The 272,121-nt window shown below is 43.8% G+C and overlaps 6 protein-coding genes and 1 non-coding gene across 12 annotated transcripts; 3 read left to right on the forward strand and 4 right to left on the reverse strand.

The window, feature by feature from the left end:
- Positions 1-5,231: 5,231 nt before the first annotated feature.
- On the reverse strand, positions 5,232-149,450 carry ralgps2 (Ral GEF with PH domain and SH3 binding motif 2). 5 transcript variants are annotated; one of them, XR_006832051.1, is made up of 20 exons: positions 149,348-149,450; positions 115,221-115,332; positions 114,778-114,882; positions 109,636-109,686; positions 86,594-86,677; positions 83,030-83,119; positions 82,788-82,880; positions 81,389-81,515; positions 29,106-29,243; positions 28,942-29,032; positions 28,593-28,796; positions 28,269-28,420; positions 22,448-22,502; positions 21,930-22,007; positions 20,799-20,904; positions 17,961-18,053; positions 8,187-8,292; positions 6,832-6,923; positions 6,653-6,750; positions 5,232-6,437 (listed from the first exon to the last, which is right to left on the reverse strand). XR_006832051.1 is itself a non-coding variant. In XM_046300691.1 (19 exons), exons 2-19 carry the CDS (start codon positions 115,266-115,268, stop codon positions 6,721-6,723), a joined length of 1,740 nt encoding a protein of 579 aa, XP_046156647.1. In that variant the 5' UTR covers positions 115,269-115,332; positions 149,348-149,450; the 3' UTR covers positions 5,232-6,720. The 5 variants fall into 5 exon arrangements, 4 of the variants coding, with proteins under 4 accessions (XP_046156647.1, XP_046156645.1, XP_046156646.1 ...); XM_046300691.1 differs by having other exon boundaries at positions 5,232-6,750; positions 114,778-114,879; XM_046300689.1 differs by having other exon boundaries at positions 5,232-6,750.
- On the forward strand, positions 32,860-76,602 carry angptl1a (angiopoietin-like 1a). The gene is made up of 7 exons (XM_046300693.1): positions 32,860-33,058; positions 51,085-51,344; positions 51,425-51,753; positions 52,011-52,302; positions 74,479-74,672; positions 75,417-75,687; positions 75,899-76,602. The coding sequence occupies exons 2-7, from the start codon at positions 51,137-51,139 to the stop codon at positions 76,084-76,086; spliced, it is 1,482 nt and encodes a 493-aa protein (XP_046156649.1). The 5' UTR covers positions 32,860-33,058; positions 51,085-51,136; the 3' UTR covers positions 76,087-76,602.
- A 7,058-nt stretch (positions 149,451-156,508) lies between the features above and the next one.
- LOC123996887 (cytochrome c oxidase assembly factor 7) lies at positions 156,509-159,042 on the reverse strand. The gene is made up of 3 exons (XM_046300696.1): positions 157,928-159,042; positions 157,582-157,722; positions 156,509-157,312 (listed from the first exon to the last, which is right to left on the reverse strand). Exons 1-3 carry the CDS (start codon positions 158,031-158,033, stop codon positions 156,870-156,872), a joined length of 690 nt encoding a protein of 229 aa, XP_046156652.1. The 5' UTR covers positions 158,034-159,042; the 3' UTR covers positions 156,509-156,869.
- LOC123996886 (protein zyg-11 homolog) lies at positions 158,360-168,681 on the forward strand. Its single transcript, XM_046300695.1, has 18 exons — positions 158,360-158,804; positions 160,287-160,452; positions 160,645-160,856; positions 162,198-162,515; positions 162,723-162,836; positions 162,936-163,052; positions 163,144-163,284; positions 163,412-163,588; positions 163,745-163,809; positions 163,938-164,037; positions 164,141-164,191; positions 164,354-164,515; positions 164,711-164,758; positions 164,950-165,147; positions 165,228-165,280; positions 165,374-165,471; positions 165,583-165,762; positions 165,849-168,681. The coding sequence occupies exons 1-18, from the start codon at positions 158,769-158,771 to the stop codon at positions 165,863-165,865; spliced, it is 2,253 nt and encodes a 750-aa protein (XP_046156651.1). The 5' UTR covers positions 158,360-158,768; the 3' UTR covers positions 165,866-168,681.
- A 16,443-nt stretch (positions 168,682-185,124) lies between these two features.
- On the reverse strand, positions 185,125-203,125 carry LOC123997132. 2 transcript variants are annotated; one of them, XM_046301211.1, is made up of 5 exons: positions 202,912-203,125; positions 201,714-201,904; positions 198,863-199,095; positions 198,633-198,765; positions 185,125-186,277 (listed from the first exon to the last, which is right to left on the reverse strand). In XM_046301211.1, exons 2-5 carry the CDS (start codon positions 201,779-201,781, stop codon positions 186,058-186,060), a joined length of 654 nt encoding a protein of 217 aa, XP_046157167.1. In that variant the 5' UTR covers positions 201,782-201,904; positions 202,912-203,125; the 3' UTR covers positions 185,125-186,057. The 2 variants fall into 2 exon arrangements, with proteins under 2 accessions (XP_046157167.1, XP_046157168.1); XM_046301212.1 differs by lacking the exon at positions 201,714-201,904.
- A 21,612-nt stretch (positions 203,126-224,737) lies between these two features.
- LOC123997229 (leucine-rich repeat-containing protein 52-like) lies at positions 224,738-253,560 on the reverse strand. The gene is made up of 2 exons (XM_046301391.1): positions 252,258-253,560; positions 224,738-225,066 (listed from the first exon to the last, which is right to left on the reverse strand). Exons 1-2 carry the CDS (start codon positions 252,904-252,906, stop codon positions 224,738-224,740), a joined length of 978 nt encoding a protein of 325 aa, XP_046157347.1. The 5' UTR covers positions 252,907-253,560.
- A 10,019-nt stretch (positions 253,561-263,579) lies between these two features.
- LOC123998385 lies at positions 263,580-263,695 on the forward strand. Its single transcript, XR_006832281.1, has one exon. It is a non-coding gene; the product is annotated as a U5 spliceosomal RNA (small nuclear RNA).
- Positions 263,696-272,121: the final 8,426 nt, after the last annotated feature.

Consider the following 272,121-nt stretch of genomic DNA (forward strand, 5'->3'; position numbering starts at 1 on the left):
CTGAAGACAAAGGAATTCTCCGGTTGGAATATTATTGAAGTTTAATGTTAAAAACATCCTAAAGATTGATTCTATACATCGTTTGACATGTTTCTACGGACTGTAGCGGAACTTTTTGACTTTTCGTCTGCAACTAGTGACGCGCTTCGTGAGACAGGCCTTCTATGCCATCAAAAGGAACAAAACTCAACATCCCAATTAGGATCTGGCAAAAAAAAGGACATAAATCAGTTATCAAACCCATTGCCCTCCATGGTTGTGAGGTCGGGGGTCCACTCACCAACCAATAATTCACAAAAATAGGCCAAACACCCAATTGGGACTTTCTGCAAAAATATACTTTGTGTACAACGCAAAACCCCAAACAATGCACGCAGAGCAGAATTAGGATTATACCGCTAGTTATCAAAATCAAGAAAAGAGCCGTTCCATTTCTACAACCACTTAAAAGGAAGTCATGCACACACATTCCACCACAAAGCCCTCACCTAGGGAGATGAACCTAGAGAAGAGTCCCCTCGGCCAGCTGGTTCTGGGGCTCTGTTCACAAACAGACCACCAGGACAGAAACACATTTAGGGGCCTCCCGAGTGGCGCAGCGGTCTAAGGCAATGCGTCGGGATGTCCTTGTCCCATCGCGCTCCAGCTACACCTGTGGCGAGCCGGGCGCATGCGCGCTGACACGGTCACCAGGTGTACGGTGTTTCCTCCGGCACATTGGTACGGTGTTTCCTCTGGCACATTGGTACGGTGTTTCCTCTGGCACATTGGTACGGCGTTTCCTCCGGCACATTGGTACAGCGTTTCCTCCGGCACATTGGTACGGCTGGCTTCTGGGTTAAGCAAGCAGTGTGTCAAGAAGCAGTACGGCTTTAGGGTCGTGTTTCAGAGGACGCATGGCTCGAGACCTTCACCTCTCCTGAGTCTGTACGGAAGTTGCAGCGAAGGGACAAGACTAACTACCAATTGAATATCATGAAATAGGGGAGAAAAAGGGCTACAAAAAAATACACATTTTAATCCAAAAACAAAACATTTCTACCCAGCCAAATGATGAGAAAGCAAAAAGATAACTGGAAAGAATCAACCAAAAAAACAGAGCAAATTGGAACACTATCTGGCCCTTAATTAAGGGATTAGACCCTTTCCCCCCCAAATTTTGCCTAAAATGACATACCCAAATCTAACTGCCTGTAGTTTAGGCCCTGAAGAAAGGATATGCATATTATTGGTACCATTTGAAAGGAAACACTTTGAAGTTTATGTAAATGTGAAAGGAATGTAGTAGAATATAACACAGTAGATCTGGTAAAAGATAAAACAAAGAAAAAACAAACTTTTCTTTTCTATTTTTTGTGCCATCTTTGAAATGTAAGAGAAAGGCCATAATGTATTATTCCAGCCAATGTGCAATTTAGATTTTGGCCACTAGATGGCATCAGTGAACGTGCAAAGGTTTAGACTGATCCAATGAACCATTGTATTTCTGTTCAAATTTTGTATCAAGACTTCCCAAATGTGTCTATGTTCAAAATTGTGCACTCTCCTCAAACAATAGCATGGTATTCTTTTACTGTAACAACTACTGTAAATCGAACAGTGGAGTTAGATTAAATTCATCTTAATCTTTCTGTCAATATCAGATATGTCTATGTCCTGGGAAATTTTCTTGTTACTTACAACCTCATGCTAATCGCATTAGCCTACATTAGCTCAACAGTCCCGTGGAGGGGACACCGATCCCGAATAAATTTAACAGATTACACAGCGGCAGAGCACCCGAAATTAAGAAAATCCTTGACTATGTCAACTCCGTGAGCATGGCCTTGCTATTGAGAGGCCGCCATAGGCCTGGCACTCGAGAAGACCGGCTATGTGCCCACTGCCCACAAAATGGGGTGGAAACTGAGCTGCACTTCCTAACCGCCTGCCAAATGTATGACCACACTAGAGACATATTTCCCACAGACCCACAAAGAATTTGAAAACAAATCAAACACTGATAAACTCCCATATCCATATACCACAATGTGCAATCACAGCAGCAAGATTTGTGGCCTGCTGCCATGAGAAAAGGGCAACCAGTGGAGCACAAACATTGTAAATACAACCTATTTTTATCTGTTTATTTCCCTTTCATACTTCAACTACTTTCACATTGTTACAACACTTTACGTAGTCAATAATATATCGTATGAAATTGCTTTTCTTTTAAAACTTTTGTGAGTGTAATGTTCACTTATCTTTCTCTTGTTTATTTCCCTTTTGTTTGTCTATTCCATTTGCTTTGGCAATGTAAACATGTTTCCCATGCCAATAAAGCCATTTTAATTGAATTGAGAGAAATTGAGATCAAGTCAATTGAAAAACTCTAACACTAGTTCAACAATTCAAGTAGGTTTATTTCAGTAGGAAGGATTGTAGGTCAATCAGGACCTAAAATGTATTAACACCAGCTTAGACACACAAGTTTTTTTTTAACCACAAGCACTGTCCAGGACATTTAACAGTTCACGTGGTTTAACAGTTCATGTGGTAGGTCAAAATTCCTGGCCTTACACACACATTCATACACCACATTTAGCTGAAACCATGTTTAAATAAATAAAAGCAAACCAAAGGGACAGAGTATAAAAAGGGCAGAGTGTTTATTGGTTGTCTGGATGAGGCTCGGGTCACATCTCTCAGTTCAGAGGTCATAGTGCAAACCTGGGCCACATGACATGGGTGGGTCCTCACCAGGGTCAGAAAACAGGTGGTACAGGGATGGCACATGGACACACCCCACAGTTCATGGGGCATGGACAGAGCTAAGTGACGTCTTCAACACATCATAAACATCACTCTCCAACTGAGCCATATGGAGTAGAGTAGGTAGATGACGCTCTAGACAATGATCCAAGGTCAGTTATACATTTTCCCTATGGTTAAAATTAGGATTTGGAGGGAATATGCTTAACTATGGCTACAGGGAACTTCTCCATTCCTACAGCGCACACACAACACCCCTCTCCTGTGTAAACCAGTCACCTCAGCTGAACTGTAAAGGAAAATAAAAAATGAGACCTGCAGACAAATCCAAAAAGCAACTTCACTCAGACAGTACACGATTGTGCATTTGTACATTGACACAGAAACCTTGTAAATTTTGGTTAAAATGTGGAAACCTCACAAACCTTTTTGACATTCAGAAAGTTCTCAGAAACAAAAAGCCCACCCTAACAGATTGTAAAAGCTCAAGGGCACTCCTAACCCTTTACCTATAATAGTAAGTTAGTTATGACACTGGTATACATGCAAACATCACTCACGCCCTGTTTCACACTACACTAACATGGGAAAATGCCTTTCTTGCATTTCATCTCTCACCCTTTTCCTCTTGCATTGAAGCCCTCTATGTCCAGAGGAGAAAGAGAAGGTGAAGGGGAGTAGTGATGTGAGAGGAAACAAGAGATGGGAGTGGAAAAGAGGACAACAGAGGGGAAACAGACTGCTTTTGCCTCTGCTGGTCTTCTGTGGGCAGCTTCTATCCGATTGCTTCACTGTCCAGCTCCTGCACCCCACCATCTGTACTAGATTCATTCAACTCTCTGTTCATACTTACTCCACATAGAATATGCCATACCACTTCCCACAGAGCTCTACACACTGCTCAACAGTGAGGAAATGACAGCCTAGAGGCTCTGTCTATCTAATCTTAATAAGGTATAAAAAAAATAAAAAAAATAAAAAGTTCTACACACTCATACTATTACTTTCCTCTCATCCCTTTGTACCACGAACACTACCCCTCTCATTCCTCTCTTTCTCTGGCTTCCTGTGTATGACAGAGCCCTGCTGGAGCGTAGCTGTTAATGGAGCTGATGGTGTAGATGTGTGTGTGTGTGTGGGGTCATGCTGGGATAACTACCAGGAGCTGAGGAGTTGACCATCTGAAATGAGCCTCTGTAGGTCATTGAAATGGAGTATGTAGAAGTTGCCCTTAGCCTCAGATCTAGGATCAGATTACACCAAGCCATTAGGGGGTGAATAAAAGTCTGGCCCTATATATCAGTGGTTAGGGATAAGTTCTACCTACCTACTCCCATTAGCTCAGCCTCTAGAGGACCTAAGAGACAACAGCTGCCACACAAGGAGATGGAGTCTCTTGCTGCTAGAGTACAGTGTCAGTTTGAGGTGTGAGGAATATTATGCGAACTTGCTGGACCTCCGGTTGTAAGTAGACAATTGACATGCTAACTAAAATAGACATAAACATAGCTGTAGGAACAGATGGGAGATGTAAATCATTGTTACAAGTCAGGACCTAACCTGACTATCAAGTTGAGACAGAGACAGGAGAGAATTAAGCAATACGGCCCGAGGGGGTGTGGTATATGGCCAATATACCACAGCAAAGGACTGTTATATATTGGCCATATATCACAAACCCCTAATGTGCCTTATTGCTATTATAAACTGGTTACCAACGTAATTAGAGCAGTACAAATACATGTTTTGTCATACCCATGGTACAGTATACGGTCTGATATACCGCGGCTTTAGCCAAATAAGCATTCATCGCTCGAACCACCCAGTTTATAATGTAGGATAAATCACTATTAAAGCTATAAGTCCTTTCTGAGATGACTAGTATCAGAATATATGTTACTACACCATCCTTATTCCTTTCCCCAAAAACATTCATTTAATTTGTTCTAATTGTAACACTTGCTCCCAAATCTGAAATAAAATGTGTTTGGTATATTGGCACACCCCTGTGAAGATGCCAGGAGTATGGACCAGGGGAAAGGTCTAGAGGCTGCCAGGGAACTCTGCCTTAGCGTGTAGTAGGTCTGTACCGTACTCCTATGTGAAAAACTCATAGCTGAGAAAACATTAAACTACAACAATAAAATCAAAAACAAGTAAATTTAAAAAAGGTATAGAATTGTCAGAAAAAGTGAAGAAACCAAAAATAAAATGTAACAGAAATGTAACAGACAATTAAAACAAGCTAGACATTTGCATGTCATCTACAGGGTAATACTGCCAATACATCCAGCACACCAAGGAAACTAAAACACTAAACAAAATCGTTAAAATTAATTCTGAATGGCTCCAGATAGCTTCATGTGTGTGTGTGTGTGTGTGTGTGTGTGTGTGTGTGTGTGTGTGTGTGTGTGTGTGTGTGTGTGTGTGTGTGTGTGTGTGTGTGTGTGTGTGTGTGTGTGTGTGTGTGTGTGTGTGTGTGTGTGTGTGTGTGTGTGTGTGCGTGTGTAGCAGTCTGTGTGTATAAAACACACACAAGAGTTGTGAAGCAGGTTAGCTCAGGACCTGAATCTCCCACTCATGTTAAAGCAACAACAAAACAACAAGTTGAGAACATCATTTGTGTTGAAGGGAAACTTGGGGATTTTGGCAATGAGGCCCTTTTATCCACTTCCCCAGAGTCCGATGAAGTCATGGAAACCATTTGTATGTCTCTGTCTATGGGTATCTGTTAGCATGCTAGTAGATACCAATAGACTTCCAGCCGTTGCGCTAACACTAGTTAGCATTGTCTCGCAAAACTACCTCCAACTTCCTTCATACTGGACACAGAGACATACAAATGGTTTCCATGACTTCATCGGACTCTGGGGAAGTGGATAAAAGGGCCTCATTGCCAAAATCCCCAAGTTTCCCTTCAACACTCCCCCATCTTTCAATCTGCTCTATCGTTCACCTTTTCACAGCTTTCAAGTCTTTAGTGTTAATGTGTGTGTGTGTTCTGGGGAATCTAGAGCCTTAACAAGTGGACAGAGCACAGACGGCTGTCCAGAGAGTAACCCAAAAGCCTATTTCTAAAAGAGATATAACTGGGTCCATAACAGTGGAATAGAGGAAAGCTTAGACACTGGGTTTATGGTATCGGTGATGTGACCTAGCATACGCGCTCACATACATAGACCCGAGAAGGGGAGGCTCTGGAATAGAAAACAGTTGGAGACATTCAGGATGTGTGTGTGGGAGTAGATTCTGCTGGAATAGATTGAGAATCAGAGCCCTTCATGTTCACAATGCTGCAATCACACGCTCACTCCCCCTTGTCCGAGTGTGTGTGCTTGTGTGTACATTTGTGCATATGTGAATGAGCGAAAAGTGTCAGTTTTGTGAGCCCAACTCATGTCAAGTGTGTGAAGACACCATTGGGGTCTTGTGTGTGTGAGTCAAAGAGTGAAAGAAAAGTGTTTAAAATCCCATTCCATTGGCTTAGTCCAGTGTTGTTTGTGAGTGTGTTGTTGTGTAAGTCCTGCCCTACAAAGTGCAGATTGTCTTCCACCAGACCACGGTGTGTCAAGAAGAAGGGGAGTGATGAAAAACAAGGATAAAGGATAAATAATGTCCATCCATCCCAAGAAAGAGGAGAGGAGACATCACATAGTTCCACGAGGTTGATAGTCCACTGGAAAAAACTACGGAGACAATAAGAAAGGAGAAGTGGTGTAGTTCCCCATTCAGTAATCTACTCAGCCAAATTAACCACTGCTTCAACACACTCATACACACACACGGCTCCTTAAGTTAAGGCAGTGGTGGCAGTGGGGGGGGGGGGTTGCCGTGGGGCTGGGGTCAGGGTGTATAGGTCAGGGGTCATGGCAGTGAAAGCTCCTGCTGCTAAGTCACTAACCCTCCTTCTCATCTCCTCCCCTATTCCTTTCTTTTCTCTCTCTATCATTCTGTCCTCTTCAGCAGCAATCATTCAAAGGACATCAAATTGGCTGGGACCTGGAGAGAGAGAGAGAAAAGTATGAGGGCTGGTTGGTGTGGGTATATGTGTGGGTGAGTGTGTGTATGTGTGTCTGTTACCTGTTGTCTGTTGCTCTGGCAGGCAGCACTGAGGTGTTTGAACCACAGCAGGGCGTTCATTTTGTTCCCGGCCTGGTACTTATAGGTGTTACCTAGGAAACACAGAAACACACGGTCACAAGATGTCACTGTTGCAGAGAACTGGGATTCAGTCTCCCATCTCCATCTGTGTACAGCAGGAGCCATGAAGCTGCCGCAATACAGAACATATGAGAACAGAGACTTTGTATGTATGTATGTATGTGTGTGTGTGTGTGTGTGTGTGTGTGTGTGTGTGTGTGTGTGTGTGTGTGTGTGTGTGTGTGTGTGTGTGTGTGTGTGTGTGTGTGTGTGTGTGTGTGTGTGTGTGTGTGTGTGTGTGTGTGTGTGTGTGTGTGTGTGTGTGTGTGTGTGTGTGTGTGTGTGTGTGTGTGTGTGTGTGTGTGTGTGTGTGTGTGTGTGTGTGTGTGTGTGTGTGTGTGTGTGTGTGTGTGTGTGTGTGTGTGTGTGTGTGTGTGTGTGTGTGTGTGTGTGTGTGTGTGTGTGTGTGTGTGTGTGTGTGTGTGTGTGTGTGTGTATGTGTGTGTATGTATGTATGTATGTATGTATGTATGTATGTATGTATGTATGTATGTATGTATGTATGTATGTATGTATGTATGTATGTATGTATGTATGTATGTATGTATGTATGTATGTATGTATGTATGTATGTATGTATGTATTTGTATGTATGTATGTATGTATGTGTATGTGTGTGTGTGTGTGTGTGTGTGTATGTGTGTGTATGTATGTATGTATGTGTGTGTATGTATGTGTATGTGTATGTATGTATGTATGTATGTGTGTGTATGTATGTATGTATGTATGTGTATGTGTGTGTGTGTGTATGTGTGTGTGTGTGTGTGTGTGTGTGTGTGTATGTATGTATGTATGTATGTATGTATGTATGTATGTATGTATGTATGTATGTATGTATGTATGTATGTATGTATGTATGTATACACACACACACACATATATATATATATGTATATATATATACATACGTGTGTGTGTGTGTAGGGAGAAAAAGACAGACTGTCAGATATGACAGGCATGCAGTACACATAGCAGACAGGGATACTGCTGGGTCAGACAGACAGGAACCTGTGTGTGTTTGTGTGTGTCGGTACACATGTGTTTATGCATGTGATTACATTTGCATACAATATGGGTGTATAGTGCATGTGAGAGAGAGTATGTATGGGGTGTGTTGAGGATTTACACCAAGGACATCTAGATCATCTGAGGAATGGAGATAAGTAGTTTGGCTGAACATTCATGTCTGTATGTGATTGGCTGAATAACTGTCAATCAAACAGTCACAGTCTCACCATGTTCAGAGTCTGTGAGCAGGAAGATGTCGGGATGTTCAGGGTCGTCTGCCATGATGGCCATTAACCCCACGACACACACACTCTTACTGCTAGATGACTTGAACTGATGAGAAGAGGAGAGAGGGAAGAGAAGAGGAGAGAGGGAGGAGAAGAGGGAGAAGACAAGAAGAGAAGCGAGGGGAGGAGAAGAGAAGGGAGAGGGAGAAGAAGAGAGAAGGGAGAGGGAGAAGAAGAGAAGAGAATATGAGGGAGGGGAAGAGAAGGGAGAGGGAGGAGAGAAGAGGGAGAAGAAGAGAAGAGAGAAGAAGGGAGGGGAGGAGAAGAGAAGAGAGAAGGGAGGGGAGGAGAAGAGAAGGGAGAAGAGGAGAAGAGAAGGGAGAAGAGGAGAGAAGGGAGGGGGAGAGAAGAGAGGAGTAGGGAAGAGAAGGGAGAGGGAAAAGAAGGGAGAGGGAAAAGAAGAGAAGAGACGAGAAGGAGAAGGGAGAGGGAAAAGAAGAGAAGAGAGTGAGAAGAAGATAAGAAAAGGGAGAGTGAGAAGAAGATAAGAAAAGGGAGAGTGAGAAGAAGATAAGAAAAGGGAGAGTGAGAAGAAGATAAGAAAAGGGAGAGGGAGAAGAAGATAAGAAAAGGGAGAGGGAGAAGAAGATAAGAAAAGGGAGGGAGAAGGGAGAGGGAAAAGAAGATAAGGGGTGGAAGGGAGGGGGAGAGAAGGGGAGGGGGAGAGAAGAGAGGGGGAGAAGAAGAGAAGAGAGGGAGAAGAAAAGAAGGAGAGATGAGAGGGAGAAGAAGAGAAGGGAGAGGGAAGAGAAGGGGAGGGAAAAGAAGGGAGAGGGAGAAGAAGAGAAGGAGAAAGGAGAGGGAAAAATAAGAGAGGAGGGAAGAGAAGGGAAGAGAAGGGAGAGGGAAAAGAAGGGAGAGGGAAAAGAAGAGAAGATCGGGAGAAGAAGATAAGAAAAGGGAGAGGGAGAAGAAGAGAAGGAGAAGGGAGAGGGAAAAGAAGAGAGGATAAGATAGGGAGAAGAAAAGAGAGAGAAGAAAAGGAGAGAAGAGAGCATTCTGATATTATTGCTGATTCTTATAGTCCTATACAAGTATTCTTTCTGAAACCTAAGACACTACAGAAAAAAATAACATTTGTGAGAGTTTGAAAACAGTTGTCTGCAGACTGCACTCAGTTTGTAGATGGCGCTGTATGTGTGTGTTTCCCTGCCACGAGGTTCCCATTACCCTGCGAGTGACACAGAGGACGAGGATTATATCCTTGGTCTCATTATCCAATGAGTGCTACCAGATGCTGCTCCACTCTTAAAATGCCTCCATCCCCTCCCACTGGGCTAGCCCCAAGCACCATGACAACATCCCCACCCTTTGCGCTAGCCCCTAGACAACATCCCTCCATCCCCTCCCACTGTGCTAGCCCCTAGACCCATGACAACATCCCTCCATCCCCTCCCACTGCGCTAGCCCCTAGACCCATGACAACATCCCCACCCACTGCGCTAGCACCTAGAACCATGACAACATCCTCACCCACTGCTCTAGCCCCTAGACCCATGACAACATCCCCACCCACTGCGCTAGACCCTAGACAACATCCCCACCCACTGCGCTAGCACCTAGAACCATGACAACATCCCCACCCACTGTGCTAGACCCTAGACCCATGACAACATCCCCACCCACTGCGCTAGCACCTAGAACCATGACAACATCCCCACCCACTGTGCTAGACCCTAGACCCATGACAACATCCCCACCCACTGCGCTAGCACCTAGAACCATGACAACATCCCCACCCACTGTGCTAGCCCCTAGACCCATAACAACATCCTCACCCACTGCGCTAGCCCCTAGACAACATCCCCACCCACTGCTCTAGCTCCTATACCCATGACAACATCCCCACCCAGCCCCTGACCCATAGACAACATCCTCAGCTGCCTAGCCCCTAGACAACATCCCCACCCACTGCTCTAGCTCCTATACCCATGACAACATCCCCACCCACTAGCTCCTAGCCCCTAGCCCCTAGACCCATGACAACATCCCCACCCACTGCGCTAGCCCCTAGACCCATAACAACATCCCCCTCACTGCCTAGCCCCTAGACCCTAGCAACCCTCAGAGCCCCAGACAACATCCCCACCCACTGCTCTAGCTCCTATACCCATGACAACATCCCCACCCACTGCTCTAGCTCCTAGCCCCTAGACAACATCCCCACCCACTGCTCTAGCTCCTATACCCATGACAAAATCCCCACCCACTGCTCTAGCCCCTAGACCCATGACAACATCCCCTCCCACGCCTCTAGCCCCTAGACCCATGACAACATCCCCACCCACTGCGCTAGCACCTAGAACCATGACAACATCCCCACCCACTGTGCTAGCCCCTAGACCCATAACAACATCCTCACCCACTGCGCTAGCCCCTAGACAACATACCCACCCACTGCTCTAGCTCCTATACCCATGACAACATCCCCACCCACTGCGCTAGCCCCTAGACCCATAACAACATCCTCACCCACTGCGCTAGCCCCTAGACAACATCCCCACCCACTGCTCTAGCTCCTATACCCATGACAACATCCCCACCCACTGCTCTAGCTCCTAGCCCCTAGACAACATCCCCACCCACTGCTCTAGCTCCTATACCCATGACAACATCCCCACCCACTGCGCTAGCCCCTAGACCCATGACAACATCCCCACCCACTGCGCTAGCCCCTAGACCCATAACAACATCCTCACCCACTGCGCTAGCCCCTAGACAACATCCCCACCCACTGCTCTAGCTCCTATACCCATGACAACATCCCCACCCACTGCTCTAGCTCCTAGCCCCTAGACAACATCCCCACCCACTGCTCTAGCTCCTATACCCATGACAAAATCCCCACCCACTGCTCTAGCCCCTAGACCCATGACAACATCCCCTCCCACGCCTCTAGCCCCTAGACCCATGACAACATCCCCACCCACTGCGCTAGCCCCTAGACCCATGACAACATCCCCACCCACTGCGCTAGCCCCTAGACAACATCCCCTCCCACTGCTCTAGCCCCTAGACCCATGACAACATCCCCACCCACTGCGCTAGCCCCTAGACCCATGACAACATCCTCACCCACTGCTCTAGCCCCTAGACCCATGACAACATCCCCACCCACTGCGCTAGCCCCTAGACCCATGACAACATCCCCACCCACTGCGCTAGCACCTAGAACCATGACAACATCCCCACCCACTGTGCTAGCCCCTAGACCCATGACAACATCCTCACCCCCACTACCCACCCACTGCTCTAGCTCCTAGCCCCTAGACAACATCCCCACCCACTGCTCTAGCTCCTATACCCATGACAACATCCCCACCCACTGCGCTAGCCCTAGACCCATGACAACATCCCACCCACTGCTAGCCCCTAGACCCATGACAACATCCCCCACTGCGCTAGCTACCTAGACCCATGACAACATCCCCACCCCTAGACCCATGACAACAACATCCCCACCCACTGCGCTAGCCCCTAGACAACATCCCCACCCACTGCTCTAGCTCCTATACCCATGACAACCCCTAGACCCATGACAACATCCCTCCATCCCCTCCCACTGCTCTAGCCCCTAGACCCATGACAACATCCCCACCCACTGCGCTAGCCCCTAGACCCATGACAACATCCCCACCCACTGCGCTAGCCCCTAGACCCATGACAACATCCCCACCCACTGAGCTAGCCCCAAGACCCATGACAACATCCCACTCCCACTGCTCTAGCCTCTAGACCCATGACAACATCCCCACCCCCCTCCCACTCCTCTAGCCCCTAGACCCATGACAACATCCCCACCCACTGCGCTAGCCCCTAGACCCATGACAACATCCCCACCCACTGCGCTAGCCCCTAGACCCATGACAACATCCCCACCCACTGAGCTAGCCCCAAGACCCATGACAACATCCCCTCCCACTGCTCTAGCCCCTAGACCAATGACAACATCCCCACCCACTGAGCTAGCCCCAAGACCCATGACAACATCCCTCCCACTGCTCTAGCCTCTAGACCCATGACAACATCCCCCACCCCTCCCACCCTCCCTCTAGCCCCTAGACCCATGACAACATCCCCACCCACTGCGCTAGCCCCTAGACCCATGACAACATCCCCACCCACTGCGCTAGCCCCTAGACCCATGACAACATCCCCACCCACTGAGCTAGCCCCAAGACCCATGACAACATCCCCTCCCACTGCTCTAGCCCCTAGACCAATGACAACATCCCCCACCCATGACAACATCCCCTAGACCCCACTGCGCTAGCCCCTAGACCCATGACAACATCCCCACCCACTGCGCTAGCCCCTAGACAACATCCCCTCCCACTGCTCTAGCCCCTAGACCCATGACAACATCCCCACCCACTGCGCTAGCCCCTAGACCCATGACAACATCCCCACCCACTGCGCCAGCCCCTAGACCCATGACAACATCCCACCCACTGCTCTAGCCCCTAGACCCATGACAACATCCCCACCCACTGCGCTAGCCCCTAGACCCATGACAACATCCCCACCCACCACTGCGCTAGCAGCCCCTAGAACCATGACAACATCCCCACCCACTGTGCTAGCCCCTAGACCCATGACAACATCCCCACCCACTGCGCTAGCCCCTAGACAACATCCCCACCCACCCTGACAACATCCCCACCCACTGCTAGCCCCTAGACCCATGACAACATCCCCACCCACTGCGCTAGCCCCTAGACCCATGACAACATCCCACCCAGCCCCACTGCGCTAGCCCCCCCCATGACAACATCCCCCCCCCACTGCGCTAGCCCCTAGACCCATGACAACCCATCCCTCCAACCCCTCCCACTGCTCTAGCCCCTAGACCCATGACAACATCCCCACCCACTGCGCTAGCCCCTAGACCCATGACAACATCCCCACCCACTGCGCTAGCCCCTAGACCCATGACAACATCCCCACCCACTGAGCTAGCCCCAAGACCCATGACAACATCCCACCCCCACTGCTCTACTGCTCTAGCCTCTAGACCCATGACAACATCCCCCACCCCTCCCACTGCTCTAGCCCCTAGACCCATGACAACATCCCCACCCACTGCGCTAGCCCCTAGACCCATGACAACATCCCCACCCACTGCCCCTGCTAGCCCCTAGACCCATGACAACATCCCCAGCCCCACTGACGCATCCCCTAGCTCCCCTAGACCCATGACAACATCCCCACCCTCCCACTGCTCTAGCCCTAGACCCATGACAACATCCCCAGCCCCTAGACCCATGACAACATCCCCACCCACGCTAGCCCCTAGACCCATGACAACATCCCCACCCACTGCGCTAGACCCCTAGACAACATCCCCACCCACCTCTAGACCCATGACAACATCCCCCCCCCCACTGCGCTAGCCCCTAGACCCATGACAACATCCCCACCCACTGCCTAGCCCCTAGACCCATGACAACATCCCCCACCCACTGCTCTAGCCCCTAGACCCATGACAACATCCCCACCCACTGCTCTAGCCCCTAGACCCATGACAACATCCCCACCCACTGCGCTAGCCCCTAGACCCATGACAACATCCCCATGACAACATCCCCACCCACTGAGCTAGCCCCTAGACCCATGACAACATCCCCACCCACTCTAGCTAGACCCCCAAGACCCTGACAGCATCCCCTCCCACTAGCCCCTAGACCCATGACAACATCCCCCACCCCTCCCACTCCTCTAGCCCCTAGACCCATGACAACATCCCCACCCACTGCGCTAGCCCCTAGACCCATGACAACATCCCCACCCACTGCGCTAGCCCCTAGACCCATGACAACATCCCCACCCACTGAGCTAGCCCCAAGACCCATGACAACATCCCCTCCCACTGCTCTAGCCCCTAGACCAATGACAACATCCCCACCCACTGAGCTAGCCCCAAGACCCATGACAACATCCCCTCCCACTGCTCTAGCCTCTAGACCCATGACAACATCCCCCACCCCTCCCACTCCTCTAGCCCCTAGACCCATGACAACATCCCCACCCACTGCGCTAGCCCCTAGACCCATGACAACATCCCCACCCACTGCGCTAGCCCCTAGACCCATGACAACATCCCCACCCACTGAGCTAGCCCCAAGACCCATGACAACATCCCCTCCCACTGCTCTAGCCCCTAGACCAATGACAACATCCCCCACCCCACCCACTGCGCTAGCCCCTAGACCCATGACAACATCCCCACCCACTGCGCTAGCCCCTAGACAACATCCCCTCCCACTGCTCTAGCCCCTAGACCCATGACAACATCCCCACCCACTGCGCTAGCCCCTAGACCCATGACAACATCCCCACCCACTGCGCCAGCCCCTAGACCCATGACAACATCCTCACCCACTGCTCTAGCCCCTAGACCCATGACAACATCCCCACCCACTGCGCTAGCCCCTAGACCCATGACAACATCCCCACCCACTGCGCTAGCACCTAGAACCATGACAACATCCCCACCCACTGTGCTAGCCCCTAGACCCATGACAACATCCTCACCCACTGCGCTAGCCCCTAGACAACATCCCCACCCACTGTTCTAGCTCCTATACCCATGACAACATCCCCACCCACTGCGCTAGCCCCTAGACCCATGACAACATACCCACCCACTGCGCTAGCCCCTAGACAACATCCCCTCCCACTGCGCTAGCCCCTAGACCCATGACAACATCCCTCCATCCCCTCCCACTGCTCTAGCCCCTAGACCCATGACAACATCTCCACCCACTGCGCTAGCCCCTAGACCCATGACAACATCCCCACCCACTGCGCTAGCCCCTAGACCCATGACAACATCCCCACCCACTGAGCTAGCCCCAAGACCCATGACAACATCCCCTCCCACTGCTCTAGCCTCTAGACCCATGACAACATCCCCCACCCCTCCCACTGCTCTAGCCCCTAGACCCATGACAACATCCCCACCCACTGCGCTAGCCCCTAGACCCATGACAACATCCCCACCCACTGAGCTAGCCCCAAGACCCATGACAACATCCCCTCCCACTGCTCTAGCCCCTAGACCAATGACAACATCCCCCCACCCCTCCCACTGCGCTAGCCCCTAGACCCATGACAACATCCCCACGCACTGAGCTAGCCTCTAGACCCATGACAACATCCCCTCCCACTGCTCTAGCCCCTAGACCCATGACAACATCCCCACCCACTGCACTAGCCCCTAGACCCATGACAACATCCCCACCCACTGAGCTAGCCCCTAGACCCATGACAACATCCCCTCCCACTGCTCTAGCCCCTAGAACCATGACAAAATCCCCCCACCCCTCCCACTGCTCTAGCCCCTAGACCCATGACAACATCCCCCACCCCTCCCACTGCTCTAGCCACTAGACCCATGACAACATCCCCACCCACTGCTCTAGCCCCTAGACCCATGACAACATCCCCTCCCACTGCTCTAGCCCCTAGACCCATGACAACATCCCCTCCCACGCCTCTAGCCCCTAGACCCATGACAACATCCCCCCCAACCCTCCCACTGCTCTAGCCACTAGACCCATGACAAAATCCCCACCCACTGCTTTAGCCCCTAGACCCATGACAACATCCCCTCCCACTGCTCTAGCCCCTAGACCCATGACAACATCCCCTCCCACTGCTCTAGCCCCTAGACCCATGACAACATCCCCTCCCACTGCTCTAGCCCCTAGACCCATGACAACATCCCCACCCACTGCACTAGCCCCTAGACAACATCCCCTCCCACTGCTCTAGCCCCTAGACCCATGACAACATCCCCCACCCCTCCCACTGCTCTAGCCCCTAGACCCATGACAACATCCCCCACCCCTCCCACTGCTCTAGCCACTAGACCCATGACAAAATCCCCACCCACTGCTCTAGCCCTTAGACCCATGACAACACCCCCTTCCACTGCTCTAGCCCCTAGACCCATGACATCCCCCCCACCCACTTCTCTAGCTCCCTAGATACATGACAACATCCCCACCTACTGCGCTAGCCCCTAGACCCATGACAACATCCCCACCCACTGCGCTAGCCCCTAGACAACATCCCCACCCACTGCTCTAGCTCCTATACCCATGACAACATCCCCACCCACTGCGCTAGCCCCTAGACCCATGACAACATCCCAACCCACTGCGCTAGCCCCTAGACAACATCCCCACCCACTGCACTAGCCCCTAGACCCATGACAACATCCCTCCATCCACTCCCACTGCTCTAGCCCTTAGACCCATGACAACATCCCCTCCCACTGCTCTAGCCCTTAGACCCATGACAACATCCCCACTCACTGCGCTAGCCCCCAGACAACATCCCCTCCCTCTGCTCTAGCCCCTAGACCCATGACAACATCCCCACCCACTGCCCTAGCCCCTAGACCCATGACAACATCCCTCCATCCCCTCCCACTGCTCTAGCCCCTAGACCCATGACAACATCCCCACCCACTGCGCTAGCCCCTAGACAACATCCCCTCCCACTGCTCTAGCCCCTAGACCCATGACAACATCCCCACCCACTGCGCTAGCCCCTAGACCCATGACAACATCCCCCCCACCCCTCCCACTGCTCTAGCCCCTAGACCCATGACAAAATCCCCACCCACTGCTCTAGCCCCTAGACCCATGACAACATCCCCTCCCACTGCTCTAGCCCCTAGACCCATGACACCATCCCCTCCCACTGCGCTAGCCCCTAGACCCATGACAACATCCCTCCATCCCCTCCCACTGCTCTAGCCCCTAGACCCATGACAACATTCCCACCCACTGCTCTAGCCCCTAGACCCATGACAACATCCCCACCCACTGCTCTAGCCCCTAGACCCATGACAACATCCCCACCCACTGCTCTAGCCCCTAGAACCATGACAACATCCCTACCCACTGCGCTAGCCCCTAGACCCATGACAACATCCGCACCCACTGCGCTAGCCCCTAGACAACATCCCCACCCACTGCTCTAGCTCCTATACCCACGACAACATCCCCACCCACTGCGCTAGCCCCTAGACCCATGACAACATCCCAACCCACTGCGCTAGCCCCTAGACAACATCCCCACCCACTGCTCTAGCCCCTAGACCCATGACAACATCCCCTCCCATTGCGCTAGCCCCTAGACCCATGACAACATCCCTCCATCCCCTCCCACTGCTCTAGCCCCTAGACCCATGACAACATCCCTCCATCCCCTCCCACTGCTCTAGCCCCTAGACCCATGACAACATCCCCTCCCACTGCGCTAGCCCCAAGACCCATGACAACATCCCCTCCCACTGCGCTAGCCCCAAGACCCATGACAACATCCCCACCCACTGCGCTAGCCCCAAGACCCATGACAACATTCCCACCTACTGCGCTAGCCCCAAGACTAATGACAACATCCCTCCATCAGGCGCTCCACTAGTTTTTCATTCCTCTCGCTCTCTCCTTCCTCTGAGCTCCTGTGCAGTTTCAAATCTGCTGTGCGAGTACTGTTCCCCTGTCAAACTGATACTGTCCACACACACCTTCTCACTCCCTCCCGCTTTCCCTTTGCTGGCTGGATTTATCACACTGGAACAATGAGGCAGCAACAGCCAGGTCTGGAGACCCAGAGTGTGTGGAAGGGGATGGTATGAGGGAGAGAGACTGGATGATGGAGGGAGGGAGGTGTAGAGTGGGAAGGCTGAGAGAGACTCACATGCTTTCTCTCTGTGGCCTTTAGGGACTTGGCAGGGTAGAAGTAGAGCTGAGTTCCACACAGAGCAACCCAGAACTTCGTCCACGACGCTACCTATACACACAGTCAGAGGTCAGGGTTTATAGGTCATACGCAATAGTGAATTACACCAGTCTATCAATACAATACAACTTTAAAGATACTCCTAATACATACAACTAGTTTCAGGGCAACATACAGTACACATAAATCAATAGGATATGCTTATAACAGTAGTCCATTATTGAAGACCGAGTTTAGGCTACTACATAGACCAGTACAGACGCACATATAAATAGATGTTATAGTGGGAATCTGTGAGTTATGTTGACTACAGATATAATTCTGTTGCCGCTTGTTTGCTTCAGCAGAGAGACAGGGACAAAGAAGTAAACATGGAGCGAGTGAGATGTAGAGCAACACAGAGACAGCGGGACAGAGAGAGTATGAGCTTTTTCCAGGCCTGGTTGGTTGGAGAATAAAATGTCTGCTCTAAACAAGACCTGCTGAGAGGAAACACAGGCTCACAGAGTAATAAAAGACTAATGGAGTGTGGCTCTGACTGTGCGTGTGTTGCGTGCATATGCAAAAGAAAGACAGAAAGAGGGAATCATACAGGCCGAGAAGTTGTTATATCAAAGAAAGCAGGTCTTATGTCACCTACTGTAAACCTTATGCTACCCTTACGTAGCCTTATGTCAGCTCTGCCAGCCTCAAACATATAACCATGTCCAGATGAGTTTCCATCCCAGAGCGACAGCAGAGAGAAGCTCATTAAATACAAATAACAGTCAGGATGACAGCAATAGATGAGACAGCTGAGATACAGCAGGGAGAGAGGGAAGCGAAAGAGAGCAGGAGGAATGCAGCGAAAGAGCACGGAGAACAGGGGTACCACAGTGAAAGGGCAGAGAAACAGAAGAGAGGGAGAGAGAGAGAAAGAGAAAAGGGAGCTGGTGGTTTGAATGTATTTATTAGTCTCTGAGGTGTACTGTTTTGCTTAGTCTTGAGAGTGTTTCTACAGCACTGTTGGTGGCTCTCACCATCAACACACAGCTACAGGGACAACCTTGACAAAACAGATGGCTGGCTGTGTGTGCATGTACAGTGCCTTGCGAAAGTATTCGGCCCCCTTGAACTTTGAGACCTTTTGCCACATTTCAGGCTTCAAACATAAAGATATAAAACTGTATTTTTTTGTGAAGAATCAACAACAAGTGGGACACAATCATGAAGTGGAACGACATTTATTGGATATTTCAAACTTTTTTAACAAATCAAAAACTGAAAAATTGGGCGTGCAAAATGATTCAGCCCCCTTAAGTTAATACTTTGTAGCGCCACCTTTTGCTGCGATTACAGCTGTAAGTCGCTTGGGGTATGTCTCTATCAGTTTTGCACATCGAGAGACTGAAATGTTTTCCCATTCCTCCTTGCAAAACAGCTCGAGCTCAGTGAGGTTGGATGGAGAGCATTTGTGAACAGCAGTTTTCAGTTCTTTCCACAGATTCTCGATTGGATTCAGGTCTGGACTTTGACTTGGCCATTCTAACACCTGGATATGTTTATTTTTGAACCATTCCATTGTAGATTTTGCTTTATGTTTTGGATCATTGTCTTGTTGGAAGACAAATCTCCGTCCCAGTCTCAGGTCTTTTGCAGACTCCATCAGGTTTTCTTCCAGAATGGTCCTGTATTTGGCTCCATCCATCTTCCCATCAATTTAACCATCTTCCCTGTCCCTGCTGAAGAAAAGCAGGCCCAAACCATGATGCTGCCACCACCATGTTTGACAGTGGGGATGGTGGGTTCAGGGTGATGAGCTGTGTTGCTTTTACGCCAAACATAACGTTTTGCATTGTTGCCAAAAAGTTCAATTTTGGTTTCATCTGACCAGAGCACCTTCTTCCACATGTTTGGTGTGTCTCCCAGGTGGCTTGTGGCAAACTTTAAACGACACTTTATGGATATCTTTAAGAAATTGCTTTCTTCTTGCCACTCTTCCATAAAGACCAGATTTGTGCAATATACGACTGATTGTTGTCCTATGGACAGAGTCTCCCACCTCAGCTGTAGATCTCTGCAGTTCATCCAGAGTGATCATGGGCCTCTTGGCTGCATCTCTGATCAGTCTTCTCCTTGTATGAGCTGAAAGTTTTGAGGGATGGCCAGGTCTTGGTAGATTTGCAGTGGTCTGATACTCCTTCCATTTCAATATTATCACATGCACAGTGCTCCTTGGGATGTTTAAAGCTTGGGAAATCTTTTTGTATCCAAATCCGGCTTTAAACTTCTTCACAACGGTATCTCGGACCTGCCTGGTGTGTTCCTTGTTCTTCATGATGCTCTCTGCGCTTTTAACGGACCTCTGAGACTATCACAGTGCAGGTGCATTTATACGGAGACTTGATTACACACAGGTGGATTGTATTTATCATCATTAGTCATTTAGGTCAACATTGGATCATTCAGAGATCCTCACTGAACTTCTGGAGAGAGTTTGCTGCACTGAAAGTAAAGGGGCTAAATAATTTTGCACGCCCAATTTTTCAGTTTTTGATTTGTTAAAGTTTGAAATATCCAATAAATGTCGTTCCACTTCATGATTGTGTCCCACTTGTTGTTGATTCTTCACAAAAAAATACTGTTTTATATCTTTATGTTTGAAGCCTGAAATGTGGCAAAAGGTCGCAAAGTTCAAGGGGGCCGAATACTTTCGCAAGGCACTGTATATGTCCTTCTCTGTCTGTACAGTACACGTTTTGGTGTTCCTTCTGTAAATACAATATGTTCTGTGTGTGTGGTAGTGTATGTTCTCACCGTGGGTTTCTTGCCCTCCTTGAGGACAGTCTTGCGTCGTAGGACTCCCTGTACGGTGACGGCTCCAGGGTACAGGTGCACCGCTAACTCCTCAGACTCTGCCGAGCTACAGCAGAACACAGCAGGGTTACAACACACACAGAAACACAAACAGACACACACTCCGTGACAAGGACATAAACAGACATGCACTCACAGAAATACGAAAAGCACTTTGTCTGAAGTATGGCCAGTCGGAATCTGTAGGGAAGTTTCCTCATTAATCAATATCTGAACTGACCTATCTGCAAATTCAATCAACTGTGTAGCAGCAGTATTTGGTTTGCTTTGAATCAATTCCACAGATGCATTTTCCTTTCAATATATTCCTGGAAGGTTCCAGTGCAGAGTCTGTCTGGCTGTGATCACAGAGAGTAAGAAGAGGGCAGCCAGTGGGAGCAAGAAGGAAACCAGTGAAGCATTAGAGAGAAGAGAACACAATCCATCATAACTGTATGGAGCTAGAATAGAAGTGTATAGCAGGTCATCCCTGACTGACAGAGCTCCCAGCAGTATGACACTGGGAACTTACTGGAACATTCTGAATCTGTCACTTCTAGCGAAACCTGCAGGGTCCACATAATGATTCATTGACGACCCCATATCAATGTTTGAACAGTAAACAAGTCATTAAAATGTATGTGAGATATGCCATACAGGGAGAGCAAGAGTGTTGTTAAAATAGTCTGGTTTAACGGAGAATCACCCAGAGGCCCACCACCTGATTATACCACACACACACACACACACGTTACAAACTTCTATCCTCGTGGGAACCTAAAATTAATTCCCAATCAAAATCCTATTTTCCCTAACCCCGAACATAACCCTAATCCATAAGCCTAAAATAGTGTTTGTCCTCATGGGGACGTGATAAATGTCCCCACAGGGGAGAATTTCCCTTGTTTTACTATACTTGTTGGGACTTAGAAGATAGAAGAACCCCCCCCACAAGCACACTGGCCCCAGGCAGAGATAGGAGCTGCGGGATATGGGGGCAGCAGATGGCAGGGTGGAGAGATGGTTGAGAGGGGTGTATAGGAGGAGTAGGGGCACAGAGGAGGAGTAGGGGCGCAATGTGTGTGTGTGTACCTGCTGGGCCTCAGGCCTCCTCTGTAGGGGATTCTGGCCACGCGGGTCACAGGCCCCAGAGAGTGATAGAACCGAGTCCTGTTCAGGGTGGGACAGGCACAGGGTGGAGGCACGGAACACTGTTAAGGTTGGGTTCTCTCAGCTTGGCTCATTGTAAAGGTTCAGATTAGTGTTAAGGTTGTAAAGGTTAAGGTTGTTGTCGTTTTGGCAAAGCGTCAGGGTTGGGTTCAGGACGGTTGTTCAGGTTCTTTCAGGACGGTTGTTCTGGTACAGATCAACGGACGGTGGGACATAAGGGCTTCTGTGACCTGTTACTGTGTTTGAACCTCAATACGTCAAGACTGTGTTCGCCCACTGAGCTGAAGCCTAGGCATTACCAAAAAACTTCTGTCACACTAGCATGGAGCCGGTGAGAGAGACTAGGAGAGAGCGGCTCAGAAGGCAGCAAGTGCTGCTTGCCTGTAGGCTAAGCTTTGGTCAAAGACCTCAAAGACCTGTGTGTCTGTACAGATTGTTACCTCTCAAAGGCTGGCCAGGACATCTCCTCGCTGAGCTCTGAACCTTCACTGCTCCCTGCAGACAGACAGAGACGTGTTACTGTCAATGTCAACAGACAGGAATGATGTTAAAGGTAATTATGATGCAACTATGGTGGTGATATGATAGGAGTTATAATGATCATCCTGAATATTACGGCTATACGCACTACATGTTACGCACTACATGTTACACACATAGACACGCAACCATGCAAATTGTCTGGGTTATTATTTATTTGGACATCACACATTATAGTCTTACTATTATTAAGACATAATACACACTCACTAAAATCACATCCAATATCATACACAACCTACTCAGATTTAGCACACACAAATATCTTGACTCAATTTTCTAACATCTGTGGCATTGGCTCACAGGCAAGGGAATGAAACAAATATTGCTAGAACCCGTTTCTTGAATTGTAAATATCAAACATTTGAAATCTTTAATTTTGATTGTCATAATACCTCATGGCAGTAACTTTACAAGCGCTAATTATGGCCGATTTAGACTGAGAATAGTATCTAGTTATAGTAAGGAGGGAATAAGCATAGCCAGTTATAATTGTACCAGTTTAGCAGATTATAAAAAAGATTATCAGTTTTTATGTGGCTAAAAGAAAAGGAATATAACATACTGTTTACAGGAAACTCACTCTACATCCTTAGATGAAATTGTTTGGAAAAAGGAATGGGGGTGGTGAAATTTTTTTCTGTCATCTACAAAGGAACTCAAAAGTTGCGACGATATTAATTAACAAAAATGTTATACCAATTTATTGAATTTACAGGCAACAAATGATCAAATCATTATGATGGGAGACTATAACAGTGGTAGCTCAGTTGGTAGAGCATGGCGCTTGTAACGCCAGGGTAGTGGGTTCGATTCCCGGGACCACCCATACGTAGAATGTATGCACACATGACTGTAAGTCGCTTTGGATAAAAGCGTCTGCTAAATGGCATATATTATTATTATTATTATTAAGTAATGGACCGTGAAGGAAGTCACCACCGTGCCTGTTAAAAGCTTCTTCAGGACAGGAGTCCCATTAACGGGACAGTTGTAAATCATGCAGTGCGTTATGTCAAAATCGCAGGTTTTAGAGAAACAACAAATGTCGGTACATATAAATGTCTTATATCGGCTGAAAGCTTAAATTCTTGTTAATATAACTGCACTGTCCAATTTACAGTAGCTAGTACTGCGAAAAAATGCCATGCTATTGTTTGAGGAGAGCTCCTAACAACAAAACAGTTTTTTCACCGCAATGTTTGATAAATTCACCTCTGTGAAATGTGTACTTAGATTCTGAAATTTTGCTCTGATTTATCATCCAAAAGGGTGACAGATATGAAGTGCCGTTTTGTTAGATAAAATCCTTTTTCATATCCTAAAAAGGTCCATATAGCATGCACAATCGATTTTGTATTTCCACAGTTTGCAAAGAAAGGAATCTTTGAAAATCTCACCCTAAACGTTGTTTCAACGAGTCAAATCACGTTCATATCTATTCCTCAGAGATCCTAGAAGGTAACAAGACTTCAATATTTTATTAGGGGTGTAGTATATCCTATAGGACACCATATTTGGTCAGAGGGCGACGCCTTCATGGCACTCCGATCACTTGAACGACTATCTTTATCAAATAAGCACCAATCAGGGTTAAACAAAGCTAGCTAGATGGCCAATGAGCTGGGCTTTACGGGAGTAACCAGAAACCATGTATATGTCGTAAAATGTAGCAACTAACCTTGTACGACAGCATGCCTTTTCATTTTGGACAAAAATAAGAATATTCAGAGTTATGAAGTTATGAAAACTGGTTGTTTTGCAAATGTTGATCTTATAATATGGCTACTAATACTTGTATACAGATTTGACGATATTCTTGCAGAAAAATGGAATATGAACTAAAATGTCTCCTTCACGATTTGCCCAAATGTACCTTGGGGACTTCACATTAAAACTCTCGAGTCATACTTCAAGTTATCTGAAACTTTGTACATAAACTGCTGCCATCTTGTGGACACTATCGGAATTACAACCAGAGTAATGGCTATAACTGTGACCTTTCCCTTGCATTTCAAAGATGGTGGTAAAAAACACTGGTTGTTTTTTTCTTTGTATTTTCTTCTACCAGATCTATTGTGTTATATTCTCCTACATTCAATTCACATTTCCACAAACTTCAAAGTGTTTCCTTTCAAATGGTACCAAGAATATGCATATCTTTGTTTCAGGGCCTGTGCTATAGGCAGTTAGATTTGGGTATGTCATTTAGGCGAAAATTGGAAAAAAGGGGGCTATCCCTAAGGAAATCACAAATATTATAAACACATTAGAACGAGTGGATATTTGGAGACTAAAAAAAAAAAAACTTATGAGATATTCATGGAGGAGACTAAATTACCCTGGTCATCTTGACTACTTTGTCTCGTTCTCTCTTGCATCAAAGGTTAAAAACATTAATAGGAGACAGAATGCGATTGGATCACCATCTAATTGGCCTTCACATAAGTTCCACATGGACATGGATGTTTAATCTAAGTTTACTGGAGGACAATTAATTTTTTAACTAAGACAGAATCATTTAGAACTGAATTTTTCCAGTTCAATATAGGTTCAGAATATCCCCTTATTGTTTGGAATACCTTTACCTTCAGAGGTCATTCAATTCAATAATCATCAATAATAAAAAAGCAGTTTCCGGCTAAAGAAACAAGACTAACAAGGGAAATCCATGAACTAATCGTACAGGTAGATAGCAATAAAAATGATACTACAGAGATACAAAATAAGTTAGAGGAAAAACAAAAAGAAATGGAGGAACTTATTCAAGAACGATCTAATGTAATCTATTACAAAAATAAAGCAAAATGGAAGGAATATGGAGAAAAATGCACCCAAATTCTTCCTGAATCTCCAACACAAATAATTTGCATAAACTCGTTACCGAAGACAGAGTCATCTATGATTCTCCGAATGATATTTTAAGGCAGTGGTGGCTGCCGTGGGGCTGGGGTCAGGGTGTATAGGTCAGGGGTCATGGCAGTGAAAGCTCCTGCTGCTAAGTCACTAACCCTCCTTTCTTCTCATCTCCTCCCCTATTCTTTTTCAACAAGCATTGCAGAGCTGGCTACAATTTGAATTTCATCCCCCTGAAAAGATAGAACAAATATTACGGCTGAACTCAAATGTGCTGGTTGATAAAATACAGGTATTTATGGAAAGATTTTTGAAAAGTGTATTTTGTTTTAAAATTATATTCTAAATTGGAATGGTAGAGTTATGTCTTTCATGGAGTAATCAGAATTATATGGGAAGGTCTGCTCAATCCAAGATCACAACTAATTGTACCCCCAAACTGGAGGCGGCAGGTGGCAGCGGAAGAAGGTAGGGAACTGGTATTTCTGCCCAACATAAAGGATCAAAACTGGCAGAGGAATACAAATAGCATATATAGGAATGTATGCCAGTGTCATTTGAGGATCAGGATGTTGACAACTGTGCTATACAGGTTGCAAAATAGTTGGGAAGAGATTTTTGATGTACCGATTGCATGGTACAGGGTGCACGAGTTGATATATAAAACAACGCAAGATTCAAGACTTCGTGCTTTTCAGCTAAAATTATTATATAGAATTCTTGCCAACAACAAAACGTTGAATATTTGGGGCATACAATCAACGAAGCTCTTCAGATTTGGTTGTGATACAGAATCAATAGACCATATATTTTGGTATTGCCCGCAGGTAGCCTGTTTTTGGTCTCAGATTCAGGAATGGCTGAAAATGCATAACATTGATCTAAAATTGACCCAAAAATAGTACCGTTACATGCTGACCAGACCAGACACATCGCGTGCGCGAGCGTCGCAAAATAAATGTAGTAATCCATGTTATTCAATTATTGCACCCACACCGCTTGCGAGCGTCTGTGTTGCCAATGGCTAAAATAGAATTCCTTTCTATTTCTGATGCAGATCACGCTGAAAGTCCCATCTCCTCATTGGTTTATAGAAGCAGGTACCCACATGTCATCTCCTCTTTGGTTATACCCACGTGGGTGATTGAAAGACTAAATGTTTTGCCGGTTGTCGTGGTAAAAGTGTAGATGCCAATCACCATATAAGTTCAAAGATGAAAAAGCCTGGAGGGAGGAGAGATGACTAGAAACGATTCGGTTGGCCGTTTTATGTGTGGATTAATTGTCGGAGTAGAAGACCTTGTGCATTTAAGGTCAAATAACAACTCAATGTTTATATTCCAGGACAAATTAGCTAGCAAGTGCAAGTTAACTAGATACATTTCCATACATGTTTAATGCTTTTCGACCTGTCCCCAAATTAATGTAATTGGTTCAGAATTTGTTTTGATATTTTAACCTGCGTGTCGTGATCGCATTTGGTGTAGTGGGACAAAAATACATTTATGCACGATGGCGCACGCGCGCAGCCGGTCTGGGTTCCGTGTTAGGAGATCTGGAGACACCAGGCCAGTCAATTACTAATATATTAATTCTCATTGTAAAAGTATTTATCTTCAACTCACAATCTGTGGATTCTATTCAATTAGACAGATTGAAATTCTGTTCAAATTCACAGCATATTTGAAAGATATATGGTGCATAGAATTGTAAAGAGGGTGGTCAGCAGAGATGGGTGGGAGGGGCTGAGGGAAGCTGAGGGTTGGGATGTGGGATTGGAGACAAGTGGGAGTGGAGTTGAGGGTCAAAATCTAAGTTTAAAAAGATTACGTCAAAATAAAACAAAAAGTATGGTTGAATGACACTGAGGGGCAGTGTTGTTTAAATTAATTCCGTTTTGCCTGAGGCTGATGCTGTGCAGGTGTTTGTACACATGCAATATACACACACCCTCCTTCAAATGCACACACACAGACACATGGACGGACATACACGTAAATAGCGCCATATAGTGGCGCAAAAAAGTATTTAGTCAGCCACCAATTGTGCAAGTTCTCCCACTTAAAAAGATGAGGCCTGTAATTTTCATCATAGGTACACTTCAACTATGACAGACAAAATCAGAAGAAAAAAAATCCAGAAAAATCACATTGTAGGATTTTTTATGAATTTATTTGCAAATTATGGTGGAAAATAAGTATTTGGTCACCTACAAACAAGCAAGATTTCTGGCTCTCACAGACCTGTAACAACTTATTTAAGAGGCTCCTCTGTCCTCCACTCATTACCTGTATTAATGGCTTAGTTGAAGTGTACCTATGATGAAAATTACAGGCCTCTCTCTTTAAGTGGGAGAACTTGCACAATTGGTGGCTGACTAAATACTTTTTTGCCCCATTGTGCATGCACTCATACATATTCAGTTGGGCTTGCTGTTATGATTTTGGTTGTCCTTGATTTGATGTCTTTTGTTTTTTGCATTGTTGTTTCCCTCGTCTTTTGTTCATTTTGTTGGTTGTTGGTTGTTGGTGCATTGGGGTGGTGGGGTGGTCTTGGGAATGGAATTATTGTATTTATTTGTTAATTTTTCTCAGTGGGGGGCAAATGTGAGGGCGGGTCTTGGATGGTTGAGGGGCAGATCTTGTGGAACTGAAGGGGGGGATCTTGGAGGGCTGGTGGGAGATCTATTGACGTGCCCGTGAGCAGGGTTTTGACCCTGGTTGCTTCGGTGTGTCGCTCTGGATGAGAGGCTGTTAAGATGACTAATGTGATGTAGTTGTTTAGTTGCTTCACTCAAGTATATTGTACGTTTCACATATTCAATAAAACAACAGACAGGAATCAAAACACAGTTGTGTGTCTAACCCAGTGAGATGCCACTGGAGAGCGTTGAGCTCTCAGCTTGTCCTCTTGCAGGGGTGTGGCTCTCCATGACGCTGTCGTCCAATAGATGACGAGAACCAGCGTTGGGGAACGTAGCGCTCTTAAACTCCACTGTATTCATCTTATGGATAAAACTACAGATAAACAAAATAACTATTAAAAACATGATAATGAACCAATGCAGTAAAATGTGCAAAACCCCTAAAAAAAGCTCATAGGGGTGATTATGGCATACAATTCAGACAATGATGGGGTAATGGATATTATAATGAGCTAAAGTGAGTCCGCAGTGTTGAGGTGACTCACTTGTAGCCCAGGCTGTGACACTTTCTGTGTCCGTAGGGGAGGAGGTTCCTAGGGGAGGGGGGCGTGGGAGGGATTTTGGTTCCGTCTGCAATGAGGCCCTTATGGCCACAGAGAGGAGACGTAGAAGCGTCAGGACCTACAAGGTCCTCTCTAGAGGCAGTAGAGCGAGGGGTGCTGGTGGCTGGCTCAATCTTCAACGACAACCTGAACACAACCCATGAGGACCACATGCCACACACCTGAAGCAGACACTAAACACACCTGAAGCAGACACTAAACACGCCTGATTATGACCTCCAATAAATGTCACCTTATCAAACTCCATTAATGTAACAGAGCCACTACTCACTTGTAGTTGTCATCCTCCACAAACTTCTGTAGCTCCTCAATGTACCTGACTGAGTTGAGATACTTCTGGACATGAGGCAACACTGGTATATCTACAGAGACAGAGAAATGAGTCTTAGGTTATGGAGCAGGGAGTGGTGTGTGCGTGTGTGTGCGCGCATGTACCATAGGTGCAGGAGCGTTGCAGGTCAGATATTATCCTCAGGATGTTGTTCATGAGGTTGGATCTCTGTTCATTCTCCAGGATGCTGCCAGTAGAGGGATACGCTGAGTCTATATATGTCAGGTCAGACAGATACATCCCTACAGAGAGTGAGAGAGGGAGAAACAGTCTGACTTGTAGACAGTCATGGGTAAACACTATTAAACACAAGAGATGCTAGGCTAAGTAGAATCCTGGAACACCAACACGTACTAGAGTAACAAATGCAATGGCGAAGGTGCATAAAGATGGAGGAATCAGATATGACATCATAGTTTAAGAACTCTGTGGGTAGTGCTAAACAAAGGCATGCAACATGGTTCAATGTGCCAGTAAAACAGCACAATCTAGTTGTTTAAAAAAATATATATATTTTTATTTTACCTTTATTTAACCAGGCAAATCAGTTAAGAACATATTCTTATTTTCAATGACGGCCTGGGAACAGTGGGTTAACTGCCTGTTCAGGGGCAGAACGACAGATTTGTACCTTGTCAGCTCGGGGGTTTGAACTCACAACCTTCCGGTTACAAGTCCAACGCTCTAACCACTAGGCTACGCTGCCGCCATCTTGGAGCTAGAATTGAGATCATGTGTAGTGAGCTAACGCCTTTACAAAAAAAGTGTAACGAGAGCCATGTACAATATGGCGAACTTAGCAAACAAGGCATTTGTGGTAAGTACATGGGGGCTGACATCTTTATGTACCATTGCCATTGTCATGGGAACTAACATCACTTCAACATTAACTTTCTTACAAAAACACACACAAACATGAACGTAAACAGAAAACAGAAACTGCTGACTCAGTGAAAAACTTTTGCCCTGCAGACCAACCAATCTTTCCTTCTCTCCCTGCCGCTCCATTTCTCAGACCTCTGTTGTTCCAGCCAACTGAAGACACGGCCCATCTGACCGAGGTATGATTCAAAACAACACCAGGGAGCAGAGGTCATTCCAGACCACATACTGACTAAGCCCTACTCCTTAGTCAACACACACATTTTAGTCATTCATATATACACAAACATCAGTGTTGAGCGATGGTCTTAACTATACTGTATACAGTGCCTTCAGAAAGTATTCACATACCTTGGTTTTCTCCACATTGTTGTACAAATTGGGATTAAAATTGATTTAATTTGATTTTTTTTGTCAACGATCTACACAAAATACTCTAAAAGTGGAAGATTTTTTTCTATTTTTTAAATCACATTTTTATTTTGATTACCTTGTCAATACATGTTAGAATCACTTTTAGTAGATATTACAGCTAGGAGTCTTTCTGGGTAAGTCGAAGAGCTTTGCACAGCTGGATTGTACAATATTTGCACATTATTATTTTGCAAACTCTTCAAGCTCTGTCAAGTTGGTTGTGGATCATGGTTGTGTAAGCCTTGCCATAGATTTTCATGCCGGTTTAAGTCATAATTGTAAGTCATCTTGGTAAGCAACTCAAGGGGGTTATTGTCCTCAACAGGTTTTTGTCCTGTTGACAGGTGCATGTCTCCCAGTGTGTTGGATAGCAGACTAAACCAGGTTTTCCTTGAAGATTTTGGCTGTGCTTAGCTCTATTCTGTTCATTTTTATCCTTGCCAATAACAAGCATACTCATAACATGATGCAGCCACCACCATGCTTGACAATATGAATAGTGGTACTCAGTGATGTGTTGTATTTGCCCCAAACATAATGCTTTGTATTCAGTTAATTTCACTGCCAAAGTTTTACTTTAGTGCCTTATTGCAAACAGGATGCATGTTTTGGAAATATATATATATATATTTTGGTACAGGCTTCCTTCTTTTCACTATCATTTAGGTTCATACTGTGGAGTAACTAGAATGTTGTTGATCCATCCTCAGTTTCTCCAATCACAGCCATTAAACTCCAGAACTGTTTTAAAGTCACCATTGGCCTCATGGTGAACTCCCTGAGCGGGTTCCTTCTTCTCTGGCAACTGAATTAGGAAGGTTGCAAGTATCTTTGCAGTGACTGGGTGTATTGATACACCATCCAAAGTGTAATTATTAACTTCACCATGCGCTAAGGAATACTCATGTATTTTCTTTCCATCTACCAATAGGTGCCTTCATTGCGAGGCATTGGGAAAAACCTCCCTGGTCTGTGATTGAAAATGTATTGCCAGCAGAACACCACCCTGCATCCCACTGCTGGCTTGCTTCTGAAGCTAAGCAGGGTTGGTCCTGGTTGATGCCTGGATGGGAGACCAGATGTGGTGGCCAGTAGGAGACACTCTTACCTCTGGTCTAAAAAATATTCCAATGCCCCAGGGCAGTGATTGGGGACATTGCTGTGTAGGGTGCCGTCTTTCGGATGGGACGTTAAATGGGTGTCCTGACTCTCTGAGGTCATTAAAGATCCCATGGCACTTATTGTAGGGGTGTAAACTCCAGTGTCCTGGCTAAATTCCCAATCTGTCCCTCAAACCATCATGGGCACCTAATTATTCCCAGCTTACAATTGGCTCATTCATCCCCTGTAACTATTCCCCAGGTTGTTGCTGAGAATGTGTTCAGTCAACTTACCTGGTAAAATAAATACATGTGTTTGAAATTCCCTGCTCGTCTGAGGACTGTACAGATAAATGTGTAGGGTACAGAGATGAGGTAGTCATTCAAAAATCATGTTAAACACTATTATTGCACACAGAGTCCATGCCATTTAGGATTTCCATAACAAAGGGGTCGAATACTTATTGACTAGTAAACATTTCTAAAAACATAATTCCACTTGGACATTATGGTGTGAATACTTTCTGTAGGCACTGTGTAATGACATGCTCTTCACTCCTCTTCTTAGCCCAGCCAACTCCCTCTCTTTCTTGATGTCTCCATCTCCCTGACAGTACTACAGCTCTAAGCTTCGCAATCTCTCATTACATAAATATTATCATTAGGAGACAAAGGCAGTAGCTGGTTTCCATCTCTGAAAATTGAGATTAATTTACAGCACCATTTAACTGCCTGTCGCTTTCTCCCATCACGCTGTATTCCTACATCCCCCCCTCTCCATATATCTGTCATTCTATTCTCCTCTCTACTGCTTTCCATCGCCGTTCCATTTATCTCCCGCCCAGCACCACTGAACATAGAGCCTGTCATATGTCTCTTATGTCATATGTCTTCCTGTGAGGAAGAGGGTCTCTCCATACACCTGGAGCCTCCTTTGCATCTCTCTACAAAGTAGTGTGACCAACAAACACCCACTCGTGCACAGCTGTCTGTATTACATAGTGTCTAAAGGAAGCTCCTGTAAACCCTGAGACAACGACATCAGAATTACTGTGTCACAGCATGAACCCTATCACTACAGGCTGGGTTAGGAAGGGATGGACGGAGTCTCTGAATCACACAGAAGGGTATAAGCACAGAGGAGTAAGCCAGACAGAGGCTGGTGAGTTTAGAGTAGTAGTGGGATGTGGGTTACTGAGAAGACCTGGACCTGTGTGTGTGTCTGCCCCAAACAAAGAAAGTCAAACTGATTTCTTGAACTCTGAAGTTTCTCCAACAACCTACATCTTTCCTTAAAAAATAACTTTTAGGGGGAGCTTCTTCTGATATCTCCTCTCTTTTTCTCAGACCAGTGACATCAGAGGTGGGCTGGGGCATACCAAAAGAAACAGGGAGAAAAGGAGGTGGAAAAACAGCCTCCCTCCTCCAAACCCTCCTCTCTCCCTCCCTTCCCTCTCCAGCCAATCATTTGTGAAAACCTTGAGGAACCAGAGCTCAGTAAGTAGAAGTAACCGGTAGTTTAGTCATGGACAGAGAGCTCCAGCTCTAAACCCTAACGCCAGCCTCACTGAGCCCACAGTGAAGGGACTTTGCTGGGCAGCAGGCTTCCAACAGCAAGCTTCTGGATTCTGAAGCTCCGGAGATCTAACCACATGACAGAGGTGAGCACCTGTGTAAGAAGGGAGAAGTGTAGATGAGCAGAGCCTGAGGAGGGGACTGAACTGGAGCACCGAGGCTCACTGGGGATTGCTTTCTCACTCCATGCATTGTGTTGTGTAGCTATGTGAGCAGCTGGGAGAGCTCTGCTCTGCAGGAGAGGTTAGAACGTTCTGTTAGCAGTTATTTTCTGGGTGCAGAAGAATCAGGGGAGTTTAGCAACGCTATTTCTCCAGGGGACTGGTATCTAGATAAGCCTCAAGGTAAAGCTAGACCTATGTACAGCGAGACTCTGTACAGTGAGTGAGAAGGACTCCTTAGACAGAGAGCCTGAGACAGACGGGCTGTATGTGGATGTCAAGGGAACTAGCTACACACAGGAGCTCAGCAACAGGTAACCTGCTACACTGTAAATGTCCATTCACTGCTGCTGGGCCTTTATTGGGATATAGAAACTTTACCTTTCAAGTATCCTGAGTGGTGCAGTGGTCTAAGGCACTGCATCACAGTGCTAGAGGCATCACTAGAGACCAGGGTTTGATTCCGGTCTGTATCACAACAGGCCAACGGGAGTCCCATAGGGCGTCGTCTGGGTTAGGGGAGGGTTTGGCCTTCATTTTAAATAAAAATGTGTTCTTAACTGACTAGCCTAGATCAATAAAAAGCATATAGGGAGCAGCAATGAGTCAGTAGACATTTACTGTATTTCACTGGAGTAACTTCCTTCTCTCGGTCGAGCTGTAGTTTTTCCATAATTCTATTGTCAGAGATGTGGTGTGTGTGTGTGTGTGTGTGTGTGTGTGTGTGTGTGTGTGTGTGTGTGTGTGTGTGTGTGTGTGTGTGTGTGTGTGTGTGTGTGTGTGTGTGTGTGTGTGTGTGTGTGTGTGTGTGTGTGTGTGTGTGTGTGTGTGTGTGTGTGTGTGGACCCTTGCTCCTGTTAAGCTTTGGTTTCCTAATATCCTCTCTGCCTGAGAATGAGAAATGGTTGTTAAATTAACCAGGATAGATTAGGGTTAAATAAATAAGTCAACATAATGAGGTGGTGATACACTACAGTGTGTGGCTGAATGTGACTATCACACGCACGCATTTTGTGACAATCGATAGTGAATGGAGTTGTTTCTGAACGAATAGAAGGTTCCATTCATGGTGTCGTTTGAAGAAAAACAACACTGATAATACAATATAATTCTACTCTGACCACATCATCCTACAACGCAACCCTCCATCCAGGCATCAGATAGAAACCACTAAACCTCACACTGACACTCGGGGCTTGGAACGTTTATAATATCGGTCTGTTAGCGTTGATATCGCCACTCACAATTAGATTCAACTGTCTTCACTTATACATGCTCTGCTGTCAAGTGAGATCAATGGAAAACTCTCCGCTCACTCTGGATACACATCTGTTAATGCTGTATGACTGGGGATAGGGACGTAAGAGCACAGCAACACAGTTCACATAAGACTGCCTATGTGAACTGGCCAAACAGCTAAAGCAGATTTTAAAAACAAAATGAGGGCAGACCTAGAGGTTCTGAAAACGTTTTGTGAGGCGGAGGGTTTTTCAACGATCGATAAATCAGAGTAAATCACAGCACTAACTCATCTGACTGACACACAGAGACAGCGGGAGCGATAGAGATATGGGAGAGAGAGAGGGATACAGAGGGGGTAGAAGTGCTTGGCTCCCAGTTCACCTGGAACACATGTTGAGGGACTTAAACTGGGTCAGCACTCTGGCTACAACAACCCTAACCCATACTTATCAACAATTTTAGGTTATGTGGCTTGTGAAGGTCCTGTAGTTAAACTACAGACAGACAGCTAGTGGAGCTGGCTGGCCATAACAGCAGGCATGGGGCCAACCAAAACTATACCTCACAGTGGGGTGCTCCCTGTGCTGCACACCACAGGGGCCACACACGGCCCCAACGAGACCACTTCTGTCTTCCAAACATTACTCTTCCCTACCTCAGTAATAGATACACACAAGCTCATGATTCCCAGCACAAACGAGACTTGACATCCAAGTGTTGGAGACGATTCAAACTTAGACTTTTGAGGAATAGGTGTATTCATATGTGAATCTGAACAACTTAAATACACTGCGGTCAGCCCACAAACACAACAGGTATTCAGTTTGCGGCTCTCGCTCTGACCACAAGCGGTTTACCCAGCCACAACACACACTCGTATAACTGAACTTGTGGGGACACACAATTCAGTCCCATTCAAAATCCTATTTTCCCTAACCTTACCCCTAGGCCCTAACCCTAAAGGAGCTATAAAAAAAATAGCATTTGAACTTGTGGGGACTAACAAAATGTCCCCAGTTGGTAAATGTTTGTTTACTATTCTTATGGGGACTTCTGGTCCCCACAAGTATAGGTACACACACACACACAGCTTTGTCCTCTGAGCCTGGAATCCATCACCTATGAAGCAACATGAAATCTTAAAATCTGTTAATCCCCCCTGGAAACATTTTTTGGGGGGGACAAGCAAGCACTTCGATGTGGCCATTTTCAAATTCCTAGAATGTTTAGAATTCCATATAGTAAGGCATGTGAAAACTCTATGGCAATAGCCAAATCAGAACTACAGTAGGACATTATGCAAATAGGCCACTTGCCACAGGCCTGCCATCATTCACTTTTAACTGGACTGTGTTTACAGGCATAGCAACAGCGCGACTTTAGAGCATTAGAACACATTCGTCAAAAGCCACAAAATACACCTGAATAGAGTTCTGTAAATACCTCAGGTGTCCTCCTACATTTAGAAACTTTACAGTCCTATTGGTCAAACAACCTCAGTTGCTTATACACATCAACAAGATCAACTACTAACACTAGCCAGACCAGAGCGAGATGAGCTAAAATCTAACAAGGGAACCATACATAAACCCTCCCGCACTTGTTCAGCTAGTTGTCCGTCAAAATTGCACTGATAAACGGAAGGGAATAGTAGCCGCTTGTCCTTCTGCAGCTTGCCTTCCATGCATGCTTGTCCCAACCTACGTTTTGAAAACTGAATGGGAACTTGCAAACCCGCCAATTTGATCGATGCCAAATACATCTGATTGACAACTAAGAGATATGCTAACTGTGGATAACAGTTGTTCAAGTTCAGCATTAGCAAGCAAAGGGATTCACATGTCTTGCTTGCTAACAAAAATGACAACTGAATCTCTAGCTGTAGCCACCTACAAAACGGCAAGGGGAAAAAGTTGGTCACTCACCCACTCCTCCAATGACATCTCCCCCAGCAGCTAGCTAGCTGGTGGGGGGGATGTCTAGCAAGCATTAGTTGATCTTGCCGATGTGCATAAGCAACTGAGGGCAAGATAACCTACCTTTTCATGGCTGTTTGATCAATAGGACTGTTAGCTATTTAGCTATCTAAAAACGTGGAGTCAATCAGCAGACGGACCATATTGAAAAAAACTAAGCGTTTGCGTGCCAGACATAGCCAAAACAAAACATGCAAGTAAGACCCAAACTGGCAATTGTTTTATTAGAAAAAAGATGTCCCTTTATAATGTCCTCTACTGTATATAGCATTAACATATTAAAACAAAAAAGATAAATAAAATGTGTCCACGCTTGCTGCGATGCTAGCCAAACAGGATTTATTACAAATAACAAAAACCTAGCTATAGGTTGTAGTAACATTTAAACTTATTTTACATTTTTTTGCGCTGCATGGCTCACCGGTGTGGTTGAATGCAGCATCGCTGTATGTTGCACTCAAAAGGTATTGTAGTTAGCCTAAACTACTGCTCAAATGTTGCTGTGATAGGACTACATTTTCTCCTTTGCATGGTGTTTTGTTGCAGGTTTTGTTTTTTGGTTATTCGTCAAGCTTTAAAAACCGAAGCCAGACTTCAACATTTTGGTAGCCTTGCAAGACTGGCATGTTTCTGTACACTTTCCCTCTCTTGCAGGCAGCAAATGGTACACGAAAGCAGCGCAATTGAAGTTTAATTCACCTATGCTAGTGCATCAGGTTGTAATTTCTTTAAGTCGAAGCCTCAACTGTTGAGTAATTTGTGCCGGCAGGCCCGGTGTTCGACACGTGCGCTAGCCTATTAGCCCCGTTATGACTGATTTGTGATCATTGCTCTTTCTAGTTATATCGTATTGACATTCCCAGCTTTAGTTACAGGTGTCCGTTTTTGTTTCAAAATATTGAGTCAACGGAACAGTTCATCCTGAATGTTTGCAGGCAGCAAACAATGTACCAGGCCAGCTGTGATTTACAGCCTGATAGTAATATTTTTTGACTACCAAGAAATAAATTATATTAATCCTGCACTGAACTGCATCCATCTATTCTGCCAAAAATGCTTCACTGTACGTCAAGGCATTTTCGGTCAAATAGAACTTAAATTTAAACAATATAATTATAAACTGGGAATTTTATATTTTTGACTGATATGATGATTGTTTCATATCTGCAAAGTAGTTCTGCAATGCAGTCAGCTACACTTTAAAACACTATTAACTACAATAAATCACTCCATAACTATCAGTTACCTGCACCAGTGGAAAGAACATATGCTTGAGGAGAGGAAGGTGATATACTGTAGCAGACAAAAAGAGCTCATTCAAAGATCTGTTAAATGTTAAGGGAGAATCAAACAGGGGAGTTGAGTGTGTGGAGTCAAAACTACTCTCGTAGGAAAGCAGAGAGAAGGAACAAAGGAGTTAGAGGGGTGAGAGAAAAGACAGTGGGAGACGCAAGACACAGGCACACACAAACCAAGAGTCAGAGGACACTGTGTGTGTGTGGGATGGAGAGAGTAAGGGAAGCCTTGTGGGATTCGCCATGTTTGTGTCTACGAGGGAACTTTGTGTGTGTGAGACTTCCTTGGGCTTATGACACACAAAGAGTGATTTTTGATTGTGGGCAGAACTGGAAAAGCGTGTGTGAGGTGAAGGCAGAGTGGGGCCACACCCCACTATGCTGAGACTCCCACATTTGAAACTGAAACTCAACTAGGGTTCCAGTCCTCACACACACACACCAATTCCTCCTTTGGCTGCCTTTCCTTCCAGTTCTCTGCTGCCAATGACTCCACCTGGCACAGCCAGAAGAGGACTGGCCACCCCACATATGCTCTCTCTAATTCTCTCTTTCTTTCTCTCTCTCGGAGGACCTGAGCCCTAGGACCGTGCCCCAGGACTACCTGACATGATGGCTCCTTGCTGTCCCCAGTCCATCTGACTGTGCTGCTGCTCCAGTTTCAACTGTTCTGCCTTATTATTATTTGACCATGCTGGTCATTTATGAACATTTGAACATCTTGGTCATGTTCTGTTATAATCTCTACCCGGCACAGCCAGAAGAGGACTGGCCACCCCACATAGCCCGGTTCCTCTCTAGGTTTCTTCCTAGGTTTTGGCCTTTCTAGGGAGTTTTTCCTAGCCACCGTGCTTTTACACCTGCATTGTTTGCTGTTTGGGGTTTTAGGCTGGGTTTCTGTACAGCACTTTGAGATATCAGCTGATGTACGAAGGGCTATATAAATAATTTGATTTGATTTGATTTGGAACGAACTGCAAAAATCACTGAAGCTGGAGACCCATATCTCCCTCACTAGCTTTAAGCACCAGCTGTCAGAGCAGCTCACAGATCACTGCACATAGCCCATCTGTAAACAGCTCATCCAACTACCTCATCCCCATACTGCATTTATTTTGCTCCTTTGCACCCCAGTATCTCTACTTGCACATTCATCTTCTGCACATCTACCATTCCCGTGTCTAATTGCTATATTGTAAATACCTTGCCACCATGGCCTATTTATTGCCTTACCTCCCTAATCCTACCTCATTTGCACTCACTGTATATAGATGTTTTATTTTTTATGCTGTATTATTGACGGAATGTTTGTTTATTCCATGTGTAACTCTGTGTTGTTTGTGTCGAACTGCTGTGCTTTATCTTGGCCAGGTCGCAGTTGTAAATGAGAACTTGTTCTCAACTAGCCTACCTGGTTAAATAAAGGTGAAATAAAAACACACACACACACACACACACTAGAAGAACCAAAACATTGACTCCAGTCTCTTAAGATATTCTGGGTTTGGGAGATCCAACCAGAGACCCAAAACCATATTGTTAAAACGCCTTCCTCTCCTTCCCTCGGTTTTACTTTTCATCCTACAGGACCAATTACAGTTGTGGTTTAGATGGACTTCCACGCCATAAACCCTTTGGTCTCGCTCTCTCATCATTTCCTCCAGCACTAGTTTACACCATGACTTAAATCACCCTACTCAGAAAGAGGTGACCACTAAAACCCCACTTTCCCTAAATCCTGCCCTCTCTCCCTTCCTCCACATCTTCCATCTCTGGCTCTATCAGTTAGTTGTAAGTATGACATGGTGTCTAGCGTGTGGAGGTTGCCTGGAATGTTGATCCTTTGCTCTCTCCTCTGACTGTTCCAAGTAATTGCTAACACGTTGAGGGTGCGTGTGAGAGACAGAGCAAATGGTGCATTTGTGTGTGTGTGTGTCTGAAGAGGGAGCAATCACGAGCAATCGCGAGAACTGCTTTTTTGTGGGGAGGGGGGGACCAAGTGTGTGTGTGAACAGTAGGGTTCTGACAGGGCCATGTTTGTAGTAAACCTTTTACAACTGTGCTAAAGCATCCTCTCCCTGATCCCTCTATTCTCTCCTCCCCTCTGTTCTTTCAGGAGATGGATGTGTTGTGTGTTTGGGGGTTTTGGAAGCAGATTGGGAAAGTCTGAAGGCCAGATGGGACATTGGAAGCTGGAAATGTCAGGCTGGGAAATGCATAGTCTATAAAAAAATATTAATAAAATAGCTTCCAAATATGGCCTCTCTTCCTGGTGCTGCTATCCATCAGACAGAACACTGACATATAGATAGAACCTGCTCCATCAATCATAGCTGGGCATAACAGGTACACAAATCTGATGACTTAAATCAAAATGCAGGTGAAAGACAGAGGCCATACAGCCATATATATATATATATATATATATACACAGTACTAGTCAAAAGTTTGGACACACCCCATTTTTATTTTTTTACTATTGTCTATACTGTAGAATAATAGTGAAGATATCAAAACTATGAAATAAAACATGGAATCATGTAGTAACCAAAAAGTGTTAAACAAATCAAGATACTTCGAAGTAGACACCCTTTGCCTTGATGACAGCTTTGCACACTCTTAGGTCTGTTAGGATCACCACTTTATTTTAAAGAATGTGAAATGTCAGAATAATAGTTTAGAGAAAGATTTATTTCAGCTTTTATTTATTTCTTCACATTCCCAGTGGGTCAGAAGTTTACATACACTCAATTAGTATTTGGTAGCATTGCCTTTAACTTGGGTCAAACGTGTTGGGTAGACTTCCACAAGCTTACCACAATTAGTTGGGTGAATTTTGGCCCATTCCATCAGACAGAGCTGGAGTAATAACTAAGTCAGGTTTGAAGGCATCCTTGCTCACACACGCTTTTCCAGTTCTGCCCACAAATTGTCTATGGGATTGAGGTCAGGGATTTGTGATGACCACTCCAATACCTTGACTTTGTTGTCCTTAAGCCATTTTGTCACAACTTTGGAAGTATGCTTGGGGTCATTGTCCATTTGGAAGACACATTTGAGACCAAGCTTTAAACTGATGTCTTGAAATGTTGCTTCAATATGTCCACATAATTTACCTCCTCATGATGCCATCCATTTTGTGAATAGCACCAGTCCCTCCTGCAGCAAAGCACCCCCACAACATGATGTTGCCACCCCTGGTGCTTCACGGTTGGGATGGTGTTCTTCAGATTGCAAGCCTCCCCCTTTTTCCTCCAAACATAACAATGGTCATTATGGCCAAACAGTTCTATTTTTATTTCATCAGACCAGAGGACATTTCTCTAAAAAGTACAATCTTTGTCCCCATGTGCAGTTGCAAACCGTAGTCTGGCTATTTTATGGCGGTTTTGGAGCAGTGGATTCTTCCTTGCTGAGCGACCTTTCAGGTTATGTCGATATAAGACTCATTTTACTGTGGATATAAATACTTTGTACCCGTTTCCTCCAGCATCTTCACAAGGTCCTTTGCTGTTGTTCTGGGATTGATTTGCACTTTTCACGCCAAAGTACGTTCATCTTTAGGAAACAGAACATGTCTCCTTCCTGAGCGGTATGACGGCTGCATGGTCCCAGAGGTGTTTATACTTGCGTACCATTGTTTGCACAGATTAATGTGGTACCTTCAGGCATTTAGAAATTACTCCAAAGGATGAACCAGACTTGTGGAGGTCTACAATTGTTTTCTGAGGTCTTGGCTGATTTCTTTTGATTTCCCCATGATGTCAAGCAAATAGGCACTGAGTTTGAAGGTAGGCCTTGAAATACATCCACAGGTACTCCTCCAATTGACTTAAATTATGTCAATTAGCCTAATCAGAAGCTTCTAAAGCCATGACATAATTTTCTGGAATTTTCCAAGATGTTTAAAGGCAGTCAACTTAGTGTATGTAAACGTCTGACCAACTGGAATTGTGATAGTGAATTATAAGTGAAATAATCTGTCTGTAAACAATTGTTGGAAAAATTACTTGTGCACAAAGTAGATGTCCTAACCGACTTGCCAAAACTATAGCTTGTTAACAAGAAATTTGGGGAGTGGTTGAAAATGAGTTAATGACTTCAACCTAAGTGCATGTGAACTTCCGACTTCAACTCTGTTATATCCCTATATATGACTTAGCAATGTATATATATATTTTTTTTTTAATCTCACTATTCAAATAGTATTATTCATTTTTGCCAAATACGTGTGGTTATTAAATAGTGAGTTTTTAATAACCTGAGCACTGATGTGCGAGGGAGACGCTGGCGCTCTATTGCTGCAGCCGGAAGTTATATAGAGCAGTGTGTGTAGCGAGCAGATGGAGAGAGAGACCTCCAAGGCAACTTTGCTACATCCAAGACAAGCTAACTTGTAGCAGCCAGTGTTCTTTATCATCCCATATAACAAAAGATGTGTATAACTAACCCAACATAAACGACAGGCTGTGGTATCCAATGGGAGCAAATTCAATCAGTTTGCAGAACAAGCAAGGAGGTGGGCAGAGCAACGCATGAGGTAGCGAGATCCTATTGGCGTATTGAATTCGCCCTTGCACACCTAAACAACGCAATATTCTGAAACTTTGACAAAGGGTAAAGTCTACAAAACCTAGTCCAGTCTGTTCGTAACAGATTGTAGTTCATAAAGCTAGCTAGGCTTTTGAGGTCACATGCTGCGCATTCTCCCCAACCACATTCAATTAAACAGCCTACCAGTTGGTTGCTCGTTGTAGCCTACTCCTTCCGCTAACTTTTAATTGCGTAATTTTATTCCGTCTTGTATTTATTTCATTAGTGAACTATCACTCCACTTAATTTTGAAAAATACTTTCCAGTGTTAAAAAGCAGGTTCAAATAGGCCTCTATACTTTTTTGCTCTTGCTAAATGAACACACAAGTATTCAAATACGAACATCAGTTTGGATATTTGACTAACCGTGCACATCCCTAATACGTCTATACCACTTTAACATTTAGTTAACTTTAACCCTGGTTGATAGCAGCAGCGATAACACAATCCTTCGCATTCATGATTGTCATACAGTAGCCAGAACACACCAGTAAACCCCCCCCCCCAAAAAAAACTTGTTTCTCACAAGTGTAGCATGGGTTGCGAGTTCCGCAAACAGACATGACTTTAACCAAACAAACGTTAGAGATGATAAATTATGGGCATTACCGGTAATGGGGAATTGAGACAGCAAACAATGCACACATTGTTTCATAACTTCAATGAATATGCACAAAATGGCAAGCGAGCACATTCTGGAGCCACACTCTCCTTATTCTTGGACCATTAGACATGAGTCTCATGTCCCATAAAAAAATATTTGCGCCTGCTGGACTAAAAGAATCTTGGTTGACCAACAGCCTATCGACCAAACAATTGACCAGTCGACTAAATGGGGACAGCCCTAATACAGTAATACCCTAACAGAGAGAAAGGGTGAGATGTTGAGTGTCTCTTGTCCCGTTACTTCTCCATTAACAGCTCATGTGTGTGTAAGTGAGCGGGAGTATATGGCTGAGAGAGAAGCAGAGGTTTGTGGCCAAAGTCAGGTCAGCTGCCTATTAATAATCATTAGCAAGGTGAGCAGCCAGAGAGACTGATGGAGGTCACTGTTTCCATCATGTAAGGCTGGGAGAGGGAGACAGGCCAGGGCAGTTCCAGAACATACTGGCACAGTTACAACACACACCACTAAGCTAGTTTTCCTTTGTCTGGGGTTGGACATTGCGACATCTGTTAGGGGATACACGAACCATCCGCTGTGGTGCCTGAGCCAATAATACTTCTCTCTTTATTAAATTTAGTTAAGAAGGGGGAGAAAGGGAAATAAAGGGTTGAAATTTCTAACTGGCTGTGTTTTCTGCTTTCCCAAGTCTGTCCATCTTCCCTCACCTCTGTCACTACCCATTATCTACTACAGCCTCAATACTGACCCAGAAAGAGTGAGGAGAGGACAGAAAAGGGACACGGAGAGAGCAAGTCAGAAGAGAGGTACAACAGTGTTACATCCATACTATACTGTAGGTGATTGTTGGGGCGGAGTGTTCTGGAGACAGCCAGGAAGAAGAGTAGTGCACGTCCCACTTCTTCCAGATCCAACTCCCCATCTAACAGTCAGTCTGTATTTACCTCCCTCGTCAGCTATGTGGCTCTGGGTGTGTTGTGCAGGTCTGAGTTGATTTGGTTTAATCGGCCCTGGTTGGACTGAGATTTAATCTGACCTGGATGTCTTACTGAAAGAGACACTTCTCTTCAGCTTTTCAGAAACATTTTGTTAAGTTACAGTCGTGTTCTAAAATTGATTAAATAAATGTTTTTCCTCATCAACCTACACACAATACCTCATAATGACAAAGTGAAACCGGCTATCATTTTTTTCAAATTGATAAAAAAACAAAAACAGAAATACCTTATTTACATAAGTATTCAGACCCTTTGCTATGAGACTTGAAATTGAGCTCAGGTGCATCCTGTTTCCATTGATCATCCTTGAGGTGGTTCTACAACTTGATTGGAGTGAGTCCATCTGTGGTAAATGCAATTGATTGGACATGATTTGGAAAGGCACACACCTGTCTATATAAGGTCCCACAGTTGACAGTGCTTGCCTGAGAAAAAACCAAGCCATGAGGTCGAAGGAATTGTCCGTAGATCTCCGAGACAGGATTGTGTCGAGGCACAGATCTTGGGAAGGGTACTAAAATATTTCTGCAGCATTGAAGGTCCCAAAGAACACAGTGGCCTCAATCATTCTTAAATGGAAAAAGTTTGGAACCACCAAGACTCTTCCTAGAGCTGGCCTCTCTGCCAAACTGAGCAATCAGAGGGGGGAAGGGCCTTTTACTGAGGAATGTCTTCCATGACAGCCCCCTTGAAATTTGGCAAAATGCACCTAAAGGACTCTCAGACCATTAGAAACAAGATTATCTGATGAAACCAGAGATCCTTGATGAAAACCTGCTCCAGAGCAATCAGGACCTCAGACTGGGGTCAAGGTTCACCTTCCAATAGGACAATGACACTAAGCACACAGCCAAGACAGCATAGGAGTGGCTTCGGGACAAGTCTCTGAATGTCTTAGTTGCCCAGCCGGAGCCCGGACTTGAATCCGATCAAACAACTTCGGAGAGACCTTAAAATAGCTCTGCGGCAATGCTCCCCATCCAACCTGACAGAGCTTCAGGGGATCTGTAGAGAAGAATGGGAGAATTTTCATTATGAGCTATTGTGTGTAGATTGATGGAAAAGAAGAAGAAAAAAACTACCATACATTTTAAAATAAGGATGGAACAAAATTTGAGGTCTGAATACTTTCCAAATGCACTATAGTGCACTTCTTTTGACAAGAGCCCTTGTTGACAGTAGGACACTAAATAGGCAATAAGGTGCCATTTGGGAGGTAGTCTGCAGCTGACTCAGTAGAGAGCTGGTTCTGTTTACATTCTGCCCCTTGCTACAGACAGGCACTTCCTGTAGGCCTTCACTAGGTGTTAGGGCACAGAGTACAGACCACTGACAGGTCTGGTCTGGATGATCTACTGTTGTGTTGTGCTTTACTTAGTGTACAGACAGAAAGTGGGAGAGACAGAATGTAATGACAGTGGACAATGACAGGTAGTGTATTGGTTTGTATGGAGTTAAAAAGGTACAGTAAAACTCATCTCTCTCACAACCTGGAATGTCTTTCCTCTGGTGTTCTAGTTCTAAGAACCACCACAGAGGGGGAAAAATGACCCTAAAGCAGAGGGGGAGAGACAGATGAAGAGAGTAAAAAACCAGTGACACTCAGGGGAGAGAGCAAGAGTGCAAGCATGATGGATGAGAGAGAGAGAGAACAGAAGATCGAGATGAGGATTGCGAGTGAGTCCGTCCTATAATACTACCTGTCACATTCCAGACACCTCTGCCCCTGCAGTGTCTCTCAGAGGGAGCCTGATAATGGCGCAATATGGGCATGGATGAAGGAGCTGCAAAACTACACGGAACAAAAATATAAAACGCAACATGCAACAATTTCAAAGATTTTATTGAGTTATATTTCACACCACGAAATTAGTCAAATGAAACACAGGACCAACACTTCACGTGTTGCGTTTATATTTTTGATCAATATAGCTGCCTTGAGAGAGATGTGTGTGTGTGTGTATGCTTTTCATGCAACCTTTTTATCTGAGTAAAGTACATGTCGGATAAAGAAAAGTCACAGGCCTGAAGAAAACTTTCCAAATGTAGACAAAACATACTAGAGAAGGTGGGATCGTTTTGTGTCTGTAAAATGAATCATGCGAGAAATGTCAGTGTAAACATTTTTATGCGCAAATAGATATAATCATAATCATATTGAAGTAAACTTGAAGTCACACGATGACGTGTGGTCCTCCCACTACGACTAGTCGAGAAAGCATGCAGTTTAACAGGCTACAGATATGAATGATGCACTTTCACCACCCTGTGACATTCAAGGTGATGAGCTTGATGCTCCTTTCAATAAATATCAAGGATATTTTTCTGTTGACATGATAATCAATGCTTGGCTGCAGTTTGACAATTAAAAATAATCTCACTATTTTGTCTATAATAATAATAATAATAATAATAATATTATTCAAAACATGTAGGCCAGGGGTACTCAACAGTTCCAGAGCCTGCTGGTTTTCTGTTCCAGCTCATAATTAATTGAACCCGCCTGGTGTGCCAGGTCCAAATCAGTCCCTGATTAGAGGGGAACAATGAAAACAAGCAGTGGAACTGACTTCGAGGTCCAGAGTTGAGTTTGAGGGATGTAAGCTACACGTGCGCTCTAGCCAACAGCACGCAGATAGGAGTTGAAAATGCGATTGAAACCCATTTAACTTGTATTTTTTATTCAGTACCTGGGAATTTAATCTGAAAAGGGTATTATGTGCACTACTGTACGTCATCATATACAGCCATTCATCTGCAACAAGTTAATTTGATGGAAACATCTCTGCTGGGAATACGCAATCTCTGCTGGGAATAATTGTCTTTATGCGGATTTTAGAATAAAACACTACCGTTCAAAAGTTTGGGGTCACTTAATTTCTTTGTTTTTGAAAGAAGCGCACATCTTTTTGTCCATTAAAATAACTTAACTTTTATCAGAAATACAGTGTAGACATGGTTGATGTTGTGAATAGCTGGAAACGGCAGATTTTGTTATGGAATGTCTACATAGGCGTACAGAGGCCCATTATCAGTAACCATCACTCCTGTGTTCCAATGGCACGTTGTATTAGCCAATTCAAGTTTATAATTTTAAAAGGCTAATTGATCATTGGAAAACACTTTTGCAATTATGTTAGCACAGCTGAAAACTGTTGTCCTGATTAAAGAAGCTGTAAAACTGGCCTTCTTTAGACTAGTTGAGTATCCGGAGCGTCAGCATTTCTGGGTTTAATTACAGGGTCAAAATAGCCAGAAACAACAAACTTTCTTCTGAAACTCGTCAGTCTATTCATGTTCTGGGAAATGAAGGCTATTCCATGCTAGAAATTGCCAAGAAACTGAAGATCTCGTACAACGCTGTGTACTACTCCCTTCATAGAACAGCGCAAACTGGCTCAGAATAGAAAGAGTAGTGGGAGGCCCGGGTGCACAACGGAGCAAGAGGACAAGTACATTAGAATGTCTAGTTTGAGAAAACGACGCCTCACAAGTCCTCAACTGGCAGCTTCATTAAATATAACCCTTTGCAACTCTGCCTAGAAGGCCAGCATGCCTGAGTCGCCTCTTCACTGTTGACGTTGAGGCTAGTGTTTTGCGGGTACTATTTAATGGTGCTGCCAGTTGAGGACTTGAGGCGTTTCTAAGTGAACCCAAACTTTTGAACGGTAGTGTGTGTGTATGTATAAAATGTCACCAATTGGATGGAAACCTAGCTAATGAAGAAAATTTGTAATTCTATATTTTTCAAAATCTCTGAATTTCCTGGAATTTCATTGGAACTGACCCCAACCCTGGTGTGCTACCTTCAGCAATAATTAAGCTTTTTTTGAAAGAGTTCCATTGTCCTTCACATTTTGCTGACCCTCCTCTTTCCTTCAGTTTGCTCCTTAAATTTTTGCACCTTGGTTGGAAAGTGCGGTAATGGCAGTGATCCCTTCCTTTTGTGTGTGTGTGTGTGTGTGTGGAGAGCTTGAAGATGCTAAAGCCATTAACAGGGAGTGAGTATACAGGATACAGAACCTGGTTACGCTGTCAGGGGAATCTGCTGTTGGACAAACACACAGCCAGTGAAATAAAGAAAAGCACTCTACGCAGACACTTCTCACACAGTACTGGCTCAGCTCCCTAACATACACTGACACAAACAGGCTCCCTTTCAGTATCCACACTAGAGGTCGAACGATTATGGTTTTTCAATGCTGATACCGATTATTGGAGGACCAAAAAAGGCGATGCCTTAATAATAATAATAATAATGTAATAATGACAATTACAACCATCCTGAATGAACACTTATTTTAACTTAATATAATAAATCAATAAAAATAAATAACGAAACATGTTCAATTTGGTTTAAATAATGCAAAAACAAAGTGTTGGAGAAGAAAGTAAAAGTGCAATATGTGTCATGTAAGAAAGCTAACGTTTAAGTTCCTTGCTCAGAACATGAGAACAGATGAAAGCTGGTGGTTCCTTTTAACATGAGTCTTCAATATTCCCAGGTAAGAGGTTTTAGGTTGTAGTTATAGTATTTATAGGACTATTTCTCTCTATACCATTTGTATTTCATATACCTTTGCCAATTGGATGTTCTAATAGGTACTTTAGTATTGCCAGTGTAACAGTATAGCTTCCGTCCCTCTCCTCGCCTCTACCTGGGCTCGAACCAGGAACACATAGATAACAGCCACCCTCGAAGCATCGTTACCCATCGCTCCACAAAAGCTGCGGCCCTTGTAGAGCAAGTGGAACAACTACTCCAAGTCTCAGAGCGAGTGACGATTGAAACGCTATTAGCGCGCACCCCGCTAACTTGCTAGCCATTTCACATCGGTTACACCAGCCCAATCTCGGGAGATGATAGGCTTGAAGTCATAAACAGCGCAATGCTTGAAGCACAGGGAAGAGCTGCTGGCAAAACGCACTAAAGTGCGGTTTGAATGAATGCTTATGAGCCTGCTGATGACTACCATCGCTCAGTCAGACTGCTCTATCAAATATCAAATCATAGACTTAATTATAACATAACACAGAAATACGAGCCTTTGGTCATTAATATGGTTGAATCCGGAAACTAACATTTAGAAAACAAAACGTTTAATCTTTCAGTGAAATACAGAACCGTTCCGTATTTTATCTAACGGATGGCATCCATAAGTCTAAATATTGCTGTTACATTGCACAACCATCAATGTTATGTCATAATTATGTACAATTCTGGCAAATTAGTTCACAATGAGCCAGGCTGCCCAAACTGTTGTGTATATGCAATGAACGCAAGAGAAGTGACACAATTTCACCTGTTTAATATTGCCTGCTAACCTGGATTTATTTTAGCTAAATATGCAGGTTTAAAAATATATACTTCTCTGTATTGAGTTTAAGAAAGGAATTTGTGTTTATGGTCAGGTTTATGGTTACAGTCGTGCAACGATTGTGCTTTTTTCGCAAATGCGCTTTTGTTAAATCATCACCCTGCGTTGCATTGATTATATGCAACGCAGGACACGCTAGTTAAACTAGTAATATCATCAACCATGTATAATTAACTAGTGATTATGATCGTTTTTATACGATAAGTTTAATGCTAGCTAGAAACTTACCTTGGCTTCTTACTGCATTCGCGTAACAGGCAGGCTCCTCGTGGAGTGCAATGAGAGGCAGGTGGTTAGAGCGTTGGAGTAGTTAACTGTAAGGTTGCAAGACTGAATCCCGGAGCTGACAAGGTAAAAATGTGTCATTCTGCCCCTGAACAGGCAGTTAACCCACTGTTCCTAGGCCGTCATTGAAAGTAAGAATGTGTTCTTAACTGACTTGCCTAGTTAAATAAAGGTTTAAAAAAAAAATCTGCCAAATCGGTGACCAAAAATACAGATTTCCGATTGTTATGAAAAATTTAAATCGGCCCTAATTAAAATCGGCCATTTCAATGAATCGGTCGACCTCTATTCCACACTACTGATCTAAGTGACAGATTTGACTCCAGGTCTGACGATCCACAACAGCATCATACTGGAGCCACACAGAGCCCCAGTTTCAGGGTGGGGGTGTTGGGTAGTGTTGTGTGGACTTACATAGGCCAAACTCAGAGTGTAAAATGGAGCTGTGTGTTTGAGAGGTGTTGATGAGAATCAAACACCAGCAGAGAGACAGAAACCACAATGGGGGTCAGAGAGAGGATATAGGATTCTGAGCAGGGCCAGGGAACTAGGGCAGAGTGGTGGGCAGGGCTGGGGGCATCAGACACCAGAGGTAAATTACATTTTCTACTTAACATACCTGTAAGCTTTGGTGTCTGGAGCCTTGTGGTGCCACGGTCTGTGTGTGCGAGTGTGTCTGGGTGTTTTGTGTGTGTGTGTGTTCGTGTCTGGAGCCTCGTGGTGCGTGTTTACAAAACCTGTCTGGCAGGAGGAGCCAGATCAGGCTTAGGATGTACAGCCAGGGGTTAAGAGGGGGAAGGTGGGGCGGGGTGGAGAGTTGGGGTCAGTCCGGGAGGGAGAAGCCAGCCAGAGCTCTTCTTGCTCAAAGAACTATCCTGTTAACACAGCCCCATCTGCAGGGAGAGGAAGTATGTCTCAGAGCCCTGCAGCACCAGGGAAGGCCAGGGGACTCAGCAGTCTGGGTGTTTAGGAAACAGCTCTGACAGAGAACAGACATCCAGACCTCTTGCAGAATGACTGAACAGCAATTTGTTCCCCAGCTCCCTGCGAGACCAGCTAGCCCTCCTACTGCTCGGTTTTAGATCATTACACAAACCCTGTTTGTCCGAGTATTGTTCTGGATGAAATTTCTGGCTTTAGTGCTAAAACATCGTATTGGGAATCATTCTGCCGCATGACTAATCGACTGCCTTAGGGATCATTGACCATTTCCGCCAGGGCATTCACATAACGTCTACCTCAACCTGGTGTTTAAGTTGTATACTGTAAATGTCCACCATTGGCAAGCCTGACTATTACTTCTGACTGAGGGAATGTCTGCTAGTAATTAGCTGTAAACATTTGTTGAATTCCAACCCTGTGTGTGCAAGCTACGTGTAGTCTTCACATCCTGCTTTGTTGTTATGAATGATTCTGCTGCCAAACTATTTTGCCTTTTTAGGGATAAAATATACATGACCAGCACTCCTGGTACTTTGTTGTCAACAATCTAATTGTTCATTGTTGGAAACAGTAAGCCATTACTTCACACCAATTCCTGTTCCTTCATCAATTGCAGAGAAGCCCAGAGGAAGTCCAGGAGTCATCCAGCCAGCCAGTAGAAGTACACTATGCCGGGTGTGGTGGGGGTGAGGCAGGGAGTGTCGTGGAGCCTGTGTGCCCTGCTCTGCCTCTCTTTCTTGGAGCAGAGCCAGTGCAGGGGCTCCAGACAGGCTAGAGAAACCAAGGAATATCCCCTGCTCAGGGCCAAACGAACTCCCACAGAAGACGTCAAGAAGTGCTCCTACACCTTTCTGATTCCCCAGCAGAAGATCACAGGTCAGTGTATAGTCTTCTGTGAAGACGTCTATTTTACATCTTGTCACGTGACTTCGAATTAATCTAATGCCCATCATCAGGCCCCATCTGTGCCAGTGCAACGGGCCCCGAGCCGGACAAGGAGCGTGTGACACGGATGGACATAGCTGACGTAAGAGAGGTGCTGTTCAAGCAGAGACGGGAGATGGAGACCCTGCAGCTGGTGGTGGACGTGGACGGCAACATGGTGAACGAGATGAAGCTGCTCAGGAAGGAGAGCAGGAACATGAACTCCAGGGTGACCCAGCTCTACATGCAGCTGCTTCACGAGATCATCAGGAAGAGAGACAACTCTCTGGAGCTGGCCCAGCTGGAGAATCGGGTTCTCAACGTCACCTCAGAGATGCTGAGGTTAGCCTCGCGCTACAAGGTTAGAACGCCAAGGTGGAACTGAAACGCAACGTGGTTAATGTTACTTTCATGTAGAGGTGAAATCGAATGAAGGAGTGTGCTAGAAGCAGAACAACACTGCTATAATATGGAACTTTAGAAGGCCAGCACTCACTTAATTTAGCTGGGGACAATATTTAGATGTGCCTATAGCACCTGTAATGTTGCTAAAATATCTGTTAGAAATATATCAAGACACTTCTGGTCTTTATGTTAACTTCTCTCTCCTGCCACAAGGAGCTGGAAGGGCGTTTTGCAGCGATGGCGGGGGTGGTGAACAACCAATCTGTGCTGATTGCTGCGTTGGAGGAGCAGTGTCTGCGGACCCTGGGGCGCAGTGAGATGCAGGTGGTCCCCCCGCTGGTCCAGGTGGTCCCAGAGAACATCCCCGTCAACAGCCGCTTCACCAACGAGATACAGAGGGATCACAACAACCGGGCATTCCCACGGGGGTCACGCATGGACTCCCCCACCGCCTCTCCATTTGGACTCAACCCGCCGCCACCGCAGGGCACGCTCACCTCAGACGGTACGTACCAAATAACCCCGGGAGGGGTGGTTAGAGTTAATGAGACAAAGACTGAATAATTGTGTCCATTTACCAGAGCATGTCGAGTTGGTTGGAAGCCGTGCTGGTATGGCAATTTCTGAATTCGGCAGAAGCTAAACTCACAATAGGCCGGGCAGACATTTCACATGTCTAATTGTCAGAGACGCTAAATTAGAATTGTGGCGGCCAATGGTGCATGTAATTTGATGAACGCCTGGTGAAAGGGGAAACGGTCTGGACAATGGGCCGGCTGTGGTCTAGTGGGTTCATCCCTGGCAGGACAGACAGCGCAGTGAGATCACGCATTCCTCTCAGTGCCTCTGGGACAGCTGGACTGGCTATAACCTACTGCTGGTGTGTGTGTGCGTGCGCGCGCATGCTTGTGCGTGTCTATATGGAGTGAGTTCTAGAGAATTACACTGGGACCTGAGAGTATCTGTTAATCTGCGCTCTGGGAGTAAATATGTATTTCTGGGCGTATGGCCGGACTAAACTCAGTGCTGGCTTAAATGGGCCTTTGTGAGGATTGGCAGATAGACAAACTGAGAAAGAATTGTAGTGTAACACTGAGCAGGCACTCAGTGGCAAACACGCAACACATTCACACAGCTGGCTGGTCAGAGCCAGGCTATAACCTGACCTCTGGCTGGATGATGCAAGCATATTCTGGCATATGGGCCAGTTTAAGGAAGTCTTTTCTGAGACCAGGCAGACATACAGTGGGGATAAAGACAGCTCTACCTACATCACTGACCAGACACCCACACCACTGAAAACAGAACATAAAAAGGCCAATAAATGAATATATACACACATACATATATATATACACACATACATATATATATACACACATACATATATATATACACACATACATATATATATACACACATACATATATATATACACACATACATATATATATACACACATACATATATATATACACAGTCGCTAGTAAAAGTCCACACACTCCTTGCATAGTCTTTTCATTTATGTTTAAAATGTCATCTAAAACAGGATTTAAAAAAAGTTGCATCTTGATCTACACAACCTACATTTTCAAAGCGAAAGCAAAATGACAGAACATTTTCCAAAATACTAAGAAATACAAATGAAGCATGTATTGTTTGCATATACGTCTTCACACTCCGGTGTTAATACTTGGTGGAAGCATCTTAACCAGTATTTTCATTTTTGGGGGAAAAAAACGTTCCCATTTTAAACCGGGATATTTTGTCAGGACAAGATGCTAGAATATGCATATAATTGACAGCTTTGGATAGAAAACACTAACGTTTCCAAAACTGTAAAGATATTGTCTGTGAGTATAACAGAACTGATGTTGCAGGCGAAAGCCTGAGAAAAATCCAATCCGGAAGTGCCCCATATTTTGAAAGCACTCCGTTCCAATGAGTCCCTATTGAGCTGTGAATGTCCTATCAATGAGCTTACACTTTCTACGTATCCCCCAATGTGTCTATAACATTGTGACGTAGTTTTACACATTTATGTTGAAGAATAGCCGTAGGCGGCTACATTGCGTAAGTGGTCACATGATGGCTCCCAGGGCGACTCTCGCGTAAAATACAGAGGTAGCCATTACTCCAATAGGTCTTACTGAAAAACGAATTGTCCCGACGGATATATTATCGAATAGATATTAGAAAAACACCTTGAGGATGGATTCTAAACAACGTTTGCCATGTTTCTGTCGATATTATGGAGCTAATTTGGAATATTTTTTTGCCATTTTCGTGACTGCAATTTCCAGGCGATTTCTCAGCCAAACGTGAAGAACAAATGGAGCAATTTCGCCTATAAAAATCATATGAGATTTTTTTTTACTTTGGCTATCTACCTGGGAGTCTCGTGAGTGAAAACATCCGAAGCTCAAAGGTAAACGATTTCATTTGATTGCTTTTTTGATTTGTGACACGGTTGCCTGCTGCTAGCAAGGCATAATGCTATGCTAGGCTATCAATAAACTTACAAATGCTTGTCTAGCTTTGGCTGTAAAGCCCAAAATCTGAGATGACAGGGTGATTAACAAAAGGCTAAGCTGTGTCTCAATATATTTCATTTGTGATTTTCATGAATAGGAATATTTTCTAGGGATATTTATGTCTGTTGCGTTATGCTAATTAGTGTCAGGCGATGATTACACTCCCTGATCAGGGATGGGGAGTCACATTAAGCAGACATTACTACTCTGAATAAGATTCTACCAACCTTTCACAACTCCTACGGCAACATATATCCACTTCGCGGCTGCTCCAAGACGTTTCCACTTCACAATAACAGCACTTACAGTTGACCGTGGCAGCTCTGGCAGGGCAGACATTTTGCGAATTGACTTGTTGGAATGATGGCATCCCATGGCAGTGCCACGTTGAAAGTCACTGAGCTCTTCAGTAAGGCCATTCTATTTGTCTATGGAGACTGAATGGGCGTGTGCTCGATTCTATACACCTGTCAGCAACAGGTGTGGCTGAAAAGTTGAATCTACATACTTTTGTATATATAGTGTATGTTCCGAGATTCATCCGACGGCATTGAGTTTACCACATCAGTCACCAGCTTCAATAATAAGTGCATTGACGATGACGTCTCCACAGTGACCGTACATATCCCAACCAGAAGCCAGGGATTACAGACAACATCCGCATTGAGCTAAAGGCTAGAGCTGCCGCTTTCAAGGAGCAGGACACTGATCTGGACGCTTCTAAGAAAATCCTGCGTCTGTGAAATCACGCTCTTCGTAGCCAATATTAATTAGTAAGACCTTTAAAGAGGTCAACATTCACAAGGCCACAGGGCCGGATGGGTTACCAGGATGCGTACTCCGAGCATGCGCTGACCAGCTGGCAAGTGTCTTACCTGACATTCTCAACCCCTCTCTGACCCTCTCTGTAATACCTACAATGTTTCAAGCAGACCACCCTATGTCCAAGAACACAAGGTAACCTGCCTAAATGACATTTGCCCCGTAGCTCTCATCTGTAGCCATGAAATGCTTTGGAAGGCTGGTCATGGCTCACATTAACACCATTATCCCAGAAACCCTGGACACACTCAAATTCACATATCACCCCAAAAGATGATGCAATCTCTATTGCACTCCACACTGCCCTTTCCCGCCTGGACAAAAGGAACACGTGAGAAGGCTGTTCATTGACTACAGCTCAGCGTTCAACACCATAGTGCACTCCAAGTTCCTCACTAAACTAAGGACCCTGGGATTAAACACCTCCCTCCAACTGGATTTTGGACTTCCTGATTGGCCTCCCCCAGGTGGTGAGGGTAAGGAACACATCCACCACGCTGACCCTCAAGATAGGGGCCCCTCAGGGGAGTATGCTTAGTCCCCTCCTGTGCTCCCTGTTCACCCACGACTGCGCATGACTCCAACATCATAAAGTTTGCAGACAACATGATGGTGGTAGGCCTGATCACCGATTAGAGCCTATTAGGGAGGTCAGAGACCTGGCAGTGGTGCAGGACAACCACCTCTCCCTCAACATCAGCAAGACAAAAGAGCTGATCGTAGACTACAGGAAAAGGAGAGCTGAGCACTCCCCCATTCACATAGATGGGGCTGTAGTGGAGCGGGTCGATAGATTAAAGTTCCTCGGTGTCCACATCACTAAGGACCTATCATTGTCCAAACACACCACCACAGTTGTGAAGAGGGCAAAACAATGACTCTTCCCCCTCAGATGGCTGAAAAGATATGCCATTGGCCCTAAGAATCTCCTAAAGTTCTACAGCAGCATCGAGAGCATCTTGACTGGCTAGATCACCGCTTGGTATGGCAACTGCTTGGCATCTGACTGCAAGGTGCTACAGAGGGCAGTGCGTGTGGCCCAGTACATCACTGGGGCCGAGCTCCCTGCCACCCAGGACCTCTATACCAGCCAGTATCAGAGGAAGGACCAAGAAATTGTAAAAAGACTCCAGTCACCCACGTCATAGACTGTTCTCTCTGCTACCGCACGGCAAGCGTTACATGAGTGCCGAGTCTTGGACCAAAAGGCTCCTTAACAGCTTCTATCATAAGACTGCTGAACTATTAATCAAATGGCCACCCAACAATTTACATTGACACCCACCCATTTGTTTTTACACTGCTGCTACTCACTGTTTATTATCTATGCATAGTCACTTTTACCCCTACCTACATGTACCAATGACCATGACAAACCGGTACCCCCTGTATATAGCCTCGTTATTGTGTTACTTATTTTTAGTTTTTTTTTACTGTAGTTTATTTAGTAAATATTTTCTTAACCAACAATGCAGTTCAATAAATAAAGTTAAGGGCTTGTAAGTAAACATGTCACGGTAAGGTGTACTACACCTGTTGTATTTGGTGCATGTGACGAATAAAGTTTGATATGATTTGATTCACTTTTTGGCCTAAATTAAAAACCAATACAACACAGAGTGAAACCCTCAGAATTTAAGTATTGTGGTGGCAGCATCATGTTATGGGTATGCTCGTCATTGGCAGGGACTGGGGAGTTTGTAAAAATCAATATGGAAGGAGTAAAGCACATGTAAAAAGGAAAAGCCCTCAGACTTCTGAAAACCTAACCCTGGGAGTTTTATTTTTCTTCGAAACAATTACACACATTTGAATGCCAGAATGGCTTTCCAAGAGGTGCTGAATGTTCCTGAGTGGTCTCTTCTCAAATCAGAGCCAAGGTTTGAATATTACTGTCCATCAATGATTCCCAACCAAATTTACTGAGCTTGAGCAATTTGAACAAAAACAAAATGGACATCATACTAAGAGTTGTGAAAACTTGGAATATTATTATTCAAAAAGATTCACAGCTCTAAAAGCCTGCCAAAGGTACTTCTACTAAAAATGAACTCTGGGTGTAAGACATAAGCAATTAAGAAATATATTAATGTTTTTACAGTGGTGTAAAGTAAAAATACTTTAAAGTACTACTTAAGATGTTTTTTCAGGGGTATTTGTACTTTTTAGATATTTTACTCCACTACATTCCTAATGAAAATAATGTACTTTTTACTCCATACATTTTCCCTCAATCAAAAGTATGTTACATTTAGAAAGCTTAGGACAGGAAAATGGTCAAATACACGCACTAATCAAGAGAACGTCCCTATTCATCCCTACTCCCTCTGATCTGGCAGACTCACTAAACAAACACCTTGTTTGTAAATGATGTCAGTGTTGGTGTGCCCCTGCCTATCCATAACATTTTTAAACAAGAAAATCATGCCATCTGCTTTGCTTAATATAAGGAATGTGAAATACTTTGACTTTTACTCAAGTACTATTTTACTGGGTGACTCACTTTTATTCGAGTGATTTTCTATTAAGGTATCTTTACTTTTAATCAAGTAGGACAATTGGGTACTTTTCCACAATTGTTTTGTTTTTTGGAACAAATTTCCTCTAACTTTCTTTTACTTTGAAAATGCTGAGTAGGTTGGGTAGAGGAAAAATGCAATGTAATCCCTTTTTAGAAATAATTTTAAGGAAGCAAAATGTGAAGACTGGGCAAAGGGTTGGGACTATGCACTGTACACTATACCTATTCAAATCCTAGATTACAGTCAGAAGCCGTAATCAGCTGCAGAAAGCTGAGAGACCCGACTCAACTAACTCTCTCCTGACTAGTGCCCACAAAAACACATCTCCCATGTGAGCAAGATCATTTTCAGCATGAAACCAATTAGCAGGGTGATAATACTTCCTGGAAATACCTCTGAAAGATAGGGAAAGAGCATTTTATTATGACTGGAGATTTGAAGACCGCAGAGCGGGTTTAAACAAACAGATGGCTGACAATGAATTTACTGCAACTGTCACTCACTAGAATAATGAGCTAGGGCTATGTCTATGTCCTGGGGAAATAGTGAGGTGAAACTGAGAAGACAGATGGAGCATTTGATTACGGAGGAAAGAATAATATCTGGTCGGTCTTTGGGTAAAGTGTAATGGTGAGGAAAGTCAGACTAATCTCGAGGTCAAACTGCCACTACCCGTCTCTAAATCGGCCACTCTCAGGCCTGCTGTGGGCCAGCTGGAGTCTGCCTTATATAAACCCTTCAGCTGGGAGTACTGTAGGGCCACAACTACTGTGCCAGGTCAATAGGTAGGGCTGTGAACATTAAAGCGTTAAAATGTTTCAACAAAGTTGGGATACTTAACATTAAGAAAAAACCCTAAACGAAAAACGTTGTTTCATACCCCCACCCTTAAAATCACAGTGCATTTATTGCAAAACATTTTCTGTGTTATAGTCGATAGGCTATAAAATGGACATTTGTGTAATTCAAATAAAACCAGAGAGGAAGAGGTGAACTTCAGGCAACTTCAGTTAATTTGCAAGGCAAGAAATTGTGAGATGCAGATCACCCCAACCTCTCTCTCCCCAGTGGGCAGGCCTGCCTGCTCCGTCTCTTCGCTAATGATGCAAGTGTGTGTTCAGTCTTTGGTCTGTTGCATGCAGAATATTCTATCCTATTCATGGCACTGATGTCACCGGGATACAGAGGTATCTTCGGGACAGTCTTGCGAGTACCAGGTAGCCTACTAATTTTTGCCTCATAATATGAAATTACAGTAGGCTATCTATCAGTAGCCTTTATTGATTACCCTTTTCAGACATAATGGAATGTGGCCCCCTGAAAGTGCCTCACCTACACCATGTTTATTTGTCCGTCAGGGTAGTTGTTGGAAGGCTACACTATGGATTTTTAAACACCGACAAAACCTTCTTTGTAATATTTCAGTTTTGGAGAATCTCTTACACAATGCGTTAGTTATTTATAGTAATCCTAGGTGTAAAATGGTAAATAATGGATATTTCTCAGGAAGTATTAAAATTGTCAAGGAGTAGTAAAACAAAATTGTCCACTATCAACATGTTCAAAAGTTTGGTGTCACTTAGAAATGTCCTTATTTTTTAAAGTAAAGCAAAAAAAAAAATAGTCCATTAAAATAACATCAAATTGATCAGAACTACAGTGTAGACACAATTAACTTTGTAAATGACTATCGTAGCTGGAAACGGCTGATTGTTAATGGAATATCTACATAGGCTTACAGAGGCCCATTATCAGCAACGTTCACTCCTGTGATCCAATGGCATGTTGTGTTAGCTAATCCAAATTTATCATTTTAAAAAGGCTAATTGATCATTAAATCCTTTTGCACAGCTGAAAACTGTTGTTCTGATTAAAAGGCAATAAAGCCTTCTTTAGACGAGTTGAGTATCTGGAGCATCAGCATTTGTGGGTTTAATTACAGGCTCAAAATGGCCAGAAACAAAGACTTTCTTCTGAAACTCGTCAGTCTATTCTTGTTCTGAGAACTGAAGGATATTCCATGCGAGGAATTGCCAAGAAACTGAAAATCTCGTACAATGCTGTGTACTACTCCCTTCACAGAACAGCGCAAACTGGCTCTAACCAGAATAGAAAGAGTGGGAGGCCCCGGTGCACAACTGAGCAAGAGGACAAGTACATTAGAATGTCTAGTTTGAGAAAGAGATGCCTCAAGTCCTCAACTGGCAGCTACATTAAATAGTTCCCGCAAAACACCAGTCTCAACATCAACAGTGAAGAGGCGACTCCAGCATGCTGTCCTTCTAGGCAGAGTACCAAAGAAAAAGCCATCTCTCAGACTGGCCAAGAAAAAGAAAATATGGGCAAGAGAACAGACACTGGACAGAGGCAATATTAACTAGGGAAATTGTGTCAACTCTCCTGCGTCCATTGCACACAGAGTCAGGGTATTTGCAACAGTTTGAGCCGCCTGGCTTGTAGCAAACTAATTTCCCAGCATTTTACATAATTATGACATAAGGTTGTGCAATGTAACAGCAATATTTAGACTTCGGGTTGCTACCCGTTCAATAAAATACGTAACGGTTCCGTATTTCACTGAAAGAATAAACGTTTTGTTTTCTAAATTAGTTTCCGCATTTGACCATATTAAATGACCAAAGGCTCATATTTCTGTGTTTATTATATTATAATTAAGTCTATGATTTGATATTTGACAGAGCGGTGGAAGACAGCATCAGGCTAGTAAGCGTTCATTCAAACTTACCTGCGTTTGCCAGCAGCTCAAAGCAATGATTGAAGCACAGCGCTGTTGATGACTTCAAGCCTATCAACTCCTGAGATTAGGCTGGCAATACTAAAGTGCCTATTAGAACATCCAATAGTCAAAGGTATATGAAATACAAATGGTAGAGAGAGAAATAGTCCTGTGTCATAATTCCAATCTAAAACTTCTTAACTGGGAATATTGAATAAAATCGGAATATTGAACAACCAGCTTTCATATGTTCTCAGCCAGGAACTTAAACATTAGCTTTTTACATGGCACAGATTGCTGGGCATCTTTCTTTTGGTATTTTTCCAGAGTCAGTAGAAAATCCTCTTTAGTGTTCTAAGTTTTCATAACTGTGACCTTAATTGCCTACTGTCTGTAAGCTGTTAGTTTCTTAATGACCGTTCCACCATTCCATGTTAATTGTTTATTGAACAAGCACGGGAAACAGTGTTTAAACCCTATACAATGAAGATGTGAAATTATTTGGATTTTTACAAATTATCTTTGAAAGACAGGGTCCTGAAAAAGAGAAGTTACTTTTTTTGCTGATATATATACACACACATGCATATATACACACACACACTCCCGAGTGGCGCAGTGGTCTGAGGCACTGCATCTCCGTGCAAGAAGCGTCACTACAGTCCCTGGCCCAAATCTGGCTCTAACACATCCGGCCATGAATGGGAGTCCCATAAGGCGGCGCACAATTGGCCCAGTGTAGTCTGGGTTTGGCTGGGGTAGGCAGTCATTAAAAATAAGAATTTGTCCATAACCTTTGTGATAGAGGGCAGCATTTTCACTTTTGGATGAATAACGTGGTCCAGAGTGAACTGCCTCCTACTCTGTCCCAGATGTGAATATATGCATATTATTATTAGTATTGGATATAAAAAACTCAGAAGTTTCTAAAATGTTTGAATGATGTCTGTGAGTATAACAGAACTCATATGGCAGGCAAAAACCTGAGGAGAAATCCAACCAGGAAGTGGGACATTGAGGTTTGTAGTTGTTCAAAGTTTTGCCTACCGAATACACATTGAGATATGGATAAAGTTGCACTTCCTGTGGCTTCCACTAGATGTCAACAGTCTTTAGAAACTTGAATGAGGATTCTACTATAAAGGAGGGGTCTGGTAGAGTGCCTTGGTCTCACGACGCGCGCTACCGACAGATTTACCTCGCGTTCCAGTGCTTTTCTACAGACAAAGGAATTCTCCAGTTGGAACATCGATGTTTTATGTTAAAAACATCCTAAAGACTGATTCCATACATCGTTTGACATGTTTCTAAAGGACTGTAACGGAACTTTTCGAGTTTGTCTGGACGAAGTGCCTGCGCCTCATGAAGATGGATTACTGGGCTGAACACGCTAACAAGTGGCTATTTGGACATAAATTATGGACTTTATGGAACAAATCAGTCATTTATTGTAAAACTGGGATGCCTTCTGATGAAGATCAAAGGTAAGTGAATGTTTATAGTTTTATTTCTAACTTTGTTGACTCCAAAATGGCGGATATTCCTCTGGCTGTTTTGTCCATCTTTAATTCTGTGAATAAAAAATGTATCTTTTATCAATGTTTATTATGAACATTTCTGCAAAATCTCCGGATGTTTTGGAATCAAAACATTACTGCACATAACGAGCCAATGTAAACAGATTCTATAATGAAAGCGCCATGTTCCATAGCCTGCCTTCGCTCCATTTAAAGGGATATCAACCAGATCCTTTTCCTATCGCTTCCTCAAGGTGTCAGTCTTTAGACATAGTTTCAGACTTTTATTTTGAAAAATTAGCATGAAGGATCACAAAGCGTAAGTGAATAGGTGCGGGCTCTCAGAGTCAGTTTTTGCGCAACTGAGAAAGCTGCCATTGTTCCTCTCGCTGTTATTGAAAAACCTACACACTCAGTTGATATATTATCGAATATATACACTGCTCAAAAAAATAAAGGGAACACTTAAACAACACAATGTAACCAAGTCAAACCCCCTGGTTCTGCAGGTGGGGACCACAGACCTCTTCTCAGTTCCTATGCTTCCTGGCTGATGTTTTGGTCACTTTTGAATGCTGGCGGTGCTTTCACTCTGGTGGTAGCATGAGATGGAGTCTACAACCCACACAAGTGGCTCAGGTAGTGCAGCTCATCCAGGATGGCACATCAATGCGAGATGTGGCAAGGTGGTTTGCTGTGTCTGTCAGCGTAGTGTCCAGAGCATGGAGGCGCTACCAGGAGACAGGCCAGTACATCAGGAGACATGGAGGAGGCCGTAGGAGGGCAACAACCTAGCAGCAGGACCGCTACCTCCGCGTTTGTGCAAGGAGGAGGAGGAGCACTGCCAGAGCCCTGCAAAATGACCTCCAGCAGGCCACAAATGTGCATGTGTCTGCTCAAACGGTCAGAAACAGACTCCATGAGGGTGGTATGAGGGCCCGACGTCCACAGGTGGGGGTTGTGCTTACAGCTCAACACCGTGCAGGACATTTGGCATTTGCCAGAGAACACCAAGATAGGCAAATTCGCCACTGGCGCCCTGTGCTCTTCACAGATGAAAGCAGGTTCACACTGAGCACATGTGACAGACGTGACCGTCTGGAGACGCCGTGGAGAACGTTCTGCTACCTGCAACATCCTCCAGCATGACCGGTTTGGCGGTGGGGTCAGTCATGGTGTGGGGTGGCATTTCTTTGTGGGGCCGCACAGCCCTCCATGTGCTCGCCAGAGGTAGCCTGACTGCCATTAGGTACCAAGATGAGATCCTCAGACCCCTTGTGAGACCATATGCTGGAGCGGTTGGCCCTGGGTTCCTCCCAATGCAAGACAATGCTAGACCTCATGTGGCCGGAGTGTGTCAGCAGTTCCTGCAAGAGGAAGGCATTGATGCTATGGACTGGCCCGCCCGTTCCCCAGACCTGAATCCAATTGAGCACATCTGGGACATCATGTCTCGCTCCATCCACCAACACCACGTTGTACCACAGACTGTCCAGGAGTTGGCGGATGCTTTAGTCCAGGTCTGGGATGAGATCCCTCAGGAGACCATCCGCCACCTCATCAGGAGCATGCCCAGGCGTTGTAGGGAGGTCATACAGGCACGTGGAGGCCACACACACTACTGAGCCTCATTTTGACTTGTTTTAAGGACATTACATCAAAGTTGGATCAGCCTGAAGTGTGGTTTCCCACTTTGATTTTGTTGTCAGCACATTCAACTATGTAAAGAAAAAAGTATTTAATAAGAATATTTCATTCATTCAGATCTAGGATGTGTTATTTTAGTGTTCCCTTTTATTTTTTTGAGCAGTGTATTTTAAAAAGACATGGAAATTATGGATATTATTTGGAATATACGTCTGCGTTGTCGTGACCGCTCTTTCCTGTGGATTTCTGAACATAACGTGACAAACAAACATCAGTATTTTGAGTATAAAAATAATCTTTATGGAGCAAAAGGAACATTTGTGTAACTGGGAGTCTCGTGACTGAAAACATCCGAAGATCAAAGGTAAACGATTAATTTGATTGCTTTTCTGATTTCGTGACCAGGCTTCCTGATGCTAATCTACATGATGTTATGCTATCGATAAACTTACACAAACGCTTGGATTGCTTTCGCTGTAAAGCATAATTTCAAAATCTGAGACGACAGGTGGATTAACAAAAGGCTAAACTGTGTTTTACAATATTGCACTTGTGATTTCATGAATATGAATATTTTTTTGTAATATTATTTGACTGTTGCGCTATGCTATTCAGCGTTTGCTGATAAATGATCCCGCTAACGGGATGGGTAGCGCCAAGAAGAGGTTAACAAACTATAGTTTTGGCAAGTTGTTTACGACATCCACTTTGTGGATGACACAAGTCATTGTTCCAACAACTGTTTATAGATTATTTCACTTATAGGCCTCCCGGGTGGCGCAGTGGTTAAGAGCGCTGTACTGCAGAGTCTCTGAGTTCGCGCCAAGCCAAGGCTCTGTCGCAACCGGCCGCGACCGGGAGGTCCGTTGTGCGACGCATAATTGGCCTAGAGTCGTCCGGGTTAGGTAGGGATGTCCTTGCCTCATCGCGCACCGGCGGGCCGGGCGCATTGCGCGCTAACCAAGGTTGCCAGGTGCACGGTATTTCCTCCGACACATTGGTGCGGCTGGCTTTCGGGTTGGATGCGAGCTGTGTTAAGAAGCAGTGCGGCTTGGTTGGGTTGTGTATCGGAGGACGCATGACTTTCAAACTTGGTCTCTCCCGAGCCCGTACGGGAGTTGACAAGATAGTAGCAACTAAAAACAATTGGTTACCACGAAAATTGGGGAGAAAAAGGGGTATAATTCAACAAAAAAAATTATATTATTTTACTTATTATTGAGAGCCTCATTGACAGCATCCTGTCGGCTTGCATCACTGCCTGGTACGGCAATTGCACCACCCACAACCGCAGGGCTTTACACGGTGGTGGTGCGGTCAGCCCAATGCATCGTCGGGGGCACACTGCTTGCCCTCCAAGACATCTACAGCACCAGCTGTCACAGGAAGGCCAAGAAGATCATAAAGGACCTCAGCCACCCGACCAAAGCCTGTTCACCCCCCTACAATCTAGAAGAAGGAGACCGTACAGGTGCAACAAAGTTGGGACCGAGAGACTGATAAACAGCTTCCATCTCCAAGCCATTACACAGTTAAAACACCCTCCGCCCAATACCCTGCCTTGAACAGAGACTGCTTTGCCCTACGTACATAGTCATTGAACACTGGTCACTATAATTATGTTCACATACCGTTTTTCCCACATTATATGTACAATTGAAGTCAGAAGTTTACATAAACAAGTTTTAATGACTCCAACCTAAGTGTTTCAACAGCTCCACAAATTTATTGTAACAAACTGTAGTTTTGGCAAGTCAGTTAGGACATCTACTTTGTGCATGACAAGTAATATTTCCAACAATTGTTTACAGACAGATTATTTGACTTGTAATCACAATTCCAGTGGGTCAGAAGTTAACATACACTAAGTTGACTGTGCCTTTAAACAGGTTGTAAAATTCCAGAAAATTATGTCATGGCTTTAGAAGCTTCTAAAGTGCTAATTGACATCATTTGTGTCAATTGGAGGTTTACCTGTAGATGTATTTCAAGGCCTACCTTCAAACTCAGTGCTTTTCTTGACATCATGGGAAAATCCAAAGAAATCAGCCAAGACCTAAAAAAAAATAAAGAATTGTAGACCTCCACATGTCTGGTTCATCCTTGGGAGCAATTTCCAAATACCTGACGGTACCACGTTCATCTGTACAAACAATAGTACGCAAGGAAAACACCATGGGACAAAGCAGCCGTCATACCGCTCAGGAAGGAGACTCGTTGTCTCCTAGAGATTAACGTACTTTGGTGCGAAAATGCAAATCAATCCCAGAACAACAGCAAAGGACCTTGTTAAGATGCTGGAGGAAACAGGTACAAAAGTATCTATATCCACAGTAAATTGAGTCCTATATCGACAACCTGAAAGGCAGCTCAGCAAGGAAGAAGCCACTGCTCCGAAACCGCCAGAAAAAAAAGGCAGACTACGGTTTGCAACTGCACAAAGATCGTACATTCTGGAGAAATGTCCTCTGGTCCAATTAAACAAAAATAGAACTGTTTGGCCATCATTACGTTTGGAGGAAAAGGGGGAGGCTTGCAAGCCGAAGAACACCATCCCAACTGTGAAGCACTGTGGTGGCAGCAACATGTTGTGGGGGTGCTTTTCTGCAGGAGGGACTGGTGCACTTCACAAAATAGATGGCATCATGAGGAGGGGAATATGTGGATACATTGAAGCAACATCTCAAGACATCAGTCAGGAAGTTAAAGCTTGGTCGCAAATAGGTCTTCTAAATGGACAATGGCCCCAAGCATACTTCCAAATATGTGGCAAAATGGCTTAAGTCAATGTGTTGGAGTGGCCATCACAAAGCCCTGACCTTTCTGAAAATGTGTGGGCAGAACTGAAAAAGCATGTGTGAGCAAGGAGGCCTACAAACCTGACTCATTTACACCAGCTCTGTCAGGAGGAATGGGCCAAAATTCACCCAACTTATTGTGGGAAGCTTGTGGAAGGCTACCCGACATGTTTGACCCAAGTTATACAACTTAAAGGCAACGCTACCAAATACTAACTGAATGTATGTAAACTTCTGACCCACTGGAAATGTGATGAAAGAAATAAAAGCTGAAATAAATCACTCTACTATTATTCTGACATTTCATATTCTTAAAATAAAATGGTGATCCTAACTGACCTAAGACAGGGGTTTTATATATGATAAAACCATCCCAGCTCTGCAGATTTTGCTGCGATGAAAACCACAAGATTATTTGATCTGGTAGCTTGTTTTTGGTCACAGGTTCAGGAATGGCTGTAGAATTGCAACATTTACCTGGAGCCAACTGTGCAAATAGTACTGCTCTGTGATTTCAAAAGTCATAGTCAAATCGAACAATAATATAATCTTAGCAAAAACATGTATCTTTCATTTACAATCTTTAGAAATTATGAGAATAGAAAGGTTCATAACTGTTGCGAAACACCACAAGCACAGTTGAAAAATATTTGGCAAATAGAAACTGGATGATGTTCGGAGATAGATGGGAGGGGTTGAGTGAGCTGAAGTGTGGGACTAAAAATAACACGATAACTAATGTATAATATACTGTGTTCGTAAAATGTATATAGTATGTATAAGCTGGAAGTAGAAGCCTAAGAGTTGTTTTTCATTAGTTCACTCTAATTAGGGGAGGGGTGCTAGGGTTAGAGGATAATATACAATGCTAAGTTTGTGCAAAGCTGTCATCAAGGCAAAGGGTGAATCTAAAATATATTTTACTTGTTTAATACTTTTTTGGTTACTACATGATTCCATATGTGTTATTTCATAGTTAGCCTACACTATTATTCTGCAATGTAGAAAATAGTAAAATGTAAGAAATCTCCTGAATGATTAGGTGTGTCCAAACTGTACTGGTACTCTAAATGGGGGATAGGAAATTATGCAGACAATTACGTTGACGGATGCCACAATCTGCAATATTAAAGCTTATCACCCCCCCCCCAATATAAAGACAGCAGCTAATCAAATCAGCGACATTTGTTGTTACGGAAAACAAAATAATGAACATTATGCCAGAGCAGAATTGTCACATTTTGTTATTGTCTGAAAAGTTACCAATTGTAGCTATCAACATGTTACTGTAGCTGCGTTCTATGGCCGGAAAGGGTTGCGGTAGATAGAGCTTCATTAACAAGCCCTAGTGGTCATACATACGTAATAGGACCATTATTCTACATTGTACATTGCCATGGAATTTTATGACCTTTTCAAAACGTTTTAACGCAGTTTAAACATTAGGCAAAATGTTACAAGACGCCTGACTGCTACGCCATCTTGGACTTAAGTTGCAATGTACTCGCTCTGTGTGCAATAATAGTGTTTAACATGATTTTATGACGACTACCTCATCTCTGTACCCCACACATGCAGGTAATTAATGTAAGGTCCCTCAGTCGAGCACTGAATTTCAAAAAGATTCAACCACAAAGACCAGGGAGATTTTCCAATGCTTTGCAAAGGCCGGTTATTGGTAGATGGGTAAAAAAAAGCAGACATTGAATATCCCTTCGAGCATGGTATTACTTATACTTTGGATGGTGTCAATACACCCAGTAACTACAAAGATACAGGCATCCTTCCTAACTCAGTTGCTGGAGAGGACGGAAACCGCTCAGGGATTTCACCATGAGGCCAATGGTGACTTTAAAAAACAGTTAGAGTTTAATGGCTGTGACAGGGGAATGGAACAACTACATTGCAGTTACTCCACAATACTAAGCTAATCGACAGAGTAAAAAGGATGCCTGTACAAAATACAAATAATCCAAAACATGCATCCTGTTTAAAACAAGGCCCTAAATTAATACTGCAAAAAATGTGGCAAAGCAATTTACTTTTTGTCTTGAATGCAAATCCAATCCAACACATTACGGAGTACTGTGCATCATGTTTTGGGAATGCTTGTAAATCGTTACAGACTATGGAGTTTTTCAAGAAAAAAAAGAAAAGAAAAAATAGTGGTCAACAGAGATGTCCTGTTCTTTCAACCAATCGATTGGTCAAAATGTTTAAACTCATTTTTCCATATACAGTGCTTTCAGAAAGTATTCAGACCCCTTGCCTTATCCACATTTTGCTACGTTACAGCATTATTCTAAAATTGATTAAATAAACGAAAATCATCAGCAATCTACACACAATAGCCCATAATGATAAAGTGAAAACAGGCTTTTAGAATTTTCTGCCAATGTATTAAAAAGGAAAAACAGAAATATCTTATTTACATATGCATTCAGAGTCTTTGCTCGAAAATGAGGTCAGGTGCATCCTGTTTCCATTGATCATCCTTGAGATGTTTCTACAACTTGATTGGTGTCCAACTGTTGTAAATTCAATTGATTGGACACAATTTGGAAAGGCACACACCTGTCTAAAAAAAAAAAAGGTCCCACAGTTGACAGTGCATGTCAAAGCAAAAACCAAGCAATAAGGTCGAAGGAATAGCCTGTAGAGCGCCGAGACAGGATTGTGTCGAGGCACAGATCTGGGGAATGGTACCAAAACATTTCTGCTGCATTGAAGGTCCCCAAGAACACAGTGGCCTGAATGCCAAGCGTCACGTCTGAAGGAAACCTGGCACCATAACCAACTAAAATAGCCCCCAGCGTAAAGTCTAAGTGTGTGTGTGTGTGTGTGTGTGTGTGTGTGTGTGTGTGTGTGTGTGTGTGTGTGTGTGTGTGTGTGTGTGTGTGTGTGTGTGTGTGTGTGTGTGTGTGTGTGTGTGTGTCACACGAGTGAGTCTAAAGTTCCTTCAGGCAGAGCAGCATTTTCCTAATCTAATAATGCTGGGACTATTGGCAGTTGAAAGGACTGAAGAGGAAAGAGTCCAGAGAGAAAGGCCTGATGGCAGGGAAAAATGTAGAGGGCCGAGGGGAGGGAGGGGGGAGAGGGCCGAAGGAGCCAAAGGGGAGAGGGGGCCAAGGGGGGGAGAGCGAGGGAGAAGGGGAGAGCGAGGAAAAGGGCCAAGGACACAAGGGGAGAGGGACAAGGGGACAGGGAAAAGAGAAAGTGGAGGGAGAGGGACAAGGGGACAGGGGAAGGAGAAAGTAGAGGGAGGGACAAGGGGACAGGGGAAGGAGAAAGTGGAGGGAGAGGGACATGGGGACAGGGGAAGGAGAAAGTGGAGGGAGGGACAAGGGGAAAGAGAAGGGACATGGGGACAGGGGAAGGAGAAAGTGGAGGGACAAGGGGACAGGGGAAAGAGAAAGTGGAGGGAGAGCGACAAGGGGACAGGGGAAGGAAAAAGTGGAGGGAAAGGGGGAGGGACAGGTCCAAGGGGGGTAGGCCAAGGAGAGGGCCAAGAGGGAGGGAGAGGGCAAATGGGGGTAGGCAAAGGAGAGGGACAAGAGGGCAGGGACAAGGGGAGGGAGAGGGACAAGGGAGGGCAACCAGTATGTCCATCTCCTCTGTATCATGTTTCTTGTAAGATGACAATGTCTGTATTTCAATGTCTTTGATGAAGTCCAGGTTCCTACTCTTTAGGCCAAAGGCAGACGACCTCAGACCTTGGATATTCCAGGATGAGATAGTGAAGGCTTTGTGTTCCATAAAATGTCCAATGTTGTTGGTCGTGTGTTTGAGAATCTGGTACATGCCATTGGCTTGGGCTAGTGTAAGAGTGGGGGTTTGGCCTGTTTGCCTGCTCATGGCCTGAGCGTATGTGTGTGACTTCCATGATGAGGCCCTCTTGTGAGGGTGTGTGCATGGGGTTGGCAGGAGGGCCATAGATCTGATCTGAGGGGGCCTAAATGGAATGTGGGCATGGTTGACTTGGGGGGTAGGGGGTTATGTGGTCGATGTAGGCCCTCTTAGCGTGGTCCTCTATGCATAGGTCCGGCACTGCTGCCTTGTATAGGTAGACCTGGTCATAAAGGCTGTTCAAGTCCAGAGTGGAGTGGTGGGCCAGGTAAACATTTTGTTTTGAGGCACAGTCACGGGAAATACTTGTTTAACAGCTGTATAGTAGCAGGATATTTATGGTAGCAGGGTGGATATAAGCACTTGTGCATCGGGGAAAGTAGAAGAAGCTTTTTCAATCACTCCCTTTCCTGCTCTCAAGTCGTTTGTGCCTGTGTGTATTATTATGTGGCCGGGTGAACCTAGTTGGTTCTCAGGCAGAAGGTCTCGGGCGCGCTGGGAGTTTGGACACCAGAGTTTAGACACACTGTTTGGAAAAATGTTGTTTTTCTTGTATACATTTCCCATTTGAGTCCATAAGGAGTACATTACATTACATTTAAGTCATTTAGCAGACAATCTGTTTCTTGTGTAGTCGTGGCCAAAAGTTTTGAGAATGACACAAATATACATTTTCAAGGAATCTCCCCAGACCTTAATCCCATTGAGAACTTGTGGTCAAACCTCAAGAGGCGGGTGGACAAACAAAAATCCACAAATTCTGACAAAATCCAAGCAATGATTATGCAAGAATGGGCTGCCATCAGTCAGGATATGGCCCAGAAGTTAATTGACAGCATGCCAGGGCAGATTGCAGAGGTCTTGAAAAAGAAGGGTCAACACTGCACATATTGACTCTTTGCATCAACGTCACGTAATTGCCAATAAAAGCCGTTGACACTTATGAAATGCTTGTAATTATACTTCAGTGTTCCATAGTAACATCTGACAAAAATATCTAAAGACACTGAGGCAGCAAACTTTGTGGAAATTAATATTTGTGTCATTCTCAAAATTTTGGCCATGACTATGTCCTCAGTGGGTGCATGTGTGTGTGTGTGGGGGGGGGGGCTCACAGGGGGTTAGATTCTCTGGGCTTGAGGTTCTTCATTTCTTTGTCTCACTGTGATGTCGACATGGTCAGGATCCAGGGTGGACTGTTCTGCTGTGGTGTTGAGACTTTTGTCAGGAGCTGAGGTGGGCGGTTCTGCAGACTTCTCTGCGGGGGTGGCCACCTCTCTAATGGGTTGTTCTGTCACACGCCATCCCCCTCACTCTCTCCTCCAGCAGTCTGTTCCTCTGTTTTTCTCCTGCTCCTTCTCCTGTTGAAGTTGTCTCACCACAGTCCAGAGTAGAGGTTGACCGATTAATTAGGGCCGATTTCAAGTTTTCATAACAATCGGTAACCTGTATTTTTGGACACCGATCATGGCCGATTACATTGCACTCCACGAGGAGACTGCGTGGCAGGCTGACTACCTATTATGCGAGTGCAGCAAGGAGCCACGGTAAGGTGCTAGCTAGCATTAAACGTATCTTGTGAAAAACATTCAATCTTCACATAATCACTAGTTAACTACACATGGTTGATGATATTACTAGTTTATCTAGCTTGTCCTGCATAATCGATGCGGTGCCTGTTACATTATCATTGAATCACAGCCAAACGGGTGATTTAACAAGCGCATTCGCGGAAAAAGCACTGTCGTTGCACCAATGTGTACCTAACCATAAACATCAACGCCTTTCTTAAAATCAATACACAAGTATATATTTTTAAACCTGCATATATAGTTAATATTGCCTACTAACATGAATTTCTTTTAAATAGGAAATTGTGTCACTTCTCTTGCATTGTGTGCAACAGAGTCAGGGTATATGCAGCAGTTTGGGCCGCCTGGCTTGTTGCGAACTATGTGAAGACCATTTCTTCCTAACAAAGACAGCCAACGTCGCCAAACGGGGGATGATTTAACAAAAGCGCATTTGTGAAAAAAAGCACAATCGTTACACGAATGTACCTAAACATAAACATCAATGCCTTTCTTAAAATCAATACACAGAAGTATATATTTTTTTTAACTTGCATATTTAGTTGAAAAAAAATTATGTTAGCAGGCAATTTTAAACTAGGGAAATTGTGTCACTTCTCTTGCGTTCATTGCACACAGAGTCAGGGTATATGCAAAAGTTTGGGCCGCCTGGCTCATTGCGAACTGACTTGCCCGAATTTTACGTAATTATGACATAACATTGAAGGTTGTGCAATGCAACAGCAATATTTATACTTATGGATACCACCTGTTAGATAAAATACGGAACGGTTCCGCATTTCACTGAAAGGCCTAAGGCTCTTATTTCTGTGTGTTGTTATATTATAATTAAGTCTATGATTTGATAGAGCAGTGACTGAGCAGTGGTAGGCAGCAGCAGGCTCGTAAGCATTCATTCAAACAGCACTTTACTGCGTTCACCAGAAGCTCTTCGCAATGCTTCAAGCATTGCGCTGTTTATGACTTCAAGCCTATCAACTCCCGAGATTAGGCTGGCAATACTAAAGTACCTATTAGAACATCAAATGGTCAAAGGTATATGAAATACCAATGGTAGAGAGAGAAATAGTCCTATAAATACTATAACTACAACCTAAAACTTCTTACCTGGGAATATTGAAGACTCATGTTAAAAGGAATCACCAGCTTTCATATGTTCTCATGTTCCGAGCAAGGAACTTAAACGTTAGCTTTCTTACATGGCACATATTGCACTTTTACTTTCTTCTCCAACACTTTGTTATTGCATTATTTAAACCAAATTGAACAGGTTTCATTATTTGAGAATAAATTGATTTTATTGATGTATTATATTAAATTAAATAAAAAAGGTATTCATTCAGTATTGTTGTAATTGTCATTATTACAAATATAGATTTTGTTTTTAAAGGTTTATAAAAAAAATATTTAAAAAAACATTTCTAAAAAAAATCAATTAAATTTTTTTTTTTTTTTAAATATTCGGCCGATTAATTGCTATAGTCTTTTTTTGGTCCTCCAATAATCAATATCGGAGTTGAAAAATCATAAATCGGTCGACCTCTAGTCCAGAGTACAGATATGTCTCTCTCCACCTCCAGCTCTCCGGGTCTGATTAAGGGGGTGTTGTTGTGCTGGACTGTTGTCTGGGTCTGTGCTGAGTGTAGTGTAATCACCTGCGTCCACCTGCCTTACCACCAGTTGGGTAAATGTAGTACTCTGTGCTGGGAGGTTGACTTTCTGCTGTTGGGCTATATCAAGAAGAGGTCTGGGCTGACCTTGCTCGGGGTTTCCATTTTTATAATGGTCAGCACAAAGTGTCTTGATATTCCATAAGGAGCTTCATTTTGTACTCTTTTCGTGTCTTATCATTCTTTACATACACAGGGCATTGTATTTTAATTACCTCTGAACAGTGGGAGGCAGCTTCTAAGGCTTCTCCTTTTGGTTGGAGTAGACCGTGCGACTCTAGCCCAACAATGGAAAGGGCTTTGACACCTCTCACTTCACACGTCAGTGCTAATTGAAGTTGTATCAAGCTTGGCAGCCTTAATTTAGCATTCAGTCCTTATAAAGTAAAGTATGTATTTTTCTTCTTGGCTTTTGGAAATAAAATATAGCTTTAGACTAAACATTACTAACTCAGTTCCAGGTTGGATGGTGTTTTCAGGTTTCTGTTGTTTTCCAGAGCATTTGCTGTATAGTTTTGGAATAATAATATTTGGTAGTTGTAAACCTTTCAGGTGATTCCGTAATTCTGTCCAAAATCAGGTTGTAGGTTTTGATTTGGAGTGAAGGTAGTTTTGTACAGGGTAGCATCCTGTATATGTCCCTGACAAAAAAATGTAAGTTTATCTAAATCTTTAAAAAAAAAAATAACATGCTGAAAAATGCAGGAGCTCATCTGCTTATGACCTCTCCTCTCTCTAGCACCATCTTTGGTGCCCTCTCTCCTGCCCCCGCCTCTCCTCCCCCCTGCCTCTCTCCTCAGCGAATGCTACATAATGTATTTTGTGTCTGTGATGAAAGAAGACATCTTATTCACCTGAGGCAGGATATGGTTTGGTGATTAGTGAAGAGAATGTTATGTCATAGAAGCAGCACTGAAGGACAAACAGAGTAGAGACATTGGCTATGACAACGCAGGCACTGACCCATTCCTCCCTCCCCCCTCTCCTTTCTCTCAGGTCCGTTTAAGGACTGCTACCAGGTGCGCCAGGCGGGCCACAGCACCAGTGGGATGTACCTGCTGAAGGCAGAGAGTAATGAACAGCTGATCCAGGCCTGGTGTGAACACAGCTTAGACAACGGAGGCTGGACCGTGTTACAGAGAAGGAAGGATGGATCGGTCAACTTCTTCAGGAACTGGGAGAACTACAAGGTGGTGTAGCGCAGACGATCACACATTGACACACACCGAGAGAACAAAAGTATCTGCATCCATCTGTCTATTGTTAACCAGTGAGCCATTGGAGCTAACCCATGGCCTGTAAAGTCCAGCCCTCTCCCTCAAACCTCCAATCAGCTGTGACCCCAGCAGGGACAGGCAGGGGCTGATGTAGGAAGCTCCACGTCCCCCTAATCTCCCCTCCTTTGTTACATAACCAACACCATTCCGCCAACACACTAGGCTGCTAACACACTCCATCACTCTGGAGAAAGCCCTGGCCCTGCCAATGTGTGCGTCTGTGTGTGTGGTATCTGTGCAGCCCCCATAGTCTTTCTCCCCAGCCACAGCCAGTTAATTCACCTTGACTGGGAAAGCAGAGGCAGAACTTTGACACATTATCGTCTCCAACTGAGTTTCAACATGTTCCATTGATTCTGAAGGTTTGGCTTCCTTTAACGTGTGGCGAGAAATCACATTTAGTGGAGTCTCCCGACTGACTAACCATTTTTGTCCTCTGAGCGTGACTGTATCTACTGTCTGCAGATAGAGGTGTGGTTCCTGACTAGAAAAACTGCTGCCGTTTAGGCTAGTTGGTGGATGACCGGAACATTCTAAATGCTTTAGGTGTGAAACTACACAACCACACACAACTCACAAACCTTTAACCATTTACTAGAAACCCTTGTAACCTGGAAAGCATATATAATATAACCTGCTGTGTCTCTACCCCTACAGAAAGGCTTTGGGAACATAGATGGTGAATACTGGCTGGGTCTGGAGAACATCTTTAACCTGGCAAAGCAGGGGGACTACAGGCTGCTGGTAGAGCTGGAGGACTGGGTGGGGAAGAAGGTGTATGCTGAGTACAGCAGCTTCCGCCTGGAGCCTGAGAGTGAGGGCTACCGCCTGAGACTGGGCACCTACCAGGGAAACGCTGGAGACTCCCTCAGCAGCCACAATGGGAAAATGTTCACCACACTGGACAGGGACAAGGATGCTTTCTCAGGTAAAACAAGGGAAAAACAGTGTACGCTAGAATACGGGTACAATACTGTACTAGTACACCAACACACTGCTATGCTACAGTTTCCCAAGCACACTGTTGCTCAAGCTACTCTGTACTGTGGTCCATCTCTGTAACATCTCTGCTCAAGTGACAACTACCACTAGAATATTCTGTACCACTAAGCCTTTCTCTCCTCCTCTCCCATCGCTAGGTAACTGTGCCCACTTCCATAAGGGAGGTTGGTGGTACAACGCCTGTGGTCAGACCAACCTGAATGGAGTGTGGTACAGCGGAGGGGTTTACCGCAGTAAGTTCCAGGATGGAATCTTCTGGGCTGAGTACGGAGGCGGATCGTACTCCCTCAAGTCTGTCCGTATAATGATACGACCTATCGACTGAGCCTGGAACAGTCTCCACCCCACTATCTATGCCATGACCTTTGACCCATCCTAATCCCAACCCTCCCACCCCGTGACGTCTCAACTTCTCCACCAAGCTACCCATCATCTTCCCATTCTTTTCCTTTCTTACATTTTTAAGCAGAGCATAGAAGCTGTTTAACTGTCGAGACCCAAATCCCATATCAAACTGCTTCATGGAAACCCTGGTTCTTCTTCAGAATCTCTGAAGGAAAGATGACACAGCGTTCTGCTATTGTTTCAGCTGTGCTTCTATTGAGTCCTCTCTAACATGGCCAGACAGCCATATGATAGTGCTGTGAAAGACAGCAGTGGACAGACAAAGTATGAACTCTAACACAGAGCTAGCTGCCACAGCCTTCTACAACAGTCACTATGTTATACTCTGTATGGTCCTCCACAATGTCAAACTTCAATACGCTATGAAGGTGGTTACATTAGGAATTTCAGATGCTTATTTCACACATGTTGACTGGAAAATAAATGGTTAATTTTGCCGTTTTATTTTGCTCGTCTCTAGCTGAGTCTGTTGCTAGTGAATGCCTTTCTTCACAGCGTACTAAAGATTGAATAAGTTCCATATGATGTCATCAGTTAAAAACGTTCCACAGTCAAAGGGTTGAGAGGCATGCCCCCCTTACTGACAAGACTTGGTACAGTCTTCATGTACATTTAACTCACCCCCTCTCTCTCTTGCTTTGTTTGTGCTTGTTGTTTCGGGGTTCCCACAGAGAGGAAACGGATTGTAACAATGTGCTTTGTGATGTGAGAACAGCCCAGCTCGCTTTGGTATGTAAATATATTTGGTTTTATTTGCGAGAGTTAATTTAAGACGTATGATTCTGCTGAAGCCAAATGTTTCCTCCATGGTCTCTCCCTTCTGTTATTTATCAACGTATTTATAATGAGTAGTCAGTCACGCCCTGCTCAAGTTAACCCTGGTATGGCCTTTCTGTTTATTCCAGTAAAAAAAAAATACAAAAATTCGAAACACCCATCAGTACAAACAAACATCAAGTTGACAGAGGTAAATACCTGCCATCACTTTCCATGTAGTTAAATACTAAATAAAACGGTTTCTAAATACCCTCTGTCCTCACCATGCCTCACTCACCTGGTCTGTCTCTCCTTCAACCACGCCATGGCAAACAGACAATAACATCCAGGACATTGAGTGAACATGGTGTACAGTCAGTCAAACTAGTACGCCTGCTCGGTCACAGCTGACATTTACATTATACGTTTGATTACAGCGCTGTATGAATGAGCTGTAAGGAACAGAGAAGTAGCGAAAATGGAGGATGAGTCTATGGAGAAGTTCATAATGAAAGAATGCAGCCGTGGAGAGTAGAGGAGGTGAAGTGAGGGGCAGAGAGAAGGAGGACAGGAACACTTTTCTAAAGACAAGGAGAGGAGGAACAATGAGAACCACATTTCTGTAGTTCTACATCTGCATTGCTTGCTGTTTGGGGGTTTTGGATGGTCTCTGTATAGCACTCTGACATCTGCTGATGTAAAAAATGGCTTTAAATACATTTGATTGATTGTAGTTCAGAGAGCGAGCAAAAGAGAGCTGGTAGTCTGGGCTACAAAGATGTAAAAATGGAGGGAGAGAAAGAAAATAGGGAAAGATGATACTGAAGTAGAGGGGAAACGAAAGATTAACAGACAGATCAACATAGCGAGGGCATCAACATAGCGGCTAGATGGAAGACAAAAAGGACAAGGACACAGAAGAGAAAAGGGTAAGGGGGGGGTGAAAAAAGACAGGAGGAAGGAGGGGGACATTCGTTCCATGTAAAATACGAGATTTCCAGTTTTACAAAGACATACAGTTGAAGAAGCCGGAAGTTTACATACACACAGGTTGGAGTCATTAAAACTCGTTTTTCAACAACTCCACAACTTTCTTGTTAACAAACTAGTTTTGGCAAGTCGGTTAGGACATCTACTTTGTGCATGACACAAGTCATTTTTCCAACAATCTTTTACAAGCAGATTATTTCACTTATAATTCACTGTCTCACAATTCCAATGGGTCAGACATTTGCATACACTAAATTGACTGCCTTTAAACAGCCTGGAAAATTCCAGAAAATGATGCCATGGCTTTAGAAGCTTCTGATAGGCAAATTTACATAATGAGTCAATTGGATGTGTACCTGTGAATGTATTTCAAGGCCTTACCTTCAAACTCAGTGCCTCTATGCTTGACATCATGAAAATCAAGAGATATCAGCCAAGACTTCAGAAAAAAAATTGTAGACCTCCACAAGTTTGGTTCATCCTTGGGAGTAGTTTCTAAAAACTCCTGAAGGTACCACATTAATCTGTACAAACAATAGTACGCAAGTATAAACACCATGGGACCACGCAGCCGTCATAACGCTCAGGAAGGAGACATGTTCTGTCTCCTAGAGATGAACGTACTTCGGTGCGAAAAGTACAAATCAATCCCAGAACAGCAGCAAAGGACCTTGTGAAGATGCTGGAGGAAAGAGATACTAAAGTTTTTTAATTGACTGGAGGAGTTTTGTAAGGAACAGCAGCTACCTCAAATGAGAACAACCTCTTGTTAACAGAGCAAGCTTGTTAGCCTGTTTGTACTATAAGTATTACACATCTCTGATTTGCACACACTCAGATGAACAAACCTCTACTTTACTGCCTGTTTATGAGACAATCACAGGTGGACAAAGAGCTCTCATAGGATCAGGGTTCCACTGAAGACAAAGAAACAGAACACGCACACAAACACACACTTCACTAATCTGTCTTTTGACCATTCAGATCAGCTCTGAAAAAGAGCTGATTTGAAAATATCTGATAGGTAAAAAAATAAAGTGGAAATAGATCAGAATTGTGCTGCCCATGTGAACACAGCCTATGAAAACAATCAGAGGGAAGTCAATAAATCACTACACACACACACACACACACACACACACACACACACACACACACACACACACACACACACACACACACACACACACACACACACACACACACACACACACACACACACACACACACACACACACACACACACACACACACACACACACACACACACACTTCAGGTTATGGCTGCTTCTATGCCAGCACTGTGCCTCCCTCGCTCTCTCATCCTCTCCCTCAGTTTCTTTCTTTGTTCAGCCTAGCACCCTACACAACTTAAACACAAAACCTAAAACATAGATCTGCACTCTGAAACACATGTGCCTGTGCACACACACTGTTTTAGCTCTCTGTTTTATTACTTTCCTCACTTCTCTTCTATAAAGCCTCTGACAGGGATGCTGGCCAGGCTATAAAGAGAAACGTAATGCAATGTGCTCAGAAATGACACCAGCATGACTGGATCTCTACACAAACACACACACAGTGTGAAGACACATGCAAATATATAATGCTGTGAAACAGCATGCACCAATCTGACTTCTTGTCTTTACAGAGCTGAGAAACCCCTAACACCTGCGTGTGTGTGTGTGTGTGTGTGTGTGTGTGTGTGTGTGTGTGTGTGTGTGTGTGTGTGTGTGTGTGTGTGTGTGTGTGTGTGTGTGTGTGTGTGTGTGTGTGTGTGTGTGTGTGTGTGTGTGTGTGTGTGTGTGTGTGTGTGTGTGTGTGGTGGGAGAGATTCCTGCTTTACACATTCATCCTGTATGAACCACAACAGGAACCAAAAACATGAGTGAAGTCTGGTTTTAGCTTTAATAAAACAGGAAACCTTCAATCTAGCCCTCAAAGAACACAGGTAGAAAAAAACAGACCTACAATAAAAATCCAGGAAAACAACCACACAGACAGAGACAGAGTGAGAGAAGGACCGAGAGAGAGAGAGAGAGAGAGAGAGAGAGAGAGAGATAGAGAGCGAGAAAGATTGATGGTGCTGTAGTTCATAGGGGATTTCTGGGCTTTGTTAGTGCTCAGACAGGCTGGCTGCCAGCTTCCAGAGAGGAAAGGATGGAGCAGAGGAAATATACATAAAAGGGATGGAGCAGAGGAAAAATAAACACATAAAAAGGATGGAGCAGAGGAAATATACATAAAAGGGATGGAGCAGAAGAAAAATAAACACAAAAAGGCTGGAGCAGAGGAAATATAAACATAAAAAGAATAGAGCAGAGAAAATAAACACATAAAAAGAATAGAGCAGAGAAAATCCTTCTGTAGCTCAGTTGGTAGAGCATGGCGCTTGTAACGCCAGGGTAGTGGGTTCGATCCCCGGGACCACCCATACGTAGAATGTATGCACACATGACTGTAAGTCGCTTTGGATAAAAGCGTCTGCTAAATGGCATATATTATTATTTATTATTAAAATAAACACATAAAAAGAATAGAGCAGAGAAAATAAAACAAAAAGAATAGAGCAGAGAAAATAAACACATAAAAAGAATAGAGCAGAGAAAATAAACAAAAAGAATAGAGCAGAGAAAATAAACACAAAAAGAATAGAGCAGAGAAAATAAACACATAAAAAGGGTAGAGCAGAGAAAATAAACACATAAAAAGGTAGAGCAGAGGAAAAATAAACACATAAAAAGGGTAGAGCAGAGGAAAAATAAACACATAAAAAGGATGGAGCAGAGGAAATATACATAAAAGGGATGGAGCAGAGGAAATATAAACATAAAAAGAATAGAGCAGAGAATATTATTATATTAGAAAATAAACACATAAAAAGAATAGAGCAGAGAAAATAAACACATAAAAAGAATAGAGCAGAGAAAATGAACAAAAAGAATAGAGCAGAGAAAATGAACAAAAAGAATAGAGCAGAGAAAATAAACAAAAAGAATAGAGCAGAGAAAATAAACAAAAATAATAGAGCAGAGAAAATAAACAAAAATAATAGAGCAGAGAAAATAAACACAAAAAGAATGGAGCAGAGAAAATAAACACAAAAAGAATGGAGCAGAGGAAAAATAAACACAAAAAGAATGGAGCAGAGGAAAAATACACATAAAAAGGGTGGAGCAGAGGAAAAATACATAAAAAGGGTAGAGCAGAGGAAAAATACATAAAAAGGGTAGAGCAGAGGAAATATACATAAAAATGGTAGAGCAGAGGAAATATACATAAAAATGGTAGAGCAGAGGAAATATACATAAAAAAGGTGGAGTGACAAATATACAGCGGAGTGGCGGTATACTGTAAATTGTGATGTCTTTTACCAGTGGGTGCAGCTGATTGTGGTTATCGGTGATTGCTGGGGACATAATATGGGGGACTCGTGAAAACGTCACTTTAAAATATGAAGTGTGTGTGTGTCTTACCAAGGTATGGTATGCAGGAGTTCATGCTCTGGCTGCGTATGTAGTCTCGGAGACGTTTGTAGTTGTCTTCTTTGGCCATGAGATACTCCAACCGCTCAAACATTGTTTTGTCCTTCCGACTCAACAACTAGAGAGACAGACGGAGAAATGTTTGAGTTGAGTTATTGTAAACATACTAGGGCCGTGACAACACCAGTATCGCAATATTTTTACCATGGCAAAACTGAAAACACGAAGCAGACCTAACTTAATGGTTCTTTAAAATATTATGTGCTATAGCTTGAACAATAAATTGATGCGACTCTGGATAACAACAAAGATGTTTACTTCCAACATTAGGGCTGTTTTCCTATAGAAGTTAAATTAGCTTTGGATTTTGTTACTTTGCCATGATACTAGCAAGTATCTACAAGTTCAATCATATTGAAATCAATTTCATGTTCAATCGAGTTATATTTTGCAACAAGACTACTGTCTAATTTTTGCCTCAATGTGTTTCATGAGGGACAACATGAACACAATAACATGCACAATCTGATTTAGTGCATTATTATCGGGTAAGCACGATAAGCCGCCTCAATAGCCTATTTGCAGTCATAGGTGGTAATAGCGCTCCAGGGGCTGATTTGTCATCAGTATTGTGGAAAAACTCCAATGTTAAGGTAAGATTTGAATGGCAAAAGCTGATTCGAGAGCAGCACTGCTTTTCTTTCGCACTTGGCAAACTTTCTCTCTACGTGCTTGTTTGGAAAACACTTACAAACGTGGCTGGTAAATAGCGATGCATCTGGTATGATCATCGTAATGCTTAAGTCACATTGCAACAGTTGTCATAACAGCTCAGCAGGATCTCAGGAGACTTCATGATAACACTACTGATGATATCCACAGGAGCTCTGGGTGAGGGATAAGTTCTGCTCTGGCCACGGCCTAAAGTTATCCACAGTGTGTTTGAGAGAGTGTGTGTGTGTTGACTAGGAGCAGGTGTGCGGTCTCTCTGGCCAGGCAGGTCTAGTGGTCCAGATGATTTTCTGGCTGTCTGTACTGCTGACTACTGGGGTTTATATCACTCACATTAATATTACATTTCCACCATGACATCACCGCATCAGTATGTCATTATGTCAGCCCTAATCTCCAAGGCTCTGTCCGTCTGTGGATGGATCAGAATCAGACAGCTTCCTCTTGCAAATTTTTCTGATCTGAGGTTTCTGCACAGATGCTTCCAATACACAAGACCATTACATATTCCAGCAATGTATTGACAGTGTAATAACTGGTGAAATAGAGAAGGACCATTTACATATGCGACTGCTCTTCACACCGTCAACACATCTCAGTTGGTTGTAGAGAGCTGTTAGAGATCATTGTTTTGAGCTGCAGGGACACAGTAACTCACCGCCCATGTCTTGGAGAGTCTATAGATGGGAGCGCTTTGTAGGCCTGACACCACAGCCATCACTGCATGCAGGTTGTTTATGTCACACAGTTTCTGTTGGGAACAGAGAACACGGATGAATACACACACTTTCACATTACAATATATTTATTGTCCACTCGTGAATATGAATCAAGAATCTGTGGTTCTTGCTTCACAAAGTACTACTGTAGAGCATAAGCAGTAGAGTACAGTGTGTGTACCTTGGCAGTTCTGATGTAGAGACTGAGTACCTCAGCTCTGATCTTCAGGGTCTGAGCATGCAGGATCTCTCTCACCACCCAGAAAGTCGTCTGGAGACACAAAACAATCAACCAACGGCAATAAATGCATAGCACAAAGTGCTGAACAAAAAGCAGACCGATGGTTAAGGAGCACTTCCCAACAAAGACACACACACACTCAAATGTGATTGCTGGCTGAGATCTAACCATAATAGCCATTTAACATCAGGTACCGTACAATGTTCCTGCCTTGGTTCCTGACACGTTGTGCGTGAATGAGGTCCGTCTGTCTGTGTGTGTTAACCCCCAGACAGAACAAAGTGATCGGACCGAGTCATCAATGGCCATTGGCCAAGAGCTCTCTCTCACGCATGCACGGATCTCCTCTCATAGCAAAGCAAATAAGGTCAATAAATCAGTCAGCATCTGGTCCAACAGCCCTCATGAGAGAGGAAAGAAAGATGAGAAGTAATGGGGAAAGAATAAGCTGATATCAGGCCTCCTGAGTCTTTTATAGTCTACAGCTGTCTGTACACTGTTCGAGAGAGAGAGATCAGGGCAGATCCAAGATGAGAGATCTAGAGCGCTGATGTCACCTAACCACAGGACAAAGGAAATAGGTCCAGCCTGTCTGTGTAGTAGACCAAGACATCAATGTCATCAACTATACACAATACCGATGGTCCCTGAAGTCTTCACCTCTGCAACCATAGCTCCCCTTATCTAACTCTCCGTCACTCGCTTACACTGCCTACTCTCCCACTCACTGGCTTTATCTCCATCTCCAGGAGTCACACTCTTCCTTCCACTCACTTTCTCTCTTCCCATCTCCAAACCTTTAGAGAGGTTGTGTGTGTGTGTGTGTGAGAGACTATGGTTCTACTGTACGGTGCAGAGTTGTGCTGAAGATGGGAAGGGGGAGAGATGAGTTGCTCTGGTTAACAAAACTGCCCCCCCCCCCACACACACACACACACACACACCGAGGGACAGTGTGAGATATTAGCTAACTGCAGGTGGCTCTGTATAGAAACCCACTGGGTCACAGTCACGTAAGATATTAGAGTGGTTGAAGTGTTGCAGGGTAGGAAAATCACTTTTTCTCCAACAGCCTAGACTCTAAATCCTAGCATGCTATGAACTACACCAAAAGGGTCCTACAATTGGTGCGACAGTCACACCACTACACCACCCTCTGGCTCAGGAGATGTCCATGCACCTTGACTCAAAATTTCAAGTTATTCACTGGCCTGCATCTGGTTTGAGTGCCTCTTCTCAGAAAAGTCAGTGTTTTTGCTCCATGGAAGTCAAGACGAAGGGAATAGTAAACAGGAGGCACAGGCTAGAATCTAAAACACTTCAGTAAATAACAGAAAGAGAGAGAAAAGAAAGACCAGCAGACAGAGAGAGAGAGGAGAGAATGGAGATCCACTAATAAAACGAATCCCATAATACAGCGAGGCAGTACTGTTCACCTGAACAAGCTATTCCCTCTAGCACAGACACACCTGCCCTCAGTCACAGGTGCAGTGCAGACACAGCGGTCAGTGATGATATTATAAGCCACTAAAGTCTCATATAATATCCAACTAAAGCTGCAACAGCCTTGTAATACTACTCCCAGCAGAGAAGGTTTATAGGCCTGTCCAATATGGCCACTACACTGTCCTCATGTCACTGTAAATCAACCCGTTGCTTCTGGCAGCTGTTACAACACAGGTGCTCTGTCTCTCTCTGCGTGTGTCGATGTGTGTGCACTCTACAGGCCAGAGGAAAAAGCAGAGGCTCTTAGTTGTCTTTCCTGTAGTGTTTATGGTCTTATAAAGCTCTGCTGTTTCATCATAAATAGTATGGAACAGAAACACCAGCTAATAGCTGTGGATTAGCTCTGTAATATGGCTGAGTCCCTTAAAAGCAGTTTACGATAGCTCCCTCTCTCACTGCCTGGGTAAGGAGTGCTGAAGAGGCTACAGCTGGGCCTGGCTCGGGTTAGGTTAGTGGCTGATGCCTTCAACGTTTGTATAGGTCTAGACTAGATACCTAAACATCACCAACTCAACCTTGTCTGGTGAGTGTTTGTTAGAGATGACACTAATTCTAAACGTCCTGGTAGGCTACACGAGAGAACATTCCCGAAACTCACTCCCCCCCCCTTCAAACGTAATGTTAATATAAGACAAATGTCACCTTTAATAACATTCACAGCGATATAATAAAATTTAAAAAATCTATAGAACAGAAACTACTTCTAGTGACTCACTAAACAAACTGAAGTGTAATTCAAACCATGACCCGGTCTAAAGTAGCCACCCGGTAGTACTGGCTGTGACCCACCTAAAGAGTCTGATCCTACCTTATGGGAAACTGGACTAGGTTTAGGAAACAGCCTCCTCTCAGGCACCATCCACCCAGAACCTTCTCTACCCCTCTTCAACCTTCAACCCTAACACCCCCCCTTCCCTTTTCACCCCTCTCCATCCCTGTACCCAACTCCCCACTACATTCCACTCAACAGCTACCCCTCTCCAGTCATACCAACCTATACACTCAATCCAAAACCTTTATCAGAGTGCAAGGAAGAACAATTACCTTACTGCTTCCATTAATCCAGGGTTTTCAGATAAACATGAAGTCATACCTAAGCAGTATGGAGCTAGCTACGGGTTGATTTAGACTTGAGCAGTATTAGACTGAAAGAACGCAGACTTCCCCTTGTCGTCCAAATACTGCAACCAATAACAGAGTTAAAGGAAGAGTACAAAGACTGGAGCATCTCTGGGACTGCCTCTTCTCCCTGTCCAAGCCCCATTATTCACAAGGCTCACTTTCCTTCGCTGATGCCCGTCTGCCTGCTGCTTGTCGGCCAGCCCTGTGGTGTACAGTGAACTAACATCTGTAACGGCTGTAGCCTAGAAATGGGGAAGTTTACACAGAAACACATTCCTCTAACATCTCATACGGAGACCACAATGTCTTAAAGACACTTAAATGGGCAGGGAGAGACTGGGGAGGTTGGAGAGAGGGAAGGGGCAGAAAGAGCAGGATGAAAGGTGAAGGCCGCCTGTGCGTCATGAGAGGGCTTCCTGTGGATGACTTCACAGGGCGCCGAGAGTGCGGGCCACACACACACACAAAAAAATAAAACATGCACAAACACATTCTCAGACCACAAAGAAATGTGTCCAAACAGTTGAACACCAGAGAGAGTGAGGGAAGGAGTCTAAGGTCTCTTCTGAGCCTTCATTAGCCATATCAGTCTGATGAGGCTAAACAATGAGACAGACGGGGTTTGAGTGTGTGTTCCCTATAGGAGATGAGTCAACAAGTCAGCAGGAGGTACGTTTTGTTACCATGACATCCTCCAAGCTCCAAAACAAAGGATTAGGGAAGAGGGGATGATTTGGGATGTGGTGAAGAGAGGATGTAAATCGCTCCATTACCTGCTAGCCAAGACTGAAGCTCATTACTCAGCTCTAGTGGTACATTACGCCCCCTGTCCACCCCCCGCTTTTCTGCCTGCCTCTCTCTGTGTGCGTGTGTTACCTGGTTGAATCTGCGGGTGAAGGCCACAGCATTGGGAGCAGAGCTGTGCTTCTCCTTCTTGTTCCAGCCACAACTCGACAGCTCCTAAACACACAAACACCCAGTTAAGTGATAGTGTGTGTCTGTCAGATTGACATGACACACCCAAAACACACAACAGATCCTAAAGCAGTCACACACAGATTTAAACAACTTTCACAGTTGGTCTTGAATGTAGTAAAGAGTTAATGTTTTCCACAAAAGACAAACCCAGTTTGTTCTTAACAGTTCAGAGAGAGGTGTACAGGGCATAGCTGAACAGCATACTGCTTTTAACTACCGAATAAATTACAATCAAATCTATCAAACTCTGCACCACCTTGTGCTTCCTCAGAGCAGAGGGTGAACAATCATCCCAGTAATCAGATACTAGTGCCCTTGGACAGACCCTGTACCAGCCCTGAGGGCCGAGACCACACACACATACCGCAGGGGAAGAGAGACTTCTCTGGGCACAGCAGACTGGATCAGGGGCCAGGGATATTATCAGGGACAAATTGATTGAAGAGTAGGAAAATGTGGTGTAATCACATTGTGGTGTAATCTCTATCTCTATCAGCTGAACTACTCTCCTGATGACCTCCTCTAACACTGGCTGTCTGGAGGCAACCTCCTCCACCACCCCTCCCCAGGCCAGTGAGCCGTCACAAAGAAACATACGCAATGTCCCTATGTGTGTTTGAAGGGGAACAAGTAGAAGTTGGCGGGTCGGAGTGGAGAGAGAGAGCGAGGTGGTGAGGAGTCCAGAGCCTCCTGACAGCAGCTTTCAGCAGGCCTCAGTAAACTGTTACACTGCTGCCCTGACAGACTCCACACCACTAAGAGAGAACCGTGTGTGTGTGTGTGTGTGTGTGTGTGTGTGTGTGTGTGTGTGTGTGTGTGTGTGTGTGTGTGTGTGTGTGTGTGTGTGTGTGTGTGTGTGTGTGTGTGTGTGTGTGTGTGTGTGTGTGTGTGTGTGTGTGTGTGTGTGTGTGTGTGTGTGAGCCCAGTAGTTAAGTCGCTTACGACTCATTCAGTTAACCTACACTCCTCTTTAAACATGCTCTCACCTCTACCTGTCTCTCAACCCCTCTATCCCGCTCTTGTTATTCCTTGTTATTCACGCCTCCAGTGTTCCCCTTCCCCATCTCCTAATAGTTTGTGCATATATGATGACATTGTGATGTTTTTATTAGTTTTGGGCTTCGTTATGGTTTTATTCCGGTTGTTTGGGCAGACAACCTTTTTGGCTGCCCGAACAAGTCCACGCCCTTTCGTCTGTGATTGTTCAACATCAACAGTGGTGGGCCGTCTCTGCTGGCCTAAACATCAACAGAATATATATTTTGTTTAAATATATTTTCCCCACAAATATGTATTAAATTATTCCCCAGAGTAAGAATTATACTCTTCATTTCATAGCTTGCCTCTTGGTTGCACTGCTTCCAGCCCCAGGTTGAGATTTGGAGGGCTGGTCTTTATGTTAGATCTTTTATCCAATCATATTCAGCCATCATGTGTTGCCAGGGGTCTAAAATCTGCCCTCAGGCCTTCAGAATCAACAGTGCGGGCGCTTGTAGCTTAAAGTGACTGGAAATACAAATTTTGTGTCAACCAATCAGCTTTAGAGTTGACTATTGTATGCCTGCTGGCTGGCTCCAGTGTTACAGGAGCCAGCTAGCAGGCGTAGTAGTGCGTGCTAGTCTTTTGATTAGATTACCAATATTGAGAGGCAAGTCCTATGGGCAGGTCTATGCAGAACCTCAGAACTAGGAAACTGAATTTGATAAACAAATTAATTTGCTTACTACTAAGCTGTTTTTTGAACCCACAATGGTGGAAGGAGGAGAAGATATCGATTTGGTCGAGGATATAATTATAACGTCATTCTCAAGACGAACTTTTCAAGAAAAGTTAGACATTGTAAGGAGAGGACGCCGACGCTACAAAGCCTGTCAAAGGCGGGAAAGGGGTTCGTTCGCCACTTTCAAAGTTCCAACTACGAGCGCTATCAATGGCTCACAGGCTCCGAGAAGCACTGCAAACTGTACTGCTGGGAAGGCCTATTATTACAATTGAGCAGGAGAGGCGCGGGTTCAGTCAAATCTACGATGACACAGCGCATCTCAAGTTCACCCAGCGCACGCAGAGACCCTTACACATACTACCAACAACTCCACAGCAATATTCTAGACAACATTGCCAGATACGAAACAGATTTCAAGACCACGAAAAATTAATGTTTCTCTCCCTCCTGGACCCCCAGTACTTTCAGACCTACCGGAAAAAATCCCGCAAACAGCCTTCTCCAGCATAACAGAGTCACAGAACAATGTTCGACCTATCAAAGTAAAAAAACAGAACTGACTGTAATGTATGCTATGACTGATTTTGAAGGGAAGCGTCCCTCTGATCTCCTTGATTTCCTTAAGCAGAAAAATGTGAATGAGGACATGGGGCAACTTTACACATTGGCATGTGTGACAGTGACTATCCCTGTGTCCACGGCTTCTGCCGAGCAGTCATTCTCGGCCTTAAAGCGAATCAAAACGTATTCCAGAAATGCTACTGGACAGACTCGGCTTTCAGCATTAGCCTCCATGTCGATAGAAAATTACTTATTGGTGGAACTAAAACGCACAGATAAGACTGTAGTGAGTCATTGAAGTCTTCTTGAGGAAAGAAAGGAGGATGGATTTTGGTGAGTAGGCATACAATGCATTTTATTTTTTATTAAATGTGTATGTATGTTTCGCATTTTATTTCATTAATATTAAATAGCCTATATATTAACAAAATAAAATGGCAAATAGCTTATGTTGCAAATGATTTGTTTTCTTTCTTTTATTTTCAGTGAATAGTTATGTGTCTTTATCATCACGGTGAAACTGCTTTGGGTGCGACGCAACGCCTGGTTATACTGCGTTTCTGTCTAAATGTATACCACCCAGAGCCATAGAATCATAATGATGGTAATAAGAGGTGGATTAATTCGGATGGGACTGTGTAGGACCTCACTGAAGGCCCAGGCCCCAGACCCACGGCACGCCACTGAACATCAGGGATTCTTCAGTAATTACGAGATTACTCGTTTTAATGCAATTGTTTTCATTGAGAAATACTGCACCAAATAGTTAGACGTAACATTGTGCGACTAAGATCTACTTTGTAAAAACCTTCTTAGATGGGTTTCGCTAGTTTCCACATTCTCAAGGCCTAGAGATCAAAGTACCAGAATCAATCAGTCAGAATCAATCAATGATATTAACCTACCACATAGCTGTTGCGTTACTTACAATTGTCACGTGGTCATGTCTGTGCCATAAATAACATTGTTGAATTGGTGCCAATGACTGAGAGTAAAGCAGAAAAATAGCTTTTTACAACAAATTCTGAATCATTACTTGAAAGGCACTGGTTGCCTTGGCAGTTGGTTGGTCCCAGCCCTACCCTCACCTCAAAGCTTTCCATCGCTACATCAGACATACAGTAAAGTGCACAGCTCTGGCTAACACACGGATGAGTCCACATACACACACACAGCTAAATTAACTCTTGCCAAATCACTAACAGAGCTGAACTCATGTGAGATACCACCGCCACTTCTCTGCTCTGGGCCTTGTTTCAGTCAACACAGTAAAAACCTGGAGCGCCACACACCCTGTGGACCTAAAGAGCATCAGCTACAGCTGAGAAGAGTGGGATGAGGGAGAGAGAGGGGTTAGAGAGTGTGAGGGGGGCATTAGCTACAGCTGAGAAGAGTGGGATGAGGGAGAGAGAGGGGGTTAGAGAGTGTGAGGGGGCATTAGCTACAGCTGAGAAGAGTGGGATGAGGGGAGAGAGAGGGGTTAGAGAGTGTGAGGGGGCATTAGCTACAGCTGAGAAGAGTGGGATGAGGGGAGAGAGAGGGGTTAGAGAGAGTGAGGGGGCATTAGCTACAGCTGAGAAGAGTGGGTGAGAGAGAGTGAGGGGGCATTAGCTACAGCTGAGAAGAGTGGGATGAGGGAGAGAGGGGGTTAGAGAGAGTGAGGGGGCATTAGCTACAGCTGAGAAGAGTGGGTGAGAGAGTGAGGGGGCATTAGCTACAGCTGAGAAGAGTGGGATGAGGGAGAGAGGGGTTAGAGAGAGTGAGGGGGCATTAGCTACAGCTGAGAAGAGTGGGTGAGAGAGTGAGGGGGCATTAGCTACAGCTGAGAAGAGTGGGATGAGGGAGAGGGGTTAGAGAGAGTGAGGGGGCATTAGCTACAGCTGAGAAGAGTGGGATGAGGGAGAGAGAGAGGGGTTAGAGAGAGTGAGGGGGCATTAGCTACAGCTGAGAAGAGTGGGATGAGGGAGAGAGGGGTTAGAGAGAGTGATGGGGGCATTAGCTACAGCTGAGAAGAGTGGGATGAGGGAGAGAGAGGGGATAGAGAGTGAGGGGGCATTAGCTACAGCTGAGAAGAGTGGAATGAGGGAGAGAGGGGTTAGAGAGAGTGAAGGGGCATTAGCTGCAGCTGAGAAGAGTGGGATGAGGGAGAGAGGGGGTTAGAGAGAGTGAGGGGGCATTAGCTACAGCTGAGAAGAGTGGGATGAGGAGAGAGAGGGGTTAGAGAGAGTGAGGGGGCATTAGCTACAGCTGAGAAGAGTGGGTTAGAGAGAGTGAGGGGGCATTAGCTACAGCTGAGAAGAGTGGGATGAGGGAGAGAGAGGGGGTTAGAGAAAGTGAGGGGGCATTAGCTACAGCTGAGAAGAGTGGGATGAGGGAGAGAGAGGGGTTAGAGAGAGTGAGGGGGCATTAGCTACAGCTGAGAAGCGTGGGTGAGAGAGAGGGGGCATTAGCTACAGCTGAGAAGAGTGGGTGACAGAGAGGGGGCATTAACTACAGCTGAGAAGAGTGGGTGAGAGAGAGTGAGGGGGCATTAGCTACAGCTGAGAAGAGTGGGATGAGGGAGAGAGGGGTTAGAGAGAGTGAGGGGGCATTAGCTACAGCTGAGAAGAGTGGGATGAGGGAGAGAGGGGGTTAGAGAGAGTGAAGGGGGCATTAGCTACAGCTGAGAAGAGTGGGATGAGGGAGAGAGAGGGGGTTAGAGAGAGTGAGGGGGCATTAGCTACAGCTGAGAAGAGTGGGATGAGGGAGAGAGGGGTTAGAGAGAGTGAAGGGGGCATTAGCTACAGCTGAGAAGAGTGGGATGAAGGAGAGAGAGGGGTTAGAGAGAGTGAGGGGGCATTAGCTACAGCTGAGAAGAGTGGGATGAGGGAGAGAGAGGGGTTAGAGAGAGTGGGGGGCATTAGCTACAGCTGAGAAGAGTGGGATGAGGGAGAGAAGGGGGGTTAGAGAGAGTGAGGGGGCATTAGCTACAGCTGAGAAGAGAGGGTGAGAGAGTGAGGGGGCATTAACTACAACTGAGAAGAGTGGGATGAGGGAGAGAGAGGGGGTTAGAGAGAGTGAGGGGGGCATTAGCTACAGCTGAGAAGAGTGGGATGAGGGAGAGAGGGGTTACAGAGAGTGAGGGGGCATCAGCTACAGCTGAGAAGAGTGGGATGAGGGAGAGAGAGGGGGTTAGAGAGAGTGAGGGGGGGGGGCATTAGCTACAGCTGAGAAGCCCTACATTCCAGCCCCCTATTGGCTAGTCTTATGGTGGTTAGCTCATATCCTGCGAATATGTATGTATCCCTACATACCTAGTTTTATGTGATGTGTAGGAGATGAGTTTCCCAGAGACACTGCGTCCATAATGCCTATAGTGCATGTTTTACTACTGTCCTGGGCCGGTTTCCCAAAAGCATCTTCAGGCTAAGTTATATATATATATATATATGCCATTTAGCAGACGCTTTTATCCAAAGCGACTTACAGTCATGTGTGCATACATTCTACGTATGGGTGGTCCCGGGGATCGAACCCACTACCCTGGCGTTACAAGCGCCATGCTCTACCAACTGAGCTACAGAAGGACCATAAGTTCATCGCTATATCCTTCGTAGGAGCATTGTTAAATCACCACCGTTAATCAAACCATCGTTAATGTTGCACTTGAAAACGCTCGTAATGTAACGGCTGCTTCACACCACTCAACTCAACGTCAACTCACCATCATTACAACCAGGAATATGACTTTCCCGAAGCGGATCCTGTGTTTTGCCATCCATCCAGGACAATGGATCGGATCCCAGCCAGCGAACCTAAACAACGTCGATGTAAAAGGGATAAACGAAGCGGTCTTCTGGTCAGGCTCTGGAGACGGGCACATTGCGCACCACTCCCTACCATACTACTCGCCAATGTCCAGTCTCTTGACAACAAGGTTGATGAAATCCGAGCAAGGGTTGCCTTCCAGAGAGACATCAGAGACTAACGTTCTTTGCTTCACGGAAACATGGCTCACTGGAGAGACGCTATTGGAGTCGGTGCAGCAAGCTGGTATCTTCATGCATCGCGCCAACAGAAACAAGCATCTTTCTGGTAAGAAGAGGGGCGGGTGGGTATGCCTTATGATTAACGAGACGTGATCATAACAACATACAGGAACTCTAGTCCATCTGTTCACCAGACTTAGAATGCCTCACAATCAAATGTCGACCGTATTATCTACCAAGGGAATTCTCTTCGATTATAATCACAGCCGTATATATTCCCCCCCAAGCAGACACATCGATGGCCCTGGACAAACTTTATTTGACTCATTGTAAACTGGAAACCACTGTCATGACGTTAGCCTGGGTCATGACGTTGGCCTGACCGTCATAAATACCTCTTCCTCTCTACCCTACTGAGGTTACATTTGCAAAACCCTTGGTTAACAGAGATTCTGGAAATGTCAGAATGTGGGGGGAAATGAATTATATTCTGGTAATCTGAACAATTGAACATATGCGGTGGTACTTAAGGAATACTATGTCAGATTGTCATCTGAGACATTCTCATCAATGATAAGATGACAAACTCTACAGTGGAAAGTCTACACATCCGAGTTATTTGATTGACATGGAATTGTTGTTCAATTTAAATGTTTGAATATGAAATCATTTGTGATGGGATGAAATGTGATTTTAGCTTCTAAAATGTGAGATCTGGGTTTTCATAAGTTAGGGCTGCTCACTCAGTGGCCCACCCACGTGAAGAGACAGAGGTTGTAAACTGTCACACACCCCTTTTCTCCCTTCCTATATAAAGCCTTGACGACAAAATAACTTCCTGTTCCGGGGATGACGGTCCTATGTCAGAATGGTTCAGATAATAACTACAGAACGAAGCCAACATCAGCATGAGCTTTGGTTGCGAATGGTATGAACCTTGAAACTCTTATTCACGACAGAAGTGATACCTCCTAGCCGTTGAGTTAGCGACCGCAGCTGCAAACGCAGGTAAGGAAAGAACAGAGAGTATTCCATCTACCACACAACGATGTTACTACAACTTATCCAAGTGACAACCAGAGATTCTTCAAAGGACAGAGGACTCGGTTTGGCAACACGATCTTCCATCTACCCCAACATACTGAGGCGCAGCTCAGAGTAAATATTTATTGCATTTTACTTTTCCAAAAGGGCGGTAATTTAGAATGCATAAGATACTGTATTTACGATAGCACAGCTTTTCCCTTTGTTCCTCAGTCTCCCGCTCTTTCACTCAATCCATCCCCTTTTCCTTTGTGTAACAAGCCGTCATATCTGTTCCGCCCGCTAGGGACGTTTTCCTTTAAGATGTCATTTGTAATGACGTTATGATTAATTGTGTGTACGTGAATTCTGTGTGATTAGTTAGGTATTTATTAAATAAATAAACCCAATTTTGTATTGCTGATTCAAAATTGTTAGACAGGGTTCTTGCAGATAACCAAGAATTTACAACTTTCAGATTATGAGACTGAAGTAAGATTAATGTTGACTGCTATTGATGTCAAATATTACTAGGTCTAAGAGTTTATTCGGAAGATAACAGCTCTATAAATATTATTTTGTGGTGCCCGACTCTTTGGTTAATTACATTTACATGATTAGCTCAATCAGGTGTTATTAATTACGGAGAAATTATTTTATAGCATGTCATATCACTTAATCCGGCATAGCCAAAGACACAACAACACATATCCTGAGGCTGCATTCAGTGTAGCTGGGGATCTTAACAAGGCTAATCTGAAAACAAGACTCCCTAAATTCTATCAGCATATCGATTGCGAAACCAGGGCTGGTAAAACCCTGGATCATTGTTATTTTAACTTCCGCGACGCATACAAGGCCCTCCCCCACCCTCCTTTCAGAGAAGCTGACCACGACTCCATTTTGTTGCTTCCAGCCTACAGACAGAAACTAAAATAAGAAGCTCTCGCGCTCAGGTCTGTTCAACGCTGGTCCAACCAATCTGATTCCACACTTCATGACTACTTCGATCACGTGGATTGGGTTATGTTCCGCATTGCGACAAACAACAACATTGACAAATATGCTGATTCGGTGAGAGAGTTCAAAAGAAAGTTCATCGGCGATGTCGTACCCACAGCAACTATTAAAACATTCCCAAACCAGAAACCGTGGATTGATGGCAGCATTCGCGCGATACTGAAAGTGCAAACCACTGCTTTTAACCAGGGCAAGGTGACTGGAAACACGACCGAATACAAACAGTGTAGCTATTCCCTCCGCAAGGCAATCAAACAAGCTAAGCGTCAGTAAAGAGACAAAGTAGAGTTGCAATTCAATGGCTTAGACACAAGAGGTATGTGGCAGGGTCTACAGTCAATCATGGATTACAAAAAGAAAACCAGCCCCGTCGCAGACCAGGAAGTTTTGCTCCCAGACAGACTAAATAACTTCTTTGCTCGCTCTGAGGACAATACAGTGCGCCACTGACACGGCCCGCTACCATAACCTGCGGACTCTCCTTCACTGCAGCCGACGTGAGTAAAACATTTAAACGTGTTAACCCTCGCAAGGCTGCAGGCCCAGAAGGTATCCCCAGCCGCGTTCTCATACCAGCCAGACCAGCTGGCTGGTGTGTTTACGGACATATTCAATCAATCCCAAGAAAGCTAAGTAACGGAGCTAAGCGACTACCGCCCCATAGCACTCACTTCAGTCATCATGAAGTGCTGAGAGAGAGACTACTCCACCCTACCTGACACCCTAGACCCACTCCAATTTTCTTACCGCCCCAATAGGTCCACAGACAACGCAATCGCAACCACACTGCCCTAACCCATCTGGACAAGAGGAATACCTATGTGAGAATGATGTTCATCGACTACAGCTCAGCATTTAACACCATAGTACCCTCCAAACTCGTCATCAAGCTCGAGACCCTGGGTCTCGCACAGGGTGGGGTCAGCTGGGTACTGGACCGCCCCCCGGATGGTGAGGGAAGGTAACAACATCTCCACCCCGCTGATCCACAACACTGGGGCACCACAAGGGTGCATTCTGAGCCCTCTCCTGTACTCCCTGTTCACCCACGACTGCGTGGCCATGCACGCCTCCAACTCAATCATCAAGTTTGCGGACGACACTACAGTGGTAGGCTTGATTACCAACAACGACGAGACAGCCTACATGGAGGTGGTGAGGGCCCTCTGAGTGTGGTGACAGGAAAGTAACCTCACACTCAACAAAAAAGGAGATGATTGTGGACTTCAGGAAACAGCAGAGGGAGAGTAGTGGAGAGGCTAGTAAGATGGTTTTAAGTTCCTCTGCGTACACATCACGGACAAACTGAATTGGTCCACCCACAGACAGCGTTGTGAAGAAGGAGGCTGAAGAAATTCAGCTCGTCACCAAAAGCACTCAAACTTCTACAGATGCACAATCAAAAGCATCCTGTCGGGCTGTATCGCCGCCTGGTATGGCAACTGCTGCGCCCACAACCGCAAGGCTCTCCAGAGGGTAGTGAGGTCTGCACAACGAATCACCGGGGGCAAACTACCTGCCCTCCAGGACACCTACACCACCCGATGTCACAGGAAGGTCTTAAAGATCATCAAGGACAACAACCACCCGAGCCACTGCCTGTTCACCCCGCTATCATCCAGAAGGCGATGTCAGTACAGGTGCATCAAAGCAGGGGCCGAGAGACTGAAAAACTGCTTCTATCTCAAGGCCATCAGACTGTTAAACAGCCACCACTAGCATTGAGTGGCTGCTGACAACATATTGACTCAACTCCAGCTCACTTTAATAATGGAAATGTATGTAAAAAAATGTATCACTAGCCACTTTAAACAATGACACTTAATGTTTACATACCCTACATTACTCATCTCATATGTATATACACTGTACTCGATACCATCTACTGCATCTTGCCTATGCCATTCTGTACCATCACTCATTCATATCTTTATTATATATTCTGTATCCCTTTACACTTCTGTGTATAAGGTAGTAGTTGTGGAATTGTTAGGTTAGATTACTTGTTGGTTATTACTGCATTGGTCGGAACTAGAAGCACAAGCATTTCGCTACACTCGTATTAACATCTGCTAACCATGTGTATGTGACAAATCAAATTTGATTTTAATGTTTTGTACACTCAGTTTATAAACAATAGGCTATAGGCCTATTTCAATCATATTGAAGGAAAGTTCCATCACTAGAGGGAAACCAGGCTCTGTTCACTTTTCCACACAGGTAATGTCATGGCTCATAAAATGGTAGGAGAGGAACAACGTGAGTGGACACAAAAACACAGTAAGCTAAATGCTCTACTCAAATAATCGGTTTTTAAAAGCAACACACTGCCTGTGTATGTGCCATGTTTAAACTAGAAGTTGAGTGTGTATTCTATTTCCAGTGAGTGTCTGTGTGTGGTGGGTACAGACTTCTAAGAGAAGTGGCATACATCTCAGTGGTACGTATCCAAATGTCAGTGATGCCGCTTCCCTACAAGCCAAAACAATCTCTTCCTGACAAAACATAATTTACTTCTAATGCTGTTCATGTAACCACAGGGTAAAAACATTACTCTTTTCCTCTCATGTTCTGTTCATGTTTCAGCCCCAGAACAGACAGCCATCACTGAGCATATGGAACGAGACGGAGCTACAGAGAGATGGAGGGGTGGGGGAGAGAGAGAGAGAACAGATACAGGATGAGGTGATCTCTGCAGGTGACAGGGTCTAGTGGGACACCGCCCATCTCCTGAGCCAGGGGTCTGTCTGCAGCCTCTACCGGAGTATCCTCTCCCCTCTGTATCATTGCCCGTTCTCCAGCCAGGACCAATCAGACCCATGTCACACTCATCTAAGCAAAACAAAAAACACGGGCCTCTGCTAGAACTAACTTTGAATTTAACAACACTTGTAAACTAGACTAGACATTGCTTCAGTTACAGGTTCTCAGCAGCTCAACAACGTTTCTTTCCCTCTCCCCTTTCCTCCCGCTCTATGAACCAGTCTTTCTTTTTGTAACATTTTTCCATTTCCCAGAAAACAGCTCCAGCAGCTGTTGAGGGAGACAGACCACGATGTCGCTGTCATTTTCTTCTTCTTCCTCCTATGGCCTACCAGCTACCACTGATACCGGGGAGAACACTGTGAGGTGAATCATTCAGAGCAGGACACATGATGAATAGATGGAAGATGATTCCCTGTTCTACTGGACAGGTAGACATGGCCATCTAAGAGAAGACACTCAACAGTACTACAGATAAAACAGTCCATCATTACATTCTTCTCTCTGTGGCTTGATTGTGAGTAGCACCATCTATCTCCACCTCTCTTGCTGCCTCTAGGGAGAAGCCTTCATTCCAGGCTCACCTCCATCCACCTGTTCATGCATATTGCATCACAATCATAATAGTCATGTCTGCTGTAATCCCACAAAGGCAGACACGCCAGTTTTGGAAAAAACATTCTTGTTAACGGGCCACGGTGTCCTGGAATAAAAGTAATAATGTTGGATTTAATCACTCTGCTATGAGAACAGCCACCACTAACATTGAGTGGCTGCTCTCAACACACTGTCATTGACACTGACCCAACTCCAGCCATTTTAATAATGGGAATTGATGGGAAATGTAAATATATCACTAGCCACTTTAAACAATGCTACCTTATATAATGTTACTTACCCTACATTATTCATCTCATATGCATATGTATATACTGTACTCTACATCATCGACTGCATCCTTATGTAATACCTTATGTAATACATGTATCACTAGCCACTTTAACTATGCCACTTTGTTTACTTTGTCTACACACTCATCTCATATGTATATACTGTACTCGATTCCATCTACTGTATGCTGCTCTGTACCATCACTCATTCATATATCCTTATGTACATATTCCTTATCCCCTTACACTGTGTATAAGACAGTAGTTTTGGAATTGTTAGTTAGATTACTTGTTGGTTATCACTGCATTGTCGGAACTAGAAGCACAAGCATTTCGCTACACTCGCATTAACATCTGCTAACCATGTGTATGTGACAAATAAAATTTGATTTGATTTGATCCCAAGCGGTCTGCTCTTCAATGCAACCAACATGCACTCACACACACAGTTACAATGTGTTTTATGCTGATTAGAGAAGTATATTCTAAAACAGCGATACCAATATAAAGCCTCGGGTCATATCTCATTATACAGAGCTATTTACAGTTAAGAAGTTAGACGGCCCAGTGAGAATATTACGCCATAACATGAGATTAAACATACCAGACTGCTGATACAGATATACTGCTGCCTTCTACTTACAGTCCAGCAGATTACATTTTTTCGATGACGCAATAGTCGAACTAACGGCTAGTTTGCTCTGCTGCCTGCTTTCCCAATAAGGGTCATAGCATTAATAAACCTTGTTATAAAAGCATTATTACAGCGTAACCAATGACCAGGACAGCTTGAAATATTGGTAGGAAATAGTTGACTTTATTCATTACTAATTATAAACACAGCAAAAAACGAAAACGTCCCTTTTTCAGGGCCCGGTCTTTCAAAGATAATTCGTAAAAATCCAAATAACTTCAGAGCTTAATTGTAAAGGGTTTAAACACTGTTTACCATGCTTGTTCAATGAACCATAAACAATTAATGGATACGCACCAGTGGAACAGTCGTAAAGACACTAACAGCTTACAGATGATTTTTTATTTATTTTATTTCACCTTTATATAACCAGGTAGGCTAGTTGAGAACTAGTTCTCATTTGCAACTGCCTGGCCAAGATAAAGCATAGCAGTGTGAACAGACAGAGTTACACATGGAGTAAACAATTAACAAGTCAATAACACATTAGGAAAAAAGGGAGAGTCTATATGTGTGCAAAAGGCATGAGGAGGTAGGCGAATAATTACAATATTGCAGATTAACACTGGAGTGATAAATGATCAGATGGTCATGTACAGGTAGAGATATTGGTGTGCAAAAGAGCAGAAAAGTAAATAAATAAAAACAGTATGGGGATGAGGTAGGTGAAAATGGGTGGGCTATTTACCAATAGACTATGTACAGCTGCAGCGATCGGTTAGCTGCTCAGATAGCTGATGTTTGAAGTTGGTGAGGGAGATAAGTCTCCAACTTCAGCGATTTTTGCAATTCGTTCCAGTCACAGGCAGCAGAGTACTGGAACGAAAGGCGGCCAAATGAGGTGTTGGCTTTAGGGATGATCAGTGAGATACACCTGCTGGAGCGCGTGCTACGGATGGGTGTTGCCATCGTGACCAGTGAACTGAGATCTGGCGGAGTTTTACCTAGCATGGACTTGTAGATGACCTGGAGCCAGTGGGTCTGGCGACGAATATGTAGCGAGGGCCAGCCGACTAGAGCATACAAGTCGCAGTGGTGGGTGGTATAAGGTGCTTTAGTGACAAAACGGATGGCACTGTGATAGACTGCATCCAGTTTGCTGAGTAGAGTGGAAGCCATTTTGTAGATGACATCGCCGAAGTCGAGGATCGGTAGGATAGTCAGTTTTACTAGGGTAAGCGTGGCGGCGTGAGTGAAGGAGGCTTTGTTGGGGAATAGAAAGCAGACTCTTGATTTGATTTTCGATTGGAGATGTTTGAAATGAGCCTGGAAGGAGAGTTTGCAGTCGAGCCAGACACATAGGTACTTATAGGTGTCCACATATTCTAGGTCGGAACCATTCAGGGTGGTGATGCTAGTCGGGCATGCGGGTGCAGGCAGCGATCGGTTGAAAAGCATGCATTTGGTTTTACTAGCGTTTAAGAGCAGTTGGAGGCCACGGAAGGAGTGTTGTATGGCATTGAAGCTTGTTTGGAGGTTAGATAGCACAGTGTCCAATGATGGGCCGAAAGTATATAGAATGGTGTCGTCTGCATAGAGGTGGATCAGGGAATCGCCCGCAGCAAGTGCAACATCATTGATATATACAGAGAAAAGAGTCAGCCCGAGAATTGAACCCTGTGGCATCCCCATAGAGACTGCCAGAGGACCGGACAGCATGCCCTCCGATTTGACACACTGAACTCTGTCTGCAAAGTAATTGGTGAACCAGGCAAGGCAGTCATCCGAAAAACCGAGGCTACTGAGTCTGCCGATAAGAATATGTTGATTGACAGAGTCGAAAGCCTTGGCAAGGTCGATGAAGACGGCTGCACAGTACTCTTTTATCGATGGCGGTTATGATATTTTTTAGTACCTTGAGTGTGGCTGAGGTGCACCCGTGACCGGCTCGGAAACCAGATTGCACAGCGGAGAAGGTACAGTGGGATTCGAGATGGTCAGTGACCTGTTTGTTGACTTGGCTTTCGAAGACCTTAGATAGGCAGGGCAGGATGGATATAGGTCTGTAACAGTTTGGGTCCAGGGTGTCTCCCCCTTTGAAGAGGGGGATGACTGCGGCAGCTTTCCAATTCTTGGGGATCTCAGACGATATGAAAGAGGTTGAACAGGCTGGTAATAGGGGTTGTGACAATGGCGGTCGGATAGTTTCAGAAATAGAGGGTCCTGATTTGTACGGGTCCAGGTTTTTTTTTCAGCTCTTTCAGAACATCTGCTATCTGGATTTGGGTAAAGGAGAACCTGGAGAGGCTTGGGCGAGGAGCTGCGGGGGGGGTGGAGCTGTTGGCCGAGGTTGGAGTAGCCAGGCGGAAGGCATGGCCAGCCGTTGAGAAATGCTTATTGAAGTTTGATAATCATGGATTTATCGGTGGTGACCGTGTTACCTAGCCTCAGTGCAGTGGGCAGCTGGGAGGAGGTGCTCTTGTTCTCCATGGACTTCAGTGTCCCAGAACTTTTTGGAGTTGGAGCTACAGGATGCAAACTTCTGCCTGAAGAAGCTGGCCTTAGCTTTCCTGACTGACTGCGTGTATTGGTTCCTGACTTCCCTGAACAGTTGCATATCACAGGGACTATTCGATGCTATTGCAGTCCGCCACAGGATGTTTTTGTGCTGGTCGAGGGCAGTCAGGTCTGGAGTGAACCAAGGGCTGTATCTGTTCTTAGTTCTGCATTTTTTGAACGGAGCATGCTTATCTAAAATGGTGAGGAAGTTACTTTTAAAGAATGACCAGGCATCCTCAACTGACGGGATGAGGTCAATGTCCTTCCAGGATACCCGGGCCAGGTCGATTAGAAAGGCCTGCTCACAGAAGTGTTTTAGGGAGCGTTTGACAGTGATGAGAGGTGGTCGTTTGACTGCGGCTCCGTAGCGGATACAGGCAATGATCGCTGAGATCCTGGTTGAAGACAGCGGAGGTGTATTTGGAGGGCCAGTTGGTCAGGATAACGTCTATGAGGGTGCCCTTGCTTACAGAGTTAGGGTTGTACCTGGTGGGTTCCTTGATGATTTGTGTGAGATTGAGGGCATCTAGCTTAGATTGTAGGACTGCCGGGGTGTTAAGCATATCCCAGTTTAGGTCACCTAACAGAACAAACTCTGAAGCTTGATGGGGGGCGATCAATTCACAAATGGTGTCCAGGGCACAGCTGGGAGCTGAGGGGTGTCGGTAGCAGGCGGCAACAGTGAGAGACTTATTTCTGGAGAGTAATTTTCAAAATTAGTAGTTCAAACTGTTTGGGTATGGACCTGGAAAGTATGACATTACTTTGCAGGCAATCTCTGCAGTAGACTGCGACTCCGCCCCCTTTGGCAGTTCTATCTTGACGGAAGATGTTATAGTTGGGTATGGAAATCTCTGAATTTTTGGTGGCCTTCCTGAGCCAGGATTCAGACACGGCAAGGACATCAGGGTTAGCAGAGTGTGCTAAAGCAGTTGAGTAAAACAAACTTAGGGAGGAGGCTTCTGATGTTGACATGCATGAAACCAAGGCTTTTTCGATCACAGAAGTCAACAAATGAGGGTGGCTGGGGACATGCAGGGCCTGGGTTTACCTCCACATCACCCGCGGAACAGAGCAGGAGTAGTATGAGGGTGCGGCTAAAGGCTATCAAAACTGGTCGCCTAGAGCGTTGGGGACAGAGAATAAGAGGAGCAGGTTTCTGGGCATGGTAGAATATATTCAGGGCATAATGCGCAGACAGGGGTATGGTGGGGTGCGGGTACAGCGGAGGTAAGCCCAGGCACTGGGTGATGAGAGAGGTTGTATCTCTGGACATGCTGGTTGTAATGGGTGAGGTCACCGCATGTGTGGGAGGTGGGACAAAGGAGTTCAGGGGTATGAAGAGTGGAACTAGGGGCTCCATTGTAAACAATGATAACTAACCTGAACAACAGTATACAAGGCATATTGACATTTGAAAGAGACATACAGCGAGGCATACAGTAATCACAGGTGTTGAATTGGGAAAGCTAGCTAAAACAGTAGGTGAGACAACAACAGCTAATCAGCTAGCACAACAACAGCAGGTAAAAAATGGCGTTGACTAGGTAACGGGGCCAACAGATAAAACAAACAAGCAGAATGGAGTACCGTGATTAATGGACAGTCCAGCGTGCATCAGCTATGTAGCCAAGAGATCAGTGTCCATGGGGCAGCGGTGGATGGGGCAGGGAAGCTGGACTGGCGAGTGTTATCCAGGTTTTTTTTAAACTAATATTGACTAAATAGCTTGTAGCTAGTTAGCTTCTGGAGGTTCTTGAGTGTGTTCTAAAAAAAAATATTTAAAATAATAGCGATTCCGTATCACATTGGGTGAGGCAGGTTTCCGGAAGGTATAAACAAATTAAAAATCAAACAGAGATAGAAAGTAAATATGGGTCCAGTGAGTGTTTGGGACGCGGCGATTCAGACGGTTAGCAGGCCTGTGCTAACAAGCTAACAGTTCGTAGGCCCGGGCTAAACAAGGTAGCGGTTAGCGGACCGGAGCTAGACAAGCTAGCAGTTAGCAGGCCGAATTAGCAAGCAGGGAGATAGCGAGGGCTCGAGAGTTAGCCTTTGGGGGACGTCGCGATGGTGTGAGTCTTTATTCCTCTTCATGCGGTGACATCGATAGACCGGTCGTGGGCCCGGGTATTGTAGTCCAGGAGTATGCTACGGTGGTAGCACAGCTGCTCTGGCCGGGCTAGCTTCAAGCTAAGTGGGTGGAAACGCTAGCCAGGAGTGATCATCCGGGGTTGCGGTTTAGCTAGATAGCTAGTTGTGAAGATCCAGCTGAAAAATGTTCCGTTTGCGGTGGGAATCCGGGGATGAAAAATAAATAGGTCCGTTATGCTCTGGTTAGAGTCGCGTTGTTCGAACTGGCGAGAGCTTTCCGGGCTGAAGGTTAGCTGATGACCGGTTAGCTGAAGACCGCTAGCATAGCTGGCTAGCTTCAGTTGAGGGGTTCCGGTTCCGAAGTAAATATAAATACTTTAGGAAAAATAGCTACATTGGGTGAGGCGGGTTGCAGGAGAGTATTTGGAAGCTTAGGTTTAGCTAAATGTTTTTATAGAGATATGCGAAGAAAAATATGTAAAAAACGAAAAAGAAACGATATACACAAGGGACACGACACGACAGGACGACTTACTGCTACGCCATCTTGGATTCAATAGGAAATTAAGATCACAGTTATGAAAACTTAGGACACTAAAGAGGCCTTTCTACTGACTCTGAAAAACACCAAAAGAAAGATACCCAGGGTCCCTGCTCATCTGCGTGAACGTGCCTTAGACATGCTGCAAGGAGGCAAGAGGACTGCAGATGTGGCCAGGGCAATAAATCGCAATGTCTGTACTGTGAGAAGCCTAAGACAGCACTACAGGGAGACAGGACGGACAGCTGATCGTCCTCGCAGTGGCAGACCAGATGTAACAACACCTGCACAGGATCAGTACATACATACATCACACCAGGAACGCACAATCCCTCCATCAGTGCTCAGACTGTCAGCAATAGGCTGAGAGAGGCTGGACTGAGGGCTTGTAGGCCTGTTGTAAGGCAGGTCCTCACCAGACGTCATGGACACACACCCACCGTCGCTGGACCAGACAGGACTGGCAAAAAGTGCTCTTAACTGACGAGTCGTGGTTTTGTCTCACCAGGGGTGATTGTCGGATTTGCGTTTATCGTCAAAGGAATGAGCGTTACACTGAGGTCTGTACTCTGGAGCGGGATCGATTTGGAGGTGGAGGGTACGTCATGGTTTGGGGCGGTGTGTCACAGCATCTTTGGACTGAGCTTGTTGTCATTGCAGGCAATCTCAACGCTGTGCGTTACAGGGAAGACATCCTCCTCCCTCATGTGGTACCCTTTCCGCAAGCGCATCCTGACATGACCCTCCAGCATGACAATGCAATCAGCCTTACTGCTCGTTCTGTGGGAGATTATCTGCAAGACAGGAATGTCGGTGTTCTGCCATGGCCAGCGAAAAACCCAGATCTCAATCTCATTGAGCACGTCTGGGACCTGTTGGATCGGAGGGTGAGGGCTAGGGCCATTCCCTCCCAGAAAAGTCTGGGAACTTGCAGGTGCCTTGGTGGAAGTGTGGGGTAACATCTCACAGCAAGAACTGGCAAATCTGGTGCCGTCCATGAGGAGGAGATGCACTGCAGTACTTAATGCAGCTGGTGGCCACACCAGATACTGACGGTTACTTTTGATTTTGACCCCCCATTTTTTCAGTTACACATTATTCAATTTCTGTTAGTCACATGTCTGTGGAACTTGTTCAGTTTATGCCTCAGTTGTTGAATCTTATGTTCATACAAATACTTACACATGTTAAGTTTGCTGAAAATAATGAGTTCATGCAAGACGTCAACATTAATGTCTTAGAGGGTCTTGTGTTGTGAGAAAAAGGTACAGTTGAGACAGACTAAAGATTATAAGTGATCCACGGTTAAACTAGTGAATCACTGGTCTGGATAAGACTTTCAAGGCATCACTTCATGGAAAACAGACTTCCATGTAGTGTGCCAAGTCTTAGTTTGGACAAAGTTATTAATATTAGTAGTATCAGCTTTCATTTAAGGCCAGGACGATACCAGTATTGCGAGACTCGTTAGTATTGCGGCAAGGAAACAAAACACGACGCTGATTTAACTTCTTTCAGAAAACAGCCCTAATGTTGGAAACAAACATGTCAGAGTCACATTTATTTATTTTCCAAGCTATAGCACACAATATTTCACATACGCTAGGTTTTTACAAGGACCAAAGAGTTTGGGGGTTTCATTGTTGACAAGAAGAAAAAAATTGATACTGGTATCGTCACAGCCCTACTTTCATTGCTACATAAAACTTGCCATGTCATGTACCATTAAAATTCTTCAATGAGATTTTCAACCCAAACTTGCATAACTGACTTATTTGTACTGCCGTCAATGAGAGAGTTCCCCCAAAAAATGAGTTAGACATATCCAGTAAGGATTTGGCCGCTGTGAGAGAGTCAGTGAGTGATCAGGCTCTAGTCGTGGCTTGTTTCCAGAGTGGTAGCAGAAGGACAATACATTTCAGTATCATAACAGGACATCATTTAAAGGACACTAAAAGATAAACTCAGTATTTTAATGTGACAAACTACATCCCATTCACCATTTTCATATTCATACATTCAGATAAACCACTGAGTGATATAACAGGACACACAGACACACATGTTTTCCCCCATTCTAGATGTGAGTAAAAGGAGTGACAGGAGTACAAATTGTAGCTGATGTCAACTCAGCGATGCCTCTGTATTAAGGAGCTATTTCACACACGATCAGAGAGAAACAGAGCAGTAAGAGCCTCGGTCTGTGCCAACACACACAGGGTCACTCTGCTCTCTCCTTTCCATCCATCCCACTTACCTCTACTGTCGCCATCTTCCCTGCCCCCCCCAACTTTCACGTTATTTAATGTCACTTCTGCTCTCCCTCCATCCTCTCTTTTCCTCATATTCCCCATCTCCCTCTACTGTTCTCCCCTCCTTCCATCTCCCTCTCCAGCTCTCATAAAAGCGAAGGGCCCAGAGCACTACATTGGGTTTCAATGTGAGGAGAGATCATCAAATGCCTTATAAAGCTCAGTCAGTCAGTATGTGTGCAGTCAAACAGAACAGAAAACAAGGGCATGTTAGTCTCTTTAAATCCTTCGGTAGCAGAGCTGTGGAATGGCCCCAACAGAGACAACAGTAAAACTGCCTTTCATTGGAAGGTGATTCAAAGGAGGGCTCAGGCAGCCAGAAATGTCCCACCATACAGGCTAGCAACAAATCCATTTTGACCACCAACCTTAATCATGATCATATTCTTAACCTTTTCCTCGTGTATGGGTTGAAAATTGCAGATTTGGGCACTAACAAATGCCTAAATTGGAACGCAGTGGCAGTATGCTATATGCTATACATGACAGAGCTCTGGCTTTGCGCTTCACAGTGCTTTATGAGATTTGACTGACAGCCGAACTGAACTTGAGCACCTCGCGTGACAAGTTGCCCCAATCCCTCACACTAATTGGGCAACTTTAGCACATTTTTGGTTGCCTGAGTAAGGGAAATGCTGTAAATTAAGAGTACTCCATGTATTTTGAGAGATGAGATTGAGGATTATAATAAATACCGCTTTGATGTCATACAAGCTAGCCAAACACCTGTGAGTCCAAATGTGCACTTAACATTTCCATATCTGTACAATCAATGTTTATGATCACGATGCTTGATGTACAGTTACAAGATGACATGGCCTCATACCCTGGGTTGTTCTGAACAGAAAGAGAAAATTTGGCACGCCACGCACACCTGAATGCACTTATGACGCATTTCTATGCGCACCAAAACTACGATCGGTTTCCCTGAATTGCATTGTGAAAGTCTTACACTAATGTTGTATTTTATAAATTAGCTAGTCATGTTGGCAATGGAATAGGATTTCAAATTATGCCCACCTGACCCAGATTACAATGGATAATTTACTATTTTTGGGATTGCGCAAACTACAGTGGTTGTGTGAGGGTGGGGATAGTGTAGTGTTCCAAACAAAAAAAACTACAAGTGCGCTTGCTCTAGTTCCTCAACAGCACAGCTTCACAAAGCACCTTAAAGTGAAAGACTCCTCTTTGAGTCATAAAACTGCATTGAAATTACTTAGGAACAGTGCATTCTTGTGGCCACTTAGGGAAACCCGTTAGTCCTCTCAATCGAACTAGCCAATTAGTTGGCTTATGTTGCACCTACTCCACATTTTCCAGGAATATTCTTATCATGTTACTGAATGTATCCAAAGTATTGTCAGATTTCATTAACAGATTTGTCAAAAAGAACAGTAAATGTACAGTGCCTTCAGAAACTAGTCATACCCCTCGACTTATTCCACACATTCAAAATTAGATTTGTTTTTCACTAACCCATCGACACACAATATCCCATAATGACAAAATGAAATGTTTGCGAATGTATTGAAAATCTCATTTACATATGTATTCACACCCCAGGGTCAATACATGTTTGAATCACATTTGGCAGTGGTTACAGCTTCGAGGCATTCTGGGTAAGTCTAAGAGCTTTGCACACTGAATTGTACAATATTTGCCCATTATTCTTTTAAAACTTCTTCAAGCTCTGTCAAACTGGTTGTTGATCATTGCTAAACAACCATGTTCAAGTCTTGCAGATTTAAAACCTCTTAAGGATCTGCAAGGATGGTACCATTTTGAAAGGAAACACTGAAGTTTGTGGAAAAGTGAAAGTAACGTAGGAGAATAACACAATAGATCTGGTAAAAGAAAAATAATCTAACGTTATTTTGTATTTTTGTCTGTACCATCATTTTTGAAATGCAAGAGAAAGGCCATAATGTATTATTCCAGGCCAGTTGCAATTTAGATTTGCCACTAGATGGCAGCAGTGCATGTGCAAAGTGTTAACCTGATCCAATGAACTATTTAATTTCTGTTCAAAATGTTGTATCAAGACTGCCCAAATGTGCCTAATTTGTTTATTAATAACTTTGTTCAAAATTGTGCACTCTCCACAAACAATAGCATGGTATTATTTCACCAATAGCTACTGTTAATTGGACAGTGCAGTTACACTAACAAGAATTTAAGCTTTTTGCCCATATCAGATATGTCTATATCCTGAGAAATGTACTTGTTACTTACAACCTCATGCTAATCGCATTAGCCTACATTAGCTCAACAGTCCCATGGACGGGACACCAATCCCGAAGAGGTATACTCTTAAGGATTCAAATAAATCCTTACTTCAATTTCTAACTTAAACAAGGGCCAAATGTAGCTTGAGCATAGGTGGAATGAAGAGGCCTACACTGCTAACCAATCAGAACCAAAAGTGATTCCTAGTTGCATCTGACCACAGCGGTGGTGTGGTTACTGCTTCAACTGGTCGGCTGTGGCCAAACCTAAACACTTGTTAGCCCTGAGGCCTGTCAACTCCCTTAACAAGGCTACAGAGAGGAAGCGCATACACTGGCTTTCACAGAGGCCATTTAAGGGTGAGAGAGTTGGTGTGTGTGTGTGGGCATGTATTACTATCCTCATGGGTACTGGAAATCCCCAGAAGTCCCCGCAAGGATAGTTAAACATTGTGCACGTCCTCACGAGGACAAAGGCTATTTAAGTTTAGGGGTAAGGTTCGGATTAGGTTTAGGGAAAACAGTTCCCCAAAAGGATAGTAAAACATATGCTCTGTGTGTGTGTGTGTGTGTAAGAGGAGAAGCAGGGGGGAAAAAAACAGACAGTCCTGTACTGTAACGCACCTCAGGCTGGATGGCTTTGAACACTGGAGCATCCATGAGTGTGATCTGACCCTGGAGAAAGAGACAGAGAGAGACAAGACAGAGAAAGAAGACCGAGAGAGAGGGGAGAATGGGAGATGAAGAGCTGTAATTTGGGCCACAGATTTGGAATGAAGAGTTGACCAGACATCATTGCGGTGCTTTCCAAACTTTATTCAATACTTCCAGGATAAATCCCATATTTTGGGGAGAAGTAGCATAGCGGTTACAGCGTTGGACTCGTAACTGAAAGGTTGCTATTTCAAAAATCTGTCGATCTGCCATTGAGAAAGGCACTTTCATCGAAAAGGACCCACGAGCACCAACACGTGAAGTAATTAAGGGCATATCAAATTGGGTGTCAAAAGAATGCTAAAAAAAACATATTTTGGGGAAATGAAGGCATACATGTGAAGTCGGAAGTTTACATACACCTTAGCCTAATACATTTAAACTCAGTTTTTCACAATTCCTGACATTTATTCAGAGTAATAATCCCAGTTTTTAGGTCAGTTCAGATGCCCACTTTATTTTAAGAATGTGAAATGTCAGAATAATAGTAGAGAGAATGATTTATTTCAGCTTTTGTTACTTTCATCACATTACCAGTGGGTCAGAAGTTAACATACACTCAATTAGCATTTGGTAGCAAGGTCTAAAAATTGTTTAACTTGGGTCAAGAGTGTCGGGTAGCCTTCCACAAGCTTCCCACAATAAGTTGGGTGAATTTTGGCCCATTCCTTCTGACAGAGCTGGTGTAACAGAGTCAGGTTTGTAGGCCTCCTTACTCGCACATGCTTTCAGTTCTGCCCACAAATTCTCTATAGGATTGAGGTCAGGGCTTTGTGATGGCCACTCCAATACCTTGACTTTGTTGTCCTTAAGCCATTTTGCCACAACTTTGGAAGTATGCTTGGGTCATTGTCCGTTTGAAAGACCCATTTGCATCAAAGCTTTAACTTCCTGATTGATGTCTTGAGATGTTGCTTCAATATATCCACATAATTTACCCCTCATGATGCCATCTATTTTGTGAAGTGCACCAGTCCCTCCTGCAGCAAAGCACCCCCACAACATGAAGCTGCCACCCCTGGTGCTTCATGGTTGGGATGGTGTTCTTCGGCTTGCAAGCCTCCCCCTTTTCCTCCATTGTTATGGTCATTATGGTCAAACAGTTCTATTTTTATTTCATCAGACCAGAGGACCTTACTCCAAAAAGTATGATCTCTGTCCCCATGTGCAGTTGCAAACCGTAGTCTGGATTTTTTATGGTGGTTTTGAAGCAGTGGCTTCTTCCTTGCTGAGCGGCCTTACAGGTTATGTCGATATAAGACTAATTTTACTGTGGATATAGATACTTTTGTACCCGTTTCCTCCAGCATCTTAACAAGGTCCTTTGCTGTTGTTCTGGGATTGATTTGCACTTTTCACACCAAAGTACGTTCATCTCTAGGAGACAGAACATGTCTCCTTCCTGAGCGGTATGACGGCTGCATGGTCCCATGGTGTTTATACTTGCATACTATTGTTTGTACAGATGAACGTGGTACCTTCAGGCATTTGGAAATTGCTCCCAAGGATGAATCAGACTTGTGGAAGTCTACAATTTTTTTTCTGCGGTCTTGGCTGATTTCTTTAGATTTTCTCATGAGGTCAAGCAAAGAGGCACTGAGTGTGAAGGTAGGCCTTGAAATACATCCACAGGTACACCTCCAATTGACTCAAATTATGTCAATTAGCCTATCAGATGCTTCTTAAGCCATGACATAATTTTCTGGGATTTTCCAAGCTGTTTAAAGGCACAGTCAACTTCTGACCCACTGGAATTGTGATACAGTGAAATAATCTGGTCTGTAAACAATTATGGAAAAATGACTTGTGCCATGCACAACGTAGATGTCCTAACCGACTTGCAAAAACTACAGTTTGTTAACAAGACATTTGTGGAGTGGTTGAAAAACAAGTTTTAATGACTCCAACCTAAGTGTATGTAAACTTCCCGACTTCAACTGTAGATACATTTTTCAACCATTTCCATACCAAAAAAATGTAAAGACTTGGATTTCTAGATAAAGAGATGGAAAAGGGGTCTCAGAAAACATCTACCAGAAAAAGCCAAAGGCTATCAGAAATACATCAAAACAATAATTATGAAGGAAAACCCCTACCAACTATTATTAACACTTATTTAGTTTGAGAAATTGTTCACATTCTTTAAGATTAAGATTGCCTTGTAATTCCGTTAGCATTTTTAAAATATTTTCTAATTTCTCTCTCTCGAGGTTAAAAGTTTACAGAAATAACAAGTAATGGTTGACCGACCAATTAGTTACTGATTTCAATTTTGTTAATGAATTTGAAGGTGATTAAAACTCCCAATTCAGTTACCAAATTGGTAATGGAATTACCCAGAAACCAGTAACAGAAATACTGCAACTGAACAGACTACAGAGTTATTATAGTTGTCACAATCACACACCAGTTGGGTCACCTGCTACTGTCCTCCCTTCCACTGACATACTGTTATGTTCAGCTCATAATTGGTGTGTATTTCTGTTGTCTGCTGGTTGAACTAAAAAGTGTTACAGTCAGAACCTGGACAACTCCATCTCTCACTATCCAGCTAATGTCACCTCTCCCAGCTCGACACACCTCCATTTCCTGTAACCAGCATCCTCACCCACACCAAACGTCCATGGACATTGAAAAGCACTGTAGTACAATACATTGAAAATGTTCAATATAAACGCAACATGTTAAGTGTTGGTCCCATGTTTCATGAGCTGAAATAAAATCACAAAAATGTTCCATACTAAAAAACAAGCTTATTTTTTCAAATGTTGTGCAGAAATTAACTTACATCCTTGTTAGTAAGCATTTCTCATTCGCCAAGATAATCCAACCTCCTGAACGGGGTGGTATATCAAGAAGCTGATTAAACAGCATGATCATTACATAGGTGCACCTTGTGCTGGTGACAATAAAAGACCACTCAAATGTGCAGTTGTCACACAGAAAAGTTGAGGGAGCATGCAATTTGCATGCTGACTGCAGGAATGTCCACCACCACGATCGCCAGAGAAGGTAAACGTTCATTTCTTTACCATAAGCTGCCTCCAATGTCGTTTTACAGAATGTGGCTGTACATCCAGCCAGCTTCACAACCACACACAATGTGTAACCACGCCAGCCCAGGCATAAGCTATGGACAACAAACACAATTGCATTTTATCAATGGCAATTTCAATGCACAGAGATATCATTACGAGATCCCGAGGCCCATTGTCAAGCCATTCATCCACTGACATCACCTCACGTTTCAGCATGATCGTGCACAGCCCTATGTCACAGGGATCTGTACACAAATCCTGGAAGCTGAAAATGTCCCAGTTCTTCCATGGCCTGCATACTCACCAGACATGGTCACCCATTGAGCATGTTTGGGATGCTCTGGATTGACGCATACGACAGCATGTTCCCGCCAATATCCAGCAACTTCGCACAGCCATTGAAGAGGAGTCAGACAACATTGCACAGGCCACAATCAACAGCCTGCTCAACTCTATGATTAGGTGATGTGGCACTGCATGAGGCAAATGGTGGTCACAGCAGATACTATCTGATTTCCTGATCCATGTCCTTTCCTGGTATTGTTTTTGTTTTTGTTTTGGGGGGGGTCAGTGACCAACAGATGTACATCTGTACTCCAAGTCATCCATAGATTAGGGCCTAATTTATTTATTTCAATAGACTTATATCCTTATATGAACTTCAACGCAGTAAAATCTTTGAAATTGTTGCATGTTGCGTTTATATTTTTGTTCTAACATAAGTGTATTATCTACAGCACTGAACTCTACTCTGCTGGATTGTACTGTACTCTACTGTGTTATCCAAACTTGAATGTCATTGATATTCAAAATTATGCATTTCGGTATCGTACAGATGAGGGACCCATGATGTAATTCCATTATCAGGTGTAAATTCACTTCACTTACTTAATAACCAAAATATATTTTCAAAACTCAAGGTGCCATGTCATATAGTTGACACCCCATTCTTTCTGCAGACACCTATGAATCTTAATTCGGAGCGGATATTTAGTTTTAGGAAAACGTGGTCGCATTCAACCCGGAGAGAGATTTTTGATTAATTCTGCACATTTTTCAGTGGAAATTGTAAAAGTAGTAGTTGTATGGTTTGTTTTGAAATTTGTTTGAAATACATTTAAAACAATTACCCTGATTAAGACAGTTTGGCATTTGAAACGCTGGTTATAAAATTATAGCATTAGAGCTCCTAAATCATAATTTCGCTACCGTGGAATTGCCCTTACCCCTAATTGCTCCGGTGTCTCAGGTAGAGTGGGATATACAAAAAACACATTTCCATTTCATACCATACACTTGTACAGGTTACACACTCTCACATTTGTGAAACAGGACAAATATAAGCACCCCCTATTTGATCTTTGAACATGAAAGGGTAGTGCAAGGCAGGGGAGAGGACTCCCAACAGTGAGAAGGGTGGCTCAAACTAGAGTTATGTCTAGAACATCGAGTATGGAACCTTCCTAAATACTTAACCAGAGGACCTGTGTCATCGATAACGAGCTGCTGCACTAATCACATCAAAAAACAGCTGCGTTGCAGTAATGCTCTAACCGTACTGCCTGCAGAAAAACCAGTCAGACAATGGATCTAAATCTCCAATAAATAATATACAGCGCTTTGGCTTTTCAGGGAAAAGCAGGTAAATGACAGGCCATTCGTTATACTCTACAGAGTGATCGTCTATAATACGCAGTGAGCTGGTTTATGTTGTCTGACGTCATGGAAACTGACTGTCTAGGATATTAAGGCAGATTGTTTTGATCCATCGGAGGCTGGGAGCTGTAGCTTTTAGATAGGCCTTGTTCTATTGAGCATGTCAGAGGAAATTAGGGCAAGTGTCCCCTACTGCCAACACACATCAATTCTTCCTGAACTCACCCACTTACACCTCCTTCTAAAAGACTGTCCCAAATGCATCATTGTCATTCCCCTTCCCTCTTGTGTCTCATGGTCACATAAGTAATATTCCTTACACACACAAACACAATATGTTGGATAGGTAGCTACTTACTGCATACTCCTCCGGGGTGACCTTCAGGACATCGAAGACGACGGCATCAAAACTCTTCTTCAGTTCAGAACCCTTCTCACTGAGAGACTCTGAGCTGCTGCTCTTCTGGAGACATGCACGTTAGGACAGGGAACATGGGAAACTAAAAGCTCAAAGAAATAGGGGTTTGATTGACACCCACAATGCTCTTTATATCAGTGTTTCCCAAACCTCTCCTGGGGGAACACTAAAATGCACTTATGTTCAAGCCCTGCACGGACACAGAAATTAAAGGGATACTTCAGGATTTTGGCAAGAGGCCTTTCCTACTTCCTTTATGTACTAAAGTATCTACGAGTTCATCTAACTCTGGGAAAGTAGATAAAGGGCTTCATTGCCAAAATGTTAATAATTAGAATGTAAGGAGTTTAGGAGATAAAGGTGTGTGTGTGTGTGTGTCTCACCTCAGAGGCAGTGGTGATGCTTGATTGGCCATTGGGGAGGTCCATCATTCCCACACCATCAGTCTGTTAGTGCAGGAGACCACTCCTCATCCTCATCCTCAGTGTGTGCACTCTGGACACACAAACAATTACAATGACAAAGAGAAACTACATGTAAACCCATGTCTGCTAAATTACTAAATTGTAAAAATCTAATGCTTAATTTATCAGACCCTGGATCAACAGTGCCACCTTGTGGATGAAACTGGTAAGCAATTCACTTCAGATGTGGAGAGAGATACAGACGAGAGCGAGAGAGAAACATACGAAATATAGATAACTACCAAAATAATGGAAACACTTGAATAAATGAATGATACAAAGTATATTGAAAGCAGGTGCTTCCACAAAGGTGAGAGTCCTCAGTTAATAAAGAAATTAACATCATCATGCTTAAAGGGTCATGTATAAAAATGCTGCGTAGGCCATTATTATGCTACGACCCCAGAGGATGACAATTGCCCCCCCCCCCTCCCCTCATACCATCATGGAGCATCGTATAATAGAGACTTGTAGGCTTAAAGGGATACTTTGACAATGAGTCAGATTCACCAAAATCAAACTTTGTCACATGCGCCGAATACAACAAGAGTGTAGACCCTTCTGTGAAATGCTTACTTTCAAGCCCTTAACCAACAGCGCAGTTCAAGAGTTCAGAAAATATTTCCCAAATAAACTAAAGTATAAAACAATAGAAAGTAACACAATAACGAGGCTATACACAAAGAGTACCGATACAAAGTCAATATGCGGGTGGGGGGGGGGGGAGTACAGGTCAGTTGATGTCATTTTTACATGTAGGTAGGGGTGACGTGACTATGCATCGATAGTAAACAGCGAGTAGCAGCAGTGTACAATACAAATGGGGGGGGTGTCAATGTAATAGTGCGGCTATGGAACCCTGACCTGTTCACCAGACCTGCTGTTTTCAACTCTCTAGAGACAGCAGGAGCAGTAGAGACTAGAGGTCGATCGATTATGATTTTTCAACGCCGATACAGATTAAATCGGCAGATTTATTTTATTTTATCTGTAATAATGACAATTACAACAATACTGAATGAACACTTATTTTAGCTTAATATAATACATCAAAATCAATTTAGCCTCAAATAAATAATGAAACATGTTCAACTTGTTTTAAATAATGCAAAAACAAAGTATTGGAGAAGAAAGTAAAAGTGCAATATGTGCCATGTAAGAAAGCTAACGTTTAAGTTCCTTGCTCAGAACATGAGAACATATGAAAGCTGGTGGTTCCTTTTAACATGAGTCTTCAATATTCCCAGGTAAGAAGTTTTAGGTTGTAGTTCTAGGAATTACATGACTATTTCTCTCTATACCATTTGTATTTCATTAACCTTTGACTATTGGATATTCGTATAGGCACTTTAGTATTGCCAGTGTAACAGTATAGCTTCCGTCCCTCTCCTCGCTCCTACCTGGGCTCGAACCAGGAACACATAGATAACAGCCACCCTCGAAGCAGCGTTACCCATGCAGAGCAAGGGAAACAACCACTCCAAGGCTGAGAGTAGAAAAATGGGTAGAAAATACACCCGGTTGATTAAATACACTTTTCCTGACATCATAAAAATATTTTATAACACACGTCATAAACACAAATATGGCTGCTGGGCCTCCCGAGTGGTGCAGTGGTCTAAGGCTGTGCCACTAGAGATTCTGGGTTCAAGTCCAGGCTCTGTCGCAGGCGGCCACGACCGGGTGACCCATGTGGCGGCGCACAACTGGCCCAGCGTCGCCCGGGTTTGGCCGGGCAGGGATGTCCTTGTCCCATCGCGCACTAGCGACTTCTGTGGAGAGCCAGGCGCAGTGCACGCTGACACGGTTGCCAGGTGTACGGTGTTTCCTCCGACACATTGGTGCGGCTGGCTTCTGGGTTTGTGTCAAGAAGAAGTGGGGTTTGGCTGGGTTGTGTTTCGGGCCATGCATGGCTCTCGACCGTTGCCTCTCCCGAGTCCGTACGGGAGTTGCAGCGATGAGACAAGACTAACTACCAATTGGATACCACGAGATTGGGGAGAAAAAGTGGTAAAAAAATATTTATTTATTAATCTGGCTGCTGATAAGTAGAGCCACACACAGAGATGAGTCCACATTAACACAGCATCTCAGAGCTCTGATGAACACATCGCCCCCTCCTAGATCCAAGTTGGTCGAGCAACATCGCATCGCCTGTTAGACTGTTGGATAATGCGCTTTGTATTTGGGAATGTGTGGATCAGCTGATGTTCCTGCCTTTGAGCAATCCGGAGATGAACCAGACAGCTCCTGAATGGAGAAGAGGAGGGGTAGAGGGTTGAAAGCCTCATGTTGGGGCATGTAGCAGGGGAAGTGTTGAAGAGGAAAGATTGGGGCCCCTGGAAACACAATGACTCATCATCCTGACTCAACAGCCAGGCCTAGCAAGTCCCTCTAAATCCTTTCCCCTGTTCTCTATCCCAGGGCTCTCCAAACCCCTTCCTGGAGAGCTACTATCCTATAGGTTTTCCCTCCAACCCTAATCTAGCACATTATAATAATTATCTGGTTCATAAACTGAATCTGGTTTGTTACAACTGGGGTTGGAGCGAAAACCTACAGGAGGGTAGCTCTCTAGGAAAAGGGTTGAGGGTCCTGCTCGATGCCCTCCCACCCTGTCTCGCACTAAACCCTTCACTACCCTGTTCTATTTCCAGTAGGGCTGACCCCATTTAGTCGAATGGTCGATTGTTTGGTTGACCGAGATTTCTCTAGTCGAGCAGCAACCAAAAAAAAAATAAAACAACCATTTTGTGGTGTACAAGACACCTGTTTGATTGGTGCCTGTCAGAGTGGACTAATCCATTGTGTAGGCTGTGGGGATGGCACAGTCCATCACTGAGACATGAGCTACTGAAATTTTATATGGTTATATTAAGTAAGAACAATGCTGCAAACGCTACTAAAAACAATATTATTTGGTTAAAAATGTGCTTTCTCCCGCATTGGATTGCGGTTGCTGTTCCCCGTTCTGAAACATCCATGCGCTGTGTGTTGTATTGGCTCCTTTTCCTAGACCAAGTTGCTATGTGAACAATAGCAAAGTTAACCAGCATAATGGTGTTGAGAACAATGTGGCAGAGGCAGCAGCAGAGTTAGGAGATGAGAAAACAGCCCTTGCCTTAATTGTCAAAGTGAGGAGAGATGAAGCCAACTTAATTAGGTCTAAAAATCAATAGCTTAAGTTAAAAAGTGCCTTTATAAATCATTCATAAATAAATACATAAATAAAGACTGAGTTTGTTTAATAGCCTACTGATTCTGTGAGCACCAAGCCTCACACAACTACATGCCGGATAAACAACTTCACACATTTGTCTACTGTTATACTTTGCTGTGCTGTGAAAAAGGCTATAAACCCCCCCCCATTAGAACAGCCTCTCTGGTATTATTTATACTTTTATTTAGTGTTGTTTACACTGTTCCAAATTGTCAGAAAAACTATTTATAATAACCCTCCATTTTGTTTATCTCATTGTTATTATTACAATAATAACTAATGTCATAATTAGCAGACTTAGGATAGCAGCCTTTGCAGGCCAAAAATCCACCATAACTCACTTTGGCTATATTTCAATGGAGGCTACTGTACCAACAATCATTCACTGGCATAAACACTGATTTTAAATGCAATGATTTTGTTCTGTGAATTTATGCCATGTTTTTAGTCTTTGCTGTAATAAATGTGTTTACATTGTTCCAAATGGTCAGTAATATGACAATATAATTTAACAGCACCCGTTTGGCACACATAATATACACGCAGTGCTTGGTCCTTTTCTTGACAACACTATAAACACTGTTGATGTTCTGTGGTGGTTGTCTCAGAGTTCATAATCGCATCAATAAATTGGTTATAATGATAGGGCCTGACGTATAGCCTATTGGTCACATGCAGACAACACAAGAGTTGAGGGAATAAACACTGTTGATGTTCTGTGGTGGTCACTGCAGCAGGAGGAGATAGACAACACTATAAACACTGTTGATGTTCTGTGGTGGTCGCTGCAGCAGGAGGAGAGAGACAACACTATAAACACTGTTGATGTTCTGTGGTGGTCGCTGCAGCAGGAGGAGAGAGAGACAACACTATAAACACTGTTGATGTTCTGTGGTGGTCGCTGCAGCAGGAGGAGAGACAACACTATAAACACTGTTGATGTTCTGTGGTGGTCGCTGCAGCAGGAGGAGAGACAACACTATAAACACTGTTGATGTTCTGTGGTGGTCGCTGCAGCAGGAGAAGAGACAACACTATAAACACTCGCTGCAGCAGGAGGAGAGAGAGACAACACTATAAACACTGTTGATGTTCTGTGGTGGTCGCTGCAGCAGGAGGAGAGAGACAACACTATAAACACTGTTGATGTTCTGTGGTGGTTGCTGCAGCAGGAGGAGAGAGAGACAACACTATAAACACTGTTGATGTTCTGTGGTGGTCGCTGCAGCAGGAGGAGAGAGACAACACTATAAACACTGTTGATGTTCTGTGGTGGTTGCTGCAGCAGGAGGAGAGAGACAACACTATAAACACTGTTGATGTTATGTGGTGGTCGCTGCAGCAAGAGGAGACAACGGGTGCTAGTCTGTCACTGTCATTTCAGCCCGACACAATCAAATCTATTGCGGTCGGACTCACTCGTCATTTGTGTGTTAATTATTTAATCAAACAGTGCATTTGAAAGCATCAGACAATCTCAGTGCATGTGTCTATATGGAAAAATACACGTTTTAAAATGCTGACCTTCCCTCACTCCCTCTCCTGTTGACCTATCACTCAACAAACTTTCTCTCCTCACCCTCAACCCTTCAGACAGTGGGCCCGGTCTCCTCCCTCCTTCTCATGTGCCCATCTTGTCCTCTAAGCCCCAGGGAGCTCCTCTACAACAGAAAGTAGCGGAAACTGAAAACCATATGGTCATCTGCCTCTACTCAGGGTGTGTGCATTTACAAATACGGGGCCTGTGCGTGAGGGCAACAGATGCCTCACACCCACAGAGAAAGAACAGCCAATGACAGACTGCACAAACACTGATCTGAGGAAAGAGCAGAGCCACAGCATTCTGCCACATTCAATGACTCATTCCACCTAGAAAGGGTCAGGCCAGTCACTGACCCAATGTGAGCTGTCCTATAATCTCATATCTCCAACAATCACATTCTATAGTGTAAGTCAGTTAGTCTGGCTCAGTGATGAGTCACTAGTCCCCACAGACAAATAGGCGTGTTGTTGGTGTGACAGTTAGCTGTGCAGTGTCACTGCTTATGAGACAAGCTGTGTGTGTGTGTGAGATCGGGGTCAGCTGCTGCATCCAGTAAATGAACAGGCATGTGACAGTGTGAGGTCATGCGTGTCAGTGAAAAGCTGTGAGTGTCTTATAGCCAGCAGTCCCCCAGCAGTGCAGGACTGGGTCTATGACACCCTTAATGTGTGGCTTTTCTCATACACTAACGCTAAGCTAAATCCCACAGATCACAGTAAATCATATGCATCTCTAATAAGCTTTAATTTCTGCAGACAGATAAGCCTAGTTGTAGAAACATTGAGCATCTAAAGCAGCACTGTGTTTGTCTACGCCAGCCAGTCTCATGCATTTATAAACTGTGCAGACTGCACAGGCCCAAAGTGGGTCAGTGTGCTCACTGTGCTGAGCACACTGAGAAACACATGATAGCATACATCTCTTTTATAGTCTTACAGCCAGAGCGAATAGCATCAACATTAGTCAATTTTCATCAAGTGCCATTGCTGAACAGCTAGTAACAGTGACATTAACATGTAGCCTACGCAAACTCAGAACTAATTTTGTCAGTCAGTGGAAATGATCAGGGCATAAAGCCACAACCAGCCAGGGGGGGGGGGGGGGTTGAACAGGAGCTGAGAGAGGGGCCACTGAGCCAGTCACACACAATAATGACTCAAACACACAGCATGTGGCTGCATGCCTGCCACTGTAAGCAGGTCGATACAAACTGTCACACAGCAGGTTAGGGGCACAAGAGAGGTGTGAGTGTCCTGTTATTCAGGACGGTGTCTGAGCACACGGCAGCCACAGTGAAAGCCTCTTCACACCATCACTTAACATGCCATTGGTTCCCCCTGAGCCAGGGGAAGGAAGCTTACTGAGTGGGGAAGGAAGCTCAGATTCACATTAGGAAAGGGGGTTGCTGGTCCCAAGAGAGACCCTCATCAAGTAGGCCATCTCATCTATGTGAGCATTTTATGGCAACACTGCTAGAGGGGACACACACAGTTTGCAGAATCCAGTCATTTGCCAAGGCAGCTCACGCCACCTGCCTGCATCTTGGTTGCCTAGCAACCATGGTGCTTTTCTACAGACTGAAAACCAAATGACGACTTTGCCTCACACACCTCAGCATCCGAGTGAAACATGATTATTAATCATCTGCAACAGACAGGCGGCAAGAGCCAATGGGAGAGCAGACTGGCCAAGGGCAGACAGACTGTTTAAAAAGGCCAGCCCCCAGGGGAGAGTTACTATTGACTGAGTGGGAGTAACAGGAGGTCACTGGAGAACATGAACAGAGATGGATGATTGACAGCTGATAGTGGAAATGATCAGGGCATAAAGCCATAACCAGCCAAATGCTGGGTAAAAAAAGAAATCACAATGGCGGTGAAGTTTCAGTCCCTGGTGTTGAAAAGTATGATGGTATTGAAGATTGAGAAGTAGAGAGTCTGTGCTGCTCTAACACACTATCACAACACTCAAACAAGCCCAGGTAGACGCGCCCACACCCGCCTGCCCAGGTAGACCTACCTACTTGTGTGCGCACGTCTACGTAATTATCTACGCGTGCACGTAGATGTACACACACACGAGCAAGTAGATGTACGCACACACGAGCAAGTGGATGTACGCACACACACACACACGAGCAAGTAGATATACACACACACACGAGCAAGTAGATGTACACACACACACCGACACAGGAGGCGGCATGCTTGCTGTTAGCCTGGCTCCAGCCCATTTGCGAAAAATACACTGGTCCCTAATCAGTAGCTCTGACCTTGGTAGTGCGATTTGGCTTTTTTTAGCCACATGCATGCGCACACAGACACAGGCACCCTATCCCTTCCCGGTCCCCCTCTCCGGTTGATAATTAGAGCTCAGGCTGTGCAGCCAGTCTGTTCTCCTCACCTCTCCTAGCCTGGCAGTGGCACATTCCCCCAGTGAGACAGACACAGCCACATCTATGATAAACCAACACTGACACCAAAAGTGGTCCTTCTGTAGCTCAGTTGGTAGAGCATGGCGCTTGTAGCGCCAGGGTAGTGGGTTCGATTCCCGGGACCACCCATACGTAGAATGTATGCACACATGACTGTAAGTCGCTTTGGATAAAAGCGTCTGCTAAATGGCATATATTATTATTATTATAACACTCAGACCAGAACCGGGTTCTTTCTACAGATCCTGACACCAGCAGCCTATGGAGGGGGAAAACTAATAGATGCAGAGGGACAGACAGAGGAAGAGGTTAGGGTCCCAGAGCAGAAGGCTGTCACGTGTGTGTGTGTGTGTGTGTGTGTGTGTGTGTGTGTGTGTGTGTGTGTGTGTGTGTGTGTGTGTGTGTGTGTGTGTGTGTGTGTGTGTGTGTGTGTGTGTGTGTGTGTGTGTGTGTGTGTGTGTGTAACATGTGCACAAGTCTGGCCTGATTTGTGGGTCACAGGGGAGCAGCCAGCCTGGCCTCATCCCAGCTTCTCCTGCTGAAGACTGGAGGCCGGAGCTCAGCGACAGACAAGAAGGAATAGAGGGAGGAAATGTGGTGCAGCAGCAGTCAGTACAGATTGTTGTGGAGAGTCAGTCGGGTAATGCGTGAAGTAATAAGGCAGGGGAACAATAGCCAGAAGAGCGGTCACTGAATCTTACTCATAGGAAACCGGCTGAGATCTCCATCTGCTACTTTATGAGTCTTAAAGGGTTTTATCTGTCTACACTACAGACACGCAGGACATCAAGGATCCTTAAGCATCCAACTTCAACGTTCCAAGCCTATATGATATCAGTGAGACAGTCAAATGTCAAGTGTAGCTAGAACTAGGGGTAAATTCATTTGAATTCAATCAATTCAATCCATTTGAATTCAATTCAAACACCCTTTTTGATTTGAACAAAACCTTCCATACATATTGGCCCATTGTAGAAGTTGTCAGAAAGGGACTTTTTGGATCTGAATGCCCAAACATTCAAGAGATAAAAAATATTCTGCATTCCCCACCATATCCATATCTTCATCACTACATAAACAGTTGCGATTTAAATAATTTAAAAAGCTTAGTTGTCACCATTTCATTATTTTATACAAAAAAAACTTTACTTTAAAAATGTCAATTATCTAAAAACATGTCAAATCTTTTATTTTTTCTATCAAGAAATAAAGTATAGTTTGATAACCCTGTTTGTCAGTTTTTAAATGATATCAAACTCAAACGTTGAACTATTTCAGTGATGAAGACATTGATGTCTCATGGCATGGTATGCAAAATGGGTCAACTTTGAGGACATCCATCTCCTGAAAGTTCTGGCATTCAGGTCCAAAGTCACTTTGACCAGTTGGTCAAAATGGACAAACATGTATGGAAAGGTTTGTTTCAATCAAAAGGGATTCTGTCAAAAAAGTCACTTAATTCGTATTTATTTACCTCTAGAATAATGTGGGTTAATAACAGCAGCATTACCCCATCCCACTCCGTTCACAACGTTAAATGCATATTGCCTCTAGCTATCAGGCTCAGCTGACATGAATACCAATAGCAGGGACGTTATTAAGGTCATTGTGATCCTGTGTGTGTGTGTGTCATGGTTTCCGTTAGCCGGTAATTTCTGGCTTTTGGACCAAAAAAAAAAAGAAAAACCATTGCAAAATAAAGCTTTTTAGTCATTGATGGAAATACTATACCAGTTGATATGCTCCAACTTACATTTACATTTAAGTCATTTAGCAGACGCTCTTATCCAGAGCGACTTACAAACTTCAAAGGCAAATATACTTCATAGGCTAATAATGCTTGGAAACGTGTTAGTTGTGTGAGCACGGGTTTCCATTTTTACTCCCGCAAAAGATATACAGCTATTATATTTGAAGTTTTATTACTGCATAGGCAACTTTTTCTTCTAGGCTAAATGTTTTTTTTTTATAAAAATTGTTTTTAAATGATATTAATTTATTTATCGCAGGTATGAAGACACTGTTCTACTGTTTAAATGAATTACAATAATCTAAATGTGATTTAGAGCACCGTGGCTGGACACTAATGCGTTTCGCACCCAAAGCATATGGATGTCTGGTATATTTGTCAAATACCCAGTAAATCAAAATCTTCTCGGTCACGTTGTCTGGCGCCAAATTTTCTTGACGGAAAATCTGGTGTGTGTACTTGTTTTCCAACCTTATCAGGATGTCCTAGCCCAATGTCCTAGCAAATCACCCAAATGTCCTGAAAGGGTATGAAAACTTGTTTTCATGTCCTGAATTTGTTTAAATGCCATTTTAAACTTACGGGGTAAGGGAAAATAGCACTTAATTGTCAAACATTTTTACACCCCAAAACATCCTGAAATTTCACAAAGGTGTGAGTGTGTGTGACACATCATTGATCCCATATTGAGCCATGGCGCTACAGATTAGGAACAACTTCTCCTGGACTGCAGTTGACAAAAATCAGTCAGTCAGTCACCATCTCTCCATAGTCAGATGCAGTAATATCATTGTTCAACATAGACCAACAGACTAAGCAGTGGTTACCCCATATCAGTGACTGATTCCTGAAATCAATTGACAGTTCAAAGCAGAGATGGTGTGGAATGTGTATGTCGTGAATTAACAGAATCCAGCGTCTCTCATTGGAGGTTGTACCATCGTCTAGTTTTTGTTGTATTAACAGTGTCAAAGAAAAGAGAACATATCAGCCTCTTGCGATATGGATATCGCACATCTCAAAATTGCAATTTTGATCTGAATTTGATTAATTGTGCAGCCCTAACACACACAGAAGTCAACTCAGAGGCCCAGCTCATGAGCGGCAGATTTCAAATAGAAAATAATGTGTTTATGCAACAAATTTGAGTGCATCAAATCATATCGCACCAATTCATTCCTCTACTCAAACCGAATTTCTAACTGAAATGTATTGTTCCTGTATGTTTTAATTTTTTTATTTTACACCTTTATTTTAAGATTAATGACGTAGCAGCTTGCTTAGTTCCAATTGACAGACTCATTTTTTTCAACATGAACAGCGAGGCAACTTCGAGGTGAGAAATGCTTCCATTGCCCAAAAGCCTGCTGGAACAGACTACTGAGGATGGGGTTGTCATTTCAAATCACATAATCAAATATAAAAATATGGATATGAACTGAATTGGCCTATGCTTGTCAACAACAGCCAGTTTTTTTTTTTAACCTGTGGCATAATCTGACTGATTTACCTTCCATTTCATGCAGTCTAACAACTGATCGGCAATTGCGACATATCAATTGTGATCATGGTCACATTAACTTACAATTTCACTAAATAAATATAGCCACTAATAATTGCATAATAACACAAGGCTACAACAACAATGAACTGAAGTTAAAGGCTATTTATTAAATATGTTTGCCAGCTCCAGGTAGGCTACACAAGTGTAACAAATTGATTTGCAATGACTCCAGTGATATCATCATCATCATTTCAACATATTTATTATATAAAATGGTAGGCTACAGTAGCCTGCATAGGAATTAATATGCTAATTGGTGGCCAAGAGATGCAACTGTATCATTATCCACATTTAATGTCAGTTTCCTTGTGAACTTCTCCCTATTACAGACGCACACAAGGGAGCTCCATAACTTCCATTTCAAATTTCCACTCGCACTGCGCTCGAGACCCAAGAATTTAGCATGTGTAAAACCCTTCACTTGCTATGGTTTTCCATAAGGAAAGTCGACAGACAGAATGTGATTTTATCCACCTCCGAGGAAATATTTGCAATGCACTCTAAGAGCCCCTAGTCGTTTTCCTGTGCTTTGTCACAGTCATTTCTAGACACGCATCTATTCTATTTTTAAGCCATAGCCATGGTGGCCGCCATGCAATTCCGAAGTAGCCCAAAAACCCGCAACAAATACATTTTCTTCAAAGTATCCCAATTTGGCTGAAATAAAAAGACACGGCAACCCTGTTCATGAGATCCCTACCTGAAAATACATATTCTAAGTGATCAATAGTTTGTATTCAGCAGCCATAAAAGTATGCCTTACTTTGCAGAACTACAGAAATTGTCAGAGCGCATAGGCAGCAGTTCTATAGAGATGAAATTACTTGGATTGAAAAACATTTTTTTTTAAATGTATAAAATACACAAATAAAACATTTTATTAAAGTAATGTGAATAAATGGTTAATTAGTGATAAACATTAGGCTTGGGGGGTATCCAGATTTTCATCGTCATACAATCCTTCTCTCATCCTGGGATTTACTGTATTAATGGTATAGCACAGAAGGGGGTGCTAAAAACGCAAGAAAGCCTTCTGGTCAGAGGCCCATGGGTTAACAAAATTAGCACAAACAAGTAGAGAAATCAGATACTGTTGGCTCAATGCTAACGAGCGACAACAAATATAAAATAGCAAAGACAGACAAATCCAGCTCAAAGCTATACAAGCATAGCTAGTTGCTACCAAATGTCATTTTCTATGTGTAGTAATTTTCAAGCAAAATAAAATGAGAAATTGTGCAAATTAATAAAAGGAAGAGCAGCATGTGTACACTGAGCAAAAGTGAAAGAAAAAAACACTAGTAGGAAGCACAGGGGGAAACTGGCAACTATACAGATAACTCATCAGACAGGTCTTAGGTTCACTAGCTGACACACACACACCTTAAGTTCACTAGCTAGCTAACAGACAGACAACAGGTGTGTCTGCTTTTGTCAAGGAACAGCTACAATGGGCCTCTCACAGGTGCCTGAGCAAAACATGTTATTCTTTCTCTCAGGCTTATAATCTAAACGTGAAAAAAACATGTTAAAGCGGAACAGCACACAAACAACATAATATAACTAAAATAAAATATTGTATTAAACTAAAGTAATGTGAATAAATTAAGGTTAGTAAGTGAATAGCAGTAATGGGCAGTCAATACCCTCATTGGACGAGTATTAAAAGAAAAATCTGTGTTACAGCAGTCAACCCAAATAATGCATAGTTTATTTATTGTTTTAAATTATCAACACTAGCATTTTTTTTTAATAATCTAACCCAAACTGAATGGACCTCAAAAGCACGAATAGCTCAACACTACTAGCTAGCTAACAGACATTTTAACTCTGGTTTGTCTAACAAGATGTCAGACAGACCGCACGTGTCTGGTTTTGTCAAGGAATAGATACAACGGGCTTCGCGCTGGAGCTGGAGCAAAATAGGTTTATCTCTAATAACCTTATCATAGCCTGGCCTTTCACGTTCAAATAGCTACCAAGTGTAACAGCACACACCCTACCTGGGTAACACCCACACCATCCTTTTCCCAGGAGAAGGTGCCAGTCGGGCCCCAGGGATTTTGGGTGGAATAGCCTTTAGAGGGCCGACGTGCTGGAACCTGACAAAGCACAGGCACCCGTCTAAAACACACACTCTCTGTAACAGACAGTTTCCCTTTCTCTCAAACACACACCATCTCTCCCTACTCACAGGCTGGGTTAGAACAATGCCATGGCTCTGGTACCGACAGGCACGGTAAAGCCTGTGGAAGCGGTTTCATTTCCTCCCTTACAATGCAGCTTAGCTTAGGCACACACATCAGAGTATGTACAGACCAGCTGGCTGGAGTGTTTGAGTGTCCGTAATCTCTCCATATCCCAGCCTGTTGTCCCCACTTGCTTCAAGATGTCCACCATTGTTCCTGTACCCAAGAAAGCGAAGGTAACTGAACCAAATCGCCCCGCAGTGCTTTGAGGCTAGTTAGGGATCATATCACCTACATCTTACCCGGTAACAATACGTATACCGCCCCAACAGATCCACGGACAACGCAATCGCCATTGAACTGCACACCTGGACAAGAGAAAGAGTTCAGCTTGCAACACCATAGTGCCCTCCAAGATCATCACTAAGCTCAGGGTATTATGTCAATACCCCTCTCTGTGAAACTAGGTCCTGGACTTCCTGACGGGCCGACCAAGTTGTGAAGGTAGGAAACAACACCAGGGCTTGACATTACTTTTTTGCCACTTGCCCTATGGGAAGAAAAATTATAACTAAAATATTTTTACATTAAAAATCTGTCCTCAAGCTTAAGTTTTAAAAAATAAGGGAGGTGTAACACCATCAGCCAAAGGGTGACTGAAAATGAGTGACCTACACAGGAGGTTGCCGCCCATAGACAATGTTCTCGTCCCCTAGCAACCATCCTACCAAAAAATAAATATGAAGGACTAATCCATTGCGGAGGCCGCTGGGATGGCACACTAGTCTCACCAGTAACACATTTACTGTTAAATACCATAATTTCTAATATTCAATGTTAGTTTGGTTACTAATATTTATGTTAATGAATTCAGTATAGTATTCTTATTATTAGTCTTACAGTCGTTGTCATTGTACGAGTGGACACGTTGTTTGCAGAGCACACAACCTAGGCTACACTTGAGGAAAACGTTTTTAGTTCATTTTATTCCATTTAGGAGTTTCAAATTATTGTCTTTAGTTTGGGGTGCTCCTGTCAATCTTGAGTAAGGACACGCACCTAATTACGTATAGAACTAGGCCTAGGCTACCTGGTCTGTGCGCAAATGTAAACGTATAAAATGTGCCCATTTGGGGATCTGATACTATTTCTGATTGTCTTAACTCACAATCACTGTGGAACTTCTCAAAGTATTTTTCTTTGCCGCAAAAAGCAGGTAAAACAAAGTCTGTTTTTACATCCATTGAGAATGATAATAGTTCCTCAATGTAGCCTATTTGAAAAATCTTTCCAGCTTTCTCACTTTTGATAACCACACAGAATGAAAGGGGAAGAAATGGCATGCTCTGATATGACCTACCTGATTGCCTCTTATCCCTTGCGCAAATAGCCTACAGCTGTCTGTCCAGAGCTCACTAGTGTCAGAAACTGAGGGCCCAGAATACAATGTTGCAAGTTTGCTCCCAGATCCAAGTTAATATGCTTCAAGTTCCTTGCAAACCGGTCATGCATAGACAAATGTTATTTATAGGATTCTTATTTTTAAAATATAATTTAAATAATCTGGATATTTTCTACCTACGGGCTGCAATGTTTTTATATGTTGGCTTTATGTAAGCATTTTTACATATTGGCAATAGAAGTTACTATTTGAATCATTTTTATTTAGATCAAATTTTCATTAACCACATGGCATTGAGTTTGAGATATGAAGACTTATAAATTAATATAATAATAATAATATATGCCATTTAGCAGACGCTTTTATCCAAAGCGACTTACAGTCATGTGTGCATACATTCTACGTATGGGTGGTCCCGGGGATCGAACCCACTACCCTGGCGTTACAAGCGCCATGCTCTACCAACTGAGCTACAGAAGGACCACCAGAATGTTCCACAAAAATGTGCATGTGAAAATCACAACTGGCACACAGATCAGTAGAAATGGTACAATAACCTGTCACTCCAAATCTAATATTGTTGCCGACTGCTGGTGTAGCCTATTACCAGCAACTCCAAGAGAGTAACGACAAAAACTGCTATGGCCAGTAGCAGCGGGAGGACTCGGAAACAGGTTCTTCTGGTTAGGCTATATTGATCTCTGGCTCCCTCTTTAGTAAATTTGTGGGTCTTGATGTTTGATTGCAGTGCTTAAAGCATCAGGCAAAGTAGCCTATATATATTATAGTTGATTTTATTTGAACATGGGTGTCTATATATGGAAAAATACACTTTAAAATTTAGACCAATTGATTAGTCGAAAGAACAGAAGACTATTGGTCGACATTTTTTTTTAAACAGTTGAGTTGGGGACAGACCTACTTGAAGTACACGTTGGTAAAAAAAAAAAGTCATGACAGGCCTGATGGAAACCGAAACATGTTTGGTAAACAAAACTAAATATGCTAATAGGGTGTGATTATTTGTGTCGGTAAAATGAACGTGAAAAAGCTTTTGTGCAAATATAATATATATATAAATAAAATATAATAACCATATCGAAGTAAACTTCAAGTCAAGCGATGACGTGTTGTCCTCCCGTTACGACTCATCAGGAAAGCATGCAGTTCATTAAGTTATAGATTAAATAAATTATGATTAACTTCAGAGTGGTGAAAGTGCAAGGTGACGAGCTTAACGCCCCTTTCTTGGGGCAGCAGGTAGTGGTTAGAGCAATGGACTTGTAACTGAAAGGTTGCAAGATCGAATCCCTGAGCTGACAAGATAAAAATCTGTCGTTCGGCCCCAGTTAACACACTGTTCCTAGGCAATCATTGAAAATAAGAATTTGTTCTTAACTGACTTGCCTTGTTAAATAAAAGATAAATACTTTTTTTAAATGAAAAATAAATCTTGCTCTTTTGTCCATGATATTGCAGGCTATACGTGCGCTCCAGCCAACAACATCTCAGATATCGCTGTTGGGTAGAGCGTACATGCCAATACCAGAGTGGGCACACTGCCTATATAACGCAACATTTTTTGTGAGACCCATCAGTAGAGTTGAGAATGTGATGGAAACACATTTAACTTTTATTTTGGCATATGGGAATTTAACTGCAAAAGGTATTTTTATGGGCACTAAGTCACCACGCACAACCTTTACCTGCAACTGGTCAGTTGGAAGGAAACATTTCTGCTGGTAAAATGTGCATATTGGTTTTATGTTGATTTTTGAATAGTCACACACACAAAAAAAAAAAAAAAATAATAATAATAATAATAATAATTCGGTCGCCATTGGACGGAAACCTAGCTAGTGACAAAATATATTTAGTGGAGACAAATATTTTCCAATAGCCTATTCTACTCTGTTGGAGCTGTGGCACAAAAGAAATGTGTAGTAGCCTAGGCCTATCTGGCTTTCTGTGTGCGCTGAAAAGTGGAGATTGAACCTCGCTGGCTGTGCATCGTGATCGTTGTAAATCATCATGGGCTGCAAAGAAACTGTTGTCCTCAGAACTGGATAATTATAAACTGATAAGGATTGTTGCCTCCTCCTGCGATCTCATTAGGCCTTGGCAGGTTGCACATTGCTAGAATATGTTAATAGGCCTAGGCCAACAACACATCATTTCTGTCAGCTGAGGAAAAAGTTTAAGATTCAGTTCTTTAAACTCCCCAGATTTTTCCATCTTGATATTGTTTGCTCAATTTCACTTCTTGTAGCCTAAAATGTAATTAAAAATAAATCTGTAATTGAGAATAGCTTAGACTCTGACTTTCATAATTATTACCATTTAAAAGCTGCATTTTTAGAACATTAAACACTTACAGTGCCTTGCGAAAGTATTCGGCCCCCTTGAACTTTGCGACCTTTTGCCACATTTCAGGCTTCAAACATAAAGATATAAAACTGTATTTTTTTGTGAAGAATCAACAACAAGTGGGAGACAATCATGAAGTGGAACGACATTTATTGGATATTTCAAACTTTTTTAACAAATCAAAAAGTGAATAATTGGGCGTGCAAAATTATTCAGCCCCCTTAAGTTAATACTTTGTAGCGCCACCTTTTGCTGCGATTACAGCTGTAAGTCGCTTGGGGTATGTCTCTATCAGTTTTGCACATCGAGAGACTGAAATGTTTTCCCATTCCTCCTTGCAAAACAGCTCGAGCTCAGTGAGGTTGGATGGAGAGCATGGAATGGGAAAAAAAATTCAGTCTCTCGATGTGCAAAACTGATAGAGACATACCCCAAGCGACTTACAGCTGTAATCGCAGCAAAAGGTGGCGCTACAAAGTATTAACTTAAGGGGGCTGAATACTTTCGCAAGGCACTGTATGAACACTAATGAACACTAATGAAAAATAGTATTTTCCGAACTATCCAAACTATTCTTATGCATAATTTCCTGCCGTATAATTGTTCTCATGTCTCATTAGATTTTTATATCGGCTATTGTTTGTTCTTAACCTTTCATTAATATTTTAGGCCTTATTCAAAAAAATTCAAACAGAGGGTGGCTTAATAAGCAAAGTCAAATTCATATCAAATGGAGAGAAAAATCGACTGGCTATTGGTCCAGACCATTCGATACATTATTTTCTTTTGACCAGATATTTTGCGGGACTCTTAGCGCCGTCTACATTGTTCTCTTGCTTTGTGTAAATGTAACATTTATTGAAAAAGGCTGGAGCAAATAGGAATACAGGCAACGCCAACAATGCACGGCCGTGCCATCAGATTCAATTCTGATTGGAGTCATTTTTTAATGTTTGGATGTGATTCTTTTTTTACTTGACCATTCATTCAACTGAAATCTATATTATTACTTGCCCTGGACACACCTTAAAATGTTGAGCCCTGAACAACTCTGCTACGCAAATTCCCAACACAGGGGCACCACAGGGGTGCGCACTCCTGTACTCCCTGTCCACCTCAAATCATCAAGTTTGTTGACGACACAGCGATAGGCCTGATTACCAACAATGGCGAAACAACCTACTGGAAGCGGTGAAACCCGTGGCGGAGTGGTGCCAGGAAAATAACCTCTCAACGTCAACAAAAAGAAGGATCTGATCGTGGACTACAGGAAACGGTAGAGAGACTTCTAGAGATGCACACCATTGAGAGCGTCCTGTCGGGTTGCATCACTGCCTGGTATGGCAATTGCACCATCCATAACCACAGGGCTTTACAGGTGGTGGTGCGGTCAGCTCAATGCATCATCGGGGGCACACTGCTTGCCCTTCAGGATATCTACAGCACCTGCTGTCACAGAAAGGCAAAGAAGATCATAAAGGACCTCAGCCACCCGCCCAAAGCCTGTTCACCCCCTACAATCTAGAAGAAGGAGACCGTACAGGTGCAACAAAGTTGGGATCGAGAGACTGATAAACAGCTTCCATCTACAAGCTATTGCACTGTTAAAACAGCTTCCGCCCAATACCCTGCCTTGAACATTAGAGACTGCTTTGCCCTACGTACATAGTCATTGAACACTGGTCACTATAATTATGTTCACATACCGTTTTTCCCACTTTATATGTACAGTTGAAGTCAGAAGTTTACATAAACAAGTTTTAATGACTCCAACCTAAGTGTTTCAACAGCTCTACAAATTTCTTGTAACAAACTGTAGTTTTGGCAAGTCAGGACATCTACTTTGTGCATGACAAGTAATATTTTCAACAATTGTTTACAGACAGATTATTGAATTTATAATCACAATTCCAGTGGGTCAGAAGTTAACATACACCAAGTTGACTTTGCCTTTAAACAAGTTGTAAAATTCCAGAAAATGATGTCATGGCTTTAGAAGCTTCTGAAAGATTAATTGACATCATTTGAGTCATAGATGGCATCATAAGGCAGGAAAATGATGCAGATATGTTGAAGGAACATCTCAAGACATCAGTCAGGAAGTTAAAGGCTTGGTCACAAATGGGTCTTCCAAATGGACAACACCCCCAAGCATACTTCCAAAGTTGTTGCAAAATGGCTTAAGGACAACAAAGTCAAGGTATTGGAGTGGCCATCACAAAGCCCTGACCTCAATCCTTATGAAAAATTGTGGGCAGAACTGAAAAAGTGTGTGCGAGCAAGGAGGCCTACAAACCTGATTCATCTACACCAGCTCTGTCAGGAGGAATGGGCCAATATTCACCCAACTTATTGTGGGAAGCTCGTGGAATGCTACCCAAGTTTGACCCAAGTTAAAAAATGTAAAGACAATGCTACCAAATACTAATTGAGTGTATGTAAACCTCTGACCCACTGGGAATGTGATGAAAGAAAACACTGAAATAAACAATTCTCTCCATTATACTGACATTTCACATTCTTAAAATTAAGTGGTGATCTAACTGACCGAAGACAGAATTTTTACTAGATTTTAAATGTCAGGAATTGTGAAAAACAGTTTAAATGTATTTGGCTACAGTGTATGTAAACTTCCAATTCCAACTGTATATACACTGTATTCTAGTCATGGTTCATCCTCAATAACTACTGCTTATATTCATATACTGTCCACACACACACACACACACACACACACACACACACACACACACACACACACACACACACACACACACACACACACACACACACACACACACACACACACACACACACACACACACACACACACACACACACACACTCTGATATTTCTTCATTTATTTGGGGGGTATTATGTGATTGCTAGGTGTTATTACTGCACTGTTGGAGCTAGAAACAAGCATTTCGCTGCACCTGCGATAACATCTGCAAATCTGTGCCCATGACCAAAGGAAAACAAGAGAGATGTAGCTGAACACTCCCTATATGACCTCCTGTGTGTTTTCCATGTTGACCAAAACTGTCCAGCATGCAGCACTGTAGAAGCATGTAGAGCTCTGATCCTGCTGGCCCTATCTCTGCATGGGTCTATAATAAGAGCTGGGTTAGGACTGCTTTATGAGCTGGAGAAAGATAAGCGGTGTGTGTGACCCTCCACTCATCCTTCCCTCTGAGCTCCTTTGAAACTCAGCACCCTCCCCCTCTTCTGTTATTTATTTTCTATCCCACGTTGTTGGGAGGTAGTTGAGCAGCTAAATAGCCACAGATGGTCCCAACTACACATTCATTGGAAAGGCTACGGGTGATGTTTTATACTTCTAGTCACACACAACTACTAAGTAACAAACTTAAGACTTGCACTCGTTTCTGTGCACTGCACATGCCTTTAAAAATAGGAAAATACTGCTGTATGTATTGCACTATCAGAGTTTACTTAGTGTAGCGGTGTTGACATATGCGCAAAATAGTTGTGCAACAGTACTGACACTAGTCAGGCATATGAACAAAGCAGTGGAACAGACTCTACAATGTGTAGCAACTCCTCTTTGAAGCTGCTTCACTAAGCAAAACTCTGGGTCAGAGAGATAGCGCTGCGGTGGATAGCTCCAGTGTCACGGGCTCCTGACCAATGCTGCGTCATTTCCTATGACGAAAACAGCTTCTGGACATCAGAACAGCAATCACTAACCTTGATTTAGATAAAGATTTCTACTTCAACAAGTCTGCAGCTCCAGACATTCTGCTTACCTCAGACCAGACCCTGATCACGGGACTCGAAAGAGGAAGCAGCGGTGCAAGAGGCAAGTGAGGCAGCGTCATGACGAGATTATGTCGATGAGCAGGTAGACCGCCACTGCCCTCTGTTTTTCTTGCGAGAGTGCAGTCACTGGAGAACAACTGGATAAGCTCAGTTCGAGACTTTCCCGCCGACGGGTCCTAAAACTGTAATATCCTATGTTTCCAAGACGTAGTGAAAATAAGACAAGGCTATACAACTATTTGTTTTTTCTACTAAGCTGCAGGACTGGAATATGTCCCGGGATTCATCTGATAACATTGTGTAAACCACATCAGTAACGAGCTTCATTAATAAGTGCATTGACAATGTTGTCCCCACAGAAACCATGGATTACAGGCAGCAACCACACAGAGCTAAAAGGCTAGAAGTGCCACTTTCAAGGAGACGTATAAGAAATCCAGACACGTATAAGAAAAACCACTACGACCGCTGATGTGTGAAACAGGCAAAGCGTCCATACAAGAATAAGTACAAATCCTACGCCAGCTCAGACACTCGACGGATGTAGCAGGGCTAGCAAATTACTATACTTGCTTCGAGGCAAGCAACACTGAACCATGCATGAGAACACCAGTTGTCGCGAACGGCTGGGTGACCTTGCTTACTGTAGCTGATGTGAGTGACACCTTTAAACAGGTTAACATTCACAAACGGACTAGGAGGACGCATACTCAGGGGTGTGTGCTTAGTCCCCTCCTGTACTCCCTGTTCAGCCACGACTGCGCACGACTCCAACACCATCAAGTTTGTTGATGACAATGATAGTAGGACTGATCACCGACGACGAGGCAGCCTATAGGGACTGGCAGCGTGGTGCCAGGACAACAATTTCTACGGACGGCCGAACTTCCTGCCATCCCAGACCTCTATACCTGGCAGTGTCAGAGGAAGGCCCAAAAGGACCAAAGCCATAATACTACTAAAACAAGACTGCTAAATAGCTATCAAATGGCTTCCCAGACTACCTGCATTGAAACTTTTTTGCTCTAACGCTGTTGCACTAACTGTGCACACACAATATATATCCTGTTGCCTAGTCAATGTACCCCTACCTATATGTACATGGCTACCTCAGTTACCTCGTACCCCTGCACATCGACTCAGTACTGGTTCCCCCTTTATATAGCAATCTTACTTTTACTCGTTTTGTTAGTCGGTAATCACTGTGTATTTATTCCTCGTGTCTATTTCAATTGATCTTAACTCTGCATTGTTGGAAAAGGTACATTCTTTTGGGGACAGGTCGGAAAGCATAAACAAATGTATGGCAATTTAGCTAGTTAGCTTGCACTTGCTAGCTAAGAGGTTCAATTTAGCTAGCTTGCTGTTGCTAGTAAATTTGTCCTGGGATATAAACATTGAGTTGTTATTTTACCTGAAATGCACAAGGTCAACCGAAACATTTCTAGTCATCTCTCCTCCTTCCCGGATTTTTCATCATTGAATTTATATGGTGATTGGCATCTAAACTTCCATAGTATTACCACAACGACCGGCAAAACAGTTCATCTTTCAATCACCTATGTGGGTATAACCAATGAGGACATTGCACCTTTTTCAGATACACCAACAACAAAAAAGCAGGCATGGTAAATGACTGAGATTTAAATCTGTGTACAAAAGGGGTATTATTATTATTATTATTATTATTGTTATTATTATTATTATACGCGTGGAGGGGAACACAGACACACAAGTGTTTGCTCTCAAAGTTCACTGGGTCAGAGTGCACATTGCACGCTGGAAAGGAACAAAGCCTGACACCCAAATGCTCATGCATGCTCTCACACACACACACGAAAGAAGATCTGTATAAAACCTCTGAGAAAAGGAGAGAACTAGAAGAGGAGCGAGAGCAGTAGAGCCCCCTCTCATTGGAATAAAAGCAGGCAGAGCAGAGGGCGGCAGTATATATATGGGCTGTTATTTTTCCATCACACAGTCATGATGGATTGATCCTTTCTTCTTTCCCACAAAGAACAGAACAATGTTACATTGTATGCTTCTGTCAGAGTGAGTGAGTGAGAGTGTGTGTGTGTGTGTGTGTGTGTGGGGGGGGGGCACTGTCTTATGGAAGAGGAGCAACAGCTGCGGCCTGAACAAACAGTTGCATCTCTTCAACCGCTACACACCTCTCATCCCCTCGCTCTTTCTCTCCCTCCCTGAAAGAGCTGCTCAAACCTCTGGGCCACCTCTCCTACAGAGCAACATGGCCAGGGGCCACACGCACACAATATTAATGTATTTTTCTCCTCACAGAAGACAAGTACATGCAGGATGCATGGCCTTCCAAACACTCATTTCTATTGAATTGTTGTTGTTGTTTTTTTGTGTGTTTTTTTAAATAGGCACGGCATGTGTGTTTTTTTAAATAGGCACGGCATTGTTTCCACCAGTGTCTCCCAGCCTCCCCTCCCCTTCCACTTTCACACAAAGGAAACTAAAGTTGAAAAATATATCACGAACAGAAATAAATAAAAAATGGATGGTGTTCAGAGATAGGTGGGAGGGGTTCAGTGGAGCTCAAGGGTGGGATTAAAAATAACTAATACTGTGTCCGTAAAATGTATATACAATTGCATTCGGAAAGTAATCAGATCCCTAGACTCTTTCCACATTTTTTTTACAGCCTTATTCTATAATTATTTAAACACCCCCCCCCCCTCAATCTATACACAATACCCCATTATGACAAAGCATAAACAGGTTTTTAGAATTCCCGTTTCGCATGGTCAGTCCTTTAGGTGCCTTTCGGCAAACTCCAAGCGGGCATTCATATGCCTTTTACTGAGAGGCTTCAGTCTGGCCTGATTGGTGGAGTGCTGCAGAGATGGTTGTCCTCTGGAAGGTTCTCCCATCCACAGAGGAACTCTGGAGCTCTGTCAGTGACACCGGTTTCTTGGTCACCTCCCTGATCAAGGCCCTTCTCAACCCGATTGCTCAGTTTGGCCGGGCGGCCAGCTCTAGGAAGAGTCTTGGTCGTTCCAAACTTATTCCATTTAAGAATGATGGAGGCCACCGTGTTCTTGGGGACCTTCAATACAGTATAAATGTTTTGGTACCATTCCCCAGATCAGTGCGTCAACACAATCCTGTCTCGGAACTCTACGGACAATTCCTTAGACCTCATGGCTGGATTTTTCTCTGACATGCAATGGGGCGGCAGCGTAGCCTAGTGGTTAGAGCGTTGGACTAGTAACCGGAAGGTTGCGAGTTCAAACCCCCGGGCTGACGTTCAGCCCCTGAACAGGCAGTTAACCCACTGTTCCCAGGCTGTCATTGAAAATAAGAATATGTTCTTAACTGACTTGCCTGGTTAAATAAAGGTTAAAAAAAAAAAAAATTAAAAAAAACTGTGGGATCTTATATAGACAAGTGTGTGCCTTTCCAAATCATGTCCAATCAAGTGAATTTACCACAGGTGGACTCCAATAAAGTTGTAGAAACATCTCAAGGATGATCAAAGGAAACAAGATGCACCGGAGTTCAATTTCAAGTCTCATAGTAAAACAGTCTGAATTCAGAGCTTGGGCTCTGAATTTCAGAGCCCCTAAGTAAATAATTAGTTTATTATTAATCAAATTTGCACAAAAAACAAAATAGCCTGTTTTTGCTTTGTCATAATGGGGTTGAGTGTAGATTAATGTAGATCTTTTTTTTTCAATCCATTTTAAAATAAGGCTGCAACAAAATGTGGATAAAGTCAAGGGGTCTGAATACTTTCTGAATGCACTGTAGGTTCAGAAATTGTGAAACAGCTCGGTTAAAAATATGGCAAAATAGAAAAGGAATTTTAAAAAGGATACTAAAGAAACTTCCAGAAACGTTCCTCAGAGTGGAAGAGCATGTTTATCCAGGTCCCTGCATGTCCAAACCTGCCTCAGTTGTAGAGGAAGCACACACACACTCAGTGGTCATGCCTGTAATAGACACTTCTGCCATCTCGTCTCGCTCCATTCAGAATAAATCTCAGTGACACACAAGTCATCTCAAGTTTCTGACACACCATCAACATTCACTGCATGTCTATACCCAACAGGCAGAGAGAAAGCGTGGGAAGGAACAGAGGTGGGGAAAGAGGTGGTAAGTGTCGTTTTCTTTAAAATCACAGGCCCATAGTAAACCTGAGAGGATATCACAAGGGAAGAAGAGGATAACGCGTAGTGTGTACACGTGCGTGCGTCCTCCTTGGCTCTATAGGGCAGACAGTGAGCTGAGCTTTTATCTGATGATCCTCTCTCAGGGCTCTGGACCAAGTTCACAGCTTTCCATGACACAACCAGCTAACAGCTCAGCTTACCCAGACAGGCCAGCAGTGGTGAGCCGAGCCACAGGGACCAGACACCCAGAGGGCTGGGTGGTTACTACCCAAGGTAAGGCCTTCATGGGTTCTAGGAGGGAGATTAAAGTGTCAATACAAACTGTTTTCAATCCCAAGTGTTTCTTTCTCCCACTGCGGGTTTTTGCGGTCGTCTGCATTTCAGAGCCCAAGCTAAGGTCAGTGCACTGAGTAGTAATGCCCAGTAAAGTGATTGTTATACTTCCACCCATTGGTCTTGAGTGTGAACAGTGGCATCACAGGTCCCTGGAGAATCCCTTGCTAGACATGTGCCCATCAGGATGTAAAACATGTTACACACCATCTTGGTCAGGTTCCCTCCCAACTGTGTGTCTGTGTGCTCTTTGGGGTGTGAAGATATCTACAGACGGAGCACAAATTTATGTTATAAACTGATGCCTCCTACACAGGCCAGGGAGACTGAGTAGAGTAGTACAACAAAGAAAATATGGAGAAAGGGGCTTCCAGTTCACTTCAAATAGGTGCACTTCACTCACAGGGTAAGCTGAGGCTCTAAAAGGGAAATCTGGGCAAGCCAAGAGGGACTCTAATGATAGACACAGGAGTAGTATTCCAGGCTTGGTTCTCTTTGGGGAAAATAAATGTTTAAACCCAGGTTAATTTCTACACAAATAAAATAGTTATTTGTTACATGCTGTGTAGACTAACAGTGAAATGATTACTTACCAGGTCTCGAAATTCCCGGCGGCAGTAACGCCCATCTAAAAAATAATCCATGCTTTGCAGCCAGTGGCCATTATGTCGTCTTTGGACTGAATATAATAATTATAATTTGCTTCTCCCGGCTGCCAATCGCCCTGCTCCGAAGCACTTATCACACATGGCTCTCTCAGATCTCAATTCTTATTAGCCAATGCACGTCATGAGATCATGTCCTCAGGCGTCACTACAAGTGAAGACCAAAGTCAGGGATGGAACGGTGCATGAAATTATCAAATTCCGAGGCACATATTGAAGTTAGACATTTCCTCTGGCAACAAGATGAGTGGAGAACAGAAAGAGCATTAGCCCATGTCAATCTACTATCCCCCATAGTTACCCAACATTATCTATTGGTCAGCTTGTCATTCTGTGTCAGAAATAAATATTCCAAAAACAGACCTGGGACAGTTGTGGGATGATAGATTCCAAATTCATACAACCACTGTACATCAACAATACCTTTAAAAGCAATGAGGCTTCTGCAACAGAGCTGAAGGTTTAGCTTAAAAATGTTCATAAATTATTTCTTCACATAAGCAGTGAATGTGTGCACCGCAGTAGGCTATGCATGCAAATGTTCCCAAATGCAATTGCCGAAAAAAGCCGTTCTCAACAGCCCAGACAAATGACAAATGAAAATATATTTCAGAATGGGGGAAGATAAAGATGAAACAACTGGCTAATATGACTAAGATCGTGTTCACGGCTGCTGGACAACAAAAAAAGTTATTTGAAAACCAATTTTTTATTTTTACCTTTATTTTACTAGGCAAGTCAGTTAAGAACAACTTCTTATTTTCAATGACGGCCTAGGAACAGTGGGTTAACTGCCTGTTCAGGGGCAGAACGACAGATTTTGTACCTTGTCAGCTCAGGGATTCGAACTTGCTACCTTTCGGTTACTAGTCCAACGCTCTACCCAACGGCTACCCTGTCGCCCCAATAGGATGTGAGAGAAATTAGAGAAATAACCTACTGGTTTCAATGACATATGAGGAAGGGTTTATAAAGTAATTCCCTCTGCATTCCTATGGTAGGAATTTGGCTAAGAACAGCCAGGTGTTAAACAATTACGTTTACGGTTAAAAAGTTTCAAAATGTAGACTGCTCAGATTGCAATGATGTTGTGGTGTGCAACAGGCACTGGCTTTTCTCACCCATCTGTGCGACAGAATAAAGCCTTGATGTTAATATTAATTATATATATATTTGTCAAAATATGACTGGCCTTAATGCTGTAATTACAGTATAGGCTTACCTCAAAAAATGAATGAAGCAAGTGGAAGAAAGTAAGGAACTTGTCTATCGGCCCCAAATTAAAAAACAAAATTGGTTAAAACTTCTTCGGGATTGGTGTCCTGTCCACGGGACAGTTGAGCTAACGTAACTGTAACTGGGCTATATTCTGGGCTAGGTATGTTCTGGGCTAGGTATGCTTTCACCGAAAAGCATTTTATAAATATGACACTGTGGTTGGATTAACAAGAAGTTAATCTTTAAACCTATGTAAAATATGTTTTGGTTTCTGAATTTTTATAATGAGCACTTCTGCCTCCCACTTCCTGGTTAGATTTTTCTCAGGTTTTCACCTGCCATATGAGTTCTGTTATACTCACAGACGTCATTCAAACAGTTTTAGAAACTTCAGTATTATTATTACTACTACTACTACTACTAATAATAATAATAACAATAATAATAATAAGCATATATTAACATCTGGGACAGAGTAGGAGGCAGTTCACTCTGGGCACGCTATTTATCCAAAAGTGAAAATGCTGCCCCCTATCCGAAAAAGGTAATAAGCTTTTCATTTGTAAACTTTTCTAAAAACATAATTCCACTTTGACATTATTGGGTATTGCGTGTAAGCCAGTGACAAAATATCATTGAATCCAATTTTTAATGCATTCTGTAAAAACAAAAAATGTGGAATAAGTCAAGAGATGTGAATACTTCCTGAAGGCACTGTACAGTATGTACATATGTAGGGTTAAAGTGACCAAGCAACAGGATAGATAAGGCAGTAGCAGGTAGACATTTGATTAGCTATTTAGCAGTCTTGTGGCTTGGGAGTATTAGCTGTTCAGTGCTCGGTTCGTTCCAGAATTGGTGCACTGGTACTGCTTGCCGTGCGGTAGCAGAGAGAACAGTCTATGCCTTGGGTGGCCTTCCTCTGACACCGCCTGGTATAGAGGTCCCGGGATGGCAGGGAGCACTGCCCCAGTGATGTTGTGAGCCGTAGTTACCACCCTCTATAGCGCCTTGCGGTCGGGTGCCTTGCAGTATCAGTACCAGGTGGTGATGTAGGCAAGCAAGATGATCTCAGTGGTGCAGTTGTGGAACTTTGAGGATCTGAGGTGCCATGCCAAATCTTTTCAGCCCCCTGAGAAGGAAGAGGAGCTGTCGTGCTCACTTCCCAACTGTGTGGACCATGTTAATTGCTTAGTGATGTGGACACCGAGGAACTTCAAGCTCTTGACCCACAGCGCCATTGATGGGGGTGTGCTCACCCTTACGTTTCCTGTAGTCCACAATCAGCTCCTTTGTCTTGCTGACGTAGGAAGGAAGATAGTACCCCGGGCTCTTAAAAGCCGACAGACTATCCTAATTGCTCAAAGACTGGTCTGTCATTGCTCAATGTAAACCGTGATTAGTCTCCACCCTACTGTGATATGTGGATTTATAAGTGAAAGTCGATAAACATTCTCCTGAGTGACAGCCCAACGGCTAAGCTGGCAGACAGACTGGTACAGGACCCCATGGGCCCTCGACCACAGGGCATGGGCACAGAACACAGACGTAACCTTCTGCTATCACAGTGACACATTCCGGTCCACACATTTGCACGCATACACCCCCCTTCATTCAGTCAGGCATTATCAATACAGACACCCACTTCAGTAGGCAGCCAGCACCATCAGACACCCCACATACTCCCAGTCACACAACCTACCAGTCTCCCACAGATATGAATAGTCCAAAACGGGCTTTAAAGTGACATGATGGAACATTGTAGGATCATAAGGAAACAAAAAGGTGCTTTGTGAGTTCTCGGTCTTTACCTGACACCAGACGTTACTTGGGTGACAGGAGGGACAGGCAGTGTCAGTCAGTGGAATTGACAGACGAAGGCGGAGAGATAGCGAGAGAAACCTCCTACTGTTGGACCATTGAGTCTAGTTAGACTTAATGACACAGGCCAGAAGGAAAAAGACTGAGTAGGATGAAGATCCCCCTCATGTCTTCAGTCAGTCAGTTGTATGCCTACTCTGCAATCTGTCTTGTCAGTCTCATAAGGCTGCCCCGTCCCCAGCCAATAGATGGGTTGGTTATTCAGCAATAAAAACCAAACACGCGCAAAACTAGGAGGGCAAGATAGACAGGGTTGGCTTAGATTGTTGACAACATGTAAACTTTTTTTCGTCAAATTTGCACAATGAGCACTTGTCTCAAATACAGTCACAGTTGGTATCAAGAACTAGATGAAACTACTGTTTGTTGCTATCTGGCCATCCAGAATCACAACAACTCATGGACTACTGCCCAGTTGAAAAGCGTGCATCATTTGTGATGTCGGCTAAAGCCATCATAGACGAGCCAGCCTCCAGCTTAATTTAAAATTGGGGCGGCAGGGTATCCTAGTGGTTAGAGCATTGGACTAGTAACCGAAAGGTTGCAAGTTCAAATCCCAGAGCTGACAAGGTACAAAATCTGTCGTTCTGCCCCTGAACAGACAGTTAACCCACTGTTCCTAGGCCGTCATTGAAAATAAGAATTTGTTCTGAACTGACTTGCCTGGTAAAATAATGGTAAAAAAATTAAGAAATACCAATACAGACACATGGACAAGTAAAGTACTTGAGAAAGTCCCTCCGACAAGGGACAAAACCCAGAAACCTGAGACAGACCAGGGCGCAGACATCGGAGTCTGACGCACGTCTTGTAGCGCATACACACATGGGTATTGTGCAAAAATGTGATCGGAAAAAGGCCAATTCAAGCAAACAAGTCAGTTTAAATGATGGGACACTGATGCACGATAGAGATTCCGGTGAAACTTTAATTTACTAACGCTTGATCAAATCTCTGACTGTGACCAATATGTCTGCTCTGACTATACTGTACACTATATAGCAGCCACCTTCTGCATGAGATCAGCAAAACAAAGCTTTTAGCTGTAATATTCCTGTGTCAAACCAACACTTATAATTACAGAAAGAAAGAATGGCAGCTGTCAAACAGTCCTGCGGGCAACAGCAGAGTAACTGTGGATTAGCCTTCTGCCAGATGCTCACTGTTGTGTTAACAAACTATCATGACATTCAGTTTGACGCACGCGTTAATGGGAGCAGAAACAAACAGGAGAATATTAAAGCCCTTTCTGATTGTCTCTCAAAGATATGGGAACTTGAGATCACTTCTGTAAACAACCAACATCTCAATCACTTTGATAAAAATCTAACTTGATTCTTTATGTCTGAGACCAAAGCTCAGCTTCACACCAAAGCAACTCATTCCTTGCCCAGGGAGTGGAACACTAACTGCACGTCTTAATTTTTTTATATACAGTGAACACTTTAGCAGGTGGGCTATTTAACATGGTGCGGCCTAAAGGACATTTTCCATCTTTACACAAACCCTTTCTTTACTCATCTCACACAGTTTGTCTACTCTATTGTCACTGTAATCGAGAGTCAGCAGGTAGCCTAGCAGTTAGTGTTGGGCCAGTAACCGAAAGGTTGCTAGTTCAAATCCCAGAGCCAATAAGGTGAACAATCTATTGATGTGCCCATGAGCAAGCCCACTTGCTCCAGGGTCACCTTTGATAATGGCTGACCTTGGCTGTGACCCCACTTTCTAATGGGGACTTGGGACGAGCAAGAAATACATTTCACACATGTAAAATATACATGAGTAAAATGTGTCAAACCAGACAAACAAGAACATACCAAATTATTTTTATCAGGGAATGTTTCACGTAGAAGCAAATTGCATAAGAAATATCTTGCTGCGTTTTGTAAAGGCAGATCTAAAATCATTCTTATTGTAATTTCTGCTCAGACTAATACTGTGTTTCAGTTTCACTCCTCCACGGATGTGAATTCAGGAATGGGCATTCTATCAGCAGATTGGTCAGAACGCTGTGTGTTGCTACTTTTCTCCACTATTCTTCTCAGTGCAGTCTACTTTTCTCCACTATTCTTCTCAGTGCAGTCTACTTTTCTCTGGTAAATGGAAAGACTAAGTTAGGAAATGTAGCTGGCTACATTCTTTCTATGATAAACAGAAATGATGGCCATGCATCATTCTTGGAAAAAACACCATGCTTTTTTATTGTAGGCACATTTACTTGTGTGGCAGCTGGCCAAGTAACATTCACATCTGTGGTCATCTGATTAAGTGATTTTTTAACCTTTATTTAAACTAGGCAAGTCGGTTGAGAACAAATTCATATTTACAATGACGGCTTACCCCAGCCAAACCCTAACCCAGGCGACACTGGGCCAATTGTGTGCTGCTGGGACTCCCAATAACAGCCTGTTATGATACAGCCTGGAATCAAACCAGGGTCTGTAGTGATGCCTCTTGCAGTGAGATACAGTGGCTTACACCGCTGCGCCACTTGGGAGTCCTAATGGATGAAGATTTTCTCTTACGAATGTGTTGCACAAATGTATTTTCTGTCAAGTAAAAGTATAGTTGCACACCCCTGATAACTCTATTGAAGCAAAAACAAAACACTTGAATTTCAATATAAAATGCAGGTGAAAATGTTTAAAGATTTCTGAACTCTAACATGACCACTCCCTCCTCCACACAAATAAATGTACAAAAACTAAGTTAGTAGAACTGTGCAGATGAAAACTTTGGTAACGATATTACGGTAAAATTTCACTCAGGTTTTTATGCGATCACGTAATTCAAACACTTAAAAAAATATATCTTCTCCAAATTCAGATTCAAAGATGTCTGCAGAAAAAAAGGGATGTCAACAATGACATGGCAGCTTGAGTTTGAAAATATCCCTTTTGGTTATTTAACTACAAATCAAATTGTATTTGTCCCCTGCTTCAAAAACAACATGTTTAAACTAGCAGTGAAATGTTTACAGCAGCATACCACCCTGCATACCACTGCTGGCTTGCTTCTGAAGCTAAGCAGGGTTGGTCCTGGTCAGTTCCTGGATGGGAGACCAGATGCTGCTCAAAGTGGTGTTGGAGGGCCAGTAGGAGGCACTCTTACCTCTGGTCTAAAAACATATCCCAATGCCCCAGGCCAGTGATTGGGGACGCTGCCCTGTGTAGGGTGCAGTCTTTCAGATGTGACGTTAAAACGGGTGTCCTGAGGTCATTAAAGATCCCATGGCACTTATTGTAAGAGTAGGGGTGTTATTTCCGGTGTCCTGGCTAAATTCCCAATATGGCCCTCAAACCATCATGGTCACCTAATAATCCCCAGTTTACAATTGGCTCATTTCTCCCCTGTAACTATTCCCCAGGTCGTTGCTGCAAATGAGAATGTGTTCTCAGTCAACTTACCTGGTAAAATAACAAATAAATAAATTCTTAAGTGAAGTGGATTTACACCTGGTAATGGAATTACATCATTGGTTCCTGATCTGTACTACACAGAAATGCATAATTATGGATAGAAAATGTCATATTTCACAAGTTTGGACAGCAGAGCACAATAGCATACAGTACAGTACTCTGCTGTCCAAACTTGTGAAACATACGTCTATGACAGGTTCAGATTTCATCACGTCCAGAGTGAACTACTTTTCAACATCAGTCAGTGCGCAGTGGGTGATACTGGTTAAAGCAAATGGAAAGGGGGCTCATGGATAAGTGTCAGTAAGAGGTGACATTAACTGGAGCGTGAGAGAGAAGAAGGGGTTGTCCAGACTGTTTTAAAACTACTCGTTTGACCACCAGACAACAGAAAGAAAACCGTTATCTGCTGAAGATAACAGTATGCCAGTGGAGGGGAGGACAGTTACAAGTGACCCAACTGTAGTTTGTGACTATTATGATTTCCCAATGTAGCCAATTCAGTTGCAGTAATTCCATTACAGATTTTTTAGTTACCAGTAATGGAATTATGAGTTTTAATCACTTAATTCATATAAGTACAATCACTAACTAATTGGTAGGTCTACCATTTCTTGTTAATTCTGAACTTGCATTATCCTCCTCCTCATGAGGGAGAGATATTAGAAATGATCTTAAAGATGTGGGTTTTTGGTAACGAAATTAGAAGGTACAATGCAATATTTCCTGAATTTACATCAGATAAACAACTTCTAAACTAAAATATACTAAACTAAATAGTTTTAAAAGTGTTGATAATGGTGGGCAGGGGTCTTTACGTTAACATTATGTTTCAATACATTTCTGGTCAATCTTTTCTGAAAACCCCTTTGCATCCGTTTATCCAGAAATCAAGTCTTTACTAATGATATATTTTTTTATAAATCCAAGATAAAAATGTAAATATATTTTTTTATCTATATCTTCATTTCCCAATAATATAAATTTAGCCGTCATTTGACACTCAATTTGATATGCTACTATGAAATTCATACGTTGGTGCACATGGGTCCTTTTCGATGAAAATGCGAGTAGATGAAGGCATGCTTTTACTGGGTAAACGGAATTTGGCCTGCATGGCCTGTGTAGGCTTGACTGAAATGTGTTGCTATGTAGTCTCTTTGGCTTTGCCCAGCCAGAGTGACTATTGGCTAGCAATATTTAAAATATAATTAATATAATGAAACATGGCTCATATAGCGAATGATGTGGGACATAGATGTCCTTGACTGTGCATTACAAATAACATATTAATTAGCCAACGAACACTATCACCCTTTGGGATCAATTATATTGACCCACGGTCATTCTTTTTAACTGGTATATTGCTGTAGCGCTAGCTAGCGAGAGAAACACCGATGCTGACATATCCTACAAGAGGCAGACACCACGATGTTGATGCCAACCCGCCATTAAATATTAATCAATTCGTATTGAAACGGCTGTCTGACTAAGTTGATGATTCTTACACGTGTATAAATAAACTAAATGCCTTTGCATCTCCCTAAACAAAGTGTTGTGGCTTTTCAGACTATCCTCACACAGCAGTAACCTAGCAGGAGTGAACAAAAAACAAAACGATAACTAGTTACGTTTAAATCCAAGGGTGTGAATAAAACCCCAATGAACGCCCCACCCAATACCCTCCCCGGATCTGGGCGGGTTCTGAGTCGCGAGCAAAGCTACGAGGCCGTTTCAGTGGTCATTAGCTAAGCGCTAACAGCACGCCGGGAACACGCGCAAATCACCGTTATTAACAAGCTAACTGGCTAACCTACAAAGCACAAATTGCAACGAGATTAGATGGCGGTTGCTAACTAGTTAGGTCACAGGCTAGCTAGCTAACTTAGCAAAAAACGTTGACTACTGTGTGACAAGACAAACGAGAACATTGTATAAAACAATGAGGGCGAGAACTAGCTAGTTAGTTACTGCGACAGATAATACTATTCACCTCAACTCTTTACTTTAACCTTCAAAATAGAAAGCTTACGTTAGTCCAGTTGCTAATGTTAGCTAATCTTCCGCGCAAATTGATGTAGATTCAGGGAATCTGCTACACCTATAATAGCTTACGAAAACAGACATAGAACACTCACCACACTGAGATGGGTGGCAGGTCCCTCTTTTCGGGTGAAACACTCGTTTCGTTGTGGCAGCAGATTTCAGAAGCACCTAAAGTCAGTGTGCATTGCAACAGCTGTGATCTGTTTTGAATGAGGGTTGAGCAGGCACGGCAAATGGGAGGGGTTTAGCTAGTTCTTTTTAGCTAGCTTTTTTTAAAGTCAGCTTTTCACACCTGTATTGTATAGCATTTGTTCATTACATTATTTTTTTCAAAATTCTTCAAGCTCTGTCAAATTGGTTGTTGCTAATTGCTAGACAACCATTTCCAGGTCTTGCCATACATTTTCAAGTAGATTTAAGTCAAAACTGAAACTCTCCCACTCAGGAACATTCACTGTCTTGATAAGCAGCTAAAGTGTAGATTTGGCCTTACATTTTAGGTTATTGTCCTGCTGAAAAGTAGATCAATATCCCAGTGTCTGGTGGAAGGCAAACTGAACCTGGTTTTCTTCTAGGATTTAGCCTGTGCTGAGCTCCATTCTGTTAATTTCTTTATCCCCCAAAAATCCCCAGTCCTTAATAATTACAAGCATACCCATAACATGATACAGTCACCACTATGCTTGAAAAAATGAAGTGGTACTCAGCTGTGTTATATTGAATTTGCCCCAAACAGAACACTTTGTATTCAGGACATAAAGTTAATTTACCACATTTGTACTTTTCATGCAGTCAATTAGGTTATGATTGTGGAGTAACTATAATGTTGTTGATCTATCGTCGGTTTTCTCCTATCACAGCCACTAAACTCTGTAACTGTTTTAAAGTTACCATTGACCTCATGGTGAAATCCCTGACCGGTTTCCTTCCTTTACAGCAGTGGTTCCCAAACTTTTTATAGTCCTGTACCCCTTCAAGCATTCAACCTCCAGCTGCGTACCGTACCCCCTTCAGCACCAGGGTCAACTCACTCTCAAATGTTGTTTTTTGCCATCATTGTAAGCCTGCCACACACACTATATGATGTGTTTATGAAATTTAAAACTGAGTGTGAGTTTGTCACAACCCGGCTCGTGGGAAGTGACAAAACGCTGTTATTAGGACCAGGGCACAAATAATAATATAATAATCAATAATTTTACTCTTTATTTAACCATCTTACATTTAAAACCTTGTTTGTTCATCAACAATTGTGAATAACTCACCACACGTTAATGAGAAGGGTGTGCTTGAAAGGATGCTCATAACTGCAATGTTGGGTTGTATTGGAGAGAGTCCGTCTTAAATAATTTTCCACACACAGTCTGCCTGTATATAGTTTTCTTGCTCGTGAGGGCCAAGAATCCACTCTCACATAGGTACGTGGTTGCAAATGGCATCCGTGTCTTAACAGTGTGATTTGCCAAGGCAGGATACCCTGAACGCAGCCCAATCCAGAAATCTGGCAGTAGCTTCTGATTAAATTCAATTTCCACAGAACCGCTTGTTGCAATTTTGATGAGGATCTCTTGTTCAGATATCAGTAAGTGAACTGGAGGCAGGGCATTTTTATTTTTTTATATTTTTTATTTCACCTTTATTTAACCAGGTAGGCTAGTTGAGAACAAGTTCTCATTTGCAACTGCAACCTGTACCAACATAAATCATAGCAGTGTGAACAGACAACACAGAGTTACACATGGAGTAAACAATTAACAAGTCAATAACACAGTAGAAAAAAATATTGGTGTGCAAAAGTGCAGAAAGGTAAATAAATAAAAACTGTGGGGATGAGGTAGGTGAAAATGTATTATGTACAGCTGCAGCGATCAGTTAGCTGGTCGGATAGCTGATGTTTGAAGTTGGTGAGGGAGATAAAAGTCTCCAACTTCAGCGATTTTTGCAATTCGTTCCAGTCACAGGCAGCAGAGTACTGGAACGAAAGGCGGCCAAATGAGGTGTTGGCTTTAGGGATGATCAGTGAGATACACCTCCTGGAGCGCGTGCTACGGATGGGTGTTGCCATCGTGACCAGTGAACTGAGATAAGGCGGAGCTTTACCTAGCATGGCCTTGTAGATGACCTGGAGCCAGTGGGTCTGTCGACGAATATGTAGCGAGGGCCAGCCGACTAGAGCATACAAGTCGCAGTGGTGGGTAGTATAAGGTGCTTTAGTGACAAAACGGATGGCACTGTGATAAACTGCGTCCAGTTTGCTGAGTAGAGTGTTGGAAGCAATTTTGTAGATGACATCACCGAAGTCGAGGATCGGTAGGATAGTCAGTTTTACTAGGGTAAGCTTGGCAGTGTGAGTGAAGGAGGCTTTGTTGCGGAATAGAAAGCCGACTCTTGATTTGATTTTCGATTGGAGATGTTTGATATGGGTCTGGAAGGAGAGTTTGCAGTCTAGCCAGACACCTAGGTACTTATAGGTGTCCACATATTCAAGGTCGGAACCATCCAGTGTGGTGATGCTAGTCGGGCATGCGGGTGCAGGCAGCGATCGGTTGAAAAGCTAGCGTTTAAGAGCAGTTGGAGGCCACGGAAGGAGTGTTGTATGGCATTGAAGCTCGTTTGGAGGTTAGATAGCACAGTGTCCAATGACGGGCCGAAAGTATATAGAATGGTGTCGTCTGCGTAGAGGTGGATCAGGGAATCGCCCACAGCAAGAGCAACATCATTGATATATACAGAGAAAAGAGTCGGCCCGAGAATTGAACCCTGTGGCACCCCCATAGAGACTGCCAGAGGACCGGACAGCATGCCCTCCGATTTGACACACTGAACTCTGTCTGCAAAGTAATTGGTGAACCAGGCAAGGCAGTCATCCGAAAAACCGAGGCTACTGAGTCTGCCGATAAGAATATGGTGATTGACAGAGTCGAAAGCCTTGGCAAGGTCGATGAAGGGATAACGAATCTGGTTGTTTGTGTCATCCATTTCAGAAAAGTTCCTGCGTAATAGCGCACCCAACTCACTCAGGTGCTTCGTTAGATCACATTTGACGTTGTCAATAAGCTTGAGTTCATTTGCCCCCAAAAAATCATACAATGATGGAAAGACCTGTGTGTTGTCCTTGTTAATGCAGACAGAGAAGAGCTCCAACTTCTTAATAATAGCCAGAATGTTGTCGCACATTATATATAGTTGCAGAGAATCCCTGTAATCCTAGATTCAGATCATTCAGACGAGAAAAATGTAAATGAAATGACAAGTGAAAATTATGGTCAGTAAAGAAAACTTTAAACTCGTCTCTCAATTAAAAACGTGTGTCAATAGTTTGCCCCTAGATAACCAGCGCACTTCTGTATGTTGCAAAATGTTACATGGTCGCTGCTCATATCATTGCAAAGTGCAGAAAATACACGGGAGTTCAGGGGCCTTGCTTTAACCATTGTCACTGTAGCATCCAAAACATATTTCAAGCTGTCAGGCATTGCCTTGGCAGCAAGAGCCACTCTGTGGATGCTGCAGTGTAACCAAGTGGCGTCGGGAGAAACGTGTTACCACTCCACTATGTCTCCCTGTCATGGCTTTTGCGCCATCAGTACATATACCAACACATCTTGACCACCAAAGTCCATTTGATGTCACAAAGCTGCCCAGTAAAAAATATCCTCTCCTGTTGTCCTGGTTCCCAGTGGTTTGCAGAAGAGGATGTATTCTTTATTTGACCCCCATAAACATATACCAGGAGCTGTACCAGGCCCGCCACGTCTGTTGACTCATCCAGTTGTAGTGCATAGAATTCACTGACTTGTATGCGAAGCAGTAATTGTTTCAAAACATCTCCTGCCATGTCACTGATGCGAGGTAAAACAGTGTTGTTTGATGAAGACATTGTCTGTATAGTTTTTTTGGCCTTTTCCCCCAGCATTGTCCCAGCCATATCCGCGGCAGCAGGAAGAATTAAGTCCTCCACAATAGTGTGGGGCTTGCCTGTCCTAGCCACTCGGTAGCTCACCATATAAGAAGCTTCTTGCCCCTTATTAATGGTATCTGTTGCTTTGATACATGTCTTACTACTCTAAAGTCGTGTTAATTCTCACTCAAAAAACTCCTGTGGCTTATTTTTCAAATTGGCATTTTTTTGTTTCTAAAATGTCTGTGCAAGAGTGAAGGTTTCATCGAGTTGTGAGATAGTACTTTTGCACATATAACACACTGTGGCTGAGGAAAAGTACTACTCCCAATATCAGTGAACCCCAAATCAATGCAGTTCTCATCATATTTGCACCTCTTCGATGGTCCAACATCCCTGTCTGTTCAGTGCTTTCCCGGGTAAGAGGGCAGTCGCTCTTCGGCTGCATGAGATTCACAACTGTCAGTGTTCATGCTAGCTGGGCTAACAACAAATGAAGAATTACTGATGCTAGCATTGGATGTGCTCGTGGAAGCAGAACAACTTGTGTCATCGACAGGTGCAGGTGTAGTACTGCTGGTAGTGGCAGTACTACCAGTAGAGCTGGTATGTGTCTCTATGGACGCAGGCCTTACTAAATGGACTGCTTGAAAATGTGAACAAAAAATGTTTTAATATATACATATTTTTTTATTTTTTTTTATTTTGATGGTACATTACATTTTTATTTGGCTTACCTCCGACGGCATTGCACGAACCCCAGTTTGGGAATACCTACTCTTCGGTAACTGAAGTAGGAAGGATGCTTGTATCTTTGTAGTGACTGGGTGTATTGATACACCACCCAAAGTTTAATTAATAACTTCCCCATGCTCAAAGGGATATTAAATGTCTGCTTTTTCATTTTTTTACCATCTACCAATTGGTGCCCTTTCCAAGGCATTGGAAAACCTCCCTGGGCTTTGTGGTCGAATCTGTGTTTGAAATTCACTGCTTGACTAAAGGACCTCACATATACAGTTCAAGTCGGAAGTTTACATACACTTACGTTAGAGTCATTAAAACTAGTTTTTCAACCACCACAATTTTCTTGTTAACAAACTATAGTTTTGGCAAGTTGGTGGGGACATCTACTTTGTGCATGACACAAGTAATTTTTCCAACAATTGTTTACAGACAGATAATTTCAGTTATAATTCACTGTATCACAATTCCAGTAGGTCAAAAGATTACATACACTAAGTTAACTATGCCTTTAAACTGCTAGGAAAATTGCAGAAAATGTCATGGGATTAGAAGCTTCGGATAGGCTAATTGACATCATTTGAGTCAATTGGCGGTGTACCTGTGGATGTACTTCAAGGCTTACCTTCAAACTCAGTGTCTCTTTGCTTGACATCAAAGAAAATCAGCCAAAACCTCAGGAAAAAAATCGGAGACTGGTTCATCCTTCGGAGCAATTTCCAAACACCTGAAGGTACCACATTCATCTGTACAAATAATAGTAATTAAGTATAAACACCATGGGACCGCGCAGATATCATTCCGCTCAGGAAGGAGATGCGTTCTGACTCCTAGAGATGAAAGTACTTCGGTGCGAATAGTGCAAATCAATCCCAGAACAACAGCAAAGGACCTTGTGACGATGCTAGAGAAAACAGGCATAAAAGTATCTATATCCACAGTAAAACGAGTCCTATATCGACATAACCTGAAATGCAGCTCAGCAAGGAAGAAACCACTGCTCCAAAACCGCCTAAAAAAAGCCAGACTACAGTTTGCAACTGCACATGGGGGCAAAGATCATACTTTTTGGAGAAATGTCCTCTGGTCTGATGAAACAAAACTAGAACTGTTTGGCCATAATGACCATCGTTATGTTTGGAGGAAAAAGGGGGAGGCTTGCAAGCCGAAGATCATTTGTCTAAAATCCTAAATTAATCAGGAATGAGCAGGGTCAGCTATACCATAAGGACCCCGTATTCATATCAATACATGTCATGCCACTCATGGTCTGTAAAGTGTTCTATTTTTGAAAGATTTAAAAACTAACAATACTGGAATCACCATGGGCACAACCATAAACTGTCAACTCCATATGGCTAATAAAGATACAATATGAATTTTGGTTAAAATATGTTACACTTACTTAGGTTTTCCTAAAGCAACCGAAGAAAACAACATTTGTGTATACCACTTCAATTCTTAATTGTTTTTAATAATCTGCCCAGGGACTGCGGTTGAAAACTAGCCAGCTAGCTAAAACCGGCACTTTTACTGAAACGTTGATTACTGTGCACTGTCCCTGTAAAAAATAAAATAAACTCTAAGAAAAATGAAACAGTTGCCAACTCTGTCAGAGTGCTTAAAGATCTGATAGAATGGTTGTTTATAATTGGGGATTTTTAAATGAATAATTCTCCATATTTTACAAATGTTTCTATTGAGCTTTTAGTTTGAGGCAAAAATGTCTGTTTTGAGTATTGGTTGTCAACTCCGTCACCGATAGAGTCCATATTTTTTGGTCAATATTCAACAACAACAAAAAATAATGTAATCACGGTTTGTTAACATATGCGTAAACAATTGATGTATTTGGTGTGCTAGACATAAGGGATACCGTTTGCTTTATGTTGTTTTATGTTCTAAAACTAGAAAAACATGGCAAATTGCAAACAAAATTAGACATAGAGCAATTAGTGTTATAAATCCAAACAAAACAAAAATAAGTTTAGAAAACTGTATTACATATCAGAATAATCACATTACAATTAAACAATCAAGGCATTTAAACACTTGGACAATAATTGTACAAATGAAATGCCTTATGGTATATAAAATAAAATATGTTCCTTTACACGGTGTGATTGTCGGTACTTTGGTCTATCGAAAAATATTTTAAATGTTGTTAATAAAGACATATTTGTGGGGAAAAGTTCAGATTGTCCTGTCTTTTATGAATCTCAGACCTCTAAAACAGCAACATGTCCTCTCAGCCTCATGGCAAAAATCGCAAGAAATATGCTATAATACCACACGTTTTACCTCTCTACTCAGTCCTATCTGATTATTATATTTTGAACACAGCACAGAGGGGGATGAGCAAATGAAAGATAAGAAAATAAAACTCCTACACCAGCCCTGATTAACCAATACAGTAGATTTGCCATACCCCATAGCAGACTCATTTTCCTTGACTTTGACTCCATCTAGTGGCAGAACCAATTTACTTCCCAGATTGCTGTATTGTGACACGCTCAACTATGAACGCCACCCTTTTCTCACTGTCCATATAGGATGAGATACTCTCCATCATGTATTCCTAACTATAATGACGCCACATAAACTGAGCTGTTTGCGGGAACTAATTTTAATCAGGTCAAGTTGTTGTCAATTTTCAGGCAGATGTGTTGGACTGAGAATGTGTACATGTCGAGATGGACAATCTCATATTGACAGAGTCGGTCCCCCATAGAGAAAAAAATACATGTACATGTATTACGAAGCAACATATAAACCATCCACACACAGGTTAAAACACACACGTGAATTCTTCAACCTTTGGCCAGCACTAAGCAGTCATGTCTATGTAGCATGTCAGGTTACACACACAGCCCAAGAGGAAGCACCACATGACCCTGGACAATCATTCAAAACAAATTGCCCCTTTGGAACAAAGATTTATTGAAACAACTTCCCTCTGACCAACCCCTTCATTCCCCAAACTTGAGCTGCCTCTCTTTCTCCTGGAAGTGAAGCTCTTTCGCCCTGTTCTTAAGTTCCTCTGCTTTCTTCTCGTCCTTCTCCGCCCCGTCCCCCAGTTTATACATACGACTGGCGTTAGCACAACCCCAGACGTGTCCTAGCTCACAGGCTCTTGTGGCATACCTCAGAGCCAGGCCCATGTCCTTACTCTGCTTCGGGGAGCCCTCGATATACATGGCACTAAGGTTGAAGCAGGAGGGTGCGAACCCCCCTGTACATGCCTTGTCATAGTACTGCCTAGCCACCCCCGGGTCAGGGCCGGTTTCCATGGCTCGACCGTCATGGGCGAGGAGACCCACGTTGTGACACGCGTCCACAGACTTCTTACCGCCACTGCTGCAGGCCGTCATGAAGCAGGAGTAGGCCATTTTCAGATTCTCTGCAAATCCCCCTGATAGAGAGATTTAGAACATGTTGCGTTTGACCACTTGGGGGGATGGATTCAGGGTCTCTCTGTCTATCAGTACTTTCTTATCATCCTAATATTTATTATTAATATGATGACTTGTCTTAAAACATTTGTCAAGCCAAAGCCATACTCTTTCTCTAATCAAATCTTTAAATATTTTACTTGTCTAGTTGAGAAACGCAAATTGTTTCAGGCTTTGCTGTTGTAATCTGCCAGTGAATAGGATTAAGTTTAGTGGTGTAGTTGTGTACCTTTGCCTTGGATATAGTAAGCCCCGAGCTTGTAGCAGCTTTCACCATGTTTATTAGTCTCACAGTTGTGTTTGAGCACCTGGGCTGTAGACTCAAAGTTTTTCTTCACTCCCTCCATGTAGTCAGCAAGCCTTTGACACCCTGGCAGCAGAATGAATACACGAGGTTAGCCACAATAATGAGTTAGACGGTGTGAAGGTTATAGTACTACATGAGGCATAAAGACACCTTAACACCAAGCACAATCAATGGTTCAGAACCCCAGTTAGGGGACAGCAAATGATGGACCATTTGCTTAACATCACTCCCTTCAGCACTGTATAGGACAGTGCACTTCGCTCCTTACCTTCAGGGTCCTTCTCTCTGTAACACTGGTAGCTGAATTCCACACCTATGTTATCCAAATACTGCTTCACCTCCTTTTCGTCCTCAAAGTTTATGAGTCCAGACATGATTCAAACGGTGCAGTGTCCTAAAAAAAACACTGTCTAAAAACAACACGTGTTGAAAAGTCCAGAACTTCCTTGTGACCTTGGTGTTGAACTGATGAGGTAACAATTTAAGAAAGAGCTCGTCTGGTCCCGTTGAAAAACAACTTAAGCGTATTTAGAGATCACCTTGATAGTGGACAATGTGACGGACATGCAGTGAATTATAATCTATTTTCGTTTGAAATAAAAAAAGGTAGAGATGCTCATTCCTGCTACTCTTCCTGGTTTTGTAATATGCAACGAAAGGGCTTCCGTAGTCCCGCCCCATCGACCGGTGATGTACTTCCTGTGTCACTTTTTTTTTTTTACGGTCTGTCAACAAAAATAGAGCTACAATCTATCTGCAATATTAAAGCTGATTTAGCCCCCTAAATTAAAAAAGTAAAGATATCGTTAAAAACAAGTATGTGTGTAGATTTAGATTAGTGTCAGCCTTCAGCCTAGGTTAACTAACGGACATGGTTTGAAAATGAAGTCGAAACATTTTCACAACTATATTAATCGTTTTCCAGGAACATCGATTTTCTATCTTAGTTCGGTACCAACAAGTTAGCTAGCTTGTAGCTAACGTTAGAACGCTAGATAGCTAGTTATCACCTTGCAAAAAATAATCCAGCAAGATTAGGCTAGCTAAGTAGCAAGTTAACAAGGCAAACCGAGACGACTCGGCGTAGAGACCAATAGCGATATTGATCTATGGTCGGGAGTCAAGCCTGCAATTTCTTGAAAATGGTGAGTTTTGTTTTCGATATCAATATCTAGCATTCAATTGTCTTGCATTGTCGACAAGGACCAGCAAGGCATCGAACAATGCATACCAGTAGCAAGCTAACTAGTCTTCGTTAGATATCTGCTGAAATTTGATCCACGTCGTTAACTAGTTAAACCTTCTTCTTTTTTTTTTTAGCTCAGGAGGATGGATAATTATCTAGCGATCATTGCTCGTTATTTTGGGGTTTGACAACAGCCCACCACTCCAGACATACTCTACCTCCTGGGAGTTATGGGTATCAGGTCTCATTGGCGACCATTTTAACTTTGGCCATATGCTTGGTATGCCATTTGGGATTGCTTACACTATATATACAAAAGTATGTGGACACCCCTTCAAATTAGTGGATTCGGCTGTTTCAGCGACACCCGTGTATAACATCGAGCACACAGCCATGCAATCTCCATAGACAAATATTGCCCTTAATGAAGAGCTCAGTGACTTTCAACGTGGCACCTTCATAGGATGCCACCTTTTCATCTAGTCAGTTCGTCAAATCTATGCCCTGCCAGAGCTTCCCCGGTCAACTGTAAAAATGGCTCAGTGTACACAAGCTTACAGAACAGAACCACCGAGTGCTGAAGCACGTAGCGAGTAAAAACCGTCTGTCCAATGTCAGCACAATAACGTTTAGTCGGGAGCTTCATGACGAACAGTTATTGTGCAGATATTGCTTCGAGGTTTCCATGGCCGAGCAGCCACACACAAGCCTATGATCACCATGCGCAATGCCAAGCATTGGCTGGAGTGGTGTTAAGGTCGCCGCCATTGGACTCTAGAGTTGTGGTAACGTGTTCTCTGAATTGATTAATCACACTTCACCATCTGGCAGTCAGACGGACAAATCTGGGTTTGGTGGATACCAGGAGAACACTACTTGCCCCAATGCATAGTGCCAACTGTTTAGTTTGGTGGAGGAGGAATAATGGTCTGGGGCTGTTTTTCATGGTTCGGGCTAGGTCTCTTGGTTCCAGTTAAGGGAAATCTTAATGCTACAGCATACATTGTCATTCTAGATGATTCTATTCTTCATACTTTGTGGCAACAGAGGCCCTTTCCTGTTTCAGCATGACAATGCCCCGTGCACAAAGCAAGGTCCATACAGAAGTGATTTGTTGAGATCAGTGTGGAAGAGCTTGACTGGCCTGCACAGAGCCCTGATGTCAACCCCATCGATCACCTTTGGGATGAATTGGAACCCCGACTGCGAGCCAGGCCTAATTGCACAATGTCAGTGCCTGACCTCACTAATGCTGAATGGAAGCAAGTCCCTGCAGCAGTGCTCCAACATCTAGTGGAAAGCTTTCCCAGAAGAGTAGAGGCTGTTACAGCAGCAAAGGGGATCCCAACTCCATCTTAATCCCCATGTTTGACAAGCAGTTGTCAATATAGTTTTGGTCATGTAGTTTAAGTGTCTAATGTTGTGCGTGTGTGTGTTCCAGGACGAGGCGTCCCCGGCATCTCTGACAGACCTGTGTCTGTCTTACGTGAGTGGGAACCTGGAGAAGTTCTGTGCGAAGCACGCCGATGGATCTCTCTGTCTCAGAGACTCTTTACTGTTCCCCCAGGAGCTAGCTGACCAGCTGTTAGCTAAGATGGCCACTGAAGGTAAGTGAGCAATGAACATGAAGTAGTCAGTGGTCACAGATCCAAGCTCAGATCCTTACCTTGATTATTAGTACAAAAACACGAAACAGGCCTTTAATTCAGTGTCTAGAGCAGTAATGGGCTATTTCCAGTCATTGGGTGATATTTATCCCAGCCCAGCTCTAACAAGAAAAGTGTGGGTGTTGTTTTCAGGTCTGTTGAATGACAGTACAGTGGGAGTGTTTCGTAGCTGTGAGTACCTACGGCTGCGTCGTGCGTGTATCCGGACTGCTCGTATCTCTGCCGAGGCGTTCCAGAGAGCTCTCTGTCCTCACCGCCTGCTGGAGCTGGACGCTGCCAGGGTCAACGCTGACCTCACCATCTCTGACATACTACAGGGACTGGCCTCCAACAAACACTGCCAGGTAAACATACAGTGCATTCAGAAAGTATTCAGACCCCTTGACTTTTTCCACATTTGGTTACATTACAGCCTTATTCTAAAAGGGATTCAATTGTTTTTTTTCCTCAGCAAACTACACACAATACCCCATAAGGACAAACCAAAAACAGGTTTTTGCACATTTATAAAGTGAAAAGGAGCATTCAGACCCTTTACTCAATACATTGTTGAAGCACCTTTGGCAGCGATTACAGCCTTGAGTCTTCTTGGTTATGACTCTACAAGCTTGGCACACCTGTATTTGGGGAGTTCTCCCATTCTTTTCTGCAGATCCTCTTAAGCTCTGTCAGGTTGGATGGAGAGCGTCGCTGCACAGCTATTTTCAGGTCTCTCCAGAGATGTTAGATCGGGTTCAAGTCTGGGCTTTGGCTGGGCCAATCAAGGACATTCAGAGACTTGTCCTGAAGCCACTCCTGCATTCTCTTGGCTGTGTGCTTAGGGTCGTTGTCCTGTTGGAAGGTGAACCTTCGCCCCAGTCTGAGGTCCAGAGCACTCTGGAGTAGGTTTTCATCGAGGATCTCTCTGTACTTTGCTCCGTTCATCTTTGAATCGATCCTGACTAGGCTCCCAGTCCCTTCCTCTGAAAAACATCCCCACAGTATGCTGCTGCCACCACCAGGCTTCACCGTAGGGATGGTGCCAGATTTCCTCCAGGCGTGACGCTCAGCTTTTAGGACAAAGAGTTCAATCTTTGTTTCATCAGACCAGATCATCTTGTTTCTCATGATCAGAGTCCTTTAGAGGCCTCTTGGCAAACTCCAAGCAGGCTGTCGTCTTTTACTGAGGAGTGTCTTCCGTTTGACCACTCTACCATAAAGGCCTGATTGGTGAAGTGCTGCAGAGATGGGAGAACCTTCCAGAAGGACAACCATCTCCACAGAGGAATTCTGGAGCTCCGTCTGAGTGACCATCGAGTTCTTGGTCAGACAGGTGTGTGCCTTTCCAAATCATGTCCAATCAATTGAAATTACCACAGGTGGACTCCAATCAAGTTGTAGAAACATCTCAAGGATGATCAATGGAAACAATGCTCCTGGGCTCAATTTTGAGTCTCATATAGCAAAGGGTCTCAAAACTTACTTACATAAGTTTATTATTTATATATCTTTTTAAAATAGGTAAACATTTGCTTTGTCATTCTGGGGTATTGTGTGTAGACTGATGAGGAAATTTTAGAATAAGGCTGTAACGTAAAAATATTTGGAAAATGTCAAGTGGTCTGAATACTTTCCGAATGCGGTGTACACAGATAAGAGAGGTTCCAGCAGGGACAGACAACCGCAAACACTCTTCCTCCCCACAGGAGAGCTTACAGAGGTTGGTCCTGACAGGTCTAACCATGTCCTCTCTGGAGGAACCATCTCATCACCGCTTCAGCTCTCTCCAGGGGCTCCGCTCCCTCTCCCTGGCCAATGTGGACTTCTACGACGCTGGGCTGGCTGACGTGTGTTCCCTACCCCGCCTGGAGAGCCTGGACCTGTCCAACACCTCAGTAACCAACCTCAGTCCTCTACTGGGCCTGAGGGAGAGGCTGAGGTCACTAACACTACACCAGCTGAAGAGGCTGGAGATGAGCACCGCACAGCTATTGGCCGTCATTGGACAACTGGAGGCACTGCAGGTGGGTGGGGACAACTCTAATGCTCAAGTTCTGTATTCATTTGCTCCACAATAAAAAGCATATATATCGCTGAGTGAAGTTTCTTCAACCTTTTTCTAGTTCCAGCACTGTGATTGTTCACTATCCCTGACGTTTACTTGTGGTGCTCGAATAGTGTTATTTCTGATACTCATGCTTTTGTGGATGTGTGAAAACCTACCTATGCAGCACCTGGACATCAGTGATGATAAACAGTTCACATCAGACGTGGCTCACCAGTTGCTGGGCGAACCTGGGATCCTGCCTGCTCTGGTCTCTCTGGATGTGTCTGGACGCAAACAGGTACTGGAGACAGAGTATGAGTGGAGTTAGCTTGAGTTGTGAGTGTGTGTATTGCAGCTGTGTGTGTAGAGTGTTTACCTGGTGTGTGTGTTATGCCAGGTGACAGATGCAGCGGTCAAGGCGTTTGTAGAGGAACGTCCAGGGATGACCTTTGTTGGTCTGCTGGCTACAGATGCTGGCTTCTCTGACTTCCTCAATGGAGAGGGCATCCTCAAGGTGGGTTTCACTGTTTTTCTTCTCTGTCGTTGTAGAGGAAGCAGCAATACTGACTGAGCACCACGCTATGTATGTGTCCTCTGTTTGGCAGGTGACAGGAGAGGCCAATGAGACTCAGATCTGTGAGTCGCTGCTGCGCTACAGTGAGAGAGACGGCTTTGTCAGAGAGGCTCTGTTTCATCTGTTCAGTCTCACTCACGTCATGGAGAAACCACGGCCTGACATACTCAAGGTACACACACATTGTGTAATGTCTACCCTTCACCTCAAAATACATCTTACAACAGCATGGCTCTGTGTCCACATTTTTATAAAGTAATGAGTCACTCCCTCGTCTTCCTCGATCCTTCTGTCTCTAGTTGGTAATACTGGGGATGAAGAACCACCCTGCCACCCTGAACGTCCAGTTGGCAGCCAGTGCATGTGTGTTTAACCTGACCAAGCAGGACCTGGCAGCGGGCATGCCTGTTAGACTGCTTGGCACAGTCACTCAACTACTGCTGGAGGCCATGAGGACCTTCCCTAACCACCAACAGGTACACACACACTCTCACCTTCTCCTCCATATTGTTTACACATATCCAGGTTCGTCCCATCTGTAAACACAGACTGGCTAGGGGCTGTTTCTGGACCAGGCTTGAGTGGGGTTTTTGTTTTGGCACTAACCATCATCTTGGATCCTTTTTCTCCAGTTGCAAAAGAATTGCCTTCTCTCTCTGTGCAGTGACCGCATACTGCAGGAGGTCCCCTTCAACAGGTAGATATACACATTGAATGACTTTGACTGTAGATGTATTCATCCTTTAAGATTGTGTCTCATGAGAGACGTAGTATATACAATGCACGTATCCTTTGTACTGTGCATGTGTGTGGTCTATAATCCAGGTTTGAGGCTGCTAAGCTGGTGATGCAGTGGCTATGTAACCATGAGGACCAGAACATGCAGAGGATGGCTGTGGCTATCATTTCTATACTGGCTGCCAAGGTAGGGGTGTGTGTGTGCCTACATGTCTGACTGTGTGTCAAATATGGTATTAGAAATGTGTTTGAGGTTTGGTCTTTGCTGATGTGTGTGTTTTCCTATACAGTTATCTACAGAGCAGACAGCTCAGCTGGGAGCAGAGCTGTTCATAGTGAAGGTGAGACTGTTCAAACATCCTCCATTCACACAGTTGGTCATTGGCACATGCCTTCCCAATCGAAAGAATCGCTGTCTGCAGTGTTTAAAAGAAATACAGTAATTGTCACAATCTCTCTGTCTATCCCCCACTTTCTCTATCCCTCTTTCTCTCTCTCTGCAGCAACTCCTCCACATTGTGCGTCAGAAGGCGACTCAGGGCGGGGTGGATGCCACCCTCAAGTTCACACTGAGCGCGCTCTGGAACCTCACCGACGAATCACCAACCACCTGCCGCCATTTTATAGAGAACCAGGGACTGGAGCTGTTCATTAAAGTTCTGGAGGTAGTACACACACATACTCACAGACCCTAGAGCTGTTCATTAAAGTTCTGGAGGTAGTACACACACATACTCACAGACCCTAGAGCTGTTCATTAAAGTGCTAGTTACAACACTCTCTCTCTGACGTTCTTACTGCCTGAAGTGCAAGTTGACTCACTCACGCCTCTTTATTGTCCCCTTTCTTTCTCTCTGTAGTCGTTCCCCTCTGAGTCTTCCATCCAGCAGAAGGTGTTGGGGCTGCTGGTGAGTCATAGTGAACCTTTGACTGACAGTGTATTTATTCTGCTGGTCAGTAACCCTGGTTTGTGGTCGTAGGGGCTAGCCGTAGTGAATTCAGCAGAGACAAACTACTGATGAAACCGATTTGTTTTATGTTTGAATCATCCCATTTGAAGTGGTGGAAGAGCTGACTGTGTAGCTCTGTCTCGCTCCAGAACAACATAGCAGAGGTTGGGGAGCTGCACGAGGAGCTGATGGTTCAGGGCTTTCTGGATCACATCTGCTCCCTGCTCCACAGCCCTGAGGTGGAGGTGTCCTACTTCGCTGCTGGGATACTGGCCCACCTCACCTCCAGAGGAAAGGCTGCATGGACACTCGGTATCACACTGAGGTCTGACCTGCTAGAACAACTGGTACGTGGGGGAGGTCTGTGAGTTGTTATACCACCTGTCTGTGTGTAATAATTGTCTCGTGTTCTGTGACTCTCCTCCAGCACTCTGCCATCCTGAAGTGGCAGACCCCAGAGTGTGAGATGGTGGCTTACAGGTAAGACCTCCATGCACACACGTGAGGAGAGGAAGCCACTGTAAACTATTAAGATGCAGCCTGAGTATTAATGATCTCCTCCCCCCTCTGTAGGTCCTTTAACCCTTTCTTCCCCCTGTTGGAGTGTTTCCACACCCCAGGAGTCCAGCTGTGGGCAGCCTGGGCCATGCAGCATGTCTGTAGCAAGAACGGTGAAACACACACACCATATAGAGCTTAATAGTTTTCTACCTGTCCTACGTTTCTGTATATTCTGCTCTGTGCGTCATCAATGTGAGTGTACTCTCTCTGGACTCCTGCAGCCCCTCGGTACTGCAGTATGCTGCTGGAGGAGGGAGGTCTGCAGCAGCTGGAAAAGGTCCAGACACACCCCGACACACACGCAGATGTCATGCGATTGACTGATGGCATCCTGGAGAGCCTGCAGCGCCACCAGGCTCGCACCGGCCAAACCACACAAAAACCCCCACACACACACAAAGGTGAGACACACACACACAATGATTTCTGGTGTGTGATTTCAAAACATGTTAAAAGTCAATAAAACTGCTCTGTCTTTCTCCTCCAGAGAGTGATACACCCTGATCAGAACCCATTCCACCTGTAATGTCAAGACAAGAGTCCAGGAAGAGGTGTGTGTGTTCACACATGTTCATTAAGCCTGTCGCATGCTTCCCAGTCGAAACAGTTTGCGCCCAATGTTTACGTTTCTGATTATATTGGAGTTTGCAGGGTTTTTTTTCCAGTTGTTCGCGCACCTAATGTGTTCTTGAGGCAAGCCAAAGTGAACAGTACTACGGGATTCTTCATTGAAGTGTTTGTCATTCAGTGAACCTAGTTTTAATTGCACATTTTTCACTTGAGAAATACTGCACCAAATTTATCAAAATGATTTATAGATTCCTTGATTCTTCGTAGATTAATTCTGACTATTGAGCAGGTGGCTATGTTGCTACGGCGTTTCAAGAGGGAGAAACGGTAATATTGCATTTTCTTTTCTCATTTTTCAAGCAAAGCTCTTTTAAGGGAGTATATGCGAGGCACAGACGTTTGCTTTGCCTAGCCGAGTTCTACTTGGCGTAAACCAAACCTAGTATGTGGGCGCCTTTAAACTGGGGTGAAGAAAGACACCCTGTCACAAGGTGGTGCTGTAAAGTGAATGAGAGAACAGAAACGACGCATTTCTTTGCACACATACCTTGCTGTTATTTATTTTCTTGTTTGGTTCAAAAGCAACAGTATGACTAAGTGTACTACTTTTGGGATAAGGAAATTCTGATTGATTTAACTAAAGAAAAATAAACCTTAAGACAAGCATGAGTTGTTGGTTAACAGCGTCCATAGCATGAATAGAAAACCAGTTGAACTATATGGTTTAACTGTTTCTTTCCTGTTGGACTCTGAAAGGGCCGAATCCTTATTTAAGAATCCTGCACGCATCTTGGAAGAGTCACACTAATCGACATCAATTAACACCATTGACATCAATTCATGGTTGGAGTTCTGCAGGCGCACCAAGTTTGGATTCGGCCCCTAGAGGCACTTCCATACCCTACGCAAACAGTGATGGGGCATCGTATACGGGCCATTCCCAAATTGGATCCGCACAAAAGTATGTAGAAGTACCTAGAAAACGAAGCTGTTGCTGCGTTTGTGTAAAGTGTGTAGCAGCCTTAAAGCTCAGTTCTGGGGTTGAGAGTCCAGCCCCTCTGGCTGATTAGCTAATATATGCACATGACGGTGTGATTTCCCAGCATGCTCAAGTTTGTCTGAATGATCTTTTGATTCGCCCAGTTTGAAGCAGGACTATTCAAATCCAGACATGGAGGTCCACAATACAGTCCATAGTTATTTTCTCTCTGGTATTTAATTGATCATTATAAATGTATGAATTAATTTATAGATACATTTTTGCCACAGTGTATACTCACCAGGGGTTGCAGGTCTTAATCAGTACCTGATTAGAGGGTTAGGATGAAAACCAGCAGTATTGTGGACCTCCAGGACAAGATTTGAGTTCTCCTGGTTTATAAAAATGATGTTAATAGTAATGTTGTTTCCCTTGTGGGCAAAAATGGCAATAAATATACTGGTCAACATTTAAGACAGAATACATATACGACTTTGCACAGTAGGAAGAAAACTTGAGTTCTATGTGCTTCTATGGTTGCTGGTCTGTGTGCATGCTTGCGTATTTGGATCAGTGTATAGGTGAGTGTGTGTTTGATGCTAGGGGGACTGTTTGTACTGACCTGGCCCACATGACTCACAGCGCAGGGAGGAGAACTGTGACTTCCCTGGTCTGGAAAGGAGGCCGTTCGTTAATGCAATATTCACTCAGAAATTGTGTGGCGGGTTTTATGGTTTCTCAATGTTTTTGTTTTTTTCCCCTCTGGGTTGGAGACCTCGTTTGGATTTGAAAATCCAACTGTTGTAGTTGAAGGGGGTGACGCTCGGGGGCTGTGCATCTGGGTGTTTGAGTGAGAAAGAGGAGAACCAACCAGTAAAATCACAGCCACCTTCATTATCGACGCATTGTGCCGTCAACCTCAGAGCCATTCCAGACTCTGAAGTCAGTGCTAAGTGCTAGCCGCTATAGCCAGACAAGTGTTTGTAGTTTCTCATCTCCCATACTCAAGTACAGTCTTTAATGATTGGTTTAAAGTGTTGGAAACAATATAATGTGTTTCGTTGTTTATTTCAAAAGGAGGTACTTAAGAAAACGTAGGAGGCAAAACTGAGTTGAGAATTCTGCGATTAAGGGGAGAGGCAGCGAGAGTAGAGCAACCCCAAAAAGACTCCTATCCCAGGCGTGTTGAACTCATTTTGCCCCAGGGGCTGCATTCGCTTTTTGAGGGCCGCACTAAAAATGTTCTTTCCTTGCCGTCAAAATGACAAAATTGTCTATCTGCAATGGTCTGTACATTGCACCCTCCTGAGCATGGGCCTGGTTGTGACTAATAATGATATATGCTACTGATCTCGTCTTCATTCTCTATGCAATGGCGGCTGAAACTACATTTCATGCCTGCTGGCAAATCTCCACATGCTTGATTTCAAATCAGCCTACACATTGTATGTGCATACTTTGGGTCAAAGTATCTCTTCTCTATGGCATCAAGAGAAATGCACAGAACAAACTGAACTGTAAACTAAAGTCAGTATTTTCTACATTTATACTGACAGAATATTACATTTGAGTTGACCTCTCACTATGATTGAAGCTGTGGGGAAGTTTAGTCTCGTCTGTGCATTCCCCTGTGACAGTTTCCTCTTTCTGTATGGGTATTTCATGAAACTGGGAGTGGGGTGGCTCTAATGGGAAGGCCATTTGCTAAGATGCCATTTTGCTGCTGAGGGTCATTTTTTCATGTTTTTGAAATAAAGAATGTGCACCCCCATCGGCTGTAAACTGGCAGTCTGTTTTACTTTCTCAAAAGCCATCCTTGATCCATATGCTAAAATATATTACAACTCCATTGTAGAGTGGGGGTCTCTTCTCTATAAAGGCAGCCATGCCCTCGTGTCAGGATCAGCTGGAGAAAGAGACATGATATACCACTACAGTTTGACCATGGACAATGCACATGGGCATTTTACCAGTTGATCACTTACCCTGGCTTAGCACATCCTTTCTGGTCATCCCCGATGTGACGTCCACCTGAGAGATACAGACCCACACAGACAGGTTACAGACATACCTGCCACTAGCACACAGAGATAATGAACAGGGTGTGAGAGCTGGGATGTGTGTGACTGATTGATCAATTAATCATCAATCATTAGACCATTTAGAACACAAGGTTGTGTTGAGAAGCTGATGCACCTCCATGCCTCTGATCAGAGCCTCCTTGGCCATCCTCACAGCGATGGGGGCCTGGAGACCACACTGGGAGTGAGAACGAAGGACCACAGAAATGCTCATGTGATGATGCGTAACCATTTGTGAGAAATAGTTCTAAGGGTTCGCCGGCTGTCCCTGAGGGAGAACCCTTTTTCTGAGTCTACAGTGCCTTCAGAAAGTATTCACACCGCTTATTCCAAAAATGTTTGCGTTACAGCCTGAATTCAAGATGGATGAAAGATGTTTTTTCTCACTCATCTAAACATAATACCCCGTAATGACAAAGTGAAAACATTTAGAAATTTTATCAAATGTATTAAAAGAAATACAGATATCTCATTTATATAAGTATTCACACCCGAGGAAATACTTTGGTGGTGATTACAGCTTTGAGTCATCTTGGGTATGTCTGTATCAGCTTGGGACATCTGGATTTAGGGATTTTCTCCCATTCTTCCTTAAAGATTTTCTCAAACTCTTAAATTAGATGGGGAGCAGCAGTGAATAGCAATCTTCAAGTCTTTGCACAGATTTTCAAATGGAATTCAAGTCTGGGCTTTAGATGGGCCACTCAATGACTTTCACATTCTTGTTCTGAAGCCATTCCAGCATTGGTTTGGCTGTATACTTGGAGTCATTGTCCTGTTGGAAAGTAAATCTATGCCTCCAGTCTAAGGTCTTTTGCACTCTGAAGCAGGTTCTCATCAAGGATTTGCCTGTATTTGGCTCCATTCATTGTTCCCTCTATCCTTACCAGTCTCCCAGTCCCTACCGATGAAAAGCATCCCCATAGCATGATGCTGCCACCACCATGCTTCACGGTATGGATAGTGTTAGATGGGTGAGGAGCTGTGCCTGGTTTTCTCCAGACATAGCGCTTTGCATTCAGGCCAAAGAGTAGTTCTGTCAGAGTAGACATGATGGAGACAACTGCTCTTGGAAACTTTCAACACTCTAGAAATGGTTTTATACCCATCCCTACATATATACATACCTCATCACAATTCTATCTCTGAGATTTATGGACAGTTCCTTGGTATAGTTTCTGCTCTGACATGCACAGGTGTGTTTCTTTCTAAAACATGTCCAAACAATTGAATTGGCCACATAACTCCAAGTTGTAGTGATATATCAAGGATGATCAAAGGAAAATGGATGCACCAGAGCTCAATTAGGAGTGTCGTAGCAAAGGGGTGTGAATACATATGTAAATGAGATCTGTATTTAAAATTTGAAAACATTTCTTAAAACATGTTTTCACTTTGTCATTATTGGGTATTGTGTGTAGATTGGTGAAATAAAATATATTTCATCCATTTTGAATTCAGGCTGTAACAACAAAATGTGGAATAAGTCAAGGGGTAGGAATACTTTCTGAAGGCATACAAACGGCAAGACTTTAGCTAGTAGGTTACCCCGGTTCAAACCTGGGGGTATTTCTGTTAGTAATAAATTATTTGTGTGGGTTAAAACTCATTCTGTTTGGCTGGGCCAAGCTCCCCAGTGGATGGGCCTATGCCCTCCCAGGCCCACCCATGGCTGCACCCCTGCCTCATGGGTCATTTGAAATCCATATATTAGGGCCAAATTTATTTATTTCAGTTGACTGATTTCCTTATATGAACTGTAACTCAGTAAAATCTTTGAAATTGCGGCATGTTGCGTTTATATTTTTTCTCAGTATAGCCGTCAATCACTCATCACTGTGGAATGGAGAAAACAATCAGTATGGTTTTTCGTCCTAAATCATTCTCAGATACATAAATATGTCCTCCAAGCCGTGCGACTGCAAATAACTAGTTTGTGTATGTGTGCATATGTTATTTGTGGACTGTTTCTCCACTTGACTGCCGAGGTGCCCCTGTCAACTGCTGGCATCTGAGATGGAGTGAGAGAAATTTGGAGTGACAGATGCCTGGAGAGGAGGAGAAGGGCACTGGCGTATCACAGACCCTGAAATTTTGCCTTAGCAGGAAATTAAGTCTATAACATCTATATTTTCTCTCAGCTGCTTAGCAAAATGTGTCAAAAAGCATGAGATTAGCTATAGAAGGGTTGTTTCTTTGCCATATTAGCAGTGATATTAAATCAGTCAAAACACACCAAAACAAGACATGGTATCAAGAACAAGATACAACTAGCTGGAACCAGCCGAATATGTTTCCCCTCATGGCAGCTTCTTGTCCTTGTTGCTAGCCAACTGACTATCCAGTCCTTATTATGAGGCATCCTCCTCTCAGCAGCCTCCACTGCATCCGTGTATTAGTGTGTATGCGTGTATTAGTGTGTATGTGTGCGTCTAACCTGTGGTCGTATCAATAGGCAGCGTCTCCATCTGGGTTTTACTCTGTAGCTCTGATGACCAGTCCAATGTCCACAGCCCTCTGTCCATCCACTCTCCTACCAGTATCAGCTCTTTAGCCAGGGCAAAGCCCACCGCTCTGGGGGGGACGCTGACTGACCCCTACAGGAGAGGAGGTAGGGAGAGAGAGAATGAGGCTGAACTCATGCACAAAAACACGATTTCATGATGGTAAATTATGGGTGTGGATCAGTAGAGGCTGCTGAGGGGAGGACGGCTCATAATAATGGCTGGAACGGTGTAAATGGAATGGCATCAAGCACATGGAAGCTATGTGTTTAATGTATTTGAAACCGTTCCACTCATTCCGCTCCAGCCATTACCACGAGCTCGTCCTCCCGACCTCCTGTGGTGTGGATGTGATGGGAGTACGTTTGTGTGTGTGTGTGTGGAGATGTGATGGGAGAATGTGTGTGTGTGTGGGGGAGGGGGGGGTGATGGGAGTGTATGTGTGATGTGTGCATGCATTTGACCTTTGGTCATCTTACCAGCCCCTGGGAGTAGCCCCTGTGTCTTCTCAATCAAACCCATCTGTGCAGAGTAGGCTGAAACACACACAAGACAGTTGAAGGTCTGCTTGGCTTTGTCATTAAGCAACGGTGGGAGTATAGACTAACTGATGTGTCGGTCAGAGCGAAAAACACAAAATGAGAGTGAAATCATGTTAAATGTTTAAATACATTTAGCATTCAAACATTAAACATTATTTCCAATTAAATACGTTGGTATGCAAAATGTTAAACAAATGGCAACTAAATATGCTTGTTTTACAAATTATATAAAATAATAGACTCAGAGTTATCAAAAACGCAAATTTCTCTCAGAATTTACATACAACATATAGTTTGCACATTGCTGGTAACTAAATTAATTGATGTACAAATAAATCAAGATTGTTTGTGCTTATCATTAGCATGTACAGCTGCACTCCATATGATAGAATCATGTAAAAGTGATTTAAAATAAGTATGAAAAAAACTCAATTAAGAAAACAAATTGGACTGTCAAAAAAAATGCCCAAAATATGCCAAATCATAAACAACCATTTCACCTAAATAACAAACCAAATGGGGTCAAAATAAAAAAGCTTCAACATTTCAGTTAAGTAGACTTATACAGTACCAGTCAAAAGTTTGGACACACTTATTTATTCAAGGGTTTTTCTTTATTTGTACTATTTTCTACATTATAGAATAATAGTGAAGACATCAAAACTATGAAATAACACACATGGAGTCATGTAGCAACCAAAAAAGTGTAAAACAAATCTAAGTATATTTTAGATTCTTCAAAGTAGCCACCCTTGATGACAGCTGTGCACACTCTTGCCATTCTCTCAACTAGCTTCAACTGGACTGCTTTTCCAACAGTCTTGAAGGAGTTCCCACATATGCTGAGCACTTGTTGGATGCTTTTCTTTCACTCTGTGGTTCAACTCATCTCAAACCATCTCAATTGGGTTGAAGTTGAGTGATTGTGGAGGCAAGGTATGCAGCACTCCATCACTCTCCTTCTTGGTCAAATAGCCCTTACACAGCCTGGAGGTGTGGTGGGTCATTGTCCTGTTGAAAAACAAATTATAGTCCCACTAAGCGCAGACCAGATGGGATGGCGTATCGCTGCAGAATGCTGTGGCCATGCTGTTTTAGTGTGCCTTGAATTCTAAATACATCACTGACAGTGTTACCAGCAAAGCACCCACACACCATCACACCTCCTCCTCCATGCTTCACGGTGGGAACTACACGTGGAGATCACCCATTCACCTATTCTGCGTCTCACAAAGACACGGCAGTTGGAACCAAAAATCTCAAATTTGTACTCATCAGACCAAAGGACAGATTTCCCCTGGTCTAATGTCCATTGCTCGTGTTTCTTGGCCCATGCAAGTCTCTTCTTCTTATTTGTGACCTCTAGTAGTGGATTCTTTGCAGCAATTCGACCATGAAGGCCTGATTCATGCAATCTCCTCTGAACAATTGATATTGAGATGTGTCGGTTACTTGAACTGTGTGAAGCGTTTATTTGGGCTGCAATTTCTGGTAACTCTAATGAACGTATCCTCTGCAACAGAGGTAACTCTGGGTCTTCCTTTCCTGTGGCGGTCCTCATGGAGGCCAGTTTCATCATAGCGCTTGATGGTTTTGCGACTGTACTTGAAGAATCTTTAAATGTTCTTGACATTTTCCGCATTGACTGACGTTCATGTCTTAAAGGAATGATGGACTGTTGATTCCTTTTGCTTATTTGAGCTGTTTTTTGCTGTAATATGGACTTGGTCTTTACCAAATAGTGCCATCTTCTGTATACCACCCCAACCTTGTCACAACACAACTGATTGGCCGTAAAGAAAAACATTCCACAAATTAACTTTTAACAAGGCACACCTGTTAATCAAAATGCATTCCAGGTGACTACCTCATGAAGCTGGTTGAGAGAATGCCAAGAGTGTGCTAAGCTGTCATCAAGGTAAAGGGTGGCTACTTTGAAGAATATCAAATATAAAATATAATTTCCTGCAATTCTGCCATGGGGCGTAGAGAAAATGTTGCTGTTTTAAAGCAAGTATGATGCAATTATACGTGCTTTTACACCTGCATTGTTTGCTGTTTGGGGTTTTAGGCTGGGTTTCTGTACAGCACTTTGAGATATCAGCTGATGTACGAAGGGCTATATAAATAAATTTGATTTGATTTGATTTGAATTATACACATTTAGCCATAGGGTGGATTATTTTTTTTTGCCGTTTTGAAGCCAATTTCCTGCAATTCTACACATTTTGCCATGACTTACGCCATGTTAATATATCAGAGTGAGAGTGACTAATAAAATCAGGTGCCGCTCTAGAATCTCCAATAAGTTCGCAGTTGGTTTGAGAGCTGGTGACAGACCCCCATGGCTTACATTGTTTTCATGCTCATCAAACCATTCAGTGACCACTCATGCCCTGTGGATTGGGGCATTGTCATCCTCTGCCATGACAGCATTTTAAACATAACCTTCAGCATGACAGGATGATAATTGCTAAATTAACTCAGGAGCCACACCTGTGTGGAAGCACCTACTTTCCATATCATTTGTTTTACTCATTTACTTAAGTTTCCATTATTTTGGCAGTTACCTGTATTTAGACTGATATGTATGTATGCATGTAACTCAGATGCTGCAGAATATAAATGTAATATACTGTACATTAGAATTGTGGAGGCTGCTGAGGGGAGGACAGCTCATAATAATGGCTGAAATGGAGTCATTGGAGTGGTATCAACCACATGGAAACCACACCTTTGATGTGTTTGATACCATTCTTTGACTCCATTGCAGCCATTATGATCCGTCCTCCCCTAAGCAGCCTCCACTAATAAAAATAATATCCATGAAGTTGTTTCTCATAGATCTTTTGTAGTTACCACAACCACTCATTACCCTGCATGGCTAGCCCCTCTCAGCTTGACTTGCTTGTTATGGGGTAAATTATGTACATGAATAGCCTCTTTTTATGTCAGTGACAATGCAGGGAGCCAGTATAGGCCTATTACTTTTTAATACAGTGAACTGGGTGTATGTGGACAGAGACTCATTATTCTCCTCTTGACACATCTTGTTGTGGCTCCCTAGGAACCTACCTTGTTCTACGGAAGAAGGCTGATAAGGAGGGTAACTATGTCCCTGAGACCAGCAACCATATCATCACAAGCGTCGATCAAGATAAGCAATAGTCGTGAAAGTTTTTAAAACAATTTAAGAAACTGACCACCACTGCTCTGGAGGATCCTACTTATAAGCAGGGTTTTGCTAGTGTCCTACTTTGCACATCCTTTAAATTTGATTTACTCAACACATCATGAGGGGGTATTTCCCTGCCTTAAGTGTCCGGCTCTGTCAATTCCTGCTACCACCTTTGTGTATTTGTAAGTGATTTACATTTACTTAAATCCTAACCTTATATAATCTTGCACTACTCCACAGTCCACAGTAGCCTAGAGCAGTGTGGATTGATTCTACCCAAAATTCACTTGACACTGAAACATTTAATATTTCATTACGATCACCATTAGCCGTCATCATTGCTTTGCACAATAGGGGGATACCTCATTAGCCGTCATCATTGCTTTGCACAATAGGGGGATACCTCATTAGCCGTCATCATTGCTTTGCACAATAGGGGGATACCTCATTAGCCGTCATCATTGCTTTGCACAATAGGGGGATACCTCATTAGCCGTCATCATTGCTTTGCACAATAGGGGGATACCTCATTAGCCGTCATCATTGCTTTACACAATAGGGGGATACCTCATTAGCCGTCATCATTGCTTTGCACAATAGGGGGATACCTCATTAGCCGTTGCTTTGATGTTTTTCCTGGAAAGAAGTGGCTTCTTTGCTGCCCTTCTTGACACCAGGCCATCCTCCAAAAGTCTTCGCCTTCACTGTGCGTGCAGATGCACTCACACCTTCCTGCTGCCATTCCTGAGCAAGCTCTGTACTGGTGGTGCCCTGATCCCGCAGCTGATTCAACTAGGAGACGGTCCTGGCGCTTGCTGTACTTTCATGGGCGCCCTGAAGCCTTCCACTCTCCTCGAAGTTCTTGATGATCCGATAAATGGTTGATTTAGGTGCAATCTTACTGGCAGCAATATCCTTGACTGTGAAGCCCTTTTTGTGCAAAGCAATGATGACGGCACGTGGGCCTCCCGGGTGGCACAGTGGTTAAGGGCGCTGTACTGCAGCGCCAGCAGTGCCACCAGAGACTCGGGGTTCGCGCCCAGGCTCTGTCGTAACCGGCCGCGACCGGGAGGTCCGTGGGGCGACGCACCATTGGCCTAGCGTCGTCCGGGTTAGGGAGGGCTTGGCCGGTAGGGATATCCTTGTCTCATTGCGCACCAGCGACTCCTGTGGTGGGTCGGGCGCAGTGCACACCAACCAAGGTTGCCAGGTGCACAGTGTTTCCTCCCAAATTCCATTGGTGCAGCTGGCTTCCGGGTTGGATGCGCGCGCTGTGTTAAGAAGCAGTGCGGCTTGGTTGGGTTGTGTATCAGAGGACGTATGAATTTCAACATTCGTCTCTCCCGTGCCCATACGGGAGTTGTAGCGATGAGACAAGATAGTAGCTACTAACAATTGGATACCACGACATTGGGGAGAAAAAGGGATAAAAAAAAGGGGTAAAAATTGAAAAAAACTAAACAAAAATAAAATATGTGTTCCTTGCAGACAACCATGGTTGACAGAGGAAGAACAATGATTCCAAGCACCACCCTCCTTTTGAAGCTTCCAGTCTGTCATTTGAACTCAATCAGCATGACAGAGTGATCTCCAGACTTGTCCTCATCAACACTCACTCCTGTGTTAACGAGAGAATCACTGACATGTCAGCTGGTCCTTTTGTGGCAGGGCTGAAATGCAGTGGAATTTTGGGGGGGGATTCAGTTCATTTGTATGGCAAAGAGGGACTTTGTAATTAATTGCAATTCATCTGATCACGCTTCATAACATTCTGGGGTATATGCAAATTGCCTTGAGCGAAACAGACACATACTCCAAGCCTACATTCATATACAGAACAAAAATACAAAACACAACAATTTAATAATTTACTAAGTTACAGTTCATGCAACGAAGTCATAAGGCCCTAATCTATGGTTTTCACATGACTGGGAATACAGATATGGATCGGTTGGTCACAGACACCTTAAAAAATATAATAATAATAAAAAGGTTGGGGCGTGGATCCGAAGGTGGTTGGTCTCAGACGATCAGCAGGTGAAGAAGTCGGATGTGGAGGTCCTGGGCTGGCATGGTTGCAAGTGGTCTGCATTTGTGAGGCCGGTTGGACGTAATTCCCAAATTCCAAATTCCCTAAAACAATGGTGGTTGAGAAATTAACATTAATTTATCTGTCAACAGCTCTGGTGGACATTCCTGCAGTCTGCATGCAAACTCCCTGGAAGCGAGACATCGGCGGCATTGTGTTGTGACAGAACTGCCCATTTTAAAGTGGCCTTTTGTCCTCAGCACAAAGTGCACCTATGTAATAATCCTGCTGTTTAATCAGCTTCTTGATATGCCACACCTGTCAGTTGGATGATTTATCTTGGCAAAGCTTTAATAAATTTTTCCATACGCACAAAAAGCTTATTTCAATAAAAACCTTGTGCACACATTTGTTTACATCCCTGTTAGTGAACATTTCTCACTCACTAAACACTAAACTCACTAAACACTAAACTCACTAAACACTAAACTCACTAAACAACTATGTAAACAAAAGGTGTGCACAAAGTTATCAAAATAAGCTTTGTGCGGGTATGGAACATTTTTATTTCAGCTCATGAAACATGGGACCAACACTTTACATGTCGCGTTCATAGAATATAAAACATACGTGACAGTACAAAACCACAATTACATCAAACTCAGCCTATATGGTCTGAACTATTGCAAGCTTGTCAACAAATAAAATAAAACCAAACTTAAATATGGTGTTCATTCATTAATACTAGAGGGTAAAGTTTACATTTGAGACCTGATGTTTTAGAAGTTCGAAAATGGTGTACCACACGGTATGTAGAATATGATGCCGTTCTGGATTTAGAATAGGGAAAGGCAGATTGAAATTGTACTCAGTGATATGATGTCTCACTGATGTGACATGTTTCACATCCCTCAAAAGATCAACGATGAATCTCTCACTGGAGTGATAGAAGAAAAAAAACAGATCAATAGCCAACACATCAATAAAACAGAGTTAACACCTATCGATTGAAATGCACCAAGAGACACTTATCAATGTATGACTTGACTATCAAATATCCTAAAGATGCCAATGAGTGTGACATCTGCTGGTCTATAAGATTAATAACAAAGTAAAAATGTACAAAGAACAGCATTTTCAGTCTTCTAGATCTTTTCCTCATATCCGTTCTGCAAATTGAAAGAAATGTTGGCTTTGTTTAAAACACTTCACATTTAAGATCGAAGGAAGTTTTGGTTAAAAACAAGACCATTGAAATGGGATTAAAATCGCCTCGGGCATTTTACGCTGAACATCATGCATAGATAGAGGTGTAGTAGAACCTCTCACCTTTGCGTCCTTAGGGAGATCATATTGTGGGCTAATAATGGGTACCAGACAGGCTAAGGCCAGGAACACATTTCAGTCTTGTGTTAAATGGGCTGCTCCACCAACACACACCAGAAGATAAAAACAAGAAGAATAAGAAGAACAAGAAAATGTTTTGACAGCATCACAATTATTTAACATTTCAGAATTCCTAACTTTTCAGAGATTGGGATGTGCCTGAGTAAATCAAAAAGAAAGCAACTGAAATGGGACTGATTATCACGTTTTAGGGAAGACCAAGACAGTGTTGAAGTAACAAACGTTTATTACTAGAACACGGGGCAGGCAAAACGACAGGTCAAGGGCAGGCAGAGGTAATTCATCCAGATCAGAGTCCAAAAGGTACAGAACGACAGGCAGTCTCAGGGTCAGGGCAGGCTGTCACGAATCCCACCGAAGATGGTGCCTCTTCCTGTTCGGGCAGCGCTCGGCGGTCGTCGTCGCCGGCCTATTAGCTGCCATCGATTCCCTTTCCTTTTGTTTCTGTTAATTGGGTCTAATTGGTTACACCTGTTTTGAGTTAGTTTTGTTTGTAAGCTATTTAAGGGCACTAGGCCCGCTGGGTATTGTGCAGGCTTGTTCTCTGTTTATTGGTGTATTAGTGTGATCTATATTTTTCCGGACAGTTTTAGTCCTGTGTATTTTGGACGGGTTGTTTCATGTGCCCTGGTGTTTTGCATGTCCGTGTCTCTGCTGTCTTTGGAATAAAATATCCACGTACGGAATTACCTGCTCTCTGCACTTGACTCTTCCACTCACCATTCATAGAAGTCATAACACATGCAGAATGTCAAAACTAGAAAACAGGAACTAGAAATAGACTGGAGCAAGGGGGGGGGGCGCTGGTAGGTTTGACAAACAAAACAAACTAGCAACTGACAACACAGGTATAAATACATAGGGGATAATGCGGAAGATGGGAGACAACTGGTGAGATAAGTGTAACTAAACTCAACAAAAAAAGAAATGTCCTCTCACTGTCAACTGCGTTTATTTTCAGCAAAATTAACATATGTCATACAAATATTTACACAAGATTCAACAGACAAACTGAACAAGTTCCACAGACATTTGACTAACAGAAATGTGTAACTGAACAAAGGGGGGGTCCAAATCAAAAGTAACAGTCAGTATCTGGTGTGGCCACCAGCTGCATTAAGTACTGCAGTGCATCTCCTCCTCATGGACTGCACCAGATTTGCCAGTTCTTGCTGTGAGATGTTACCCCACTATTCCACCAAGGCACCTGCAAGTTCCCAGACTTTTCTGGGAGGGAATGGCCCTAGCCCTCACCCTCCGATCCAACAGGTCCCAGACGTGCTCAATGGGATTGAGATCCGGGCTCTTCTCTGGCCATGGCAGAACACTGACATTCCGGTGTTGCAGAAAACCACGCACTGAACGAGCAGTATGGCTGGTGGCATTGTCATGCTGTAGGGTTGTGTCAGGATGAGCCTGCGGGAAGGGAACCACGCGAGGGAGGAGGACGTCTTCCCTGTATAACGCACAGTGTTGAGATTGTCTGCAATGACAACAAGCTCAGTCCGAAGATGCTGTGACACAGCGCCTCAGACCATGACGGACCCTCCACCTCCAAATCGATCCCGCTTCAGAGTACAGACCTCGGTGTAACACTCATTCCTTAGACGATAAACACGAATCCAATCATCACCCCTGGTGAGACAAAACCGCAACTCGTCAGTGAAGAGCACTATTTGTCAGTCCTTTCTGGTCCAGCAACAGTGGGTTTGTGCCCATCGGCGACGTTGTTGCCGGTGATGTCTGGTGAGGACCTGCCTTACAACAGGCCTACAAGCCCTCAGTCCAGCCTCTCTCAGCCTAATGCAGACAGTCTGAGTCCTGGTGTAACTCGGAAAGTTGTTGTTGCCATCCTGTACCTGTCCCGAAGGTGTCATGTTCGGATGTACCGATCCTGTGCAGGTGTTGTTACACGTGGTCTGCCACTGTGAGGACGATCAGCTGTCCGTCCTGTCTCCCTGTAGCGCTGTCTTTAGTGTCTCACAGTACGGACATGGTAATAAATTGTCTGCGCCACATCTGCAGTCCTCATGCCTCCTTGAAGCATGCCTAAGGCACATTCACGCAGATGAGCAGGGACCCTGGGCATCTTTCTTTTGGTGTTTTTCAGAGTCAGTAGAAAAGCCTCTTTAGTGTTTTAAGTTTTCATAACTGTGACCTTAATTGCCTACCGTCTGTGAGCTGTTAGTGTCTTAACGACCGTTCCACAGGTGCATGTTCATTAATTGTTTATGGTTCATTGAACAAGCATGGTAAACAAGCATGGTAAACAGTGTTTAAACCCTTTACGATGAAGAGCTGTGAAGTTATTTGGATTTTTATGAATTATCTTTGAAAGACAGGGTCCTGAAAAGGGGAGTTTAGCTGGGTGGAACACTAGTCAATAAAGACACTTATCAATGTAAGAATTGACTATCAAATATCCAATAAATGTTATACCTAATGTCTGTGAAAGGAATATTATTGCGTTGTAATTTTACATTCACTCCGCTATTAGACAATTTCCTTGAATATTTACAAACGTAAAATAGAGATGGGGAGTTACCTTATTGTCTGAGTGAGTCAAAAACAAGAACACTGAAATAGGATTTGGCCCGTACTCAGTCTCAGCGGTAGCAGTGCTGATCCCAGTGTATCAGAAGGGGGGGGGGGGGGGGTAATCCTACTCCAGCACTCCTACGCTTTACATATATGTGCCCTGGTGCTTTACTGTCAACATATAATATGTCATGCATTGTGATACAGTTGTAGTAGAGTCTCACAATTCACTGGGGTTCTCAGCCGATTCCATAATGAAAATTGGTGTGGACACTTCACTCGTCAGCTCAGCCCTACTGGGGACACATGGATACAAGTTCAGAGTCTCAGTTCAGTCTGACATTAAGTGAGCTGCTTGATACAGACAAGAAAATCATTATAATTATTGGTTGGCTCTCCGCAGTGTCTTTCTCATTCAAACACCCACATGCACAGCCCCAGAGTAACACCCCCCCTCACTTCCATTTCAACGGTTGGATTTTCAAATCCTTTCAAATTCTCAACCTCAGAAAATAAGCATTTGCAAGAACCAATCAAACCCGTTGCACAATTTCTGAGTGAATATTGCATGAACGGCCTAATTTCCAGCCTAGTATGATTAAAGCTCTCCCTGAGTCATGTGGGTCGCGTCAGCCAGGCTAGTTCAGAGATGGGGGGGGGTTCTGAATGTCAAACACAAGACAATTACAATTACATTTGAAATGGGACACATGTCCAGGTGTACAGGTGTAATGGTGTCCCTCACCTTTGACTAGTGTCCCCCGTTGCCATATAATTTAAAGAGTTACTAGTCAAAATCGGACATTCGATTGTGCACTTTGTTCTAACACAGTTCAGTCTGTTGTTTAGTGGGCTGCTTCACCAACACACAATTAATGCTTAAATGTTTAATTGAATTAATTTGAATTTGTGATTAATTTGATTATCTCTGTGATTGTACTAGACAGATCACCACAAAGATAAACCTAAAAGACCTGAACTTGAAACATAAACCATCAGTGATTTGACATAGACCAGCATACTTAATAACCACATAAATGTACAAATGTGTAAATAAAGAAAAAAGTTGCTTCCCAAGCTGAAGTTTCTTTTTTGCATCTTTTACTTGTTTACAACAGCTTTAAAACAACTACACATACAATCTTTTTGGTTATGGAAAATGTATCTCACAGTGGTTTAGATGGTACAACGATTCTCTACACTTGCTTGTTTTGTCACAAACTGAAATTAGGTGAACTATTAGAATTTTAGCAACCCGGAATTGGCAGAGAGATTGACAAAGTGCATCGTTAATTCACAAGATCAAGACTATGATTTACAGTAGCCTACAAATACTTGTATGCCAACTACGTATCACCAACTAATTTCTTCCTATAGATGAATCAAGATCAGCGGTCAGTACTAAATAAAAAAATATATAAAAATAACCATTTTATTTATCGCTAGCCGAATCAGATAAAAAAATATATAAAGAAACTTGTCGAGACGGTAGCTCAATCCTTTGGTTTAAGGAGAGTCTGTCGCAGAAGCAGCTGATGTAAGTAGACTGGAGACTTCCATTTATACCCCTCTAATGGTTGGTTTTTCCTATTTTCAGTTTTGTTTGTGTCCTTTGTTTTTCAAGTTATCATGTTCATTATTATTATATATTATTATTATTATCGGGCTATTAATTTCCCCTAATCTAAATAACATGCATCCCTTCTCCCCATAATATCAAATGATTGTTGTAAATCACGTAACACCATGTTCTTCTAATAAATCACATTGCCAGAAGTGAGCAAAGTATCTCGGTATATAGGGGTGAAGGTAGATAAAATGTCTTATTGCTATGGGCCTCTCCCTATAAACATTTTGTTCATAGCCTAGGTGTAGTCAGAGAATTACATATGTAATTAATTTCATATAATCTCTGTGGGACGAGTAAAGATGAACAAACAACCATTAATGATGTTCTCATCTGATTGTCAATCACTTTTAAAAAAGTGCTCTCAAGGCTACCTGTGAATCTTCGTTCACTCACAAAATAATTCAAGCATCCAAATAGTGCACTGTGCACCCACAATTTGATGACAGGAAAGAAGCATTTTACAAAACACCTAAACGTGTATTGTAATGGCATTCTGCGATTGTCATTAGGCGTACACTTGTAGTCTAAATTGATGCGTCCACTGCTGTCCGTGCGCGTCTCGGGATGGTCCACTCATCTCCGCCTTGGCAAAGTGTTCTTGTCGAACCACAACATCATTTGAAGCGTAGACCACTCGGTTTCAAGTCAATTCGTACATTTTCATGCCTTTGACATGAAGTAATGTTAATGGTGTTAAAGTCTATAGTTCTTGGCATTTTGTGTAATTATTGTGATAGGCTCATGTTTTACCGTTAAGTTGCCGGGACGCTGTACCGGACCAGCTTACTATCACCCCTGTCGGTATGGAACTGTGTTTCAGCCTGGCTTATGTGATAGGTTAGAGGTCACTGACCGGCAGTGCGAAGGTCACAGGCAAGCGCCAGTTCCAGACCCCCTCCTAAGGCGAAGCCATCCACCATGACAACCGTTGGCATGGGCAAAGTGGCTGTCATAGCAATGCAATGTCCATAGCAACGCAACACCCAGAGAGTAGAACACCATGTGGAGAGATCAGACAGATCTAGTTATTGTTATGAAACCAATAAATAGCCTGCTAATTTATTTGATGTGCAGGCAATCTCAACAATGTGCATTACAGGGAAGCCATCCTCCAACCTCAGGTGGTACCCTTCCTGCAGGCTCATCCTGTGCATAAATATAATATATTTGATGTGCATAAATGTGTGTAATAAGCGTAAGCGACTGCCACCTTACCTTAGGTCCAGGGCCAGCTCATTTTTGACCTCTTAATCGGCCAGTCCAAGCAGATTATTATTTGTTCAGATGGTGACGAAACTTAAATATGTACAAAAAAGGAAAAATACCAAAGACATGCCCAAACACAAAACAAACAAAAGGACTCATGGCCGCCAAAGAAAAACCTGCAGCCTGCAGTGTGGAAGTGTATCCTGGCAGTGTGTTGCCTAACTGTGGGCTAACACGAAACTACCCCCATATCATAACTTTACATATTATGAGGATGGGGGTGAGATGTACTAGCATGAGAACAGGCTGAAGGCTGAACTAGACTGGGGGAAGCCCCTGGCCCACACACACACCACCCACAGAGCAGTCCGTGAACAAATAGATCGGAGTCAGAGTGGTTCATCTCAGCTCTCTCCTTCAGATCAGCTCCTATGGGAGACACAGAAGACATCACATACACGGGTGCGCGCACACACACACGCATATGCATTTGCATTCATGTTACACCCACCGTTCTGCTGCTACCAGCCTTATTATTATTGGTAAATAATGCACCATTTAAACACTTGTCCCCTAATACCCCCTTGCCCTAAAATGTTTATTCTAGTCTACTGAGCCATTTGTATTTTTAGGTTTTAGTATTTCTTATTGTTGTTGCATTGTCAAGAAGGAATCTGCAAGTAAGCATTTTGTTAGACTATGTATACCATGTGTATACCCTGTACATATGACTAATTCAAAGTTCAAAGTTGAGCCTCCTAAATCGTACTCCAACCTGTTTGGTCACCCTCCTCTTCTTCTCTTTTCGTTTTGTTGGACGCACTCGTCGCCTTGGTTACTGACACACAACACTGACTAAGCATAAAGCCTGAGTTGTCCATGGCTTAAAACAATAGATTTCATACAAGATTAATCATACCACAGAACATACCTTTAAAAACAAATATATATATAGGTTTATCATAACAATGTGATACTAAATAAATAAGTATTTATGGTCATTGAATGGCAATAAATGTAAACCAATATCTATAGCTGTCGCCAGGGGGCATTCTCCTCACACACACACACACACTACAGAGGCACTGATGCAACCACCTCATGGCCTCTAGTTTATTACGATAAATCATGATTCATGAGCCAACAGTTTTAAACATTATACTTTACATACATTGAGAATTTCAATCATGTACATGATTTAACACAATAGATATTATGGACTTTCACATTGAGCAAATCTCAAATGCTACATTCACAGATATACATTCACAGGGTGGCAGGTAGCCTCGTGGTTAGAGCGTTGGGCCAGTAACGTTGGGCCCACTATTCCCTGGTAGGCTGTCATTGTAAATAATCATTTGTTCTTAACTAACTTGCCTAATAAAATAGAAACACTGAATAAGATGCATTGTCAGTTTGGCACAGAACAGGTGTATCAGCGACCAAAGCCCTTTTCAGTATGACACAATGTAGTCCAAACAAAGTAGGTTGGAATGGATCTAATGTTTATGGAGGTGTCCATGATATAACGGAAGTGGTTTGCTGAACCACGCTCGCATGATGAGTAACCTTGCCTGAGACCTGAAGACTTGCTATAGCTCCCCGAGCAAATATAAGGCTTTTGCTTAATGGACTAACACATGTGCGGAGATCCCATGTTAAAAGAAAAGTCACACACTACTAGCCACACTCACAGGATTTGTTTTGTCTTACAGGGTTATTCTCTTTTCAGAATCTGTGGATGAACCTGTGTTGCCCCTGGCGAATATCTCAGTGATTGACAGCTCCCTCTCGCAGGGGGGGTCGACCTCGGTAACGGATGTAGCGAGCTTTACGAGCCTCGGACAGTGATTGGTTGAAATCAGGCAGGAGGTGGAGCGTTCTGGGCCGACCATCAGCAGCGAGGACGTCGGAGGGGGGAGGAGGGAGAGGATAATACTCCTCTTTCTCTCTGTCTCGGTCTGTCCTCCTGTTCTCTTCCTCCTTTCTCGTTGCCCTCCTCTCTCTTCCCCTCACATATTCTCTCTCTCTCTCAGCTCTCCCCTCCCTTCCTTCCACTTCCCCTCTCTCCCCCAGCCCAGTGCTGGTCAATTCTGCTGCAGGCTGCAGTTTGAGGTCTGGCAGGCAGAGTGGCGCCACTGAGCTCTCTACCCCCCTGTCTCTGTGGGTCTGCAGAGCTGCAGAGGAAGTCATGGACCCGAACCTGGAGTGCAGCCAGACCAGACACTCCCCCACAAACAGCTTTCACTGACCTGAGACAATGAGGGGGAGAGAGAAGAGAGAGAGAGGGAGAGAGAAATAGAGATAAACAGTCAGACGACACACAAATGCATACACACGTACGCACACACACACACAACAAACTATCAGTATCCATCTTGTGTCACCATGTTGTGACTCAGTGTTTGTTTATTGGCTATAACAAATGTTTTTGGACAACAAAACAATCATACCCAGACACACACACAAACAAACAAGGGGCCTGCTTTGTGGATTCAGTAAAATGCTGCATTGAACAACAGAGAAAGAGATAGAGGGAGGGAGAAAGAAGAAAAAAAATGAAACCAGGACTATAAATCCACTAGAAGTTGGCAGAGGGATGCACATCATAAAAGAAAATGAGTTTAGAATCAGTCTGTTAAAAGAGCCAGCATGGATCCCTGCCAAGCCACAGCACAGAGAAAAACAGACACATCACTGGAGAAGCATTATCTGTATGTAGAGTAGTATAGAACAGTGTTTGTAAACTGCCCACATACACTAGTTAACAGTAAGAGAGGGGAAAGCCCAGCAGCCTACCAGTAGGAGAGAGGGGAAGGGGGTATGAAGCAATAGAATATGCATAGATATGGGATGTGAGCTATAATTGTGAATGTCTCTCAAACGCACACACACTAATTTCTCTCTCGCTCGCTCTTTCTCTCTCTCTCTCTCTCTCTCTCTCTCTCTCTCTCAAGAGGATGATAGTCAAACCCACATTGACAGAGAGCTGTGTGTGTGTTTGTGTGCATCTCAGAGTGAGGTTTTAAGCATCTCGTTATCTGCCCCCTTGATTAGCATAATTAACCAGTCCACATGCTTAAAATCCCCATCCACCAATCAGCCTGCTGCGGGGGGTGGGGTCACAAACTCTCACCATCACCCTATCCTCCCCACAAATGCCCAGTTATGTACATATTGTTGTTCTATTCCTTTTGCTTATTTTCTGAATAACTGTAAGATGTAAATATTGTGTCGTTCCTGGAAGCTGTTGCCGTAGTGATAACCAAAAGATACCTGTGTTGTATCACACACACACACACACACACACACACACACACACACACACACACACACACACACACACACACACACACACACACACACACACACACACACACACACACACACACACTACCATAACAAACATCATGAGTAACTTTACATGTGTAGATGTGCAATGACAGTGTCATGTTTTGTCATTGATTATCATGCCTTGTCCCTGTTCTTCTCCTTCTATTCGTTTCCCTCTGCTGGTCTTATTAGGTTCTTTCCCTCTTTCTATCCCTCTCTCTCCCCCTCCCTCTCTCACTCTCCCGCTCTCTCTTCTCTCTATCGTTCCGTTCCTGCTCCCAGCTGTTCCTATTCCCCTAATCAATCATTTAGTCTTCCCACACCTGTTCCCGATCCTTTTCCCTGATTAGAGTCCCTATTTCTCTCCTTGTTATTCGTTTCTGCCCTGTCGGTTCCTTGTCTAGAATTCACCGTGCTGTGTTTGTGTATCGCCCTGTCGTGTCGTGTTTTCCTCAGATGCTGCGTGGTGAGCAGGTGTCTGAGTCTGTCTGGTTCAAGTGCCTTCCCGAGGCAACCTGTTGTTCACCTGCTGTTCAAGATCGAGTCTCCAGTTTGTCCTCGTCATTTCGAGTGATAGTTGTGTTTTTTGATTGTATTTACTTTACTGGATTAAAGACTCTGTTTTCGCCAAGTCGCTTTTGGGTCCTCTTTCACCTGCATGACAGAAGGAACCGACCAAGGAATGGACCCAGCGACTTCAGACGCTCGTTACACTGCCGTCGAGATCCAAGGAGCCATGCTCGGCAGACACGAGCAGGAATTGTCTGCTGCTCGCCATGCCGTGGAGAACCTGGCCGCTCAGGTTTCCGACCTCTCTGGACAGTTCCAGAGTCTACGTCTCGTGCCACCTGTTACTTCCTGGCCTGCCGAGCCTCCAGAACCTAGGGTTAATAACCCACCTTGCTACTCCGGGCAGCCCACTGAGTGCCGCTCCTTTCTCACGCAGTGTGAGATTGTGTTCTCTCTCCAACCCAACACATACTCTAGAGAGAGAGCTCGGGTTGCTTACGTCATTTCACTCCTTACTGGCCGGGCTCGAGAATGGGGCACAGCTATCTGGGAGGCAAGGGCTGATTGCTCTAACAAGTTCCAGAACTTTAAAGAGGAGATGATTCGGGTTTTTGACCGTTCAGTTTTTGGTAGGGAGGCTTCTAGGGCCCTGGCTTCCTTATGCCAAGGTGAACGGTCCATAACGGATTATTCTATTGAGTTTCGCACTCTTGCTGCCTCTAGTGAGTGGAACGAGCCGGCGCTGCTCGCTCGTTTTCTGGAGGGACTCCACGCAGTGGTTAAGGATGAGATTCTCTCCCGGGAGGTTCCTTCAGATGTGGACTCTTTGATTGCTCTCGCCATCCGCATAGAACGACGGGTAGATCTTCGTCACCGGGCTCGTGGAAGAGAGCTCGCATCAACGGTGTTTCCCTGCTCCGCATCGCAACCATCTCCCTCCTCTGGCTCAGAGACTGAGCCCATGCAGCTGGGAGGGATTCGCATCTCGACTAAGGAGAGGGAACGGAGGCACCGCCTGTGCCTCTATTGCGGAGTTGCTGGACATTTTGTTAATTCATGTCCAGTAAAAGCCAGAACACATCTGTAAGCGGAGGGCTACAGGTGAGCGCAACTACTCAAGTCTCTCCATCAAAATCCTGTACTACTTTGTCGGGTTCGGGTGCTACATGTAGTGCCTTGATAGACTCTGGGGCTGAGGGTTGTTTCATGGACGAAGCATGGGTTCGGAAACATGACATTCCTTTCAGAGAGTTAGAGAAGCCTACGCCCATGTTCGCCTTAGATGGTAGTCATCTTCCCAGTATCAGATTTGAGACACTACCTTTAACCCTCACAGTATCTGGTAACCACAGTGAGACTATTTCTTTTTTGATTTTCCGTTCACCGTTTACACCTGTTGTTTTGGGTCATCCCTGGCTAGTATGTCATAATCCTTCTATTAATTGGTCTAGTAATTCTATCCTATCCTGGAACGTTTCTTGTCATGTGAAGTGTTTAATGTCTGCCATCCCTCCCGTTTCTTCTGTCCCTACTTCTCAGGAGGAACCTGGCGATTTGACAGGAGTGCCGGAGGAATATCATGATCTGCGCACGGTCTTCAGTCGGTCCCGAGCCAACTTCCTTCCTCCTCACCGGTCGTATGATTGTAGTATTGATCTCCTTCCGGGGACCACTCCTCCTCGGGGTAGACTATACTCTCTGTCGGCTCCCGAACGTAAGGCTCTCGAGGATTATTTGTCTGTGTCTCTTGACGCCGGTACCATAGTGCCTTCTTCCTCTCCGGCCGTGGCGGGGTTCTTTTTTGTTAAGAAGAAGGACGGTACTCTGCGCCCCTGCGTGGATTATCGAGGGCTGAATGACATAACGGTTAAGAATCGTTATCCGCTTCCCCTTATGTCATCAGCCTTCGAGATTCTGCAGGGAGCCAGGTGCTTTACTAAGTTGGACCTTCGTAACGCTTACCATCTCGTGCGCATCAGAGAGGGGGACGAGTGGAAAACGGCGTTTAACACTCCGTTAGGGCATTTTGAGTACCGGGTTCTGCCGTTCGGTCTCGCCAATGCGCCAGCTGTTTTTCAGGCATTAGTTAATGATGTTCTGAGAGACATGCTGAACATCTTTGTTTTTGTCTATCTTGACGATATCCTGATTTTTTCTCCGTCACTCGAGATTCATGTTCAGCACGTTCGACGTGTTCTACAGTGCCTTTTAGAGAATTGTCTCTACGTAAAGGCTGAGAAGTGCTCTTTTCATGTCTCCTCCGTTACTTTTCTCGGTTCCGTTATTTCCGCTGAAGGCATTCAGATGGATTCCGCTAAGGTCCAAGCTGTCAGTGATTGGCCCGTTCCAAGGTCACGTGTCGAGTTGCAGCGCTTTTTAGGTTTCGCTAATTTCTATCGGCGTTTCATTCGTAATTTCGGTCAAGTTGCTGCCCCTCTCACAGCTCTTACTTCTGTCAAGACGTGTTTTAAGTGGTCCGGTTCCGCCCAGGGAGCTTTTGATCTTCTAAAAGAACGTTTTACGTCCGCTCCTATCCTCGTTACTCCTGACGTCACTAGACAATTCATTGTCGAGGTTGACGCTTCAGAGGTAGGCGTGGGAGCCATTCTATCCCAGCGCTTCCAGTCTGACGATAAGGTTCATCCTTGCGCTTATTTTTCTCATCGCCTGTCGCCATCTGAGCGCAACTATGATGTGGGTAACCGTGAACTGCTCGCCATCCGCTTAGCCCTAGGCGAATGGCGACAGTGGTTGGGGGCGACCGTTCCTTTTGTCGTTTGGACAGACCATAAGAACCTTGAGTACATCCGTTCTGCCAAACGACTTAATGCCCGTCAAGCTCGTTGGGCGTTGTTTTTCGCTCGTTTCGAGTTTGTGATTTCTTACCGTCCGGGTAGCAAGAACACCAAGCCTGATGCCTTATCCCGTCTGTTTAGTTCTTCTGTGGCTTCTACTGATCCCGAGGGGATTCTTCCTTATGGGCGTGTTGTCGGGTTAACAGTCTGGGGAATTGAAAGACAGGTTAAGCAAGCACTCACGCACACTGCGTCGCCGCGCGCTTGTCCTAGTAACCTCCTTTTCGTTCCTGTTTCCACTCGTCTGGCTGTTCTTCAGTGGGCTCACTCTGCCAAGTTAGCTGGTCATCCCGGTGTTCGAGGCACTCTTGCGTCTATTCGCCAGCGCTTTTGGTGGCCGACTCAGGAGCGTGACACGCGCCGTTTCGTGGCTGCTTGTTCGGACTGCGCGCAGACTAAGTCGGGTAACTCTCCTCCTGCCGGTCGTCTCAGACCGCTCCCCATTCCTTCTCGACCATGGTCTCACATCGCCCTAGACTTCATTACCGGTCTGCCTTTGTCTGCGGGGAAGACTGTGATTCTTACGGTTGTCGATAGGTTCTCTAAGGCGGCACATTTCATTCCCTCGCTAAACTTCCTTCCGCTAAGGAGACGGCACAAATCATTATCGAGAATGTATTCAGAATTCATGGCCTCCCGTTAGACGCCGTTTCAGACAGAGGCCCGCAATTCACGTCACAGTTTTGGAGGGAGTTCTGTCGTTTGATTGGTGCGTCCGTCAGTCTCTCTTCCGGGTTTCATCCCCAGTCTAACGGTCAAGCAGAGAGGGCCAATCAGACGATTGGTCGCATACTACGCAGCCTTTCTTTCAGAAACCCTGCGTCTTGGGCAGAACAGCTCCCCTGGGCAGAATACGCTCACAATTCGCTTCCTTCGTCTGCTACCGGGTTATCTCCGTTTCAGAGTAGTCTGGGTTACCAGCCTCCTCTGTTCTCATCCCAGCTTGCCGAGTCCAGCGTTCCCTCCGCTCAAGCGTTTGTCCAACGTTGTGAGCGCACCTGGAGGAGGGTGAGGTCTGCACTTTGCCGTTACAGGGCACAGACTGTGAGAGCCGCCAATAAACGCAGGATTAAGAGTCCAAGGTATTGTTGCGGCCAGAGAGTGTGGCTTTCCACTCGCAACCTTCCTCTTACGACAGCTTCTCGTAAGTTGACTCCGCGGTTCATTGGTCCGTTCCGTGTCTCCCAGGTCATCAATCCTGTCGCAGTGCGACTGCTTCTTCCGCGACATCTTCGTCGCGTCCATCCTGTCTTCCATGTCTCCTGTGTCAAGCCCTTTCTTCGCACTCCCGTTCGTCTTCCCTCCCCCCCTCCCGTCCTTGTCGAGAGCGCACCTATTTACAAGGTACATAAGATCATGGACATGCGTTCTCGGGGACGGGGTCACCAATACTTAGTGGATTGGGAGGGTTACGGTCCTGAGGAGAGGAGTTGGGTTCCGTCTCGGGACGTGCTGGACCGTTCACTCATTGATGATTTCCTCCGTTGCCGCCAGGATTCCTCCTCGAGTGCGCCAGGAGGCGCTCGGTGAGTGGGGGTACTGTCATGTTTTGTCATTGATTATCATGCCTTGTCCCTGTTCTTCTCCTTCTATTCGTTTCCCTCTGCTGGTCTTATTAGGTTCTTTCCCTCTTTCTATCCCTCTCTCTCCCCCTCCCTCTCTCACTCTCCCGCTCTCTCTTCTCTCTATCGTTCCGTTCCTGCTCCCAGCTGTTCCTATTCCCCTAATCAATCATTTAGTCTTCCCACACCTGTTCCCGATCCTTTTCCCTGATTAGAGTCCCTATTTCTCTCCTTGTTATTCGTTTCTGCCCTGTCGGTTCCTTGTCTAGAATTCACCGTGCTGTGTTTGTGTATCGCCCTGTCGTGTCGTGTTTTCCTCAGATGCTGCGTGGTGAGCAGGTGTCTGAGTCTGTCTGGTTCAAGTGCCTTCCCGAGGCAACCTGTTGTTCACCTGCTGTTCAAGATCGAGTCTCCAGTTTGTCCTCGTCATTTCGAGTGATAGTTGTGTTTTTTGATTGTATTTACTTTACTGGATTAAAGACTCTGTTTTCGCCAAGTCGCTTTTGGGTCCTCTTTCACCTGCATGACAGACAGTGCAAACACATGGATACAATTTCTGCATGGAAGAACAGGGAGATATTGTCATGTTTGTCATTTATTATCATGTCTTGTCCCTGTGCTCCCCATTCTATTCGTTTCCCTCTGCTGGTCTTATTAGGTTCTTTCCCTCTTTCTATCCCTCTCTCTCCCCCTCCCTCTCTCACTCTCTCGCTCTCTCTTCTCTCTATCGTTCCGTTCCTGCTCCCAGCTGTTCCTATTCCCCTAATCATCATTTAGTCTTCCCACACCTGTTCCCGATCCTTTCCCCTGATTAGAGTCCCTATTTCTTCCTTTGTGTTCCGTTCCTGTCCCGTCGGTTCCTTGTTTAGAATTCACCGTGCTGTGATTGTGTATCGCCCTGTCCTGTCGTGTTTTTGCCTTCATCAGATGCTGCGTGTGAGCAGGTGTCTCTGTCAGCTACGGCCTGCGCCTACCCGAAGCGACCTGCAGTCTGTGGCCGCTTCTCCTGTTATTCCCTCTACAGACTAGAGGATTTCTGTTATTCCCTGTTTGGACATTTCCTGTTAAGGATTCAGGATTTGTCGTTTTCTGTTTGGACTTGAATAAACTCTGTTTCTGTTAAGTCGCTTTTGGGTCCTCTTTCACCCGCATGACAGAAGGAACCGACCAAGGAATGGACCCAGCGACTTCAGACGCTCGTTACACTGCCGTCAAGATCCAAGGAGCCATGCTCGGCAGACACGAGCAGGAATTGTCTGCTGCTCGCCATGCCGTGGAGAACCTGGCCGCTCAGGTTTCCGACCTCTCTGGACAGTTCCAGAGTCTACGTCTCGTGCCACCTGTTACTTCCTGGCCTGCCGAGCCTCCAGAACCTAGGGTTAATAACCCACCTTGCTACTCCGGGCAGCCCACTGAGTGCCGCTCCTTTCTCACGCAGTGTGAGATTGTGTTCTCTCTCCAACCCAACACATACTCTAGAGAGAGAGCTCGGGTTGCTTACGTCATTTCACTCCTTACTGGCCGGGCTCGAGAATGGGGCACAGCTATCTGGGAGGCAAGGGCTGATTGCTCTAACAAGTTCCAGAACTTTAAAGAGGAGATGATTCGGGTTTTTGACCGTTCAGTTTTTGGTAGGGAGGCTTCTAGGGCCCTGGCTTCCTTATGCCAAGGTGAACGGTCCATAACGGATTATTCTATTGAGTTTCGCACTCTTGCTGCCTCTAGTGAGTGGAACGAGCCGGCGCTGCTCGCTCGTTTTCTGGAGGGACTCCACGCAGTGGTTAAGGATGAGATTCTCTCCCGGGAGGTTCCTTCAGATGTGGACTCTTTGATTGCTCTCGCCATCCGCATAGAACGACGGGTAGATCTTCGTCACCGGGCTCGTGGAAGAGAGCTCGCATCAACGGTGTTTCCCTGCTCCGCATCGCAACCATCTCCCTCCTCTGGCTTTGAGACTGAGCCCATGCAGCTGGGAGGGATTCGCATCTCGACTAAGGAGAGGGAACGGAGGATCACCAACCGCCTGTGCCTCTATTGCGGAGTTGCTGGACATTTTGTTAATTCATGTCCAGTAAGAGGCCAGAGCCCATCAGTAAGCGGAGGGCTACTGGTGAGCGCTACTACTCAGGTCTCTTCATCTAGATCTTGTACTACTATGTCGGTCCATCTACGCTGGACCGGTTCGGGTGCTACATGCAGTGCCTTGATTGACTCTGGGGCTGAGGGTTGTTTCATGGACGAAGCATGGGTTCGGAAACATAACATTCCTTTCAGACCGTTAGACAAGCCTACGCCCATGTTTGCCTTAGATGGTAGTCATCTTCCCAGTATCAAATTTGAGACACTACCTTTAACTCTCACAGTATCTGGTAACCACAGTGAGACTATTTCTTTTTTGATTTTCCGTTCACCGTTTACACCTGTTGTTTTGGGTCATCCCTGGCTAGTATGTCATAATCCTTCTATTAATTGGTCTAGTAATTCTATCCTATCCTGGAACGTTTCTTGTCATGTGAAGTGTTTAATGTCTGCCATCCCTCCCGTTTCTTCTGTCCCTACTTCTCAGGAGGAACCTGGCGATTTGACAGGAGTGCCGGAGGAATATCATGATCTGCGCACGGTCTTCAGTCGGTCCCGAGCCAACTCCCTTCCTCCTCACCGGTCGTATGATTGTAGTATTGATCTCCTTCCGGGGACCACTCCTCCTCGAGGTAGACTATACTCTCTGTCGGCTCCCGAACGTAAGGCTCTCGAGGATTATTTGTCTGTGTCTCTTGACGCCGGTACCATAGTGCCTTCTTCTTCTCCGGCCGGGGCGGGGTTCTTTTTGTTAAGAAGAAGGACGGTACTCTGCGCCCCTGCGTGGATTATCGAGGGCTGAATGACATAACGGTTAAGAATCGTTATCCGCTTCCCCTTATGTCATCAGCCTTCGAGATTCTGCAGGGAGCCAGGTGCTTTACTAAGTTGGACCTTCGTAACGCTTACCATCTCGTGCGCATCAGAGAGGGGGACGAGTGGAAAACGGCGTTTAACACTCCGTTAGGGCATTTTGAGTACCGGGTTCTGCCGTTCGGTCTCGCCAATGCGCCAGCTGTTTTTCAGGCATTAGTTAATGATGTTCTGAGAGACATGCTGAACATCTTTGTTTTTGTCTATCTTGACGATATCCTGATTTTTTTCTCCGTCACTCGAGATTCATGTTCAGCACGTTCGACGTGTTCTACAGCGCCTTTTAGAGAATTGTCTCTACGTAAAGGCTGAGAAGTGCTCTTTTCATGTCTCCTCCGTTACTTTTCTCGGTTCCGTTATTTCCGCTGAAGGCATTCAGATGGATTCCGCTAAGGTCCAAGCTGTCAGTGATTGGCCCGTTCCAAGGTCACGTGTCGAGTTGCAGCGCTTTTTAGGTTTCGCTAATTTCTATCGGCGTTTCATTCGTAATTTCGGTCAAGTTGCTGCCCCTCTCACAGCTCTTACTTCTGTCAAGACGTGTTTTAAGTGGTCCGGTTCCGCCCAGGGAGCTTTTGATCTTCTAAAAGAACGTTTTACGTCCGCTCCTATCCTCGTTACTCCTGACGTCACTAGACAATTCATTGTCGAGGTTGACGCTTCAGAGGTAGGCGTGGGAGCCATTCTATCCCAGCGCTTCCAGTCTGACGATAAGGTTCATCCTTGCGCTTATTTTTCTCATCGCCTGTCGCCATCTGAGCGCAACTATGATGTGGGTAACCGTGAACTGCTCGCCATCCGCTTAGCCCTAGGCGAATGGCGACAGTGGTTGGAGGGGGCGACCGTTCCTTTTGTCGTTTGGACAGACCATAAGAACCTTGAGTACATCCGTTCTGCCAAACGACTTAATGCCCGTCAAGCTCGTTGGGCGTTGTTTTTCGCTCGTTTCGAGTTTGTGATTTCTTACCGTCCGGGTAGCAAGAACACCAAGCCTGATGCCTTATCCCGTCTGTTTAGTTCTTCTGTGGCTTCTACTGATCCCGAGGGGATTCTTCCTTATGGGCGTGTTGTCGGGTTAACAGTCTGGGGAATTGAAAGACAGGTTAAGCAAGCACTCACGCACACTGCGTCGCCGCGCGCTTGTCCTAGTAACCTCCTTTTCGTTCCTGTTTCCACTCGTCTGGCTGTTCTTCAGTGGGCTCACTCTGCCAAGTTAGCTGGTCATCCCGGTGTTCGAGGCACTCTTGCGTCTATTCGCCAGCGCTTTTGGTGGCCGACTCAGGAGCGTGACACGCGCCGTTTCGTGGCTGCTTGTTCGGACTGCGCGCAGACTAAGTCGGGTAACTCTCCTCCTGCCGGTCGTCTCAGACCGCTCCCCATTCCTTCTCGACCATGGTCTCACATCGCCTTAGACTTCATTACCGGTCTGCCTTTGTCTGCGGGGAAGACTGTGAGAGCCGCCAATAAACGCAGGATTAAGAGTCCAAGGTATTGTTGCGGCCAGAGAGTGTGGCTTTCCACTCGCAACCTTCCTCTTACGACAGCTTCTCGTAAGTTGACTCCGCGGTTCATTGGTCCGTTCCGTGTCTCCCAGGTCGTCAATCCTGTCGCTGTGCGACTGCTTCTTCCGCGACATCTTCGTCGCGTCCATCCTGTCTTCCATGTCTCCTGTGTTAAGCCCTTTCTTCGCACCCCGTTCGTCTTCCCTCCCCCTCCCGTCCTTGTCGAGAGCGCACCTATTTACAAGGTACATAAGATCATGGACATGCGTTCTCGGGGACGGGGTCACCAATACTTAGTGGATTGGGAGGGTTACGGTCCTGAGGAGAGGAGTTGGGTTCCGTCTCGGGACGTGCTGGACCGTTCACTCATCGATGATTTCCTCCGTTGCCGCCAGGATTCCTCCTCGAGTGCGCCAGGAGGCGCTCGGTGAGTGGGGGTACTGTCATGTTTGTCATTTATTATCATGTCTTGTCCCTGTGCTCCCCATTCTATTCGTTTCCCTCTGCTGGTCTTATTAGGTTCTTTCCCTCTTTCTATCCCTCTCTCTCCCCTCCCTCTCTCACTCTCTCGCTCTCTCTTCTCTCTATCGTTCCGTTCCTGCTCCCAGCTGTTCCTATTCCCCTAATCATCATTTAGTCTTCCCACACCTGTTCCCGATCCTTTCCCCTGATTAGAGTCCCTATTTCTTCCTTTGTGTTCCGTTCCTGTCCCGTCGGTTCCTTGTTTAGAATTCACCGTGCTGTGATTGTGTATCGCCCTGTCCTGTCGTGTTTTTGCCTTCATCAGATGCTGCGTGTGAGCAGGTGTCTCTGTCAGCTACGGCCTGCGCCTACCCGAAGCGACCTGCAGTCTGTGGCCGCTTCTCCTGTTATTCCCCTCTACAGACTAGAGGATTTCTGTTATTCCCTGTTTGGACATTTCCTGTTAAGGATTCAGGATTTGTCGTTTTCTGTTTGGACTTGAATAAACTCTGTTTCTGTTAAGTCGCTTTTGGGTCCTCTTTCACCCGCATGACAGATATACTGTAATCTTGAAAAATGTGCACATCCACTGATCTTGCTGTGCAACCCATGAATGGCATGTGATCTTCTCTTTAAAGTTTAAACTCTATAGATATTTCTCGTGCATTCATTGAATTGGAAAAATAAATAGATGTTACTGTTGCAAAATGTTTTCAGTTGGCCAACTGCTGGGCTGGCTAACATTCCACCTGGAAAACACTTCCCCTTCTGGTTATGCACTGTGCAGGCTTTTGCTCTGGCTAATCAACATCCTGGTGAGCAGCAGATTAGAATAGTCAGGTGTGTTAGAGCAGGGATAGAACAAAATCATGCAGGAGGGTATAGCTCTCCTGAAGAAGGGTTGGCCATCTCCAGAGATAATTTATTATCAGGGGTTTGATTAGTCAACACTGACATTCTATACTTGTTATTACTTGGCTTTTTCACAGCAACTAAAGTGAAATTATCAAAGAAACTGAAAGGACGAGTACTAATGCCAAGGTTAACCTGACAGCCTGTCAGTTCTTCTCTCAACCATCTGGGCCAGGATTAGATTAGCCCTATGAAGGTCCTGTTATATAATCTAGCACTCCACAGATTAGCTTCATTCTTCTGTGAACATGTTACATTAACCCTTTAACAAAAAGAGTCCCAGCTTCACTGTACAGTTGACAGTGTTGTGGTAGCTCTGTAATAAACTGGGGTAGGGCTGTAGGCTGTTAAGGCTGTCATCATAAAGAAATAAGCAAACTGCACAGCAAAAACTTCATGCTGTTTCATCTCGTGAAGTAAAGCAAATTGCCCTGTGTGGCTTTGAGCTGACCCAGTCTGCCTGAGACAGGAACCCACAGTGATTTAAACATGTTTGGTTTATCTCTGATGTGAAGAGCTCACCTGTGTTTCTTTGGGTCTTTGGTGGCCCGTGGGATTGTGGGTAGGGTAGTCCTGCAGGGCATGGAGAGATGGGAGGGGTCAGGGTTGACAGGTTGCGACACCAGAGGGTGAAGGCTCCTCCTCCAGGGGTTACCTGGGGTCACACAGGTACAGGTCAGCTCACACACGCACACACACATGCACGCACGTGCACACACACACGTACACACACACACAAGCATCTCTCTCACCGGTCCTGATGTTGAGCAGGTCTCTGTGTAGTCTTCGTTGTTCTGTGGTGAGTGTGTTGAGGTGGTAGCTCGTGGCCTGCTCCAGTCTCTGTAATCCCCCCTGCAGGCGAGCCTGAGCTCTGTGCTCCTCTCTCCTTTGGGCCTCACTGCCCTGCCACAGCCCCTTGCCACCACCACCACCACCACCACCACCAACACCACCACCACCACCACGCATGGCTCTCTCACACCTCCTGACATACATAAATACATAGAGTTAGATACTGTCTGCTACTATACAACTGAAAGATTGGATCACCTGGGTGACAACCTGCATCCCTACATCTGTCAGTCTAACAAATGAGCCATTGCACTGAGAGGTTGAAGGTGTTAATTTAGGATTTTTTTTGTACAATGTTTACATTTTTTGTAAGACTTTTTCTTTGCATTATATCTTGTCCAGACCCACCTGGCCAGACCCACATGCTCACACCCACATCTCCAGCATCACTCTCCGCTACATGGCCTCAAACTGCACCATTTTGTTTCTCTCCGTCACCCATACACCTTCAACATTTAGATAAAAAAGCGTTTGACCTTTCCATTGTGTTAATGACGGAGGAAAGTACACATTTTTCAAGATGATTGACAAAACAAGTATTATCCATGTCACGTTCTGACCTTTATTTCCTGTGTTTTGTATTTAGTTAGTATGGTCAGGGCGTGAGTTGGGTGGGCAGTCTATGTTTGTTTTTCTATGATTTGGGTATTTCTATGTTTCGGCCTAGTATGGTTCTCAATCAGAGGCAGGTGTCATTAGTTGTCTCTGATTGAGAATCATACTTAGGTAGCCTGGGTTTCACTGTGTGTTTGTGGGTGATTGTTCCTGTCTCTGTCTTTGCACCAGATAGGACTGTTTTGAGTTTTCACATGTCTTATTTTTTGTAGTCAGTTGTTCATGTGTACCTTAACGTATTAAAGAGAACCATGGACACTTACCACGCCGCGTATTGGTCCTCTGATCCGTTTCGCCTCTCCTCTTCAGAAGAAGAGGAGGAAATTCATTACAATCCAACCCATAGGGTATCTAACTGCACCGTATACCATGTCTTAAAAGTACATTTAGATTGTAATACTTATGACAGCCATCGTTCTATCTCCACCCATAACTTTTAGACTTTAGAACATTCCCAGAAGGCATGGATTATTGAGTCATTGTTAGTTTTACACTTGAGACATGACTCTGCCGTTGTGCTGTATAATTTGTGAAATTTGTCTCTTGTATAATAAATTCTATACATTAGTTTATGATGGATTAAACATACATTTTCGTTAACTGTCATTTCATTAGTTATGTTCCAACACTCCCTCCATCTTGTGCCAATATCAGTTATTTTTAAGTTGTGGTTCCAATAGTTTATATATTTTTTCCTAAGAGATTGTCGGTTGGATATGCTCTCTGCAAGATTTTCTTTATCTTACCTATCATATGAACATCCTTTTCGGACTCAAATAGCATTCCCTCCAGATTGATCTGATGCCCAATGGGTCTAAGGTGTTGTATTGAAGGTTTTTTCTGCCTTGATGGTGTTTCCTGTATGTTTACCATTAGCTGCATCAGTAACATCCCTGTTCGGGCCCTGGGGGACTGAGGGACTGGGGGCCTGGCTCCTATAGGTCTCAGTAGTAAGTTATGGACGGGGCAAAACAGGCCTGCCAATTAACACTATACTGTATGTGCCACTTCCATCAACTCTTACACGTCAGTTATACAGTTAGTCTATAATACAGTCTATACACTGTACGGAAGCATTAGATCTCATACAGTACCGTACAGAACGTCATTCATGTCATTCGTCTCTTTAATCCTTTTCTCACTGCAGTTTTCCTTCTCTTATTTATGAATTACAGTCAGATCATGTTAAAACATGCTTTACCCTCATCCTATATTGTGTATGGTTGCATGTAACACCCAAGTAAACACACAGACATATCACCATCACTGACATAGTTCCAAACACGGAGCGTGTGTATTTGTTCTCTCACTTTCTCCCCCTCTCCTCCCCTTCTCGTGCTCTCTCTCTCTCTTTCTCCCCCCACCCACTCTCTATATATATGTTTCTTGTGTTGTGGTGTTGCTATGCTGGGCTGTTAGATCATGTTGACTGTTGACTCAATGTAATCATTGCCCATCATTACTCTCCATGGGGTCTGACTCACCCCAACAGGAAGTGTGTGTATGTGTGTGAGGCCCTTTCTCGAAAGAGAGAGAGCACGCGCTTCAGATAGTGTTTTTGGTGCTGTAGTTTGAAAGCAGAGATGTGTGAGTGTGGAATGGAGATAAAGAAGGAGCAAGAGATTTATGCATGGCCTGTGTTTTATCAAAGTGTGTGTATGTGTGTATCTACAGCCCAGCTTATTCTGCCCACGTAGCACAGCCTGCTTTGGTCAGTGTCTGATGGTGAGACTGATGTTCCCATCAAAGCAGTCAACTTCCTCAGGGGTTTTGTGGGGTTTGTGTGTGTGTGTGCAGTACTGTCCACCCACTGTATTTTGCATTACCACTCCCCAAGTGCACCATGGGTATCTCACACACTGTCGCAGCTAACCAGACCCATGGGCTATAAGCATCTACACCCCCCCCCTTCTCTCTCTCTCTCTCTCTCTCTCTCTCTCTCTCTCTCTCTCTCTCTCTCTCTCTCTCTCTCTCTCTCTCTCTCTCTCTCTCTCTCTCTCTCTCTCTCTCTCTCTCTCTCTCAATTCAATTCAATTCAATTGGCATGGGAAAAATATTTTTACATTGCCAAAGAAAGTCAAATAGATAATAAACAAAAGTTAAATAAACAATCAAAAAATATCTCAGAAAACCCACCTCTGACACTCAGAGCTTGAACCAGCAACACTATGGTTGCGAGGTAAGTGCACTACCACCTGTGCCATAAAAGTCTGAACCTCTTAGTAGACAGAGTAGTACATGAAGGCTACATTAGCAAGAAGGCTCTAGCAGGACACAATCATCTCCATCTCTCTGCTTCTATTAGCTCCAGTGGGCTGGAATGAACCCTGCACAAGGAAGAGGATGAGAATCTGCTTAGAAAGAGTTGAGTTCCTGGCATAAATTCCCTTTTGTATCAACAGCGGCCATAATTCACCATCAACAGGCGTAATGAGAGAGCAGAGGCAGTCATTAGCTTTGAGTGACCGGCTATGACAAGCAATTTAGTCTCATACACTGTCTGGGCACCTGCAGGAGAGAGGAAATTAGCATTTTAAATGGTGATAATTATGGCAGAGAGGCAGTGGAGATGTTCATATTCTTTCAATTCGCTTATGGATGGCTCTCTCTCTCTCTCTCTCTGTCTCTCTCTGTCTCTCTTTTTCTCTTCTCTTTTTCTCTCTCTCTCTCTCTCTCTCTCTCTCTCTCTCTCTCTCTCTCTCTCTCTCTCTCTCTCTCTCTCTCTCTCTCTCTCTCTCTCTCTCTCTCTCTCTCTCTCTCTCTCTCTCTCTCTCTCTCTCTCTCTCTCTCTCTCTCTCTCTCTCTCTCTCTCTCTCTCTCTCTCAGACACACACAAAGTGGTTCTACAGGCTTCTGTAGTATTGTATGCTGGACTCCCACGCCTCAATCTGGGTTCTACCAGAGAGCTAGAGCAGGATACAACTGGAGAGCACTTACAGGAAGGAGTAGGCTACACTTCAAACTTTCACATCACACAGAATCACTGTACGAACTCTTACATTACACCATCAAGCACAAGCATAAAAAAACAATGTTACCATTTAGAAACTATTTCAATTATAATGTACATGGTGTAGGCTTTGATAAATAAAATATACACTACAAGAGGGATTTGCCCAAATAGAAAGTGCGCGCCACTGCGCAGATCCTTCAAAATGTACCGTATATAATGTACCCATCAGTCAGGCGATCCAAAATGTAAGATATAACACACAGCAAAATTGTCAATATCTCTCCACCATACTCACATATGTTGCTGTTGGAAATAAAACATTTGTTACAAAACCACAAGGAAAGAAAATAACAAAGGAGGATTTCACTCTGTAAAACTCACATGATAACTTCCTTGAGGGCAGATTGTGCCAGAAGAAAATTACAATGTCTCTGTATCCATAACAGATGATACACACGATAGTAGTGTATATTCCGGAATTACTGCAAAATAACTGCGTTTTGTTTTATGACATATAGACCTAGTTTATGAAAGGACCATGTCCGATAGAATGTCAGTATTTCTGCGGGGAGAACGAGGATTTCTCCCGCACCCTTTACCAACCATGATGTAACTATCCGTAAGGAGGTCTCGGGACAAAGCTATTTAACCAGTGTCAGTCTCTAGATCACCATGGAAACCAGAGGGAGAGGAACAGAGTTAGGAGATTTATGCAAAATACTTGATAGTGGTTTGAAAGCACTATTAGACTAGTGCAACGCTAGGCATTGACCTTGGCCTATATCAAGTTATGCTGGCATGGAAAAATAAAGGGTATTTTAACCTTTGTTTAACTAGGCAAATCAGTTAAGAACAAATTCTTATTTACAATGATGCCCTCGGAACAATGGGTTAAATGCCTTGTTCAGGGGCAGAACTACAGATTTATACCTTGTCAGTTTGGGATTTAATCTAGCAACCTTTTGGCTTCTGGCCCAACACTCTGACCACTATGCTACCTGCTGCCCCAATCAGGGCTGTGTGCTAAACTGCAACCAACCATCACCTGTCATCACGGTCAGATGCATCTATTATAAGAAATGTAGGGGAATCAATCAGCAAGGATAGGGTTTGAACCAGCAACCTTGTATTAACAGCAGTGTGCTATAAGGATCAGGACCTCTTGACATATGCTGTGATTGCAGAGGGGTTTCCTTGTAATCTGGGTGATAGGCTGAGGCTGTGGTTCTATTCTAACCCAGGCAGGGCAGGCCATGGGGTTTATGGATGGATTAGGGTGATTTGGGTCAGTCAGTGATGGGATGTCAAACTGTCCAGGAAAGGAAACCCGTTTAGAGAAAATTATTGGAATGATACAAGTTCCACAGAATTTAATTTGTTTTACACACACGCACGCACGCACGCACGCACGCACGCACGCACGCACGCACGCACGCACGCACGCACGCACACACACACACACACACACACACACACACACACACACACACACACACACACACACACACACACACACACACACACACACACACACACACACACACACACACACGCACACACACACACACACGCACACATGCACACACACACACACTTGTCTTACTATCCTTGTGTGGACCAAACAATTGATTCTCATTCTAAATCCTATTTTCCCTAACCCTAACCTTAATGTTTACCCTAATTGTAAACATAACCTTAATTGTAACCCTAACCCTAAACATGACCCCTAACCTAAAATAGCCCTTTTCCTTGTGGGGACCCGCAAAATGTCCAGATTTGTCAGAATTGTACTTGTTTTACTTGTGGGACTTCTGGGTCCACAAGGATAGTAAAACCAAATACACACAAACACACAACTCTCTCACCCTGCTCTCATGTCGAATCGATAGCGAAGCATCTCGGGAGGAGAGGAGGAACGAGTGAGGCCCATATGGAGGAAAAGATGAAACACAGACTTGTATCTCTCCTCTTCTTTATCTCATATCGATCGATAAAACTGCTGTTTTTAGCTGCTGCCTCTAGCACCATACCTGACCCTGCTGTGTTCAGCTCTGAACCACACACCATCACTCTGCTGCCTGTTATCTGTGCTGTGTGTGTGTGTGTCAAGGGCGGGATCAGAACTCTGGTCTCCCACAGGAGAAACCAACGTCTTAGGCCGAGGGTGACATTGGTTTTGGAGTCGCAGGCAGGGCTATCTGTTATGTGTGTATGTGTGTGTCAGTGAAGGCTCCTCAGGGGAGGAGGTGGAGGATCATCCTCCTCAGTTAATTTCAGAAAAATTTATAAATAGTGAAACTATACTAAATATATTCACATCACCAATTAATTGATTAAAACACACTGTTTCACAATGAAGGGCTACAGTAGCCTCAACAGAGCTCTGTAGGGTAGTACTTTGGTGTAGCCGGAGGATAGCTTGTTTCCTCCTTTGGGTACATTATATTGACTTAAATACAAAACCTAGGAGGCTTGTGGTTCTCACCCCTTCCATAGACTTATACAGTAATTATGAGAACTTTCAGAAGACATCCTCCAACCTCAGAGCTCTGCATCAGGAACTGACATGTTGTCCACACAATCAAAGGATCAGAGAATGAATCGAGCACTGCAGTGCATAAAATGTGGTGAGTAGTTGGCTCAAAAGAGAGAGAGAGAGAAAGACAATAGTTGAACAGTTTGAACAAATTAATTTCTTAAGAAATGAAGGAGAAGCGAGTGGGAGAGAGAGAGCTAACTTTATTCTGTTTTTTTTCATTTTCACTTTTACTTACTTAGCTAGCGAATGCAGCGAGCAAGTTAAGCCTACTCAAACACCCTGATCAAACAGAGAGGGATATGTTAGCTAGCTGGCTATCCAACACTGGATGTCTTCCAAGCAAAGGTAAGCTTTTGGTTTTACTAATTTATTGCCAACCGGGCCCGCCAGTGTAACAGCTAAAATCCTTGCTGACTGTACACTGTACTGCATGATTGTAGCATGTTTACTAGCACGTTAGTTCTAGTAGCTATGTTGACTATGACGTTATAATATGGTGATAATGATGTAGGTTGTGTGTAGCGGTTATGGTATGAAGGTTTGGCTTGGAAAGGTTTTTTCATCTGGTCACAGACAGCTGATGTGTTGTGCACTGAAGGGAAAAGGTGAGAGGAGGAGAGCGAGGAGGAGAGCGTGTAGATGCAAGAAGAAATTATACAACAATCAAAGGGATCATGCTGTATGTATTGTGGCTGCTATGAAAGTGAACTGTGTTTGCGTGTGATCAGAGATGTATTCATTCCACTGATTCTGTTGAAAAACTTTTTAAAATGGAAGCAAACAGTGGGGCAAAAAAGTATTTAGTCAGCCACCAATTGTGCAAGTTCTCCCACTTAAAAAGATGAGAGAGGACTGTAATTTTCATCATAGGTACACTTCAACCACGACAGACAAAATGAGAAAAAAAAATCCAGAAAACCACATCGTAGGATTTTTTATGAATTTATTTGCAAATTATGGTGGAAAATAAGTATTTGGTCAATAACAAAAGTTTATCTCAATACTTTGTTATATACCCTTTGTTGGCAATGACAGAGGTCAAACATTTTCTGTAAGTCTTCACAAGGTTTTCACACACTGTTGCTGGTATTTTGGCCCATTCCTCCATGCAGATCTCCTCTAGAGCAGTAATGTTTTGGGGCTGTTGCTGGGCAACACAGACTTTCAACTCCCTCCAAAGATTTTCTATGGGGTTGAGATCTGGAGACTGGCTTGGTCACTCCAGGACCTTGAAATGCTTATTACAAAGCCACTCCTTCGTTGCCCGGGCAGTGTGTTTTGGGATCATTGTCATGCTGAAAGACCCAGCCACATTTCATCTTCAATGCCCTTGCTGATGGAAGGGGATTTTCACTCAAAATCTCACGATACATGGCCCCATTCATTCTTTCCTTTACACGGATCAGTCGTCCTGGTCCTTTTGCTGAAAAACAGCCCCAAAGCATGATGTTTCCACCCCCATGCTTCACATTAGGTGTGGTGTTTTTTGGATGCAACTCAGCATTCTTTGTCCTCCAAACACGACGAGTTGAGTTTTTACCAAAAAGTTATATTTTGGTTTCATCTGACCATATGACATTCTGCCAATCTTCTTCTGGATCATCCAAATGCTCTCTAGCGAACTTTAGACAGGCCTGGACATGTACTGGCTTACGCAGGGGGACACGTCTGGCACTGCAGGATGAGTCCCTGGCGGCGTAGTGTGTTAGGCTTTGTTACTTTGGTCCCAGCTCTCTGCAGGTCATTCACTAGGTCCCCCCGTGTGGCTCTGGGATTTTTGCTCACCGTTCTTGTGATCATTTTGACCCCACGGGATGAGATCTTGCATGGAACCCCAGATCGAGGAAGATTATCAGTGGTCTTGTATGTCTTCCATTTCCTAATAATTGCTCCCACAGTTGATTTCTTCAAACCAAGCTGCTTACCTATTGCAGATTCAGTCTTCCCAGCTTGGTGCAGGTCTACAATTTTGTTTCTGGTGTCCTTTGACAGCTTTTTGGTCTTGTCCATAGTGGAGTTTGGAGTGTGACTGTTTGAGGTTGTGGACAGTTGTCTTTTATACTGATAACAAGTTCAAACAGGTGCAATTAATACAGGTAACGAGTGGAGGACAGAGGAGCCTCTTAAAGAAGAAGTTACAGGTCTGCGAGAGCCAGAAATCTTGCTTGTTTGTAGGTGACCAAATACTTATTTTCCACCATAATTTACAAATAAATTCATTAAAAATCCTACAATGTGATTTTCTGGATTTTTTTTCACCATATTTCGTCTGTCATAGTTGAAGTGTACCTATGATGAAAGTTACAGGCCTCTCTCATCTTTTTAAGTGGGAGAACTTGCACAATTGGTGGCTGACTAAATACTTTTTTGCCCCACTGTACCTGAATTTGTCCAATAGAAACTCAAGTTTGCAACTGTTTGACTAAAGATTGCACCGTAGATCAGCTAGATGCAGGCAAGAGTGCATAAGGCGGTATTGAATATGTCCATGTCTGTCACCTTGACTATTCAAATTTCTCTCGACCTGTTTACCTAGCATACCTTGTAAACTTTCGTTCATAGGCTAGGTTGTAGCAACCTTATAATGGGTATAGGTTAAATGTAAGTATAATGTAGTAGCCTAAAGCTATCGCTATTACATTGATCTGGGGGAATGGAATATGAATGACAGTCATCTAATATGCTCGAATAGAAATAATACCATGCTCATAAAAATAAAAATCGTTGACCCCCATCTTAAACGGCACTGACTGCCACTGATCGGTGTGTCTTTGTATGTGATTCAGACAGAGAAAGAGAGCAAGAGAGAGAGAGAGAGAGAGAGAGAGAGAGAGAGAGAGAGAGAGAGAGAGAGAGAGAGAGAGAGAAAGAGAGAGAAAGAGAGATATGTAAAGGGATAAGGAGGACATAGATGATTAAAGTTGCACTATACATAAATCGCTCCGTAATTTCCTGGTTGCTAAAGCTCTAATAGTTTGCCTAATTTCAGTTTATGTGACAAAATAAGATAGTATAGTGTAGAGAATCATTGTACTATCTAAACCGCTGTGAAACATATTTTCCATAACCAAAAATATTGTATTTTCAGCTGTTTGAAGCTGCTGTAAAAAACGAAAGTAAAAGACACAAAAACAAAACTTAAGAACGTGAGCAACAATAACGGTGGTAGACTGGGGTGGTGCATTATATGCAGTCATTAGTATGAATTACGATTACGAGATGAGTAATAATAAGCAGTGGCGATTTTAACATGGAAACCTTGGTGGAGCAAAAAAAAAGAAAGAAGTGGGATGCATGCCAGCAAAGCCACGAAACAATACATTACTTGCACTACACAACACTAAACAATACATTAATTGCACTACACAACACTAAACAATACATTAATTGCACTACACAACACTAAACAATACATTAATTGCACTACACAACACAACACTAAACAATACATTAATTGCACTACACAACACTAAACAATACATTAATTGCACTACACAACACGAAACAATACATTAATTGTACTACACAACACAACACTAAACAATACATGAATTGCACTACACAACACAACACTGAACAATACATTAATTGCACTACACAACACAACACTAAACAATACATTAATTGCACTACACAACACAACACTAAACAATACATTAATTGCACTACACTACACAACACAACACTAAACAATACATTAATTGCACTACACAACACAACACTAAACAATACATTAATTGCACTACACAACACTAAACAATACATTAATTGCACTACACAACACGAAACAATACATTAATTGTACTACACAACACAACACTAAACAATACATGAATTGCACTACACAACACAACACTGAACAATACATTAATTGCACTACACAACACAACACTAAACAATACATTAATTGCACTACACAACACAACACTAAACAATACATTAATTGCACTACACTACACTACACAACACTAAACAATACATTAATTGCACTACACAACACAACACTAAACAATACATTAATTGCACTATAACGGTGACAAACGGTGCCCACAAACTATTTGGGCCTACAGCACATACTGTAAAGCTGGCCCAACAGCAGTCCCAACATCTTATTACTGCTACACCTGGTTATCAGTGGAGCCTTGTCTAGCAATGAAAGAGTTCATTCAGTCTCATTTACTGCCTCTTAAAAAAACATAGCTGGGCCTCCCGGGTGGCGCAGTGGTCTAAGGCAGTGGTCTAAGGCAGTGGTCTAAGGCAGTGGTCTAAGGCAGTGGTCTAAGGCAGTGGTCTAAGGCAGTGATCTAAGGGTTCAAGCCAGGCTCGACCGGGAGGCCCATGGGGTGGTGCACAATTGGCCCAGCGTCGTTCGGGTGAGGAAGGGTTTGGCCGGAAGGGATATCCTTGTCTCATCGCACACTAGCGACTCCTGTGGCGGGCCGGGCACAGTGCACGCTGACCAGGTCGCCAGGTGTACGGTGTTTCCTCCAACACATTGGTGCGGCTGGTTTCCGGGTTGGATGTGCATTGTGTCAAGAAGCAGTGCGGCTTGGTTGGGTTGTGTTTCGGAGGACGCATGGCACTCGATCTTCGCCTCACCCGAGTCCGTATGGGAGTTGCAGCGATGAGACAAGACTGTAACAACTACCAATTGGACACCACGAAATTGGGGAGAAAAAAGGGTTAAATATATATATATAAATATAGTATATATAGTATTTATATTTATATATATATATATATAAATAAACATAGCAGATATGGCTGACTTGCTTAAACAAATGTGGTTTCTAATGACAATTAAGATGTACAAACTATGGCATAAGGGGACGACAAATGGATAAGAGATAATATGTAATTTCGATTAAGAAAGTAATGAGCAAGCTATGACGGACATAGTCAAAATAACTATTTGTTTATCACTTTTGATATGTACAGCGACAGGATTTAGAACATGGGTCATTCTTACAGTGTTCTCCCTGTACACTAAGTCAGAACCGTAGGATAAATAAAGGGGGCATTTTTGCAGACAATGAAAGCTCTTACAATATTCTATGATTACAATTTTCTAAAATAGGTTACAGGCTACATGTGCACCACCAAGTCAGAACAGTAAGCAAAATGAAGAGGAGTAAATAGACCAATGATTAGGGTGAGGCACATGGACTTTTAACATCTTACTACACAACATACACTTAGTATTACTTTCTTAGCTACAGTATACATATCTCCATGGAATATTACATAATTTATGCAGCAGCATACAATGCCTTTTTGGACTCACCTAGTTGTGCTGTGCTCACTTGAACAGGAAGGTGGCGTGGCGGTCCTTTGTGGGCAAATTTTGTCATCAAAGTCTGGCATTCTCTGGATTTATGGTGTTTTCAAAACAAGTATCTCTGAAAAACCAAGAGTGAATCATGATGGCGTCATTGACCTTCAGGTCGTTGCTCTAGGAAGAGGCTGGATGATCGTTCAAAACACATTTTCCCAGTCGGGGCTCGTTTATTCCCGACTTCCCAGTTGTCTTGAACTCACTGAAGTCAAGTTTTCGCAGTTCCAGGTTAACAGTTGTTTTGAGCGTGGCACAAATCATAATTCATTGATAGCATGGCCAATGTTGAATGTTTATAATTCTAATCTTAGAAAAGAGTCCATTATTCCCAGATTTGGGACCATACAGCCTCTATCACTGATTTCTTCCAAACCACTCATTGTTGAATTTGACTTGATTCATGATGATGACTGCTAGCTAATATTTTGAAAGTACTATATTGACATGATCAGTCGAATCATAGCTACTGTACATATAACGTGATTTGACGTCATTTTATCTGTGGCAAATTACCTTGAGCCTTCTTGGATGGGCACTTCCAATGTAACTTTACGGCAGCACCCAAGGGGATATAATTTTTGATGTCAACCCTTAGAGTTGGCGGTGACGTAGTGTTCCCATGAGTGACAGAACACTGAGCCAATCATGGTGCAACACTGTATTTTCTGCTGGCTTGCCCCACGACCAAAGAAAGCACTGAGCTAGGCTGAAACACCTGCATGTTGGAGCTGCCTTACTCAAGAAAACAAAAGAGAGACCATGTTTGTATGTGGCTTTATTAATAACTCAATAATGTTTGTTTTTTAAACATTATTTGCCACTGATATGTGACTCGTATTAATGTCAAAATAATATGCAAAACAGACAAGCCCCCCAAATATTTGGGCTCTCCTCCACCTGCCCTGAATGACGGGCCGCCACTGATATTTAGAATGTTTACCGCTGCAGTAGTCTTTTCAGAGAGAGATAGAGAGGAAGAGAAAGAAAGGGAGATATAGATAGAGAGAGACCGAGAGCAAAAGAGTGAGAGGAAATGGGCCAGAGGTGTGTTTGGTCAGTGAGACTAGTAGAGAGAATGGGGAAGGACGGAGGTGGATGGGGAGAAACAGAGAGGAAACTTTACAGTGAGTGTCCTGCAGGACCCTCGGTGCAGTCTAGGCAAACACACACACACACACACACACACACACACACACACACACACACACACACACACACACACACACACACACACACACACACACACACACACACACACACACACACACACACACACACTCAAATAATGTGAGTCCAGATGTGAAACCCTTAGTGGTGCCAGCTTAGCTGCATTTCAGTGTGTGTGTTTTATGCTCACCATAGTAAATGGCCACTTTATCCAGCCTCCTCTGGGAGGACTAAAACTACACCTGTATGATAAAGAGCCCATCCATCACACTACAACACTATTCCTGTCTCTCTCTCTGTGTGTGTGTGTGTGTGTGTGTGTGTGTGTGTGTGTGTGTGTGTGTGTGTGTGTGTGTGTGTGTGTGTGTGTGTGTGTGTGTGTGTGTGTGTGTGTGTGTGTGTGTGTGTGTGTGTGTGTGTGTGTGTGTGTGTGTGTGTGTGTGTGTGCGTGCGTGCGTGCGTGCGTGCGTGCGTGTTCATGCATGCATACGTGCATGTAGCATCAATAGTTCATCCATCACACAGCAGTATATTCATAAGCTTACTGACTTTCTGGCTCAGCAGCACATTTAAAATGTTTACTTTTCATCTTTGTATTTTGACCCAGACTCTCAGGCCCTTCTCTCAGCACTCAACCCTCCTCACTCAGGACCTCTTCTATACCTCTGTCTCTCTCTTTCTTTTTCTCCCCCTCTCTCTTCATGTGACATGGCTGGAATTCCTTTTTGTGTGTATGGTATGTATCTGGGGTGACATTTTCATGGGGCAAAATAGTTCAAATCTGTGGGAAAAAATGCCATAAAACTCATTATAATCTGGCATTGTGATTTCATTTGAAAATTTTCTTCAACAAAAGGTAATTATTTAACTAGAGTAAAAACGGTACTTCCTTCAGTTCGTTGTCACTTTATTTTTATAATGCTTGCTTGGATGCATTCTGTTGTGGAATGAATCTGTAATGAGCAATATTGTTGTTGTCCTAGTGTATTTAACCAGTACATTTAGAACACGCTTAATTTAAATGTCAACAGTAGAAGCTCATGAGACAGACATGAATTAATCAAACATAAATGGATGAGAATTAAGACACGCATAGATACAGTAGGCTATTGAGGAACATTTTGAATGAGAGAGCTATCTCTTGATAGAGAGAGATAGCAAAAGAGAGAGGAAGACACAGAAAGAGAGAGAGTGTGCGAGAGAGAGAGGGAGAGAGACAGACAAACAAAAAACTATACATACCTCGGCTTAAACATCAGCGCCAGAGGTAACTTCCACAAAACTGTGAACGAGCTGAGAGACAAGGCAAGAAAGGCATTCTATGACATCAAAAGGAACATAAAATTTGACATACCAATTAGGATCTGGCTAAAAATACTTGAGTCAGTTACAGAACCCATTGCCCTTTATGGTTGTGAGTTCTGAGGTCCACTACCAACCAAGAATTCACAAAATGGGACAAACACAAAATTGAGATTCTGCATGTAGAATTCTGCAAAAATATCCCGTGTACAATGTAAAACACCAAATAATGCATGCAGAGCAGAATTAGGCCGATACCCGTTGTCATGACGTGGCCCTCTTTGGGTATAGCTAGTGGCTTCCTCCTCTCTCCTCTCCTACACCCAGGTTCTGTTATCTCAGGTCGTAAGTTCCTGGAGGAGACTCTCTCCCCCTGGCCATGCAGAAAGAGACACATAGAGAGAACAAAGGAACTTATTCTACATCGCAGAACTTGAGAACTGAACAATATCCATGTTTTGAAGAATGTGTAAACGGTCAGCGGGGAAACCAGCTATGACCAGTCCGTTTTGTTTCATGTTTGTGACCTCAGGAAAGACGATACAGCAACATTACCATAACTCTGTTTATACAGGAGCCTCCATTATGAGGTTTGCGTCTAATTATTGTATAAAATGAATGAGTAAAGATGAAACTATGTAATGTGATTTTAAACTGTTAATGTGAGAGAATTGTATTCCCTTTCAAGTTTAACTAAGTCATTGGCCCGCCCCCATCAGCACAGTCATGATCTGGCTCATGGGACAGCTCTTTTCTACTGTTACGAATAAAACCCCCACCTGTAGAAATCCTCTTCAGACCGTGCATACCTCGGTGAGCTGAGGGGGCAAAGGCTTGAGTAGAGACCACAAAAACCTCAGTTTACGCTAAGGTTGTAATGGTTGTTGAATTCTTAACCATACCACGTGGAACATTGGGTGGAAATGGTTAAACTCTGAGACTATCGATCCTGACAGAAAAGGAGCAAATTTTAGATACTAATTACTAGTCTGCCGCTAGAAATTATGTCAACCTGGGATGCGAAGACCGACAACCGCCAAAACATCTAATCTATAAGAACATTTCTGAATGGTACTCTGAGGTATCCATTCTATCCACGAAAGACTTCAGGGAGGCAGAGAAACGCTCGGATGAACTTTCCGACAGAAAGACGGATGATTCCAACAGAGATCATGACGACACGCTGAGCGTAAATATTGATTGCAATTATTCCCAAATGAGTGAACATTCATGTGCAAAGGATTAGCATTTCAATTAATATAATTATCAACTGTGAGGTGACTCCTTTTTGTCTTTCGCGCCCTTCTCAGTCCACACCCACTTCCCTTTGTCCACCAAGCCGTCATATCGGTTTAGCCCACTAGGGAACCTCCCCTATCATTTCCTTGTAACCATATCTGTTTGTTTGTTTATGCATTTCTATGATGATGTAGTTAGTTAGTAAATAAATGTTTAAGACAATTAGTGTATGGATGATTCAGTTGTCACGGTTTTCTGTTGAAGGAGAGGACCAAAATGCAGCGCGGTAGTTGTCCATGGTTTTTTAATTGGAAAACTGAACATGAACACATAACCAAAACAACAAAGCGAAAACCCGAAAACAGTCCCGTGTGGCACAAACACCAACACAGGAACAATCACCCACAAAGCCCAACACCAAACAGGCTACCTAAATATGGTTCCCAATCAGAGACAATGACTAACACCTGCCTCTGATTGAGAACCATATCAGGCCAAACACAGAAACAGACAAACTAGACACACAACATAGAATGCCCACTCAGATCACACCCTGACCAAACTAAACATAGAAACATACAAAGCAAACTATGTGTCAGGACCCAGTTACGAACCCGGGTCTCCGGAGTGAGAAACAGTCACTTAACCAACTGAGCCACGAATAGTCGGCAGAACCCAGAAGATGAGGCAGACACAGTACTACTTGAGACGGTGTATTTAATGAAGTAAAAAATGAAGTTCTTCAGGAAAACATGTAACTCCACAACCTCAAAAGGAATCCTACAAAGAACAAATCCTCCAAGACAAAAAAGGTAAATCCACAAGGTGGAAGGTAAAGCACAAAAAGCCTCAAAAGATACTCAAAAAAACAAACAAACAAACAAGAACAAAAAGCAGAATTCCACAAGAGAGTCCACCGGGATCAACAAGAGTTCTCAGAGTACTAGGGCTGGGTGCTAACATACAAACATAGAGCAAAGAACAGAGGGAAAACAAAGGGTTTAAATACAATCAGGGGAAACGAGGCACAGGTGCAAATAATAATGGGGATCAAGGGAAAACAAAAGGTCAAAAGGCACAATGGGGGCATCTAGTGGCCAAAAACCGGAACAACCCTGGCCAAATCCTGACACTATGGTCAGGGTGTGACATTAGTAAAGGCTGGGTTCTTGCAGATAACCAACAATTTCCGATGTTTGGAATGAGTCTAACATGAGGTCAGGAATAATTCATTAATTAGAAGACTAATTGATCAGATATTAAAATATCTGAAGAGTTAAATTAGGAAAATTATAACTTGGTAATCTGAATATTTTCCTTGGTGCCCCAACTTCCTAGTTACATTTACATGATTAGTTTAATCACGTAATAATAATTACAGAGAATCGATTTGATAAAATAACAGACTTCAATTTAATGATGCCAAAGACACGACACTGCTAAAATCCAGAAAAGAGCTGTAAAATTCGACAAATACCTAAAAGGAAGTGATTCCCTAACCTTCCATAACAAAGCCATCACCTACAGATAGATGAACCTGGAGAAGAGTCCCCTAAGCAAGCTGGTCCTGGGGCTCTGTTCACAAACACAAACTAACCCTACAGAGCCCCAGGACAGCAACACAATTAGACCCAACAAAATCATGAGAAAAGAAAAAGATAATTACTTGACACATTGGAAAGAATTAACAAAACAACTGAGAAAACTGGAATGCTATTTGGCCCTAAACAGAGAGTACACAGTGTCAGAATTCCTGACCACTGTGACTGACCCAAACTTAAGGAAAGCTTTGACTATGTACAGACTCAGTGAGCATAGCCTTGCTATTGAGAAAGGCCACCGTAGGCAGACCTGGCTCTCAAGAGAAGACAGGATATATGCCCACTGCCCACAAAATGAGGTGGAAACTAAGCTGCATTTCCTAACCTCCTGCCAAATGTATGACCATATTAGCGACATATACCTCTCTCAGATTACACAGATCCACAAAGAATTCGAAAAAACAAATCCAATTTGGATAAACTCCCATATCTACTGTGTAAAATACCACAGTGTGCCATCACAGCAGCACGATTTGTGACCTGTTGCCACGAGGGCAACCAGTGAAGAATAAACACAATTGTAAATACAACACATATTTATGCTTATTTATTTTCCCTTTTGTACTTTAACTATTTGTACATCGTTACAACACTGTATATAGACATAATATGACATTTGAAATGTCTTTATTCTTTTGGAACTTCTGTGAGTGTAATATTTACTGTTCGTTTTTATTGTTTATCTCACTTTTGTTTATTATCTACTTCACTTGCTTTGGCAATGTTAACATTATATAATATAATATAACATAATATAATAATATGTTAACATGCCAATAAAGCCCTTGAATTGAATCGAGAGAGAGGGGGAGAGAGAGAGAGAGAGGGGCGGGGGGGGGGGGCAGAGAGAGAGGCATGATTAGACCTCATTAAGGTCACAGTGAAACAGAAAGGTGTGTGCATGTGCAAGAGTGCTTATGCATGTGTGTGTGTGCGTCAGAGTAGCTCCAGAGAGCCCTTGGGAGGGCTAAGTATGGGAACTGAGGAGATTGAGGTGGGGAATTCTCAATCAAAGGCATCCAAATCTGGAAAGGTGTCGACACGAGCCAACCTGCAATAGAGAGGGAGGCAGGGGGGGGGGGGGGGGGGGGGGGGCAAGCAGGAGGAGGTGTGTCTGTATGTGTGTGTGTGATGGGGGACGCAGAGGGATAAGGGTAAGGCAGGGAGGAGGCAGAGGGGTGAGGAGGGTGAGGTAGAGGGGACCCAGGGGGTGTCCTGTGATGATAATGAGTCGGAGGTCACAGTAGGACTCAGGCTCTTTAATAGGACAGAGCTGCTATAATAAGGGTCAGAGAAACACCATGATGATGATGATGATGGTAATGATGATGCCATCTGTGACATGCTCACCTTCCTCAGCTCAACAGCCCCCATTCTACAGGTACCGGTTTCTGTCTGTCAGTAGCCTCCCACAATTCTACTGCTCGACACCGAGCTAGTGTATGTTACCTGTGAAATGCAGGTCTGTGTGAGTGCAGTAACTCCCCAGAATGGGTGGTCTGCTGAAGGAAGGATATGTACATATAAATCAGGAGACAGGAGAGAAAGAATCCTGCTGGGACAATAGGATGGGGTTAGAGTAGAACAAACTCAACCTTTCTCCCCCCACACTCCACATGACAAAGCATACCGCAGTTAGAATGAAAACGCTGTATTTTTCATATTTTATGGGGCTTCCAGATAACCCTGTGGTGCTGTATGCCAGCCCTCACTGCAGTATGACTGACCCGCCATGGTCCCCTCTCCCCTCGGGTTTAATGGCTTGGTCCTGGAGGGTCAATGGCTACCAGGTTACTGATGGGCTGTTACAAACCTACAGCGGGGATGGTGTCCATCATCCAGAGTGGTCTCCTCTCCTCATCTCCTCTTCTTATCTCCTCTCCTTCACCTGCGCTGATCTGAAAACCCAGGCAAGAAGAAAACAATTTGATGGGTGTACTTACCAGGATTTTGCTGTTCAGTTCTGTCAGATCCAGTGTAAAGGAATTAGAGGAGAAGGGAGAGGAGAAGAATGTTAGACTATAGAGATGCAGCCCTGCATTGTTTTGGGTCTCTGCCCTGGTGACACATCCAGCTGTCAGGGAGCATAAAGAGCATGATGATTATCTGACAGCACATCCCAGGCCTGGTGTTCTGGCATTGGCTTGTCATGTCTGGTCTTCTCTCCTCCTTTACAGCCTACAGTCTCAGTGATACATCACACACTGACATAGGGCCAGGACGCGCACACACACACACACACACACACACACACACACACACACACACACACACACACACACACACACACACACACACACACACACACACACACACACACACACACACACACACACACACACACACACACACACACACACCCAACCACACACACCCAATTGCGCGGACACACACACACACGCACGCACGCACACACACACACATGTAATAGGGAAAAAGGATGGCTGTGTATACTGCATGGTGGAGAGAGTGTGTGTAAGAGGATTGCAGATACTTCACATTGTGTGGTGTGTGTGTGTGTGTGTGTCTGCATGATCAGGTGGGTGTGATAATAAAAATACAGATGCTGCCAGACTGCAAGGGAGAGGGAGAAGAGAGAAGGGGTGACTGGGTTTATAATTTCCCTTTGGTCTCTCCCTTATTCATCAGACAGAGGACCCTCCTCTCACCACCTCACTCTACATCCCTTCCTCCCTCCAACCTCCCGACCCCTTCTCCTCTCCCTCACTCCCGCCCTCCCCTCCCTTCCCATCCCTCCACATTTCTAACACTCTCCAGTACCAGGGTGTTAAAAGGCTAAATCAATCATGCCTCTGCCCTCTGTTCACTCCCTCTCTTCCTTCCTTGCCACATTGGGCTGACATAGTGGTAGTTTCACATTCTTCTTGACGCACCCATCCCATTAGCGGGATCATTTTCGTCAATATCCGCTGAATTGCAGAGTGCCAAATTCAAATTAAATTACTAAAAATATTTAATTTTAATGAAATCACAAGTGCAATATAGCAAAACATAGCTTAGCTTGTTGTTAATCCACCTGGCGTGTCAGATTTCAAAAAAGCTTTTCGGCGAAAGCAAACCAACCAAAGTAGATTGGTCACAAACGTCAGAAAAGCAATAAAATTAATCGCTTACCTTTGATGATCTTCGGATGTTTGCACTCACGAGACTCCCAGTTACACAATAAATGTTCCTTTTGTTCCATAAAGATTATTTTTATATCCAAAATACCTCCATTTGGTTGGTGTGTTATGTTCAGAAATCCACAGACTCGAGCGGTCATGACGAGGCAGACGAAAATTCCAAATAGTATCCGTAAAGATCGTAGAAACATGTCAAACGTTTTTTATAATCAATCCTCAGGTTGTTTTTACAATATATAATCGATAATATTTCAACCTGGACTGTATCTTCTTCAATAGGAGAGAGAGAGAAAATGTCTGCTCCAAGCTGTTGTGCATGCAAAACGCTGCTGGCACCCAGCTATGCACTGCAGCGATGTCATCTTTCTCACTCATTTTTCAAAATAAAAGTCTGAAACTATGTCTAAAGACTGTTCACACCATGTAGAAGCCATGGGAAAAGGAATCTGGTTGATATCACTTTAAATGGAATGAAGGCATGCAATGGAACAGAGAGCTTTCAGGAAAAACAGCACTTCCTAGTTGGATTTTCCTCATGTTTTCGCCTGCAATATCAGTTCTGTTATACTCACAGACAATAGTTTGACAGTTTTGGAAACTTTAGAGTGTTTTCTATCCTAATCTGACAATTATATGCATATTCTAGATTCTGGGCCTTCATTTGGGTACGTTTTTCATCCAAACATCAAAATACTGCCCCCTACACTCAACAAGTTAAGAAATGACAGAATCCACAAAGGGAAAAAAAGAAAACACGTTCATAAACATCCTTTAATAATAGTAAAAGATACAATATGACTTAATATAAGTTACTGCAGTTTTAAATAGCTGGAACTGCTGTAGACAAAAGACAATCATGTGTAGAGTCATACAGTAGTAGAGTGGTGTGTGTGTATGTGTGTATGTGTGTGTGTGTGTGTGTGTGTGTGTGTGTGTGTGTGTGTGTGTGTGTGTGTGTGTGTGTGTGTGTGTGTGTGTGTGTGTGTGTGTGTGTGTGTGTGTGTGTGTGTGTGTGTGTGTGTGTGTGTGTGTGTGTGTGTGTGTGTGTGGGTACTGGTTTCTACTGGTAAGGACAGCGTGTGTACAGGTTGTACATCACCAGTAACAAGAAGATTCTGTAAGCCTGTCAAATAACTGTTGTGGTGTTAGCAGTTGAAGGGGTAGCCCTCTATCTCCCTCTCTCTCTCTCTTCCTCTCCATGCTCAGGTTCACACCATACAAACCAAATGTGCTATTTCATGAAATAACATCATTTAGTTGAAAAACACTGCTACGTAATGGACATTCATTTCACTTTTTCATTCCTACAGCATACTGTATATTGTGAAGTAAATTTTATAGTGGTTCCTCTCATCTCTCCTTTTCTATATCTCTCTCTCCATTTCCTCTTTTTCTCCACTGAGGCCCATCCGAGGACAAGCAATCAAAAGGATTACTGCAGACAACTAGATTTTCCTGTAATGTCTGACTGGTATGCTGTGCTAAGTGTATGTGTGATGAACGTAAAGTCACCATAGAAGTGTGTGTGGACAAGAGCAATAGTTGTGTTTAGCTTTTCCCCTCCTTGATGATGACGTGTGTGTGTGTGTGTGTGTGTGTGTGTGTGTGTGTGTGTGTGTGTGTGTGTGTGTGTGTGTGTGTGTGTGTGTGTGTGTGTGTGTGTGTGTGTGTGTGTGTGTGTGTGTGTGTGTGTGTGTGTGTGTGTGTGTGTGTGTGTGTGTGTGTGTGTGTGTGTGTGTGTGTGTGTGTGTGTGTGTGTGTGGCAGGATGAGTAATTGACTTATTGCATTAGATGGTTTCTGTGCTTTATACTCACACTCTGATACTGTCCTTGCAGCTAACACACGTACACACACTTGTTTTACTATCCTTGTGGGGACCAAACAATTGATTTCCATTCTAAATCCTATTTTCCCCTAACCCCTAACCCTAACCTTAACCCCAAACTCTAACTCTTAAACCTAATCGTAACAATAACCCTAAACCTAAGCCGTAAGTCTAAAATTGCCATTTTTCCTTGTGGGGGCCAAAATGTCTCCACTTTTCCTTGTTTACTATTCTTGTGAGGACTTCTGGTCCACACAAGGACAGTAAAACCAAAAACACACAGATGTGTTGTTGAGTACAACTCTGCCCCCAGTTATAGAGAGAGACAGAGATGAATACAGAAGGAGAGATAGAGAGGGATAGGGAGAGAGAGATAGGTGTGAAAGATTAGAGCCTCACAGTAGCAGATGTGAGAGAATGGCACTGGGAAGTAGAGAGAGAGAGAAATGCACGTGTTATCTCTGAGCCTGCTCTTCTCTCCGAGCCTACCCAGACTCTAGCAATGTGTGTGTATCCAACTTGTATGATAATGGTTCAGTGGACTGCCTGAAACCAGAACTCTCCAGAACAGACTGGACACACAAAAAACAAACACACACACCGGCTGTCTCCTCACGTCCGCGCAGTCATCTCTGTCTGGACCAGCTCATTACAGGACAGAGATCTGTGAAGCAAGGCCCCCTAGTATGTGTCTGTGTAACCAGCTCTGTGATCCCCGATACATAATAATATTATAAATACATAATATTAGCACAAAAAGCTAATTTCTCTAAACATTTGTGCACAAATTTGTTTACATCCCTGTTAGTGAGCATTTCTCCTTTGTCAAGATAATTCATCCACCTGACAAGTGTGGCATATCAAGAAGCTGAATAAAACAAAGTGTAACCACGCCAACCCAGGACCACCCATGGCTGCGCCTCTGCCCAGTCATGTGAAATTCGTAGATTAGGGCCTAATGAATGAATTTCAATTGACTGATTTCCTTATATGAGCTGTAACTCAGTAAAATCGTTGAAATTGTTGCCGCAATGTAATAACCTGTTGGTATTTTACGAAGGTTTGGTGTGGTATGTCTATTATCAGGCTTAGCTACTGCAGGGCTATGAAGGCAGTGTGCACCGGAGCTCCAGCTCTCTCCGATAGTTGAACTTGAGGTGAGGAAGAATGTTTTAGGCCTACCAAAGTTACTCCTTTAATCTAACAATATAATGCTTATCTTTATAAAACAATATGAACCAATTAGCCTCCTTCTGTACGCCTATCTGTATAATAGTAGTCTGACAAGGATAAAGAAAGCATGTCGGTGTCGGGAACATTTCTCGGCCTCTCTAAGGCCTAACCTTCTCTTCCTTTATATTTATTTTTATAATATTCATCCACATTGGACACCTTGGTGTATTTGCCTGTCTGCATGTAATGCCCTGGGGGATTTAGTGCTCTAATCTTGGACAGCTGAACCGTAAGGTGGACAATTATTGTTTTAGGAAAGTAAAAACCAATAAAACAATAAGCTATAAAGTTTTGAATATGCTACACATTTGAACACAACAAAAAGTTTTTTTGTGATTTGTTAAAGGCGATTTTTAAGGACACGTAAGTAACTGGATAATTTCACCAATATCACTAGATTATTGATGGCACTGACAGCGCTAAGACGGAGGTCTACTTCTCTCTTTTTACTCTCGGATCTGAACAGGATTAATATTGTTATTATTATTGTTATTATTATTATTGTTATTATTATCAGTAATTGGTTTCTATGACTGCTCTCCTCAGGTGCAACAGTTTACAGTTTGAAGATTCCTTGTCTCGTCTCCTTCATTTCAAGCCCTAGAGAAGCACTAGTGCATATGAAGGAGAGGAGACAAGTAGAGGAAGCCCCTGTAGACTTGAGATGCAGCCCTAATCTGATGGCAAGATCATGACGTTCTGCAACAATGCATGAACGTTGATGGCTGTTTAATATACCAACCCCCTCACCCCTGAGTCAACCAGAAGCAAGAGCCACACACAATGATACACTCACAGGACCTTGGCTGAGGTCACAGCATGCACACACACACACAGACACACAGAGCTCTCGGGGGATGAAAGGGGGCCTCAGGTGCCAGAGGATACTCTTATTGGTCAGTTGCTGACATCAGCAAGATTCTAGTACATTGCCCTTGGCGACTCACTGCGCAACAACAGTTCTGTAACTGAGAGAGAACCCTCACACACACACACACACACACACACACACACACACACACACACACACACACACACACACACACACACACACACACACACACACACACACACACACACACACACACACACACACACACACACACACACACACACACACACACACACACACACCTTCCATTTGTAAACACACACCCCCTACATGACCTCTCTACACCCTTACATACCAACCACTGGACTCAAACCCTTTACCCCCACACCTCTTACACCCTTTACACACCCCAAATCCCCCTGATCCTGTTGCTCCTTCAGTGATAGTATTTATACCCTGCTTTGTCCTCTCACGAGTTAACACGTACCCCTTCTGGCCCTGTCAACATAAAACCAGCCCCCCAATACATGGAACAGACACCTGAACAGCAGTCTCATCTGTCCTGAGGCTGTGAGTCTGCTGAGACAGTTTAGCTGCTCATAAATCTATCATCTGATATTGACCAGCTAAAGTTTTGACAATTGAGCTGTGTATCTGTGTCTGTGCATGTGTGCATATGTCTGTGTGTGTGTGTCTGTGTGCGTATGTTAATGTGTGTGTGTCTGTGTGCGTATTTTAATGTGTGTGTGTCAGTGTCTGTGTGTGTGCATGAGTGTGTGAGTGTCTACTTGCTTGTGTGCCTGCTTGTTAGCATGTGTGGGTGCATGTAGTGACAGCTATGGACTCATCTCCTGTGTGTGGAGGGATGGAGAGAGGGATGAAGAGAGAGGGATGAAGAGAGAGATAGAAAGACGGAAGGAAAGAGGGGTGTTAATGTTTCCAGGCCTGAGGGTCTGACTTTAGCTGTGCCCTTGAGAGGAGTGCATGTGTGTCAGTGTGGATGCGTCTCAGTCAGGGACACGGAGTGTGATTACAAATTACCCACCCAGTGAAACGTAGTGCTGACATCCTCCTAATGCTCTATGCCCACATATAAACACACACACTGCTGCTCTCATCAACTACACTTGAAATTACCTGCCTCGCACACACACTGCTGCTCTCATCAACTACACGGGAAATAACCTGGCTAACACACACACTATTCTCATGTGTATGCTCTGTGCTAAAGAGTTTGAGGTGGACAGAAGGGAGGTGGGGGAGACAGAGGAGGGGCAGGGTTTGTCTAGACCTATGAATCACTTGTTCCCCCTGGTGAGAGAGATGCTGTGCAATGGTTCTGCCCCAGTTACCGTAGCTAACTCTGGGAAGAACTAGAATATTAACATACTGTAGACTTACAAACTGTGTGTGTACCGGTTTATTCACTATTCCAGGGTCTTTTTGATTTACCAGAGAAACCAGCTCTTAGCATCTGTGATGAGTGTGTGTGTGTGTGTGTGTGTGTGTGTGTGTGTGTGTGTGTGTGTGTGTGTGTGTGTGTGTGTGTGTGTGTGTGTGTGTGTGTGTGTGTGTGTGTGTGTGTGTGTGTGTGTGTGTGTGTGTGTGTGTGTGTGTGTGTGTGTAACAGTGGGGGGCTTATTGCTCTTAATAGTTCAGAAGTCACTCTGTAGTCCTGAAGTGGAAGGCCTATTTCCCCTTATTGCTCTCTCTCACTCACACACGCACACGCACACGCACACACACACACACACATGGGGTAAAATGTCTGTCCTGAAAGACGGGACTGTCTTTCTACAGAGTACAAGGTCCCAGTGTCCTCTATTCAAATTACTCCATTCCTCTTATTTTCTTCAGTGTCCTTCCATCTCACTCCATAGCTCTCTTAATGTATCCTCTCTTCTTCCTCTTCTGCCTTTTTTGCCTCTTCTCTTCCGGCTGTTCAGAGTCCCATCTCCTCTTCCTCTCCCCCTCCTCCTCATAACTCAATCACACTTGCATGCAAGGCTTATTCACATCCCCATTCCCCTGATTCCCTCCCCCCATCATCCCTCCCCCCATATGTCTCTCCTCCTCGTCATCACTGTCCATGTCTTCCCCCTTTCTCTTGTTGTATCTCTCGTACAGCACCATGAGGACACCCATCACCCATGCCGACACGGTGCCGGCGCTGAAGATGACGAAGCCGATAGCGATGAAGAACAGGTAGTCCCAGTAGCCCAGGCCCTGGTGGCAGTCTGCCCTCAGCTGCATGCCCACTTCAGCCAGCCGTTGCCCAGACAGCTCTGGAGGCCCCTGGCACACTGTCTGGCCCTCGTCTACAGAGAGGGAGAGAGACAAGAAAGAAAGAGTTAGCCATCTCAAGAGAAGGAGAGAAAAGAGAGATTTAGCTGTCTGACCCTCGTCAGAAGAAAATCCCTCCTTCCCTAGTACCCCTGGCCAATAGGGGTGACAGTGAGCACTGTTACCTTCTAGTAGGTTTTGGTTTTGCTAGGGCGTTGTGGACAGGGATGGAGGATGCAAGTTGCAAGTTTGAATTCAGGGATAGAAAGCTGTTTCAAGTCTATCCCAAACCTTAACGCTTACCTTAACCATTCAGAGTTAATGCATAAACTTAACCACTACGACATTTGAAGTTTGAGTAACATGGATGCACGTCTAATTCTGAAGTGAGAGGGGGGAAATAATAGAGCTTGTTGGACGTAGAAGGGAAAGAGAGGGGGGAAATAATAGAAATGATCTGTAGACACTATAGATTTCCTCAGGGTAATGCAGGTCTGGGACACACACACACACACACACACACACACACACACACACACACACACACACACACACACACACACACACACACACACACACACACACACACACACACACACACACACACACACACACACACACACACACACACACACACACACATTTGACCAGCCTTCATAGAAACACAAGACACAAGACATCTCCAAGGACAGATAGTGTTGTTTTCCTTCTCTTGGCATCTGTTAACAGCTGGCTTCTAATTAAAAAAAGATGAAAATGAGCAGAGACAAATTAAGCACCAGTTCTCTCTTGCTCTTTATCTTGTTCTCTCTCTCTCTCTCTCTCTCTCGCTCTTATTCTCTCGTCATTAGTTTTTTCTGACCTTAAATCAGTGTGTATAATTGACTTCATCCTACTGCTCATCACAACTTAACCTCTTGCTAAAAACTCAAACGTTCATTAAAATACACATGCAGGGTATTGAATTAAAGCTACACTCGTTGTGAATCCAGGCAACAAGTCAGATTTTTAAAATGCTTTTCGGCAAAAGCATGAGAAGCTATTATCTGATAGCATGTAACACCCCAAAAGACCCGCAGGGGACGTAAACAAAATAATTAGCATAGTCGTCGCTACACAAACCGCACAAATAAAATATAAAACATTCATTACCTTTGACCATCTTCTTTGTTGGCACTCCTAGATGTCCCATAATCACTATTGGGTCTTTTTTTCGATTAAATCGGTCCATATATAGCCTAGATATCGATCTATGAAGACTGTGTGATAAACGGAAAAAAATAGCGTTTCATAACGTAACGTCATTTTTTAAAATTCAAAAGGGGGCGATGTAAATTCTATGGGTGTCCGTCTCGAAAAAATGTCTGGAGAGAGCTCGACCAAAACATCCGGTCGGAGACCGGAGGGAATCGGTTCCCTTGATTCGGTTTGACCAAGAATCAAAGCCGAATCAAATGACAAGACTCTAGACATCGTGTGGAAGCTGTAGGCACTGCAACCTCGGCCTCATGTAATTCGGTTCACTTTGAACAATTCCTGGAAGTAGCGCAAGGATATTTATTTCCATTTTCAGTGATCAGATTTTCCTGCACTTTCGATGAAACGCACGTTCTGTTATAGTCACAGCCGTGATTTAACCAGTTGTATAAACGTCTGAGTGTTTTCTATCCACACATACTAATCATATGCATATACTATATTCCTGGCCTGAGTAGCAGGGCGCTGAAATGTTGCGCGATTTTTAACAGAATGTTCGAAAAAGTAGAGGGTCGACTTAAGAGGTTGTTTAAGGGGCTAAGAGGCTGCTGCCATTGCCACTGTATCTGTCAATCAAACCATTACAGACAATGATGTATGAGGAGAGAGGAGACCCTACAGACTGGGTCACCTCTGTCAAATCACACCATTACAGACAATGATGTGTGAGGAGAGAGGAGACCCTACAGACTGGGTCACCTCTGTCAAATCACACCATTACAGACAATGATGTGTGAGGAGAGAGGAGACCCTACAGACTGGGTCACCTCTGTCAAATCAAACCATTACAGACAGTGATGTGTGAGGAGAGAGGAGACCCTACAGACTGGATCACCTCTGTCAAATCAAACCATTACAGACAGTGATGTGTGAGGAGAGAGGAGACCCTACAGACTGGATCACCTCTGTCAAATCAAACCATTACAGACAGTGATGTGTGAGGAGAGAGGAGACCCTGCAGACTGGGTCACCTCTGTCAAATCAAACCATTACAGACAGTGATGTGTGAGGAGAGAGGAGACCCTGCAGACTGGGTCACCTCTGTCATTAGCTGATCCTCCCAGAGAAGGGAGGGAGAGAGTGGGAAGGTGTCAGATGAGGAAGACTGGATATGCAGAGAGAACTGGATATGCACTGCCTAATAATTTAATCTCTCTCTCAACCCCCCTCCCTCCCTCCATCGCTCCTCCCTCCACTATCCCTTTCTCATGTTGAATTGCATTTACTTGTCCTTTCCAAAAAAATAAGACTGATAACTTTTATTTTCTTCTTCCTAGACATTAAAGTGTGTGTGTGTGTGTGTGCACATATGCGTACCTGAGGGCATGTGTCCGTGTGTTCATGTCTGTGTGTGTGTGTGTGTGTGTGTGTGTGTGTGTGTGTGTGTGTGTGTGTGTGTGTGTGTGTGTGTGTGTGTGTGTGTGTGTGTGTGTGTGTGTGTGTGTGTGTGTGTGTGTGTGTGTGTGTGTGTGTGTGTGTGTGTGTGTGTGTGTGTGTGTGTGTGTGTGTGTGTGTGTCTGGCTGTGAACGGGGAACTGATGGATTCATACTGTTAATGATGTTAATTAAATTGCACTCCTCTTCCAATAACGACAGAGGTCTTAAGGAGGGGGTGAATGATGGAGAGAGAGAGAGAGAGAGAGCGAGAAAGAGACAGAAAGAGAGATGAACAAATATTAGTCTATGATAGTATGTGCTACCAGCTCTCACAATCTTATGTCAGAATTAATCATTGATCCATTTTTCTCAAATGTCAAATTTAGAAGATGTTCCGAATGTCAAATCTCAACGTGTTTAAGGTTAAGTTTAAGCATTAACTCCACATTCTTAAGGTTAGCAGGTCAGATCAGACATGGAGGGTAACCTCAGCTTTCCGTCTGGGCAGAAGGTTTGTGATAGGCTAAAAACAAAAATATAAAAAACAGCTTTGTATTGCTGGATTCAAACTCACAACCTTTGGAATCAGAGGCAGATACTTATGCCCCCCACCCCCACTTGAGGATAATAGCGCTCACTGTTGTCCCTAGTGGCCAGTTTCCATGTCATCTCCCAACGTCCTCAGACATGGACGGACGTTGAATACTGTCTTGTATCACCTTTGACCTGGCTGAGTATGGGAGAGGAGAAGAGAGAGTGACTAACTGTAGAGTTGACCCCCAGCACTAACAGTGTCATATCTGTAGCCCTCGGTAGTCATGTAGCATGTATTATAGTGTAAATCCACAATCAGCTCTTCCATATAAACTGGATATATTTAAATGGTTAATCAAGGACATCTCTCATATCCAACCAAAATGCATCCTATATGTGTGTGTGTGTGTTTTTAATTTTAATTTTACCTTTATTTAACCAGGCAAGTCAGTTAAGAACATATTCTTATTTTCAATGACGGCCTGGGAACAGTGGGTTAACTGCCTGTTCAGGGGCAGAACGACAGATTTGTACCTTGTCAGCTCGGGGGTTTGAACTCGCAACCTTCCGGTTACTAGTCCAACGCTCTAACCACTAGGCTACGCTGCCGTGTGTATGTATGTGTCAGGGACTTGCTCTGAGTTTAATGAAGGTCAGGATCCGACAAAGCAGATCAGACACGGATTGTAACCTAAGCTTTGCCTGTCTGGGCAGAAATAGACTGGCACATGATGACGTTGAGTTAGCTAGGCAACATTATGCAAGTTCTTATTCTGATTAGGCAGGATGTGCTTAGTCCTTACCTTGCCCCGGCACACAGACAAATACGAGGTAGACCAACTCAGCTCAGTTGGCCAGGAGCAAGTAGTTGAAGCTCACGGTATGGTTTTGGTCCTTTGTCATTCCGCAACTTGTTATTGATTGTGAACCGATCAGATGATTGACATAATAATGGAACTGTAACATCCATTGCAGGGTTACTTCTTTGGCTGGAGCAAAAACCTGCACTCACACCGGCTCTTTATGGATCTTCCTTTCTCCCTCTCGCTCCTTTCATCCCCTTTCTCCTTCTCCCTCCCCTCTCCCATTCTCTATCCCTCTTTCTCTCCATCTCTCTCGCTCTCTCCAGTGTGTATTAGATCACATTGGCTGTCCCTCGCGTCACTCTGTCATAATCTGTGAGGGGCCTTGTCCCGTTGACAACCCGTCATCTCTCGCATGCACGCACACGCCTGCTTCAGCCCTAGGGGAGACGGGATTGCTGTGCCCCCTTACCCCCACCCCCATCCACACATCACATCACATAACAGCCACCACTCAACCGGCCCATCTCATCTTCATTACAAACAGACGCCCCAGAATGGATGGTCCCACTGTCTGTTTCAGGCTATCTCCCTCTGTGTGTTTTTCTTTCTCTTCATCTCTGTCTGTCTGTCTGTCTGTCTGTCTGTCTGTCTGTCTGTCTGTCTGTCTGTCTGTCTGTCTGTCTGTCTGTCTGTCTGTCTGTCTGTCTGTCTGTCTGTCTGTCTGTCTGTCTGTCTGTCTGTCTGTCTGTCTGTCTGTCTGTCTCTGCCTGCCTGCCTGCCTGCCTGCCTGCCTGCCTGCCTGCCTGCCTGCCTGCCTGCCTGCCTGCCTGCCTGCCTGCCTGCCTGCCTGCCTGCCTGCCTGCCTGCCTGTCTGTCTGTCTGTCTGTCTGTCTCTCTCTCTCTTTCTCTGTCTGTTTTTCTTTGTCTCTTCATCTCTCTCTTTCTGTATAGTTCTCTCTCTCTCTCTAGCTCTCTCTCTCTCTCTCTCTCTCTAGCTCTCTCTCTAGCTCTCTCTCTAGCTCGCTCTCTCTCTAGCTCTCTCTCTCTCTAGCTCTCTCTCTCTCTCTCTAGCTTTCTCTGTCAATCTCTCTCTCTCTCTGTCAATCTCTGCCCACGTAGAGAATGAACCAAACCACTGTGGGTGCTTCACTGTCAGTATCTCTCTTTATAACACAACCATGAGGAGACTGACTTATACAACAGCTCCCACACTGAAGAGGCTTTCAGCTACTCCATACTACTGCTAAAACACAACATCAGTTAAAGTGACTGTCGGACTCCTCTTCTATCTTCACACCACTGAAAACCACAGCACAGGTTAGAGAGAGAGAGAGAGAGAGAGAGAGAGAGTCATCTTTCCAGGGCCTCAATTTACTCATACCCTACTGGAAAGCTGTGACAGGACTATACTATTAATCATCATTACCATAGTATGGTTGGATGGCTGACCCTGAGTAGAAGTAGAAGCAGTGTTTATTAGTAACTCACATCCAGACTGGATTGTACACCAATCTACATACATGTTTTATCTATACAATCCAGGAGGAGCCACCTGTCCCCTCAGCCCTGTAGTATCATTATTAACATGATATTAACATGACTCATCTAGCAAACCATAATTAGCTCTGTGAAAGTTTTTAGAACATTCGTTAGGTGTCAGCAAATGTTCTCATAAAACAAAAAGTGTTTAGTGGTGCTGATGTTGCAAGAACATTCCTAGAACCCATTTAATCTGTTCTTTAAAGGCTCCCAGAATGTTTCATTAGGTTGTGGGAACAGTCTGGTGAGAACATTCTGGGGACATCGCAAAGGATACAGTACGTTCCCAAAACACAAAAACTGTCCAGTTGTGCAGATTATTCTATCATGTTTATTTTTGGGTGCAAAAAACATTCTCCTGATGTTGCAAGAACGTTCCTAGAACACATTTCACCATAACAATATGGAAGAAAATGAAACCTATTCTACAAGATCCAAAATCATTTCCGAAAAACACAACTTTATGGAACAATCATTGGATAGCTTTCAGAATTCACCTATAAATTGGTCCACATGGAAAACTAAAGGCATAGAAACCATAAATGACTTGGTAACAGGAAGTACATTTATTTCCATGACAGAATTCAAAAGTAATTTTCGACTGACCAATGTAGATAGTCTCAAATATATGCAACTTAAAAGTTCCATATCATGATATTTTGTTTAGAGAACGTTTGGACATCAGAGCAACCTTTTGAGTAAATCCTATTTGAGTCAGAAAAGGATGTTCATATGATGTGGAAGACATAGAAAACCTTGCATAGAGCATATCCAACTGACAATCTCTTAGAAAAAAACATGAACTATTGGATCAAAGACTGAAAAATAACTGATGTTGGCACAAGATGGAGGGAACGTTGCAGCACAACTAACGAAATGACAGTTAACGAAAATGTAAGCTTCGTCCAGTATAAACGAATGTATAGAATGTATTATACATCAGACATAATGTAAGGATATACCCGATGGGTTGCATGATCCTCCTCTTCACCTATATTAAAAACGTGGAAATGAATCAATCTTAACACAATAGGAAGAATGATCTATTATTTCAAGATTTCAAGTCCTTGCTACGGAGAGAAAATAAATGGTGCCGTTTCAGGCCATGTGGCGGAAAGTGATGTGGGAGCTGGAGATGGGGGTGTGTGCGCTTGTGGGTCTGGGAAGGTGAGATATAGTTGATATTGTCGTTTGTACATATACATACAAACAGTTTTGTATTGTTTATAAAATATTAACTAAAATATATATTTTATAAATAACACCTGGTCTAAGTTCCTTAAGGTTCCCAGAATATTGAGTTAAGTTATGGGAGTTGTCTGGGATGTTACAGAACATTCCCCCAATGTAGCACAATTTCCAAATAAGTCAGTTTTTATGACATTCATAGCATATTTGCTTTAGGTTAAACACAATATTCCATTGATTTCACTCAATACACATTTTCAGCTGTCCTGGAGATTCACAGGAAATTTCAACAACATTTAGAAAATGTTATATTTATATGTGCATTCGGAAAGTATTCAGAAGTACTGAATAAAGGGTCTGAATACTTATGTAAATAAGGTTAATTATTTTTTATAAATTTGCAAAAATGTTTCAAACCCGTTTCGCTTTGTCATTATGGGGCATGGTGTGTAAATCGGTAAGAAAATAATATAATTGAATCAATTTTAGAAGAAGGCTGTAACGTAACAAAATGTAGAAAAGGGGACTGGGTCTGAATAATTTCCAAATGCACTTTAAGTTTGACCTAACATTACCACAACATTCTCAGGGGGCCCCTCAGAGGTGAGTGCTTAGTCCCTCATGTACTCCATGTTCACCCATGACGGAGGGTCAAGCGGGTTGAGACTTCAAGTTCCTCGGTGTCCACATCCCTAAGGATCTATCACGGTCCACACACACACCAACACAGTTGTGAAGAGAGCAAGAAAATGCACCATTTAGAGCATTTTGACGGGCTGCATCCCTGCTTGGTATGGCAACTGCAAGGCGCTACAGAGGGTAATGTGTACGGCCCAGTACTTCACTGGGGCGGAGCTCCCTGCCATCAAGGATCTCTATACCAGGCTGTGTCAGAGGAAGGCCCTAAAAATGGTCAGAGACTCCAGCCACCCAAGTCATAGACTGTTCTCTCTGCTACCGCACCGCAAGCGGTAGCAGAGTCTGGAACCAACAGGATCCTGAACAGCTTCTACCCCCAAGCCATAAGACTGCTACATAGTTTGTAAAAATATACTGAACAAAAATATAAATGCAATATTCAATAATTTCTTCGATTTTACTGAGTTGAAGTTCAAGTTCTAGGAACGTTTAAAATAAATTCATTAGGCCCTAATCTGTGGATTTCACATGACTGGAAATACAGTTACACATCTGTTGGGCCTCAGGATCTTGTCACTGTATTTTTGTGCATTCAAATAACCCCCATAACCCCACTGCCACCATGGGGCACTCTGTTCACAATGCTGACAGCAAACCGCTCGCCCACAATGCCATACACTTTGTCTGAAGTTGTGAGGCCGGTTGGACATACTGACAAATTCTCTAAAATGACATTGGAGCTTATGGTGGATGGATTATCTTGGTAAAGGAGAAATTCTCACGAACAGGGATGTAAAATGTGCACAATATTTTAGAGAAGTAAGATATTTGTGCGTATGGAACATCTATATGGAACATCTAGTATGGTTCTCAATCAGAGGCAGGTGTCATTAGTTGTCTCTGATTGAGAATCATACTTAGGTAGCCTAGGTTTCACTGTGTGTTTGTGTGGGTTTGTTCCTGTCTCTGATTGTTTGCACCAGATGGGGCTGTTTCGGTTTTTCACGTTACATTTATTGTTTTTGTATTCAGTTGTTCATGTGTACTATTTCTTATTAAAAGAACCATGGACACTTACCACGCTGCATATTGGTCCTCCGATCCTTCTCGCCTCTCCTCTTCAGAAGAAGAGGAGGAAATCCCTTACAGCATACACTTAGGTTGGAGTCATTAAAACTTGTTTTTCAACCACTCCACAAATTTCTTGTTAAACTATAGTTTTGGCAAGTCGGTTAGGACATCTACTTTATGCATGACACAAGTAATTTTTCCAACAATTGTTTACAGCCAGATTATTTCACTTATAATTCACTGTATCACAATTCCAGTGGGTCAGAAGTTGACATACACCAAGATGACTGGGCTGTAACGGCATTCAGAGGAAGAAGGTGAAGACCAAGGTCCAGCGTGGTACGTGTTCAAATGATTTATTCTGACTGAACACGGAATACAAAATAACAAAAAGAATAGCCGAAACAGTTCTGACAGGTGCAACAAAAATGAAACAGAAAATGAAAAGGGATCGGTGGCGGCTAGTAGGCCGGTGACGACGACCGTCGAGCACCACCCAAACAGGCAGGGGAGCCAACTTCGGCGGGAGTCGTGACATGGGCCTTTAAACAGCTTGGAAAATTCCAGAAAATTATGTCATGGCTTTAGAAGCTTCTTATAGGCTAATTGACATCATTTGAGTCAATTGGAGGTGTACCTGTGGATGTATTTCAAGGCCTACCTTCAAACTCAATGCCTCTTTGCTTGGCATCATGGGAAAATCAAAAGAAATGTATATATATATACGTTCAGTGAACGTTCTTATAACAACGGTGAATGCTTTTTGCACCCTAAAATTAACATTGTATGATCATCCGCACAACTGAACAGTTTTTGTGTTTTGGACACATATCTTTTGCGATGTCCCCACAATGTTCCCAGCAGACTGTTCCCACAACCTAATGAAACATTCTGGGAGCCTTTGAAGAACCGACGAAATGTGTTCTGGGAATGTTCTTGTAACATCAGGTCAATGTTTTTTGCACCCAAAAGTAGATCTTGTTTTAAAATATATACCATACCAGTCAAAAGTTTAAGAACAGCTACTCTCTCATCTTCTTTCATAATGTTTTTATATTTTCTACATTGTAGAATAATAGTGAAGACATCAAAACTATGAAATAACACATATGAAATCATGTAGTAACCAAAAAAGTGCCTTGATGACAGCTTTGCACACTCTTGGCATTCTCTCAACCAGCTTCATGAGGTAATTAAATCAAATCCAATTTTATTTGTCACATACACATGGTTATCAGATGTTAATGCGAGTGTAGCGAAATGCTTGTGCTTCTAGTTCGGACAATGCAGTAATAACCAACGAGTAATCTAACCTAACAATTCCACAACTACTACCTTATACACACAAGTGTAAAGGGATAAAGAATATGTACATAAAGATATATGAATGAGTGATGGTACAGAACGGCATAGGCAAGATGCAGTAGACGGTATCGAGTAGAGTATATACATATGAGATGAGTAATGTAGGGTATGTAAACATAAAAGTGGCATAGTTTCAAGTGGCTAGTAATACATGTATTACATAAAGAGGCAAGATGCAGTAGATGATAGAGTACAGTATATACATATACATATGAGATGAGTAATGTAGGGTATGTAAACATTATATTAAGTGGCATTGTTTAAAGTGGCTAGTGATACATTTTTTACATCAATTTCCATTATTAAAGTGAGCTGGAGTTAAGTCAATATGTTGGCAGCAGCCACTCAATGTTAGTGGTGGCTGTTTAACAGTCTGATGGCCTTGAGATAGAAGCTGTTTTTCAGTCTCTCGGTTCCTGCTTTGATGCACCTGTACTGACCTCGCCTTCTGGATGGTAGCGGGGTGAACAGGCAGTGGCTCTGGTGGTTGTTGTCCTTGATGATCTTTATGGCCTTCCTGTGATATCGGGTGGTGTAGGTGTCCTGGAGGGCAGGTAGTTTTCCCCCGGTGATGCGCTGTGCAGACCTCACTACCTAGACTCAATTTTATTTATTTATCTATTATTTTACCAGGTAAGTTGACTGAGAACACGTTCTCATTTGCAGCAACGACCTGGGGAATAGTTACAGGGGAGAGGAGGGGGATGAATGAGCCAATTGTAAACTGGGGATTATTAGGTGACCATGATGGTTTGAGGGCCATATTGGGAATTTAGCCAGGACACCGGGGTTAACACCCCTACTCTTACGATAAGTGCCATGGGATCTTTAATGACCTAAGAGAGTCAGGACACCCGTTTAACGTCCCATCCGAAAGACGGCACCCTACACAGGGCAGTGTCCCCAATTACTGCCCTGGGGCATTGGGATATTTTTTTAGACCAAAGGGAAGAGTGCCTCCTACTGGCTCTCCAACACCACATCGAGCAGCATCTGGTCTCCCATCCAGGAACTGACCAGGACCAACATTATTTGACCCTTCTTTTTCAAGACCTCTGCAATCCGCCCTGGCATGCTGTCAATTAACTTCTGGGCCACATCCTGACTGATGGCAGCCCATTCTTTAATAATCAATGCTAGGAGTTTGTGGGGTTTGTTTGTCCACCCGCCTTTTGAGGATTGACCACAAGTTCCCAATGGGATTAAGGTCTGGGGAGATTCCTGGCCATGGACCCAAAATATCAATGTTTTGTTCCTTGAGCCACTTAGTTATCACTTTTGCCTTATGGCAAGGTGATCCATCATGCTGGAAAAGGCATTGTACATCACCAAACTGTTCCTGGATGTTTGGGAGAAGTTGCTCTCGGAGAATGTGTTGGTACCATTCTATATTCATCGTTGTGTTCTTTGTCAAAATTGTGAGTGAGCCCACTCCCTTGGCTGTGAAGCAACCCCACACATGAATGGTCTCAGGATGCTTTACTGTTGGCATGACACAGGACTGATGGTAGCGCTCACCTTGTCTTCTCCGGACAAGCTTTTTCCCAGGTGCCCCAAACAATCGGAAAGGGGATTAATCAGAGAAAATGTCTTTACCCCAGTCCTCAGCAGTCCAATCCCTGTACCTTTTGCAGAATATCAGTCTGTCCCTGATGTTGTTCCTGGAGAGAAGTGGCTTCTTTGCTGCCCTTCTTGACACCAGGCCATCCTCCAAAAGTCTTCGCCTTCACTGTGCGTGCAGATGCACTCACACCTGCCTGCTGCCATTCCTGAGCAAGCTCTGTACTGGTGGTGCCCTGATCCTGCAGCTGAATGAAATTTAGGAGACGGTCCTGGCGCTTGCTGAACTTTATTTGACGCCCTGAAGCCTTCTTCACAACAATTGAACCACTCTCCTTGGAGTTCTTGATGATCTGATAAATGGTTGATTTAGGTACAATCTTACTGGCAGCAATATCCTTGCCTGTGAAGCCCTTTTTGTGCAAAGCAATGATGACGGCACGTGTTTCCTTGCAGGTAACCATGGATGACAAAGGACGAACAATGATTCCAAGCACTACCCACCATTTGAAGCTTCCAGTCTGTTATTTGAACTCAATCAGCTTGACAGAGTGATCTCCAGCCTTGTCCTCATCAACACTCACACCTGAGTTAACGAGAGAATCACTGACATGATGTCAGATGGTCCTTTTGTGGCAGAGCTGAAATGCAGTGGAACTTTGCAATTAATTGCAATTCATCTGATCACTCTTCATAACATTCTGGAGTATATGCTAATTGCCCTCATACAAACTGGGGCAGCACACTTTGTGAAAATTAATATTTGTCATTCTCAAAACTTTTGGCCACGACTGTACACGGCCCAGTACATCACCGGGGCCAAGCTTCCTGCCATCCAGGACCTCTATATCAGGCGGTGTCAGAGGAAGGCCCTTAAAATTGTCAAAGCCTCCAGCCACCCTAGTCATAGACTGTTCTCTCTGCTACCACATGGCAAGCGGTACCGGAGCACCAAGTCTTGGTCCAAGAGGCTTCTTAACAGCTTCTACCCCCAAGCCATAAGACTCCTGAACAGCTAATCAAATGGCTACCCAGACTATTTACATTGCCCCCCCCCCCCTTCTACGCTGCTGCTACTCTCTGTGATTATCTATGCATAGTCACTTTAATAACTCTACCTACATGTACATATTACCTCGACACCGATGCCCCCGCACATTGACTCAGTTCCAGTACCCTGCTATTCTTATTTGCTGCTGCTCTTTAATGATTTGTTATTCTTCTCTTACTTTTTTGTAGATATTTTCTTAAAACTGCATTGTTGGTCTTCACCTGTTGTATTCAGCGCAAACTTTTGACTGGTATTGTATATATATTTTTTATTTAAAAAATGTTTAGGCCTTTTTTCCCCCAGTTTAGTGATATCCAAACTCACCCATAACTCGGACAGTGCTGGGCCAATTGTGAGTCGCTCGGTCACGGCTGGATGCGACACAGCCCAGGATCAAACCCGGATCTGTAGTGATGCCCCAAGCACTGCAGTGCCTTAGACCACTGCGTCACTTGGGAGGCAGAAACATTGTTTAAATTCCCCTGTTTAGTGGACCTGCGTGGTTCTGGTACTGGTTCCGGCCGACATTTTCGCTTATAAATTGACCTGTGGACACCTCAGATTGAAATGGCTTGCATTAAGCGATAGCCCTGGTTCCCATTGACACAGTAGTATATTTGCTGAGCCTGTGTGATGTAGGTTGTGAAATCTGAAACTACCTGAAGCTGGGATGTCCCTCCGACCATTTCATTTGTTCTTCCAACTGTCCAACTCCTGGCTGAACCCTACACCACGGCCACTGACAAAACACATGCCTGCAATCCTTACATTGTAGCGCAGAAGGAGAGAGTGGTGTCATCACGGTAGCACATTCAGAGATCAATTTATAGACATTCATGTTAAATCATTTATAGATTTTAAACAAAACAACTGTCACATCTGCTCCTGCCACGCCCTCTAGTGCCCATCTGGTGTCTCCTTGACCTGCCGCCACTCCCCCAGTGCTCTCTCCCTCTCTGTGTGTGTGATTGTGTGGGCGGAGACAGGTGTGCTGTAGTCAGAGCAGATCCCAACCAGCTGCAACCTGTTCCATAATCAAGATCAATACAAATACTCAGTCCTGCCACTTCCACACTGCCAGATCGTAATCTCTGCTCAGTCAGTCCATGTTTCTAGAAACTGAACAAGTTCTACAGACATATGACTAACAGAAATTGAATAATGTGTCCCTGAACAAAGGGGGGTCAAAATCAAAAGTAACAGTCAGCGTCTGGTGTGGCCACCAGCTGCATTAAGTACTGCAGTGCATCTCCTCCTCATGGACTGCACCAGATTTGCTGTGAGATGTTACCCCACTCTTCCACCAAGGCACCTGCAAGTTCCCGGACATTTCTTGGGGGGAATGGCCCTAGCCCTCACCCTCCGATCCAACAGGTCCCAAACGTGCTCAATGGGATTGAGATCTGGGCTCTTCGCTGGCCATGGCAGAACACTGACATTTCCGTCTTGCATGAAATCATGCACAGAATGAGCAGTATGGCTGGTTGCATTGTCATGCTGGAGGGTTATGTCAGGATGAGCATGCAGGAAGGGTACCACCTGAGGGAGGACTCTCCACCTAGATCCTTCTCCAGAGTACAGACCTCGGTGTAACGCTCATTCCTTCGACGATAGACGCGAATCCGACCATCACCCCTGGTGAGACAAAACCGCAAATCGTCAGTGAAGAGCACTTTTTGCCAGTCCTGTCTGGTCCATCGATGGTGGGTTTGTGCCCATAGGTGACGCTGTTGCCGGTGATGTAGTGAGGACCTGCCTTACAACAGGCCTGCAAGCCCTCAGTCCAGCCTCTCTCAGCCTATTGCGGACAGTCTGAGCACTGACGGAGGGATTGTGCGTTCATAGTTTAACTAAGGCAGTTGTTGTTGCCATCCTGTACCTGTCCCGCAAATGTCATGTTGGGATGTACCGATCCTGTGCAGGTGTTGTTACATGTGGTCTGCCACTGTGAGGACGATCAGCTGTCCGTCCTGTATCCCTGTGGCGCTGTCTTAGGCATCTCACAGTACGGACATTGCAATTTATTGCCCTGGCCACATCTGCAGTCCTCATGCCTCCTTGCAGCATGTCTAAGGCACGTTCATGCAGATGAGCAGGGACCCTGGGCATCTTTCTTTTGGTGTTTTTCAGAGTCAGTAGAAAGGCCTCTTTTTAGTGTCCTATGTTTTCATAACTGTGACCTTAATTGCCTACCGTCAGTAATCTGTTAGTGTCTTAACGACTGTTCCACAGATGCATGTTCATTAATTGTTTATGGTTCATGGAACAAGCATGGGAAACAGTGTTTAAACCCTTTACAATGAAGATCTGTGAAGATGTTTGGATTTTTACAACTTATTTTTGAAAGACAGGGTCCTGAAAAAGTTTATAAGGAAGGTGAAATCTTATAGTTAGTCATTTTATAATTTGAATAACTTGAATATACAATATTTAGAAAGCATTTAAGTAATTTCATACAGGTTTGTTGACTAGGAAATACATCATAAAACATATTTCTCCTGGGTACTTTGTGTCCTCAAAAGTGACTACACCTCAAGCAATTTTTTTTTTTTTTGCATTACTAGTTATTGTTTATGACCCTCTCATGATAAATAATTACTTTTGGGGATTATGTAGATTACATGTAGTTACATACATTAAAGAAGGAGAAGACATCCTGGACTTGGGGGGAAATTATGGCTGGAGACGAAAGCCTTTCGTGGAAGCAGACGCAGGGAGAGAAGAGAGGACAGCAACGACGCCGGGGTACACGGCCACAGAATAAGCCCAAAAGAAAGCCCACATTCTGTTGGGGGGGGACATGGGGTGGTCGGCGGAGCCAGAGACCGTCAGGGAGTCGAAGGAGGAACTCAACGAAAGATTGCGGAGAGAGGTGGTGGCGATGAGAGCGCTGCAGAGCGGGCGTGCTGAGGAGCGTGACACCTGCACCGGTTTCACACATCTGGCCTCCAGTGCACCTCCCCAGTCCGGTACGTCCTGTGTTTCCTCCACGTACACACCCTGAAGTGTGTGTCACCGTTCCGGTACCATTTGTGCCAGCCCTACGCACCAGGTCTCCAGTGCGCCTCCACAGCCCAGTACGTTCTGCGCCAGCTCCCCACATTCGCCGTGCGAAGTGTGTCATCATTCCAGTACAATTTGTGCCGGTTCTACGCACCAGGTCTCCAGTGTGCCTCCACAGCCCAGTACGTCCTGCGCCAGCTCCCGGCACTCACCGTGCGAGCACCCCATGTGCCCCACTCCAAAGTGTCATCTTTCCGGCACCATCTGTGCCAGCTCCAAGCACCAGGTCTACAGTGCGGCTCCTAAGCCCAGTACATCCTGTGCCTCTTCCTCGCACTCTCCCTGAAGTGAGTGTCCCCAGTCCGGTACGTCCTGTGCCTGCTCCTCGCACTCTCCCTGAAGAGCGTGTCCCCAGTCCGGTACGTCCTGTGCCTGCTCCTCACACTCTCCCTCAAGTGCACCTTCCCAGTCAGGTACGTCCTGTGCCTCCTCCCCACAGGCTTCCTGCGACAATCTCCAGTCCAGAGCTTCCAGCGACGGTTCCCAGTCCAGAGCTTCCGGGGACGGTTCCCAGTCCAGAGATTTCGGTGATGGTTCCCAGTCCAGAGCTTCCGGTGACGGTTCCCAGTCCAGAGCTTCCGGTGACGGTTCCCAGTCCAGAGCTTCCGGCGACGGTTCCCAGTCCGGAGCTTCCGGCATCTGGAACCTCCAACAACGTTTCCCGGTCCGGAACCTCACGAGACGGTCCAAGATCCGGAACCTCCAGCGACGGTCAACAGTCTGGAACATCCCTCAACGAGGGATGGCAGGAGCTCTGCTCTGCGCCAATGCACAGTCCGAGCATGGCGTCCAGTCCAGCTCCGGGGCAGGAGCCTTCCTCTGCGCCGATGTCCAGTCCAAACACGGTGTCCAGTCCAGCTCCATGGCAGGAGCCTTCCTCTGCGCCGATGTCCAGTCCAAACACAGAGTCCAGTCCAGTTCCATTGCAGGAGCCTTCCTCTGCGCCGATGTCCAGTCCAAACACGGCGTCCAGTCCAGCTCCATGGCAGGAGCCTTCCTCTGCGCCGATGTCCAGGCCCGGGCCGGTGTCCAGTCCCGCTCCATGGCAGGAGCCTTCCTCGGCATCTAGGTCCAGTCCAGGCACAGTGTTCAGCCTGGGTTGATGGCTGGATCCGCAGGATGAGCGGGTTCTTCGGCCCGCACCAGAGCCGCCCCCGATGCTGGCGGATCCGCGGGATGAGCGGATTCTTCGTCCCGCACCAGAGCCGCCCCCGATGCTGGCGGATCCGCGGGATGAGAGGGTTCTTCGTCCTGCACCAACACTCCCCTTTGGTTTCACCTTTGGGGAGGGGGGGTGGGGGGTACTGTCACGTCCTGACCATAGAGATTCCTTATTTTCTATGGTGGAGTAGGTCAGGGCGTGACTGGGGGGTTAGTCTAGTTTATTATTTCTATGTGTGGTTCTAGTTTTGTTTTTCTATGTTAGTGATTTTGTATGATTCCCAATTAGAGGCAGCTGGTAATTGTTGTCTCTTAATTGGGGATCATATTTTGGTAGCCTTTTTTCCACCTGTGGCTTGTGGGATATTATTTTGAGTTAGTGTATGTAGCATCTATGTAGTCACGGTTCGTTGTTTGTTTCTTGTTTTGTTTCTTAGTTTCACTTTAATAAATTATGTGGAACTGTAATCACGCTGCGCCTTGGTCCTTCTCTACAAATGATCGTGACAGAATGTTCTGCGCTGGATGTTACAGTTATGGACAACATTTTTGTGACTGTTAGGAGAACATTCCGAGGATATTTCATTTAAAACATCAAAAAGATTGGATGGGATGTTATCATTCTAATGTTAAGGTTTTATCTATCTAGAACTTAATGGGAATTGTAGCTAATGTTCTTGGAATGTTTGCTGGAATCGCTATTATTACTATTAACCCCTGAACAGTCACTGTCATGCTATACTGGCCCTGTGAAGTGTACCACTTTCAAATGACCAGTCAAATCAAATTTTATTTGTCAAATGCGCCGACTATAACCTTAGTGAAATGCTTACTCACAAGCCCTTAACCACCAATGCAGTTAAGAAAAATACACAAAAAATAAGACATGAAGTAACAAATAATTAAAGAGCAGCAATAAAATAACAATAGTGAGGCTATATACTGGGGGAACCGGTACAGAGTCAATGCGCGGGGGCACCGGTTTGTCGAGGTAATTGAGGTAATATGTACATGTGGGTAGAGTTATTAAAGTGACTTATGCATAGATAATAACAGAGTAGCAACAGAATAAAAGAGGGGGGCAAATGCAAATAGTCTGGGTAGCCATTTGATTAGATGTTCAGGAGTCTTATGGCTTGGGGGTAGAAGCTGTTAAGAAGCCTTTTGGTTACAGACTTGGTGCTCCGGTACCGCTTGCAGTGTGGTAGCAGAGAGAGCAGTCTATGACTAGTGTGGCTGGATTCTTTGACACCAGTTAGGGCCTTCCTCTGACACCGTCTGGAATAGAGGTCCTGGATAGCAGGAAGCTTGGTCCCAGTGATGTACTGGGCCATACACACTACCCTCTGTAGTGTCTTGCGGTCGGATGCCGAGCAGTTGCCATTACAGGCAGTGATGCAACATCAGGATGCTCTCAATGGTGCAGCTGTAGAAACTTTTGAGGATCTGATTTGGTCCCAGGGCTGTGTGTGTGTGTGTGTGTGTGTGTGTGTGTGTGTGTGTGTGTGTGTGTGTGTGTGTGTGTGTGTGTGTGTGTGTGTGTGTGTGTGTGTGTGTGTGTGTGTGTGTGTGTGTGTGTGTGTGTGTGTGTGTGTGTGTGTGTGTGTGTGTGTGTGTGTGTGTGTGTGTGCATGAATTTGTGCGTGCAAGCGAGTGTTTGTATGTGTGTGTGTCCAGGGAGCAGGTCAATAAATAGTAGGAGAAATAAGAGCAGTGCTGATCTTTGTTTTCTATTTCCCTGGGTTGATACCTTGCTGCTGACCTCCATCTGAGAGTGGCTCGTGTTCAGTGCAACAGACAGTCTGTGTTGAACTGGTAATGAGGTCATATTGTTTGAATTTTGGAGTAATAATTAATCTTCAAAACATAGCAAACAAGGTTATTATCCAAAAGCAGTGATGCACACACTCACACCCGCATGCACGCTCTCTCTCCCCCGCCACCCCCTCCCTAATCTAGGGTAAAGTAGTCATTAACATGCTTGTTAAATTAACTCCTGGCTCCACAGTACAGGGCAGCAGCAGCAGCAGCAGCAATAACTGGACTAGGGAGAGAAGCATAAGGTTACATAACATGACCCTGAATAAACCTACAAGCTGAAGTCCCATACTAATACTACAGGCTCAATAATGCTAATATAATAATAATATAATAATAATAATAATAATAATAATAATATATAATAATAATAATAATATATTGGCTCAATACATAATAGGAAAATAACAAGACTGATCACCTCTCATACTGTTGCAGATTACCTTGATCCCTGACCTCTGACCCCCAACCTGAAGTCTGACCCCAAGTTAATTAACAAAAGTTAAAGTCACAACCAGCATATCGTGGTCTACTGGTGAGTTAGAAGGGTAATTGGTTCTGTTGAGGTCTAAGTACTGTCATCACTGGACTGTCTGACCATAAATGTTAGAGTGGGTTGGTGCTGATTGCTGTTGAGAACAATAACCTCGAATAGCCTACTGCTTTAGTACCAGCACCTCTTATGAAATACAATTGAATGTCAGTGTGCCACCTTTTTCCATTTCTGACGGCCGGTTTGGAACCTGGGACATCTGACTACAGTATGCTAAAAGCTAAATGGGTGTGTATGCTGCAGAGTAGAGTAATGTCAATACTGCTGAGTCTACACTGAAGCAGCTATGACTCAGGATCACACTCACACACTCACACACACGTTTTAGCAGTTTTAGATGGTTAACCATGATCTCCTTCCATTACTGTGTGTGTGACCTTGACAGAGTGAGCAGTGCCAGTCGTAGCGGTTCGGTTGGACTAGACCAACCGAACGGACACTCACTGAGCAGTAAAACCAAAGAGCCTCTATGTGTGGACAGACACACTCATCATACAAATAAGCAAGCAAGCTAGTAACACACACACAAACACTAACATACAAGCATAAATCATGTTTGTGGGCACACACACAGTACGCACACATTGGCTTGAACACCTAGAGCTGCTGTGTGATAGCAGAGCTGGGCTGCACTGTGCCAAATCACCAGCTGCATTCCAGACAAATTATTACACACAGCAGAGCTAAATACAAGACCATTTACATTTCACTGGAGTGCTGGAAAAATGACGTTCCTGAAACATAATCACTGACACTCTCCCTCATCTGTCCCATATCAGAGAAAGCAGCAATGAAGTCAGATAACAGAGTAAGTCCCACCACTTCATAACATTCTCAAGTACCACACACACACACACACACACACACACACACACACACACACACACACACACACACACACACACACACACACACACACACACACACACACACACACACACACACACACACACACACACACACACACACACACACACACACACACACACACACACAGACAGACAGAGAGAGAGCTGGTATGGGTTGTGACGTATTAACCTGGAAGGCAGACTCCTGCTCCGACTGTAAACACAGCTATTAATAACACCCCAATTATGACTGTGTGTGTGTGTGTGTGTGCGCCATGTGTGTGTGTGTACATATGGTAATCCTATGGAGGAGGAGGATTCTACTTTTATCTTTCTGTTTTTAATCTTTCCTCCCAACCTCATCGATGCAGAACAAATTTCTTAGAATTATGGATGGATGTGTGAGAGTAGCTGTACTGTGTGCTCGTGCATGAATGCTTGTTTGTGTGTGTTTGTGTACTACTGCATGTGTGTGAGAGAGCCACTGATGTGGTTATGCTCTTGATTGCTTATTCTGAGAAAAGGCCCTTTTGCCCTCCAAACAAATGTCATGTAGCTGAACTGAAGTAAGAAGACAGCTCTTCTTTTAGCAAAATGGCTAAAAACAACATTTCTGTCAACCCCAGTTGTTGAATCAGACTGGTGCTCACCAGTAGCAACTCTTATAGAATACCGGCTGTAAAACATGATTAAAATATTATTTAAATGAGTACCGGCCACTTTTTCATTCCACTTCAAGAACTTCTATTGTTTGGTAAAAAAAAAATCAGCATCTCTTTAGATGTATGAAGAAAGACAGCTATATCTGGCAGAGAGAGAGGTTGACTAAGAATAGTTGACCTTTCTTCATCACATCAACTAGGCTGAATAATTCCTTAACGCACGCATGCACGCACACACACACACGCCGACACAAGCGCACCGTCACACTCTCTACTCTCCACTATGGTATTAATCAGATCACCTTCATTTCAATGCCTCATCCTTCCCGCCATCCTTTCACGGTGATCCCTCCTTCCTCCGTTGAAGAATAATGAAAAAGTGAAGGTCAGATAGCAACAGCTCTCTTACTCTCCCTCCCTTGTTTGTTCTCTCGATCTGTTTTCAGTTTCTGTCTCATCTCTATATCTGTCTATCATTTTCTATTTCATTGGTCATCTCTCTCACTCTCTCTCACACAAACCCATGCCTCTGTGTTATACACTTGTGTTACACAGTTAACCTTCGACCCTGCCCTGCTTTTAGAATGTTAGAGCAAACACACACAATAATGCCATATTCAACACACATAGCACCGGTGCATCATTCTTGAAGAAAATCATGATAAAATCTGTCAGTTTCAGCTAGAGATATCTGTCTGAATCCACTGCATCCGCCAGTGTCGCACTTCCGCATCTGCGGTGAAAGGTGACGGAGTTAGAGCGGTGTTTGTAAGACCATGAGACACCCCCCAAAATCGGTCTTCTCACAAAAACGTCTGAACGGTTTGACCTACAACTATTATGACCACTGTATGTAAAGGGGAGACACTGTGTTCTCCGTTTTGCTCTACGACCCCCACAAGTGTCACGAGACTCGTCTGAAAGTAACCAGTATCGGTTAAAAAAAACAAATGGAACTATTAAGTATTAAGATAGTTTGTGCCTACCCCAAAAAAAGCGGTTAAATATGTGTAAAAATAAATATATACACAGTCAAAAGTAAAAAACGAAGAGGAGATCTGCTGTTACAGACATGCCTACTCATTCAAGGGTTTTTCTTTATTTTACATATTTTCTACATTGTGGAATAACAGTGAAGACCTCAAAACTATGAAATAACACATATGGAATCATGTAGTAACCAAAAAAGTGTTAAACAAATCAAAATATATTTATATCTGAGATTCTTCAAAGTAGCCACCCTGTGCCTTGCTGACAGCTTTGCACACTATTGGCATTCTCTCAACCAGCTTCATGAGGTAGTCACCTGGAATGCATTTCAATTAACTGTGTGCCTTGTTAGAAGTTCATTTGTGGAATTGCTTTCCTTCTTAATGCGTTTGAGCCAATCAGTTGTGTTGTGACAAGGTAGCGGTGGTATACAGAATATAGCCCTATTTGGTAAAAGACCAAGTCCATATTATGGCAAGAACAGCTCAAATAAGCAAAGACAAGCGACAGTCTATCATTACTTTAAGACATGAAGATCAGTCAATACGGAACATTTATTAACTTTGAAAGTGTCTTCAAGTGCAGTTGCAAAAAACATCAAGAGCTATGATGAAACTGGCGCTCATGAGGACCACCGCCGGAAAGGAAGACCCAGAGTTACCTCTGCTGCAGAGGATAAGTTCATTAGAGTTACCAGAGGAAAGGAAAACCCAGAGTTACCTCTGCTGCAGAGAATAAGTTCATTAGAGTTACCAGAGGAAAGGAAGACCCAGAGTTACCTCTGCTGCAGAGGATAAGTTCATTAGAGTTACCAGCCTCAGAAATTGCAGCGAAATAAATGCTTCACAGAGTTCAAGTAACAGACAAATCTCAGCATCAACTGTTCAGAGGGGACTGCATGAATCAGGACTGTGTGGTTCCCACCGTGAAGCATGGAGGAGGTGGTGTGATGGTGTGGGTGTGCTTTGCTGGTGACACTGTCTGTGATTTATTTAGAATTCAAGGCACACTTAACCAGCATGACTACCACAGCATTCTGCAGTGATACACCATCCCATCTGGTTTGGGCTTAGTGGGACTATCATTTGTTTTTCCAACAGGACAATGATCAAACACACCTCCAGGCTGTATAAGTGATATTTGACCAAGAAGGAGAGTGATGGAGTGCTGCAACAGATGACCTGGCCTCCACAATCACCCGACCTCAACCCAATTGAGATGGTTTGGGATGCGTTGGAACGCAGAGTGAAGGAAAAGCAGGCAACAAGTGCTCAGCATATGTGGGAACTCCTTCAAGACTGTTGGAAATGCATTCTAGGTGAAGCTGGTTGAGAGAATGCCAAGAGTGTGCGAAAATGTCATATGTACAATACCGTTCGAAAGTTTGGGGTCACTTCGAAATGTCCTTGTTTTTGAAAGAAAATCTATTTTTTTGTTCAATAAAATATCATAAAATTGATCAGAAATACAATGTAGACATTGTTAATGTTGTAAATTACTATTGTAGCTGATTTTTAATGTAATATCTACATAGGGGTACAGAGGCCCATTATCAGCAACCATCACTCCTGTGTTCCAATGGCACGTTGTATTAGCTAATTAGCTAAAAGGCTAATTGATCATTAGAAAACACTTTTGCAATTATGTTAGCACAGCTGAAAACTGTTGTCCTGATTAAAGAAGAAATAAAACTAGCCTTCTTTAGACTAGTTGAGTATCTGGAGCATCAGCATTTGTGGGTTCAATTACAGGCTCAAAATGGCCAGAAACAAAAAACTTTATTCTGAAACTCATCAGTCTATTCTTGTTCTGAGAAAGGAAGGCTATTCCATGCGAGAAACTGCCAAGAAACTGAAGATCTCGTACAATGCTGTGCACTACTCCATTCACATAGAAAGAAAGAGGAGTGGGAAGCCCCGGTGCACAACTGAGCAAGAGGACAAGTACAGTAGAGTATCTAGTTTGAGAAACAGAAGCCTCACAAGTCCTCAACTGGCAGCTTCATTAAATAGTACCCGCAAAACACCAGTCTCAATGTCAACAGTGAAGAGGTGACTCCAGGATGTTGGCCTTCTAGACAGAGTTTCAAAGAAAAAGACGTATCTCAGACTGGCCAATAAAAAGAAAAGATTAAGATGGGAAAAAGAACACAGACACTGGACAGAGGAATTCTGCCTGGAGGGCCAGCATCCCGGAGTCGCCTCTTCACTGTTGACGTTAGAACACAGGAGTGATGGTTGCTGATAATGGGCCTCTGTCAGCCTATGTAGAGATTCCATTAAAAATCTGCCGTTTCCGGCTACAATAGTCATTTACAACATTAACAATGTCTACACTATCGACACTGTATTTCTGATCAATTTGATGTTATTTTAATGGAGGAAAAAAAACTTTTCTTTCAAAAACAAGGACATTTTGAAGTAACCCCAAAAAATGTAATGGTAGTGTATATATATTTCCTGAGTTGTTTCATATCTCCAAGATTTAGGACAGACGCTTAAAAACTTTATTTTTTAACTGTCCCTTTTGCCATTAATGAATGTGTTAGGGGAAAGGGGATATCTAGTCAGTTGTACAACTGAATGCATTCAACACAAATGTGTCTTCCGTATTTAAAACAACCCCTCTGAATCAGAACGGTGCGAAGGGCTGCCTTAATCGACATCCACGTCTTCGGCGCCCGGGGAACAGTGGGTTATCTGCCTTGCTCAGGGGCAGTACGACAGATTTTACCTTGTCAGCTCGGGGATTCGATCTAGCAACCTTTCAGTTACTGGCCCAACGCTCCTACCCGCCAGGCTACCTGCAATTATTCAATGCGTTTCTATGGGCTTTAGCAGTAAAGACCAAAATCTATATATTTTTTTTATACCTAAAAGGGTCCTAAAATTCAAAACCAATTAGCTAAATTATCCATAGTATGACCATCTTAAACAATTCCACGTCAGCTTAGCAACCAACGTCTTAGACTCTAAAGAAATAAAATATTGAACAATGCATGGAATCCAAAGATTGTTCCATCTGGTTAATAATGTATGTAGTTGTTCAAGGTATCATTGACTGCTGATCATAATGAATGGATTTACGGTCTCTCTCTGTCCCCATCGGCACTCTGTGACTTTGTTGGCTGGTTGTGTCAATACATGTTAACACGGACACAAGTGACACATTCTTTACACACACGCAGTGGGGTAAAGTAAGTAAAAATACTTTCAAGTACTGCTTAAGTCATTTTTGGGGGGGATCTGTACTTTACTTTACTATTTATATTGTTGACTACTTTTACTTCACTACATTCCTAAAGAAAATAATGTACTTTTCACATTTGAGCCAAATTGAGCTGTCTGATTTGCTTATTATAAGGAATATGAAATTATTTATACTTTTACTTTTGATACTAAAGTATATTTTTGTAGTTACATTTACTTTCTATACTTAAGTATATTTAAAACCAAATACTTTTAGAATTTTACTCAAGTAGTTTTTTTCTGGGTGACTCACTTTAACTTGAGTAATTTTATATTAATTAAGGTATCTTTACTTTTACTCAAGTATGACAATTGGGTACTTTTTCCACCAAAGGACAGACATGCGAGCGCATGCACGCTCACACACACTAAATCAAGTTCGTTGGGGAGCCTTCTCCTTTCAGCAAGTGTAACACGAGTCTATCCCTGTACGGCCAATCCGCAACGTGAACCCTCGTTCACAAAAACACAACATACACCCCAAGCAGCTTGCTAACCATGTTCTTGGTTGGCCGAGGCTTCTCAGGGAAGGTGACGTCACTGTATAATTGGCTAGCTACTTCACATCTGCTAAGCTAGCATAATGAATCCCTTTCATAGCATACAGTAGTGAGATAAGGGGGAGGAGAGGGGAAGGGACAAATTCTGAATGGGCTCTGATTAATCGTGCTAGAAGATGGGGAGCCCAGGTGGAACACACACGCATGCACGGATGCACGCACACACACTCACAGGACGAGCTAAAGACACCGAGAATCTCTTTACATTACACTCTCAGCCCTGCAGTCATAACATGAAACATCTTAAACAACGAAGACACACAGTCGCATACACCAACCGCTAACAAACACACACACGCACCCTCTTCTCCTGACCCCATTCCCTCTCCTCCGACTGTCACTCTGGTTAGTGTACATGGATATGGCTGCAATATCAATAGACATCCATGTAATCCCATACTACGGGAGAGAGAGAAGGGAGAGATGCTTCATCTCAACATTACTGTACATAAAAACAATATCTCATCCCTTCTTTCTCTGCATGGTGTCTGGTCAAGTTCAAAGTACCAGTAACTCCCTGTAACCAGGACCTGATGCAGCTGCGTGGAGGGTGAATGGTCAAAGAAGAACGACGAGAGAGGAGGAGTGATGAGAGATGTGGGGGAGAGAACCAATGGCACAGATACAGATAGAGAGTTGCGCTGACACTGATAGTGGACTTAGTCAGTACCTCTACCCTGGCCTCTCAGGCTTGAACCTGGAACACCGACAAGCCCCTGTACCAAAATGCTCAACGCTCTTCATGAAGGCTACATTCTCACATAGTAAATGAATGGTGGGATGCGCCACTGATCTGTGTGCCAGTAATTAGACTATTATCCTCCAGTGAGTAGGGCTATTATACATGTTCTATTCTCTTTAGTAGACCTAAATCAGTAGGATCCTATTCTGAGAGGAGGCTAACTGACAGGAGAAGCGATGATGTCGTTGTAGGCCTCCTCTCAGTCCTGCTCTCTTGGCAAAGATAGTGTGGAAATTCAATAGACATTGAGGATGAAAACGTCTGCATATCTGCAGAGTTTTGGGAGAGTCATTGGTGTGATGTGAAGGACAGGTGCGAGGGAGCGAGGGAAAGACTGGGGAGGAGAGGGAGAGAGGAGAGGGTGTAAGAAATAGAGAGAGGAGAGTGAGGGAGCGAGAGAGGGAGGGAGAGAGGAAAGAGAGGAGGGAGATAGGAGAGAGAGAGGGAGGGAGTGACAGAGTAAAGTGTGAGAGAGAGTGAGAGAGGGAGGGAGGGAGAGAGAGAGAGAGGAAAGAGAGGAGGGAGAGAGAGAGAGAGAGGGAGGGAGTGACAGAGTAAAGTGGGCGAGTGAACAAGTGAGAGTCTGTGTATGGGGTGTGGAAGTCCTCTGATCATTGAGACTTCCAATCCAATCCCTGTGATCCTGTGATGTTACTCACCCTAGCTCAGGCTCTAGCTCTGACTCTGTGTGTGTGTGTGTTGTGAAAACAGTGCTGGCGTCCCTGAGTCGGCTGTCAGTCAGGGACTATTGACTGAGCGCCCACCATCAAATTAGCTAAATGAGTTGATGTGACGATAAGCAGTGATAAGACCTTGGAGCATCTCTGGCTCTACGTCCCAGCAGAGGACAACTGCCTGTTTACTCGCCAGAATGGTACAACAACAAAACACACAGTGCAGGTCAACAGTCTAAGCTATAGGTCTAATAACTATCCATCTACACCACCTGAGTGTTAGGACTGCACTTTCTCTGAACATCTGTCAAGCTAGACATTTATTGCAGCTGAATTAAAGACCGTAGGCAAATAAAGTGACATTTATAGGAGCACATGAGCAAGACACTGGCACTGGTCACCCATATTCTATAAACAAACAGAACCACTTAAATCCCCAAACTTGAATCCTGCTTTCTGTACAGTGGTTCACATGCTCGCACACACAAAGCCCCCCTGACCTCTCCATCCCCAATCTCACCTTGGAACTTGAACCCTTCTATTTGGACCCAGAGGCAGAGGTCCTCCGTCTCGCAGTCACACCTCCAGGGGTTTCCACTGAGCCCCATGGAGCGCAGAGAGGGCAGGGCGATCAGAGAGCTGATGTTCAGTGTCGTCAGGTTGTTCCTGCTCACATCCAGCACCTGCAGAGCCATGTTCTCTGAGAACGCATCCGGGTGGATCTCACTTAGCCCCGGGTTGTCTGTTAGCCGTAGCATCACAAGGCTAGACAACGGTCCAAACGTCCGGTCCTCGATCTGGGTCAGTGTATTGAAGGACAGGTCAAGGTAGGCCAGCTTCCGGAGATTGCCGAAGGTGGACTCTGAGATCTCCATCAGGGTGTTGTTGCTGACGTCCAGGTATACTAGATCAGACAGGTAGTTGAGTTGCAATGCTGGAAGTTCTCCGATGCGGTTGTTGGAGATGATGAGTTGGCGGGTAGCTAGAGGGAGGTCGTTGGGGAAGAGGGTGAGCTCCTGCCCGGCACACTGGACCACCAGCTGGTCGTCACACACACACCTGTCAGGGCAGCCTGCTGTAAGAGCAGGGGAAGGGGCCACCCCCATCACGAAGATAAAGAGAAAGAGTAGCCGGAGAGAGTGAGCGCTTGGAGCGGGTAGGAGACGCATGATGAAGCAGCCCAGGGCGTCATGAACTCGGGCTGAGTAGGACCAGGAGGACACCCCAGGACCAGCGCTCCCCTCCGGGCATCCTGCATGGGGCTGCGGGACTGGGGGTGCGGCTAGACGGCTACTCTGGAGGACCGAGTCCGGTTGCGGTTTCTGCTGCTGTCTGGAGGATTGGATAGTGGTTATATCCAGACTCTCTTTCTTCCCCTCTCGCTCCAAATTGATAACGGTCTCTAGCTCACTCACACGCACGTCCACAAGACGCCCGTGTTAATTACGAAGGTGACCCTACTGACGGACGCGCTGGTCGGGTGGTGAGAATCGCTGAGGCTTATCAGGTTCTCCTGAAAGGACAGTAGAGAGAGAAGAGAAATATTTGATAAAAGAGAGTCTGTCACTCTTGTCTGTTATTGGCTCGGTATGTATTTATTTTAAGTTAGTTGTCTGCGGCAGAATGCATTGTTCGTTTATAGTTTCCAAACTGCTGGATGGTAAAATTCCAGGAAGTGATTCCTGCGCTTCCTACTAAAGAGAGTGGTGTGTATACTGCCTGTTTTAATGGATTCGTAATAGTTCAATAATCACCGTCTGTTGTGCGATGTCACTTGCTAATCCGTTATTCCGGAGAGCGAATGGAAGTGCGTCCATCCCTCATTTGCCTGCTCCGCTGGTCTGGCTGCATGTGTGTGTTCGCTGCTCTGCTCTCTCTCGTTCGCTCTCTATTTTTGCAGCTGGGGGGGGCTGCAGTGTGTGTGTGTGTCAGCAGTCTCTTAGTCAGACTGTGTGTGATTCGCTGCCACACAATTTAGTGACGTAACCAGGTGTTCAGTAGGGGCACATGGGTAAAATCACTGGGGGAGCCATGCAGTGGCGACCCGTCATTCAGGGCAGGTGGGGCTTTTATCAAAATAGAAATAACAAAAATAATAATATATATTTTTTTAATTTTGGGGGGGGCTTGCCTGATTTTCATGTTATTTTGTCATTAATATGAGTCACATATCAGTTTGAAAACAATGTAAAAAATATATATATATATCACTGAGTTAATAAAGCCGCATACAAATACGGTCTCTTTTTCTTTGATGACAAAATTGACCCACGAAGGACCACCGCACCACCTTCCTGTTCAAGTGAGCACATCACAACAAGGTGAGTCCAAACATGTCTTATATGCTGCTGCTGGGAGATATTCTGTAGCTACGAAAGTAAGACTAAGTGTCCCTAAACATCAAATTTGTGATAGGGTTAAAACAAAATCAACTCCATGGTTTAGTTTGAATGATTAAGGTTAGGGCTTTGGCGCTGCCTGTGACTGTCAAGCAAATAACTGTTGGTCTAACGGTAATTGAGTGTTAATTAACAACACATTTAGCATCTTCTGGCTTACATTTAAAAAAGTCTAATAAATCCATGTAATATAGCCAACAACTGATCTGGTCTTTCTAACAGGCTACAAGTTAAGACAGACACATCTGGGACGCAACTGCCCGCATCCTTATCCAATTCCGAGGTGCATATTGAAGATATTAGGTGAACTGTCCACATTTACTTTTCATCAGCCAAGATGAGTAGGCTTTACTAACAGCAAAAACACTAGTTACAGTTACAGTACAAAAATTATCTTCCCCAAACATAAAACTCAAGCGCTGCTTATACAGTATATGCAAGGTAGGCTCTACACCGGATTCATGTGCTTAATTTTAATTTGTTATTTGGCCACTTTAGTTGTGACACAAATCTTATTAAAACATATGAGCTCGGCTACATGATTGGACAAAATGTTTTTTAAAAAATTGTTTCTTATGCTGGGCATCATTTTCATATACTAAGTAATATATGTGTGACATTTGTTCTGATGTAGAATGAACCATTATCATGCATATCGAAAGGGGCAGCGGAAAAAAATACATGTAATCTTTGCACTTAAATAGCGAATGGATGACGCCTTTTCCCGTGGTTTATTTTCATGCCAGATTGTAAAGATAAGCAATGTGCTTAATATTAGGAAAGTTGAGAAATAAATATAGTAGGCCTAGCCTACAGAAAGCTGATCCTCCTCTTTTTATTAGCGGCCATCACTCTGTTGTTTTCTCCCACAATTACATAGCCTATAGAAATCAAATCTAATTTTATTATTCACATGCACCGAATACAACAGGTGTAGACCTTACAGTGAAATGCTTACTGACGAGCCCCTAACCAACAATGCAGTTTTAAAAAATTCAGATAAGAATAAGACATAAAAGTAACAAGTATTAAAGATCAGCAGTAAAGTAACAATAGCGATACTATATACAGGGTGGTACCGGTTAGATGAGGTAGTATGTACATGTTATTTATTTATTTATTTCACCTTTATTTAACTAGGTAGGCTAGTTGAGAACAAGTTCTCATTTGCAACTGTGACCTGGCCAAGATAAAGCATAGCAATTCGACACAAACAACAACACAGAGTTACATTACATTTACATTTAAGTCATTTAGCAGACGCTCTTATCCAGAACAACTTACAAATTGGTTCATTCACCTTATGTCATCCACTGGAACAGCCACTTTACAATAGTGCATCTAAATCTTTTAAGGGGGGGGGGTAGAAGGATTACTTTATCCTATCCTAGGTATTCCTTAAAGAGGTGGGGTTTCAGGTGTCTCCGGAAGGTGGTGATTGACTCCGCTGTCCTGGCGTCGTGAGGGAGTTTGTTCCACCATTGGGGGGCCAGAGCAGCGAACAGTTTTGACTGGGCTGAGCGGGAACTGTACTTCCTCAGTGGTAGGGAGGCGAGCAGGCCAGAGGTGGATGAATGCAGTGCCCTTGTTTGGGTGTAGGGCCTGATCAGAGCCTGGAGGTACTGAGGTGCCGTTCCCCTCACAGCTCCGTAGGCAAGCACCATGGTCTTGTAGCGGATGCGAGCTTCAACTGGAAGCCAGTGGAGAGAGCGGAGGAGCGGGGTGACGTGAGAGAACTTGGGAAGGTTGAACACCAGACGGGCTGCGGCGTTCTGGATGAGTTGTAGGGGTTTAATGGCACAGGCAGTTGCAGGAGCCCAGTAGAACAAAAGAAAACAAAAAGTCTATATACAGTGAGTGCAGTAATCCAGACGGCAATTAAACATAAACAAAACATACAGTCAGAATAATACAGTAGAACAAAAGAAAACTGAAAAAAAAGTCTATCCCTTCTTTCTTTTCTCTCCAAAATACAGTGAGTGCAAATGAGGTTTCAAGACTAGTCATTCAAAGACTGCTCTCCTCTGAAATAAATAGGCCATGGTGAACCATCAGATCCTCCTCTCCACCCTCTCCGAGTTGGGCAAGTAATTACCAATATAGCAATTAAACACTGGAATGGTAGATTGGCAGAAGATGAATGTGACCAGGTAGAGATACTGGGGGAGCTGCGGCAAGAGGAGCTGCAAAGTAAATAAATAAATACCAGTATGGGGATGAGGCCTAGGTAGCATAGATGGGGCTGTTTACAGATGGGCTATGTACAGATGCAGTGATCTGTAAGCTGCTCTGACAGCTGGTGCTTAAAGCTAGTGAGGGAGATGTGAGTCTCCAGCTTCAGAGATTTTTTGCAATTCGTAAGTAAATAAATCCAGTCATGGGCAGCAGTCATGGGCAGCAGCAAGAACTGGAAGGAAAGACGACCAAAGGAGGAATTGGCTTTGGGAGTGACCAGTGAGATATACCTGCTTGAGCGCGTGCTACGAGTGGGTGCTGCTATGGTGACCAGTGAGCTGAGGTAAGGCGTAGATAACCTGTAGCCAGTGGGTTTGGCGACGAGTATGAAGCGAGGGCCAACCAACGAGAGCGTACAGGTCGCAATGGTGGGTAGTGTATGGGGCTTTGGTGACAAAACGGATGGCACTGTGATAGACTGCATCCAGTTTGTTGAGTAGAGTGTTGGAGGCTATTTTATAGATGACATCACCGAAGTCGAGGATCGGTGTAGGTCGAGTTATTGAAGTGACTGCATAGATGACAACAGAGAGTAGAGGTGGTGTAAAGAGGGGGTGAGGGGTGGCACTGCAAAGAGTCTGGGTAGCCATTTGGCTAGATGTTCATGAGTCTTATGGCTTGGGGTAGAAGCTGTTTAGAAGCTTCTTGGACCTAGACTTGGCGCTACGGTACCAATGTTGCACAACATGAGCTTAGGGGCTCTCATGATGTGTTTGATTAGATATTTGAATATATTTACATTGATGGCCGAGTGATTAGAGCGACAATAGAGTACGGAGTACCAGGCAGTTAGAAAGTTTGGTAGGCTATTAATGACCAGCAGCAGCAACAGAGCTTGGAGAAGCCTAATTACCGTAACTAATTGGTCATGTGGAATTTGACTGCCTTCATCACTAGTGACCACCGGTGTGGCGATAATACGGTCACTGCAATAGCCCTAGTTAAGGTAAGGGTTAAGGTAAAATAAATAAATAAATGAAAGAGTGCCTAGATCTGCTATTGAAAATGCGACCCTCAGAGCCAGAGCTCGCAGCTTATGCCCAACCACCACCCCGTCCACAACTCAAGCCTACGTGATGGCAATAACATCCACTGTTGGCCCTCGCGACTGGTTTTCGAAGTCATCTCCCAATGTCCTGCTTACCTGGATGGATGTCAAATTTTGTAGTGGATCTTGAGGCACCTGGCTGCACACACACACCTAGTATCCTACTGTAATAGGACACCACCCTCTGGCATGGTAGAGATATGATTATTATTATGATGGTGCTTTATTACTAATGGACAGTATTAACAGCAAGGGCATATACAGTTACAGTTAACACCCCCCCCCCCTCACACATAACAGTATCTAAAAGACTGCAGTGGAACAGTCACGACCCTAACCCCTTAACTATAAACACTTACAGTATACCAGTGATTCATATGATTGTGTAACGTCTATTAAGGTACAGTTAGAGTAATGCTTCGCTTTCCTTCCATCGTCTAGTCCACCCACTACAGGCTGATAACCCTCTCTCTTCCTTTTTGTGTCTGTGTATGTGTCTCTCTGGGTATATGTGTGTGTGTGTTTGTCAGGGTGTCGGGTGAGTTGGGCAGTGAGACGTCTTCACTATTTAATGAAGGTGGGGGCAGTGCCGTCTGTCACAGGGACGATGCTGGCTCTGGCACTAGGCCTAAAGGGGTCCACTCTGCTGGCATTACTGGAGGTGGGGGAGAGTCATCACTCACCCTCTCCTCTATCTATCTCTGCCTTTCACTCAATCTCTTCAAAATGAGAAATACAGCTCCTTCTCTCTTTGTTTGGTTCTAACTGAGTAATTATCTCTCTTCTCTACATCTCTGTTCCTCTTTCCCTCCTGTTCTCTTTGAGGCTCTGACTCTTGTCTTTGTGAGCATGTGTTCATCTCCATCATTCTAATTGGAAGAGGTGTCATGCAGGTGAATGAGGACCCAAAAGCGACTTGGCGAAAACAGAGTCTTTAATCCAGTAAAGCAAATCTACAATCATAAGACATAATTCCACTCGTAATGACGAGAACAGACTGGAGACTCGATCAAGAACTGCAGGTTGCCTCGGGAAGGCACTTGAACGTAGCAGACTCAGACACCTGCTCACCACGCAGCATCTGAGGGAAACACGACACGACAGGGCGATACACAGACACAGCACGGTGAACAATAGACAAGGATCCGACAGGGCAGAAACGGAAAACAAGGGGAGAAATAGGGACTCTAATCAGGGAAAAGGATAGGGAACAGGTGTGGGAAGACTAAATGATTGATTAGGGGAATAGGAACAGCTGGGAGCAGGAACGGAACGATAGAGAGAAGAGAGAGAGGAAGAGAGAGAGAAAAAGGGGAACGAACCTAAAAAGACCAGCAGGGGGAAAACGAACAGAGGGAAAAGCAAAATGACAAGACAATCTAAGACAAAACATGACAAGAGGAGCAACTGCGTCTATCACTCACGCGGATTACTACACTAAACATAAACTGCAATATATGTGTCTAGACTATACACTACTATACATTAAACACTGCACTATACCTCTACACACTATACATAATCACTGCAATAGAAGAAACATACAAGGCTACAAGATAGCACATTGTCTGTGATCAGAGAAAATGTCATGCATACAAACCAAACACATGGACTGTTTATTTAGCCGACAGCATGGAAATGGTTTATTTAATCCAGAGCTGAAGAGCAATGCACAGGCCACTTAAGAAGACCTAGGGTAGCTATTAAACCCATGATCATAACATTGTTCCTTTTACTGTAATTCAGATATACTTTCCGGTTTGGTCCTCATAAAGGTAGTTTGATGTGAAACATTTCCCAAATGTTCTGCTGACTGGCTACATCCTCCATCTGTGGGAATAATAGGTGGCAGTTCTGGGAAAACACAGACTTCATTAGTATAGACGTGTGTAGACCAGCCCCCTAGCCCAGATGAGCGGCGTGTGTGTTCCACGGTTTCATCAGAGTATGTTAATCTAGTGCTCCCTGTTTCTGTTTAGTTTCGCTCCCATAACACCAGCCCAACCCCCACAAACACCGGGCGGCAGGCAGGCACCACTGTTTCATATGCTTTGAGGTTGTATACAAACAGATGAACCAGTGTCTGAATACATGTTCTGTTTCTCTGTATGGATAACCAGATGAGTAATGACATGCATAAAGCATACCATAAAGCTCCAGGTGTGCGAGGGAGTATGCATGTATATCTTCTGTGTGTGTAGGTGTTTAGGTGTGTATGCTAAGTGCGTTTGTATGTGTGTGGAGTTACAGTCTCATATGTCTCACATGAAAGTTCAGACGTGAGGGTCAGTCATGCTGTAGAAAGAGAGAGATCTGCCCTGAGCAGAGCAGTGAAATCCCCCTGACAGAAAGGCCACTCGCTGTCTGACTCAGACCCAACATCATGCCCTCTCACTTGGCCTCCCTCCCTTCTCCAGCCTAAGGCTTTGATTGAATGGAAGCTTTACAGCAGCATACAGAGAGTCCTACCCCCACATTCACAACCTCTTCCCTGGCTAGAACTCGCTACCCTAGAGGGGGCTAGGGTCTGAGGAGAGGAGGAGGGTGAGATGAGGGAAAATGGGAAAGGAAAGAGTTGAGAGAGAAGAAGAAAAATAAGTAATGGGTGTGGAGACGGGTGAGACTATGTTTATCTCCCCCTGAGTACTGCAGTCTGTTACTGGCACTGGGGACAATAGAGGAAATGGACCCAGCCCACTGGAGAAGCCACAGCCAATAGCAGATTGAGACAAAGTGGACCCAGAAAGTGTCTACAGTCTAAAGGATATGATGACTCATTAGGTATAGGCTGGCAACAGAGCACCCCTCTAGCTAGCCCTCTGTTACTACACTGACACTTACAGTATAGGAGGAGAGCAGCAACGCTGGGCGATGGCTAACCACATTCCTCTGTTGTGTGTGTCTGAGCGACTGGGGCCTGTCTGGTGCATGTGTGGGAGGCATCAAGAGGTCTCTGTGGTGTGTGAGTGCAGGTGTGTGTTTAAGGGAGGGTTTGAGCTTCTAAGAGATGGCTGTTTGTGCCGCCTGGTGTGTGTGGATTCCTAGGGGAGATGTGTGTGTTCCTGCTGGAGAGGTGTATGTTTGTATGGGCAGTGTGCATATATGTTCCTGCCATGACTGTGTGTGTCCCAGGCTGGTTGTCGGCAGAGAGGGCAGTGTGTCCGTCCTGACATTGCCAGGCTAGGGTGCAGCAGGGAAGGCCAACAGAAGGTGTGACCGTAGGGTAATGTGGAAGGCGGGTGGAGACAATTGTCAAACTCAATGAAACACACAGGACACACCTCTTCCTCCTCATCTTCCTCCACATCCTCCTCTCTCTGACATAGGGTTGTGTCTTTGCTGTGTGGTATCATTCCTGTCACCTCTGGCTGGTCTGAGGTCAGTGTCAGAGCCTCTCTGAGTCTCTGCGGGTCAGTCTCTGTCTTAAGGTCACTGAGCAAGGATCAGTGAGTCACGCTCTCTCTCTTTGGTTCCCAGTCTGTGGTGTGTCTGCCATGTCCTGTTAGCATTTAATGTGTTGTCTGTCAGCATGTTGTCTGTCTGGTGTCCTGGTGAGAGGCAGACTGGCTGTGTCAGTGAGAGGACATCAGGATCAGTGTCACACGCACACACACAGACAAGCACGACAAACACGCACAAAGACATAGGCACACACAGCAATTATCAGTCTTGCTAAGTTTTCCATTCAGGTGCACATTACACACACTCAAAAGTACACCAGCAGAGGAAGAAAAAAACACACTGAACCCAATGCAAGTCCAAACCAAAGATCCCTCTCAGATTCACTCATAGAATTCCACTGGGTAACCCTGCAGGGAGAGTTCAGTGTACAAACACACACACGCACGCACGCACACACACACACACACAAGCGCACCTTCACACTCTCCTCTCCGCTATAGTGTCATTAACATAGTGTACTCCAGCAATACAGATTTAAAAAAGGTTATACAGGTGGAAACTAACTGATATCACATGCAGTGAGGGCAAACACACACACAGACGTACACACACATGTTGGCATTTGTTGTGTCACTGGACTCAGGTGGGCAGTATAAATGTGTAAGCTGCAAAGACGTGTTTAATAATTCACTGTCAGACTAGACGGGGGCAGCTGCACGGAAAACCTTTACCTCAACACAGTGCATTGTCTCAAATAGGTATGTGTGCATGGCTTGCTCCAGATTGTGTATTAGCCCATGTTCAGATGAGATGAAACTATGTTAGAGGATTTATGGAGGCTACCTGCTGATAGATGACCAATAAACACCTGGATGACAGACAGACAGTCTGTCTGCCTGCCTGCCTGCCTGTCAGTCTGTCTGGTTTGTGTGTGCCTGCATGTCAGTCTATCTGGTATGTGTGTGCATGCCTGTCAGTCTGTCTGGTGTGTGTGCATGCCTGTCAGTCTGTCTGGTGTGTGTGTGCATGCCTATCAGTCTGTCTGGTGAGTGTGCATGCCTGTCAGTCTGTCTGGTGTGTGTGCATGCCTGTCAGTCTGTCTGGTGTGTGTGTGCATGCCTATCAGTCTGTCTGGTGAGTGTGCATTCCTGTCAGTCTGTCTGGTGTGTGTGTGCATGCCTGTCAGTCTGTTTGTGTGTGTGTGCATGCCTGTCAGTCTGTCTGGTGTGTGTGAGAGAGGGAGAGAGCTAGAATCAGAGGGCTGGTTGTAGGGGAGAGAGAAGGAAATAGAGAGGGTGATCGAGAAAGGAAAGCGGCTGGTTGTGGGACAGAGAGGGAATGAGGAGAGAGGGAGAAAGTGATAGAGAAAGGCAAGGGCCAGTTGTGGATGTGGGAGTATAATTAAGTCCAGTACTCTGTTTCTCTGCAGGCTGCTGCATGGAGCTGGAGAACTGCTGATTCAGGAGAGAGAGAGAGAGAGAGAGAGAGAGAGAGAGAGAGAGAGAGAGAGAGAGAGAGAGAGAGAGAGAGAGAGAGAGAGAGAGAGAGAGAGAGAGAGAGAGAGAGAGATGGGAGCGAGAGAGAGATGGGAGAGGGAGATAGGAGAGGGAGAGAGAGGAGGCCGACTGTTATGGGTAAAGAGTTACTCTAGAGTGTGTGGAGTAAAATACAGTAACAGTGACTGTAGACTGCCAGGTTATTGTGAATGGGATGATGCCATCTAAAGGACAAAGCAGAAGTGCACTTTATAAAATCAATCAAAGCTGTTAATGTAACCATCACAGCTCGTGTTCCATTCATGAAGAATATAGTATAACTTTAATTTAGTTTGCTCCAAAAATGCACCATGTTAACATGCTTTAGCAATATTATATATCGAAATCCATGTTCCTAGAAAACAATTTGATTTTAAGTAGAAATTGAAGAAAATAGATCATAGGCAGGCACATCATCACAAGACCTATTTTTTCCAGAATAAAAAGCCATTCAGCATAAGGTATTGCCTTTGAAAATAATTGTGTTTAAGTGATTTGGGTAGACTTTTCTTTAGGCCTATTGGGCTAGTGAGCTAATTAAGCGATATCCAATGCTTTGCTGTGTTTTTCAAGGTAGTAGGGTAATCCATAAATCAAACAACTGTTTTAACAGGTTGCTAGACTATTTAACAAAAAAAAAACGTTTTCTTCGTTGAGTTACTGTTGGACTTCTAAATTGACACATTGTTGCAGACAGCGGTTACACGCAATTGTAAAGCCCACCAGTTAAATGTTCTGATTTTAATCTTTTTTTTCTGCCGCTCCTCCCTGCTTCTCACGCCTGGTTTGTGAACAAGTTGCTTGCGGGTCTCAATGGCACATGCTCGATGTAGAAGTGTTATAGTATTTCGTTCCGGTGGCAAATTATTTCTAACTTTGAAAGTAGACTTTTGATGGTAGCTAAACTTTTAGGACAAACATTTTCTCCTTTTTGCTGAAATTACGCTGGCGTTACAGGTTATACTATTTTTTTTAGGACTGAACGGGGCAAACCAGGGAGTGATCGTATAATGCCCAGCATGCATTTCGTTTGTGTAAATAATGAATGAACTTACCAAGCATTGACACTTATAACACTTAACTCTTCATTTGTATTGGGGAACTGTAATATCTGTATGTGTTGTATCATCGATTTAAAGATTTTTTGTTGTTTTCCATTAAACCACGATTGTGAATAGTAAGGCCGAGAACTCGGTCGGAAAAGTGTCCTTACAGTCAGTAGTACACTCTGGTTTCTCTTCAGATCGCATAAATCTTTCGCCTTTTACTAAAGATTTCCGTGGAGAGGAACATTATGAGTATCAACTAATTTTTTGATGCCTGGCCTCACGGCTGGGCTTCCAATAATTGTTAATAACAAACTGTTCACAGCTCCAGTATTTGTGGATATCCTCTGAGATTTAGTGTTTTGCCTGTGTGCTGTATCCACATTCAATTCAAAGGCTTTATTGGCATGGGAAACATGTGTTAACATTGCCAAAGCAAGTGAGGTAGACAACATACAAAGTGAATATATAAAGTGAAAAACAACAAAAATTAACAGTAAACATTACACATACAGAAGTTTAAAAACAGTAAAGACATTACAAATGTCATATTATATATATATACAATGTACGAATAGTTAAAGGACACAAGATAAAATGAATAAGCATAAATATGGGTTGTATTTACAATGGTGTTTGTTCTTCACTGGTTGCCCTTTTCTCGTGGCAACAGGTCACAAATCTTGCTGCTGTGATGGCACACTGTGGAATTTCACCCAAAAGATATGGGAGTTTTTCAAAATTGGATTTGTTTTCGAATTCTTTGTGGATCTGTGTAATCTGGGGGAAATATGTCTCTCTAATATGGTCATACATTGGGCAGGAGGTTAGGAAGTGCAGCTCAGTTTCCACCTCATTTTGTGGGCAGTGAGCACATAGCCTGTCTTCTCTTGAGAGCCATGTCTGCCTACGGCTGCCTTTCTCAATAGCAAGGCTATGCTCACTGAGTCTGTACATAGTCAAAGCTTTCCTTAATTTTGGGTCAGTCACAGTGGTCAGGTATTCTGCCGCTGTGTACTCTCTGTGTAGGGCCAAATAGCATTCTAGTTTGCTCTGTTTTTTTGTTAATTCTTTCCAATGTGTTAAGTAATTATCTTTTTGTTTTCTCATGATTTGGTTGGGTCTAATTGTGCTGTTGTCCTGGGGCTCTGTAGGGTGTGTTTGTGTTTGTGAACAGAGCCCCTGGACCAGCTTGCTTAGGGGACTCTTCTCCAGGTTCATCTCTCTGTAGGTGATGGCTTTGTTATGGAAGGTTTGTGAATCGCTTCCTTTTAGGTGGTTGTAGAATTTAACGGCTCTTTTCTGGATTTTGATAATTAGTGGGTATCAGCCTAATTCTGGTCTGCATGCATTATTTGGTGTTTTACGTTGTACACGGAGGATATTTTTGCAGAATTCTGCGTGCAGAGTCTCAATTTGGTGTTTGTCCCATTTTGTGAAGTCTTGGTTGGTGAGCGGACCCCAGACCTCACAACCATAAAGGGCAATGGGCTCTATGACTGATTCAAGTGTTTTTTAGCCAAATCCTAATTGGTATGTTGAAATCTTATGTTTCTTTTTGAATGCCCTTCTTGCCTTGTCTCACATACTGTCTTGGAATGCCCTTCTTGCCATACATACTGTCTTGGAATGCCCTTCTTGCCTTGTCTCACATACTGTCTTGGAATGCCCTTCTTGCCTTGACTGTCTTGGAATGCCCTTCTTGCCTTGTCTCACATACTGTTGCCCTTCTTGCCTTGTCTCACATACTGTCTTGGAATGCCCTTCTTGCCTTGTCTCACATACTGTCTTGGAATGCCCTTCTTGCCTTGTCTCACATACTGTCTTGGAATGCCCTTCTTGCCTTGTCTCACATACTGTCTTGCATTCGTGAACTTCCATCTGACGTCACAGCTCATGGTTGTACGTTTTAAAATTAATTTCTTAGAGAAAATGTTGCAGTTGTAAAGCCCTGGGACACTAAGCAAATCAAATCAAATCAAATCAAATGTATTTATATAGCCCTTCGTACATCAGCTGATATCTCAAAGTGCTGTACAGAAACCCAGCCTAAAACCCCAAACAGCAAACAATGCAGGTGTAAAAAAAAAAAAAAAAAAGCAACCGCTTTTGTCGCTTATGTCTTCTCCATCTGCTGTATAATGACACTTACCTGCTCATCAAGTTAACACTCGACCCATGAAGACCGTTGGATGGATGTCGAGTCCATATTTGCTCCAATGTATCACCAGGAGACCAGTAAAACAGCAAGAAAAGCTTTCTATACTGAAAATTTCTATACTGAGGTGTAAAATAACTAATTACAACTATTCTCGTTACTGTAATTGAGTAGCTTTTCCGAGTACTTGTGTTTTGACTTTACTTAAGTGAAATGTCATTAAAGTAACAGTATTTCCACATGAGTAGGATATTTCAGTACTCTTTCCACCACTGGTGGAGTGAGTGAAAGAGGGAGTGAGTTAGGGAAAGAGTGTGAATGGGTGATTGAGTGAATGTCAGCCAGTCCCATGGACAAGGAATAAGTAAAAGGCGTAGATAGTATATTGAAGTATGGCAACTTTGTTTATGCATATTATTTTGTATAGATTTATAAATACATTTTAATTCCTTGAATGCAGAATTTATTTGAAAATGTTAACAGTATATTTGACTTTTATTTAAACATACAGATAAAATAAAATAACATACAGATAAAATAAATGTACTTAGTTTACTGTAGATTAATTTACTCTTCCTTTTTCAATTTAAGGCATGGAAAGTATCATGTGTAACAATTTTCAGCTAAATTAGCTAATTATCAACATCAACTGTTTTTTACAGGTTATATCACTCGTTTACTTTTACTGAGTACTTTTTAAAATGAGCTACTTTTTACTTTTATAAGTAGTTTATTTATTATTATTATTATCTTTACACCAGTAATTTTACTTCTACTTGAGTAAAATATCACTAAAATAATAGTACTTCTAATTGAGTAGAATATTTCGGTACTCTTTCCATCACTGCTGAAAACTGCAAAACTGGGCTGGATACTGCTAAAAAGCTGAAATAATGAACTGTACAATCAAGCAATTCAAGAAACATGAGCATTCCTTATCAATTCATAATTTGATGCAATAATCTACATTGATATTGTGACGTCGCCACTAGATGGCGATCATAGAGATCCTATTTCAATTCTATGATTTAAAAAACAATTGACCTTTATTTAGCAAGGCAAGTCAGTTAAGAACAAATTCTTATTTACAATGACATCCTACCAGGGAACAGTGCCTTGTTCAGGGACAGAACAACAGATGTTTTACCTTGTCAGCTCGGGCATTCGATTTAGCTAAAATACACAGCAGGTTAAGAAAATTAGGTTAAGGGTTTGTGTGAGCAAAAATGCATAGCAGGTCAGGATAATTAACGTGGACGGTTAGGAGGAAGTTGAGGTTAGAAAAAGTGTTAAGTATTCAGCAGTCGACTCATCATGCGGCCCAATCAGCCACGCAAAACAGTCTTGAGTGGCAACAAATCTGCCCAAGTGGCTGATTTAACTTTCAATACACCCACTTCTGTTGATCCTCCCACTTCTGTTGATCCTCCCACTTCTGTCGATCCTCCCACTTCTGTTGATCCTCCCACTTCTGTTGATCCTCCCACTTCTGTTGATCCTCCCACTTCTGTTGATCCTCCCAGTTCTGTTGATCCTCCCACTTCTGTTGATCCTCCCACTTCTGTTGATCCTCCCAGTTCTGTTGATCCTCCCACTTCTGTTGATCCTCCCAGTTCTGTTGATCCTCCCACTTCTGTTGATCCTCCCAGTTCTGTTGACTCCATGTATGTAGTTACCCAGGACTCAACTCTATGGCGCTCATTGACAAATTGTTCTAGAATGCATTCCTAAATTAAGCGGTCTTCATTCCAAGGGTTTGAAGCATATATCGTGTGTGACAGAAATTTTAAAAAATCAAATCTTATCAATAAATAAATATCTCCCAAAAGAAACATTAAAATACATATTTGGTTATTGAAAACGAATTATTTTCCAAATAAAACCAATACCAAATGTATAATCTCTTGGTAACATTTTTTATTGATTACTCAGAAATGGATTTGGTCACTTAAGATTTGATTAATTTACAATTCATGTAAATTGTCTCTTTCATGTTTTAGATTTGTATAATATGGGCAGTTGAAACTAAATGGATGAGATCAAATGGTGATTTAAGGGGGAATAATTTATATTGGTCTAAAAAGACATACAGAGTTAAAATAAAGTACAGAGTGAAAATGAAACCCCATGTTTTGATTGCACAAGTCATCTCACATGTCATCTCACATTTGTTTATTGCATGAATTGAAATCAGTGGCGGTCGGTGCCATTTAAGATGAGAAAGGATGATTTTTTTATGAGCATGGCCTTATTTCTATTACAGCATATTAGGTGACTGTCATTCATATTCCATTCACTCAGCTCAATGTAACATTGATAGGTTTAGGTCAATGCATGATACCCAAATGTTCCCTGTACCTAGGGTTTTAAAGGATCAGAAAACTTTCCGGTATTTTTATGGGAAGTTAGGCCCGGGAATTTGAGGATTCATCAAAAAAGTTACCTAAAAATGTAACCTTTTTGTGGGATACACAAGGCAATTCTAGGTTTTGTGGCATATTTTGGTTAAACTATCCCCAATTCAATGGAATTGCAACCCTCTGCATGCACAGTTCATTCTTCCATGACATGTACAGCTGATTCTCAAGATCTTGCACACTAATGAGATGTCAAGGACTACATGCTTTCTGGTAAGTTTTGATTACAATACTGGGTGGGGTGAATATATTTTATATGACATATATGATTTTTTGTTAACTAGTAACTAGTAAATAACTAGTAAATAGTAGCCTACAGCAAAGTGTGTTTAAATAATTTCTAACTTGTTAACAAGTTCTGCTAGTTAGTTTCAGCTTGCTTGAGCCTTCTAACTGAGGAGTGTTAATTTACCTGTTTCCATACATGTTTAATTTTAAAACATTTATCTTACAAAAGGAGTTGTTTAGTCCTTCTGTAGCTCAGTTGGTAGCGCATGGCGCTTGTAACGCCAGGGTAGTGGGTTCGATCCCCGGGACCACCCATACGTAGAATGTATGCACACATGACTGTAAGTCGCTTTGGATAAAAGCGTCTGCTAAATGGCATATATTAATAGCTTAACTATTTATTTGTACATGGAATTGTATTTTTATTTTTACAATCTTTACAGGAAAATGCCACAGGCACTATCTGATGTGTGGAGACATTTCACTGCAGCTAATGTAGAAGGAAAAGCTGTGTACATTTGCAAATACTGTGCCAAATCATATGTGAAGAATGCAACAAAGATGCAGACTCATTTGGCCAAGTGCATAACATTCCTTCAGCTCTCACAACAAGCAACGTCTGACAAAAGTCCCTCTACTTCTATTCGAGGTGAAATTATGAATCAGACACCTTATTGATAGCAACAGCTTATGGTCCTCCTGGAATCAGAAGTTTTTTTTGACTCAATGGAGGAACGTACTCAGAGAAATTTAGAATGTCTTGCTCAAGCTGTGTATGCAACTGGTTCACCTCTGAGGCTCACAGGCAATGTGTATTGGAAAATATTTCTGAACGTTCTTCGCTCAGCAAACACCCCTCCAACCAGACATGCTTTATCTACTCCTTTTCTGGATGCAGAGTTCAACAGAGTTTAAGTGAAGGTCAAGCACATCATAGTGAAAGCAGACTGTAATGCAATCATCTCTGATGTGTGGTCGAATGTTCGTGGGCAAGGAATAATTAACTACATCATCTCCACCCCTCAACCAGTATTCTACAAGAGTACAGACACAAGGAAAACAGACACACAGGTCTCTACATTGCAGTTGAGCTGAAGGCAGTCATCAATAACCTTGGACCACAGAAGGTATTTGCACTGGTAACAGACAATGCTGCAAACATGAAAGCTGCTTGGTCTAAAGTGGAGGAGTCCTACCCTCACATCACACCCATCGGCTGTGCTGCTCATGCATTGAATCTGCTCCTCAAGGATATCTTGGCACTGAAAACAATGGATACAAGAGAGCCAAGGAAATGGTTAGGTATGTGAAGGGTCATCAAGTTATAGCAGCAATCTACCTCACCAAACGAAGTGAGAAGAATATGATCACCACATTGAAGCTGCCCAGCAACACCCGTTGGGGTGGTGTTGTCATCATGTTTGACCGTCTCCTGGAGGGGAAGGAGTCTCTTCAAGAAATGTCCATATCACAGTCTGCCGATATGGACAGCCCCATGAAGAGGATCCTCCTGGATGATGTATTTTGGGAGAGAGTGGTAAGCAGTCTGAAACCTATAGCAGTAGCCATTGCACGGATTGGGGGAGACAATACCATCCTGTCTGATGTTCAGACAGATGTAAGATAAGGAAGCCTGCCCACTGGGGCGGCAGCGTAGCCTAGTGGTTAGAGCGTTGGACAATACCATCCTGTCTGATGTTCAGACAGATGTAAGATAAGGAAGCCTGCCCACTGGGGCGGCAGCGTAGCCTAGTGGTTAGAGCGTTGGACTAAGGTTGAGAGTTCAAACCCCCGAGCTGACAAGGTACAAATCTGTCGTTCTGCCCCTGAACAGGCAGTTAACCCACTGTTCCCAGGCCGTCATTGAAAATAAGAATATGTTCTTAACTGACTTGCCTGGTTAAATAAAGGTAAAATAAAATAAAATAAATTCACTGTGGCTCCAAGCAGAGGAAACTGCCATTCTGAAATACATAAAAAAGCGTGAAGACTTCTGCCTGAAGCCCATACATGCTGCAGCATACATGTTGGACCCAAAGTATGTTGGCAAGAGTATCCGGACTGGTGCAGAGATCAACAAGGCCTATGGTGTCATCACTGTGTCTCACCACCTTGGCCTGGATGATGGCAGTCTGGTGAAGTACACTTCCAAGCAAGGGCTTTGGGATGGAGATGCAATATGGCAGTCGTGCCAACATATCTCATCAGCCACCTGGTGGAAGGGACTTTGTGGATCGGATGCTCTTTCCCCGGTTGCCTCCAAATCCACACCAACATCAGCCATCTCAGAGCACAACTGGTCCTTGTTTGGGAAAAAACACACACCAAAGCACGCAACAGGCTGATCAATACAAGGGTTGAAAAATTGGTGGCCATCCAGCCAAATTTGAGGCTTTTTGAGCTTGACAACGAGCCATCCTCAACAAGGTTGGAAAGTGACAGTGAAGATGAAGCTTCCGAATCTGATGTTCAAGAGGTGGACATTGAAGAGGTCCAGGGAGAAGACATGGAAGCCTGAGTGGAAGACAACCAAAGTTTTAGTTTCCAGACTATCGTTTTTGGGAGATGCGGTGGATCATTGGAGATCAACAAAAGAAAGGAAATATTGAATGTTCAGTGAAATCATCCCATGTGAAGTCAACTAATGTAATTAAAGTTCATTTTGTAATTAAATTGTTTCTTTTTTTTCTATTGGAAGGATTTAATAATTCTCAATTATGTCTACTTATAATAAGGTAAAAGATTTATGTTTCTGTCTCCATATGATATGGTAAATATATCCAATGCAAAAAACTTTACATTTAAATTGTATTAATATATAAATGTTAATCTATTTTCTTTAATTCCCGTATATTCCCACGGAAAGTTTCCACCTCTGAATATTCCCCAAAATGAGATTGCTACAACCTAGCCTGTGAATTAAAGTTTACAACGTAGGTGCACAGGTCGAGAGAATTGTCGGTAGTCAAGGTGACAGGCAGTGACACATTCAATAGCATAATTGCACACTCTTGCCTGCATCTAGCTGATCTAGGGTGCAATCATTAGTCCAACAGTTGCAAACAAGAGTTTCTATTGGACACATTCAGGTATGTTTAACCCGGTTTGTTCTCTTTAAGAAACATTTTAATAGAATTGGCAGAATAAATAAACCCTTGATCACACGCAAACACCGTTCACTTTCATAGCAGCCACAAAAAACAGCATGATCACTTTGCTCATTGTTTATACTGTATAATTCCTTCTCGCAACTATCTACGCACTCTCCTCTCACCTTTTCCCCCTCGCTTGTGGAGTTCAGTGCACAACCCATCAGCTGTCTATTACCAAGCCAAACCTTCATATCATGACCACTAATCTCTACACACAGCCTACATTGTCATGTCATAGTCAACATAGCTACTAGAACTAAGGCCTTAGTAAACCCCCTACAATCATGCAGTACAGAGTACAGTCAGAAAGCAGTTTAGCAGTTACACAGGCGGGCTCCAGTTTCAATAAATGAATAAATGAAAAGCTTACCTTGACTTGGAAAACTTCCCATGTTGTATAGCTAACATAACATCCCTTGATGCCATGTTTGAGTAGGCTAAACTAGCTAGCTGCATTCGCTAACTAAGTGAAAGTTTTAAAAAATTCAACCAAATATAGCTCTCCCTCTCGCTTGTCCTTAATTTTGAAGGAAATTAATTTGTTCAAAACTGTTCAACTATGGTCTTTCTCTGTCTTTTATTTTTTGTACTTTTATTTCACCTTTATTTAACCAGGTAGGCCAGTTGAGAACAAGTTCTCATTTACAACTGCGACCTGGCCAAGATAAAGCAAAGCAGTGCGACACAAACAACACAGAGTTACACATGGAATAAACAAACGTACAGTCAATAACACAATAGAAGAAAAATATATAAATACAGTG

This window comes from Oncorhynchus gorbuscha, linkage group LG15, assembly GCF_021184085.1.
Source record: "Oncorhynchus gorbuscha isolate QuinsamMale2020 ecotype Even-year linkage group LG15, OgorEven_v1.0, whole genome shotgun sequence".
Taxonomy (NCBI): domain Eukaryota; kingdom Metazoa; phylum Chordata; class Actinopteri; order Salmoniformes; family Salmonidae; genus Oncorhynchus; species Oncorhynchus gorbuscha.

What these genes read in the sequence shown, in the direction of transcription:
- angptl1a (XM_046300693.1), top strand. Translation starts at nt 51,137, where the DNA reads ATGCCGGGTGTGGTGGGGGTGAGGCAGGGAGTGTCGTGGAGCCTGTGT. An exon ending in GGTTAGCCTCGCGCTACAAG is followed by an intron (nt 51,754 to 52,010) that starts GTTAGAACGCCA and finishes TCCTGCCACAAG; the next exon opens with GAGCTGGAAGGGCGTTTTGC. An exon ending in GGGCACGCTCACCTCAGACG is followed by an intron (nt 52,303 to 74,478) that starts GTACGTACCAAA and finishes CCTTTCTCTCAG; the next exon opens with GTCCGTTTAAGGACTGCTAC.
- ralgps2 (XM_046300689.1), bottom strand. Translation starts at nt 115,268, where the DNA reads ATGATGGACCTCCCCAATGGCCAATCAAGCATCACCACTGCCTCTGAG. An exon ending in CTCCTGCATACCATACCTTG is followed by an intron (nt 29,244 to 81,388) that starts GTAAGACACACA and finishes CACTCTCTGTAG; the next exon opens with GGATGTATCTGTCTGACCTG. An exon ending in AGGCCACAGAGAGAAAGCAT is followed by an intron (nt 8,293 to 17,960) that starts GTGAGTCTCTCT and finishes TCTTCTCATCAG; the next exon opens with TTCAAGTCATCTAGCAGTAA.
- LOC123996887 (XM_046300696.1), bottom strand. Translation starts at nt 158,033, where the DNA reads ATGTCTGGACTCATAAACTTTGAGGACGAAAAGGAGGTGAAGCAGTAT. An exon ending in CAGAGAGAAGGACCCTGAAG is followed by an intron (nt 157,723 to 157,927) that starts GTAAGGAGCGAA and finishes TTCTGCTGCCAG; the next exon opens with GGTGTCAAAGGCTTGCTGAC. An exon ending in TTACTATATCCAAGGCAAAG is followed by an intron (nt 157,313 to 157,581) that starts GTACACAACTAC and finishes TCTCTCTATCAG; the next exon opens with GGGGATTTGCAGAGAATCTG.
- LOC123996886 (XM_046300695.1), top strand. Translation starts at nt 158,769, where the DNA reads ATGGTCGGGAGTCAAGCCTGCAATTTCTTGAAAATG. An exon ending in CCTTCCCTAACCACCAACAG is followed by an intron (nt 163,589 to 163,744) that starts GTACACACACAC and finishes CTTTTTCTCCAG; the next exon opens with TTGCAAAAGAATTGCCTTCT. An exon ending in CAGGAGGTCCCCTTCAACAG is followed by an intron (nt 163,810 to 163,937) that starts GTAGATATACAC and finishes TCTATAATCCAG; the next exon opens with GTTTGAGGCTGCTAAGCTGG.
- LOC123997132 (XM_046301211.1), bottom strand. Translation starts at nt 201,781, where the DNA reads ATGGCACAGGTGGTAGTGCACTTACCTCGCAACCATAGTGTTGCTGGT. An exon ending in TCAAGCTCTGAGTGTCAGAG is followed by an intron (nt 199,096 to 201,713) that starts GTGGGTTTTCTG and finishes TATGTATGTCAG; the next exon opens with GAGGTGTGAGAGAGCCATGC. An exon ending in AAAGACCCAAAGAAACACAG is followed by an intron (nt 186,278 to 198,632) that starts GTGAGCTCTTCA and finishes TCATTGTCTCAG; the next exon opens with GTCAGTGAAAGCTGTTTGTG.
- LOC123997229 (XM_046301391.1), bottom strand. Translation starts at nt 252,906, where the DNA reads ATGCGTCTCCTACCCGCTCCAAGCGCTCACTCTCTCCGGCTACTCTTT. An exon ending in AGAAGGGTTCAAGTTCCAAG is followed by an intron (nt 225,067 to 252,257) that starts GTGAGATTGGGG and finishes CCCTCTCTGTAG; the next exon opens with ACGAGGGCCAGACAGTGTGC.